The sequence below is a fragment of the Oncorhynchus kisutch genome, linkage group LG7 (assembly GCF_002021735.2).
Source record: "Oncorhynchus kisutch isolate 150728-3 linkage group LG7, Okis_V2, whole genome shotgun sequence".
NCBI classification, from domain to species: domain Eukaryota; kingdom Metazoa; phylum Chordata; class Actinopteri; order Salmoniformes; family Salmonidae; genus Oncorhynchus; species Oncorhynchus kisutch.
This window is the reverse complement of record NC_034180.2, coordinates 31,210,149-31,473,386: the sequence shown is the minus strand read 5'-3', so window position 1 is coordinate 31,473,386 and position 263,238 is coordinate 31,210,149. Positions and strand designations below refer to the sequence as shown.

Here is a 263,238-nt window from a genome sequence, read left to right as displayed (position 1 = left end):
TTCTGTATTGGTTTGGGCTAACCGGGGTTCCTCCCAAAACGATGCAGGGAGTTGACGTTTCCTCATGGGTACCTGATCTTGCTTGCTGTTAGCACTGTCTGCAATTGGGTTCTGACCCATCCTTACGTTCACCTCGTCTCGCGCACCCGAACCCCATTTTTCATTGATGGGCGTCATGCTCTGGTGAATTGTCTCCAAAGAATACGCGCTAGACTTGTCCACCAGGGCTTTGACGATGCCAGACTCCGCGGACCTGTGTGTGTGGCATCTGGGCATCCGAGAGTATTTCTGAGAAAAACGCTTGAGCTGTTTCTGCAGGTATTTCCTGTGGTCCACAGAGCGCCTGCAAGGGGCTGATTTGTCTAGAGCTGCTTTGATGTCACTGGATGCCAAGTTTACAAAGTTCAGTAACGTTTTCACTTCACTGTCTGCACTTGCCATTTTAAACAGTGTGAAAGTGTAAATTGTTTAATCCATACTACCAAAAAAGTCCATGCAAATGATATTCTTCATCTTAAAAATCTGAGGAAAAAGTGAATGGCATCATTGAGAAGCATGCGCAACCAAATTTGTTAGGGTAAATGGAAAACATATTATGAACTTAATGTAGCCTACTTACATTATTCGTTGTTCATGAAGAATCCCTCAACAATTACACAATTAAGCATGATAAAACAATAATTCGCCTACACAATTGCGTATAGCCTAAAAAAACATCGGTTGCAAGTTCTCCATTCATATCCACAAATAGAACGTACCATGTCCCCTGTAGAGGATTCCCATTCCTGTCTCTATCCCAGACGCAGTCTGACTGCTTCAACAAGTTGAATGAATATAAACTGCTTGTAGTTATGGTGCTTTCCTTGAACCAATCAGCGACCCCAGGCCCCTCACAATGCTCCCCAATCAGCCTCCAAGCGCCCCAGTATTGAATTCTTTGCCATCACAAATTGTTGTCATGGAGATCCCTCAAGAAAAGCAGCTAATATATGCAATATTTCTGCCCGGTCTTCCGCGCGCTCATGGAACACCCATACAATAGTTTATCCAAAAGTTTACATATTTCCCGTAGCATTATTATTCTGACTAGGCTGAAATGGACATGCTTCATCACTGCGAGACAACATTTGTTACATTCAACTGTTTTGTTCTAGACTCCCCCCTCCTAGAGTGATGTCAGATGTAGGATTTGGTTGGGGGGTGATCTAAAGAGCACATATCCATGGAAAGGGGGCTTGAGCGCTCAAGAATCTTGTCTTTCTATTTTCCCCCTCAATTGAGCGACACAAAAGCTGAATTACTCATTCAAACCTCGCGGGACAAAGGGAAAGGAGCTGGATAGCACTCCTGCATTTGTAGTCAAACATTTAGAGACTTAAATCGAGTCGTCATGAAGGAGAAAGAGTTGGACAAAGCCCATAGAATTGCCATCAGCAAACATTTTCCTGTGTCATATTAGTGGGTCTCCATAGCTCCTTCTGGCCGGCGGACAATAGCACAAGTTTGCACACTCGAATACTGTCACCCTGCCAACGGCAACAAGCGCCCAAAACAGGACAATCCCCGGAGAAAGCAGGCTCCGCGGGGAAGGTTGCAATAGAGGAGGAAAAGGGACTTGTGAAATGCTAATTGAGCTCCATCCCCCTATTGACGAAAAAATAGTACCTTTCGTTCCATTGAACTAGCTCCTCTTGGCAGCAGTGTGGCATGAGATGTGAGGAAACCGTTTGTCTGGTAAGTAACCTACACCACACGCCTATATCCACCATACCGCTTCGCTGCCCTCAGCCCTGACCGCAAGACGTTGTTTAAGCGCACCTGTAAAGGACGATAATATTCATATTTATTGACTTTTCAGAGTCAAATGCACTGTGTATCTACTACATGTTATAGGCGTATCATGTTTTATAACTAATCATTTACTAACGTGTTATTTATCTCAGAATATGTAGCCTGAACTACATAATGTCTGAATTACATATATTTTAACTTGTCCAGCCCCTGGTATGAAGGGTTGAGCTGCTCATGCTGTCGGCACTTGGAGGCAACAGGACCCTATTTTCCATATCTCCTCTTCTTCGTTCACCTTTCTGTTAATCTCAAAGGCCAATTAACAATGGTGCACCCCTCCCCTGCCCTGTCGACCTACTCCTGTGCTTTTGAAGTGACTGAGAATGAGAGAGAAAGAGGAAGTATAGTGGCACCAATAAATCCTACTGTGTCCCTGTATCCATGCCAGTTTGAATAAAAAAGATGAAGGCAAGGTTTGTATTTTCAGATGGTATGTGATGTGTAATGGGACACAGGCAAGGGTAGATTGTAGAATAATAAAGTGCTGAACCCCATCAGACATAAGGTTTAGGGCTCCCGGGAGCGCAGCAGTCTAAGGCACTGCATCTCAGTTCTAGAGGTGTCACTACAGACCCTGGTTCCATCCCGGGCTGTATCACAACCAGCCGTGATCAGGAGTCCCATAGGGCGGCGCACAAATGGCCCAGCGTTGTCCGGGTCAGGGGAGGGCTTGGCCAGGGTAGGCCGTCGTTGTAAAATAAGAATTTGTTCTCTCAAGGATAGTACCCTTTTTTAAAACTTTCGCCTAAAATGACATACCCAAATCTAACTGCCTGTAGCTCAGGACATGAAGTAAGGATATGCATGTTCTTGATACCATTTGAAAATAAACACTTTGAAGTTTGTGGAAATGTGAAATTAATGTATATACCACATTAGATCTGGTAAAAGATAATACAAACAAAACATTTTTGTTGTTGTGGTTCCTTCATCTTTGAAATGCAAAAGAAAGGCCACACTTTCAGAGGTCTATGTGTAGTTTAGTTTGGCCACCAGATGGCAACAGTATGTGTGTAACGTTTCAGACTGATCCCGTGAAGAATTACCTTACTGCACAATATTTTGTATCAAGTCTGTCAGGAGTTTGCCAAAATGTGCCGAATTGGTCAATTGATTCATTTTCAAGTACATAACTATAGAGAACATACAAAAACGCTATGGCGATAAAAAAAAAAATTGTTTACACACTACCAGGAATGTCATACATGATGGATCATTAGCTTATACACTAACTTTCACACATCTAGATGGCTGGGCAGGGTGGGTGTGGAGCCAGATACAGCAGTGGGGGTCGAACTGTAGACCCCAGTTCCTACATTTGAACATAAAAATGGATCTATCAAGCAAAACTATGCAACATTTTATCTCTGGGATCCCCAGGATGACAAATCAGAGCAAGATTACTGAATGTAAGTACATTATTTACCTTCAGAGGTGAATGTATCAAACCAGTTGCCGTGGTAAAAGTGTTTTGTTGTTGTACACTCTCCACAAACAATAACATGGTATTTGTTCACTGTAAGTGCTACTGTTAATTTGACACTGCAGTTAGATAAACAATAGTTTAAGCTTTCTGCCCATATAAGATATATGATGTCCCGGAAAGTTGGCTGTTGTATACAACATCATTCTAGTCACTTTTGCACACTTTGAAAACAACCGTCCCGGTTTAGGGACACCCATTCCGTAGAGGTTAACCACTTCAATCTCCCTGGTTCTTGGTTGCCAATAGGCCACTGTGTTGACAGCACAAGTCTCCCCCTTGCCCTATGACCCCCATCCAGCTCTGCCCCCAGACCCAGCAGCTGTCTCTCTGGGACTCCCACCAGCACTCTCATTAGCATACGGCACATCCACGTCACACACTCCAGACTGAGGTACTTCCACACCCCAAAATTGCTAACATATTACGGTAACAGTTTACATTATGACACGTTATGACACAATTACTTTAGGACTGACATTGTATTCACTTGTTATTTATGTTCATGATATCAAATCCAAACACATATTGTATCATATTAATATGGTGTTTTTAGTATTCAAGGCTCTAACCACTTAACCCCATCATTTTCATGTGTTGATTCTCAAGTATTCATATTGGGAAATTGGGGCGGCAGGTAGCCTAGTGGTTAGAGCATAGGACCAGTAACCGAAAGGTTGCGAGATTGAATCCCCGAGCTGACAAGGTAAAAATCTGTCATTCTGCCCCTGAACAATGCAGTTAACCCACTGTTCGTAGGCCATCATTATACATGAGAATTTGTTCTTAACTGACTTGCCTAGTTAAATACAGGTAAATAAAAATCAAATTATCCTTACATTATCATCTCTTTGCCACTAGATGGCAATACACCTCTACACAGTCTAGAACACTGTAATGAGGACAAACAAGTCAAGGCTGTAAAAAAACTTTGTTTAAAACAATAACACATTGGGGAACCATAGTTACTTTAGAAAGTGTTATAATTACTTAAGTTTATGTTTCCTAAAAAATCCATTTTACAAGAAAGACCTGTCACAAGATGACCAGTCTTTAGTGGGTATAAGTAATTCATTCTATAGTCTACACTGTAGACTACACTCTATGGCACTGTTATAAGATAATGATAACCAATCTATCCTGATTAGCAAAAGACAGCAAGAGGGTCTTATCCTGAAGTCTATGTGATGTTTGTCTCTATGGAGCATGAGGATGTGAAGGATGGTGTTATGGCAGGTGTTCTATAGTTGCTGCAATCAAGTGGCGTCAGCTGGACAGGAAGTGGATGATGTACAGCTTCCTTCTTGTCAGTTAATCGATACAGGGGTAGGATAGACTGGAGGAGAGGATAGAGGAGCAAAACTACTAAACAGCTCCCTCAGGAGAACTCTAACCATCCAGAGAAGACAGGTTATGCCAGCACTTAAGACTTCAGCTTAAATGTAATCTTCTCTGGACATGCCTCTTAATAGTAGCAAAACACAGTTACATACTGTAGGCTACAGTTGAAGTCGGAAGTTTACATGCACCTTAGCGAAATACATTTAAACTCAGTTTTTCACAATTCCAGTAAAAAATCCCTGTCTTAGGTCTTAGATCCCTGTCTTAGCACTTTATTTTAAGAATGTGAAATGTCAGAATAATAGTAGAGAGAGTGATTTATTTACTTTCATCACATTCCCAGTGGGTCAGAAGTTTACATACACTCAATTAGTATTTGTCAACATTGCCTTTAAATTGTTTAACTTGGGTCAAACGTTTCAGGAAGCCTTCCACAAGCTTCCCACAATAAGTTGGGTGAATTTTGGCCCATTTCTCCTGACAGAGCTGGTGTAATTGAGTCAGGCCTGTAGGCCCCCTTGCTCGCACACACTTTTCAGTTCTGCCCACAAATTTTCTATAGGGTCGAGGTCAGGGCTTTGTGATGGCCACTCCAATATCTTGACTTTGTTGTCCTTAAGCCATTTTGCACAACTTTGGAAGTATATTGGGGTCATTGTCCATTTGGAAGACCCATTTGCGACCAAGCTTTAACTGATGTCTTGAGATGTTGCTTCAATATATACACATAATTTTCCTACCTCATGATGCCATCTATTTTATGAAGCGCGCCAGTCCCTCCTGCAGCAAAGCACCCCCACAACATGATGCTGCCACCCCCGTGCTTCACGGTTGGGATGATGGTGTTCTTCGGCTTGCAAGCATCCCCCTTTTTCCTCCAAACATAACGATGGTCATTATGGCCACACAGTTCTATTTTTGTTTCATCAGACCAGAGGACATTTCTCCAAAAAGTATGATCTTTGTCCCTATGTGCAGTTGCAAAACGTAGTCTGGATTTTTCTATGGCATTTTGGAGCAGTGGTTTCTTCCTTGCTGAGCGGCCTTTCAGGTTATGTCGATATAGGACTCGTTTTACTGTGAATATAGATACTTTTGTACCTGTTTCCTCCAACATCTTCACAAAGTCCTTTGCTGTTGTTCTTGGATTGATTTGCACTTTTCGCACCAAAGTACGTTCATCTCTAGGAGACAGAACGCGTCTCCTTCCTGATCGGTGTGACGGCTGCGTGGTCCCATGGTGTTTATACTTGAATAATATTGTTTGTACAGATGAACGTGGTGCTTTCATTCATTTGGAAATTGCTCCCAAGGAGGAACCAGACTAGTGGAGGTCTACAATTTATTTTCTGAGGTCTTGGCTGATTTCTTTTGATTTTCCCATGAAGCAAAGAGGCACTGAGTTTGAAGGTAGGCCTTGAAATACATCCACAGATACACCTACAATTGACTCATATTATATAATTTAGCCTATCAGAAGCTTCTAAAGCCATTACATAATTTTCTGGAATTTTCCAAGCTGATTAAAGGCACAGTCAACTTAGTGTATGTAAACTTCTGACCCACTGGAATTGTGATACAGTGAGTTATGAGTGAAATAATCTTGTCCGTAAACAAGTTTTTGAAAAATTACTTGTGTCATGCACAAAGTAGATGTCCTAACCAACTTGACAAAACTATAGTTTGTTAACAAGAAATGTGTGGAGTGGTTGAAAAACGAGTTTTAATGACTCCAACCTAAGTGTATGTAAACTTCCGACTTCAACTGTATATAAAGACAAACGTGTGAAAAACAAAAATGTTTTGTTCCCCAGAAGACAGAATGCATTGCATTGCTGCAGTATACTTGTTGACTGAATTTATCTTCATCAAAAATAACTTGGATAATTGGTGTGGATGCCAGTTAAATTTCATGAAGCCAACAGCATTCTTAAATGCCAGGTCTTGTGTCTAACTTATCGCTCATGACAGAAAGGGCTGCGAGCTCTGTTATTTATACTGCACTAGTCAGTAGAGCTTGAAATGCCAACCCTTCCCTCTGGCCACCTCCTTATAATGAGCAGATTGCTGGTCATATAGGCATATAACAACCGTGCCTTGACTTGATTGGATTGTTTTTAAATACCATGAAGGAAATATTAAACCTGAAATTGGATGTTAACATTTTAAATTAAATACTGCATCAAAAATAATTCCCCTTTGCCACTGCAACAGAAAAAGCAATAGAGTTTGATGTGCTGTGCAAATAGTCATACCGTCATGGTTCATAAATTAAAGTCAACATTCCTTTATTAGCATAAGTAGTCTTTTTCCCATAATGTTTAGTTGGCACAGGAATGGATGCTGGTGTGAGGATAATAGATTAGGCATCATCAAAGGCCCAATACAGCGGTTTAAAAAAAATACATCTATATCAAATCATTTCTGGGCCACAATTAAGTACCTTACTGTAATAGATTTCCATTGCAAAAAAATCTGAATCAAGCAAGACTTTTGCTAGGATTGTCTGGGAGTGTTCTGAGTGGGGAGAGGAAAACTGAAAACTAGTTGTTTTTGGCAGCGAGGGCTGAACTATTAACCAATTTACCGCATTGTAATGTCACTATGAGAAGCCAAAACTCGCACCTGTTCAAACCTGCTGATTAGAAGATCCTGTGTAGACTATATTTTCAACCAGCAACTGTCCAGAAATACAAATGAATCCCCAAAATGTGATTTTCCTGTGATTTATATATATTTCCACACTGAGGTTGGAATAATACTGTGTAATTGTGAAAATGATGATAATGCCCTTTTAGTGTAAGTTCTGTTTGAAAAGACTGTCTGTTTTTTTTAACCAGTTTTAGTGGGATGGAGTTTTGGCCTTCAATGGTATCATCAGCATGCTGCAAATTAGTTTAAACCTCTTAAGAATCCGCCCCCTTTTTTCAATTTTCATCTAAAATGACATTCCCAAATCTAACTGCCTGTAGCTCAGGACCTGAAGCAATGATGTCATATTCTTTATACCATTTGAAAGGAAACACTTTGAAGTTTGTGGAAATGCTAACTTAATATAGTAGAATATAACACATTAGATCTGGTAAAACATAATACAAAGGAAAAAACATGCGTTTTTTTGTATTTTTTTGTACCATCATCTTTGAGATGCAAGAGGAAGGCCATAATGTATTATTCCAGCCCATGTGCAATTTATATTTGCAAAGTTTTAGGCTGATCCAATGAACCATTGTATTTCTGTTCAACATTTTTTATCAAGATGGTCCAAATGTGCCTAATTGGTTTATTAATACATTTTCAAGTTCATAACTGTGCGCTCTTCTCAAACAATAGCATGGTATTATTTTACTGTAATAGCTACTGTAAATTGGAAATATCGGATATGTCTATGACCTGGGAAATGTTCTTGTTACTTAGAACCTCATGCTAATCATATTAGCCTACGTTAGCTCAACCGTCCCGCAGGGGACCCACAGAAGCTGTAGAGGTTTTAATAGACCATTGACAAAAAAGTTCCAAATATCTCTGCCAATAATGGCAAATTTTCAGTTTTCCCCTCCCCACTCAGACCACTCCCAGACAGTGATAGAAATTGCCCTTTGCTAAGAAGCTATTACATATTTTTTATTTTTTTAACCATTTTAATCAAAAACAATCACAGTAAGTAACAGCTGCAATTAACCTTTTAAAGAGTCTTGTGTTTTCCACTCCAAAGTGTTAAGAGCAGTTTTCTAGTTAAAGGAAGTAATTGACCTTTAGTGTGCAGAAACCCTCTCCACTCTGTGCTGATCATGGAGGAAGAGGATAATTATATGGAGAGAGCTGCTTAGGCTTCATGTTTTGAGAGCATCACATTGGCTTGTCAACTGAGGTCGTGAGAGAGACACCGTAAACATGGACTATGGATAACGGTGTCTGTTATTTACAGAGGACTGCAGGCACGTCGAAATTGTTATGTAACTTTCCTCTCCTACCGTTCCCTCTGTAGTGTCTGCAATTGGCCCCAATGTTAGTGCGTCCCATCCAAAGAGTAAGATATGGGGAATAAACATAATTTAGCCTACTATACTTTTTCAAACTTTGAAAAAATCACATTTTGCTTTCTAAGCTTGAGTCTTGATGGTTTCTAAGCTTGAGTCTTGATGGTTTCTAAGCTTGAGTCTTGATGTCCACAAACCGCAGTATATAGCCTGGACTACTGTAAAGGCAACATGTTTCTGTATTTTACACGAATTGTTTTGTATATACATATATGGGTTATACAATATTCTACAATATGCTATTATTGTGTGTATTATGTGCCCACATCTGAATCCTGACTTCCATCCAGTCTTCTGAGTGGTTTCCTCAGATGGCTTCATCCCTCCTACCCGCTCTCATCGTCTTCTAGCCGCTTAACGGGATAGCCCGGTGTGAACATTATTCTTACCATTCATAAATATTATTTTCTTGCATACTGGACATTTCGACCTACGTGTCTCGATAAACCTCTCTCGTCTGATCAACTTTTCCTACCATTCGTGGTATTCGAGAATAGGTCGGAGCCTACTCGCAGTCAAGTATGAGCTGAAAGGAAGGGCACTACGCGAGGACGTCAAGTGCGAGTTTCACTTGCACTGAATGCGCGATGGTACCGTGAGGCTCTCCGCCTAATCTATAGTCTTTAGGCAGAGGGATGCATCAGTTTAACCCTTTGCTCTGCTCTCCAGAGTTGCATATATTTGTAAATACAGTAAGATTGATTAAATAAGCTGAGGAAATGTGTTACGGGGCTGCAGCTTTTTTGGGGAGTTGTGTTGGACAATAATTCAAAGGATATTTTTTTCATAATTTGCTCAAACTTCGATGGCTTGAGTATTTGCATACATGCATGCTGACAGGCAAGAATGTAAGGTAGCCTATGTCCCGTTTACCGCTCTCACATCACACGGAGTAACGGAGCATCGGTTGGATTCACAGCGCTGGACATCGACCTATAGCGCATTTATTCGGATTGGGTTTGAGTGCCCAGATAAATAACTTTAGATATATGAATTATTGGGATTGCCTGGTCACCTGCTTTCCTTGCCTGTCATATGCCAACGACAACGGAAATTCAAGAGCAAAATTAATATGGCATAAACTATTTCTGGAGACGCCAGTCACAGATATCGCCGACGACTTGGATAGGGTGAATGAGAATTTCCCAAACGGTCCAATCCTATGCATACCGTGCTTGTTTACTCGCTACGCTGTCTAGTGTCTTCGAGAAGAGCTCAGGAGGAATGCTGGTCCAAGATCTAATACCATTTATTTTTAGTTTTTGGCCTCTTCTTTTCGGTCATTGCATTCTATCGTTGGTTTTACTCTCATGCCAGGTAGGTATTGTGTTCGTGCGCGACTATTGTAATTTTACGCATGGCGAGTTATTACACAAACGTAAGTGGAGCTCTATTTTAGGGTGATTTTGGTAATAGCAGCTTTTGATCCTGCTCTTGTCACATTTTTATGTTATATCAAATATATACTTTAAAAAAACACGATATGTTTATTGATGTGCCTCTTGCCTTTGCACTCTCACACTATTGCACCAGCTATGGAGAAGTTTTGAGTGGTAATCAGCTGTAGTTCCCAGTCAGTTGATGCAATATTTTCATGTGAAATATACTATTAAGTGATTTGTTACACACCCACCCACACAAGCACACACACAGGAAGGCAGGCAGAAAGTGGTAGGCTCCTGGAAAGTAGCACATAGAGAGCTATAGATTCCCATCTGGAATATGATGTTGAGGATGAGCATTCTAACCCCTGGCCCTTGTTGCTGCCTACAGAGAGCAGTGAGCCGGCTGTGCAGGCGCGGGATGTTGCCAAGGTTCATGTGTAATGTGATCTGCTCGAGTTTCCAAGTCCACCCACACACACTCCTCAGGGCAGCCTACTGCCCACTGGTGGTGGGTGGTTTCTCTGAGGGAGAGGGTTGCAGCCGTAGGCATGGTACCATCCAGTATGTCTATAGTAGAGGGATATGATCTTGGGTACTACTGAGTGGAAATCCAGAGGTTTCCAAACCACAAACCCGGATGGTTTAGTTGCTGATGCACTAGCACTAATGGTGCAGGACATTTCAGTAAGTAGGCTACAGTAGGCATACATCAACATTCTAAGCTCTCATCTCGCAATCATTTTTAATCATTAAAAAGGCAGACTTTTTCAGAAATATGTCTTTTGGGGGTGGATAATGAAAGTAAATATTATTGAATGCATAATGAATAGTGAAACTCTTTTTCTCTCTCTCTTTCTCTCTCTCTCTCTCTGTGTCCATAAGGGTGAACTCCAGAGGTCATGCTCACAGACTGTAGCTGAGAAAGTGAGCGAACACTGCCAGTTGGCATGCCAGTGTAGAAGCTACCCTCCCCTTCCTCCCCCGCCTCCGCCCCCACCTCCCCCACGGCTACTGTTGGCCACAGGTAAGGCTCAACTCACACCTGTCTCACACCACACCAACCAGCCTCTGCCGTTTCACTCTCCTGTCTCACTATCCTGTCTCACTGTCACCTGTTTCACTCACACCTGTCTCACACCACACCAACCAGCCTCTGCCGTTTCACTCTCCTGTCTCACTATCCTGTCTCACTGTCACCTGTTTCACTCACAACTGGCTCACTTCCAGTGCCTGTATCTTGAAGTGTCTTGCTACTCTGATTTTCTACCAGACCATCTGTAGTGGAATTAAGTGTTTGCATCTTCTCACATGAGGTTTCTGAGTAGTGGAAGAGTGTGGTGTGTGTGGACGGAGAAAGGCTTTTGCTGAGAAGACTACAAGTGCCTGATACTAGAGCCGGCAGGATGTTCACAGCAGAATAGAGGGATCATTTGTGCCTGGCTTTACCTTCGGGAGTACACAGTTGCCTATGAAATCTCTGCCTCCTGTCCTGCCAGGCTCAGTGGTTTGGTTTCCCTCGAGGACCCCCTTTTTAAAACACAGATGAGTTCATTAAATTAGGGTTTTGATACAGATAAGAAGGCTAATGAACTGTCCCGGCAGTCCCGTCTTCATTTTGTAAGTCAAGATGGGACCACTGACTGTGTGTGTGCGTGTGTGCGTTGCCACACAGTTTTGTGTATTTTTCCTGAGTTTCTTGCCTTACTGGTTTCCATGTCTCCTTCAACATATTTCAGTGCTTAACTAATGATCAGATATGTTTCTGATCTGATCAACTATATGAATCAATGTATGACATTGCGATGGTGGAAAGAGGATAGTTTGTCAATACAACTGGTGATATGATTTGTATGTTGTCATGAATACTGTAATGAGCAGTGCTATTAAATATGGGACAGGCATTGCTGATTGTGCACTCAGCCCAGGTTAACACTGAGACGGTTGAAAATCAGTCAGCTGAAACACTTCATACTGAGAGTGTGCAGGGGCACTTCATCGTTAAATGCTCAACAGACAGCTGTGGAAAGGGTTCAATCAATCAGATTAAATTATTTCCTCTGTCTGGTCAATTCAGACAGGCCTTCTTTCCTCCTAAATTACCAAGTGAGGCATCTATGAATAGAAGATAGGGCTGTCAGTGACCACTCTGACTCTAACTTACCTAACCTATCGGCCACCTGTTGATGTATAAGTCCACAATGTCGTCGATCATGAACGCAGGACTCTTCCATCGGGTCTTAACTGTAAACGTGGTCTACAGTTTATTGGCTGGGTATTGTGTCACCATATTATAATTCCCTGTTTATGAATCTAAAGCGTAATACAAATAGATGCACAATATGCGTGTATGTTTATGCATGTCTGTTGTTCTTTTTCTATGCTTCTAGATCTTTCTGTGACTACTGTCAAGGCCACTGCATGGAAGGTTCCCTGAATGATTCTATGAGATTCTCTGAATTCTCTGACTGTACATTTCAGCATGTCGTTTTGTTTTATGTGGTTTGAAAAGAAGAGAACCATTACATTGGCAAAGCAAAACCTCTTGGCTTGGCAAAAAAGTATTCATTTCTTGGAGTAAAATGTGAAAATAGCATTTTTAAATCATAGTCTATGGAAGGTTGGGAAGACAGTGTATTTATGTTGTTCATGTATTGGGAAGGAGGCAAAACATTGGTCATCTGGCCTCAGTGAGAACTTGGTGAATAAATAACAGAGGCAAACGTCAAAGTAAAGGATTGAACTGTAATCATTGCTGCTGTAGAAATCTGTTTGTTTTGGTGTGTGGCAGATGCATAACGGAGCTGATTGGACTGGTCCCAAAATAATACATGAATATGCATGTAGAAGTGGGACAATGAGAGAGATTGTATTGACAAAAAGTTTTAAATGAGGCAAATTGGCAGTGTTGAGTAAAAGTATGTGCTCTAAAAAATGGCTCAGAAGTCCCTTCAAAAGAGAGAGCTTTATCACACTGAAGTAGATCCGTACCCCTGACTGAATTGAATCCAAAATGCAGGATTAGAACTGAAGTTGGGCTCAAAGGAGATTTTACATTCAAATTGACTTATGACGTGGTGTGCTGGGGAGAAACGTGCCATGTCATTTGCTCTGGATAAATCTAAAGTGTTTAAATATTCCACAGCATTGCTACGGCTTGTGCGTTACCATGGAGTCAATTCCTCCCTCTCATTCACAACAAAACTATACTCTGAATGCATGGGATGTGTTTTTTGCATGATAAACCTGGATGATAAACCTACATTATTAAACCCAGCCATCATTACACTCTTGGCAGTGGGTTGGGGAGCTATATTCAGTTCATGTTTTAAGACTTAAGACCGGCTCAGACAGAGTGAGACATGCTTATTGCTGGGGACCCCTAAGATCTCCCTCCTGTCAAACTGAGCAGTATTGTCAGTGCCACAAAGCTTTTAACTATCTCTATGGTAGGCTATTCACCTTTAAAAAAAGAGGAGACTGAAAGGGAGAGAGAGCGAAAACAGCACGTGGCTAGAGAAAAAACATGTTGAGAGAGAGAACAGGGGAAGGTCTAGAGAGATGGTGAGGGCATGGAGTACACCATTCAGATACTGTTCGTTGCTAAGCTGCACTGAGTGTAATATAAGTTCCCTGGTGTGTGTCCTTGTACTTGTGACCATAACATGGTGCTCCTGTAGGTGGAATCAGTTTGGACATGGAGTGCTTGTGTAATAAAGGTTGACTGCATTTTAAATGATTCATGGAGCAGGGTTAGATATCTCTGAACATTTAACCTAAGAATTTGATGAACAGGTGAGCATTACCTTGCTATCCAGAGTTAGGAAGCAAATGAGGCCCAGAGCTTTATGGTGTAATAGTATAGTAATAGAAGGTTGAGAATCAATCAATTTTTAAGCAGATCACTGGCAAGTTGATTTACAACATGGGGTGTGGTGTTGCTGCATTAATGATGAGCTTTCATCATGCCGTCCTAAGACAGAATGGCTGTCTATGAAGCATTTATGATGTAATACATACTGTAGGACAAACACAGGATCTAGGCTAAAGCAGTTTGCATGATAACCTAATCTCGATTAGCGGCCAAGTGCTAGTGCTGTGTTAGAAGGCTAATGATGTTTGAAAATGAAACTGTATTTTTCTCTCTTTATCCATCCCCCTCTCCTCATCACTCCCAGTGGTTGAGTCCCCTCTGCCGCTGTTGAGGCCATGGTGGATGGAGATCCTAGTGCTTGGAACAGTGGGCTGTGCCTCAGCTGTTTTCCTCCTTTCAGCCATGATCATCTGCTACAAGGCCATAAAGAGGTATGTCAGTTACCTATGTCAACAAGATTGGCATGGAAAAGACTGTGTCTTGTCATTCGTATAGCCGGAATACATCAATCTAAACAAATAAACATATATATTCCTTTCCAATTCAATTATTCTGCATTTTATTAAGCTTTCAACACAACCTGAAACATTGCTCAGGTTACAACAATAATTAGTGACTGTGAAAAATATTTGATTCTGGGGGTTGTTGCTATGTCATTGCCATGTTGTTATTGCTCTAAAGAAGGACACGTGGCCTGTGTTATGGGTCAGACGGTGTTCAGAGGTCACAGTAATGGAACAGGTCACAGGGATCATCTGGAATGCTCTACCTACAGCAAGTCATTACACTGTCACTCGTTAATACTGGATATCATACATAATGTTACACAATGCAGCTTTCTCCATAAAGCAAGTTAGATGGAAATTATATCTATAATCTTACTGGGAATAATCCAATGATCTGAAAGACCTGCACTATAGTCAGCAGTTCCTGTCAGCAGTGTTCTAGACATTGAAATACTTCCCTGTTCTATTTCTTGGCGTGGGCTGATTTTGAATAGCATAATTGTACAGAGCTTTTTAGACTAGTAACTGAATCGATGTGAATGTAAAGCCAAGATGGGTTACTGGAGAAAGCCCATGACCCTGTCGCCGTAGTGACGATGTGAACTATTTCCCCCTGTTTGGATTGGCTCATCGGAGGAAAGCCCATGACCCTGTCGCCGTAGTGACGATGTGAACTATTTCCCCCTGTTTGGATTGGCTCATCGGAGGAAAGCCCATGACCCTGTCGCCGTAGTGACGATGTGAACTATTTCCCTCTGTTTGGATTGGCTCATCGGAGGAAAGCCCATGACCCTGTCGCCGTAGTGACGATGTGAACTATTTCCCTCTGTTTGGATTGGCTCATCGGAGGAAAGCCCATGACCCTGTCGCCGTAGTGATGATGTGAACTATTTCCCTCTGTTTGGATTGGCTCATCGGAGGAAAGGCCATGTGGACAGTGGTGTAAAGTACTTCAGTAAAAATACTTTAAAGTACTACTTAAGTAATTTTTTGGGGGAATCTGTACTTTACTATTTATATTTTTGCCTACATTTACTTCACTATGATTCTAAAGAAAATAATATACTTTTCACTCCATACATTTTCCCTGACACTCAAAAGTCCTTGTTAAATTTTGACAGGAAAATGGTCCAATTCACACACTTATCAAGTGAACATCCCCACTGCCTCTGATGTGGCGGACTCACTAAACACACATTCTTCGTTTGTAAATTATGTCTGAGTGTTAGTGTGTGCCCCTGCCTATCCGTCTGGTTTGCTTAATTTAAGACATTTGAAATGGTTTATACTTTTACTTTTGATACTTAAGTACATTTGAGCAATTCCATTTACTTTTGATACTTAAGTATATTTAAAACCAAATACTTTTAGACTTTTACTCAAGTAGTATTTTACTGGGTGACTTTCACTTTTACTTGAGTCATTTTCTATTAAGGTATCATTACTTTTACTCAAGTATGACAATTGAGTACTTTTTCCACCACTGCATGTGGGGTTTTAGCCTGCAGCACAACCAAGACCTAATTCCTTGTCTGACATTCAGGCAGTGTCACACAGGCACTCAGACACACATGTTCAGACACTTAAACACCCACATACTGTGCACACAGACACACATGATAAACACACACACACACACACACACACACACACACACACACACACACACACACACACACACACACACACACACACACACACACACACACACACACACACACACACACACACACACACACACACACATACACTAACAGGCACAGTGTGACTAAAGAAGATATACAGTCACAGCTGGAGACACGTTTTTGAACATTATTTGAATACATCACATTGTTATTCATAAAACTGTGTAAAGACTGGATGTTACATATGTCTTTCCTCAGTAGGATTATATTTATCATTTTCTCAAACAACAAACAGGCTAAGTCAGGCAGTGTAAGTAATGGGAGGTTGGCTCTGGAATTCATTATGGCAATTCACCAGCCCCCTCTGTAGCCAAGGGGCAACTTTTTTAATGCAGCTATGGCAGGAAAGTGTTGTTGCAATACATCGCTGTAGCCCCAAACCAAAGTCATTATTTATGAATTAATTTGCACAGTCATTCAGTCGCAGGCTACATCTTTTATACATGCAAGCGGGTCGTGTCCTGAAGTTCTTATGGAGGTGGGCTCTGTGACTGCAGACTTTGTGCCTCGCCAAGCCTCCATCCCCGGTGACTGAGTGAGGAGGGAGAAATGCTAAGGTCCAGTCTGACTGCCCACATTAGCCCTGAACCAATAACAAATCAGTCTGAGGAAACAGAGGTAATGAAAAAATCAAAAATATTGATTTGAAAATTGTCATGGATCCTCTCTGACCGAGAGGGAGAGAAAGAATGTAGAGAGAAAAAGAGTCAGAGAAACAGAGACAGATGAATGTTGTCTACCAAAGCTGGGAAACAGCAGTAATTGGGTGTCTTAGTCAATAACAACGTGAGAGAGGTTTTGTCAGTGACAAAAACAGAAACAGTTATATATAGCCCGGCCAGCCCCTCAGTGCTCAAGGCTTTCCCAATGAAAATCAGCTGGATTGTGGCCAAGGCCCCAGCAGCACAGACACTAGAGGAGTTATCTCTGCAAGCCCCGACTGTCCCTTAGCTGGGTTGCACACATTTGGCCTTTTGTTTTGTTGTCTCATAATCTTATTCCACCAGTCATTTGTCAGAGGAAAAGAGGTTGGACGAAACCCATTTCATCCAATTCCATTCAATTCAGTTCATAGCATCAAGGGAGTTGATGTTTGTGAGCATGGAGAGCAGGATTCAGACGTGCTGTGTGACAGTGCTGTGCTATCCAAACAGCAGACATGATGCTGCAGTCCATGCTGTCAGCAATGCGGGGAATCTAAACACCACAACAAAACAAGACAACACACTGTGCCTGTTTTTCTCAATTACTCGCTCCTCTGGGATTTCTGTCCAGCAAGGAGGACAAATCAGGACAGTTTATGTTCAGGGTAAATCCAGCATAACCATTCAGTTAAAGATTTCACGAGGAAGCAAAATATACTGTATCTTTAATGAATTTATTACAAAGCATATATAATATTCTGGTTTTATGATATTTCATTACTACACTCCCGAAACAGTGAAAAGTGAAAACCCTTTATGAGGGGTCTTTAAACAGTAGCATGTTCCTCTAATGTCCAGATGGTATGAGAATAACTGTAAACAGCTCAACACATGTCCCAACCTCAACATTATCCCTTCCCAAAACTTCAAACGGACGTGTGCTGCGATTGCACAGCTTTGATATGAAATATTAATCTGACCTGTGAAGTGTTGTGTAGCCACCTGCCACGTGTCAACAGCATGACATATATTATTGAAGGGCTGGGTAGAGGTCGCTGTGAGGCCCGAACACCCTGCCCTCTATGGTGGCCTGCTAGAAAAACATTGATGATCATTGACTTGAGACTAGGTCAGTGCCAGTGGAGAAAGTTATGGGGCTTTAAGCACCTTTCCAGTGGTCCATGGAGACTTCAGTGGGAAAGTCTGGTGTATCCCAACTCCCCTACCAATCTCCAATCATAAAAGTATGCACACACACACACACACACACACACACACACACACACACACACACACACACACACACACACACACACACACACACACACACACACACACACACACACACACACACACACACACACACACACACACACACACACACACACACACACACACACACACACACACACACACACACACACCAGCCAATACTGTCCCAGTAGGATGTGTTGGTACCCTTGGGCCCTTGAAAAAGAAAAGGAGAGCTGCACATTCTAGGAGCTTAATAGCCAATGTTTTTCGACAGGCTGTCTTCATCAGGGTATAATGACAAACACTGCAGGTTTAAATAGTTTGAAAGGACACACACAGGTGTCTGTAATCATGGCCAGCTGTGACTTGATTTCATTGGTTAATTTAGAGGTATAGATAGAACATATAAAAAAGCATGAATGAATAACTTACGATCATAGATACAATTTGACTACATAGTCCTACAAACATGATTTACAATGGCTAGCAAAAACACAATAATCACAAGAATGGCTTCAGATCAATCAATCAAATGTATTTATAAAGTCCTTTTTACATCAGCCGATGTCACAACGTGCTGTACAGAAACCCAGCCTAAAACCCCAAACAGCAAGCAATGCAGATGTAGAAGCACAGTGCCTAGGAAAAACTCCCTAGAACGGCCAGAACCTAGGAAGAAACCTAGAGAGGAACCAGGCTCTGAGGGGTGGCCAGTCCTCTTCTGGCTGTGCCGGGTGGAGATTATAACAGAACATGGCCAAGATATTCAAATGTTCATAGATGACCAGAAAAGTCAGATAATAATAATCACAGAGGTTGTAGAGGGTTCAACAGGTCAGCACCTCAGGAGATCAAATTCTACTTTGAGCCAGAATGGAGTAATGGTCTCTAAATTAAAGATCCAGGTGGCCTTTCAATTTAATTTTAACAATATATTGTCAAGGTCACCCCCTGTCCTATGGAGGGTGACGTTTTCGATTCCAATATAGCAAAGGGATGAAATAGAGTGGTTTGCTTCCAAAAAGTGGGCCGCAACTGGGTACGTCCAGTTTTTGCACATAATGGTGCTACGATGCTCAGAGATTCTTACTTTTAATTTGCGCTTTGTTTTGCCAACATAATTTTTTCCACAAGTACAAATTATAAGATAAATAACTGCCTTAGTGGAGCACGTGATAACACCTTTGATTGGGATCTCTTTCCCTGTTTGGGAGTGTTTGAAGGATCTAGATTTGTACAGTGGCAAGAAAAAGTATGTGAACCCTTTGGAAATACCTGGATTTCTGCATAAATTGGTCATACAATTTTATCTTTATCATCTAGGTCACGACAATAGACAAACACAGTCTGCTTAATTTCTTGATGACGGGGCAGTATTTTCACGTCCGGATGAAATGCATGCCCAAAGTCAACTGCCTGCTACTCATCCCCAGAAGATAAGATATGCATATTATTAGTATATTTGGATATAAAACACCCTGAAGTTTCTAAAACTGTTTGAATCATGTCTGTGAGTAAAGCAGAACATATGTAGCAGGCGAAACCCTGACGAAAAACCATTTGGATTGTTGTTTTTTTGAGGTCACTCTCTTTTTAATAGGATTTCATTGGGAATCCAGATTTTAAGGGACCTTCTTGCAGTTCCTACCGCTTCCACTGGATGTCACCAGTCTTTAAAAAATGGTTGAGGTTTTTCCTTTGTGTAATGAAGAAGTAGCCCTGTTCAAAACGAGGGTCACTTCAAGTGTACTGTTTGTTAGAGGCGCATGACCAGAAAGGTATCGTCAGTTTGTTTTCTTCCTGCATTGAACACAGATCATCCCGTCTTCAATTTGATCGGTTATTTACTTTAAAAAATACCTAAAGTTGAATTACAAAAGTAGTTTGAAATGTTTTGGCAAAGTTTACAGGTAACTTTTGAGATATTTTGTAGTCACGTTGCGCAAGTTGGAACCGGTGTTTTTCTGGATCAAACGCGCCAAATAAATGGACATTTTGGATATATATCGACAGAATTAATCGAACAAAAGGACCATTTGTGATGTTTATGGGACATATTGGAGTGCCAACAGAAGAAGCTCGTCAAAGGTAAGGCATGATTTATATTTTTATTTCTGCGTTTTGAGTTGCGCCTGCAGGGTTGAAATATGCTTCTCTCTCTTTGTTTACGGTGGTGCTATCCTCAGATAATAGCATCGTTTGCTTTCGCCGAAAAGCCTTTTTGAAATCTGACATGTTGGCTGGATTCACAACACGTGTAGCTTTAATTTGGTATCTTACATGTGTGAATTCATGAAACTTTGATTTTTATAGTAATTTATTTGAATTTGGCGCTCTGCATGTTCTCTCGCTAGCGTCCCACATATCCCAGAGAGGTTAAACTAATAACACACAAACAATTATACGTTTTCATGTCTTTAATGAACACACCGTGTAAACATTCCCCTTACATTCCCCTTGCAGGGTGGAAGAAGTATGTGAACGCTTGGATTTAATAACTGGTTGACCCTCCTTTGGCAGCAATAACCTTTTCTCCATTTATAGACAATTTGTCTAACCGTGGACTGATAAACATCAAGGCTTTTAGAGATACTTTTGTAACCCTTTCCAGCTTTATGCAAGTTAACAATTCTTAATCTTAGGTCTTGTGAGATCTCTTTTATTTGAGGCATGGTTCACATCAGGCAATACGTCTTGTGAATAGCAAACTAAAACTCTTTTTTATAGGGCAAGGCAGCTCTAACCAACATCTCCAATCTCATCTCATTGATTGGACTCCAGGTTAGCAGACTCTTGACTCCAATGAGCTTTTGGAGAAGTCCTTAGCCTAGGGGTTCACATACTTTTTCGAACTGTTAGGAGAATTTTGTTATCAATGTTGAAAAACTTCAATTAATTTAGTCAGTCTGCAACCCAGTGTTTGTAAGATTCTGGTTGAATGAAGCAGACAAGAGTCCCAGTTTACAAAAATACAAGTGTTTATTCACGAGAACGTTCTGAAGTCCATTATACAAAGACATCCATTTTATAGCTGCGCACATACTTCCACACAAACAGTAGGTATCCTACGCACATAATTTAAATTATTTTATCGCCAACCTGTGAATGTTTAAATTATGTATTTAATATAGACAAGAAAAATACCATAATTTGTGTTTCATTAGTTTAAGCACACTATGTTTGTCTATTGTTGTGACTTACATGAAGATCAGATCAAATTTGATGACCAATTTATGCAGAAATCCAGGTAATTCCAAAGGGTTCACATACTTTTTCTTTCTGCAATGGCACTGAGCATTGAGCTCAGCCAGACATTGTGTGGGGTTATTTTGGGATGGTAAATCAATGTTTACCAATTGATCTCAGAGATTTCTGCCCCGTGAGAATACAAACAAGGTAGGGTCTGAAAGCACATTACCTATTTTTTATTTTTTTATTTGACCTTTATTTAACTAGGCAAGTCAGTTAAGAACAAATTATTATTTACTGTACAATGACTGCCTACCCCAGCCAAACCTGGATGATGCTGGGCCAATTGTGCGCCGCCCTATGAGACTCCCAACCACGGCCGGCTGTGATACAGCCTGGATTTGAACCAGGGACTGTAGTGACACCTTTTGCACTGAGATGCAGTGCCTTAGACCCCTGCTCCACGCGGGAGCCCTAAACCTATTCTGTCATCAGATCTTAAAATGTGCCAATGTTTGTGAACGATTCCCTTAATTCATTCAGAGCACTTTGAATAGCGAGTAGTAAGAACGCAAGAATGTTTCTTTTTACGAGATTTATTTTGGATTTCCTCATCGGCAGTATTTATCTGACCATTTTTGTATCCCCTTTCCTTGAATTTTCTTTGCATCTCAGCCATGTTTCTGTCAATATGATGTTTTTTTGCTAAATCTTTTGATTGGACAGAATTGGTTGTAGGGCAAACTGTTTTTCAAGGGAAGCGGGTAACAGCTATCAGCCCTCAACAAACTGTTATTCTCACACAAAATCAGAAGATCAAGGAAACTGATTTGGCATGTGTCAGATTGCATAGGAAATTTCAGGTGCTCAGAACAAGAGTTCAGAAAACATGGAACGCCTGGAGCTGTTTTGCATCACCCCTCCATCAAACAAAAATGATCATCAATGTACCATTTCCAAATAATAACATTTTTGAGAATTGCCTGTCTCTCCATGTAACCCACATATAAACTAGCATAGTTAGGAGCCATAGGGGATCCCATAGCAGTACCCTTCCTCTGGATAAAGACATTGTTTTGAAACATGAAATAGTTACGTGTGAATACTATTTCATCCAATGTCATAATGCATGCACTGGAGGGTAGTTCATTTGGGTCACGTTGCAAAATAAAATGTTCCTGGTACCCTTGGGCCTGGCAGTTTCCTCTCCTGGCAGGTTGTCCCAGGTCTCAGAAGGAGAACACAGCATCTGTTTATCATCCAGGCTGCCACTGTCTGTGGGTAGCCATCACCACCAAGGTTTTTGGGAAAGCAAACACACACACGCGCGCACGCACACGCACACGCACATGCACACACACCAGCACTAGCCAATCATTTCCCAACAGGATGTGTTGGTACCCTTGGGTCCGGCAGTTTCCTCTCCCAGGCTGTCCTAGGTCCCAGAAGGAGAACACAGCATCTGTTTATCAGCAGGGCTGCCGCTGTCTGTGGGTAGACATCAATACCACCACCACCACTGTCTGGCCCACTACAGGACACACTCCTACAGATTACATTTACGGATAGCACAACACAGGAAGTGCATTGAATCCCTGATGGGTAAACTTGCCTGAGACCTAGGAAGCCAACTGTCACCCCCAGACAGGAAGCTAGTCAGGAAGCTACTGAGTACTCACTAGTGACCATTCTGTTATACTAATGAGTGGACTCTAAGTTCAGTGTCTCCAAGTTAGTACTACAGTAACATCCATGGAGATGTAAATACTCTCTTTATGCAAGAAGATATCGCATTAGTAATTGTAAAAATAGCATTTGTGGATGATGCCTAAGAGTGAACAATATATTTTATTGAATATTTAAATGTCATCCCAGTAAGATCCCATGGCAGGGCAAAGTCTTGGTCTGGATTAGACTGAACGACTGTCCGTCAGGTCAGACTGGCCAGCAGTGGCTTTAAGAGGAGAGGGAAGGAGACACTGAGCTAAGATGTAGCTTAAGGGCCCCCTGTGCCACTGAAGGCAGTGTACAGTATTGAGTGGGACAATGACTGTACTAAATGTATTCCCGATCTGTCTCTGGGTTACATAAGCCTGTGCAGAGGAGAGCAGCTGAAGGGGTCGGCATAGAAGACACAGTACACTGGACAAATATAATAACCACAAAGGCACTGAGGGATGCATGAAAATGGCTTGCATTGAAGGATACTGCTTTTCACAGACCAATAATAGCGGAGGATTATGTGCTTCGGCTTGTATTGCATCAGAATGTGGCTCACAGAAAGAGTAGCATTACAGCATAACCAACATAACCAAGAGCGGGGATCTCACTCACATAGAGTATTACAGTATTAGTATTTATTTGATGTTCTATGTATACATAAGCTCTTCTCTGAGGTAAAATAAAATGTTATCGAATATCAATGGAGTGTGTCTAATTGCCACATCCAGCATCTCTTCTGTTTGATTTATCTTCTCCTTTCGTGGCTCTGAGAGCGACGTGACTTTTTATTGTTCAGCTTATTAGAGAGCATGACTGACCAGTGCATCCAGCCACAACAGCCTATGAAATCCAATCTCTCCGTAGGTAAACAACCACAGGCTTAAGGAGTAGAATGATTTATGTATTTTCTTAAGTTAAATAAAGCACCTCTACTGTCATTACATTTTTATTTATTTTTTATTGAACCTTAATTTAACTAGGCAAGTCAGTTCGCACTGAGCTAAAGAGTAGAGCTGCCGCGTTCAAGGTGCGGGACTCTAACCCGGAAGCTTATAAGAAATCCTGCTATGCCCTGTGACAAACCATCAAACAGGCAAAGCGTCAATACAGGGCTAAGATTGAATCATACTACACCGGCTCCGACGGTCGTCTTATGTGGCAGGGCTTGCAAACTATTACAGACTACAAAGGGAAGCACAGCCGAGAGATGCCCAGTAACACGAGCCTACCAGACGAGCTAAACTAAATAACTTCTATGCTCGCTTCGAGGCAAGCAAACACTGAGGCATGCATGAGAGCATCAGCTGATCTGGACGACTGTGTAATCATGCTCTCCGTAGCCGACGTGAGTAAGACCTTTAAACAGGTCAACATTCACAAGGCTGCGGGGCCAAACGCAGCCTTCTAAAAAGATTAGGCATGGGTCCTGAGATCCTCAAAAGGTTCTACAGCTGCAACATCGAGAGCATGGTTAAATCACTGCTTGGTGTGGCAATTGCTCGGCCTCTGACCGCAAGGCCCTACAGAGGGTAGTGTGTACGGCTCAGTATGTAACTGGGGCTTAGCTGCATGCCATCCAGGACCTCTACACCAGGCGGTGTCAGAGGAAGGCCCTAAAAATGGTCAAAGACCCCAGCCACCCCAGTTATAAACTGTTCTCTCTACTACCGCATGGCAAGCTGTACCAGAGTGCCAGGTCTAGGGAAAAAAGGCTTCTCAACAGTTTTTACCCCCAAGTCATAAGACTCCTGAACAGGTAATCAAATGGCTACCCGGACTATCTGCATTGTGTGCCCCCCCAACCCCTCTTTTACACTACTGCTACTCTCTGTTCATCATATATGCATAGTCACTTTAACCATATCTACATGTACATACTACCTCAATTAGCCTTTCTTACCGGTGTCTGTATATAGCCTCACTACTGTTATAGCCTCGCTACTGTATATAGCCTCGCTACTGTATATAGCCTCGCTACTGTATATAGCCTCACTACTGTTATAGCCTCGCTACTGTATATAGCCTCGCTACTGTATATAGCCTCACTACTGTTATAGCCTCACTACTGTATATAGCCTCGCTGCTGTTATTTTTCACTGTCTTTTTACCGTTGTTTTTATTTCTTTACTTACCTATTGTTCACCTAATACCTATTTTTGCACTATTGGTTAGAGCCTGTAAGTAGGCATTTCACTGTAAGGTCTACATCTGTTGTATTCGGCGCATGTGACAAATAAACTTTGATTGATTTGATTTAAGCACAAATTCTTATTTACAATGACGGCCTACCAAAAGGCAAAAGGCCTCCTGCAGGGACAGTGGCTGGGATTAAAAATAAAAGATGAAATATAGGACAAAACACACATCACGACAAGAGAGACAACACTACATAAAGAGAGACCTAAGACAACAACATAGCATGGCAGAAACACATGACAACACAGAGTGGTAGCAACACAACATGGCAACAATATGGTAACAAAACAACATGGTAGAAGCACAAAACGTGGTACAAACATTATTGGGCACAGACAAAAGCACAAAGGGCAAGAAGGTACAGACAACAATACATCACGCAAAGCAGCCACAACTGTCGGTATGAGTATCTATGATTGAGTCTTTGAATGAAGAGATGGAGATGAAACTGTCCAGTTTCAGTCAATATAAGTTGTGTTTGTTTCCAGGAAACCACAACGGAAAGAGGAGAACGGGATGAGTCGTGGAGAGTATGCCATGAGTGCACGCAACAAGAAAGCCATGGGCCCCAACAACACTGTGGTGTAGACTGTTCACTGACAGGAAGAGGAATTTGCATAACCATAACCCCCCACCACCACCACCATCCATCCTACCCAAAATGCAACAAATCCCTCTTACCTAGAACGCCACAGGGGTTGACCTGTTTAAAACACATTAACGCCTTTCCTTCTCTCTTAGCAGGTTACCTGGATGAAATGAAACTTCCAGATAAAGAAAAGTAGTGAAAAGAACATAAAAACAAAACATTAAAGTGGATTCAGAGAACTAGTAATAAAGTGAATTGAGGACTTCACCAGACTGAACATCATGTTGTGTGAGTGTCATTGACAGGAGGATGGTTGACTGCTAGGCTACCAATCTATACAGCTCCGCAATTCTTACAGGCAACTATAATGTAGGAACAGACGTTGAAGGACGGCAATGGGATAGGAGGTTGCGAGGACCAAATCATGAAGAAATTGTGCATGCAGGTTTTACTCTTTGGGCTGTCTCTCATCTATGCTCCTCTGACCCTTTTTCATATTTAAAGCAGAATTTGTACAACACTGTCACAGTTGCAGGTGTGGTTTGGGATGTATAGTGATTATCTGACTATGCAATTAAAAAAATATATACAGGTCATACCAAGAGTGAAGTAAAAGAAGGGGATCAAGTCAGTTCCTATGTTCCATACCAACAACACAGCTGAGAACTGGATTTTAGTTGTTTGTTCATTTATGTATTTATTGTCTGCGTATGAATTCCATTTTAATGATTTGAAATGTGTTATTTTTTATGAATTATTGAATAATCATACCATTAATTTGTAATGCTTTGATGCTTTAAGCACACCACAGGAGGTTGGTGGCACCTTAATTGGGGAGGACGGGCTCATGGTAACGGCTGGAGCGGAATAAGTGGATTGGAATCAAATACATCAAACACATGATTTCCATTTTTTTTTTATGCCATTCCATCTTCTCTGTTCCAGCCATTATTATGAGTCAGCCTCCACTGAAGCCCACTGTTCATTTGCTACTGACACAGTAAACACTTCAGCTTGCTCTGCAATGAGTTTTGGGTATCAATTGTTCATCTCTTGCTGTTTGCCATGCCTTTTTCTCTTCCCCTGTGACTTCAGCGAATATGATGGGGATTTCTGTGTTTTGAGTTTGTGAATGTGTGCTGTCGGACCATGCTTTTAGCAGCTTGTTCTGTACTACCCTCGAGTCTTATCACAGGTGAATGCCCCCGACAATACTAATGTCATATGACATTTTGTTTCGTCACATCTCAATGGTTAGACAGCCAGGGGAGGCAGTGGTGGACAGTGAGAAGCCCTTTGCCATGTTCTGATGTGATTTTGAGGTCTTTAATTGTTCCACCTTTCAGCAAGGGGAGAACCCATCACTATAGAAACAGTGCACATGAGCCCAGGGCTCAAGTGCTGTGTGGTGGAGGACAGGATTCTAAACAGAGGCTAATCCGGATATTAAGTTGCAGAGAGGATGGCCTCAAAAGGGACATGTGACTCACACTCACAGGCATCCTCAACATCCTTCTGCTATAAACAGTACACAGTTGATTTAAAGCATCAATCAATTATTAAGCTACTTTTTGGCATAGGTGCAGTTCATCTGTATATAATGTGTGTTTGAGTGTGAGAGAGAGCACAATAGATGGATGTCTGGCAGTATCTCTGAAATTTTCCATTACTGTTGAATTTTGTAAACACAGACCTTGCATTGTGATTTGCATACAGGGGTGGACTGGGACCAAAAATTGGCCCTGTCATTTCTAACACACCAGCCCATTTCTTTCCTCGAGGCCCCCACATTTGCTCATTGTCTTCCCTGAGGACCCCATTATTAGCCCCAAAAAAAACAAATTTTGTGCAAGAATCACGTGGCAAAAAATGGAGCAGCCCATCTGGCATTTCAGGCAAATGTCAGTCCACCCCTGAATGCATAGGTATTACCATATACCCTATAATGTACCCAGATACTGAAGATGCGTCACTAATACTGTACATTGAGGGAAATGATCATGGATGCATGAATGTAAATATTGATATTTAAAAATATCTGCCTTCTGGACTGTAATTACATGTACAGTGTAACAGAAAATATGTTTATACATAGTAGAAATAAAACAATGTGCTACCAATTAGAATTGAATCAATGGTGTCATGTTTATGGAGCAAACCATTCATGTATATTTGGCAACGAAAAGTTATTGCACAATTTATTCATACTATACCAAAGGAGACATAAATTCAATAATGTACATTCAGTTGATTAAGTTGCTGACTTTTTCAGTTGTAAATAAGTCTATAGAAAGATAGGCCTATGGTCTTATCTATCACATAAGCAAAAAAAGAAGAGACAAAATGAGAACATGTTTTAATTGAATGGCATACGGTACAACAGTGATAAATCCACTGCGTGTTAATGATAAAGGTGTTATTTTTAGCCTGTACCCATGGTGCCTCTCCTTTCTGTGTCTCAGAGAGCTCCGTACTGGTCTTCTCCTGGGGCTCCCCCTGGGCGCAGGACGTGTTCTCAGTCTGTCTCACACTGTTCATTTTTAATGAACAGCTATTATCAAACACAGCCATCCCCCTGGGGCTTGATCATGCTAACGGGACAACTTGTGGGCCACTGGGGTTCCATTGGTGTCAGGTCTTGGCACAGACATTCTCTGTGCATACAGACTACGTACATAGGACTGGTCAACCACTTCTGCTCTGCTACCACTCTGACCACTGTGACCCACATGCGTGACTGAATTGAACAGCTGACAAACCCAAATCGATCAACAATCTGGAAATATGTGCAACATACCCACCTCAATAGATAATAATAGAATTGGAAAAAGCTATGGGCTCTGGTAACTAGGTCATAAAGGAATCAATTGGTCAATATTCTTGAGGATTTTCTCCTTGCACATTCTGTAGGACATTTTAAAAGGGAGACCATTTGAAGCACAACCACTTCAAATCAAATCACATGTATTTATATAGCCCTTCGTACATCAGCTGATATCTCAAAGTGCTGTACAGAAACCCAGCCTAAAACCCCAAACAGCAAGCAATGCAGGTGTAGAAGCACAGTGGCTAGGAAAAACTCCCTAGAAAGGCCAAAACCTAGGAAGAAACCTAGAGAGGAACCAGGCTATGAGGGGTGGCCAGTCCTCTTCTGACTGTGCCGGGTGGAGATTATAACAGAACATGGCCAAGATGTTCAAATGTTCATAAATGACCAGCATGGTCAAATAAATTCTAACACACCAGCCCATGATAATAATAATCACAATAGTAGTCGAGGGTGCAGCAAGTCAGCACCTCAGGAGTAAATGTCAGTTGGCTTTTCATAGCCGATCATTAAGCGTATCTCTACCACTCCTGTTGTCTCTAGAGAGTTGAAAACAGCAGGTCTGGGACAGGTAGCACGTCTGGTGAACACGTCAGGATTCCATAGCCGCAGGCAGAACAGTTGAAACTGGAGCAGCAGCACGGCCAGGTGGACTGGGGACAGCAAGGAGTCATCATGCCAGGTAGTCCTGAGGCATGGTCCTAGGGCGCAGGTCCTCCGAGAGAAAGAGAGAAAGAGAGAATTGGAGAGAGCATACTTAAATTCACACAGGACACCGGATAAGACAGGAGAAGTACTCCAGATTTAAAAAACTGACCCTAGCCCCCCGACACATAAACAACTGCAGCATAAATACTGGAGGCTGAGACAGGAGGGGTCAGGAGACACTGTGGCCCCATCCGATGATACCCCCAGACAGGGCCAAACAAGAAGGATATAACCCCGCCCACTTTGCCAAAGCACAGCCCCCACACCACTAGAGGGATACCTTCAGCCACCAACTTACCATCCTGAGACAAGGCCGAGTATAGCCCACAAAGATCTCCACCATGGCACAACCCAAAGGGGGGGCGCCAACCCAGACAGGAAGATCACGTCAGTGACTCAACCCACTCAAGTGACGCACTCCTCCTAGGGACAGCATGAAAGAGCACCAGTAAGCCAGTGATTCAACAACTGTAATATGGTTAGAGGCAGAGAATCCCAGTGGAGAGAGGGGAACCGGCCAGGCAGAGACAGCAAGGGCGGTTCGTTGCTCCAGAGCCTTTTCCGTTCACCTTCACACTCCTGGGCCAGACTACACTCAATCATAGGACCTACTGAAGAGATGAGTCTTGAGACCGAGTCTGCGTCTCTGACATGGATAGGCAGACCATTCCAAAAATGGAGCTCTATAGGAGAAAGCCCTGCCTCCAGCTGTTTACTTAGAAATTCTAGGGACAATTAGGAGGCCTGCGTCTTGTGACCGTAGCGTACGTGTAGGTATGTACGGCAGGACCAAATCAGAAAGATAGGTAGGAGCAAGCCCATGTAATGCTTTGTAGGTTAGCCGTAAAACCTTGAAATCAGCCCTTGCCTTAACAGGAAGCCAGTGTAGGGAGGCTAGCACTGGAGTAATATACATTTTTTGGTTCTAGTCAGGATTCTAGCAGCCGTATTTAACACGAACTGAAGTTTATTTAGTGCTTTATCTGGGTAGCGGAAAGTAGAGCATTGCAGTAGTCTAACCTAGAAGTAACAAAAGCATGGATACATTTTTTGACAGAAAGTTTCAGATTTTTGCAATGTTACGTAGATGGAAAAAAGCTGTCCTTGAAACAGTCTTGATATGTTCATCAAAAGAGAGATCAGGGTCCAGAGTCACGCCGAGGTCCTTCACAGTTGTATTTGAGACGACTGTACAACCATCAAGATTAATTGTCAGATTCAACAGTAGATCGCTTTGTTTCTTGGGACCTAGAACAAGCATCTCTGTTTTGTCCGAGTTTAAAAGTAGAAAGTTTGCAGCCATCCACTTCCTTATGTCTGAAACACAGGCTTCTAGCGAGGGAAATTTTGGGGCTTCACCATGTTTCATTGAAATGTACAGCTGTGTGTCATCCGCATAGCAGTGAAAGTTAACATTATGTTTTCGAACATAAAATATATAGTGAAAACAAAAGTGGTCCTAAAACGGAACCTTGAGGAACACTGAAATGTATAGTTGATTTGTCAGAGGACAAACCATTCACAGAAACAAACAATCTATCTTTCCGACAGATAAGATCTAAGCCAGGCTAAGAACTTGTCCGTGTAGACCAATTTGGGTTTCCAATCTCTCCAAAAGAATGTGGTGATCGATGGTATCAAAAGCAGTACTAAGGTCTAGGAGCACGAGGACAGATGCAGAGCCTTGGTCTGATGCCATAAAAAGGTAATTTACCACCTTAACAAGGGCAGTCTCAGTGCTATGATGGGGTCTAAAACCAGACTGAAGCATTTCAAATACATTGTTTGTCTTCAGGAAGGCAGTGAGTTGCTGCGCAACCGCTTTTTCAAAAACAATTGAGAGGAATGGAAGATTCGATATAGGCCGATAGTTTTTTTATATTTTCTGGGTCAAGGTTTGGCTTTTTCAAGAGAGGCCTTATTACTGCTTCTTTTAGTGAGTTTGGTACACATCCGTTGGATAGAGATCCGTTTATTATGTTCAAGCACAGGAAGCAGCTCTTTCAGTAGTTTAGTTGGAATAGGGTCCAGTATGCAGCTTTGAAGGTTTAGAGGCCATGATTATTTTCAGCATTGTGTCAAGAGATATAGTACTAAAACACTTGAGTGTCTCTTTTGATCCTAGGTCCTGGCAGAGTTGTGCAGATTCAGGACAACTGAGTTTTGAAGGAATACGCAGATTTAAAGAGGAGTCCGTAATTTGCTTTCTAATGATCTTGATCTTTTCCTCAAAGAAGTTAATGAATTTATTACTGCTAAAGTGAAAGCCATCCTCACTTGGGGAATGTTGCTTTTTAGTTAGCTTTGCGACTGTATCAAAAATACATTTCAGATTGTTCTTATTTTCCTCAATTAAGTTGGAAAAATAGGATGATCGAGCAGCAGTGAGGGCTCTTCGATACTGCACGGTACTGTCTTTCCAAGCTAGTCGGAAGACTTCCAGTTTGGTGTGACACCATTTCCGTTCCAATTTATTGGAAGCTTGCTTCAGAGCTCGGGTATTTTCTGTATACCAGGGAGCTAGTTTCTTATGACAAAAGTTTTTAGTTTTTAGGGTGCAACTGCATCTAGGGTATTGTACAAGGTTAAATTGAGTTCCTCAGTTAGGTGATTAACTGATTTTTGTCCTCTGACGTCCTTGGGTAGGCAGAGGGAGTCTGGAAGGTCATCAAGGAATCTTTGTGTTGTCTGGGAAGTTATAGCATGACTTTTGATGCTCCTTGGTTGGGGTCTGAGCAGATTATTTGTTGCAATTGCAAACGTAATAAAATGGTGGTCCGATAGTCCAGGATTATGAGGGAAAGCATTGAGATCCACAACATTTATTCCATGGGACAAAACTAGGTCCAGAGTATGACTGTGATAGTGAGTAGGTCCAGAGACATGTTGGACAAAACCCACTGAGTCGATGATGGCTCCGAAAGCCTTTTGGAGTGGGTCTGTGGACTTTTCCATGTGAATATTAAAGTCACCAAAAATGTGAATATTATCTGCTATGACTACAAGGTCCGATAGGAATTCAGGGAACTCAATGAGGAACGCTGTATATGGCCCAGGAGGCCTGTAAACAGTATCTATAAAAAGTGATTGAGTAGGCTGCATAGATTTCATGACTAGAAGCTCAAAAGATGAAAACGTCTTTTTTTTTGTAAATTGACATTTGCTATCGTAAATGTTAGCAACACCTCCGCCTTTGCGGGATGCACGGGTGATATGGTCACTAGTGTAACCAGGAGGTGAGGCCTCATTTAACACAGTAAATTCATCAGGCTTATGCCATGTTTCAGTCAGGCCAATCACATCAAGATTATGATCAGTGATTAGTTCATTGACTATAACTGCCTTCGAAGTAAGGGATCTAACATTAAGTAGCCCTATTTGGAGACTTCAGAGGGGGAGAAGTCCGTCAGGGTCCAAGCTGAGCCATGTAGAGAGGGAGGGAGAGCACCGCAGAGGATTGTGAATGAGAGACTATACAGTAGTCTGCCTTTCCTGCTTTAGATGTGCCACTTGATGATAATGCAATGGGACACTCCGGGCAATTTAAACATTCATGCATTGTCCAGTCAGGGCACTCTGGGTTGCTCTGTAATAAAGAAGATCTGACAGGCCTGAACAGGAAGGCCACGGAGCCTCTATCTCAAAAAACTCTGTGTGGCTCGCCCAGATAAAATACAAGGTATTTCACAGGGCTGAATGGGAAAATAATCACCTTATTTGTTTACAGTAATATAGCCACTGTGGTATAAATTTGATTATTTCTGTAATTAGAAGATTTTAGGTTGCTTATGTGCTATTGAATGATTGTGGCCAATCAGAAGACACACTATTGGTTTTATGAGTATACTGTATACTTGTTATTAAACATCCAGTGAGTGCTTCTGTGTGTCTCTTGTCTGTGGCTGTTAGCTGCAAGGCTGAACTGTTTGCTCTCAAGCAGTAAAAATCAGGGAAAGCCCATGCATATCCTTGCTGCTCTGTGTGTGTGTGCGTTTGGTTTTACTTTCCTTGTGGGAACCATAAGTCCTTCGTGGGGACCAAATGTCCTTTTGTGGGGACCAATTGTCCTTTTGTGGGGACCAAATGTCAAAAGCATAGTCAAACAAATAAAAAATGCTCAATTTCACCATTCCCCAAAAGGAAAAAGGCAATTTTAGGCTTCAGGGTTAGTTTTAGGGTTAGGTTTAGGGTTACGGTTAGGGTCTGGATAGGGTTAGGGAAAATACGATTTTGAATTGGAATTAATTAATTTAGTATCCACAAGGATACTGTGTGTGTGTGTGTGTGTGTGTGTGTGTGTGTGTGTGTGTGTGTGTGTGTGTGTGTGTGTGTGTGTGTGTGTGACAGTGTGATTTTATTAGACAGCACTCAAAGCTGGTGACTCATTTGACACACACCTCTTGTAGAAGATAATTTTACAAAGTGCAGGTGTAAAGAAGTTATGAAATATTCCACGCTAGCTTCACCCTCGTGTGGACGCTAGCAAGCAAGCAAGCTAGGTAGTTCTAGATATCAACATCCAATCCAGTAGGGTCTGGAAGCTATAGTGAGCTTCGATTGGTCAAGCGCGTCATGATTTAGTGGAGTATTTGCATGAAGTTCAGCTTTCCCCAACTTTGGTGCCACCCTGTTCACATCCCTCACCCATGCTCGCATCGCCCAACGGTCACCCTCCCACTTCGCTTCTCTTCCATTGGAAATATATGGCATTTCGTAGTTACATTGCCCATATCGTCTTCAGTTAAGAGGCACTGTTAACTTCTCCGATACGGATTGAATAGAGCCCCAAGCTTGGATTTAAATGTTTAGTCCAACTATCATGTGGTGTGATATTCCCAGACAACCCACTGGGCACTCACTGGTTGAATCAAAAAACAATGTTGTTTACAATGTAAACAATGCGTGTTGTCAGCCGCTGTAAACAATGTTGTTTACAATTCAATTTGAAACGTGGAACCAACGTGGATTAGTCGTTGAGTTGACGTCTGTGCCCAGTGGGAAGTGCCCTTTCCATAATGTGATTAGATCCCACAACAATGCTTTATCATGACAAACATTAAACTAGAGGTAACTGGTTCTAGGCTCTACAGGGGGCGGTAGACACGGACTCACTTGTCTTGTTTACCTCCGCCGTCTGGCTTCACCCTGATCGAGTTACAGTGCTCCTGCTGTATCCCATATTGTGTCAGATCGATCTGGGCTCTGTTGGCTAGAGGCAACCTGTCTGAACTGGTTAAAGGGTGAGACAGGTGCCCTAAAGTCCAATTGTCTTTACTGATAATAAAATGTGATTGATATTGGTTTGTCCTGAGCTAGGATATGTATGGGTGTTTCCCGATACAGCCTTTGGCTTTAGCGGTCATTTAGTTTTCCCACAGACCTTATTCAAGATACACTTTATTTACTGTGCAGATGTACAATCATATCACACTTTGTGCACTTTTAACTGCTCTCTGTAGAGATGACAAAGAGACTGAGACATACTGTATATTTAGAACATGTGGCTTGATTTTTATTATTTTGTCAGGCTTGCAACCAAGCAACTGAAAATAACAATATAGAACATGAGTATCACCAAGTAAACAAGTCTGAGCTTCAGCATACAGCCTTCTTCATCCATCCACTCCAGTCATCTGCAGTGCTGCTAGATATTCTCTCCATCTAGTTTGACCTTTGATGCTGCACACAGCATGTTGGGCACCTAAACTGTTATTTACTGTAACGTTATCCCACTGCATCTGCACACCTGCCCAACCTGTACTCACCTATCCCTCTCATTGCACAAAAGAGTAGTATAGATATTCAAAGTTTAGACGGTGCTGAAGAGGATTATGTCAGAAGCAGAGTCTTAAGACGGTGAGAATCAATTTAGGCAGGAGTCAACTTCCTGATGTTAATGGTCAGGCAGGCAGGCAGTCATTAAGCAGATGCACGCTGGTCCTGAGGTGGCCTGGGTCTTGGTGGATCTCGTGGGAGGTGGGCAGGTCACATAGGGTAGAACTGTGAGGCGGCCTCTGATGACTGGATCTCCACCTGGGCCATCTTGAACTGGGTGCACTGCAGCCACTTGCGCAGAGCAAAGGGCAGGGCCCCGGCTGCCTGGCCCTGCAGACACTGGTGGTTCACCCTGTTCTGGATAGCCTGCAGTCGCAGCTGGAGCCCTGCAGACAGATGCTGCATGGGACAGGGGGAGTTTTTTCACTGGATGTTCTGAAATCCCAAGCATCTATATCCATATACGAACATAATACAAATCATATTTGAATTGCAATTTAATTCTTACCTTTAGGTTGGATTGAATCATGGGCAACCACATAGGTATTAACTGATGGAGAGAAGAGGGGAATTTTTTGTTGAAATAGAAAAGCAACATGAAGTGTAAAATCAAGTGTTTGGGAAAAATGTACCTTCACGAAGATGGTTGAGTTGCATTCTTGTAGAGCCTCCATCAGGCTAATGACATGTAGACACACCATCTCCACCATCTTGGAAAGTTGAAGAGAACACATTTTTATTACTGCAAGTGATCATAACTTGATTTATGATTACCCCCCCCATCCAAATATAAGGTAGAAGCGCAGTCTCAGGCCGGGATTCAATCCGACCGCAGATTTGAACAATGCGCCATTTAAAGATGATTTCCAATAGAGCCAGCATTGACTGAGAATATGGTCTCTGTGAACGCAGGAACATTTCCTTTAAAACCTGCATTGTGGATCAAGAGCGATCAGATTGAATCTCAGTCTTACAAAACAGCAATGTCCTGTTAGACATAACAACGATATGTTGGTGATTTAACCAATTCCTCTGTCACATTCACAACAACAGTCAGAGGAGTAGTTCACATTTATCTGTTGCACGTCTCCAAGCACATCCTCTTTCCAGCCCACCCCCTCTTGAAGCTGATGGAGAGATAAGCATGTGGATCTTCCTTACCACTTTGTTATGGGCCATGAGCTGCAAGATGCTGGGTGTGACGCGGCTCCAGAACTCCAGGCCCGTCAGTATGGCATTGGAAGAGAACTCTGTCTGGTTCTGGTTTTGCAGGGCCGAGGCGGCCGCCGCCTGCTCACAGTAGATGGTCCACAGCTGGGCAAACATGAAGGCATGGAACAGGGAGCACATGTGCAGCACTGACGTCTGCAGACAGAGGTGGCGAGGAAGAGAGAGGTCAGTGACACTTTGGTTTTCATGTGAAATCTTCATAGGTTTCCGTAGCAGTTTCTTCAACATTTATGCATATAGCACTTAGACATTTTCCTGACCTTGGATTGCTCAGGGAAGCCGATGAGAATGATGATGAGGTGGTCAGCGATGTGTGAGCCAGCGTCCAGGGGGATGGGCATACAGGAGGTGGAGCCCTGGTACAGGGCATAGTGGGTCAGGGAGCCCAGGAGCAGCCAGGACAGCTGGCGGATGTGGGACACACACTCGATGAACTCCTTCGGTCTGAGGAGGAGACAAAGGTTAAACGTTTGTTGAGCAAACATTACAGTGTTATTAGAGTCACCATTCATTCTAATGCCTGATAAAAGTAATTCTGGTAATAGAATGTCTTCATGATTACAGACAGTGAGATCACTGAAAGTAACATCAGCGCTGTGACTGTCGGTGCCTCTCACCCCTGCTGCATGGTGGATGGGGGATGGTAGAGCCAGGGAAGATAACGGATCACTGCCTTATTGTCACGGTGATTGCCTTTGCTGATCTCCATGGCAGCCACCTGTGCCAGGCCCACTTTCAGGTTTCCTCCAAACGTGTCCTCGTGCAGCGGCTGACAACACGCTTTCATATGGTTCTGGACAGAGTCACATGATCACATGACTACGGCCCTGCGTTTTCCCTGATCACTTGACCAGGAGAAACTCAGGACCCTCCACATGACAAGATGGTTAGAGATGAGACTTATCCACCCATCTTACATGAGTTAAGGCAGAGTAAGGAGGAAACTCACTTTCAGTTTGGTCAGTGTGTGCATGTCCGCTATGAAGTCTAGAAGCTCACTGATGTATTGCCTCATGCATTCCATTGCTGCTGTCGTGCACTGAGAAAGACAGAGAATAGTGCAACAATCAAACAACCCATATGTTTATTTCAATAGGTCATCATAAAGGAACACAGATAACCAATGTACTGTATTATATACTGTCTTACCCCTGGAAGTGATGAGATCATGTGCTTTGAGAGAATAGTAGACTCTGCTAGCCTCGTACCAATATCTGAACAAACAAACTGACAACATCCACACATAGTTAACATAAAGACATTTGTAAAGTTATCTTTGGTACTTTTGGGTTGAAATCTTTTCCACAAGTAGTTCTGATTGTACTACTGTTTACCTGGACCAGCAGTAGCAGGTTAGTATCGGGTAGAGGAGACTTGAACTTCAGAGCCTGCAGAAGCTCCAGCACCACAATACGAGACATATAGAACTTATCTCTCTCCTGTGAAAACACAAAATAGCTCAGGATGAGGACAAATGAGGATAGTGGATAGAGAATATAGAAAATAACTGTGTACAAATATTGGAATGATTTTAGAGGAACCAAGTGAGATCGGCATACTGGGGAAAAAGGTTTGCCTGGTGGATGTTTTCTCTAAGCTGTCTTATTTCATATTTCAGGGCTGTGTACTGTTTCTCTCTCCCTCTCCAGCGCTGCCTGTGTGTATGTGTACTGTTTCTCTCTCCCTCTCCAGCGCTGCCTGTGTGTATGTGTACTGTTTCTCTCTCCCTCTCCAGCGCTGCCTGTGTGTATGTGTACTGTTTCTCTCTCCCTCTCCAGCGCTGCCTGTGTGTATGTGTACTGTTTCTCTCTCCCTCTCCAGCGCTGCCTGTGTGTATGTGTACTGTTTCTCTCTCCCTCTCCAGCGCTGCCTGTGTGTATGTGTACTGTTTCTCTCTCCCTCTCCAGCGCTGCCTGTGTGTATGTGTACTGTTTCTCTCTCCCTCTCCAGCGCTGCCTGTGTGTATGTGTACTGTTTCTCTCTCCCTCTCCAGCGCTGCCTGTGTGTATGTGTACTGTTTCTCTCTCCCTCTCCAGCGCTGCCTGTGTGTATGTGTACTGTTTCTCTCTCCCTCTCCAGCGCTGCCTGTGTGTATGTGTACTGTTTCTCTCTCCCTCTCCAGCGCTGCCTGTGTGTATGTGTACTGTTTCTCTCTCCCTCTCCAGCGCTGCCTATGTGTATGTGTACTGTTTCTCTCTCCCTCTCCAGCGCTGCCTGTGTGTATGTGTACTGTTTCTCTCTCCCTCTCCAGCGCTGCCTGTGTGTATGTGTACTGGAGTATAAAGCTTGTCTGTGGTCTGAATAGAGACAGAGGATCTGATTAGCATGGCACCCAGTCCAGATCTCCACTCTCCTAGGGTCCCAGTTCAGATGAGGCTGTCAGCCTGGAGAGCCACTGCCCTCAATACAAAGCCCTGCTACATCTCTCTCTCTTTTCAACCAAAGAAATCATTCCCTTCTCATCAGCATGAAACCAAAATATATCGAGTATAGTTGATTTGGGGTCATATTTGTTCAAATGTTCTATGCGTAGTGCAGTAGTGATAAACATAACTTCCCAAACATCCGTACATCTACAATAACCCAAGCACTGAAAAATCCTCCTTAAACGTGTGTTTGAGACAGCTCACCTCATAAGACTAACTGCACAGGAAACATTTAAATAGACGTAATCAGTCATATTGACTCGTGTTTTGAGAAACGGATGTTATATAGCGGGGATTAACCAGGCTGGAGGAAATCAATAGAGCTGGAGACATAAAGCATGGTGCTGTGACAGCAGTGGTGTGGTAAGGATCCATCTGTCCTGCAGCAGGAGACAGCCCAGGACACATACATCCTCAGCCCAGAGCCCCAACTAACCATGTAAATCAATACTGGCTGATTGTTTACTTAACTATCTGTGACACACAGCCACCTTCCTGTCTAGCAGGAGTGGCTGGGGATAAGTATTATCACCAAGAACTACAATATACAGAGTTCTGCAGACATAGATTCATGTTTAACAATGCGGGACAAAGTCATATTTCCGTATCCCTTTTCAAATTGGGCCTTTCACATTAGAGGTCGACCGATTATGATTTTTCAACGCCAATACTGATACCGAATATTGGAGGACCAAAAAAAGCAGATACCAATTAATCGGACGATTTAAAAATGTTTTTGTAATAATGACAATTACAACAATACTGAATGAACACTTATTTTAACTTAATATAATACATCAATAAAATCAATTTAGCCTCAAATAAATAATGAAACATGAAACAAATAATGCAAAAACAACGTGTTGGAGAAGAAAGTAAAAGTGCAATATGTGCTATTTAAGAAAGCTAACGTTTTAGTTCCTTGCTCAGAACATGAGACATATGAAAGCTGGTGGTTCCTTTCAACATGAGTCTTCAATATTCCCAGGTAAGAAGTTTTAGGTTGAGGTTATTATAGGAATTATAGGACTATTTCTCTCTATACCATTTGTATTTCATATACCTTTGAATATTGGATGTTCTTATAGGCACTTTAGTATTGCCAGTGTAACAGTATAGCTTCCATCCCTCTCCTCGCCTCTACCTGGGCTCGAACCAGGAACACATCGACAACAGCCACCCTCGAAGCAGCGTTACCCATCACTCAACAAAATCCACGGCCCATGCAGAGCAAGGGGAACAATTACTCCAAGTCTCAGACTTGTGACATTTGAAACGCTATTAGCACGCACCCCGCTAACTAGCTAGCCATTTCCCCTTCGGTTACACCAGCCTAATCTCGGGAGTTGATAGGCTCGAAGTCATAAACAGCGCAATGCTTGAAGCACAGCGAAGAGATGCTGGCAAACACACAAAAGTGCTGTTTGAATGAATGCTTACGAGCCTGCTGCTGCCTACCACCGCTCAGTCAAGACTGCTCTATCAAATCATAGACTCAATTATAACATAGTAACACACAAAAATACGAGCCTTAGGTCATTAATATGGTCGAATCCGGAAACAATCATCTCGAAAATCAAACATTTATTCTTTCAGTGAAATACGGAACCGTTCCGTATTTTATCTAACGGGTGGCATCCATAAGTCTAAATATTCCTGTTACATTGTACAACCTTCAATGTTATGTCATAATTACGTAAAATTCTGGCAAATTAGTTTGCAACAAGCCAGGCGGCCCAAACTGTTGCATATACCCTGACTCTGCGTGCAATGAACGCAAGAAAAGTGACACAATTTCACCTGGTTAATATTGCCTGCTAACCTGGATTTATTTAGCAGCTCACAGATTACTGCACCTGTACATAGCCCACCTATAATTTAGCCCAAACAACTACCTCTTTCCCTACTGTATTTATTTTATTTTATTTATTTATTTTGCTCCTTTGCACCCCATAATTTTTTATTTCTACTTTGCACATTCTTCCACTGCAAATCTAGTGTCCAGTGTTTTACTTGCTATATTGTATTTACTTTGCCACCGTGGCCTTTTTTTGCCTTTACCTCCCTTATCTCACCTCATTTGCTCACATCATATATCGACTTGTTTCTACTGTATTATTGACTGTATGTTTGTTTTACTTCATGTGTAACTCTGTCGTTGTATGTGTCGAACTGCTTTGCTTTATCTTGACCAGGTCGCAAACTTGTTCTCAACTTGCCTACCTGGTTAAATAAAGGTGAAATAAATAAATTAAATAAAAAAATGTAGCTAAATATGCAGGTTTAAAAATATATACTTCTGTGTATTGATTTTAATAAAGCCATTGATGTTTATGGTTAGGTACAGTCGTGCAACGATTGTTGGCTGTCTTTGTTAGGAAGAAATATTCTTCACACAGTTCGCAACGAGCCAGGCGGCCCAAACTGCTGCATATACACTGACTCTGTTGCAACAGAAGTGACACCATTTCCCTAGTTAAAAGAAATTCATGTTAGCAGGCAATATTAACTAAATATGCAGGTTTAAAAATATATACTTGTGTATTGATTTTAACAAAGGCATTGATGTTTATGGTTAGGTACACGTTGGAGCAATGACAGTCCTTTTTCGCAAATGCGCATCGATTATATGCAGCGCAGGACACGCTAGATAAACTTGTAATATCAACCATGTGTAGTTAACTAGTGATTATGATTGATTGTTTTTTATAAGATAAGTTTAATGCTAGCTAGCAACTTACCTTGGCTTCTTACTGCATTCGCGTAACAGGCAGTCTCCTCGTGGAGTGCAATGTAAGGCAGGTGGTTAGAGCTTTGGACTAGTTAACTGTAAGGTTGCAAGATTGAATCCCCGAGCTGACAAGGTAAAAATCTGTTGTTCTGCCCCTGAAAAAGGTAGTTAACCCACTGTTCCTAGGCCGTCAGTGAAAATAAGAATGTGTTCTTAACTGACTTGCTTAGTTAAATAAAGGTGTAAAAAAATATATATACCGATTTCCAATTGTTATGAAAATTGAAATCGGCCCTAATTAATAGGCCATAGCGATTAATCGGTCGACCTCTATTTCACATGAGATCATTGCAATGCTAACAGTGTTTTTAATTTTTTTTATAAACAAACATAAACAAATATGCTAGGAAATGTAAGCTAAACTATACATATCTACCTTGTTGAAGGCTTTGTAACAGAGGCCACATAGCTCCACCAGGTAAGAGAGGCTGAACACTCCATACTGCATGACAAAGCTCAGCAGTTTGGAGAAGGGCTCCAGTAAGCTCTGGGGAAGAGAAGAAAAAGAGACAGTAACGGCTGGGTCCTGCCTGCTGGTGGGAGGCCAAGGGGATTTTAACACAACATGATTTGTAGGACTTATACGTTCACTCATGCAAATGTGACTAAACTGAATGCTATCAGGTGTAAATCCTTTGATTTAAAGAGTCAGAATGTAACCAGTCATATAACCTGCTCAGGCCCATATCAGAGAAGGGCTGGGATAGTGTGCTATATATGACACTCGATTGAAGACTGTGCTCACCATTTGGTTAGTAGGCCTAATGCATCCTGTAGCACAATCTCCAAAAAGTTATGTGACATGGAGAAATAAGAGCACCTCATCCCAGCTGCCCACTGCACTGAGGATAGGAAACACTGTCACCACCGATAAATCCACGATAAATGAGAATTTCAATAAGCATTTTTCTACGGCTGGCCATGCTTTCCACCTGGCTACCCCTACCCTGGTCAACAACCCTGCAACCCCCACAGCAACTTGCCCAAGCCTCCCCATTTCTCCAAATCCAGATAGCCGATGTTCTGAAAGACCTGCAACATATGGAACCCTACAAATCAGCTGGGCTAGACAATCTGGACCCTCTCATTCTAAAATTATCAGCCAAAATTGTTGCAACCCCTATTACTAGCCTGTTCAACCTCTCTTTCGTATCGTCTGAGATCCCCAAAGATTGGAAAGCTGCCACAGTCATCTTCCTCTTCAAAGGGGGAGACGCTCTAGACCCTAACTGCGACAGACCCATATCTATCCTACCCTGCCTTTCTAAGGTCTTTGAAAGGCAAGTTAACAAACAGATCACCGACCATTTTGAATCCCACCGTATCTTCTCCGCTATGCAATCTGGTTTCCGAGCTGGTCACGGGTGCACCTCAGCCACGCTCAAGGTCCTAAACGATATCATAACCTCCATCAATAAGAGACAATACTGTGCAGCTGTATTCATCAGCCTGGCCAAGGCTTTCGACTCTGTCAATCACCACATTCTTATCGGCAGACTCAACAGCCTTGGTTTCTCAAATGAATGCCTCACCTGGTTCACCAACTACTTCTCAGACAGACTTCAGTGTGTCAAATCGGAGGGCCTGTTGTCCAGACCCTTTGCAGTCTCTATGGGGGTGCCACAGGGTTAAATTCTCGGGCCAACTTTCTCTGTAAACATCAATGATGTCGTTTTTGCTGCTGGTGATTCTCTGATCCACCTCTATGCAGACGACACCATTCTGCATACATCTGGCCCTTCTTTGGACACTGTGTTAACTAATCTCCAGGTGAGCTTCAATGCCATACAACTCTCCTTCCGTGGCCTCCAACTGCTCACTTCTTCAGGATATGGGGCAGCATTTTCACTTTTGGATGAATAGCATGCCCAAATTCAACTGCCTGCTACTCATCCCCAGAATATAAGATATGCATATTATTAGTAGATTTGGACAGAAAACACTCTGGAGTTTCTAAAACGGTTTGAATCATGTCTGTGAGTATAACAGAACTTATGTAGCAGGCAAAACCCCAAGGACAAACCATTCAGATTTGTTTGGTTTTTTGAGGTCACTGTCTTTTCAAAATCAAATCAAATCAAATTTTATTTGTCACATACACATGGTTAGCAGATGTTAATGCGAGTGTAGCGAAATGCTTGTGCTTCTAGTTCCGACAATGCAGTAATAACGAACAAGTAATCTAACTAACAATTCCAAAAAAACTACTGTCTTATACACAGTGTAAGGGGATAAAGAATATGTACATAAGGATATATGAATGAGTGATGGTACAGAGCAGCATAGGCAAGATACAGTAGATGATATCGAGTACAGTATAACATATGAGATGAGTATGTAAACAAAGTGGCATAGTTAAAGTGGCTAGTGATACATGTATTACATAAGGATGCAGTCGATGATATAGAGTACAGTATATACGTATGCATATGAGATGAATAATGTAGGGTAAGTAACATTATATAAGGTAGCATTGTTTAAAGTGGCTAGTGATATATTTACATCATTTCCCATCAATTCCCATTATTAAAGTGGCTGGAGTTGAGTCAGTGTCATTGACAGTGTGTTGGCAGCAGCCACTCAATGTTAGTGGTGGCTGTTTAACAGTCTGATGGCCTTGAGATAGAAGCTGTTTTTCAGTCTCTCGGTCCCAGCTTTGATGCACCTGTACTGACCTCGCCTTCTGGATGACAGCGGGGTGAACAGGCAGTGGCTCGGGTGGTTGATGTCCTTGATGATCTTTATGGCCTTCCTGTAGCATCGGGTGGTGTAGGTGTCCTGGAGGGCAGGTAGTTTGCCCCCGGTGATGCGTTGTGCAGACCTCACTACCCTCTGGAGAGCCTTACGGTTGAGGGCGGTGCAGTTGCCATACCAGGCGGTGATACAGCCCGCCAGGATGCTCTCGATTGTGCATCTGTAGAAGTTTGTGAGTGCTTTTGGTGACAAGCCGAATTTCTTCAGCCTCCTGAGGTTGAAGAGGCGCTGCTGCGCCTTCTTCACGATGCTGTCTGTGTGAGTGGACCAATTCAGTTTGTCTGTGATGTGTATGCCAAGGAACTTAAAACTTGCTACCCTCTCCACTACTGTTCCATCGATGTGGATTTCAATAGGTTTTCATTGGGAAACCAGATTTCCTACCGCTTCCACTGGATGTCACCAGTCTTTAGAAATTGGTTGAGGTTTTTCCTTTGTGTAATCAAGAAGTACGGCCATCTTGAATGAGAGTCACTTGAAGTGGACTGTTTGAAAGAGGCGCGTGACTAGAAAAGTAGCATCAGTTTGTTTTCTTTTTATATTGAACACAGATCATCCCGTCTTCAATTTTATTGATTATTTACATTTAAAAATACCTAAAGTTGTATTACAAAAGTAGTTTGAAATGTTTTGGCAAAGTTTACAGGTAACTTTTGAGATATTTTGTAGTGACGTTGGTCAAGTTGGAACCAGTGTTTTTCTGGATCAAAAGCGCCAAATCTAACAAAAGGAACATTTGTGATGTTTATGCGACATATTGGAGTGCCAACACAAGAAGCTCGTCAAAGGTAAGGCATGATTTATATTTTATTTCTGTGTTTTGTGTTGCGCCTGCAGGGTTGAAATATGCTACTCTCTCATTGTTTACTGTTGCCCTCTCATCAGATAATAGCATCGTATGCTTTCGCCGAAAAGCCTTTTTGAAATCTGACATGTTGGCTGGATTCACAACGAGTGTAGCTTTAATTTTCTATCTTGCATGTGTGATTTAATGAAATGTAGATTTTTATAGTAATTTATTTGAATTTGGCGCTCTGCATTTTCCCTGGCTGTTGGCCAGGTGGGACACAATTGCATGCTCTTCAACCGATCGCTGCCCACATCTGCCCGCTCGTCCCTCATCACTACTCTGGACGGTTCTGACTTAGAATATATGGACAACTACAGCTAGGTGTCTGGCTAGACTGTAAACTCTCCTTCCAGACTCGCATTAAGCATCTCCAATCCAAAATTAAATCTAGAATCAGCTTCCTATTTTGCAACAAAGCATCCTTCACTCATGCCGCCAAACATACCCTCGTAAAACTGACTATCCTACCGATCCTTGACTTGTCATTTACAAAATAGCCTCCAACACTCTACTCAGCAAATTGGATGCAGTCTATCACAGTGCAATCTGTTTTGTCACCAAAGCCCCATATACTACCCACCACTGCGACCTGTATGCTCTCGCTGGCTGGCACTCTCTTCATATTCGTCGCCAAACCCACTGGCTCCAGGTCATCTATAAGTCTTTACTAGGTAAAGCCCCGCCTTATCTCAGCTCACTGGTCACCATAGCAGCACCCACCCATAGCACGCACTCCAGTTATATTTCACTGGTCACCCCCAAAGCCAATTCCTCCTTTGGCCGCCTCTCCTTCCAGTTCTCTGCTGCCAATGACTGGAACGAACTGCAAAAATCACTGAAGCTGGAGACTCATATCTCCCTCACTAACTTTAAGCACCAGGTGTCAGAGCAGCTCACAGATCACTGCACCTGTACATAGCCCATCTGTAAATAGCCCATCCAACTACCTCATCCCCATACTGTTATTTATTTATTTTGCTCCTTTGCACCCCATCTCTACTTGCACATTCAGCTTCTGCACATCTATCACTCCAGTGTTTAATTGCTATATTGTAATTATTTCGCCACTATGGCCTATTTATTGCCTTATCTCCCTTATCCTACCTCATTTGCACACACTGTATATATACTTTTTCTATTGTATCATTGACTGTATGTTTGTTTATTCCATGTGTAACTCTGTGTTGTTTGTGTCGCACTGCTTTGCTTTACCTTGGCCAGGTCGCAGTTGTAAAGCACACACAGACAGACTCACCCGGGTTGCACTTGTGGTGGGGATCTTCAACAGACAAATGATAATCCTCAAACTGGAGTCCAGGGGACACTGTGAGAGAGACATCATACAATTCTTCATAAGGCGTTAGCTCTATATTGGTCACAGTCAATGCAGCCTACATGCAGTGTGAGATCCAGTACCTTCAGAGGCAGCACAGAAGGTAGTTTAGTGAGGAAGGTCTGGAACTGATTGCAGATGGTGGTCCACAGGTTGCTGGGGGAGTCCATGGGCAGGGCCTCCATGAAGGTGGCGATGTTTTCCAGGCAATGCAGCATGGTGCCCCCGGCTGGTAGACTCCTCTTGTTGTTCAGACCCTGAGGACGATGGTATAAATGACAACAGGGTTACATAATACATATTTATTGCCATAGAGCCATTACCAACTGTTCCATTATCAATTGTTCACTAGTTTTAAAATGATATTCTAAAAGTGGTTTGGACTAGTGATGTTATGAGTCAAAGGAGTGAACTGAGGTGGACTATCACAAGTGCTATTCCTTGAACATTGTAACAGTGTAAGATTGCTAAAGAGAAGACACCAAGTTAATAGAGAATAAGTGAATATGGTGAACAACCATGCAGAGGCATACTCTTCAGCAGCATTCTTAATTGGGTTTGTTATCACGCTATCCGAACAGCAGTGCTGTAGTGTCGTCAACTTTTACAAGAGCTCCTCCTGCTGGATACATGACGAAAGTGGACATTTTGCTTGAGATTCAAGACGTACAAAAAACACCCGCATAGTTCCTTCAGCCGAGTGCTGAGCTTTAATCATTACACTAAGCAAGTAAAAGTCCCACCTCCAGTAGCTGGTTCAGTGCAGCCACAGAACTCAGTTCATTAAAATCAATCAGGGAAGAAGCCAATGTTCTCAGAAAACCTCCATCTGGAAATACACAGAAATTGACAGTAAAGATCAAACCATATCCCTCAGAATGCTGCTCTTAACAGGAGCCATATTGTGTTTTATATGTTTGTCCGAGTAGACCTTTGATGTTGCTCTGGAAGAGCTGAGGCAGGATGCCATTGGGGGCCAGCTGGTGGAACACACAGCGGAGGAACTGCTTAGCCACACCTGCTGCGTTGCCAGGGATCAGCATGCTACACCAACAGAGACATCAACATCAACTCACACACAGAGCGTCTGCACCTCATGTTGGCCCATTCTCTCATTTGTGTACAAGAATACAGACAGCGTGAACTAGTCATCAGCATCCACAGTACACCTGAGTTTAACACATACCAAATAAGAATATATTCAGTATGTCTAGTTGTGATGTGTCATACCTCTCAGCTTGCCCAGAGAAATTAGCACTAGACGCCAGCCTGTAAGAAAAACATCTGAATTCAAGATCAGAGACATGACAGAGTGTGCCAAAACTTTCCTGAACAATTAGGCTTGTGTATGGGATGTATAAGGGTGTTGATGCAGGAGCTGCTGTAGTTGCCAGACCTGCCCACAGACTGCATGATGTCCAGCAGCAGTGGAGCGGCCTGGTCAGGGCTGAGGTGGATGAACATGGAGAGCACCACCACTGCCAGGCCCAGGGTCTCCTCATCATACTCCTCTAGCACCGCACCACAGTCACGACACCTGAGAGACCACACAGTATTAGTATTAATAACAACAAATTACCATTAATACATACAGTATCCGCTGTCCAGAATGACACACCAGTCAGTGTTGGTGGTAGGTTCACTCACCTGTCAGTCATGGTGGTAGGCTGATCATCAATGAACTCCTCGGGGGCGGGCACAAACATGCTGACTGTACTGGGGGCAGATAGGAGGCTGGTCTTGGTGGGGCCTGTTTAGAGAGCAACACGAAAATCAGCACAGTCAAACAAAGTCATTACAGTATTTAAAAGGTGTTTTGACATTTACAAATCTGAAGGGGTGGACCAGAGGTAGCCAGTGACTGACCGGTCTCCCAGGTGCTGATGTTGTGAGGAGCGCTGGACTGGTGCTCCAACTGTCTCTTCATCAGCTGACTAATGGTTAGAGCTCCCAACGAGCCCCGCTTCGCCTGACGGTACTGAGCTGGGGTGCGACACACACACATACAGACGATTGAGTTGCCTGGTACTTTCCCTCTATCTCCACTTTCATTTCAATGACTGGTTTACTAAAACAAACTCATGAAAATGGGGAGTGGAAAACGCTCACAGAGGTAAATAAAATAAAATAAATGTAATGGCTTAGTTGCATATATTCAATATTTGATATATTGTCGGAATAGATATAATCCCTGATCTATTGATAAGAAAAACGAAAGAACCATGAAAAAAACTGCATTGGTGTCAAAAACATAACGCTGAGAAAGAACGACTGAAGAAAAACTATTTTACACATTGAAAAAAAGAAGGCCAAATGTTTGAAAGGTTTTAATGTTCTGGGTGTGATGACCACATCCTGTTTTATTGGTGAATTTAAACAGATGACAATGAGAAAGTATTTGGATTCTACTTGATACTGAAGAGTGGTTGCTTGTTTCTGGGATAGCAGCTGCGAGGTTGGGGGCTGAGGCGGATTGTCCAGGGTGGTGTGCGTGAGGGATGGGGCGCAATGGTGGCTGCTTCAGCTCTCAGCCACCTTATAACCTCACATGTGGACAATTGTTTAGAGCATGAGATGCTGCAGACACCCAACGCCAAAACAAATGTAGTGTAGAGCTACAAGTGGTTAACGACAAGTATAGAGCAAGTCCTAGTGCAACAGCAGTCTAAAATGAATATTTTGTGAAGAAATTACAATTGGTTATTGATGCCCTATTTGCCTTATCATTCTATGTTATTGCTTGTTCTTAGATGGACAGCTATTTATGGACATTGTGTTGCAGCAATTTGAAGATGCTGTATTGATATTTACTTATCGGCTTCTAGGACTTCACTTCACAGCATGTTTTGTTTTTCAGGTGTTTGCCATGGGTAGGAATGGGAAACGGAAGAAACACGTACAAAGCCACACCACAGGACAGGAGACAGCAGTGGTGACCAGTTGACTGAAGATTTGAAGTAGCATGGATATCCAACTAGAAAATGTAAAGTCTGTTCATGTGGTTCGGCCCTTCTAAGCAGACACTTCCGTTACTATTCTAGAAAATGTGTTCTAGAAAAATCTTAAGAGATGTCGCCACTGAAACACACACATCAAAAATACATATTGTGCATGAAATCAGCGTAGGGGAAGGATACAGCAGCCGTAGGTCCATACAGAGGGAGACCTCTGGACTGAGGCTTCTCTTTCTCCCCTCACCCTGTTCTCTCTTACCTGTCTCAGTGGGCTGCTCACCCAGCTTGTCCAGGGTGTTGAAGGAGATGTCCAGATACTCTCTCTGGATGGCGCTCACAGCTATCTTCCTCTGCTTGCGTTGCCGGGGAACTATCTGGATCTTAAACTCTGCCTCATCATTGTCATCATCATCAGGTTTCAGGTCACTGTCATCAAGGTCATCATCTTCATAATCTTCCTCTTCATCATTGTTCCCCTCCAGAGAGGTGAGGGGCTCGGCTGTGTCTTCAGGAATGTCCAGGAAGACGGTCCTACCAGAGGGACTGGTCCCCACACCCACCGCTGCCTTCAGGTCCTCAGGGTGCACAAAGTCATCCAGGGAGGTGTCAGGGACAGCAGGGGTCTTCCTCAGCAGGTCCCTCTTCTGTTGTAAACTGAGGGTCATGGGGCTCTCCAGGCCAGGGTAATCTGGCTGGTCAGGCAGCTCCAGGGAGGTGGTGGGGGTTGCATAGCGTGGCCTCCTCTGTAAACGCTGTTGAGGGATTTCTTTTGCTGGGGAGTCTGTGGTCTTCTTGTCCATAGAGCAGTCCTCCACGCTCACTTGCACCACCCGAGACAGGTGCAGGGTGCTACTGCTGGCAGGGGAGGCAGCGGGCCTGGCAGGGTAGGCAGCGAGCCTGGCAGGGGAGGCAGCGGGCCTGGCAGGGGAGGCTGGGGGCCTGGCACTCCCATTCAGCCTGTTGCCCATCACTGTGTTGAGGTCAAATTCCTCGTCACTCTCCACGATCCTCAGTGGCGGCAGGGGCTCAAACACCAGGGAGTCGCTGTCGGACATGGATAGGATGGAGTGTTTCTCTGGGATGGAAGTACAGTCAGAGGAGAGGTCAATGAGGTCCGGGTCCTCCTTCTCTGCTGATGAGCCCCCTGTAAGAGGGGAGTCCAGGTCGGCCTTGTCCTCAAACGTCCCCATGCAGCTGAGACGCACCTCTGGGATGACAGGCCTGGAGCAGTCTGAGTGGCCCCCCCGGGATCCTCGACGGTCCTGGCTGTCGCTGCCCTCCGCACGGCCTGAGGAACCGTCTGACGAGCCCTTCCCATGGCCCCCCTTCTGCCTGGGGTGGGAGGTGGTGGAGGAGGGGGGTGCGGGGAGACCATGCTGCAGGTCACAGCGGTCAATGCAGGACTTGCGTCGGTGCTCGTCCAGGTTGTAGAGGATGGAGTCAGTGTTGGCAATATCTAAGGACTTCTGCTTGTGCATGGCCTGCAGACGCTTCTTCCTGGTGCTCTCCTCCCTCACACAGTGCAGGATGCTGTCCTGTAGCGCACTGGCCTCACGGTACTCAGACAGCTCAATTTCACCTGACACAGACAGAGAGAGGATCAAAAGATAGCTTATATCTGATTATAAAAATCAGTAAAAGCTAAATTCTTATCAGCAAAAGCATTTAAGTTCAATTTATTTCTTTTTTTGATAAAATAGGTCATCCTTTGAAACTAAATTTATACTTTTCTGTGCATTCAGCTCCACTGGCTGGTACTTGACAGACTTGCTGCCACCGATCCTCTTCAGACGGGCGAAGAAGGTCTGGGACTCCTTGTTGCCTGCTCCAGTTGGGGTGTCATGGACATCAGACTCATCAAATACACTGTCCTCCTCTGGAAAAAAACAAAACACACACATTATATCCAAAACTCTCAAGTCTTACTGCAGATTCATTTCAAGCCCAGTCCAGTAATGTAATCATCTTTCTGATGCTACCTTTCTCTTTCTCGCTATAGCGGCTGATGTTGGAGTTGTCACTGTAGAGGGGTCCGGCGGTGGCATGGGGTCTACAGCTGTGGTACTGGGCATTCAGGGTGTTGATGGTGATGTGGATCAGGTGCAGAACCCCTTTACTCACATCCATGTCCCTGTAGGGGTACTGGGACCACACACAGGATCGGTAGGAGTGGAGTGTAGGAGAGTAGAAAGCAACACCAATATTAATAAATTAGCTGTTGTTCCCAGTAAAAATAATTCACAACCAGACTTAAGTGCCGGTAATCAATTATACACACACTGTATACAGTTTTCAATGTAAACACATTCACATAGTGGATAAGGTTTCATTATATTCCAAACATGGGTAGTGTGTACCTTGTAGAGGATGACCAGCAGGGCTTTGAGCCACATCTGTCTGATGTGTGGCTGCAGGGCCCAGAGAGAGCAGCGTGGGGGCTGCTGGAAGTAGTGTCTGAGCTGGGGGCATGTGCAGTACTTCAACACCTGGACCACCAGGGGGAGCAGCTGCTTCCCAAGCCCAATGTTGTAGTCCATCACCTGCAGGAGATATCACATCACGCTACGTTCTTCTTGAAGCTTGACAGATTTTCATAAATCAGCAGCAGCAGGGGATTAAACTCTAAATGTATTCAAGGATAATCATTCAAACTATTTTTACAGCGTCAACTCGCCGTCATTCATAAGGTTACTTGATATTCTCTGACCTGTGCGATGCCAGCGATGAAAGCATTGAAGGAGGTTGAGGTCCTCATCTTTTGGGGTGCGATCATGAAGCAACCCTCCTGCTGGTCAAAGCCCAGCAGTAGATACAGGTGGCGCTTCACTGTGTTGAAGGCCTTGGCACTGCCAATGTCTGCCTCGGCACTGCTCTTGTCTTTTGCCATGAACTTCATCAGCACCATGATGAGCTGGTGCACCGTCTGGTGATCTATCCCAGCATCCTCTGGGAGCAGGTCCCTGATGACCGAGTCGTCCTCCGGTGAGGGGCTGTGGCCTAGGAGAGGGGCTGAAGCGTCAGGGTTAAAGGGTGGGAGGAAGCGTGCTGCAGACAGGGGAGCGGATGAAGTGGAGAGGGGCGGTGAAGCAGGTGAACAGAGAGGGAGATAGTACGACAGTCATCTCATTTGGTCTACATTCAGCAGGGTGATTACATATATGGACACCACTAACATATTCATGGCATATGTCAAACGCAAACAGAAAATGTGAAAAGCTATCAAGATAGCAAGAGTAACCGTTTTCTCCCATTCCAACAGTATAATTCGTTTTTACCTGAGACTAAAATAGAATGCACAATCTATGAACTCTGGATGAAAAGCAATGAATGTCAGTGAAGAGCAAACATTGTTTTTTCAAGTTTCCTGATGCCCATCAACTTTAACAATTGCCATAAGGTATTTATTCCTCCCACTATGATGTGATTATGCTGAAGGGAATGTTGATCTGGTTCAGTTGAAATAAGGTGAGTCAGATTTGGGTTGTTATTTACCTGGCAGGACTTTCTCTATCATATCTCCCAGAGTCGGGGCAGAGTGCTCTTGCCTCGTAAGTCTTAGAGCTAAAAACCATACATGAGAACACAATTTAGGAGAATGTTCTGGGGAAGTAGCAAAGGACACGTCTGAGCTTCCAGAGAACCCTATACATCCCAATGTCTCACACCATTCACACAAAGTGATCCCAAGACGTATGTGGATCCTAAGACTAGTAATTCTATTAATAATTTAGCTTTCACTTGCTTACATGAAAAATTATGTGAAGCACTCAAGCTTAACAACCACACACAGTCTAAAGCCAACCCCTTCACCCAGAAACTCAGACAGCATCCTGTGCAGAGTCAATGAGGAAATCACAGATAAAACAGAACTCTTACATCCAGCAAGAGAACGAATCACAGAAAACAATTGAATAAAACAAACAGGAACACAGATACTGTTTGTAGGTGTACTAACAGAACAGAGAGATGAATGGATGAGGAGAGAAACAGTAGGAGCATGGGACAGACAAAAGCTGAGACCCACAGACTAGTAGCCTAACCAACCAATGGACACTCTACCAACTGGACACTTACGTAGACGGTTACACAGAGTCTCTGGGAGGGAGAAGGCCCTCTTGGACTCGGACGGGCCCTTAACGCTGTCACGGAGGGAACGCACACTCTTCTGGCGATTCCTGGCAAAGCGCGCCCGTCTGATTTTCCACATCGCTGCATCACTAAGGTTGGCCACGTTGGTGCGCACAGCTGTGATGGCTGGCAGGGAGATGCAAGGAAGGAAAGATAAATAACATACACCACTGTGACTGTGCCTCATAACACATCTCAACTGGAACAGTTGTGTTCTTATTTCACAGGTTTATATTTCCCTACTGTACATGCTTTGTTTGTTGTGTTGAACATGTCATAGCACAACTTCTATTATGCAGACTATGTAACAGAGAGAATCCTCCAGCTGGGCGTACTGGTGGGGAAAGGGAACTCCTTGTTGCAGTCCAAGTGGAGCTGGGCCTCCAGGGAGAGCGTCTCGAAGCGGTTGACAAAGAACTCCCAGCTGAGGGCAGGGACCTCCTGCTTCAGGTGGTGCAGCATCAGCAGCTTGCTGAGGATGATGGGCCGGTCCCTCACCACTGTGTCGAACTGGAAGTCCAGGCACAGACACAAGCCCTAAAGGCACACACAGATACAGACAGAGACACAAGTGTTAGCACTGCACTTACATGTTTATGTGTTATTTGTCAATCCGGAATTATTTGCTGACATGCTGCGAAGCAATTTATCCTCCGGGACAAAAAAAGACTCTATACACGTGTTCAATTGATATAAGGAAAGTGGTTGTATGGTAGTTGAATAAGAGTATTTATCTTGGCCTAGATAGAGCTCTGTTAGTCACCTGTAGTGCTGGGCTCTTGATGGTGTCCAGCAGCAGCCTGGCGCGTGTGGCCACAGCCGGGTTGACATCCTCCACAGAGGCCAGGAAGCAGCAGAAGGCGTGGGCCAGGGAGTACTTCAGCAGGTGATTTTTCGTCACAGAACCAATGTCTAGGAACCGACAGAGCACTGCTACCTTCTCCACTGGGAGTTACCATGACAACACAGACAGGGCATAAGACAATATCTCAGCGCCATGACACATAGAGGTAGATAGAACACTAAGTAAAAGGTATAATGAGAACACCACGTTCTACAATCTAATCTGATTTTTTTATCTTGTAAACCTTACTTTTGGATATAGATAACAAACAATGCATCAGTAAACATATCGTCTCTACGAATAATGCAATTTTGTAAAAAAAATAAATAATTAAGGTGTAGATCAGCTTTAATATTGGAGATAGATTGTAGCTTATATCAATGTAATTGTCTGCATCATTTCCAATCCCCCATAAAAATAACACAATTTTGTAAATTCCGGATCTCTATGGCATTCGCCCAAGTTTCTCAAAATTGGGCCAGTGATGTCTGAGATATCACGTGTGATGAAAGAACGTACAGATGGAGATCCACAGTATCCTCCCCGATTTCATTATGGGGGGCAATAATAGATCAAGCAAATGTCTGGTATATTCATTATTTTAATTGCAAAGGATAGTCTTAAAATAAGCATCACTCTAATGCTGATGGGCAATGTACAGTGTCTGCCACTAGATGGCACTGTGGAGAAGGAGGCGAGCCAGCATTATCCTAGCCAGATTGCCTCTTCCTCTCTGCCCCACAGGCAAAGTCAGAGGGATAACAGACTTTGGTTGCAGTCCAAACACTTAAAAGATACACCCTCATTCACTTACCCTCGCCTTATGCCCTTGGGGGAATCCCCGTCGCCATCTTGGAGGACGGTCTACATTATTAGCCAAGCAAGGGAAGTTTGCAACGTAAGCCCCTCAGCTCTCATTTTTAGTCGGCTTTGCGAATGTACAATTATGCTCACTCCCGTGGCCTGACACTCCCCAAAATTCACTTCGTGACGATTGTACATACTCTAAGAAAAGTCGGCAAAAACTTAAAAACAACATCAATGGAGGAGTCAACATATAAGTGTAAGTAACAACGAATGCAAATAAGTTAGAAATTGTGCTACTAATGCACATGACAGCACAAACACGTCTCGTAAAAGTAAACATGTTGCTGTTTGGTTATCTTTTGGAAATTGTAGAAATAAAACATTTTCCTTCTCCAGAAGTTCCAGCTAGGCAGGCTAACGTTAGTTAGCTAATTAATTTGCTAGCTATCATACAGTAGGCGTATATTAATAATTATATATTTAATATAAGTAGAGTAGTAGTGCACTCATAATTGGCATACAAAGCACCCACAAGCTACTGGTGGCTGAAAACACAATCATCGCGGGATGAACATGTGACGAATTTCCGGACAAGGGTGGTGCATTTAAAAATCATTCCTTCTTCCCTCGCCCTGCAAGTGTATACAAGTCATACGTCATGATAAGTCATCAAAAGTGTCCAACTAATTTGACGACTGAGGGGATAGGGTGTGTCTTTTCGGTGTTAGGACCGTAGGCCTGGAATCAGGGGCTAGGCGTACAGTTGAAGTCGGAAGTTTACATACACTTAGGTTGGAGTCATTAAAACTCGTTTTTCAACCACTCCACACATTTCTTGTTAACAAACTATAGTTTTGGCAAGTTGGTTAGGACATCTACTTTATGCATGACACAAGTCATTTTACCAATGATTGTTTACAGACAATTTATTTCACTTATAATTCACTGCATCACAAATCCAGTGGGTCAGAAGTTTACATACACTAAGTTGACTGTGCCTTTAAACAGCTTGGAAAATTCCAGAAAATTATGTCATGGCTTTAGAAGCTTCTGATAGGCTAATTGACATAATTTGAGTCCATTGGAGGTGTACCTGTGGATATATTTCAAGGCCTACCTTCAAACTCAGTGCCTCTTTGCTTGACATCATGGGAAAAATCAAAAGAAATCAGCCAAGACCTCAGAAAAAAATGGTAGACCTCCACAATTCTGGTTCATCCTTGGGAGCAATTTCCAAACTCCTGAAGGTACCACGTTCATCAGTACAAACTATAGTACGCAAGTATAAACACCATGGGACCACACAGCCATCATACCGCTCAGGAAGGAGACGTTCTGTCTCCTAGAGATGAACGTACTTTGGTGCGAGAAGTGCAAATCAATCCCAGAACAACAGCAAAGGACCTTGTGAAGATGCTGGAGGAAGCAGGTACAAAAGTATATATATCCACAGTAAAAAATTCCCATATCGACATAACCTGAAAGGCCGCTCAGCAAAGAAGAAGCCACTGCTCCCAAAACGCCATAAAATAACAGACTACGGTTTGCAACTGCACATGGGGACAAAGATCGTACTATTTGGAGAAATGTCCTCTGGAGGCTTGCAACCCGAAGAACACCATCATCCCAACCGTGAAGCACGGGGGTGGCAGCATCATGTTGTGGGGGTGCTTTGCTGCAGGAGACCCTGACACACTTCACAAAATAGATGGCATCATGATTACGGAAAATTATTTGGATATATTGAAGCAACATCTCAAGACATCAGTCAGGAAGTTAAAGTTAAGGAAGCTTGGTGGCAAATTGGTCTTCCAAATGGACAATGACCCCAAGCATACTTCCAAAGTTGTGGTAAAATGGCTTAAGGACAACAAAGTCAAGGTGTTGGAGTGGCCATCACAATGCCCTGACCTCAATCCTATAGAAAATGTGTGGGCAGAACTGAAAAAGCATGTGCGAGCAAGGAGGCCTACAAACCTGACTCCGTTACACCAGCTCTGTCAGGAGGAATGGGACAAAATTCCCCCAATTTATTGTGGGAAGCTTGTGGAAGGCTACCCTAAACGTTTGACCCAAGTTAAACAATTTAAAGGCAATGCTACCAAATACTAATTGAGTGCATGTAAACTTCTGACCCACTGGGAATGTGATGAAAGTAAATAAATCACTCTCTCTACTATTATTCTGACATTTCACATTCTTAAAATAAAGTGGTGATCCTAACTGACATAAAACATATTTTTTTTACTCTGATTAAATGTCCGGAATTGTGAAACACTGAGTTTAAATGTATTTCGCTAAGGTGTATATCATAGTAAATATATATCTGGGACACTTCACAATTAATATGGTATGTTATGTAATTCAGTTATGGATGTCCATTATACATTTTGTATGATATGTTCCGAATGACAAGTTCTATGATATTTACAAAACGCATGATACAGTATGTTACAAATTCCAATTTGTTGTGGCTAACGTTAGCTAGGTTTGGGATTAGGGTTAGGGTTAAGGTTAGGAGTTAGATTAAAGGGTTATGGTTGGGGTTACGGTTAGGAGAAGGGTTAGCTAACATGCTAAGTGGTTGCAAAATAACTAAAAAGTAGTAAATATTTGCAAAGTTGCTAATCAGCTAAAGTTGTCCGTGATGAGATTTGAATGTGTGACCTTTGGGTTACTATATGTTTGTGTTATACGCCCACACACTGGAAATTGGTTAACCCCAAAATGTAATGGCTTATTTGCTACGTGTGGCTTATTTTATGGAATAGAAGCTTCATAATGATTAGGTTGTTACAAGTGTAAGGACAGATAGGACTCGGACATCCCGGCAACTGGGAGAAAACAATCAATTATATCGGCGTTGTGCCTGGTTTCCACTAGATGCCACAAAGCCATAAACCCCACCTATTTCTAAAATTAATTTTATTAAAATGGGATTTTAAACCTAACCTTAACCACACTGCGAACCTTATGTCTAACCCTAACCTTAAATTAGGACCAAAAAGCAAATGTTTGTTTTCATGAAATCTTACGATATAAGCCAATTTTTCCATAGTGGCTGTGGTAACTAGTGGAAACCATGTGCCTGTTGTTCACACGCGTATCGGCCATCTCATTGACTAGAATGGTCCCACCTGATCCTGCCTCGTCCTGACTGCCTTCCATTTTTGATTACATTTCTTTTCATTGTTAGAGTGGCCACTAGAGTACCTGGCCAATATAATGGATAATCTATGATGTGGGTCATAGTACTGCTTTGGCACCCAACTGGTGTCTTTTTTGTTGTTGTTGATTTACACAGAAAAGTAAATTACCATACGTTTCAGTACAGATAATATGGGGCCAAAATTAGAGCATTAGAATTCATGATCATCATTATCCTACAATGATCTGTACTCATGACACATCATTTCCCTTAGCAATTGTTCTTGTTATTTTTCAATGTTCCTTTGCTTATGTAATCAATATCTACTTCTAATGATGTTTATGGTCAGAGTATGTTCAATTAAATGTGAATGTAGCATACTGATATTATTATATTATATTATATACTAATTGGTGCTCTGTGGTGCTCTGTGACAATGCCACAATAAAACATTTGGATCTAACTTAAAATATATACAGTACCAGTCAAAAGTTTGGACACACCTACTCATTCAAGAGTTCATCTTTATTTATACTATTTTCTACATTGTAGAATAATAGTGAAGACATAAAAACTATGAAATAACTCATGGAATCATGTAGTAACAAAAAAAGTGTTAAACAAAATATTTCTTTGCCTTGCAAACTCTTGGCATTCTCTCAACCAGCGAAACGTAACAGTCTTGAAGCAGTTCCCACATATGCTGAGCACTTGTTGGCTGCTTTTCCTTCACTCTGCGGTCCAACTCATCCTAAACCCTCAATTGGGTTGAGGTTGGGTGATTGCGGAGGCCAGGTCATCTGATGCAGAACTCCATCACTCTCCTTCTTGGTCGAGTTGCCCTTACACAGCCTGGATGTGTATTTTGGGTCATTGTCCTGTTGAGAACAAATGATAGTCCCACTAAGCACAACCAGATGGGTTGGGGTATCGCTGTAGAATGCTGTGGTAACAAAGCTGGTTAAGTGTGCATTGAATTCAAAATAAATCATAGATAGTGTCACCAGCAAAACACCCCCACACCATCACAGCTCCTCCTCCGTGCTTCATAGTGGTAACCACACATGTGGAGATCATCCATTCACCTACTCTGCGTCTCACAAAGACACGGCGGTTGGAACCAAAACACTCCAATTTGGACTCATTAGACCAGAGGACAGATTTCCACCGGTCTAATGTCCATTCCTTGTATTTCTTGGCCCAAGCAAATCTCTTCTTATTATTGGTGTCCGTTAGTAGTGGTTTCTTTGCAGCAATTCAAACACGAAGGCCTGATTCACACAGTCTCTTCTGAACAGTTGATGTTGAGATGTGTCTGTTACTTGAAGTATGTGAAGCATTTATTTAGGCTGCAATCTGAGGTGAATGAACTAATGATCTGCAGCAGAGGTAAGTCTTGGTCTTCCTTTCCTGTGGCGGTCCTCATGAGAGCCAGCTTCATCATAGCTCTTGATGGTTTTTGCGACTGCACTTGAAGAAACTTTCAAAGTTCTTGACATTTTCTGGATTAACTGACCTTCATGTCTTAAAGTAATGATGGACTGTTGTTTCTCTTTGCTTATTTGAGCTGTTCTTGCTATAATATGGACTTGGTCTTTTACCAAATAGGGCTATCTTCTGTATACCACCCATACCTTGTCACAACACAACTGATTGGCTCAAATGCATTAAGAAGGAAAGAAATTCCACAAAATAACTTAACAAGTTAATTGAAATGTATTCCAGGTGACTACCTCATTCAGCTGGTTGAGAGAATGCCAAGAGTGTGCAAAGCTGTCATCAAGGCAACAACTCCCGTACGGGCTCGGGAGAGACGAAGGTTGAAAGTCATGCGTCCTCCGATACACAACCCAACCAGCCGCACTGCTTCTTAACACAGCGCACATCCAAACCCTGAAGCCAGCCGCACCAATGTGTCGGAGGAAACACCGTGCACCTGGCAACCTTGGTTAGCGCGCACTGCGCCCGGCCCGCCACAGGAGTCACTGGTGCGCGATGAGACAAGGACATCCCTACCGACCTAGCCCTCCCTAACCCGGGCGACACTAGGCCAATTGTGCATCGCCCCACAGACCTCCCGGTCGCGGCCGGTTACGACAGAGCCTGGGCGCGAACCCAGAGTCTGGTGGCACAGCTGGTGCTGCAGTACAGCGCCCTTAACCACTGTGCCATCCGGGAGGCCTTCAAATCAAATTTAACAATTGTTTAGTTACTACATGATTCCATATGTGTTATTTCATAGTTTTGATGTCTTCACTATTATTCTACAATGTAGAAAATAGTCAAAATAAAGAAAACCCCTTGAATGAGCAGCTGTGTCCAAACTTTTGACTGGTACTGTATGTAAACACACACACACACACACACGTACAGTGAAGTCTCCTATATCATTCACCTGCTTCAAAGCGTATCTTCCAGTCCTTGCTGTTGAAATTGCTGTCCACCAGGTTCCAGAAGATGTCTGCTCCATGGGAGAGGGAGAGGGCATGCAGGAGCTGGGGCACGGCCAGGGAGGCCAGCTGGCAGAACTCGGACTTCAGCATGGTCCACAGTCTAGAACATACAGGTATCACATTAGACGCACACACATCTGGCTGCTCTTCACATGTTTGATGATCCAGTACAACTTTCTTTAAGATGATGATCGACAATTTCAGTTGCTACATGTAGCTACATCTCATGGCTCAAGTCATGTTTAAAGAAAGTACTCGCAAAGATATCTGTAGAAAATCAACAAGCTATGTGTGAAACTGCAGGAGGGGCCCCATGCGGTGATGGTGACTGTGATGACCTGGGAATAAGCATCTTTTCCTGGATGTAGGCCAGGAACTGGGGGTGGTCCTTACGGGCCAGGTACAGACACTCTCCGTGGAGACACAGGATCTTCAGACAGTTCAGCATGTTGAACAGGATATTAGGCTCCTCAAACTTGGACATTTCCTACATTGATGAACAGAAGGTAGAGTTAATTTCCTCACTCAATCTTTTCTAATGAGGGGATTATTTGATTTGATTACGCATCTATTATTTAGACAGTTTATATCTGTACATTACAAGATACTTTAACACTAGATACAGGTGGACTAGCAGGTACCTGCAGAATGGTGTATATTAGCTTGAGAGACACAGGGAGCTGCTGGTAGGAAAACGTCTTGTCGGGATTATTCTTCATTGCTGTAGAACAGAAAGCTTTGATATAAAACAAAGCCTAACACTGCCTAGCAAAGGAGAAACTATGCAGTGTTTCCTTTTCATGTTGCACACTGCCTCTGAACTGTTACAGAAAAGTGTTCATTTCATATTTTTCACATTCGTTGGCTTCAGGTCAAACGATACATTTGGGATTACATTTTTATAATAATGAGGTGTTTGCACCGACACAACTGAGCATTGTTCTGCTTGTGTTTCGTCAGATCTATATCCATGCATTGAGACATTCTGTGCTCATTTTAAAACCCTTCCAACCCAATCCTTAGGTCACCATGGATACATACATGGGTTGTCAGGAGAGTCACTTTGATTGGTAGGGTTGTCAGTGTGTGTGCTGGTAGGGTGGTCCCCTTCCTCTGTCCCTCCCTTTGTCCCTTTTTCAGGTCCAAACACTTGAGGCAACAGCAATGTGTCCTCCAAGCCATCTGTTGGCTCCTATAGGGAAGACACAATCATGTCTATTGACAACCAAATGCAGTAAGAATTACCAACCACTGAAAAACAATTGGGACGCTTCAGGACATCCTTCATGTTGTTTTTACAGGAGTGTGTGTGCATGTGTGTCTCACCACCAGATGTATCTCCTCCCTGGGGGTGAGTCTCTCCAGGAGCTCACAGCCCAGCTGGTAGCATAAGATGCTAGACTGGCACAGGCTGCACTCCAGGGCCTTCTCATCCTTCTGACAGGTGTGGGAGCCACCCCACGGGGCCTGGAAGACGTTGTTGATGATGCCCACAATGTCTTTCCCCAGGCTGCTTTCCAGAACCAGAATCACGCCGTCATCCTGGAGCTCCATCTGGACAAGGAACCAACACAACAGGTTGAACAGGAGAACCCAATAGAAAGTGGGACGGAATTCAACTTGGTGGCTGTGACATATTCAATGAGGCATTGTAAAATGCAGCAAACAGTACTGTATAACTGAACCCATGTCTGGAATGTGCCTTCCGAGCTTCAAAATAATACATTATTATACAGCACACACTTCCTTGCTCACATGCAAACAAACACACCCATTCAGCACACAAACAAAAGGCACATTCATGCTCAAAGATTTGGCCACCTGTTTGAGGATGAGGTCAAACATGAGGATGAAGCAGCTCAGGTTCATGTCATCATCGTCACAGTCCAGGTCCAGGGCACAGTGTCCTGTAGCATGGCCTAGGTTCTTAAAGGGACTGCAGTGCAGGGGGCTCCGGAATGGGCTTCGGAACGGACTGGGGAATGGGCTCAGGGTGTTGTGCTGCCCAAGACGGCCTGGTTCTGAAACCACGCTTTCCTAGGAACATCACGCACCCACACACACACACACAAACGTGTAATTGTTTCATATTTGTACTATCCTTAGAATTACCCTCCAAGTTATCAAGGTGTGTTCAGGTGTAGAAATATACTGCAAATATACTGTCGATAGATGAGCCGAAGTCTTTAACTTTCAATAATAAATCGGAACGATGGTAAAACTCAATTAAGCCCCTTAAACAGGACTATATTTAGACTTCAGCAGTTACCATGACAACGCACGGGCCGTGGATGGTTGACAATAGAGGGTAGCTAGATAACAATAATTTTCCTATTGTGGATGTAAACTGTATCTGTCCTGAGCTAATTTGTTCTTCTGTTACTGTTCATTGATAGAAAGGAAATATATGAGCGATAAGAGCTTTTTTCTTTGACATTGAGGTTGTTTTGCATGGGAGTTGATGACATAGTATGACATCTCACCCTCCGAGCCTCAGTATTTTCCCCAGTTAGATTTGAGACGTGAGCCTTCCTCTGATTGGCCAGTTCCTTCACAGAGTTCACCCCATCAGAGAACATCCCGACCAACAGCTGCAGAGGCACCACAATGTCCAGCTCTGACAACACCTGGGTCCATCCAGACACATACAAACAAACACACCAACAGTTACACACACACACACACACACACAAAGATGCAGACCAAACTCATACGCACCCACAAGACACATTAATGACAAAAACAGGTTTACACACGCACATATGAAACACACAAACAAACAGATGTTAAGAGAGGCAAAAGACAAGACACTAGAATGTAGTACACATACTCCTGTAGTGCTGCTTTGAGTGTGACCTATATAGACAGATTGAATTACTTTGGTGTCTGTAATCACAGTCATGACAGAAAATGTGAAAATCCATCCACGTATAAATAGGACAGCAGGCTGTGAGTGCATATGGAATCAAAAGCAAAATCCCTCCTCTCTCCCCCTCAGAACTCTGGTCTCATGCTAGCCGTGTGACCCAGTTCGATATTCAGTAAAGCCCCTGCCCAGGCACTCACACATCATGACAACCTGTCCATTTCACACATGAAATTAACCACTCAATATGAAATGGACACTCGTAAAAAGCCACAGGCCTTATACTCACATGCAGCCAGAGCAGAGCCTGCTCCTGCACAGAGGCTGGGTAGCCTGAGAACCTGCAGCTAATGAACCCAAACATCTCCTCCATGGAGAAGGGCAGAGGGCACAGTTCAATGTCAAACATCTTGCTGCAGGGAGAACAGAGGGGAGAGGTGGGGAAATGCTTTTAGAGCTGAGGCTTAGTATTGCGTCTCTCTCAGGTGTAACAATGGAAACTAAGCAAGTCTGTTTTCACTGTCTACCCATGACTGTGTTTCACATAGTCACATTACATTTCACATAGCATTCAAACTTTCTCATGAGAGAAAAAATGATTTCTGCGTCAACAGTAACCATAGGAACCCATTGACGTAAAGGAGGTAGTACAGTGAACTGGGCGACTTGGAGGAAGTTCAGTATACAGTACCTGAGCACCTCTCTGAACTCCTTGAGCTGCTGGTCAGGCACCTCAGTGCGGATGGCCTCCAGCCATTCTGGCATGAAGCACTCCCACAGCGGCTGGCTGATCACGTTGTAGGGGATCAGGCTCAGGATCCTGTTCAGCCCCTCTTTCAGCTGGGTCACCGTGTTGCAAGACTTATCCCAGTAACCTCCCACCTGGGGATATGAGTGCATAGACACATACACAGGTCAGGTATAACAATGGAGGGTATTCACCAAGGAACACAACCATCACTTGCTGTCCCTACAATGTGCATTGCCTCTAGAAAAACAGTCCTAACCTCATACTATCCTACACCCACCATTACACCCTACAACCCCTCACGATCACCCCCTGAAGCTCAACCACCTTAACCCTCCAACACCTCTCCTCCTCCCCCTCCCCCACTCCTCCTCACTCTGGCAAACTCCACAGGCTTGGGCAGCAGGCACATCACCATGACATCGAATCGCACGTCACACACGGTCTTCAGCCACTTGGTGACAAACTGTGGCTTGAGCTTCTCCACCAGGGAGCCCACCTCATCGTCCATCATGTAGGCTGTGGAGTGGAACCACTGGAACACCATGCTCACCAGCCGAGCCAGGCTCTCTGTGGGCGTGTTCTCACTGGGGGTGCACAGGCTCACCTACAGGGATGGGGGCAAGGATGTAGGGTATCATGGTCAATCAGGGGCTTCCAAGATTGGAGAGAGATATGGTTAAAGCATATAATGTTGCACTATGAAGAGAGTACAGCCCGGGCTGGTAATAAGAGCCCAGACAGGTGTGTCAACATCCTAATCTCACTACTGCGATAGTGAGTGATAGACCAGCGAGCCACGCACCAGGAACCAGATGCCAAACTGACTGAGGAGCCTCTGGTCGTGCTGGTCGTCCTCTTTGTTATCGAAGTCGATGTTGTCAAGGGAGTGGTGAGAGGCAGACAGGCCCATCTGACGACGCCTGTTCAGCTCAAACTCACGCAGCTCCGCGTGGATCTCTGCCTCTTTCAGTAGGCTGATGTTGATAGATGGATGGAGAGAGGGGGAATCAAGAATGAGACAGACAGAAAGACAGAGAAAGATAGATGGATAGGTATAGAGGGGTAGATAACTGGTTTAAATCAGTGCAATTGTGAAGCATACGGTTGTTTGCCTGTGTTGTCTGTGATGCTCACCTGATAACTGCCTCCACAGTGCACACCAACTCCTCTGCCCCACACTCGCGGGTGTTGATGGGAGGGGGAGAGGTTTGGTAGAGATGGGTCTCCGCTGCAGCCCCTGTCTCGCTGCTGTGGTGGTTGACATGGCAACGCTTGCAGTAGCGGACAGGCCGGTTGCCATGGCGCCCACAGCAGCCAGCTGAGAAGCAGGTGACAACCGCCCTCCTGACATGAGAGCTACAGTTCTACAAGACAGAGAGGGGACAATGAGAGGACAACTCCTCGTATAATTTTAATATAAAAATGTTAATTATTTTGGTTACAGAAATCTAAACTGTTTGCACCATTTAAAGGGAAATTTAACTAACATTTTCAACTTCTCAACATCTCCAGCTCCACTGTAACATCAACATAAGAAAATTGCGTGTTTTTATGTTTTGTAGTAAAAAAGACAGAGGAAGATAAGTGTTTCCAATGACATCATCAACCAATTAGTAGACAATTAGTAGGAAAAACCTTCTCATAATTGGTTAAAATCACACAATGCACACTGATGATGTCATTGGATGTCATGTTGATTCCAATGCTTCCCACAGTTGTGTCAAGTTGGCTGGATGTCCTTTGGGTGGTGGACCATTCTTGATACACACATGGGAAACTGTTGAGTGTGATAAATCCAGTAGTGTTGCAGTTCTTGACACAAACCGTGCGCCTGGCACCTACTGCCATACCCTGTTCAACAGCACATTCACCCTCTGAATGGCACATTTACAAAATCCATGTAAATTGTCTCAAGGCTTAAAAATCCTTCTTTAACCTGTCTCCTCCCCTTCCCCTACACTGATTGAAGTGGATTTAACAACAGACATCAATAAGAAATAATAGCTTTCACCTGAATTCACCTGGTCAGTCTTTGTCATGGAAAGAGCAGGTGGTCTTAATGTTTTGTATACTCAGTGTTTATGTTTTACTCCAAAACATAGAAACGCACCATTTTCACATATGTTGATGTTGGGGTGGTGCTGGACATCAATATGAAGTTGAAGTTGAACAATTGTGAAATGTCACTTTAAGTGAAATAAGATCAAATGCTCATATGCCTCAATAAATACACTGATGTTTAGACATCCCAAATGAAATGAACGTTCTTTCACTTTTGAGTATATTTGTGTGTGTGTGTATACTAATGTGTATGCTGCCATGGGACAGATAGCAACATTCTTAGATAGGTACTGCACATGTCCCTATGGTGTCTCATTTCTCAACAAAAAAATGGTGGCAATTGTGGACTGGCTTAATCTGATCAGCCACTAAAAGCTTTGGCCATTACAGAGATGCATTACCACCTATCAAATGAACAGATCTTCCCTTTCTCTGTTTTCTTCCTCTCTTCCTCCCTCCCCCCTCTCTCTGTTCTTCGCAAAAACATAAAACGGACAATTCTTTCTTTCAACAAAAAACCACAGCTGCACGCAATCCATAACTTCTTGTTACATTATGCTGAAAACTTGGTTAATGGACTATACTCTACACAGTATATGAGTGTTTAATACTGTAACTACAGAACACTGTGAAGGCAACCCCTTGTCCAACTGTAACTAGCAATCACCTCTCAGAACAACAATATGCTGGTAATGAGAGAGCTGGCGTGGGTCCAGGTAAGAGTTTAAAGAGCTTTCTGCGGTGGGACAAAGCCTATTGAAAAGGCTGTGTGAGGATTGAAACTGCTGCTGGATAAACTGGGATAGAGGACAGTTGTTGGCCGGCTGCTCAGCTTGATACACTACCTGAGCATTGTGAATTGTGTGTCAGTCTCCGTGGGAAACAAGGGGGAACTTTTATGCCCTTGGGACTGTGCTCCGGAACAAACATCATGCCCTGCCAGTTCCATTAAGACTGGGCCATCCATCGGACAAGTAATGAAGGGAATGTTCCACTTTAGGTCCCTGTAGCCTGTAGCAGGCTAGTATAGTGTCTCTTTCTACAGCACTTGAATGACACAAGTGGTTACCTCTCTCCTCAAATCAAATCAAGCACTTTTACTAGTCATTGGTAAATAAACACTGGATGGATGATGGCATGATATATATATATATATATATATATATATATATATATATACATACAGTACCAGTCAAAAGTTTGGACACACCTACTCATTCAAGGGATTTTTTCTTGATTCTTACTATTTTCAATTTTGTAGAATAATAGTGAAGACATCAAAACTATGAAATAACCAAAAAAGTATAAAATATTTAATATTTTCGATTCTTCAAAGTAATCACCCTTTTCCTTGATGACAGCTTTGCATACTCTTGGCATTCTCTCAACCAGCTTAATGAGGAATGCTTTTCCAACAGTCTTGAAGGAGTTGCCACATATGCTGAGCACTTGCTGGCTGCTTTTCCTTCACGTTTTGCTCCAACTCATCCCAAACCATCTCAATTTGGTTGAGGGCAGGTGATTGTGGAGGCCACGTCATCTGATGCAGCACTACATCAGTCTCCTTCTTGGTCAAATAGCCCTTACACAGCCTGGAGGTGTGTTTTTGGTCATTGTCCTGTTTAAAAACAAATTATACTTCCACTATGCACAAACCAGATGGGACGGCGTATCGCTGCAGAAGGCTGTGGTAGCCATGCTTGTTAAGTGTGCCTTGAATTCATAATAAATCACCAACAGTATCACCAGCAAAGCACCCCCACACATCACACCTCCTCCGCCATGCTTCATGGTGGGAACCACACAGGCGGGGATCATCCGTTCACCTAATCTGCGTCTCACAAAAACACGGCGGTTGGAACCAAAATTCTCAAATTTGGACTCATCAGACCAAAGGACAGATTTACACCGGTCTAATGTCCATTGCTTGGCCCAAGCAAGTCTCTTATTGGTGTCCTTTGGTAGTGGTTTCTTTGCAGCAATTTGACCACGACGGCCTGATTCACGCAGTCTCCTCTGAACAGTTGATGTTGAGATGTGTCCATTACTTGAACTCTGTGAAGCAATTATTTGTGCTGCAATCTGATGTGCCGTTAACTCTAATGAACGTATCCTCTGCAGCAGAGGTAACTCTGGGTCTTCCTTTCCTGTGGCAACCGTCATGAGAGCTAGTTCCATTACAGCACTTGATGGTTTTTGCGACTGCACTTGAAGAAACTTTCAAAGTTCTTGAAATTTTCCTCATTGACTGACCTTCATGTCTTAAAGTAATGGTGGACTGTAATTTCTCTTTACTTATTTGAGCTGTTCTTGACATAATATGGACTTGGTATTTTACCAATCAGGGCTATCTTCTGTATACCTTCCTACCTTGTCACAACACAACTGATTGTCTCAATTAAGAAGGAAATAAATTCCACAAATTAAGGCACACCTGTTAATTGAAATGCATTCCAATACTTTTGTAAATGTGATATTTCAGTTATTCATTTTTAATACATTTGCAAAAAAAATTGAAAAATCTGTTTCGACTTTGTGATTATGGGGTATGCATTGATGAGGATTTTGTTTTAAAATCATTTTTTGAAAAAAGCTGTAACCTAACAAAATGTGGAAAAAGTCTAGAGGTCTGAATACTTTGCCAAGGCCCTAGGCATTAACCAACACATTAACCAGCAATGACATAGCAAGGGCGGCACAGCCACTGTCCATGATTAGGTAAGCAAAGCCATCCAAAAATGCAAACAAACTAGCAAACAATTCCAATCCACCACTCTTTTTATTTTATTTAACCTTTATTTAACTCTACTTCACTTGTTGGTCTAATATGTAGAAAAAAGGGGTACTCATTTTTAGCCATGTATTTTTAGCCATCAAATATACTACTATGAATTCAGCATAAACTGATGAGAGCACAAACAAATACAAACCCAAGCAAACACAAACACATATGAATGTACCAACATTCAGGCCTTACCTTCTTTTGACAAATAGCAGATATCTCAGCTGTAAAGACGAGGCCAGAGATATTCAACATAACATACAGACAGACATTGGGTTCACCCACACAAAAATACTGTAGTATACCATGGTAGAAATACTGGACTAACTATAGTATAAATACTGTAGTAAAAGAAAACTGTAGTATATACTATAATTACTTTGCGTTTTTTGAGGACTGTAGTATACTGTAGTATTTACTGTAGTGTTTTTGCAGACCTTGCTGTAGTATTTACTATAGCGCTTTTGTTTTATTATATTTGACATGAAATCGGAGGCTTTGTCCTTGAGAGAACCTACTGGAGAAGTACTAAAAGAGCACATAATGTCACGCCTTGGTCATTGTATTTTGTGTTTTCGTTATATATTTGGTCAGGCCAGGGTGTGACAGGGGTTTATGTTATTGTATTTCGTATTGGGGTTTGTAGTATTTGGGATCGCGGCTGATTAGGGGTGTTGTATAGGCTTGGCTGCCTGAGTCGGTTCTCAATCAGCAGTCAGGTGATTCTCGTTGTCTCTGATTGGGAACCGTATTTAGGTAGCCGGGGTTTCACTTTGTATTTCGTGGGTGATTGTTCCTGTCTCTGTGTAGTGTTCACCAGATAGGCTGTATTAGGTTTCACGTTCCGTTTGTTGTTTTTTTGTATTTATCGTTATTTCATGTACCGTCACTTTTTTCATTAAAGACATGAGTAACCACCACGCTGCATTTCGGTCCGACTCTCTTTCAACAAACGAAGAACGCCGTTACACATAACCTGAAGAACAGTGCTTCTGCTCTTTTCTGTAACCTGTAGGGAACACAATAGTTGGTCTATATTTGGCAGGTATTTGGTAGGTTTCTCACTTACGGGTGGCACAAACTGGGATATGGGAGAGGGGAGTGGGCAGGGTATATGCAAATTAAATACTGTAGTGTTTACTATAGTTAAAAAACTATAGTGTTTTTGCTAACATTACTGTAGTATTTACTACAGTGTCATTTTTTGGATAATACTGTAGTTATTACTATAGTATTCTACAGTATACTACAACATTCTATAGTAAGTACTACACATGATTGAGGGATACTACAGTGTGTAGTATAGTATTCTACAGTATACTACAGTTTACTAAAGAATTCTATAGTAATTACTGTAGTTTTCTATTGTAAACTGTAATTGTTTTCATGTGGGCACTCAGCCTAACTTCCACCTCCCTCCCTACAGTCATAACTAAAACTCCCCTTTGATTGACTCTAGAGAGAGAGAGAGGGAGAGAGAGAGAGAGAGAGAGAGAGAGAGAGAGATTAATTTGCTAACACTCACCTTGGGGCAATAGCACATCAACAAGCCATTCTGCATGATCTCTGTAAAGTCACACAAATATATAAATCATAAATCAAATTATAGTTAGCGGAGACTACCTTATAAATACACTTCTAGCAGATACACACACATATACAGTAGTCTGCATGACTGCTTCATGTTATATTGTGAGTCTTTAATGAGGATCCAAGAAGAGACATTGTATTCTAAAGAGCTAGACATAGACAGTGTATACAGTATGCCATAAGTCAGAGGAAATGAGAACAAGTTGTTTAGTGATGGCAATCTCATTATCTGCTCAATGGAATTATGTAACCATGGTGATGCCTCTCCCTCAGGATAAAGACCGGAATAATGAAGCAGACAGCAGGTGACGTATGTTTGGAATGGCATCTTGGTGGAGAGTAAGGTTTTACAACAACAGACCCTGATATCCTTTGGCTGCACTCTTCACAGATGTACAGAGGAGGGGGCTTCTCTCCCAGGGCAACGGAGAGGGTGGGATCGATGCACATCTATAGGGCGACAACAGACAGTTACAGGATCCAGAAGGAATATACAGTACAATAGTAGCAGTGATATAGGATTGTAAGGGGTCCTAAGAAGTGCATACCACACCCTATTTCTTCAATGCTTGTACCATGACACGTGATAACACCTCAAACTCAAATAAGTCTGTGTACAGTGCATTCAGAAAGTATTCAACCCCTTGACTTTTTCCATATGTCACGTTACAGCCTTAGCCTAAAATTGATTAAATAAAATAAAAATTCATCAATCTACAAACAATACCCCATAATGACAAAGCAAAAACAGATTACTTTTTTTGTGCAAATGTATTACAAGTAAACAACAGAAATATCACATTTACATAAGTATTCAGAGCCTTTACTCAGTACTTTGTTGAAGCACCTTTGGCCGCGATTACACCTTCGAGTCTTCTTGGGTATGACGCTACAAGCTTGGCACACCTGTATTTGGGGAGTTTCTCCCATTCTCCTCTGCAGATCCTCTCAAGGTCTGCCAGCTATTTTCAGGTCTCTACAGAGATGTTCCATTGGGATCAAGTCTGGGCTCTGGCTGGGCCACCAAAGGACATTCAGAGTCTTGTCCTGAAGCCACTCCTGCATTGTCTTGGCTGTGTGCTTAGGGTCGTTGTCCTGTTGGAAGGTGAACCTTCACCCCAGTCTGAGGACCTGAGTGCTCTGGAGCAGGTTTTCATCAAGGATCTCTCTGCACTTTGCTCCGTTCATCATTCCCTCGATCCTGACTAGTCTCCCAGTCCCTGCCACTGAAAAACATCTCCACAGCATGATGCTGCCACCACCATGCTTCACCATAGGGATTGTGCCAGTTCCCTCCAGACGTGGCTCTTGGAATTCAGGCCAAAGAGTTCAATCTTGGTTCAATCAGACCAGAGAATCTTGTTTCTCATGGTCTGAGAGTTCTTTTAGTGTCTTTTGGCAAACTCCAAGAGGGCTGTCATGTGCCTTTTACTGAGGAGTGGCTTACGTCTGGCCACTCTACCATAAAGGGCCTGATTGTTGGAGTGCTGCAGAGATTGCTGTCCTTCTGGAAGATTCTCCCATTTCCACAGTGGAAGTCTGGAGCTCTTTCAGAGTGACCATTGGGTTCTTGGTCATCTCCCTGACCAAGGCACTTCTCCCCTGATTGCTAAGTTTGGCCGGGTGGCCAGCTCTAGGAAGAGTCTTGGTGGTTCCAAACGTCTTCCATTTAAGAATGGTGGAGGCCACTGTGTTCCTGGGGCCCTTCAAAGCTGCAGAAATGTTTTGGTACCCTTCCCTAGATCTGTGTCTCGACACAATCCTGTCTCGGAGCTCTACGGACATTTCGTTTGACCTCATGGCTTGGTTTTTGCTCTGACATGTACTGTCAACTGTGGGACCTTATATAGACAGGTGTTTGCCTTTCCAAATCATGTCCAATGAATTGAATTTACCACAGGTGGACTCCAATCAAGGATGATCAATGGAAACAACATGCACCTGAGCTCAATTTCATGTCTCATAGCAAAGAGTCTGAATACTTATATAAATAAGGTATATATATATTTTTTAATGATATACATTTGCAAAAATGTCTAAAAACCTGTTTTCACATTGTCATTATGGGGTATTGTGTGCAGATTGAATAGGAAAATATATATAATTTAATCCATTTTAGAAAAAGGCTGTAACATAACAAAATGTGGAAAAAGTCAAGGGGTCTGAACCCTTTCTGAATGTACTATATATACATATATACATTACCAGTCAAAAGTTTGGACACACCTACTCATTCAAGGGTTTTTGTTTATTTGGACTATTTTCTATTTTGTATAATAATAGTGAAGACATCAAAACTATGAAATAAAACATATAGAGTCATGAAGTAACCAAAAAAGTGTTAGAGAGGTTAGTGGAGGAGTGGAGGAGTGGCGGAGCGAGTTCTAGGCCATCTCTGCCCAGGGCACAAACGTTGCCCACTCCCCAGGCTGGTCCTGGCAATAAGACCTCAGAAACCTACCCACATCCTGGTTAACTCTCTCCACCTGCCAGTTACTCTCGGGGTGAAAACCTGAGGTAAGGCTGACAGAGACCCCTAGACGTTCCATGAACGCCCTCCAGACCCTCGACGTGAACTGGGGACCCCGATCAGACACTATATCCTCAGGCACCCCGTAGAAGACATGTGTAAACAGAGCCAGAGCAGTCTGTAGGGCCGTAGGGAGACCAGGCAAAGGGAGGAGACGACAGGACTTAGGAAAACAATCCACAACGACCAGGATCGGGGTGTTACCCTGTGAAGGTGAAGATCAGTCAGGAAATCCACCGACAGCTGCAACCACGGCCGTTGTGGAATGGGTAAGGGTTGTAACTTACCTCTGGGCAGGTGTCTAGGAGCCTTGCACTGGGCGAACACCAAGCAGGCGGAAACATAAACCCTCCCGTCCTTAGCTAGAGTGGGCCACCAGTACTTCCCAGTAAGACAGAGCACCGACCGACCGATACCAGGATGACCAGAGGAGGGTGACGTATGAGCCCAATAGATCAGCCGGTCGCGGACAGCAGACGAAACGTACAGACGCCTAGCCGGACACTGAAGGGGAGCGGGCTCTGTACGCAATGCCTGCAAAATGTCTGCGTCTAGCTCCCACACTACCGGTGCTACCAGGCAAGAGGCCGGGAGTATGGGAGTGGGATCCATGGACCGCTCCTCTGTGTCATACATCCGGGACAGTGTGTCTGCCTTCGCATTCTGGGAACCTGGACTCTCCACCGTAGTAGCACCAACGGAAACCCCTAAACACCTACCTGAGCACTCTCGTGACCACCCCGTGAGAGCCCTCTGTGGCCAAGAAACAGTGGGGTTATGACAAGCTAACCAGGGTAGGCCCAGCACCACGGGAAATGCATTATAGTCAATAGGGAAGAGACTAATTCTCTCCGTATGCCCCACCACCTCCCTAATCAACCCTGACCCTAATGGTCAACTATCTAAGGCGTGAACGGGGAAGGGCACAACCACGAGAACGATGGGGATCCCTAAACTATGGGCTAAAGCCCTATCAATAAAACTCCCAGCCGCGCATGAATCGACGAGCGCCTTATGCTGGGAATGCGGGGAAAACTCAGGGAACGTGACAAACACAAACATATGTGCAACAGAGGGCTCATGGGTAGGATTGGTGCCAGCTCACCTGGGGTGACACCCTGCCTGCTGCCTCGATTCCTAGAGGAACCAACCTGGCACCGAACGGCAGTGTGACCTCTGCGGCCACAGATGGTGCACAAGCGGGAACCCCCTCCGGTCTCTCTGCGCACCGCCCCTCCCAGCTCCATGGGTTTCGGAGAGGGGGTGCGGGAGGATGGAACCACCAGACCCCGATCTGAACGCCCGCGAGTAGTCAGCAGGTTGTCCAGCCAGATGGACAGGTCCACCAGCTGGTCAAACGTGAGGGTGGTGTCTCTGCAGGCCAGCTCCCGACAGACGTCCTTGCACAGACTGCACCGGTCCATTGCTCGTGTTTCTTGGCCCAAGCAAGTCTCTTATTATTATTGTCCTTTAGTAGTGGTTTCTTTGCAGCAATTCGACCATGAAGGTATCATCTGAACAGTTGATGTTGAGATGTGTCTGTTATTTGAACTCTGTGAAGCATTTATTTGGGCTGCAATCTTAGGTGCAGTTTATTGCCGATTTCTAAGGCTGACAACTCTAATGAACTAATGATCTGCAGCAGAGGTAACTCTTGGTCTTCCTTTCCTGTGGCGTTCTTCATGAGAGCCAGTTTCATCATAGCTCTTGATGGTTTTTGCGACTGCTGTTGAAGAAACTTTCAAAGTTATAGAAATTTTCCGGATTGACTGACCTTCACGTCTTAAAGTACTGATGGACTGTCTTTTCTTTTTGCTTATTTGAGCTGTTCTTGCCATAATATGGACTTGGTCTTTTACCAAATAGGGCTATCTTCTGTATACCACCCCTGAAGGAAATTAACTTTTAACAAGGCACACATGTTCATTGAAATGCATTCCAGGTGACTACCTCATGAAGCTGGTTGAGAGAATGCCAACAGTTTGCAAAGCTGTCATCAAGGCAAACGGTGGCTACTTTGAAGAATCTCAAATATAAAATATATTTAAATTTGTTTAACACTTTTTCGGTTACTACATGATTCCATGTGTGTTATTTCATAGTTTTATTCTACAAACTAGGAAATAGTATAAATAAAGAAACACCCTGGAATGAGTAGGTGTGACCAAAATTGTGACTGGTAATATATATAATATATATATATACAGTATATATATAATGTCCCCTCTATCTGTCTCTGCTTGCCTTTAGTCTGTGGCTGGCTGCATGCATATGTCTATGTTCTGTTATCTATGATCTGTACATGACCCTGTATTAGACCACAGTGCTAATGGCCGAGATGCTCAGATGATGTTCTGTAATTTACTGCTCTCGTTTACAGGCATACTATCCTCAGGGGCAGTATGGGGTCATGGCTTCCAATTAGGACCACCCCCCCCCCCCCACACACACACACACACACACACCCTCTGTGCTCCTGGCTAATTGAAATCTTGCCCCTGTCCCTGCCCCTGTTCCTTTCTCCGCTCTACTTGTCAGTTTTGAGCACAGTTGAGCAGAGACACGCAGAGCAGCGCAAACAGGCCTTGAGTTGCGTGGCCAGTGATATCATTACACGACAGAACGACAAAAGTCACTCAAGCATTCGCTGGTTGCTTTAAAGTTGTGCTTCCAGCAGAAAACACCAAGACGCTTTTACACACCATGGCAATCTGGCACATACTTTGTGTATTCACTTTATGTTTGTGTACAGTGTACAGTAGTTAGTCAGATATTACCTTGACGGCAGGTTTATTGATGGCATTGTGACACTCAATGTGTTGGCAGTGGATGGGGTTCCAGGCTGTGGAAAATAGAATGGAGGGAAAAAAGGAGAGGGGAGAGATGCAGAGGTGGAAGGAGGATTAGACCTGCAATCTAAAGGTTTGTTGCACAGAAGACCAACCTGACAGGCAGACCATAAGCCCCTCACCAGTGTACTGCAGGCCTCTGTATTCACTAATGGCTCCTGGGGGCTTTAGGTTTGGCCAGTAATGAAAGAGCATCTGCACGGCTGGAGGCTTTACTTGGGATGGTCCGTAGGATATGACATACAGCAGGTCCTGCCACAACACAACACACGCCATAGTGAACTAAAATATAAGAACCTCTCAAAGCTATTCACTGACACTTTCCAGATCTATGAGAGAGACATCTAACCTATGTGAATATGGCACATGCATTTTACAAACATATACCTTCCACACTTCCTGCTTGTGCTTCATAAGACACTCCAACAACTGACAGTGGTATACTGGAAACAAAAAGGCAGAGGCTAAAGTCAGGCAGGTGGCAGGTATAACATAGTGTACAGTACTTTAATCAAAAGACAGGCTGTGCTACACTGGACATAGACACTGTGATGTACTGTATTGTACTGGTTTGGGATAACCTGAGTTCAAGGTTTACCTGGGTTGGAGGTGTACTGCATAGCAATCATTAGCATAGAGGAGGCAGAGAGATTGACATATGCTGGAACGCCCCCTTCTCTTCTAGTGGAACCCACTAAAGAAGGACAGAAAAGACATGAAGAACCTTAACCTCATGAAGAACTGCATACTGTGGGATACCAACCTGGCAGTTCCTTTGATATGGTGATGCATACTGAAATGTCTGGTAAACGTGTATGACTACTGATATTGAATGAGACTTATCCCACTTAATGACTTGTTAACTTCATGTTGAATTGAAAAGGGGTTCTTTTTCACATGCAAGTAGATGGATGTTAGATACAGAGTGGCTGTACTCACATACAGCCATGGGGAGGAAAGAGGTGCTCAGGTACTCAATGATGTCTTTGTGCAGGAATGGGGGGAATGTAGCTAATGTGGAGATCATAGTGTAGGGTAAAGTGCTGAGAATATCGTCACTGAGAAAGGGCAGGAGGCAAGTTGTTGTGTAAAATATGGACTGTCCCAGATCTGATGGGAGAAGGGAGAGCCAAGACGCACAGACACAGAGAGAGAGACAGTAATTCAATGAAATGTACATATGTTGCAAACATATGTAAGTAAATAAACATTTGGCATTACAACTTAAAGAAAATGGATAAATATGCAATGTGTATAAATACAACAAAATCCTGAGAGAGTATTGTGAGACTCAGTTTAGGTCAGTGCGGTTTCAGTAAAACCTATTAATACTGCACTGGTGTTTCCCTCAGCAAAGGGTGGTGCTTTCTAGTCAAGGAGATGCGCTTTCATGCTTATTCCATATAAACAGATATATTCACAGACTTGCTATTTACAGATTACGATTACCTGGTGCAGTTAATATATACACAACATATGCCAGCCATAGCAATTTACCCTTTAAAATAGCTTTTTTTATAGATACATTTCCATTTTCAATACATTTTTGAAAAAGAGATCGCAAACAGTTAATACATGTGTACAGTACTACAGTATGTCTAGAAATAAGTTATCAACAAAGTTAGCTGGCAGGATCCAGCATGTTCCCCATCACCCCATGCATCCCTTTAGGTCTTCTGTGGGACTCGTCTCCTGGAGCGAATGAGGCCAAAAAAGGCAGCTTCATGTGGTCAAAACGGGTCGTAGGGCGATGGACACGTACAGAGGTATGTCCTGGTTTCACTCACCATGCTGACCGTGCTGCAGCAGGGGCACCAGGTCAAGCAGGGTCACGAGGGTCGCATAGAGCCCCTGATAGTCCAGAGAGGGGTACTCTGAGAGCTGAGCGTCCCGACTCTGCTGCCCCTGCCCCCCGCGGTCTGGAGGGGCATCACGCAGAACGCTGTAAAGGAGGGAGCGAGTAACTGTAGGGTTGATGGAACTGACTTGTGGTCTTAGAGATGGGGTGAGTGGGAATGGCACAGGAAAAAGACACATGGTCATGGGCACGGCCAAATTGGAAGCTTCCTGGTTCTCCTTCCTGCCTGTGCGGGACAGAATGCTGCTCCGGGGGTGGGGGGAGGAGGGAAGGGATAGGGGGGAACAAGGGAAAAAAAGAGACAACAAAGACACAAAGAAACAGCACATTACATTGAAATGGCACTACAGAGACAGCGTAAATAGAAAAGAACCAACCCAGATAGACTCCACATAGGATGCAGTGTCTGTAGTATTTCACTGAAGGCATTGGGAATTGTTCCCTGCTTTATCTGTTCAGTGTGATGTAGAATTACTTTCATTTTCTATTTCACTTTTTGTACATCTCTGTCTTCTGAAAACAAAAAACATGAACAGAAATGTTTGCAAAAACTGCAATGATCACTGCATCTCATGCGTATCTGGCGACAAGGAGAAAAAAAATGCATGTTTTCAGTGGCAACCCCATACTTCTCTGAAGGGGAAACTGCAAATGGTTTTCCCTCTGTGGCTGCCATATTCCAATCAGATCAATTCAGCAGCAATCATACCGAGAGGCCAATGGGCCATGATGTTTCTCAGGGACAATTACCCTGTTTTGTAGGGCTGTCGTCAAGGATGGGAATGACACCAAATCGGTTAGGGAAAATACGGAGGTGACACTTTTGAAACATGCTTCAGCTAGTAATAAACATGTGTGTGAGGTTAGATAAGAATGTCTGGGTCACAGCACATGTTTATTGCACCAGAGAAAAAATGTCCATATGCATTCATTATGATACTGTATCAGTATCATCAGGAGAAATAATGGGATCCAACAGGCATATGGATTTAAGTCTCTAAAATAAATGTAAGAACTAATCTACGGTAAGGGAGAAACTATAATGACAAAGGAATAGGTTGTTTCAAACGGGATGACAGGTAGCATTATGTTTGTGAGCTAATGGGGGATGAACATTTGTGTTTGCTGTCCCCTGGGAAGGTGGATATCTCACCATTTACAGAGAGGAAAGAACTAGTTGGTTGGTTTGTGTGTGGGGATTCTAGGGGTGGGGAGGCGGGGGGACAGAGAGCCTTGCTCTTTTATTAAACATGATGTTAAAGAACTAAGCTGTTCTATCAGTAAAATGACTTGGAGGTACTTAGCATGAGAGCCCAGATGACATATTCTGATGTTTTGTTTTTCATAGAGTTAGAGTATAGCATTTCTACAGGGGCAGTGAGTAAGGGGATTTTAGTGTAGCAATACAGAATAGCCTACTATTATGACATTTTTCAAGATTAACATCATCATACTCTGACTATTCCCCTGAAAGTTATACTCCGTAAGAATTTGGCCTCAAGTTGGACAATTTTAAATACCGGAAACCAAAGTGTAAAAAACATTCTCTCAGTGAGTTGGAAGGGAGTCAGTTTCCAACAATGGGGGAGATTAGCTTTATATCTTGCGGAGTATGACTTAATATCACTGCCCTCTTTGCAAATACTCAACTGCAGCATTGAATTGAACACACACACAGACGCACAGAGACACACAGACAAACAAACACACATACAATAACACACAGACACACATTATGCACACACAGTAAAACACATCTTAGATCCGATAAAACAACCTACACTGTCACTATCTTCTAAATGTTGTCGCTAACTGCGGCAATATCTAGTTTCTCTAAAGCTTGAGTGAGCCACTCACTATAAATGACATTGCTGTAAATAAGCATTAACTAGGGGATATAATACCGTAATAACCACTGTTTCTTAGCTAAATGTGAGATATTTCATTTCCTTTGAGTGTGACTTGTTCATGCCAGGCAAGGTTCAAGAGGAACTAGGAATGAAGGAAATCACATTATAATATGATACATGAAATTATCTTGATTCAGTATCAGACTGCATCTTGGTTCCTCACAGTCACTCAAATGATAATGGAATTTGGCATGGGGTCAGGGCGACTGTGAATCCATGGTTCACTGCTGCAGAGAGCTAGACAGCTTGGCTGGTGGGTGTTACTTTCTAGATGACTGGCTGGGAGGAAAATGTGGCAACTACATTACTTGACTAATATATGACATGTTACATAGCACCCCTTGGAGTAAGCCCCTTAAAATGAGCCCAGGTAGCCGCATCCCTTTACACTAATATCATAATAGTCTTACACTGATATCGCTCTATGCTGCAGAATTAATGAAATATTAATTTGGCGCTCCATCCTCTGTCTGTGCGGGACTCTTTTTTTTCCCAGGAACCTGACATATGCAAGCCTCAGTGCTCCCTCTCTCACACTCTCTCTCTCTCCCTCTCTTCACCCCAGGCTAATGAAACACAGGTGTCTGTCAGAATGTCTGAGAGTCTACTGAGCAGTGCAGAGTGGTTTCAATGTGGGAGGCATGGTTTGTTGTGTGAATTGGGAGGGAGGAGATTTGGCTCAAGGAAAACACGAGGCGAATGTTACAGTATCATACCAGTGTGATTCCCTTCACACCGCAGCGATACTGAGCCTCACAGACACAATTGTCATTAGAGTTAACATGCTGCCACAACATAGGCTCATACAATCACAGCCCTTGTCACACTCCATCTGTGCCAAGGACCAATAGGATGCCAGGATTGTAACGATACACTAGCAAGCACATCTAGCTAGATCATTCTCTCAGCAAAGTCAGAAAGATCCAAGATAGTTTACCAATATTGACTTGAACATTATCATAAAAAAATGCACTACTGTGTCCACTGTGTGATGAAATGAAAATTATTGTCATAATCCCATAATTTTCATAAGTGAAACATGAAAGTTCTGTCTCCCTAATCCCCATCCTTTTAGATAACTGTGCCTAATGATGATGATTTCTGTAGCCAATGATCAAAGCACAACTGATTCTCACAGAGAGCTCTGCTCAAACTCAACAAATAAATGTCACATACTGGTTTTGGCCATAATGGCTGCTCTGGCTTCTTGACCTGTTCTGAGGGGACGTGTTGTTCCCTCCACAGGCTCTCTGTCACTGCACACTGGGGACTGTCAGACCCAAGGAGCCAGAGGACCAGACCTCCCTTAGCCCCTCTGGGAGTGAGACTACAGGCCATCCTAGGAACATGTGCATCTACAAAGCTACTACTGAACTGACAGAGGGGTTGAAATTGCTATTTATTTTTGGTACTTTTTCTCCAATATAATACCAACCATACCAGGTACACTCTGCAAAATAACATAATTATTCACATTATTATTCATAGCCGCCTACTTACAACATCAACACAATTCATATCCCCCTGAGGCACACCCACATTGGAAAGACTCAGTAATGGCAATCTTGGCAGATTTGATTTATTGGTTGGAACCCAACAAAGCTTCTCTATTTTATTTAAAAAGAGCGTACTACAATATCAGACAGCCATGGGGCGATATGAAGGGATCGTGTTGTTGACTCTTGTTGTTGATATACTGTAGGATCATGGTCCTCATACAGCAACATTAAACATATGGTATCACAAAGGCAGAGGATGGAGCAACTCAATCCCCTCTCTAAAAAGGACCTGGGTGGTTATCAACTAGGATTCTTAAATGATGATACACTTGCACTGTTGGAAACCGTTTCACATATTTCCACTTACATGTATATCTTCTAATTTCAACTGACTTCCTACCAGCAATAATCCTGTCTTATTGCTGTGCATGTATTAGAATTAGGCTAAACCCCAGTCACCTCTCCTCTGAAGCTAAACATCAAATACTGTTACGTTCCGTTACTTCACCTGTGGTTCCAGCGCAGGGTACTTACCTGAGCAGGGTTTGGGAAAAGTATTTCAGTGTGTTTGCAATGTCTGTTCCGGAGGGCACGGGGTAAATATTGTGTTGCACACGGTTGTGATACTCTTGCAAGTATCGTATCTTAGAGGCAACTAAACAAGATAAAGAGCAACAAACAAAATAAGTCTGATGAAGCCTCAAGGGAGGTGGGGGCAATAGGCTATGGTTGGTACAGTATACGCCTGGTTATTGATAGTCTGCCCCAAGCATGGCAACGGGTCATTGTCCTTGTGGCATCCTGTCGGTCTCTCTTTAAGTGACCTTTGTGTTTGTCCAGCTAGGTCACAACCAGCCCTGGAGTGGGTTGTTTTGGTGCCATTTTGTGACTCACACTGGTAGTGTTTAGTGTTCGCTGACCTGCAAATGTCCCAAAAATAACAATAACACCCACAGGCTTTGTGTTTGTGTGGGGCAGGGTGTGGGTGTATGTGTAATTAAATGACTGTGTATAGGCTATATACATGGGTGTAGGAGTGTGTTCATTTTCTGCAAATTTCATACCAAGGAAAACATGGTTGGCTACAACACAGTGGTTCTGTAAATAGAATCAGCAGGGCTCCCTTCAGACACACTTTGTAAAACCCGAAATGCACCTCGTCCACAGGCTCAATTGCTAGAGCCAACAGGGTGGAAAAATTTAGCAAGGGCTAAAAACTCTCATTTTTTGCCTGCCAAAACCAAATATCAACTCTTGTTTTTAAGGGCTAAAACGTGTGATACTTGTGCAAGCTAATGTCTGATCAATTCAGTAATGTCAATGTAGCCTACAGAATGCAGGAGAAACAACACACATCTCTATAAGCTACCTAGTGGGTGTTTATACATGGTACCATAGAATAGCATTTAGTACCTTCTAAGATGCCCCAAACATGGCCAAATAGATGTAAAATCATTTAAGCAGGGTTTATTACAGATAAATGTATATATAGGAACTTTGTTTATTCCATGCATTATATGCCTATTTGAGAAATGTTGAGTTCTTTCAAGGTGTGTTGATTGACAACAACAACAAACCACCAATTGTTTATTACACTATGCATTTATTCACTCTCCTTTTCTAGAGTAAATAATCTGATAGTGTATCAAATAATGTAACCACAGTCTGTTTATCCACCTGTTCAGAGGTAAATGATGAAGAAAAAACTCGTATTTATGTTATGAACGTAAAAGATATGATATGAACAAGCAAATCAACCACATTATTGATCAACAATGCCACCATATTGTTCAGTGGAAAACGTATCAAATCGACCGTGATACCAATACAGCGTGTCAATCAAAAATGAATGCTTAATATCGGTTAGAATGTTATGTTCATATATTTTTTGTGACAACCGTCAGAACATAGAGCATCCCCTAGACACCAGCCCCTCGAGCCATCCTCTGCGACGCGAGAACGTGTTGCAACCTGCCTTAGCAACCGCGGTTTCATCACCAAGGACAGCTCCTCTCATTCGCTTTCTTACTAGAAAATTACACGAAAAAATGGGAGGATATAATAGGAATATTTTAAATAATAGTACTTACATTGCTCTGCTTTCGTAGACATTGTGGAAATAATTCACGAATCATAAAACAAACACTGTCAAATGTCAAATGTTTTTTTCTCCCCTACGGTGTTGTTCCCCCTTAGTCTTAAGAAAAGTGAATAAACACCCTCGCGCACAGGCTCGCTTTGGTTGTACCACTGCTGCCATGAAAGCAGGTTAACAGCAATGGAAATCTCTTGCATTGGACATGTAAGTAATTTAAATGCATGTGGTGTGTTTCGTGGATATGTTATATATATTTCATTTTATATGTATATGTCAATGTGCTGATAGAAAAAGCCGGACCCAAATCAGAACATACTTTTCCAAATGGACTGCTCCGACTATGACAAAGTGTCATTCAAGAAAGTGATTTTTAACACCCGCCTCAACATAAGACTGTTAATGCTCATTTTGCAATTCTGCATCAACTGAGAATCAAAGTGAGAAGTTCGAACGTGGTGGCATACTTACTCCTCTTAGGCTATATATCACTATTTTATATAGACTAATTTATAATCAAGCAACAGATGGTTATCAGAGATTTTGTAACTGTAACTTATAAAGCATCAGGGGTCGCATTTTTAAACAATGTATTGTGACAGTATGCACAAAAACAATGTTTTGAAAATATACTATCAAACTACTGTACTTCTTTGTGGTAAACATAGGCCATTTGATCCACATTAGTTAGGGGTGAGAGAGAATTGCTCCTATAGTTTCTTGCTTTCATCACTGGGGGGTTATGGCAACTGACTATTTACATCATGAATGGTTTTCTTTTCTTTACAGAAAGTAATTGTAATTCTTCCAAGTTCACCCCAGTTAAAATAAGATAAACAAGATTTTCCAAAGATAAACAAGATTTTCAGTTCTGAGCCTAAGAGAATGGACACTATGAGCTTAACTAGCCTTCTCAACGGATCTCGGTGTGTGCCAAGAACCCAGACTAAAGTATTCCCATCTCCAGCTGATAAAGTAACAACATCCTGTCTCTGGAGCCTGGGCTGACGCACTGGTTCCTGGTACTTCTTGTCCACTAGAAGACAATCACGCATTCAACGGAAGTCACATATAGATTGGAATTCTGAAGCCGAAAACATAGTTGGCCGTGGGCCAGCCTGCTGAAACAATATTTCATGTCTGCAATAAAGACAAACAACAATACAACAGTGTGCCAACTTTGTCTTTATTGATCTGAGTCAGATAGGATGGCACTTACTGCAGATGTATGATTACAAATAGAAGCAGTGCTAATTTAAGGGACGAATCCATAATGCATTTACAGTGCCATAAACTGAAATACTACATGTCATGATCCCACCTCTTTAGAAAAAAAAACAATTTGAAAATATGAAACATTATACCATTCACCTGGTAAATTATTGTGGTTTCATTCATCTGTTTATATATTTATTAATTTTATACATTATTAAGACAAGATACATTTAGGCAATGTTTATCTTTCGCTGATGTTTCACTGATGTCATACTATGCATGGTGGTGTAGCCCAGTCAGGGTTCTGGAGGGGGTCTTTGGCGGTAAACTGGTATACGGTGCATGATCCATCCAGCTGGAGCCAGGAGAGCGAATGCAAACACTGACATTGTGAAGAGAGATTGCTGTGAGGGAAACAAAGAGACCACATACACATTTAGAATATAAAACAATCAAAAGGCCAACAGGCAACAGCTGAATGAACTCCTTGGTCATGTAATAACACTGTAATTACCTGGGTCAGCTTTTTATGCATTTGTGTAAAACCCAACTTTCTGTCTCTCCCTGTTTATCAAGCCCTCTCTCTCCTTCGTGCTGTAGGCTTACAGCTGGGCCGACCAATTGACCTGCCCCCCAGAGGGTCATGATCCTTTGCTGTGATTATATTACATCATGGTCTCCCTCGCACAGTCTCCATCCCCCTGCCTCCACAACATCCTCCCCTGGCACTGTTGGGCTTCATAGCTACACCCATAAATGATCAGTTAAAAACCCTGAGGAAAGTTGAGTGGACGGCTGCACCAACACTAGGTTCTGTCTCACAACTCTGTCATCAGATCTCTTTTCCGAGGGGAAAGCTTGGCACTACTAACTTAAATAAATACAAATACATTTATTAATAAACCATCTTTCTCTTTTAGCTGGAAAACCCCCCATTCGCTTGAATTCACCACATTAGAGAATGTAAAGTAACGTGTTAAAGATATGGCTGCCTCAGACTGTAACTTTGTTGTAGTTTCTTGTCTGATGATTGTTCAGTGGGCCGCAATTCGTCAGAAATAGCTTTGTTTTAGTTCAATTCCTATGAGCTTTGCATGGACCAGCTTGACCATTCAATTCTGACATTGAATGGTAATATAAGATAACATAGACTTTCAAACATTTGCAGGCAACAGAATAAAGAATGCAAAAATGATAACGAAATTGGTAATATGGACAAAACGAAACAATTACCAAATGGGACACTTCCAAAACAATATTTTTCTGGTTGCAAGAAATAGGTTAATAAGGACAGAGAGATGAGGAGTGTTGGTTCCTACCCCAGGCCCAATCTTGTCCTTGGGTGGCTTGCTGTAGATATTTGATATGTGGTCCTGCAGAACCGCCTTTGTCCGTACAAGGAACCCTGTGGGTCCCCTAAAAAGAGCAAACATCATTCTACTTAATCCTATGTGGCTAACGTCAGGTTCACAGCTTCTGGACAGCAGGCCCTATCTCAGTAACACTGGAAAACTTCCCAGCAGCACATCCTCTGAGATAGAGACACTGGGCTTTCATCAAGCCTTCCCATCATTATCATCCAAAGGGAGGAGTCACTACAACAGGGTCCAGACTCCAAAACACACCATTGTCAAAAAACTTAGTATACATGCAATCATAGAGGCTGGCCAAATGTATTGAGGACTGGTATGATTGGGCTTTATATGATTGGGTTTAATTGCAATCAAATGATATAGAAAAATTATATGGAAATGTTTCAACACAAAATTAATCCTACTTGTGTGACACCTTGAGAAAATAAGACCAGTGACACTGACTGTAGCCCACTATGACAAAGGTTTATTCACAGATGATGAATTTTACGTTAATATTTATCTGGTGTAGAATCAGCCATATCACATTTAATATTTAATCACAAGTAATGTATTATCAGATTACATGGGAGGCAATAAGGTGTCACAATCGTTATAATGATTGGACCAAGGCGCAGCGTGCGTAGAATTCCACATGTTTAATCATTAATAAACTCACCAAACAAAACAGAAGAAAAACCAAACGTGACATTCTGGGCTGCTCACAGGCAGCTACACAAAAACAAGATCCCACAAAACACAACGGAGAAATGGCTGTCTAATATGATCCCCAATCAGAGACAACGATAAACAGCTGCCTCTGATTGGGAACCATACCAGGCCAACATAGAAATATAAATCACCTAGATGACCCACCCTAGTCACACCCCGACCTAACCAACATAGAGAATGAAAAGCTTTCTATGGTCAGTGCGTGACATAAGGTCAGCACCAAACATTCAAATAACCAACCACACAACAAAAGTAACAGCAAGCGATGTCGTGGCATAAGTCACTAGGAAGCAGGGGGTTATGGGTATTGCTGAAACAGTTATTCCTTATCTAAGACTTAGAAAGAGTAAATATGGTTACTGTCTGGTTACTGTGAACATACTTATCTAAAGGTCTAGTGTGATGCACTCCAGTTAGAGAGCTCTATTCTCAGGGCATATGCTACAGTTTGTGAGGTCCAACTGAAAGACGTGACATCCATGACAACAGATTTGACCAGAGTGGATTACTCTCAATGCACATTAATATTGTCATTCAGCAAATGTTTATAGGATGCTAGTGTAAATAGAAAAGTGCAAAAGAGAAATAGGCCTACAAGATTTAGGAACTTATGGCCTGTACCAACCACATGAGAATCATTGTAAATATGTAATATTTGAATAATCACATAGGCTACTATGATAACAAGCGAATTAAAGTAATCAGGGGGAAAAAAATCATATTTACAAAAGAAATTCCACCACAATCTATGCCAATGGTTTGAATGCATTTTATATAACATATCGCCCTCCGTTGGAGGACATTGGTACTTCAATGATGACTGAACGCCACACCAAAGACCACAGCCTAGCCCAGGGTTTCCCAAAGTCAAGCCTGGGGGCCCCCTGGATGCACAGTTTGGTTTTTGCCCTAGCACTACACTACTGATTCAAATAACCAACTCATCAACCAGCTTTGGTTATTTGAATCAGGTGTATAGTGCAAGGGCAATAACCGAAACATGCACCCAGAGTGGCCCCAGGATTGACTTTGGGAAACTCTGGTCTAACCGACAGTGCAATCAACTATCAATCTAGCCTACTTCTTTTGTAGCCTAATAATACACATAAGACCAAACACACCAGAAAATAGCCTAATTGATTAGGTATATAGCCTATTTTTTAAAAATTGATTATAGGCTTGATTGAGTATAGATCGCTTTTTAAACTATCTTCATTCCACAGCTGCATGTCGGTAAATCATCTAGGTGGGTTGGTTGTTTAGCAACAAAACTGACGATCTATGGAGCAAAACAGATTGGGTTGGCTTAGAAATCAAATAAAAATGTGCATGTATAGATGTCGTCATAAGATGCTTCATTGCACCATTGTTAACATTTTTGTGACGCATTCTTTGATGGTAGCCTTTGCACATCTTACAGACTTTAAAATATTAATAAACTGCACTTTTGCTGCTTTTTTACTGTAACACCAGTGTAACAGTAGTGTATACACACCCTTATGTTAGGGAAATGTGTTTCCATAGCTAGGGCTGACAGTGAGGACTAGTGAAGAGCAGAATCAACAACCTATGCTTTTTTGAGAAAGTGTTAAAGTTCACAGTTAGCAAGTGTTATGCAAATGAAGGTCGAAAACTAAAGTTATTTTTAACCTTTATTTAACCACGTAGGCCAGTTGAGGACAAGTTCTCATTTACAACTGCGACCTGGTCAAGATAAAACAAAGCAGTGCGGCACAAATAAGAACAAAGAGTTACACATGGAATTAACAACAGTCAATAACACAATAGAATAAGTCTATATATAGCATGTGCAAATGGTGTGAGGAGGTAAGGCGCGTGCTACGGGTGGGTGTTGTTATGGTGACCAGTGAGCTGAGATAAGGCGGAGCTTTACCTAGCAAAGACTTATAGATGACCTGGAGCCAGTAGGTGTGGCGACGAATATGAAGCGAGGGCCAGCCGATGAGATGGTCGCAGTGGTGGGTGGTATATGGGGCTTTGGTGACAAAACGGATGGCACTGTGATAGGCTGCATCCCGTTTGCTGCTGATTAGTGTTGGAGGCTATTTTGTAAATGACATTGCCGAAGTCGAGGATCGGTAGGATAGTCAGTTTTACGAGGGTATGCTTGGCAGCGTGAGTGAAGGAGGCTTTGTTTTGCGAAATAGGAAGCCGATTCTAGATTTAATTTTGGATTGGAGATGTTTAATATGAGTCTGGAAGGAGAGTTTACAGTCTAGCCAGACACCGAGGTATTTGTAGTTGTCCACATATTCTAAGTCAGAACCGTCCAGAGAAGTGATGCTAGTCGGGCGGGCGGGTGCGGGCAGCGATCGGTTGAAAAGCATGCATTTAGTTTTACTAGCGTTTAAGAGCAGTTGGAGGCCACGGAAGGAGAGTTGTATGGCATTGAAGCTCGTTTGGAGGTTTGTTAACACAGTGTCCAAAGAAGGGCCAGATGTATACAGAATGGTGTCGTCTGCGTAGAGGTGGATCAGGGAATCACCCGTAGCAAGAGCGACATCGTTGATATATACAGAGAAAAGAGTCAGCCCGAGAATTGAACCCTGTGGCACCCCCATAGAGACTGCCGGAGGTCCGGACAACAGGTCCTCCGATTTGACACACTGAACTCTATCTGAGAAGTAGTTGGTGAACCAGGCGAGGCAGTCATTTGAGAAACCAAGGCTGTCGAGTCTGCCGATAAGAATACAGTGATTGACAGAGTCGAAAGCTTTAGCCAGGTCGATGAAGACGGCTGCACAGTACTGTCTTTTATCGATGGCGGTTATGATATCGTTTAGTACCTTGAGCTTGGCTGAGGTGCACCAGTGACCAGCTCGGAAACCGGATTGCACAGCGGGGAAGGTAAGGTGGGATTCGAAATGGTCAGTGATCTATTTGTTAACTTGGCTTTCGAAGCAGTGCCTAGACTGCTGTGCCACTCTGGTGTCCTGGATTTGGCCCCAAGTGCAAGTCTGCCGGAGCCATGGCCCAGTGAGACTAGGTTGCCGGCCGGAGTTTGGAAACAGAAAAGTCTGAGCCTTCTGGGCAAAACAATGGGGTAAATTCTGTATGGAAATTAACTTTTAAAAAATGTATATCATGAAAACTGGAGCGGAGGCCTATCATCATATTGGCCTGTGTTGCTTGCACATACAGCTAGACGGCGCTCGCAAGCTGACAATTCCAGATTCGAACCAGTCAGCAAACAGCGTCTGGATAGGCCACACCACCACCCACCCAACCAGGCGCCGCGCAAGGATGAGTGTTTTTAAGGAAAATCAATCCAAGCTAAGGAACACGTCTTGAGTTTCTATTCTCGGAAAAAGGACTTGCAATTTGCTGAAAAGTCGAGGCAAAGTGGATCTAAAGGCACATGTAGGATTCTCTCTGTGTATTTGGCGTCGATTTATGCTTAATGATCGGTGTTACAAAGGGGAGTTGTGCCGTAGGTTAAGACAAAAAAAATTCTACAAGGAAATCATCATAACTTCATTCGGGAATCCACTTAAAAGGGAGAATAATTTCTGAAAGAAGCTAAGTCTGCTCAAGGTACAGTGACACCTTCAACTATTCAATCAACGATCTATCGCAGGTCCATATGCCTTTTTGACCAGATATTTATTTTGACAGAACTTGTCAAGTCTCCAAAGAGCAACTCAAAGCGGACGTAGAAACCGACATGTAGGCTAATTACAGGGTTATGAACATGGCTAACATGCTACCGACATGTTTATTTTTATTACTCAACTTGTTTGCTATAATGTCCATTTTTACTGTGAGTCATTGTTTCCGATTCAGTCGAGCGTAGGCTATTCCATGATACGACGCTGGCATGCGACGGGTTTAGCAGGAATAATCGAAATGCTGTCAGCAAGGCAACAATGGCTCCGTGGTATGACTTACAATACTAACAAAGCCTTTCCACGACATTCATGTTATGGCTTAAGTTAGGTATCTTATTTGTAGGCTACGATGCAGCTACCCTGAAAGGTCCGATCCATATGCTATTCCGCTAACAAGAACATTTGTTAAATTGTAAAAAAAAAAAAAATTCAACGAACTAATTTAACAAATAGTTATACATTTGTTGCTATTTATTGCTACTGTATCGACACTGTAGGCCTATCCAATTAGTTGTTGGCGGATCGCGCTATAGCAATAATGTAGCCTAGCTACATTTCCTCTTTAGCCTACTGTTGAAGTGACTGATGCGGCGTTGAAATGAGAGGTTTCCCCATTTCTAGCAATGTCAAAAATTCGAATGTTTTTTTTGTTGTTGCCATCATTGGCAGATCAATGTATTAAACTTGAATTTGACTGCCATAGCAACAACATTTTAAGAACCTATACTATGGCAACTCGAATTTAGTCTGTTAGGGCATACCTCAGGTAGCAGAATGTTTAGTTGTCTGTATCCTATAACTATAGGATGTTTAGGTTATAGGAGCCTATGGAGTGTGAAATCCACCACTATGTAATTGAGATGAATCAGAATGGCTCACACAGGCATCTGATTAGAATGATGCCATGACTGGTTTGCCCTATATTGTCATAAGAAAGCTGGGACATTTAAAAAAATATAAAAAAATGGATTATTAAGGCACATGCATCCTTCTTGCAATGTGAGGATGAATGTGTAGAGCCTAGATATCAATGAAAACTATGTTTACTCAATTACTCTGTGGCCTAAAGCCAATATAAATTATAACATGACTTAGGCCATTAGTTATCTGCTTCCATAGATTTGTGTCCTTGAGGTGCCTGCTTTCCTTCCTTCTAGTTAAAGACATGTATTATTTTCTCTGGGCAACAGAGTAAAATGTAGACAGTTACTCAGAAATGACAACTATTGTATAACCTGAGAAATATCCCACAATATTGAAGTGCATGGTCCACATATCTTCTGTCACAAGGAAATTAGCCAAAGTAAGTCATCTGAATTGGAGAGATTGAGCTGAAGGTGGTAAGTTATTAACAGTGGATTTATTCTCAAATAAAGTTCCTGTTGAACGCTGACCCACATTTGGGAAAAGCAGGTCAGTGCTTTGTTTCCCAAGATGTTGAATGTCACCCTGAGAGTCTGGCTGAAGACTCAGGCTCAGGCCTGTTTACCATAGATATCCAGTTCCTTCATTGTTTGTAATGCCAAGGTAGACTGTTGAATGATGAGGTCATTAATTTGCACACACAGCATAACAGAGGCTCACTAGCTTCCACGAGTTGCTTTGACATGAAGACCACTTTTTGTGTCCTTAGTTTATTTGTTTTGTCAGGGTGCTAGTTTATGATCACACATCCTCAATTGAAATATTATGGTGACACTATACCAAAGATGGTTTGGTTTAGAAACTTGGGAACCAACCTCAGTTATCAGTGTAGCCTGTTACCGCCTGGACTTGAAATATCTGCACACCTAGAAAAAAAACTCCAGGCTTCTGTCATAACTGTCAATTACAGGGGGCAGTTTGGAAAACTTATCCCATCCGAATTGTCCTCTGGAATAACGGACATTTTGGGGTAATAAATACATCACGTTTTCTAGTAATACTACTTCTGGGCAAATAGGGCTATAGTCTTAATAATAACAGTTATACACCAAATATAGGCATAATTTGGAAGTGGGAACAGTGGAGAAATATGATTTCTTTCTTCCTGCATCTTAAGGGAATGCAATGCTCAGTTAGATACGGTCTGTAGAGGTGCTGTCATCACCATAAATGCTGATAGTATTTCGACCACGTAAAATATTTCTTGAAGCCGAACTGACATTTTATCAGAAACACATTGGGTCGTTTTCACAGCTTTCTTTTTCCTGACAACCGGTCAAGCTGATGTCATTTGGACAAGTTGTACAGAAAATCTTTCCTGTTGTTTTTGTTTTATTGTATTTCCTTCCCAGTACCTGAACATACTTGCTTCCTGGAAAGATGACGGAGAACTTTACCGACGTCAACCAGATTGTAGCGTTCATTCTATCAATTTATTACATGATTCTGTTGAGAAGGTTTTATTTAGTCTTCTAGGGCAACATATAATGACAGAAGAGAAGCTACATGTATCTAATTATAGACAAGTTGACTAACAAATAGCCTATCAAAATGTAGAAACATATCTAAATCAGGCAAAACAAAATCCTGCACCCCCTGTCAAAAAATCATTATGCAGTCTTTTACTTTAGCCTATAGCACAATTCCTATATTAGTGGGTTGGGTGTGGGCCTCAGATTTTCACTTTATCGCATATGGTGGGTGCGGATGCGTTATTAGCAATTGCGTGCGGGTGAACAAACAGCTGACCCTGCGCACCACTCCAGTGTGCTTCTGTTTTCTGGTCTGTTCTGGGCGTTTATGGTAGCTGTCCTAACAGAGGCTGTAATCAGTAGAATGAACGGCTGCGCTGCTCACCTGATTGGCCTGATGAACCAGAGCACTGCAGAGCTAAGCAGTTTGTGACATGGCCCTGTAAGTCTGTCCCAGTGACTCACAGACTCCATAAATACAGATCGCTGGCTGTTTCTTACTGCCCTTTTTAGAGTAAAATGTATAGAGTTCTGTTCCTGATTAGTGAGTTTATGCTGCAAAAACATTTAGGCCTGTCGACTCAGCAGAACGTCTAACGAAAGACCATAAACCTGAGGAAAAAGTAGGGAAAATAATCAAATCCAGGTCAGCTCTCACATCTTTCTTTAGAATAGACTGTGCTGAGCTCTGGCCCAAATCTGTCCAACATAGTGAAACAGACATTTTATGGCAATGTTTCAGAACGACGAGGAAACTAGCCACATGTCAAGATGTACTGGAAATGGTCACAAAATGAGTGAAAGAGTGTGTCCTGTCACTGACTGAATGGTGATTGATCCATTTTGTCAGTTCAGGTGAAGATGTCTTGGTCAGGTGTAAGCTCAGCAGAAGGTGCCAAGACACATCAATTTCACGGCCGACCCTGTGGTCATCATACTAACAAGCTCTGTGTCCCGCTCTATAGTAACCCCTACCCCCCCCAAGCTATCCCAGCCCTTCATTAGAAGGCTTATTAAACCTCTCTGATACAGTAGCAAAGGCCCCAGATATAGGGACATGCAGGGGAGGGGACATGCTGTCTCAGACATTGTGAGTACGGCTCATTAGTTAGCACAGTAGTAAAGCACACAATGAAAATGATGCAGTGAGAGCCTACTTGTTATTCCCCCTTCACTCTCCTGTTCAACAATTGGCTGACGTGTCTTGGTAAAAGACCATTATTATTATTAGAATAGCATTGTGATGTCCCAAACCTCAATTTCCAGGTCAGGGAGTCACACATTCTGACCTTTTTGATGGGATCTTGGGACTGCTTTGTTTTATGGTAATGGTGATTGGATGGATGTTTGAGCTATAAACTGGTAGTGCAACCCAAATGAATAGAGAATGCTTTAGAAATCAATAGCCTTCTACATCTTCATTGTAAGTAAATGAAGAGAAACTCCCTGTGGGGCATGGAGCGCTAATATATTGCCTTGTGAATGATTGAACTGATATAGTTTACTATTAGTTTATGGCCTTGGTGCTTTATTGATGCCAGGGAAATGCATATAACATAGCATCAATTTTGCTAAGATGTTGACGCTTTTCAAAGAGGATAAAATATGCTACCATGAAGTGAATGTGTGTCTCTTTTCTGCTGCTGGTGTTTCAGTCATCCACTGTCTATCTTTGGTGTCAATTGCATTGTGATTGGTCAATGTGCAGTGCCTTTTGGATCATAGAATGAATTTGAGCAGTAACCATTTGAAAAACTAGACCAATCTGCAACTCTGGACTATAGGGGGATTGTATAAACAGAAGTCAAATGGGCATTTTGCATCTGCTTTGACTATAGAGTACTTAGTAGGTCAAATCATCCCAATTGTTACTGTCTCCCTTATACAAATTCATGGCTGTGCGCACGTGTGAGCTGGACTCTGTGGGATGACAGCCACTTTTGGTGATCTGATAAAGGCTGAACAGGAGGGGTTTGGGAGAGCTGGAATTTTAGGAAGATATGAGTAGAACCCAGAGATATGCCTGTCTCCTTTTTTCTATTCCTATGCGCTTTGATAAGGAAATCCATATCAATTATTGATAAAATGACTTGACTGTCATTTGAATAATAGATTGGTCCTATTCCCGCCTGGTGTTTTGTATGGTAATGTGCAGTGGGAGGCTGAGATGCTCTGTACACTCTTAGAAAAAAAGGTTCTGGATAGATCAAAAAAGGGTTCTATACTTAAGGTTCTATTTAGAATCCTATATGGAATCCAAGGTTCTATACGGAACTAATTCTGGTTCAGTGAAGAAGAACCCCTGGGTTCCCGATTAAAGAATCCTACAAAGGGGTGTCATATATATGAAACAAACAAAATAACCCTTTTTGGTACTATGCAGAACCTTTTATTCTTAGATTGTAAGTGGCAGATTAAATACAGCGACCCAGTCCACTGTTGTGAGTGTTTGCAAGTTACAGAGTGGAAGAGAGGGCATGGGGAGGGCCATGGCGTGAGGCCTTTCCCCTGTCACCTCTCATTAGTGACACATAGCCCAGCTCACCTTGCCTTTCATCTTGCCACTCCCCTCCCTAAACCCAACTCCGGCCCGTCCCAGCACCCTGCTCCAGCCCATCTGTGTCCCTCCCCCACACATCATTCCTCTGCCTATTCAACATCAGAGTGAGAGAGTGGAGTTAGACTTGGGATGCTGAGGAGACATCGAGTGTCCAGGTCTCAAGGAAATTGTTGTTTTACAAACATTAAGATATGCTTCCAGGATCCTAGTGGAAAATGTGGTTCTTGAAGATGATTGTTTTGGACTCTGGCTGTAAAGTTGGGAGTGTGTTGTTTGGCTGATGTGATGGATGCATTGCTGCTCTGCTTTCTACTGCACCTCAGAGGACCTTTTGTAAACAAGACAGCACATCTGGGTTTTTTCCTCTATCCTAGATATAAAAATTCTCTACACAAATCCAATCCATATTCAACCTGAAGCCTGGCTTATTTTTAGTTACGTCACCATTTGGGCTCTCGAGTGGCGCAGCGGTCTAAGGCACTGCAGCTCAGTGCTTGAGGCGTCACTACAGACCCTGGTTTGATTCCAGGCTGTATCACAACCGGCCGTGATTGGGAGTCCCATAGGGTGGCGCACAATTGACCCAGCATCGTCCAGGGTAGGCCATCATTGTAAATAAGAATTTGTTCTTAACTGACTTGCCTAGTTAAATAAAGGTTAACTAAAAAAAATCCTTCAGATGAAACAAAGATCAACCATAACTTAGTATATGTGAAACAGGTTTAGTCGTTTTGAGTGTATTCTTGTGAATGTTTGGTTTCCCATTGTGTGAGTGTTGAGTAAGAGCTTGTGGTTTTACAGTGGGCCTCTGGGAGGATGGTTATAGTGCTGCTCTATGGTGATTTATTAGCATGCCGGGGGGACGACATCCATCTGAGATAAAGCAGATCTCCCATCGCATTGGAGCTCCCCTCCAGCCTCCCAGAGGGTCAGGACGTGTCTTTGTTGGGGTTAGGGGGATGGGTTTGTTGATGGTCATATAATCTTTAGATTTGTATCAAACATTGTTTTGCTTTAAGCTATGATCTGGATAAGAGTGTCTGCTAAAATATAAATGTATGTGTTATCTTTTGACAGTAGACCATAGCAGACCACCATGACTAACAGCTGTCACTTGTATTTGCTCACATGCATAAAGACATGCAGACAGTTAACTTACTATTTCAGAGCTCAAACCAAAGAAACTGCTGACCAACGCAGTTCAGAGTAGGGTTATGTCCAGGTTGGGTCAATGGAGGAGCTAACCGAGAGATGGAGGTTGGGTGCAGGAGCGAACTGGGGCTAGGTCTGGGCCTGCAGAGAGAGAGTGGTTGAGCTGGAGTTTGTATGGGGCTTTTTGTCTAAAAGAGGTAGGCTGGACAGGGCTGGGGTCTGGTTTCCTACAAAGATCGCCATACATCTGTATTGCATTTATGATTGCCTGCCAATCAACAGGCCGAGAGAGTGCAACAGTCTCAAGTGGTGCTAACCTTAAGCCACTGTTGAGCAGCTTTGGATGGTTTAGAATCTAGATATTAAATGATATCAACATTTTGATGTTTTTATTCCTCATATAGCCTCTGCACGTATAGCAATTGCAAATATATGCAGTGTTATACAAGAGGAAGTTCATGATTTAGATTTTCAAAAGGAATTTCAGGGGCAGAAAACTGTGTCCATCCTCTGTCTGAAAAAGTATTCAGGGGCAGAAAACTGTGTCCATCCTCTGTCTGAAAAAGTATTCAGGGGCAGAAAACTGTGTCCATCCTCTGTCTGAAAAAGTATTCAGGGGCAGAAAACTGTGTCCATCCTCTGTCTGAAAAAGTATTCAGGGGCAGAAAACTGTGTCCATCCTCTGTCTGAAAAAGTATTCAGGGGCAGAAAACTGTGTCCATCCTCTGTCTGAAAAAGTATTATTATAATTTTTTAGTAATGTGAGGTTGAGATCAGTTGGAGTAACAGATTCCTTCACCCCTGGACAGGATGTATGGTTATGCATTAAAGACTGGTCTGTTTGAGTTGTATTAACAGTCTCATCGGGGCTTAATTCACATGGCACTTTACTCAGTAACAAAGTTACTCAAAAACAATCAAATCACCCCATAGCTGACCCCCCCCCCCCCCCCCCCCCCCCCCCCTCGATCTCCCCTTCTCAGGCATGGCAGGTTGGGCTTGGGTGTCAGAGGAGGCTCCAGAGGACCCGGCCCTGAGAGAGGGAGCCGATGGCTGAGGAATGAAGTGCTTCACCCGGGCAGAATGAAGATGCAGGAGGGGAGATCCCAGAACAACAAGTGAAGAAGAGTCACAATGGGTGCCAATGCATCCAGCTACTCGCACTCATGCTCCCCTCGTATAGGAGGAAACGCACAGATACAGCAGACCTTCATAGGTAGGTTCTCAATGTTCTTACATACACTACGGGTATTATAGTAAAGTTTCTTCAAAACGTTGATTATCAGTGACCTCAACAGACCTTCGCGGCAAGGATATGAACACAGAAAAATGATCTACTTAAATGTGATGCATGATACAGGAATGTACAGGTCATTGTGGAGGGAGGGAGGTTGGAGTTGATCTTTTCACTTCCAGTGTAACATTTCAATCAGCAACTGATTTTAGGCTCAGATTTCAAATCCAATCAAATTGTATTGGTCACATGCTTAGCAGATGTTAATGTGAGTGTAGCGCAATGCTTGTGCTTCTAGTTCCGACAGTGCACTAATATCTAACAAGTAATCTAACAATTTCCCAACAACTACCTTATACACACACACGTGTAAAGGAATGAATAAGAATCTGTACATGTAAATATATGGATGAGCGATGACCGAACGGCATTGGCAAGATGCAGTAGATGGTATAGAGTACAGTATGAGATGAGTAATGTAGGGTATGTAAACATTATATTAAGTGGCATTGTTTAAAGTGGCTAGTGATACATTTTTTTCCCTCAATTTGTCCATTATTAAAGTGGCTGGAGTTGAGTCAGTATGTTGGCAGCAGCCACTCAATGTTAGTGGTGGCTGTTTAACAGTCTGATGGCCTTGAGATAGAAGCTGTTTTTCAGTCTCTTGGTCCCAGCTTTGATGCACCTGTACTGACCTCGCCTTCTGGATGATAGCGGGGTGAACAGGCAGTGGCTTGGGTGGTTGTTGTCCTTGATGATCTTTATGGCCTTTCTGTGACATCGGGTGTCCTGGAGGGCAGATAGTTTGCCCCCCGGTGATGCGTTGTGCAGACCTCACTACTCTCTGGAGAGCCTTACGATTTTTTTGCAAGAGTTCTGTCAGTCAGAAGTATTTATTTTTTCTTGACTTATGAAATGAATGTCATCTGTCTGCGTTGCTGGGCTGGAAGTGTTCGAGCTGCATTCTATTCAACTTGTATTTGATCTGACTGCTCTTGCAGAGAACTGTTCAGTTATCCACCGCTGCCTCTGTTAATTCCCATTCCAGACTCCAAGCATCAATTCCTCATTCATTATATATCACTGCAGGGCCTTATTGATGGCCTTTTAGGAGTGGCTGCTTATTCATTTTTTGTGTGTATTTTTTTGTCTGCTTAACGAAAAACCCCAGGCTTTTATAGTAATTTTCCTGTTACACGTTTCTTGTCTGTAGTTCTAGAGACAGGTCCATGCTCAGGGAAATTTGATTGGGTTGAAAGCCCTGTAGATTGCAAAAAAATAACTGGATGTTCTTTGCGGTTCTAATGTTTGTTGGTTGTAAGCTTAGCTGTGCCGGCATAGACAGAGGATGATTCACAGTATTAGAATGACTACTATGTGGGCCACAGTGATGGATGCTCAGGGAAGGAAGGGCAGAGAGACTTTTCTATTTGGCAGTGGACAGTGGTGACGCAAGTATAGGTGGACAAGTGCATTGCAAAAGACTACAGAGGAAGAGCCCCCCCCCCCCCCCCCCCCCCGCAAACTTACACACAACGTTGTAGTCCATGTTTTACTTCCTGTTGCCGTCTAATTCCAACCATGCCTTAATCAAAGTCAGCTTTAATTAGCAGATAGACCCATTGATGCTTGTGATTCATTTTGATAATGATGGCCTGTTCCTTTCTTAACACAGAACGTTGAATTATCTGTGAAATGAGAGACCTGAGGCCCTAGATCAAGGGAGTGCCAAGCACGCTGTGAGGGAGCTAGAGCAGAGTGGTATGTCTGGACAGCCTGAACAGGTCACATGACAGGGCTAGGAGAAAAGACAGATTGTGTTTCCTAGGGTCATGCTTTCAGACTAGAAATGGCAAACTCTAAATGCTACCAAGCCAGAGGAATTGACCGCATTTAAAAAACAGCTGTGGAAAACAAGATACATGTATCATATGCTAGGATTTTACTCATAAATTATTTCCCTGTTCAAAAATAACCAGGACATTTGAACCAGCTGACCTCTGTGTTATGTTCTGTGTGTGTTGCAGGGACGTCGTCATACTCCCAGCAGGGCTATGGCTGGGAGTCCAAGCTGTACAGCCTGGAGCAGGGTCACGACAAGCCCCATGACAGGAAGAAGAAGAGCCTGGGCCTGGCCACCCTCAAGAGGAGGTTCATCAAGCGCCGTAAGTCCAGCCGTTCTGCGGACCATGCCCGCCAGATGAAGGAGCTCCTGTCGGGGTGGGATGTACGTGATGCCAACGCCCTGGTGGAGGAGTATGAGGGCACAGCCTCCCTCAAGGAGCTGAGCTTCCATGCCAGCTTGGCGCGGGCCAAGGCACCCAGCCTGCAGCGTGACCTGGCTGCCCTTTACCAGCACAAGTACTGCACCGATGTGGACCTCATCTTCCAGGACACCTGTTTCCCCGCCCACCGCGCCGTGCTGGCTTCCCGCTGCCCCTTCTTCAAGACCCTACTGTCCTCCTCTCCGGGGTACGGAGCTGAGGTCCTTATGGACATTGAGACGGCGGGTATCGATGTGCCCATGTTCTCTGCACTACTGCATTACCTGTACACGGGGGAGTTTGGGGTGGGTGGGGTGGAGGACTCCAGGCTGCAGAACGTGGACGTGCTGGTGCAGCTGAGCGAGGAGTTCGGCACCCCCAACTCCCTGGAGGCAGACATGAGAGGGCTGTTTGACTACATGTGTTACTACGACGCCCTGCTCAGCTTCTCCTCCGACGCGGAGCTGGTGGAGGCCTACAGCAGTGGGGGGGCTGGAGGGGGCGTGGCCACAGGAGGCTGCCGGGGGCTGGGTTCCCCAGACAAGGACCTGAGGGCCCACAAGGCCGTGCTCTCGGCCCGCTCACCCTTTTTCCGGAACCTTCTGCAGCGGCGCATCCGCACGGGGGAGGAGATGACGGAGCGCACGCTGCAGACACCCACACGCATCGTGCTGGACGAGTCCATCATCCCGCGGAAGTATGTGCGAGTCATCCTTCACTGCATGTACACGGATGCGGTGGAGCTGGGGCTGGTGCTGAGGGGGAGCCCCTCGGCCGGGAGCCTGGGGGAGGTGCAGGTCCTGGTGGCCGGGGGCAGGGGAGGAGCTAGCACCCGCACTGAGGAGGCCATGGAGCTCTACCACATCGCGCTCTTCCTTGAGTTCAGCATGCTGGCACAAGGTAAGTTACAGTATCAGCCATCCCTGTCCTGTCTGTCTGTCCTGTCCAGTCACACTCCAGCTCAGAGCGGATATGAATGAATGGTTCACAGAGAGCTGGTGTTCACACTCAACCTGGGGCTGCATATCCAGTTCTTCCCAGATCCCTTTATAATCTGTTCAGTGTGTGTGGATGAATGGTAATCTGGGAGGCTGCCTGTATCAGCTAGTGAGAATATGCTTCAATGGTTTAAATCCTTTAAATCAGGTCAGCCAAGGTAGATAAATGGGCCGCATCATGAATTTGAAAGTCAATCTTTCATGCTAAGAGTGCTATTTTAATGTGATATTGCCCTTAGCTCTGTGACGGTATGGGTCTGACTGAGGATAGATATCCTCATATAACTGCATCTCTGCATACTGAAATCTATCAAAGGTTAGACAGGGCAGGAGTGTGAGCCAACATCAAGACTTTAATGTAGACTGAGTATTGGCACAACTGCTAAAAGCTATCTCCATGTCTCTTTCCATCCCTATAATCTCTGTAGCCCCCTCTTCTGAGGAACCTGTGTACCTATCAGTTTGGACCTAGTATCTAGGTGTGTGGCAATAATAAGTAGGCGGCATGTGAAGATGTATGTGTAGGCCTAACCATAAAGTAGTGACTAACCTTAACTAAATCAAAGAATAAGAGTAATACAGAATTATGAAGACATGTCGGTGTAATCGCAATAAAATGAGTCTCAATAGAAAGCTCAAACTGGAATCATGTGTAACCCAACAGTTATTATTTAACGTTTCAATACTCAAATCACAGATATACACTTATTTAGGAAGGACCTGGTACCAGGGTTTAATACCTTTAATACAGAGGGGATCCCCTTCAAACCAATAAAAGAAATAGCAAAGTAATTAGTCCCCAATCCAATGACACTCACGGTCCGGAATCCAGGTCACCTGTGCGTGACTGAGAAGCGCAAGAGTGCAAACAGTCCATTGGGCCTGTCACTCAGAGCTTAGTCTCTCACAACATCTCCAACGGTCGAGCCTCCGAGCGGGAGGAGAGCAGAAGCAGAGGTCTTCCGGCGCCAGTAGAACCCTCCAAAAAAAGAATCATCTTACGCCGTCCTCACTTGGTCAGGGGTGCGGGGCTAACAGTTCATTCCTGGGGTTACTCAGACCGAGTCCAACTAAATAAAACCATTACAGAGCCTTCAGACAGTATTCACACCCTTTGACTTGTTCCACATTTTGTTGTGTTACAGGCTGAATTTAAAATGAATTAAATTGATATTTAGTGTCACTGGCCTACACACAATACCCCATAATGTCAAAGTGAAATTGTATTTTTATACATTTTTACAAATGAATAGAATATGAAAAGCTGGAATGTCTTGAGTCAATACGTATTCAAGCCCTTTTGTTATGGCCAGCCTCAATGAAGGAGTAAAAATGTACTTCACAGGTCAATCATTTGCATGAACTCACTCTGTGTGCAATAATAGTGTTTTAACATGATTTTTTAATGACTACCTCATCTCTGTACCCCACACATACAATTATCTGTAAAGTCCTTCAGTCGAGCAGTGAATTTAAAATACAGAAATATTTTAAATACAGAAAGACCAGGTGTGTGTGGGGGGGGGGGGGGGGGTTCAATGCCTCGCAAAGAAGGGTGCCTATTGGTAGATGGGTAAAACAGAAAAGAGCAGACATTGAATATCCCTTTGAGCATGGTGAAGTTATTAATTACACTTTGTATGGTGTATCAATACACCCAGTCACTACAAAGATACAGGCGTCCCTCCTAACTCAGTTGCCAGAGAGAAAGGAAACTGGTTAGGGATTTCACCATGAGGCCAATGGTGACTTTAAAAGAGTTAGTTTAATGCTGTGATGGGAGGGAAAACAACTGAGGATGGATCAACAACATTGTAGTTACGCGACAATACCAACCTAAATTACAGAGTAAAAAGAAGGAAGCCTATACAGAATAAAAAATATTCCAAAACATACATCCTGTTTGCAACAACACACTAAAGTAAAACTTTAAAAACTGTGTCAAAGAAATTAACTAGGGAGGACTAGGTTTTTTTGGGGGGATAGAAAGAAATGGAATCGCTAAGCACAGGAGAAATCCTAGAGGAAAACCTGATTGCCTGCTTTCCCCTTTCCTCAGGACAATAACCTAAAACACAAGGCCAAATATACACTGGAGTTGCTTACCAAGACGACATGGAATGTTCCTGAGTTGCCTAGTTACAGGTTTGACTAAAATTGTCTTGAAAATCTATGGCGCAACTTGAAAATGTCTATCTACCAATGATCAACAAGCAACTTGATAATGATGTGCAAATATTGTACAATCAAGCTGTGCAAAGCTCTTAGAGACTTACCCAGAAAGACTCACAGCTGCAATCGCTTCTAAAAGTGATTCTAAAATGTTGAACGCTTATGTAATCAAGATACACTACATGGCCAAAAGTATGTGGACACCCCTTCAAATTAGTGGATTTGGCTATTTCAGCCACACCAGTTACTGACAGGTGTATAAAATCGAGCATACAGCCATGCAATCTCCATAGACAAACACTGGCAGTAGAATTGCCCGTACTGAAGAGCTCTGACTTTCAACGTAGCACTGTCATAGGAAGCCACCTTTCCAAAAAGTCAGTTAGACAAATTTCTACCCTGCTAGAGCTGCCCCGGTCAACTGTAAGTGTTGTTATTGTGAAGTGGAAACGTCTAGGAACAAGGACTCCGCTGCAAAGTGGTAGGCCACACAAACTCACAGAATGGGACCGCTGAGTGAAAAACAATCGTCTTTCCTCGGTTACAACACTCATTACCGAGATCCAAACTGCCTCTGGAAGCAACGTCAGCACAAGAACTGTTAATCTGGAGCTTCATGAAATGGGTTTCCATAAGCCTAATGTCACCATGTAAAATGCCAAGCGTCGTCTGGAGTGGTGTAAAGCTCGCCGCCATTGGACTCTAGAGCAGTGGAAACGCGATCTCTGGAGTGATGAGTCACGCTTCACCATCTTGCTGTCCGACGGACAAATCTGGGTTTGGCGGATGCTAGGAGAATGCTACCTGTCCAAATGCATAGTGCCAAATGTAAAGTTTGATGGAGGAATAATAATCTAGGGCTGTTTTTCATGGTTCGGGCTGGGCCCCTTAGTTCTATTAAAGGGAAATCTAACACTACAGCATACAATGACATTCTAGATGATTATGTGCTTCTAACTTTGTGGCACCAGTGTGGGGAAGGCCCTTTCCTGTTTCAGCATGACAATGCCCCCGAGCATAAAGCGAGGTCCATACAGAAATGTTTTTTCAAGATCGTGTGGAAGAACTTGACTGGCCTGCACAGTGCCCTGACCTCAACCCCATCTAACATCTTTGGGATGAATTGGAACAGCGACTGCGGGCCAGGCCTATTGCCCAACATCAGTGCCCGACCTCACTAATGCTCTTGTGGATGAATGGAAGCAAGTCCCTGCAGTCATGTTCCAACATCTAGTGGAAAGCCTTCCCTGAAGAGTGGAGGCTGTTATAGCAGCAAAGGAGGGACCAACTCCATATTACTGCCCATGATTTTGAAATGAGATGTTCGATGAGCAGGTGTCCACATACTTCTGGTCATGTAATGTATCTGACCAACAGATGCATATCTGTGTTCCCAGTCGTGTGAAATCCATAGATTATGGCCTAATGAATTTATTTCAATTGACTGACTGATTTCCTTATAAACTGTAACTCAGTAAAATCTTTGAAATTGTTGCATTTTATATTTTTGTTCAATGTAGATTGTTGACCAAAAAATGGCAATTCATTCCATTTTAATCCCACCCTGTTAACACAACAAAATGCAGAAAATGTCGAAGGGTGTGAATACTTTCTGAAGGCACTGTAACTAGCCGTCTTGACAGGTCACAGAGTTCAGGGGGTTAACCTTCTCACGCCTCAGACTGTTGCCTAGCAATAGGTCCATCTCCAAAATATGTCCCCCATGCAACAATGTAACTAAATTAGTCCATGCAAGAAAGAGCAAAAGGTAACCAGGGGGTGACATCTCTCTGAACAGAATCCCTATATTGATAGCTTGTTTTAGTGCAAATTGTGTTTTTCTCAGCTGCAGACGTTAGGCCAATGTAAATGGAAAAAGCATGTCCGGTTCAGGACTGTTCCTCTGTCCTCCCTCCCTGTTCCAGGAAGGTCTCCAGTGACAGACAGTTTTATTGATACACACATCTCTGCAGAGCCAGCGAGCGCTCCTGTCAGGGCCCCATCACTCCTTTTATTTATCACAAGACCGCAGCCCTCTCCCCATTGCTCTCCCTCTCTCTGGCTGCTGTCACTCTGAGTACTGGAGTTCACCCAGAAGCCCCCCCTAGAAGGTCAGATGGAGCCAAGAGCGTAGATATTGTCAGTTTATTACCGTCACCTCCCATTCCAATGAGTGATGAGATTTTAAACCTGTGGGGGGGGTTGCTCTCTTCATGCCTGCAAGGTTCATTTTAATATGAAGGTGTTTCTCACATCCGCTAGGCAGGGATCAGGATGTGAGGTGTGCTACTAACAGAAACCACTCACACCATTTTCTGACAGCTGATTTGTGGGTTCAGATATTTGAGAAACTCCATCAAAAAAAATCCTTGAATTTTTATGTATATATATATATATCAACCATACATACTGTGGTTGATGTGTCAAAGAATAGCGTCCATTTGCCCATCTGTCTTTAACAGCTACATTCCATCTCTGCTGGAGATCAGTGGGGTTTTGACAGTATTACATATTCGGTAGTAAAGAAGACACCGATCATAGCTGTTGCCCACCCACTCCATCAAATACATACAGACACAGGGATTCGTGCCTCTTGTCACTAGCTGCATCACAGACAGGAAACAATGTACTACTGGGCTGTCGGGACAGTGGGAAGATTATAACCTTTGTCTGTCCTACAACAAAACCCCAATGTTAATAACAAGAACATTTTTTTTTAAAGCTTTTCTTGTAAATCTCAAAGTGCTGTTGCAGTTGAAAGCGCATGGGGAGCACAACTCCATGTTTGCATGCTATAAAGGCACAGTAGAAAAGATGGCTCTCACACCACACACACACACACACACACACACACACACACACACAGCTGGCTAGATCTTCCTCACACCTGTACGAGGGCTGGGAATTGCCAGGGACCTCAAGATACGATGTCACTGTACTTAGGTGCTGATACAATATGTATTTCAAGTCTCACGATGCTACACTGGGTGTACAAAACATTAGGAACACCTGCTCTTTCCATGACTGACTGGACAGGTGAATCCAGCTGAACGCTGTGATCCTTTTAGGCCTTGAGACAATTGAGACATGCATTTAACTGCCTTTGAACGGATTATGGTAATAGATGGCAGGCGCACCGGTTTGAGTGTGTCAAGAACTGCAACGCTGCTGGGTTTTTCATGCTCAACAGTTTCCAATGTGTATCAAGGATGGACCGCCACCCAAAGGACTTCCAGCCAACCTGACACAACTGTGGGAAGCATTGGCGTCAGCATGGGCCAGCATCCCTGTGGAACGCTTTCGACACCTTGTAGAGTCCATTTCCTGACAAATTGAAGCATTTCTGGGGGCTAAAGGCGGTGCAACTCAACATTAGGAAGGTGTTCCTAATGCTTTGTACACTCGATTTATATGTATTGTGATTTTATTTTGCGATTCGATGTTCCAAACATATTGCTGCAGAGGGACAAGAGAGAGCCATGACAATGCAGAGGGACAAGAGAGAGCCATGACAATGCAGAGGGACAAGAGAGAGCCATGACAATGCAGAGGGACAAGAGAGAGCCATGACAATGCAGAGGGACAAGAGAGAGCCATGACAATGCAGAGGGACAAGAGAGAGCCATGACAATGCAGAGGGACAAGAGAGAGCCATGACAATGCAGAGGGACAAGAGAGAGCCATGACAATGCAGAGGGACAAGAGAGAGCCATGACAATGCAGAGGGACAAGAGAGAGCCATGACAATGCAGAGGGACAAGAGAGAGCCATGACAATGCAGAGGGACAAGAGAGAGCCATGACAATGCAGAGGGACAAGAGAGAGCCATGACAATGCAGAGGGACAAGAGAGAGCCATGACAATGCAGAGGGACAAGAGAGAGCCATGACAATGCAGAGGGACAAGAGAGAGCCATGACAATGCAGAGGGACAAGAGAGAGCCATGACAATGCAGAGGGACAAGAGAGAGCCATGACAATGCAGAGGGACAAGAGAGAGCCATGACAATGCAGAGGGACAAGAGAGAGCCATGACAATGCAGAGGGACAAGAGAGAGCCATGACAATGCAGAGGGACAAGAGAGAGCCATGACAATGCAGAGGGACAAGAGAGAGCCATGACAATGCAGAGGGACAAGAGAGAGCCATGACAATGCAGAGGGACAAGAGAGAGCCATGACAATGCAGAGGGACAAGAGAGAGCCATGACAATGCAGAGGGACAAGAGAGAGCCATGACAATGCAGAGGGACAAGAGAGAGCCATGACAATGCAGAGGGACAAGAGAGAGCCATGACAATGCAGAGGGACAAGAGAGAGCCATGACAATGCAGAGGGACAAGAGAGAGCCATGACAATGCAGAGGGACAAGAGAGAGCCATGACAATGCAGAGGGACAAGAGAGAGCCATGACAATGCAGAGGGACAAGAGAGAGCCATGACAATGCAGAGGGACAAGAGAGAGCCATGACAATGCAGAGGGACAAGAGAGAGCCATGACAATGCAGAGGGACAAGAGAGAGCCATGACAATGCAGAGGGACAAGAGAGAGCCATGACAATGCAGAGGGACAAGAGAGAGCCATGACAATGCAGAGGGACAAGAGAGAGCCATGACAATGCAGAGGGACAAGAGAGAGCCATGACAATGCAGAGGGACAAGAGAGAGCCATGACAATGCAGAGGGACAAGAGAGAGCCATGACAATGCAGAGGGACAAGAGAGAGCCATGACAATGCAGAGGGACAAGAGAGAGCCATGACAATGCAGAGGGACAAGAGAGAGCCATGACAATGCAGAGGGACAAGAGAGAGCCATGACAATGCAGAGGGACAAGAGAGAGCCATGAAGGGAAAAAAAACAAGTTTTGATCAGTCATTAAAATTAAGTGTTAAACAAATTGGCTCTCTTTTCAAAGAAGATGAAGGAAAAATACTATTTACAAGCTATGAAGGAAAAACATTTTTTTGGTGCAGGTAGAGCTGACTAGCACAAAAATAATATTGCAATATTGTCCCGTTCACATTATCGATTTCCAAACTACTCCCTACACCATCATGTCTCTCAGGGTTGCCACGGCAGCTTTGCACCAGGCAAACTGTCATCCCCTCAAATCCCCCCCCCCCTCCTCCAAGCCTTTACTATAGGGTATTTATATCCCCTCTCTTGACCACAGAGAAGCAACAATCTCATCAGTTCCCATGAAACCCCATGTTGTGGTGTGTATCAAGGACCTCTCATTTCGTCTGTATTAAAGCCGTCTTATTTAGTTAATTACATTTCCATCTCTCCAGTTTTTTTCTTCTCTTTCCTCTGTTAGTTATCCTCCTCTCAAAGACACCCCTAACCTTTTTAACATGCCTGCACGCTCAGTCACACACACACACACACGCACGCACCTGGTGGTCCGTGCCGTTTAAGATTAGGGAGGACAATTATTTATTTTTAAGATCGTGGCCATTACAGCATATTGGATGGCTGTCACTCATACTCCATTCACCCAGCCCAATGTAACATTGATAGGTTTGGGCAACTACATGATACTCACATTTTCCCTATACCCATCGTGAGGTTGCTCCAACCTAGCCTACAAATTAAAGTTTATAATGTAGGTGCACAGGTCGAGAGACAAATTGGAGTGAACAAGGTGACAGACAGTGTAACCATTATTCCAAACAGTTACAAACTAAATGAGAGTTCCTATTGGACAAATTCAGGTAGGTCCATTCCTGTTTTTTGTTCCGTTTTTAAGAAGCATTTTGCAACACAATCGGATGATCACCGATACATTACAGCAGCCACATAAAAACAGCATCACTTTCCTTGTTGTATAGTTCCTTCTTGCATTTATGTGCTCTCCTCTCACATTTCCTTTAGCTTGTGAACTTCAGTGCACCACAAACAGCTGTCTGTGACCAGGTGAACAAACCTCTTCAAGCCAAACCTTCATAACATAAATGCTAACCGCTTCACACACAGTCTACGTTGTCACACTATTAGCTAACTTCATAGTCAACATAGCTACTAAAACCAACGCATTAGTAAACCCACAATTAAATCCATGTGTACCATCATGCAATGCAGAGTACAGCAAGCAGTTTAGTAGTTACATCAGTGGGCCATGGTGGCAATACATTTAATAAAACCGAAAGCTTACCCTAACATGGAAGAGTTGGAAAGTGTTGGAAAGCCTTAGCTAGCTGGCTAACATACATAGCATTCCTCTCTGTTTGAGTCAGGTTGTTGAGTAGGCTAAATTAGCAGCATTAGCTAGCTAAGTTATTGAAAAAAATACAGCAAAATATAGCTCTCTCTCTGCTGCTTCTCAATTGTTTAAAGAAATTAATTTGTTCAAAACTGTTCAACTGTCAGTTCATGCTGCAAGAGCTCTGGAGGATGTCCTCTGGAAGTGTACTGTGTACATCTATGGAAAGGGGTGAGAACCATGAGCCTCCTAGGTTTTGTATTGAAGTCAATGTACCACAAGGAGGGGGGGTGCTCCTAAAACAGAGTGCTGTTTAGGCAACTATAGACCTTCATTCCAAAACCGTGTGTTTTATTCAATTATTTGGTGACGTGAATATAATTAGTATAGTTTTATCTAAAAATGTTAGTTCTATCTTTCTGAAATTCACTGAGTAGGATGGTCCCCCCTATCCTCCTGTGAGGAGCCTCCACTGACACGCCGTTGGCTGCCAAAACTCTTGCTCACCCAAGTGTCAAATGAGCTGAGGAAGGCCCATGATTGAATTTCTATGTGACAACCTTGAGTGACCTCAGCCTTCTGTCAGAGACCTGGGGTAGCTGTCATGCTATCTCTGGGCTAGCAGTCCCTTCCTTCTCCTCCTCTCTGTGCCTCATCTGCTCCCCCTCCATCTGATTGAGCTGTGTCCAGGCCGGGGTGCACTCACTGGTGGTAGGATTCAATCTGAGAGCCTCTCGTCTCCATCAGCAGTTATCAACCCTATTAGCTCCCTAGCCAGAGATCGCTCACTCACTCTTTTACTTACTCTCACTTACCCTGGCCGATATTAAAAGCCTTATTCATTTTTCAAACACAGTGAGAGCGTTGATAATGAGTAGATCAGCATACCAATGCAGATTTTCCTTTCTACACATATATATACACAGACAGACAGACAGAGCAGGAGAGTAATGACTCATCTGTGGAGACATGCGTGCCATTACAATCATGATTCCTGTGCGGTAAGTTTTAGTCATTGATTAATACCATGAATGACCACACCTTGGGTGGGCAATAAATAACGTTAGTCAGTCTTCAGAGTTGCTTGCTCATGTGAAAGTGTTTTAGTGGTAATGAATGGGATCAGAATTGATATCTAAACTTGCCATTGCATTTAAGAGGCTATTGATAGGCCCTGTGTGACTAACAGCCTTAGTTCTGTCATAGCACCTTCCATTAGGAGAAATCTGTCAGCCGTTCAACTTTCTCCTGTTACGTTTAAGGAGTCTTGGTCTGTGATATTGCTGTCTGATCAATCATATCTTTGGTTACAGGCAGAACTTGACCTATTACATGAGTGAACCCTAATTGTTCCAAGCAGAGGGGGATTTCCAGTTGCTCCTCGGCAATCGGTTTGCTTGGAAGTTGGCCTTAGACCTCAGGCAGTCGGAGTGAAGCCCATCATTCTTCTTTAGTCTCTCCTCGTTCCTTTTTGTTTTGTTTGAGACCTCCGCTAAAAATGAAGCTCTAGTTACTTGAGTAATCAGACGTGATTCAAGTCCACCACAGTGTTTACTGGTCCTGAGTGCTGCTGATGTCTTAAGTGGGTTTGGAAACGTTGTTTCATAAACATGGAGCTAAAAAAAACAGCAAGCCCACATCCTCAGTTATTGCCGTCTCACAGATGCAGTTGCCATAATGCTCATTGTGTTGATATTCTAGTCAGTCTGCTAGGCTGCAGTGAATGCATAGTGGCAGAGAGGGAGAGAGCGAGGGAAAGGAAGAAGGGGAAATGGCTTAGGTATTAGATATAATGCCCAGTCTAATCTCCGGCTCATAATAAGGGTGCAAAGCTTTAAAAGGCTGAATGGTGCTATGCATTCTAATGGGCTAATAGAGAACAGAGCTGTCTGCTTTCATGTGCTGCTGGTCTCCACTGGGGAAGCTTTACCTTTTCAAAGGAAGTTGTGTCTGTCTGTGTGTGTGTCTCTCTCTACGTGTCTACCCCTGCTCAGAGAGTGCGAGAAAGTAGGATAGAATGAGCGGAATACAGAGAGAAGAGATACAGGGAGGGAAGGAAGGAAGGAAAGGAAGGAAGGAAGTGTGGAATCTATTCCCACTTCAGGCTGTTTATGGAAGATAAAAAGGCTAAATGTCTGCGTCCACATTTCAACCTCATCTGTCCTCTTAACGACACGGGATTTCCATCCTGCGTTTAACACTGTTGAGGTCTGCTTTGTATCGCTCTGACTAGCTAATAAAAGTAAAGGAAGGGACCAAAAATCTAGGAAAATGTATCTTTAACTGTGTGTGTCGGTTGAAGGAGGGGAAAAAAACATTTTTTAAAAAGAGGAGGGCAGGCGTCATCTCCCTGGGCGTCAGTGTCCAATTTCCCAGAGTGCAGTTTCAAAGGGAAAGGCAGTGTAGCAGATCTCACGCAGCCCACAGATAAGAGTCCCAGAGGAGCACTGGTACTGGAGCTCATAACCCAGCTAAGCCTAGGGCAGGGCAGCCTGCTCCGCTCTTCTCCACAAGCTAAAGACAGAGCCAGCAGTATGGGGCCTGGGCAGGGGCCACTTCAAAGCAGACCAGTATCTCCGTCTGCCTCAGAGGCACACTGTGTGCCTCTATCACTGGCATCGCACTGCCTGCTCTCATTTTCCACTGAGTTGACTGTCAAAACGTGAAGCCAAATTATTTATGTACCCTTGTGGACATGCACTAGTTTCCTATCCAAGTTGATGTAATTTGATTGTTTGATGTTTATTTTAGTTCTATCTCAATTGCTACTGCCACTATGACTGCCACTATAGCCATTTCTGAAATTCCATTTCACCCAAGATGTGTTCAAATGGCTACAGTATATCAAGTAATAATTAATAACCCTCTGCAACTTTTAATTCGTTTTTGATTAATGTGTGTGTGTGTGTGTGTGTGTGTGTGTGTGTGTGTGTGTGTGTGTGTGTGTGTGTGTGTGTGTGTGTGTGTGTGTGTGTGCATATGCATACGAGTGCATGAGAGCGTGTGTGTTTGTGCGGCATACTTCCCTCTGGCTGCTGTGTTAGTGTGGTGAACGGGAGGTAGAGTGACTGGAACACGTGAAGGTATCAAAGGCATTTCTGTGGGGTTGTGTGTAACAGTGTTAAACCGCTGCCTGCTGTTCTGGTATGTGCTCTGATTTAGGAAACGCATGGAGGGGGGTGCTGGGGGAAAGGGGGGAGTGCTCCCTGTAGTGATGAATCCGAGGGAAACTACTGTAGGCTTCTGAATGGCTCCAGAAGTGACCACTGTGTGACTGTGTGGCGGGATATTTATGGTTCAATTAAGTCACCCATTAATACTCTTACTAATGTTCTGACAGGGTATGACTTCCCATACAATAGATTTACAAAAATGTAGCCTGGGCCCATACTGTGCTGTAGCCAACTCAAGCAATACATATTTGGCATGACACAGAGAGAGGTTGGCTGAAGCACAGACTGACTGGACCACCAGGCTATTAAAGGTGCTGTTCACTCCATGATATGAATGTTTAGAGGTACGTGACCCCTGTGCTCTGTGTTCCTGTCTCCTCACCCAGGCTGTGAGGACATTGTGGTGGAGAGCCTGTCCCTGGACTGCCTGGTTCCCATCCTGAAATGGAGTTCTCAGCCCTACGGCTCTAAGTGGGTCCACCGCCAGGCCCTACACTTCCTGTGTGAGGAGTTCAGCCAGGTCGTGACCTCTGACGTACTCTACGAGCTCAGCAAGGAGCACCTGCTCACCGCTATCCAGTCAGACTACCTACAGGTGAGATACCCACGCCGCTGTGTGTGTGATTGAACTGGATGCATCTCCACAGACTCCTAAGATCGTATCCTGTCATGGATGGGCATGTGTAATCGAGTACTCGAACAGACTTACAAAACTATCTATCAGAGATTTTTCTTTCTTTTAATACTGTAAAACTATTTGGTGGAATGGTTTTCGTGACTGGACAAGCTAAATTTAAGTCTCAAATTGTTTTAATGTTGTCTTGAAGATTACGTTATTTTTGGTTTGACTCAAGTGTTCCAGTTGTGCATGTGTATTTTCGGGGCACTACAAAAAAGAAACCAAGCCAAGTATCACACAGTTATTCTCCTTAAATTCCCTTTCCCCTCTGTTTCTCAATCACTCAAATGCGTTCTGACTTCTCCTTCAACACAGGTGTGCTGAGTTTGCACGCAAGCTCCCATTAGGCCTACAGAAATAAATGGCTATAAAAAAACATATCAAAATGATGGGATACACAAGCTACATTCCTTGCCAAATGATGTCACCTTTCACAAATTTAAAATGGACTGGTTGATTGAAGTTGGGAAAATGTGTTTCAACAACGAGTTGCAGTTTTGGAAAAATTGCATCCCGTCTATTCTCCACTTACGCTACTTTGCGAACTGCTAGTGTCATTTAGAATTGGTTAGCCTAGGCTATAACCCCCTGAACACAGACAGACAGGTTCCACACTGAAAATTTGCAAACGCGTGAGTTTGATAAAGACTGAGCGTAGGCTTCTCACCAAACTGATGCCGTAGCCATAATTCTTCACCATGCAGTGTTCCGGGTGGAATTATTCATCCATTTGGAAAATTCCAAAGAACAGTCAGAATAAACTAAATCGAACGTCTGTATATCGATTTTTGGTTCGTAATCATGAAACCCTTACCAAATTGAGCCCTGTTTCAAATGATCACTCATTGGGAGTACCTGTTCCAGAAGCAAAATGCGCATCACTTCGCACTGGCAACTTTTGGAAAAATATTCTGTTCTATTTTAGTCTGTTATATTACATGTTTTTTTTACTATAACATAGGTGTGTCTTGACTGTGAATAGGGCTCTGGAAATAAGAGCCTCTTGTCTGCTAAATTAACTGAACAATGTTATGCCATTGAACCATAGGTTTCTACAAGCGCCAATGCTGAGGTTACTGCCTTCCAGAAGATTATGTTCCATTATAATATAACTAGTTGATATTACAGTTTCAATAAATTAATCCTAAATAGTTTTTAGGACAGCTATGGATGAAAAGCAGCTACCGTCCCAAACCAGTCGCCTCATCCGGAGTGGTGCCTCCCCCACCATCCCCATACCACCCCCAGGCGTGCCCAGCTGAAGGGGGCCTGGAGGCCTCGTGTGCCCACCCCACCCCCCACCCGCTCTTTCTCCTACCCCTGTAACCACACTCTGCTCCAGCTCCACACCACAGCCAAACATGGGGCAATTGTAATTTATCTGTAATGGTTATGATAAATTAGGCATTGTTGCGCACTGTTGGAATATAGATAAATGTTAACATATATTTTTCCACTAGTACTATGCAAGTACTTGAAGAGTCAAAACATTTAAAATGCCCATCCTTAATCCTGTCCAAATGACTCTGTAGTCAGTGCTTTGGTTACAAAAATGTAACTGTCTTTTTAGAATTTCCCTTTTTCACCTCCTCAGAGTTCCTCCCGTCTGCGAGGCAGCTAGGGCATGATTGGGTTGACAATTATTTGGTGAAGAGTGGCAACGCGCACACGGCTGCATAAACACAAACCCAAACACACAGCGTCTGGAGTACAGACGGAGTGAGAACGTTCCCTGGAGGCATTGCCTTCTGACATGACCACTAATTGAAACTGAGCTTTGGTCTGCTCTGCTGTGCCAAAAGCTCCCTGGGTGTCACACAGGACGGCTGAGGTGAAACGTTGTAATCCAATCAGACAAATACTGTACAACTCTCAGCCACCACTACACCGTGTCACACCATCAAACACATATTCAAGTCTCCTCACTGAACCGCCTCTTCAGATGTTGCTCCACACTACAATGTTTAACCTTGTCCTTACACCTTTCCTTCCCTATCACCATCCCCCTCTCATCACGCTATCTTTTTCTCTCTCGCACTCCTCCCCTGCCCTCTTCTCTCTCTCTCTTTCACAGGCGAGTGAGCAGGACATTCTCAAGTACGTTGTGAAGTGGGGCGAGCAGCAGCTTATTAAGAGGATGGCAGACCGGGGTAAGATGATACACTCTATAATTACCCTCTGAGCAGGCCTTCTAATGGCTGTTGGAAAAGCACCCAGCTACAGTACCAGCGCCTCCAAAATACACTAAAAGATTATAAAATCATTTAGTTTTCCAAGTTTTATCTGTAAAAATGGGAGACTGAAGCACCACGATCGTAGAGCGCAGTATATATATATATTTTTTGTGTGGCTCTGAACCCGACTGGAAAAATGTATCGTAAAAAAATAACGAGTGTGTGTTGGCCTTACTAACCACATAGTTATAAATAGAATCACTACTAACTGTGTGTGTTTTGTGGGCGGGTTCTTTTCCCAGAGCCTAACGTGCTGAGCGGAACTGCCCACAGCGTGAACAAGCGGGGGGTGAAGAGGAAGGACCTGGATGTGGAGGAGCTGAAGGAGATCCTGTCCCCCCTGCTTCCCTTCATCCGCACTGAGCACATCCTCCCTGCCAACAGCGACGTCCTCTCTGACGCGGTTAGTAGTCATGGATGACGCGTCATATGGATGTTTCAATACAGTTTCTGATTGCTGCCAATACATATCGTGCAATCTATCATGTATGCCCTATTAATGGCTTAGTTGTTGATTGACCTGACCTTCTTGGTGTGTTCTCTTTAAATGACCCTCTTTCCATTCACAGACAAAGAGGGGTCTGATCAGTACCCCTCCCTCGGACATGCTGCCCACGACTGAGGGGGGCAAGGCCAACTCGTGGTTACGGCAGAAGAACGCTGGCATCTATGTGCGACCACGTCTCTTCTCTCCATACGTGGAGGAGGCTAAGGTAGGACACTCCGCATCGAGGGGTTGATGGTTAACGAAGAGTATTTTATCTCTCATCTCTGTGAGAGGGTTTGGGTCAGGCCAGGGTATGACCGACTCCTAACCCGTCTCCTCCTCCACTCAGTCTGTGCTGGATGAGATGATGGTGGAACAGACAGATCTGGTGCGTCTACGTTTGGTGCGCATGTCCAACGTGCCAGACACCCTCTACATGGTCAACAACGCCGTGCCACAGTGCTGTCACATGATCAACCATCAGCAGATGGCCAGCAGCCAGACCACCGCTCCGTCCGTGGTAGCCAATGAGATCCCAGGTAAGAGGACAAGACTGGTGCCAATAAGGAAGCCATTTAGTATAACATATTAGAAACGTTGACATGGCCCACCAACCCTCGGTGTGTCCTGTCAGTACCCAGACTGGTGGTGGTTAAGGAGATGGTCCAGAGGCTGCAGGAGCTGAGTCACACCGACCAGGTCCAGAGGGCCTACGCCCTCAACTGTGGCGAGGGGCCCACCGTCAGCTATGAGCTGCAGCTGCGTGTGCTGAGGGAGTTTGGCCTGGCGGACGGGGCTACTGAGCTACTGCAGGTGAGGGGGAAGCCCCGTAGGGTACAGGGAGGACCAGGCTGTCGACTTGTTAGAGGGAGACCTCTGTCCTAAGGACCTCCCTGAAAGACAAAAGTATCACTCACTTAGTGTACTACGTAATAACGTGTGTGTGTGTTATAGTAGAAGGTTTTTGGGATGCTAAATGTTTTGTTTGTTTATTGTCAGAACCCTTACAAGTTCTTCCCAGAGGAGCGTTTTGGAGACGAGAGTCCTGTTCTGGCCCTGCGCCAGGCAGGTCGTTGTCGGGTCAACAGCAGCCCAGCGATGGACAGCATGTTCTCAGACCTGGAGGGCCTGGCTGGGTTTCACCCCCCACTGCCTCCCCCACCACCCCCATACCACCCCCCTGCCACCCCCAGCCGTGCCCAGCTGAAGGGGGCCTGGAGGCCTCGTGTGCCCATCCCACCCCCCACCCGCTCTTTCTCCTACCCCTGTAACCACACTCTGCTCCAGCTCCACACCACAGCCAAACATGGCAGCCCAGACTACCCCTCCGCCCCCAGGCCTCCACCTCCAGACTGCAGCAACCCACAGGCCAAGGGCCGAGCCCTGCTCCCAGAACCACAGGTGAAGGTCCACATGTCATGCTGTGTTTGTTGCTTTTGGTCATTGTAGCTGTAGAAGTGTATTGTGCTGTGATCATGTATAATCATGTATAACTAGCCGTGTTGGTGTGCTTCTCTCTGTCTCTCCAGCTGAGCATGGAGCCTGTGATGAGGGAGTTCATGCCTGACATCGCTCTGGGTGTCTCTGTCATGACCCTGAGGGAGCACCATATGGGGGACAGGGATGGTCACGACCCTCATGGCCCCATGGCCCACCCGGCCCCACACCTCCCCCCCGGCCCCTGTCCCTCCACTCGCCTCAGCTTCAGTCATGGTCACTCCTGTAAGAGGCACGCTCCAGAGCCAAAGCTGGAGGCCCAGGCAGAGTTCCCTGATCTGTATGACTTCTCCTGCCGACCAACCACCGCAACATCCAGCCACCCCCTGCCCCCCTACGCAGGGCCAGACCTCTACAGCCACAGCTCCTCCAGCCACCCTCCCTCCTACAAGTCTGACAGCCAGGGATGGGCAGCTGAGGCACGCTCTGACCCCCTGCGTCTGGACGTCCTAGGCCTGCCCCCCCAGTGGCAGGATGGAGCTCTGGCTAACCCCTCTGTTCCCCAGGCTGGGGAAGGACACATCCCCAGAGGACGATCAAACAATGAGACCGACCTTACTCACGGTCTTGGCAACTTGTGTGGCTCCCCCAGTGGAAACCTAGACGGGTATGAGGAGCGGTCGTCAGCCCACAGGGAAGGCCCTAAGGAGATGGCGGTTACTGGCGAGTCCCCAGGTTCAGGGGCCCAGCAGCCACATAGGAACAGTATTAGCGAGGAGGCTAGCAGAGAACGCAGGTCACCCAACAACCCTGACTACCCTTACAAGAAGTCTGCACTATAACCCTCGGGGAGGACCTGGGGTTGAGTCGTCAAAAGGGAAAGTGAGGGAAACAACCCTCTGTCATGGACAGCAAAGCACTAATGAGTGTGTGAAGGGGTGGCTAATGATTTCTATTTATTGTGTGGTGTGTGTGTGTGTAAGTACCCTACCTCCTCCAGGCCTTTCTCCATGACATAGTGCTGTCTTCACCTCACGTCTCCTCTGAGTGCTACAGAGAAGCAGCATCAGGACTGTAGGTTAGTTAGAGAAACAGCAGTGACTGTCGGACTGTTGTATTGAAGCTTGGTGAAGCCAACCTCAATGCTGCAGTTTTACAATATAACTCCAGCAGTACTGTTTGGGAGGGGTTTTGCCTATTTCCCTTGAGCCTTGTTGCACCACAGGTTTGTTGTGACCTCAAAGTTGTGGGAATCAGGAACAAAGATCTTATCATAAAGACGATCATAACAAAGACGTTACTATGATCGTAACCATGAAATGTAGTTCAGATGTGCTGAGGATGTATAATATACATATGGACTGTAGTCCTCAGGATATATTTTAACTGGGAGATGTATAAATAGGATCTCAGTATAAACTAGTTAACACCAGCACATAGCTTCAATCAGCGTTATCTTCATGATAAAATCGTGTAAAAACAATTTCTTGCTCCTCTCATTTGTATTTCCTCTCTCTTCCTGTAGCATTCCTCCAGTACGTACCTCACCTGACTGGTTACATTTGATTTCCCCTTTCTAGTGCTGCATGTTACACAGAAATGCTGCTGAGTAATAGGCTCAGGCTAGTTCAGATCAGGCAGGAAGTAGGTCTGTTGAGGCTGTCATTGTGCTGCCTCTTCAGTCTCTGATATACAGAGCATTCAGAATGTATTCAGCCCCCTTGACTTTTTCTACATTTTGTTATGTTTCAGGCTTATTCTAAAATTGATTAAATTGATTTTTTCCCTTGTCAATCTACACACAATAACCCATAATGACAAAGCAAAAACAAATATTTGCAGACCCTTTTACTCAGTACTTTGTTGAAGCACCTTTGGCAGCGATTACAGCTTTGAGTCTTCTTGGGAATGACGCTACAAGCTTGTCAGGTTGGATGGGGAGCATCGCTGCACAGCTATTTTCAGGTCTCCAGAGATGTTCAATCTGTGTTCAAGTCCGGGCTCTGGCTGGGTCACTCAAGGACATTCAGAGACGTGTTCCGAAGCCACCATGCTTCACCGTAGGGACTGTGCCAGGTTTCCTCCAGACGTGATTCTTGGCATTCAGGCCAAAGAGTTCAATCTTGGTTTCATCAGAGCAGATAATCTTGTTTCTCATGGTCTGAGCGTCTTTGGGTGCCTTTTACCAAACTCCAAGCGGGCTGTCGTGTGCCTTTTACTGAGTAGTGGCTTATGTTTGGCCACTCTACCATAAAGGCCTGATTGGTAGAGTGCTGCAGAGATGGTTGTCCTTCTGGAAGATTCTCCCATCTCCACAGAGGACCTCTGGAGCTCTGTCAGAGTGACCATCAGGTTCTTGGTCACCTCCCTGACCAAGGCCCTTCTCCGATTGCTCAGTTTTGCCGTGCGGCCAGCTCTAGGAAGAGTCTTGGTGGTTCCGAACGTCTTCCATTTAAGAATGATGGAGGCCACTGTGTTCTTGGGGATCTTCAATGCTGTAGACATTTTTTGGTGCCCTTCCCCAGATCTGTACCTCGACGCTATCCTGTCTTGGAGCTTTACGGACAATTCCTTCGACCTCGTGGCTTGATTTTTACTCTGACATGCACTGTCAACTGTGGGACCTTTAAATATAGACAGGTGTGTGCCTTTCCAAATCATGTCTAATCAATACAATTTACCACAGTTGGTAATCATGTTGTAAAAACATCTAAAGGATAATCAATGGAAACAGGATGCACCTGAACTCAATTTCAAGTCTCACAGCAAAGGGTTCCAAATACTTATGTAAATAAAGTATTTTTTTATTTTTTTATGTAATACATTAGCAAAAATTCGAAACCTGTTTTTTTTCCAATGTCATTGTGGGGTAATGAGTGTAGATTGCTGATATTTTTTGATTGAATCCTTTTTAGAATAAGGCTGTAAAGGTAACAAAATATTGAAAAAGTCAAGGGTTCTGAATACTTTCCCGAAGGCAAGAAAAAGTATGTGAACCCTTTGGAAACACCTGGATTTCTGCATGAATTGTTCATAATTTGATCCGATCATCTAGGTCACAACAATAGACAAACTCAGTCTGCTTAAACTAATAACACACAAACAATTATACGTTTTTATGTCTTATTGAGCACACCGTGTGAACATTCAGTGCAGGGTGGAAAATGTGTATGAACACTTGGATTTAATAACTGGTTGACCCTCCTTTGGCAGCAATAACCTCAACCAAACGTTTTTCTGTAGTTGCAGATCATACCTGCACAACGGTCAGGAGGAATTTTAGACCGTTCTTCTTTACAAAACTGTCTCAGTTCAGCAATATTCTTGGGATGTCTGGTGTGAACTGCTCTCTTGAGGTCATGCCACAGCATCTAAAATCGGGTTGAGGTCAGGACTTTTTTTTTTCTGCTGTTGAAGCCATTCTGTTGTTGATTTACTTCGGTGTTGTGGGTCGTTGTCCTATTGCGTCACCCAACTTCTGTTGAGCTTCAATTTTCAGACAGATAGCCTAACATTCTCCTGCACAATGTATTAATTCACTTGGGGATTCATTTTTCCGTCAACGATAGCAAAGATGACTGCAAGAGCACAGAGCAGAATGCTCAATGTTAAGAAGAATTGCCCAGGCCCTGAGGCAGCCCCAAGCCATGATGCTCCCTCAACCATAGGTTTTGATGTTGCTGTGCCTTTTTTTTTCACACGTAGTGTTGTGTGTTCCTTCCTGACAACTCAACTGTAGTTTCATCTGTCCACAGAATATTTTGCCAGTAGAGCTGTGGAACATCCAGGTGCACTTTTGCAAACTTCAGACATACAGCAATGCTTTTTTGGGGGGGGAAAGCAGTGGTTTCTTCCATGGTGTCCTCCCATGAACACCATTCTTGTTTAGTGTTTTACGTATCGTAGACTCGTCAACAGAGATGTTAGCATGTTCCAGAGATTTCTGTAATCTATTAGCTGACACTAGGATTCTTCTTAACATTGAGCATTCTGCTCTGTGCTCTTGCAGTCAGTCATCTTTGCAGGACGGCCACTCCTAGGGAGAGTAGCAACAGTGCTTAACTTTCTCCATTTATAGACAATTTGTCTTATCGTGGATTGATGAACATCAAGGCTTTTAGAGATACTTTTGTAACCCCTTTCAGCTTTATTCAAGTCAACAATTCGTAATCTTAGGTCTTCTGAGATCTCTTTTGTTCGAGGCATGGTTCACATCAGGCAATGCTTCTTGTGAATAGCAAACTCAAATTTTGTGGATTTCTTTTTTTAATAGTGCAAGGCAGCTCTCATCAACATCCAGGTTAGCTGACTCCTTACTCCAATTAGCTTTTGGAGAAGTCATTAGCTTAGGTTTTCATACTTTTTCCAACCTACACTGTGAATGTTTAAATGATGTATTCAATATGGATAAGAAAAATACAATAATGTGTGTTATTAGTTTAAGCACATTGTCTATTGTTGTGACTTAGATGAAGATCAGATCAAATTTGATAACCAATTTATGCAGAAGTCCAGGTAATTCCAAAGGGTTCACATACTTTTTCTTGCCACTATGTATTTTCAAAAACATGAGCCTGGGGGTTTTTGGAACAAGACGGGAGGGAGGGGGCAGAGGTTAAGGACTGAGGGACACTGGGAAAAATAATGGTGCAATGAACACGCAAGTCAGGAGATGTTTTATTTCAGCTGAATATGTGTGTGTAGTCTAATAATTCCAGGTAACTGTAAATAATCTCAGTACTGTACACACTCCATTTTTAATCAGGTCTGTATTTACCTATAAACACACGGCTCTGATCTGAAATGGTTAACCAGAGAATGCTGTGGTCAATATGCTTGAAACCACCTTGCTCTTTTAACGGCATAAACAATTAGAAGTCTTAATCCACTTTTTGAAGTGACCATAAGGGATCCATCACAAGCGTGACGCCACCACTGGCTCTACTAGTTGTTTGTGTGAATCTAATGTTCACCCTCGAACACTATCCATTCACATGTCCTCGGTCTGTTCATTTGTGTTGTTCCTATGTACAATGTAACTCCACCTTTTGGCTAATCCTGGACCTGCGAAGACCTGCTCGCTGTCGACGGAGGTTATGGCATACTGTATGAGAGCTACTGGGGCTGTTGCTACAGAAACCAAAGTGCACCCATCAGATCCTGTAAGATCAGCCACACATGTCTCCTCTAACACAAACTGACAAATCCATGATACAGGCAACATTGCACTGTAGAAATGATCCATTTCACATGGGAGCAGGGGGATCAATTATTTTAGAACAAAAGAGCTCCAGAACAACTGCATAATTTTTAAATTAAACCATGCATTTCTACCATTCAGTAATCCTGAGCATAAATCGTAATTATTCATGTAATATTTTAATATATTGTACAACAGATCCTTATTACATCTTAGTGGTGGTTCTGTAAATGAATTATTCAGCTGTTTTGTAGCTGTGGTGGACTACACTGTGAGGTTGTGTTCAGCACCACATTTCACCAAGAAAGGTTAGTCTGAAAGATGGTCAGACTCAAACTTTTTATTTTTGTTCATTAAAATGTTTTCTTTTAGGGAAATGTTTTTAATATTGTTATTGGTGTGGAATACCATGAAGTTGTAGGTTTTATACCATTTGTTTTTTTAAACTGCCCAGTGTTTCCAGATTTCTATGAAATATGACCTATAGTTACTTACAATATGAGTTTAAATAGTTTTCCTTCCAGAAAAGAATTGTTACAGAAGCAGCTTTGTGGTGGAATGGTGTGGGCATATACCGGTCATTAAAATATATGCGCAAGTAGACTGCTGATTGGACAGCTCATCCTTCTCAGAGATGACAAGTCCTAAGGATTTTTGATTTTTTTTATCCAATTCATGCTTTTGCAACATTTGGATATTAACTTTTTAAAAGTTAAATTTTCACTGGGCAGTTACTTAAGTAGCACATGGACATGTAGATATTCACTCTGCATTGTGATAATGAAGTTGCCGGGCAGAGAACCCTTTTCCATCCAATTTGCTTCATGGGGAAAAAATGCAAAACTTTAGATTCCTCCCCATGTTGGTTAGTTGCTTTATTTTCCAGGACAGTTTCCCCATGAATAAAAACCCTCCACATCCTGTTTGCTCTTTACTGTAGAAGTCAGTGCCTTCCCCTGCCAAGAGGCTGGGCTGTTATTTGAGAAGTGACTGTCCTATGCAAGCCTTTTCTACCAGCTTGTATCAAATAGCCCTTTGTAAAACTCATGTAGCTAGTTATTAGTGTACATGTTTTTTTGTTTAGGTACCTTTTTAAAATGTAACCCTCTGGAACTGTGTTTGATAATTGAACAGGTACGCTGTATGTAAAACACTTTTGTAGATCCCTGTATTTTGGTTTTACGTGTTCTATTTTTCTACTGTTAACTCAAATGGTGCATAACAGTGTGGAACTTGGGCATCTTCGAAATAAACTGCTTCAATATAATTCTGGACTGTCTAGTCATTTAGTTCAACCTTGAGTAAAGCAGTACCTTCTGGTATTTCGATGACAAGTAGCCGTGGAATCACTTCACACAGTATGCTGAATGAACTGTTTCATTTAATACCAGTGACACCATCAAATTGTCACGCTTCAATATGAATGGCAGTGCATATGCAGACTGAACTGTCAAGGTGTCACATAATGAAAGTCTAACGACAACTTAGACTTAATGTCCATGATTAAAATCATTAGCATCTCTCCCAGCATGCTAACTGTCATTCAGTTTCTCAATAAGACAAGGAATGTAATTTGAAATTCATGGAGACCCATTCAAGAACCTTTTAGCAAAATGTTCAACTTCAAACCTCAGCAACAGCATCTTTTATTTAAAGTAGAAGGTGTTTGAGGGACATCGAACTGTTTTGCTATGAACCCAAAGTAACATTAAAAAACAAGTAGACAACGCCACTGAGGGGCAGAATGACATCAGCTGTTCATTTGCCGCCTCTTCCTGGACATCAGCTCCCCAAAGAACTGGTGGATGGCCTCTGCTGTGACAACCTGAGGGAGAGGGGAGGAGTGGTTCAATGGGGATTAGAGGTGAATGACCAGTGTTCTTCAGCTATTGTTTGGACTCAAGCAGATCAATGACAATCAAGTGCTGACATGACAAGTAACCTATGGACTACTGCTCATATATTGGTTTCCTATGCTGTGTTCATGTGCCCTCTTGGAAACTACCACCAGACATTTTGTCTTCAGTAAACAAACATACAGCTCCTCACCTTTCCTTCATCAGCTATCTGCCGTAGGAACGTCATCAGTTCAGTCTGCATCTCATTGAACTCTGATTGAGGGAACATTTTACTTCATCAACCCAGTTCATCAAATGGTAAGAAACACACCGTGTTAGGTTTCATCTACAGTTAATAACTGCCAAACAAGGGAATGAAAAAGACAGTCCCCATTCTTACGGTAAACAATCTCCAGTTGCTGCACGCGGTCCAGAGTACTCAGGCTTGACATGAGCAGACTGTCAAGACTAGCAGGTCCTTGCTCTACAGTGCCTCTGTTCTCATAGGCCAGGACAGTGTCTGACTCATCCAGCAGGAACTGCACTCCCGCATCGACGTAGGCCCTCTGAGCAGAAACAACAAACATACAATGGAAACAGCTCTACACCTTTATCCAATCTAAAAGGGCTGACACTACAATGTGCTGAATGACCAGTAAAGTCTATACAGCAATCTATTTGTTCCACATCAAATAGCTAAAAACAACACAGTTGCTGCACTGTGCTTGAAATCAGTCATGGCAAAATACAATCTCAAGAGAGAAGAATCTTTAGTGACCCACCTTGCAGCTGACGCAGGTGCACAGCGTGGCTCTCCAGTGGTAAGGCCAGAACACTGCCCCTTCCCTAGCTCTCTCCAGGCCCTGTGTCTTCAGCTCCCTCAGCCTGCAATACACAGTCTTGTCCTGGCTCTTCACAGGAAGGCCTGTCATCTCCTGGTGAGTCCGTTTGCAGGCAGTCCTCCCATTCTGGACACAAGACAGCAAGGGAGGAAACATGCATTATATTTGAGGCTTTTCAGGATTGTGTTAGTGGAGAACGAAGAGGAAGAGGGACCGATCCCATAATCCAGGGGGCTTGTTCAATTTAAAATAAAAAAAATACAACATCCCGCGGAAGCAACACACACAAGCTCTCTAATAAGAGTTGACACAATGAGAGGGTGGGCTGATGAAATCAGTCTTGTTTACAGTAAGCTGAACTGTGAAGCCTGGCCAAGCCAGTCCCCAGAGCAGGGGAATCTGTGTCCCATGGATAATTTCTTCCTTAATTACCCAAAGGGGAGGGCAGCCAGGCAGCACAACAAGAACAGTAGTCCACTGTTTGCATCCGCACAATACATTACCCTCCACTGCCATCTGCTGGGAGTCAGGTGATAGACCACAAATCACACCAAATAGCTGAGTGGATTTTTATTTAACTAGGCAAGTCAGTTAAGAACAAATTCTTATTTTACAATGACAGCCTATACCCTGGCCAAACCTCCCCTAAAGCGGACGACACTGGACCAATTGTGTGCCGCCCTATGGGACTCCCGATCACGACCGGTTGTGATACAGCCCGGGATCAATCCAGGGTCTGTGGTGACGCCTGTAGCACTGAGATGCAGTGCCTTAGACCGCTGCGCCACTCGGGAGCCGAATGAGTCTTGAAGAATGTATGAATTGGTTTAGCAGGCAGTATTAACCAAATGTCTGCTTAAGTATAGATGTGTGTTTATGTCTGCCTTCAATGAAAACACAGCCAAGAGTTCCTCTCCTCACCCTGATGTCATTCCCATTTGCTTGGTGCAAGTGGTGAGTCATGCACTTAGGAGTCTAGGTTTCAAACGCAATTGTAAAAGTCAAAGCTTGGCTCTCCTTACCTTCTCTTGACAGCTGGGGCTGGTAGAGGACCCCTCGCCCCCATTCTTACAGGGCTCATCACTCCTCTTGTCCTCTGGCTCCTTATCTTCCTCCTTGTTGACTTCAACCTCCCATTTACAGGGGCTCACTTTTACCACAGGAGGTTCTTGAAAAACAACAATATACATTACTATTGTTTTAACTGCAGAATGTACATAAAGGGCATGACATTGTATAGTGATCAGGTTTAATTCATCGTCACTGTCTGTGCACTAAAAACCTAGCCCAAATTACCTCTAGATGAAGAAGACTGACATCTTCCATCTTTAACTAGTTCAAAATGGAAAGATATGTATTTTCATAAGTAGTATGGGGTGGGTTATAACCCAAGCCCAGAGCTCTGGATCCCTAGCTCTCGCTCTTTGTTAGTGGGAGGAATAACACACCTGCAATGTGGGTGGAGTATGTCCAGAGGAAGGGGGCTTTGTTCATACAGGTCTCACACACCATCTCCTGCAGCTCCTCAGAGTCTTCCACTGTACAACCCAGGTGCTGTCACAGAGAAGGACCACATGGTCAAGGAGAAGTAATCATGCTGGTCATTGTATCAAAACCCTTATCCCAGCTAACAAAGATTAAATCTCAAAACACACCTGAAAACAATCATGATGTTGCCCCTTGATACATACCCTGGGATGATACCAGTCCTCACAGATGATGCACTGAATCATATCCTCATTAACCTTATGGGAGGGAGGAAGCATGAGAGGGTGTTTTTGTTATGAGGAATGACATATCCATCATTCTTTCAACACGAACTGAATCCTAGAGACCTAGCATATCAACAAAGCCTATGATTCAGACAGAACTAAAACATGTATTCATTCATCAATAGCAAAATGTGAAGGGATGGAGAAAGGGAAGGAGGCGTAATGCTGGAATCAAATCCATACCTGATCTTCAGTGTCTGGGTAAGGTCTGTCACAGGTACAGTAACAGCCATGGAAGTTGTGATTATAATGATTTTTTGCGTTTTGTCGGTCTTTGCCCTGTAAAGTGAAAAGGAACAATGGAAATCAGGCATCAATGTTTTCAGCTGTCAGGATGACATGACTGAGGGGTAGATAGGATATTAGAACACTTACAGGACTCAGCTGGCACCTAAACACACCAAACTTGCTGTTTCCACAATCACAGCGGAAATTCCTACATGCAAACAAATAGATGCAAATAAGCAATTTCAAGACCTCAACAAGTACTACAATGAGTATGGAAATGTAAACAGCTACCTAAACCTTAGTGTTGTTTGTACTCCTGGAATTTGTGAATGTCCCTTTACATCAGGTTCATACCTTTTTGTGTAGAGTTCAAATATGTCATGCCCATCATGGCAATGGTTGGTGCAGGCAAGGCAGAGCCCAGCAGGTTCTACCCCTCTAGGTGTGCAAGTGTTGCAGGCAAAAACAGCCTGTCTCTTCACATATCCCTGTAACACAATAGAATAGATATTATATGTAGTCACGTGCACAGGGTCACAGATATAATTGCAGTGTACGGTGAAATACTTAAGCTCCAATAGTGCAGGTTTGAATTAAATAATACAAATAAAATAAATGTATACATATTTACAACTGTGACAATGATAAATATAAATGTCCATTGGGGTGTGGGCAGGGTAATTGTCTGTTTAGGGTGGGGGAAGAAAATAAAATGGAGGGGGAAGGAGGAGTAGAAGTTATTTGCCAGTCTGTTAGTTTTAGCCACAATGCTCCTGTACTGCTTGCTGCTAAAGCGGGGGAGAACAGGTAGTGGCTCGGTTGGTTGACGTCCCTGATGACATATTGTATGTAGTAACATAAAGAAGACACAAAAGGCCACACTGAATCTGGGGTCAGTGGCAGTTCTCTGGATGTGGCGATACAGATGTGGGCAGGCAGCATCTTTACCTGGGGATAGGAACAATTATCTGGATCACTTCCAGCCAACACAGCATACGCCTCTTGCAGCTCCTCGTCTTCCAGAATTTCCTGTACGGTCACAGTGCGCTCCTCGTTCACAGACATTCTTGGAACAAAATAAACACCCACTCAAATGGATGATGTACATATGCACACAACTACATTCTTCGGTCAGGGACCACGTGGGGGGAGTAAGGAAAACAACACTACGGCCAAAGTCAAACAATGAAGTGTAAATACATTTGAATTCTGCCACATTTGTAGCCGATTTGCTAGTCATCTCACCTAGACTGATTGCAACAAAATAATTTCCAACTGTCTGCTGGCATATTCAAAACATTCCGTTAGACAAGCTAGCTAACAACAGATTATGCTAGCTAACGTTCAATAATTCGACTAGAAGCATGCTTCGTTGTCATCTTTATAGTAGTACTTGCGGATAACTATTTTAATTATATCGCTAATTACTTGCAAGTAGCCTTACCTGGTGAGCGAAATGGCTAGACAGACACTTGCGAGACTGCGACAGAACAAAGATTTTTCAGGCTGTATTGCGACTGCGACTATGGCCAAGTGAAGTCACGCAATTGTGACGTCAAAGAGAAACGTAATTATTTTGTATCAAATCAAATCAAACTTTATTTGTCACATGCGCCGAATATAACAACTGTAGACCGACCTGTAGACTTACAAGCCCTAACCAACAGTGCAGTTCAAGAAGAATCAATAAAATATTTACAAAATAACACAATAACGAGGCTAAATACAGGGGGTACCTGTACTGAGTCAGTGTGCGGGGTACAGGTTAGAGGTAATTTGTACATGTAGGTAGGGGTGAAGTGACTGTGCATAGATAATAAACAGCGAGTAGAAGCAGTGTACAGAACAAATGGGTGGGGGGGGGGGGGTCAATGTAATAGTCTGGTGGCCATTTTATTCGTTTTTCAGCAGTCTTATGGTAGAAGCTGTTAAGGAGCCTTTAGGACCTATGACTAGGGTGGCTGGAGTCTGACAATTCTTAGGGCCTTCCTCTGACACCGCCTTATATAGAGGTCTTGGATGGCAGGAAGCTTGGCCCCAGTGATGTACTGGGCCGTACACACTACCCTCTGTAGTGCCTAGCGGTCAGAGGCCGAGCAGTTGCCATACCAGGCATTGATGAAACCCATCAGGATGCAGCTGTAGAACCTTTTGAGGACCCATGCCAAATCTTTTCAGTTTCCTGAGCTGGGAATAGGCCTTGTCGTGCCCTCTTCACAACTGTCTTAGTGTGTTTGGACCATGATAGTTTGTTGATGATGTTGACACCAAGGAACTTGAAGCTCTCAACCTATTCCAATACAGCCACATCAATGAGAATGGGGGGGTGCTCGATCCTTCTTTTCCTGTAGTCCACAAGTATCTCCTTTGTCCAGACCACATTGAGGGAGAGGTTGTTGTCCCTGCACCACACGACCAGGTCTCTGACCTCCTCCCTATAGGTTGTCTCATCGTTGTCGGTGATCAGACCTACCACTGTTGTGTCATCGGCAAACGTGATGATGGTGTTGGAATCGTGCCCGGCAATGCAGTCATAAGTGAACCAGGACTACAGGAGGGGACTGAGCACGCATCCCTGAGGGGCCCCCGTGTTGGCATCAGCGTGGTGGATGTGTTGTTCCCTAGCCTTACCACCTGGGGGCGGCCCATCAGGAAGTCCAGGATCCAGTTGCAGATGGAGGTGTTTAGTCCCTTAGCTTAGTGATGAGCTTTGAGGGCACTACTATGGTGTTGAACGCTGAACTGTAGTCAATGAATAGCATTCTCACATAGGTGTTCCTTTTGTCCAGGTGGGAAAGGGCAGTGTTGGGTGCAATAGAGATTACATCATCTGTGGATCTGTTGGGGCGGTATGCAAATTGGAGTGGGTTAAGGATTTCTGGGATAATGGTGTTGATGTGAGCCATTACCAACCTTTCAAAGCACTTCATGGCTACATACGTGAGTGCTACGGGTCGGTAGTCATTTAGGCAGCTTACTTGAGTGTTCTTGGGCACAGGGACTATGGTGTTCTGCTTGAAACATGTTGGTTTTACAGATTCAGTCAGGGACATGTTGAAAATGTCAGTGAAGACACTTGCCAGTTGGTCAGCGCATGCTCGGAGTACACGTCCTGGTAATCCGTCTGGCCCTGCTCCCTTGTGAATTTTGACCTGTTTAAAGGTCTTACTCACATCGGCTACGGAGAGCGTGATCACACAGTCGTCCGGAGTGGCTGGTGCTCTCATGCATTTCAGTGTTACTTGCCTCGAAGCGAGCATAGAAGTAATTAAGCTTGTCTGGTTGGTTTCGTGTCACTTGGCAGCTCTTACCTTTGTAGTCTATAATAGTTTGCAAGCCCTGCCACATCTGACGAGCATCAGAGCCGGTGTGGTACGATTCAATCTTAGTCCTGTATTGACGCTTTGCCTGTTTGATGGTTTGAGGGTATAGCGGGATTTCTTATAGGCTTCCGGGTTAGAGTCCCGCTCCTTGAAAGCAACCCTTGAACTCAGTGTGGATGTTGCCTGTAATCCATAGCTTCTGGTTGGGGCATGTACGTACGGTCACTGTGGGGACGACGTCATCGATGCACTTATTGATGAAGTCAGTGACTGATGTGGTGTACTCCTCAATGCCATCAGAAGAATCCCAGACCATATTCCAGTCTGTGCTAGCAAAACAGTCCTGTAGCTTAGCATCTGCTTCATCTGACCTCTTTCTTACAACTGCACAATTGAGAGCATCTTGACGCTGCATCACCACTTGGTATGGCAACTGCTTGGCATCCGACCGCAAGGCACTACAGAGGGTATTGCGGACAGCTCAGTACATCACTGGGACAGAGTTCCCTGCCATCTAGGACCTCTATTCTGTATAGCACTTTGTGACATCGGCTGATGTAAAAAGGGCTTTATAAATTGATATACCAGGCGGTGTCAGAGGAAGGCCTTAAAAATGATCAAAGACTCCAGCCACCCAAGTCATAAACTGTTCTCTCTGCTACCGCGCGGCAAGCGGTACCGATGCACCAAGTCCGGATACAACAGGACACTGAACAGCTTCTACCTCTAAGCCGTAAGACTGCTAAATAGTTAACCAAATAGCTACCCAGACTATTTGCATTGACCCTTTTTGCAATTAAATGTTTTAACTCATTACATGCCATGGGGTTGTAGCACCTCATAAAGCAGGTCTTGTCTGCTCCATGAGCTAAAGGAATGGAGACTCATTAACACTGCACATTAATCAGAGCAAATAACTACTCTGTCTGGCTTGACTTCCTCCACCCACTGCAAGGCCGACGGTATGGCCATCAGCTCCGCCGTATATACAGCCAGATTATCTGTAATACGTTTTCTGACTTCCAGTCTACCTCTAAGCCGTAAGACTGCTAAATAGTTAACCAAATAGCTACCCAGACTATTTGCATTGACCCTTTTTGCAATTAAATGTTTTAACTCATTACATACGCTGCTGCTACTGACTTTATTCCTAGTTACATGTAGATATCGACCTCAATTACCTCATACCTCAGCACATGGACTCGGTACTGGTACCTCTTGAATATAGCTAAGTTATGATTACTCATTGTGTGTCTATTGTTACTTTTATTATGTGTTTTACTTTTCTATTATTTCTCCATTTTCTTTCTCTCTGCATTTTTGGGAAGGGCCCGTAAGTAAGCATTTCACTGTTAGTCCACACCTGTTGTTTACGAAGCATGTGATAAATACATTATACCTTTTGTCAACAATGGATCATGCCAGTCACGCCGGGAACCTTTTCACCCTTCGGTTAAACGGAAATGTGTCTCACCTGTAGATGCACTATTCTTCTATGGTATAGTGGCTTCTTCTTCTTCGGTGGGGTTTATCGGCGGTTAGCATCCAACATTATGGTGCATTACCACCACATACTGTCCTAGAGTGTAGTGTGAGCCAGAGACAGGGAGAAACTAAATCCTACCTGCCAGCCCTGTTGCTCTTTAAAAAAAAGAAAATATTTGAGACTACATCTAATGACGTTCTACTCAATATACTCTTTAAACTAATGTCCTATATCCCCTTCTCCCTCATACTAGATCTCAGCCTCTCTCTTTCCCTCTGATACTGCCCACACTGTAGCAGTACATGCTCCACGGTCTCTGTTTCCTGGCAATAATCACACTTTCCTGTTGGATGCTGTCCTATCACATGTAAGGACTTATTCAACTTATTCACCCTTAATTTGTAAAAATAGCCACCTCTCTTCTGTCCCTTCCTGCTGTCCTCCCCGACTTTCCTCTGTACTTGAAATAAATGCCTGCCCTTAGTATCTCTCTTCCATTGCTCCTGCCCTCTCTGCACCACTGTTCATATCAGGCCTTTTGCCTCTGCCTTTTGCTCATTGAAACTACAACATCAACATCCCCACTTCTAAGTGCTTGTTTAGCCAGTACATCAACTGCCTTGTTCCCCTCCACCCCCACATCGGCTGGGACCCAAATAAATGTTATCTGTATACCCATCTGTTTAATCCTGCCATGGGGTTGTAGCACCTCATAAAGCAGGTCTTGTCTGCTCCATGAGCTAAAGGACTGGAGACTCATTAACACTGCACATTAATCAGAGCAAATAACTACTCTGTCTGGCTTGACTTCCTCCACCCACTGCAAGGCCAACGGTATGGCCATCAGCTCCGCCGTATATACAGCCAGATTATCTGTAATACGTTTTCTGACTTCCACCCCACGTTCCTGCACTACAAATGCTGACCCGGTATGTCTTTTGAGCCATCTGTGTAAATGGCCACAAAATCCTGATACACAGTTTCCAGACGTTTCTTAAACAAATCAGATGGATCAACACCCTCCATATCTTTCTGTAGTCTCTCTACACTTCTAGATCAACTACTGGAGGCGGGAGTAGCCATGGTGGATTTACAAGAATAGCTACCGTTGGACTAAACTCCCTTCCATACAGTTCCATCTCCTTCGCCTGGATATTACCCACCCATGTTCCCAGCATGTCTATAAAATCCATTTTGCAGGATGTGACACCACATGTCCTTGTAGGTTGACCCAATAATTAATTGCCAGCTGCTGTCGCCTAATCTGCAATGTCATAACCCCCATCGCCACCTATAGTGCCGCCACTGTGGACATCTGAAATGCCCCATTACATTAGAGTCCTTATCCCTGTATGATATCTAGCCTTTCCAATGAGGTCGGGCTTTCGAACCATACGCTATGCTGCCACAGTCTATTATAGATTGGATCAATGCAACATACATGGTCCTCAATGAAGAACGCCCATCCCCCCCACTCCTTCCCCATCAGAGAGCGCATCACATTTAGCACCTTACACTTTCCCACCACTCTCTCAATGTGTTCTGCTCAGGTCAGTCTAGTGTCAAAGTATACCCCAAGAAACCTGAAGGTCCCCACCCTCTCCAAGTTTCTCCTATATAACTTCGAGCGTACCTCATCTCCCACCTTCACCCTGGTAAAGAACACTGAGTTCTCTACAGAGAACCTGAATCCCCACATTAATGCCCACCGCTCTACTTCATCAATTGCTTCCTGTACCTTCCTGACTACGTATGGCACATTTCTTTCCCTCTTCCATAAGGCCCCAACATCTGCAAATAACGACCTCCCAATATCCGGCTGTACCTGAGAGTAAACATCATTGATCATGATTGAGAATGACAGAGGACTAATCACACTCCCCTGTGGTGTACCATTATCCACCAGGTAGCTGCCTGATAGTGACTTTCCTACCCTCACCTGGATAGACCTTCCAAACAGGAAATCCTTTACGTTCTTCCTCCTACCTGATAATATCAAGCTTGATGAACAATCCCTCCTTCCACATAATATCATAGGCACATCAAAAAAAGACAGTTACAACAGTCTCCATGTTCACCTGAGCCTTCCTGACCTCTGCTTCTAAACAGAGCACTAGGTCCATAGTCCCCCTTTCCTTCCTGAACCCACTCTGATGTGGCGATACCAGTCCCCTGCTCTCCAGGAAGTAAGTTACCCTCTCCGTAATCATATGTTCCATAATATTACATACATGTGATGTTAAAGCTATTGGCCGATAACTTGTTGGCCTCGTTGGGTCCTTCCGTGCCTCCCTCCCACACTGTGTTGTACAAAACCAAAACCTTATCCAGTGCCTCATCACTAAGATGGGCCAACAAAACAAAGCACACCTCATCTTTCCCAGGTGAAGTTAAACCAGCCTTACCTATTGCCCTTTTCATCTCTGCCATTGTAAATGGTGCATTCAATGCATCATTTACATCCTCCTTTCTATCCAGCACTCCAGGATGCTCCTCTCTCGTTCTCTCTCTCCCCCTCTGCCCCTCCTCTAACAAATTTGCCAAGCTATGCACTTCTACAAACACTTTGGCCATCATCTCTGCCTTCTCCTCATCTGTTACTGCCACATCCTTCCCTCTCGTCAACACTGGATGATCCCACTCCCCACTAATCTCCCACACTTCTCCCACAAGTGTTGCCTTTCCAATGGTGTCACAGAACCGACGCCAACATGACCTCTTTGCCTGATGGATAATTCTTCTCACCAGGGCCTGATTATACTTAATCAGATGTTGAAAGTTATGTCCTTTTCAGTACTCTAAATGCCTTGTTCCTACTCCTCACCATTGTCCCACCCTCCTCCGTCCACCATGGGACTGCTTTCCTCCTCCTTCTCCATGAACTCTCAGGTATAGCCTCAGTAGCTGCCCACACTAACGCTGTTCTCACTCAGTTATTCATACTATCCACATCCCCTCTCATATCCACCTGACCCATCACCTGTTCACTCAGCTCCTGAAACTGATCCCACTTTGCCGTTCCAAACACCCACCTGCCTACTCCAGCCACTGACACCTCTTCCTCCCTCCGGCCTATTGTGCATACTATGGGGTAATGATCACTCCCTACTGTCTACTCCTCCCATACCTCCCACTCACAGATTCCTGCCATCACACTAGATACCAGAGTGAGGTCCAAGACAGACTCTTTCCCTGTGGCTACATCAATCCTCGGCCATCATTCACACACAACAGATCTTTCATTTCCATTCGATTTTCCATCACTTGGTCATTTCCATCCATCTGCCCCGTCCAGAGCGTGTTGTGGGCAGTAAAATCCTCACACTACATTACCTTACTTCTATCCCTCTCCAGCACTTCCAGGTCCAGTATTTGACATGGATTATAGTAATTCACTACCACCCCACTTCTCAACCACAACTCCATCACCACATATTCCTGTTCAATACCTCTGCCTAGCATCCTGTAGGGAAGTTCTTGCTTTATGAAGGTGGCACATCCTCCCCCTCCCCCTACGAACCACAATATTATCCGGTATAATAAACTCCACATTTGGTTTGAGCCATGTTTCCTTGCACACAAATCACATCAGCCTTAGCAGGCATATCTACAATGAACTGCTTGATCTCCTGTCCATTATCCAACAGGCTTTGAGCATTCTGTTGTAGTACTACTACCATAACTAAGATCCAGTAATACATGACTCCATCCTCGGCTGATTGAGGTCATCTCGAACCTCTTCCCATGTCAACCCTGTCATACTCAGATGTCTCCCAGCAGCTTTCACTATTAGCTGAATCCTCTCTGTTCTAGACTCTACTTAAGCAGTGCTATAGATAGCATATTTGGCAGTACCTGGTCCTTGAAGTGTAACAGAATAGACGTGCTATCTACCCTAACTCCAACCCTTGTTGCTTGCAATCTTTGAACATTCACTAGAACGCCTCCTCTCAAATAGTCCCTTACCTCTTTAGTGTTGTCACTCACAGGCCCTCCTGTTATCACCCCTTTAATCCACTGCTTCCCTGCTTGATCATTCCAGCTGCTCGACACCACCTTACACTTCCCTAGTTGCTTCACTCAGAGCTTTTTCCCTCTGCGCCATGTCCTTCCAGAACACCAACACGCTTCCATCTCTTAGCACTTTAGCAATGACAACTTCCCCAATCAACTCTTATCACAGCCGTCAACCTTATCGGACTCTTCGCCCCAACTCCCATTTCCTCCCTAAACTTCAGAATCCTTTTCTGCTCTTCCTCATCTCCATGCTCCCCTCGTGTCTTATCTTACCCTTCCTTGGCACTTTCTAACTCCGAACTGCCGCTAGCGTTGGAAACTGTTGGTCTCCTCAAACTTCCTTTTCTGCCTCCTCTCTGCCTCCATAGACTTCTCGGTCCCCTTCAAACCCCTGCTCCATTTCTCTCCCACTTTCTTTCTCTTTCTTTCCCCCTCCTTTATTTGTACCACTATGCACCATACTTGCTTCACTTTCTTCTCCATCACTATCTCCTACCATCTCTGACCCAGTCACAGCACAGCCGTGCCACACCGAGTAAAGTTTGATTGTTTGTTTATGAACGATTGATCGCTAGTCATAGCTTTCCAAACAGTCAGCCAGCTCGACCTGCGTTCCCTGTCGTTCAACAACCGACACTGATATGAAATGCCCACTTATGTCCCTGGTATAATGGCGGTCAGAAAACAAACGTTTAAGGCGCATGCCGCCACCTACTGTGCTGAAGTCTGCGAGCATTCATGGTTTGCCTAATTTTGTACTACTAAGAAAAAATAAATAAACAAATAAATCCCTACTAATTTCGAACAAACCCTCCCCTCCCCTTGTGTTGTTATGTGTTAATAACATTTAGACTACGTTACCCAGCAGGCTAGGCAGATGGTTAAAGAATGCCTTGCATGGCTAAACATGGAGTTTTCTAGCTGAAGTATATGTTCATTAAAAGTAGTTAAACCTACGCCCCGGTTTGTCATTATAGATGGAACAAACATAACACCCCTAAAACCATGGGTGACTAGGTCTGGCTCGCAGTCGACATTCCAATTCATCCCAAAGATGTTCGATGGGGTTGAGGTCAGGGCACTGTGCAGGCCAGTCAAGTTCTTTCTCACCGATCTCGACAAACCATTTCTGTATGAACCTCGTTTTGTGCACGGGGGCATTGTCATGCTGAAACAGGAAAGGGCCTTCCCCAAACTGTTGCCACAAAGTTGGAAGCACAGAATCGTCTAGATTGTCATTGTATGCTGTAGCGTTAAGATTTCCCTTCACTGGAACTAAGGGGCCCACCCCGAACCATGAAAAACAGCCCCAGACCATTATAACTCCTCCACCAAACCTTACAGTTGGAACTATGCATTCGGGCAGGTAGCATTCTCCTGGCATCCGCCAAACCCAGATTCATCAGTCAGATTGCCAGATGGTAAAGCATGATTCACCACTCCAGCCGACGCTCGGCATTGCGCATGGGGATCTTAGGCTTGTGTGCAGCTGCTCGGCCATTGAAACCCAAGTTTATTCGAGCTGCAGCCACAGCAAAATGAACTGAATTATCCCAGTTCCTTGGAAACCAAACACTGATTGACTTTTCCTATCCTACTCAGACGGAAAATATTGTTGATCCAGAATTAATGGTAAAACGGTTAATTAATTATTCCAGGAATTAATTAATTAATTATCTTGAATTTTAATTAACCAAAAGTCACAACAGCGGTACAATTAATGACCCTGGCCTAATACTCACAGGAATCCTCTCAGGCTCCCTCACCATTTGCCCTCCATTCTCAACTGTCCTCACTGCCTCAACATATGACAATTTCTGCACTGCTCTTACCCTGGAAACTTCAACCTGTCTCACTCTCACAGGACATTTCCGATCCCCAGCAACATAGCCACCCCCACAATTGAAACACCTAACTTTTTCCACCAGAATTACACATTCCTTTGTCCCATGCCCTCCTGCACACTTCTCACACCTCGGAATCTCCCTCCTACATACTGCTGCAACATCACCATTAGATTGGCACCTAAAACACCGTAGTGGGCTCAGCAGATGGCGCAATGGTAGTTCCTAGAAACATTCACCAGTTTGAATGATAATGTGTCCCTTCTGTATCATTAGGTTTAAAGGCAGGTGTTAGGGGGAGTTGAGGCATGCAGTTCGAATATGTTGGGTTTCATTTCAAAAGTGTAGTTGTTTTTTCAGATGAAGTAAAAACATTTTTTTAATGGAATCCACACATCTTACCCCAAAAAATAAGACCACGTTCCCTTTAAGGGTTAAGTATTTATTGCTGCCACATAGGGGAGCTGTTGTTTAAACTGACGTCAAAGACATTACAGTATGGCTTTGAAGCTGTGCTGACGTGCTTTTATTTTCTAATGAGGGTGAAAAACTCTGCCCTGTTTGACAGCAAGGTAGCTAGCGGTATGCGTAGTTGTTTAGGGGGTACGCGCTAGGGCTACCTAAATGAGCACGACTCGAGAGTGTGTGTGTGTACTGTCAGTTAGGGTCCAATTTCGACCAGTCTAGATTGAAGAGAAGACCTCCGCGCATTCATAACAACTTCAGCTTCAACATCCAGCGGAACGGAGAATGGACAGCTATCGGGCTAGCTAGGTGGCTATCCTTACTAGGACAACGACATTTAGGGAGGAAATGTGCTAGCTAGCTGGTAGCTATACATTTTATTGAACTTCTGATATTTATTAGCTGTACATTTCTGCTTCTCCTCGAGCTTTGTCATTATGCTCGCGAATGTATCCAGAAACCACCTTGTATAGCTAGCTATGTATATTATTAGTAATCATTTGGTTTATGTTGTGGCGCATCTGTAGAAATTAGTCTCTTTTCGGGAAATGCAGCTAGCCAATCAGGGGGGGAAGACGATTTATCTCCGGGACACATTTGTTTTATCTGGTTAACATTTAATGTAGGTCGCTAATAGTTATTTGACATTAAGTAAAGTTGGCTGTATAGTTAACGTACGCTAGCACTGTCATAAACTGAACATTGTTGTTATGGCTGACTAACGTTAGTTTGCTAGCGAACTAAAGTAGTTGGAAGATTTGAGGAGAATCAACCTATCTGGTTTCCTCACATAATACGAAATGCTAGCTAGCTAAGTAATTCATCCCTTCCCTCTAGGTTCGTGTGAGACGACGGTTTCCTGTTTTCCAGGTTGAATCGACAGTAACTGTTAACATCTGGATTAAGAACATACGTTAGGTGAGGTGGAGAGATGCAGACTTTTTTGAAAGGCAGGAGAGTGGGCTACTGGCTCAGCGAGAAGAAGATGAAGAAGCTGAATTTTCAGGCCTTCGCTGATTTGTGCAGGTATGTGGTGAGAACAATGCAGCTACTGGTGGTTACATGTTCAGTTCACTGTACAGTAGTTAGTCGTGAAGGGATATAGACAGCACTATTGAAGAGATGCATTGTAGCTGTAGCAGTGTAGCTACAGTATGTAGCTATTTGTTACACGTCTCCAGTCTTTCTAGGTAATTATCTCTTTAACTGTGATCAATGTCCACTCCATTTAATGTATATTTTGGAATACACATTTTGAACATTATTTGAAGAGGCTATGACAAATTCTGTGGTCTGTAGAGAACACTTTACTTGCTTACATTGGGTAGGCTAAGCCCCAGAATCTGTGGTAGATTTCACACACATTCAAATAATAGAACCAACGTGAGCTAGAGCTCAATTTGCATCTATCATGTAACTGTTTCTGGGCCATGTTAATTTCTCAATGTCTCTGAATAGACAGCCTTTTTATATATGAAACAGAATTACAGCGATTGACATGAAAGGGTTTCCCTATTGCCTTGTGTAAGCAGTTTCTCATTGGGCAGGTGATTTGTTGTTACTGGCAATAACCAAAATGCAAATAACTGTTTTTTTTCTTGTTCCTTCCCAGTGTAAAGTTGAAACTGATCCATTTTCATTTTTGGGGCAAGTGCTTATAAAGTATTCAGACCCTTTGACATTGTCCACATTTTGTTATGTTACAGCCATACTCTGAAAAGGATTAACTTTTTTATCCTCAGCAATCTACACACAATACCCCATAATGACAAAGCGAAAACAGGTTTTTAGAAAAACAAAAATACCTTACTTACACAAGTATTCAGAACCTTTACTATAAGATGCAAAATTGAGATCCGGTGCATCCTGTTTCCATTGATCATCCTTGAGACATGAAAGGGAAAGGCCTGTCTAAGGTTCCACTGTTGACAGTGCATGTCAGAGCAAAAACCAAGCCATGAGGTCGAAGGAATTGTCCGTAGAGCACAGACATTTTTTTTATTTAACCTTTTATTTAACCAGTTAGACCAGTTGAGAACACGTTCTCATTTACAACTGCAACCTGGCCAAGATGAAGCAAAGCAGTGCAACAAAAAACAACAGTTACACATGGGATTAACAAAAGTACAGTCAATAGCAATAGAAAAGTCTATATACAGTGTGTGCAAATGGAGTAAGGAGGTAAGGCAATAAATAGGCCATAGTAGCAAAATAATTACAATTCAGAAAATTAACACGAGTGATAGATGTGCAGACGATGATGTGCAAGTAGAAATACTGGTGTGTAAAAAAGTTAATTAAAACAATATGGGGATGAGGTAGGTAGCTGGATGGATGTATCCTGAATGGTGTTGTCTGCGTAGAGGTGGATCAAGAAAATATACAGAGAAAAGGGTCGGCCTGAGAGTTGAACCCTGTGATTTCCCCCCCCCCATAGAGACTGCCAGAGGCCCTCTGATTTGACACGCTGAACTGTCTGAGAAGTAGTTGGTGAACCAGGCGAGGCAATCATTTGACAAGCCAAGGGCAGCAGGGTAGCCTAGTGGTTAGAGTGTTGGACTAGTAACCGGAAGGTTGCAAGTTCAAACCCCTGAGCTGACAAGGTACAAATCTGTCGTTCTGCCCCTGAACAGGCAGTTAACCCACTGTTCCTAGGCCGTCTTTGAAAATAAGAATTTGTTCTTAAGTAACTGACTTGCCTAGTTAAATAAAGGTAAAAAATGTAAATTAAAATTAAAAGGCTGAGTCTGTCAATAAGAATACGGTGATTGACAGAGCCAAAAGCCTTGGCCAGGTCGACGAAGACGGCTGCACAGTGCTGTCTTTTATCGATGGTTGTTATGATATCGTTTAGTACCTTGAGCGTGGCTGAGGTGCACCCGTGACCAGCTCGGAAACCAGATTGCACAGCGGAGAAGTTATGGTGGGAATCTAAATGTTTTGTTTGTTAACTTGGCTTTTGAAGACTTTAGATAGGCAGGATGGATATAGTCTAGACCCAAACTGTTACAGACCTGTCTCCCCCTTTGAAGAGGGTGATGACCGCGGCAGCTTTCCAATCTTTGGGGATCTCAAATGATACGAGAGGTTGACTAGACTAGTAATAGGGGTTGCAACAATGGTGGTGGATAATTTTAGAAAGAGAGCGTCCAGATTGTCTAGCCCAGCTGATAGGTATGGGTCCAGGTTTTGAAGCTCTTTCACAGCATCAGCTATCTGGATTAGGGTGAAGGAGAAGCTGGGGAGGCTTGGGCAAGTAGCTGCGGGGGGTGCGGAGCTGTTGGTTGGGTTAGCCATGCTTATTGAAATTTTCGATTTATCAGTGGTGAGTGTTTCCTAGCCTCAGTGCAGTGGGCAGCTGGAAGGAGGTGCTCTAATTCTCCATGGACTTTACAGTGTCCCAGAACTTTTTGGAGTTAGAGCTGCAGGATGGAAATTTCTGTTTGCAAAAGCTAGCCTTTGCTTTCCTAACTGTGTGTATTGGTTCCTGACTTCCCTGAAAAGTTTCATATCGCAGAGACTATTCCATGCTAGTGCTGTACGCCACATTATGTTTTTGGGGGGGAGCAGCAATTGTTTGTGTATTTGTATTTATTATGGATCCCCAATAGCTACTGCCAAGGCAGCAGCTACTCTTCCTGGGGTCCTGCACAATTAAGGCAGTTAAAACATTTAAAAAAAAACAGCATTGCAATACATTCACAACCAATTTCACAACACATTAAGTGTGTGCCTTCAGGCCACTACTCTACTACCACACATATGTTTGTGTAAGATGGGGGTATGTGGGTGCGGTTTGTGGCTCCAGGTACCTCTCTTATAACATGGGGGGTGTTAGGTTTGTGGAACCTGAGCAACTGGAATTTGGAAAAGAGGCTTTACTAAAGCACCTAGTAGGTGTATGTGCAATGTGCTTGACTCTCGAGTAGAGGGAGATGGTATCTCTTACCTTACATTGTGCCTTGCTGTATCAGTCTCCAGCAGTGAATGGTTATATAAGGCTATGTAAAGTGGGGCAGGGATTGCATTGGATTTCCTCAGCAGAACTGACTGTAAACCCTGCCTGCTGATGGCTAAATAGTGCTGTATTTGGTATCAACAAGCAGGGACGGGACCCACAACACTCAGGCAAACTGGCTTTAATCAATCCTTTCTCTCTGTTGCCTGTGTTTTAGGAGTGTCACACTCAGCCCGTGTGAAAACGCCTAAAGGGCAGACAATGTGTAATGACCAAAAACCATTCAACTAGGGCAGGTCTGTGTGTTAGGTAGGATATTTTTTCAGAGTGGATTCTCTGCTGATGGCAGTGGTGAGTGATTTTCACCTTGCCAAGGGAGCTGTTGACTCAAAGCAACCTGATTGAGCCAGCACAGATTATGACAATGTAATCCTCCAAATATTTTAAATCTCTTCATAACCCTCCAACCAAATGACTCCCTCTGGAGGATGGCTCGGCGTGTAGTATATAGGTTATAGGGTGGTTAGGGATCAGTTTGAACAATCAAATCTTCTGTGTTTTGCCTACTCTTGGAAAATATAGTTAAGGAATAGGGATGGGCATTTTTAAATGATTTTCAGTATTCATATACTATCTTTTTTATATTTTATTTTAAGATGGTTTAAATCTTGTTTTTAAAAAAGCCGGTGCGCTGCTCTCTCAGTCTATGGCTGAGTTGGGGATAGAAAGTAGCCAAACTGACTCGCAAGTTAGACAAACTTGTTGCTGCCATAGGTTACCTATCATACCATCTGGTAGTGCCGGTCTTGACTGCATCAAATTGTTGTAAAGAAGCTAGCTACAGTAGCCAGCCAACTAACTAGCTAGCTAAAGTAGCAAGGCTAATTGAGGCTATTTTGCTGCGCTCTCTGTCCAATGTCTACATCTCCATTCATATGAAACAACCACCTCCCTATTGGTTGATCATTTAGCCAATGTAATTCTGTCATTTTAATTACATTTTGCATTGATTTAGAAATCTCCCACTTCACTTGCTACACATGGAGTGTCTGACTATAGTCACTTTTCTTTGACCGACATTAAGAAGCCACACATGTGAAACGGATTTGTTTGTTTTTTAAATGGGGGGCACTGTCATTAAACTTTAACATTTCAAATGTAATGGTCTATACTTGTAGGCTATGTTGCATAGATAATTTGATTACATTTTTGAATAAACCTTACATTTTCTTTTACTATGAATGCTCTCCGAGGTAATCAAATGCTAACGTGCGTTTAGCTATTGGAATAACTGTGCCCATCCCTTTTGAAGGGGGCGTCATTTAGCCTAGTACTAAGTAGCAGGTTATTCCTTGCTGTAACATGTACTCCACTTGTCACCTATTTTACTGCACTAAGGTCAAAGGTTTGTTTGGAGTGTGCCTGTGTGCATGGTGCCATTGGCCTAACACACACACCATGATTTCTAGCTGTAGGTTATATTGCTGTCAATAGTCTGAAGTATCATTTCAGTTTCACAAAGAGAAAATGTGTCCACTATAGTAGGACTTCCTTTCTGATTGCATTATGTGGTCACTAGGGATGTAACAATTCACCCATAGGCATTGGTCCCTGGTTCAAATGTGTAAGATGAGTGCATCAGTCTGGGAGTCCAAATGCAACATGCATTGGTAAGAAAGCAGAATTCAAACGTTATGAATTGCCGGCTCAGTAAAATGTTTTACTCGTATAATACATTTTTATGCCTTACTCCGAAAATACCTAATCTTGTGACAATTGTCATCTCCTTCTGTGTCTAACTAAGCATGTAATTATGTTTAGTCATCAGAAAGCCCGGTATCATTGAGGCCGCTAATCACCATTAAAATCTACAGCTCTGTGGAAGATGCCATCTCTTCCGTGTTTGCGTTTGGACCTCATGCTTTCATAATGAGGAAATATCTGATCTAGACAACCGCTCCCATAGAACCAGCAGGTTTCTACATGTCCCATCCCTCTCACTGCCTTGACAGATTTCTAAGAAGCTTGAACAGCTTCTATTGAAACAAAAATAACCTCAAGCATTCTGACATGGTGCCCACTGAAAGTTCACTGTTTTTCCACATACCCTAGCTTAGTGTTCATTGCGTCCTCCATCCATATTTGTCTGTATGTTCAGATGAGTAGGACCTGCATGTCCTCACTACTTGATGACCTCTAACATTTGTTTTGATCACTGTTTTTATAGTACGGAAAACACTCAAACTTGAACTCAGCCACTTAAGGCCATTTCATACTGCTTTTGTCTTAGCTCCAGGCTGTCTTAGCTCCAGGCTCTTAGCCCCAGGCTGTCTTAGCCCCAGGCTAGGCTGGCCCTAGACTAAGCTTTAGCCCTGGGCTAAAGATTCACATGTATACCAAAGCCCTTGGGCAATGGACAAACACAACATGCAACCAACATTCTATATCTGACATGCAACCTATGTTATAAACAAGACATTTATTAAAACACTATTAAATGTTGCTTCTAGCCTAGCATTTGACTTCCAACAGTCATGTATAAACCTTGCTGTTTTCCTGTTGGCATCCTTGTAAACACTTTCACTTTTGAAATTCTATCACGCGAATGCTGTGAACGAATGAGACCTCAACTTTTCTGATTCAGGGCAATTAATGCAACACAATTACTGTCATGGATATATGCAATTAAATGTCAATAGAAATCTATGAAAACAGTGTTTTCTACCATTCCAGCTGTGGAGTTAGTAGCTTTACTTGGCTAAGTGAAGACTTTAGCCAGCCTGCATTGCAACCATTTTTGTTTGGCCTAGCAACCAATGTTTTTGGATTAAATAGTTTGAAATTACTTGTTATGCGTTTTTATTTTCATATGTCAGTTAAGTGAATGTGCCACTTGTGATTGGGCAGTCTACGCATTGCTCTTGACCCCGTTTCACACGGAATATTTTGGCACTGTATTTCTGGGGCTAACCCCAAAGTCTGTGCGAACCCTGCTCTGGTGCAGGGCCAGCTAGCCCTGGGCTAAGGTTGGTGCTAGCTGACTTTAGAATATGCAAGTATGAACACTCGCTTAGCCCCGGGCTAAGCTCTCCCTTATCTCAGGGCTAAGGACGCTCTTAACCCTGAGCTAAGATGCTGTGTGAACGGCCTTTATACTACTTCTGTTTGTTTGGGCAGACTGGGGTGGATATGAAAGACTGTCAAGTCCTTCAGTGGTCGTCGGACAGCATTGTGGTTTATTACGTTAGAGCAGCTTACACAAACGCTACTAAGGACTTCGCTCTTGTAGGTTGGTGCGTTGCCAAGCAACCCTTCCTATATATATATATATATATATATTTTTTTTTTTTTTTTTACCGAAAGCTCCATCGATTTGAAACGTAAAGGCATTCCCTGGCACTGGACTCCCAGACTAAGCATTCAGAGATGATTTAATTTAGACTTGATGGCCATTTTATTTATGAATTCCTAGAACAAATTCACATTCTATTCTTGAGTGTTATGCCACTGGTTTCCATTCCCAGAATTTCATAAGATTTGTGTGTTCTGAATTTAAACACTAATGCCAAAGTCTGTTGGCACTTAAGTATATCACTGTCAATGTTTTATGCGAGACAGACTCCGGACCCTTGAAGTGGCGAGGTGCATGCGCTATCTTGGTTTCTTTGCCAACCATCTCGCTGCCCTTCAAAACAGCCATAACATTTGTAATGGTGTGAGATTCCCCTTATGATTGGTAGCCATTTTGGTTCACCACTACAGAAAGCTTGAAAATACACTGGAGAATTGTAGTCAATTTGGTTTTAATGTCTGCAGATTTGTCAGGGTAATCTGTTGGAGTTAAGGCATTGCTGTGTCTCTTCCTCCAACCTCTACATTTTCAGGATATTAGAATAATGAATGATTGTACACATTCTGATTTGTATTTTTTTTCTTATCTGCCTTTCAGGAAAAGAGGAATAGAAGTGGTCCAGGTAAGTTCAATAAGACATTAACTCAATTACCCAAACACATTCATTTGTGCCCTTTTTTAAAATTGAGATTAAAAGATTAATTGGGAATATCCTGCTCACACAAGCACTGTTCATACCCCTGTTGTTGGTGGAGAGAATTTTGCAGGTCTGAAGATTATTTCCTGCAGTTCTTCAGATGTTGTCATGGGTTGTAAAGAACATGCATCATTGGTTTCAACACACTTGAAAAGTTTAGCAGTTATCCAGAAAAGAATGTAGATGAATAGCCTATCCCTAGTTCTAATCCCTATGAACTTTGATGTATGTTTGAACACACTGTTTGATTCTAGTTGCCTGACCGAGATCTGGTGTTTGTGCCCACTATGTCCATGCTTTTTAAAATTGAATGTTGTATTGAGCAACACCTGTCTAAAGCTGCTGAAATCCAGAGAATGTGTACATGTTACCTGGGTTTGTACGTTGAGGCAGAGCATGCATGGTTCATATCACGGGTGGATGGGGAGAAAGAAAATACTGGAGGAAGAATGATTGATGAGCACCGTTAGCCCCATCCCCTTCGTCCACTCATCCATCCAGTAGCCTGGCCTGTCAGTGTGGACGTTTCGGCTTCTTTAGGATATGACACAGCCCTTCATGTCTCCCTACTCCCAGATATTTCCCAGATATTCTACTGTAAATGGCCGGTGGTGGAAACAGTGCATGTTTCCACCGTCTCCTCATAGATGCCTCATGTAGATACTCCCCAGGCCCCTGTTCTGTATGTCTGTGAGGAGGCAAGAGTAACATGAGAACCACCAATAATGGGCTTCCTGCTTGGGGCATTACTTCTCAGGTCATTTCAACAACCAAATGTGTGTTCACATCCGGGAAGACGTTATCTTTTGTCTTTCATTGAAATACTAGTGACCGTTTGTCATGTGCAGGTTGTGTAGTATGAGTGACTGTGTCCCAGGGCTCTGAATAGCTCTCTGCAATTTTCATTTTACCTTTATTTAACCAGGCAAGTCAGTTAAGAACTAATTCTTATTTTCAATGACTGCCTGGGAAGTGGGTTAACTGCCTGTTCAGGGGCAGAACGACAGATTTGTACCGTGTCAGCTCGGGGGTTTGAACTTGCAACCTTCCGGTTACTAGTCCAATGCTCTAACCACTAGGCTACCCTGCCGCAATCTGTTAATGAACCGAAAAATCTTGAGAAAATCGAGCCATTCATTTCCCTGCCTCTCGTTTTTGTGGTGTATTTCACTCTTTCTATGTAGTCTTATGTTCTTTCTCCTTTTGTTTCTGGAGAAATCTCCAGCACACCCAGACAGAAAGACGTACAGGGAATGGTCCCAAAGTAAACAGTGCTCTCATCTCTCCCAAAAGGCCAGCAGTTCCTTACAGCCCAGACCCTGTGGCACCCCCATCCCTCTCCTCCACACACACAGGTCTACAACCACCAGGGCTATCTCTAGCCTCTCCCATGCTCAGACTTTTAGCTGTGCTTTCAATGCCAATTGGGAGAGCACAATGTAAACACACCTGCAAGTTTTTATTTTATGTTTTAGTCTGTGGGCTGCCTGGAAGGTGAGGGCTGTGCCAGTCAGGTTTTCTTGTGGCACGACCTCCTCGCATGGAAGACGATGGTATCCATTGACATGCTCTGGCGTTGTTACGTTGTATATGTATAAAGCTGTCACCCCCTATTATAAGGAGGGACTTAGATGCTCTGTTGGGAGGCAGGGAGAGTGGGGCACAGAGGGTCATGGAGGTTCCCAAACAGTCTTTTCACATTGTTTACAGGATAAAGAACACATTTCACATAAAACAGGGGATTTAGCTACATTTAAGTGCTGTTTAATACTGACTTCTGATCCTGATATTTGCAAACATTTTAGGGACAGTTCGACGCAATTAACCCTTTCAAATGAAATGTGACACACTAGCCTGAGCCAGTGAAACATGACAATGTTCTCTTACAGGTCTGTGTGCTTCCCAGAGGAATCAGTCACAATAGCGAGCCAGTCTGGTTGTGATATGCCTATATGTTTTGATTTGGATGTTGTCTTCTACACTATTTGGAGGGGTGTGTGACTGTACAAGGAGAACTCTTTTACTATGTCGGTCTGAATGTATGGTGAATCTCTGAGGCTGTTGTCTGATCAAGGTTAAAACCCACTCCACCACACCACCTGTTCCAGATAAGCTTCAGGCTTGCAGCCTTCACTTATGTCCTTGTAGTTTTCAAGCTGATCCTGTTGATAACGTCCAAGTCTCTATCTGGTGTTAAACAAGGTCAATAATGGCAACCAAAATAATCATGTTCTAAATTCGATCATTCCTTGCATAAACATTTGGGCAGTTTACTTTCCTTTGAACAGGGCTTTTTGGTTCACTTTGATGCAGTCTGGGTATTTTTTTCTTCTGTTAATACCTAATTCATGGGACTTAACTCACTGATTTTAAATGCGGACAAAAAATGGCCGTAGAACGTTGTTGTATTTTAAGCAAAGGGAATGAGTCTTTTTGCTAAGAACCTTTCTGGAGCCATGATGGACCGTTTCCTCCTTAGGTCCATTAATCTCTATCACTCATTTACTGGAGCAGAGCTTGCAATAACGTAACATTAATGTCCCTCTTGAAAATCGAAGTTTACTAATGTCAATGACAGATGTAGCACTATAGAGCATGGCAGCAGTTGTGACATGCTCTGTGAACAGACCTAAATCGGTCGGCCCTAAGGGAGCTCATTTCATATTTCTAGTGTGGGAAAACTTTAGCCTGTCTGGGGGGGAGAGGGAAAAGTCAGAGGAACCTTTTGTTCCACTTCAATCTTCATCCTTTTCATGTATCCACAATCTCTGTCCTTACACACTCCCTGTTGTGGTACTCCCTCCATTCATGCTGATCCTCCTCTAAGCGATTTCCACAACCTCATCAATATTGACACATTTGCCCTGAGCTTATGAGCGAGCGGCCGTCTCCTAGAGATCCATAGTCTGTCCTTATTATTCAGAGCTGATCAAATGAACCTGAATGAATCAATAGACTTGGGACACCGATGTTCTTTGCCAGAACTGATCAAGGAACATGGCCATTTTATTTATTTATTTTACTAGGCAAGTCAGTTAAGAACAAATTCTTATTTTCAATTACGGCCTAGGAACAGTGGGTTAACTGCCTGTTCAGGGCAGAACGACTTTTGTACCTTGTCGGCTCAGGGATTTGAACTTGCAACCTTCCGGTTACTAGTCCAACGCTCTAACCACTAGGCTACCCTGCCGCCCCATTGCTGTCCAGGAAAAATATAATTAAATGTATCATGCTCTGAGTGCTAGGGAATTTCAAGTTCATTTCCTGGTTGCTACTGTATCTCTCCCACAGATCTTCTTTTTTTTAAAAATTGAAGCCCATTGAGATTGATAATATTCACTCCAAGAAACATTACGTAGCTGACTGCTCTTCTAGTCCATTGGGAGTAGCTACTAGCCATAGGAATCCAACATCCTAGTGGGGGTGATCTTTTGGATTTCATTTTGCAGCTTAATTCAGGGACTCCTGACTGAGGCGATTGACTGCCTACTTGACTCAACCAGTTTGATACCCATTGCAGTGATTGAACAATACCTGTAGGGTTATTTGGAATACTGAGTCAGCTGGATTTTATTGATTTATATTGTATCTTCAGCCCACCCATTGGGTGTTTACTAGTGTTGAACGACTTAACCAATTTATTATTAAAAATGGTGGGTGGGTGGGGGTAGGTTATTAAACAACTGATTGACCAACGTCTGTTCAATTACTTGCATTCCATTTACTTCTGCTTTTTTTGTGAGCCCAACGTGCCGTTTCTCTAGCGAGAAATCAAATAATTCACGAGCAAGTAAGTCAAGAACTATATGGGAAAGGGGGATACCTAGTTGTCCAACAATGTATTCAACTGAAATGTGTCTCCCGCATTTAACCCAAATCCCTCTGAATCAGAGGTGCGGGGGCCTGACTTAATCGGATGCTGAGCTGAAGGGAGTTGTAGTTTTCATTAAGTAGATATTCTACCTACACTGAACAAAAATGTAAAGTGTTGGTGTCATGAGTTGAAATAAAACATCAATGTTCCATATGCATAAAAAGGTTATTTCTCTCAAATTTGGTTACATCCCTGTTAGTGAGCATTTCTCCTTTGCCATTACAATCCATCCACCTGACAGGTGTGGCATATCATGAAGCTGATTAAACAGCACAATCATTACACAGGTGAACCTTGGGCTATAGACAAAAGGCAACTTTAAAATGTAGTTTTGACACAACACAATGTTACAAATGTCTCAAGTTGAGGGAGTGTGCAATTGGAATGGTGACTGCAGGAATGTCCACCAAAGCTGTTGCCAGAGAATGTAATGTTAATTTCTCTGGACGGTATGTCCAACTGGACCCAACCGCAGATCACGTGTTACCATGCCAGCCCAGGACCTCCACATCCGGCTTCTTCACCTGCAGGATGGTCTGTGGGGATAAATCATTCTAACTGGCTGGGCCTGGCTCCCCAGTGGGTGGGCCTATGTCCACCATGGCTGCACCACTGCCCAGTCATGTGAAATCCATAGATTAGGGCCTCATGATTTTCTTTAAATTTCCTTATGAACTGTAACTCTGTTCCATTTTTTAAAATAGTTGTAAGTTTTCATATTTTTGTTCTGTATAGTTTATCGAAGAAACATGGTAATTAAGACTTACGCCTATGTTAGGTTAAATACACACAGACGATATAGGCCACTGCATGATAGAGGAATGCAGACAACCCAATGACGAGCGCGAGTGACAGTTTGTGAATGTATGCATTATCATCTTTAAAGAACTAGTAAATTGATTGCTGCAGCTCTGTCTGACAGTGTATTTGGACCCTTTTTTCCAAATTTTGTTACGTTATAGCCTTATTCTAAAATTGATTGTTTTCCCTTGTTTACCATGATTCCACATGTTTTGATGTATTCACTATTATTCTGCAATGTAGAAAATCGTTTTTTTAAATAGAGAACCCTGGAATGAGTATTTGTCAACTTTTGACTGGTACTGAATCAATTTGCAAAGATGTCAACTTGTTTGTCATTATGGGGAGGATTTTTTAAAAATATATTAATCCATTTTTAGAATAAGGGTGTAATGTGGATAAAGTCAAAGGGTCTAAATACTTTCTGAATGCACTGTACGTAGTCAGGCTATTCTAGCTAAATAGTATGACTAAAGACCGTTCCGTAGGGGGAGAACAGAGAATGCTAGAAGATTTGCTGCCTGGCTGTTACTGCCTCAAATTCTTTATTTGATAAAGTCATTAAATAAAAGCAAATAATACACAACTGATATATATATATATATAATTTTTTTTTTTATGTGGACCTGACAGACAAAGGAATATTTTGAACGTTCACTATTTTAGGCTGTCATTTTCATTAAAACACTCATTTTTAATGTCATTATTTCATAATGCATTTTCATGTTAAAAAATAAAAGTTTTATTTTGTAAATGACTCTACCTCAAAGCCAAGATAAAGAATGCATAATGAGTAAGTCTGCAGCTCTCGTCAATATTGTATGAGCACAGAACATTAAGTATTACATCACTTCAGGGAAGATCATTCTGTGTTCCTCCCCCCAGTCCTAGCCCTCTGTAGCATGATCTTGGGAGTGCTAAAATGCTAGTTTTTTTCCTGGATGTTATCTATATCTCTGACAGAGATGCTCAGATCTCTAGAGCATGGTATCACCCCAGCCATCTGGAGTTGGTATGATGGAATTGGCGTGAGAGGAGGCTGGGAGCAGCAGGCCTTCAGTAATGAAGCCTCAGATGAGAGTAGCTCAGCAGTAGCGTCCTCCATTCTTTCTCTCCCAGGCTTTCAGAGTCACTAGAGCATAGGCTCAGCAGCTGTCATCTTCGCCATGGAGATCATATCCTCTCTACTTCTCAGTGATCTCAAACCTACAGTGAAGAGATGAGTAGTGGACTCGAAGCAGTGCGGATAGCCTGGTGGGGTGCCTCCACACTCCCAGTGAGGAGGGAGAAGGACACTGCCCTATGTACTCCAGGGAGATTCAGGAGCCTGGCGCTACGTAGCTTCATTGGCGCTACGTAGCTCCCTTAATCTCATGAAAGCTCAACATTCTGCCCTTGAACGGTTCTCTATTGTGGGTATTTTCTGTGATGTCTGTCACAGGCATGGCCTCTACTCCTTTTCCTGGGGGGCTCCAAAAGACGTCAGATGCCATTTTCTGATTTTAGTGTTTAGCATAACATCAGTGGCTTCGCACTGAGTTCTGTGGTTACTCTGGAGCAAGATCATGCTACAGCCATGACGTGAGTAGCTGCATGGGACAGACCTGTTCTTTCTGGCAGTGGTGGGAAAAGTACTCAATTGTCATATTTGAGTAAAGGTAAAGATGCCTTCACAGAAAATGACTCAAGTGAAAGTCACCCAGTAAAAGACTACTTGACAAAGTCTAAAAGTATTTGGTTTTAAATGGACCATCAAAAGTAAATAGAATTGCTAAAATGTACTTAAGTATCAAAAGTATAAGCCATTTTAAATGTATATTAAGCAAACCAGATGGCACACTTTTTCTTTTTTTATTGACGGATCGCCAGGGGAACACTCCAACACTCAGACATAATTTACAAACGAAGCATGTGTGTTTAGTGAGTCTGCCAGATCAAAGGCAGTAGGGATGACCAGGGATGTTCTCTTGATAAATGTGTGAATTGGACCATTTTCCTGTCGATGTGGTGAGTACTTGTGGGTGTCAGGGAAAATGTATGGAGTAAAAAGTACATTCTTTTCTTTAGGAATCTAGTGAAGTAAACGTTTGCAGAAATATAAATGGTAAAGTACAGACCCCTAAAAATGACACAGTGGGGCAAAAAAGTATTTAGTCAGCCACCAATTGTGCAAGTTCTCCCACTTAAAAAGATGAGAGGCCTGTAATTTTCATCATAGGTACACTTCAACTATGACAGACCAATTGAGGGGGAAAAAATCTAGAAAATCACATTTGTAGGATTTTTAATGAATTTATTTGCAAATTATGGTGGAAAATAAGTATTTGGTCAATAACAAAAGTTTATCTCAATACTTTGTTATATACTTTGTTATATACCCTTTGTTGACAATGACAATGTTTTCTGTAAGTCTTCACAAGGCTTTCACACTGTTGGTGGTATTTTGGCCCATTCCTCCATGTAGATATCCTCTAGAGCAGTGATGTTTTGGGGCTGTTGCTGGGCAACACGGACTTTCAACTCCCTCCAAAGATTTTCTATGGGGTTGAGATCTGGAGACTGGCTAGGCCACTCCAGGACCTTGAAATGCTTCTTACGAAGCCACTCCTTCGTTGCCCGGGCGGTGTGTTTGAGATCATTGTCATGCTGAAAGAGCCAGCCACGTTTCATCTTCAATGCCCTTGCTGATGGTAGGCTTTGTTACTTTGGTCCCATCTCTCTGCAGGTCATTCACTAGGTCCCCCCGTGTGGTTCTGGGATTTTTGCTCACCGTTCTTGTGATCATTTTGACCCCACGGGGTGAGATCTTGCGTGGAGCCCCAGATCGAGGGAGATTATCAGTGGTCTTGTATGTCTTCCATTTCCTAATAATTGCTCCCACAGTTGATTTCTTCAAACCAAGCTGCTTACCTATTGCAGATTCAGTCTTCCCAGCCCGGTGCAGGCCTACAATTTAGTTTCTGGTGTCCTTTGACAGCTGGATTTCTTTTTCTCATTTTGTCTGTCATAGTTGAAGTGTACCTATGATGAAAATTACAGGCCTCATCTTTTTAAGTGGGAGAACTTGCACAATTGGTGGCTGACTAAATACTTTTTCCCCCCACTGTAAGTAGTACTTTACACTACTGCTTTCCGGTGTATGGTGTGAAGTCCTGTGTGTGAGGTGGGGGCAGGCTGTTGACAGGACCTCTCTGTTGTGGATTTAGGAGATTAGAAACTGCGCCTCAGTGGTGCACAGCCAAATCCCCTCTGCCTGCTCTCCAACCCATACCAAAGAGACGGCGAGCAAGAGAAGGAGACTGGTTGGAGGGCGAGCCCTGGAAGCAGTGGTGCAGCGTGTCCTCTAGCTACCTCTGTCTCAGTACTGACTAAAATGTCCCTGTGTGTTTCGACTACTCCTTTAGTGTTGTGTGCCCTGTCTTTTTAATGGTTTGTTGCAGTATAGTGTATATACAGTGCCTATATATTAGAGGTCGACCAATTTTATGATTTTTCAACGCCGATACCGATTTATTGGAGGACTATAAAAGCCGATGCCGATTTAATCCGATTTTTTTTTTGACATTTGTTTTTATTTATTTGTAATGACAATTACAACAATACTGAATGAACACTTATTTTAACTTAATATAATACATCAATAAAATCAATTTAGCCTCAAATAATGAAACCTGTTCAATTTGGTTTAAATAATGCAAAAACAAAGTGTTGGAGAAGAAAGTAAAAGTGCAATATGTTCCATGTAAAATATGTGCTATGTAAGAAAGCTAACGTTTCAGTTCCTTGCTCAGAACATGAGAACATATGAAAGCTGGTGGTTCCTTTTTAACATGAGTCTTCAATATTCCCAGGTAAGAAGTTTTAGGTTGTAGTTATTATAGGACTATTTCCCTCTATACCATTTGTATTTCATTAACCTTTGACTATTGGATGTTCTTATAGGCACTTTAGTATTGCCAGTGTAGCAGTATAGCTTCCGTCCCTCTCCTCGCTCCTCCCTGGGCTCGAACATGCAACAAAATGACAATTAGTGCGAGCTAACTAGCTAGCCATTTCACTTCGGTTACACGAGCCTCATCTCGGGAGTTGATAGGCTTGAAGTCATAAACAGCGCCATGCTTGGCGCACAACGAAGAGCTGCTGGCAAACCGCGCGAAAGTGCTGTTTGAATGAATGTTGACGCGCCTGCTTCTGCCTACCACCACTCAGTCAGATACTTGTATGCTCAGTCAGATTGTAAAAAAAAAAAAAGAAGCAAATCGGCGCCCGAAAATACCGATTTCCGATTTATGAAAACTTGAAATCGGCCCTAATTAATCGGCCATTCCGATTAATTGGTCGACCTCTACTATATATCCTTCTGTCACGGGAATTTTACAATGTTATTCAGCCCTTAAGTCACCGGTAAGGACTGGAATTGGGCACGGCAAGAGTTCGAGGAGGACGCTCAGGGACTAATGTAAGATAATAGATCTTGAGGGGAAGGTTATAAAACATGGTTGTTCCACCTCGCTATCTTAAAATAAACACTAACTTTAAGTCACTCTGGATAAGAGCGTTTGCTAAATTACTCAAATGTAATTGTAAATAAGAGGAACACCCAGGCGTGTGTGTGTGCCCTCAATCTCCCATGGGTAGATTCTGCGTGTAGACCAACGGAATGAATGGGATGCATGAGATAACGAGCTGCATTAGTTACGTTTTTGGGGGTTTTCATCACTGGTTATTTGGACGTATCAGGTTTGGGCGAAGGTAGTGCTTAAACTGCTCCAGTGCGTCGATTGGAGGAGGGGGGCTGAGTTTCCGAGGGTGAATAGTTTGTTTCCATTTCTTACCTGTTTCCATTTCTAACCCGTATGAACACAGAAGTTAATCACGGATCTGACCCAAATGATTCTAGATTTCACTTCTGGATTAACAGAGATTATTGTTCCCTGCTCTGCATAAAGGTTCTCAGACAATACAATGTAGACCTACTGTATGTATGCGATTCTAGTTAATCACTAACATAATGGAAAGGAGTGTCACCTTTACATACATGACATAATATACAGTAAACCATTGCCTGGTCAGTGTTACTGATAAAAAGTTAGTTCATAATCTTGAACCAAATTTGGATAAAGGTGTGTCGATTGGTACAGTACAGGTTTGTCTTTCTTAGATTAGATTCTTTTTTAAATTTAATTTGTAAGAATTTACAAGAGCAGGACCAAGGTTAGGCTAATGAGTCATCTATCATTACTTTTCCTAAAATTATTAAACAGCCTGCCCTGTACTGCGACTGACGGGCTCTGCCCAGCACTAACGCTTCGATCACACTGACTGCATCATTGCATTTTGGTACACCAGAATTACATTAATTTCCAATGAATCTCTGCATTTGAGATGATTGTGGACTACTCCCCCATTCTCATCGACTGGGCTGTAGTGGAGCAGGTTGAGAGTTTCAAATTCCTTGGCGTCCACATCATCATCAAACTAACATGCTCCAAAAACACCAAGACAGTCGTGAAGAGGGCACGACAAAAACCTATTGCCCCTCAGGAGACTGAAAAGATTTGGCATATGTCCTCAGATCCTCAAAAGGTTCTACAGCTGCACCATCAAGAGCATCCTGACAGGTTGCATCACTGCCTGGTATGGCAACTGCTCGGCCTCAAACCGCAAGGCAATACAGAGGGTAGTGCATACGGCCCAGTACATCACAGGGGCCAAGCTTCCTGCCATACAGGACCTCTATACCAGGCAGTATCAGAGGAAGGCCCGAAGACTTGACAGACTCCAGCCACACTAGTTATAGACAGTTCTCTTTGCATAGCCCCCCTCCCCTTATCTATGCATAGTCACTTTAACTCTACCTACATGTACATATTACCTCAATTAACTTGACAATATAGCCCCGCTGTCATTTACTGGTGCACTTTAATTATTTGTTATTCTTATGTTAATGTTTTTTTTTTGTTGCTGTTTTCTTAACTGCATTGTTGGTTAAGGGCTTGTAATAAGCATTTCACTGTAAGGTTTACACCTGTTGTATTCGGTGCATGTGACAAATAAAATGGGATTTGCTTTGCAGCATCGTTGCAGCATCGTTGCAGTGCGTTCAGTGTGGTGCATATGTTGGATTTGTCGAACGTATGCGTCAAACTGTATGCGTAGACAGCTTGACAGAAATGGTATCAGAAGGTGAATTTTGAATTTTTGTTGCGTCCATATCCAGATGATGCTGCGTACTATTTTGCGCAGGAACGCTGCCGGTGTGATCCAAGCATAAGACCTGTCCTCTTCCCTACACTGCCAGACCATGCTAGTGTTCAGCAGCTTTTCAATGTTCACATCTCTCTGTGCTGAACGTTATTGTTCACCTGTCCTGTCTGACTGATCCACTGTGTGCTCTTAAGGTGTCTTTATTTTGCTCCCATACTGAACACAAATGACTCAGATGAACCAGCTACTTGAACTAGCTCTGCTAGCTAAATGTTATTTTAATAACACATCTCCAGTTACTGAAAAAGTGGCTGATAATGAGTATTAACGGTTGAATGCTCCTTTTTAAAGACATCTAGCCCTCATAATGCTTTCAACCCACTCAATGCCTTCCAATGTGCTCCTTATCACAAATGTGCTACCTGTGTACACGCAGATATAGAAGACTGGCAGTGTTCTTATCGAGTGCAGAATGCTTGACCAGTCCGGTACCTGGGGGAAAATCCTCCTTCTGTGTAAGGCCATTGCCTTACATCCATTTTACTGTAATAATAGATTTAATAAAGTGCAACAAACGGTCTTTCCATATCATGTAGGCCTATTTATTTGCATCTGCTAAATGCCTATCGTTAATTATAGGAAAGGAAGAGCATGCTCAGCCTTGCTGTATTACACAGTTCTGGACTCAGTCTGACTTTTTTAGTTTTTTTGCTGATTTGTGTGTATCAAAATAGCCCTTCACTATCAGTGAGCCGTTTCTTCAGGTCAGAAATGCATGGCCCCTCTGCTGGAGACGAGCCTACTGAAGTACACACACAAGCAGGCATACAGTTGCATACAAACATAATGGGGACTCAGACATGTTGACAAAAGGGTCTTAGAAAAGGGTACGGTCTAAAGCACACAAACCCAGAGATTTAGAGAATCAGAATACACACCCGTACATACGTTTTCTTCCACACACATTTACCCCTCCCTCCCTCACACCACAGTGGATCCATTCAGCCTAGATCACAATAGAGGCTCATTGTGATTTGGACACATCATGTAGCCCAGTAGAAGAGTGACCGTTGTGCCCCAAAGCCTGTCACCTCTTCTGGAGAGTGTGTGTGCTTGGGTGTCCGTCCTCTGGGTATATGTACTGACCCACACAACACCAGTATCGACCTACAGTACACTGACAGCAGCCAGACCTATCCTATAACTCTATGCCTGTTGAGGCAGAGCTAGTTCTGTATCTCTGCAGGAAGGAAACACCCCCTGTGGCATCATTTTACATTGTTTAGCAAGAGTGTTACCAAAAACATACAAAACAAAAAGACAGTGGTTATGGCTATAGTGGTAGTACAGTAGCTTTCCTTGTTAATGTTTCCTTGTTGACCTCTAACCCCTGACCTCTCCTGTGTCTTCCCAGCTGGACCTGAGCCAGCCCCTGGAGGAGCAAGGTCCCCTAGATGTCATCATCCACAAGCTGACCGACCTGATCCTGGAGGCCGACCAGAACGACACCCAGTCAGTCCTGCTTGTGCAGAGAGTGCAGGTGAGGGAGGGAGGGAGGGCCTGAGTTACAACAGCCAACAGTCTATGATTCCACAACACCACTAACAGATTTCACCACTACAACACGTCTGGTAATTAGTGGTTTTCCTAATTAGAGGGGGAAGTGGTCATGTATTTCTGTATCTCACAGGAACAGCCTGTGTTGTGAATGTTGTGCACTCATTTTGTGTCTCATCTTAGTGGGAACAGTTTGAAATGAATGTGTTTTGAAGTGTGAGGTGTGTGGTGTGGTGATGGTTGCTGTGTGTTTGTTCTTGTGTGGATCGATCTGGCAGTGCTTTAAAAGGTGTTAGATGCGGTCTCCATCCATGCCACCCTTCTCTCGCCCTCCCCCTCCTCCTCTGTTTCTGGATGACTCAGAGGGCTCTGCTGTTATCGTGTGCAGAGTCACGCAGTCACGCCATCCTCACTGCCAGGGACTGAGACTACGCTGCTGCTGACTGCTTATTTGGAAAGGAAAGATGGGGATGTTCAAAAGGGACAGATAATCAACAGAACAAAATGCTTCTCAGATTTTTTAAATATATTAATCTTAATGTCACATCAGCACGCAATGTTCAGTTCCTTTATGCCAATTTAAAAGTGGGGATCAATCAATTACATTCATTTAAAGCCTTTAAAAATATATATGTTTTGCATCAGCTGATGTCACAAAGTGATATACAGAATCCCAGCCTAAAATCCCAAATAGCAAGCAATGCAGATGTAAAAGCACGGTGGCTAGGAAAAACTCCCTAGAAAAGCAGGAACCTAGGATGAAACCTAGAGGAACCAGGCTGTGAGGGGTGGCCAGTCCTCTTCTTCAAGCCTATTGTACCTGTCAATAGAGCCCGTCAAGGACCCCACCTCTTGAAATGATATCGATCTTGGCTGCAGATGACTAGGATGGTTGAAAGGGAGGGTTGGTTAACAACTGTTGATTTTGATCTCCACTCCCTCCTGTAGGTATTTTATGACTCAGAATATCAACATCTTGCTGTGTGAAGGCATAGTAATTATTGCTATCAGAGACGCTACGCAGCAATATTACAAGCAGTTGGCGGGCAGGTTTTCTTTCAGGGAGATTAGAATTGAACTTTGACCCTGCCACTGAACGTCACATATAGCCTTGCATTTAGTCAGTCCGTCATTCAGTGGCATGGAAATAAACAGCATTAATGATCAGACCTGTTACTGCATCCTGTAGTTTAGGGAATGAGGACTTCATTGTGGAAACATTGCCCAATAGTTTGCATACCTTCTTTTGACTATAACTGAATTAGATGTTCTCGAACTGTGCAAGGCTTTGTTTACATCTTTATAGGCATCAACCATATCCTGTGGATTTAGGTGAATGTGGTATTATTTTCTTTAGAGGACTTCTAGGGGGAAATACCACAACCGCCTTCTATTGCAAAACAGGCAACCACAGCTAGTGCTTGTTGATTGAAGAATACCATCAATAAACACTTGGACTTGCATGGCCTTCAAGTATAGGCCTATGAATTGGGTTATACATAATTAATATGTTGGTCCGTTTCATTTGCATATGTACAGTTAACTGCCAAAACAAAGGAAACACCAACATAGTGTTTTAATAGGTTGTTGGGCCACCACGAGCCAGAACAGCTTCACTGCACCTTGCCATAGAGTCTGGAACTCTACTGGATGGATGCGACACCATTTTTCCACCAGAAAATGTTCTGTTGGTGGTGGAAAACACTGTCTTAGGCGCCACTCCAGAATCTCTCTTAAGTATTCAATTGGGTTGAGATCTGGTAGCTGGGCGTCCATGGCATATGCTTTACATTGTTTTCATGCTCATCAAATAATTTAGTGACCACTTGTACCCTGTGGATGGGGGCATTTTCATCCTGGAAGAGACTACTCCTATCAGGATAGAAATGCTTTACCATAGGTTGAAAGTGATCGCTCAGAATGGCTGTGTATTTATTGGTGTTTCCCTTGCCCTCTGATGCCTAAACCAACGAGTGTGCTCACATACTCCCTTAAGACCTTCGCTTGAAAAACTTTAAAAAGCGGCAATAGTACCGTTTGTCCATTTTGAGACACCATAGTATACAGTATACACTTCCTCATAATAGTCGAAATTGATCTAAAAATGAGTCACGAAATCTGTAATTTAATTTGGACTATTTTTGCTGATCTTAGTCGTGCAATTTTTACCTCTAGCTGAGATGTTTGGTGAGATATTTCTCAGTGAAAAAATGTGCATGTAAACGAGCAGTCTCGTTGAATGACAACAGACTTTTATGAAGAATTGTTACTGTTGACCAATTACAAACGAAGTGGCATAGACTTTGGCTACCGAGTTTTGGCTTGCCTTGAAGAAAAAAAATGTGTACACGAATGTCGTCATATATGGACAAAGCCTTCAGAGCTGTTTCAGCTGGGAAGCATGCGGTCGCCTTAATGGGTTGAGAGGACCTAAACCATGCCAGGAAATGCACCCCACACCATAAGAGCCGCCAGAACCCTCATTTCCGAAAGTGTTTCCTTTTATTATGGCAGCTACCTATAGGTTGACGTCTTTCTCCATTATTACCTAGCACACTCTGCCACACCCACATCCCCATGGAGGAATCCACTGTCTGTCCCACCCTTTTTTCTCTCACACACATTTGTAGAACATTTTTTATATTTTCTTTTAATCAAATTGATGGCCAAAATTCAGAGGAGTTGTCAGTTCTTTTAAACCACTGGAAGATTGTTTTGGCTTTAGTTTTTGATGGCAACATATTTGTCTTATGTAACCACACTACCGTTTTGATCAGAGCTGGCAGGAGTCAAACTCAACACAGATGGATGTCTCTAGGAAAATAGATTGTGTGTAGGCAGGCATTTGTGTGTGTGTGTGTGTGTTTGTTAGGCTACATTAGACCTCTTTGCCTATAGTCTAAAATGTATTTACGGAAAAATGTGATTTCACTGGGGGGGAGGGGTGTTGACTGTTTTGCATAATGTTTAGGCCAAAGCATCTGCCAGTGTTGAAGAGTAGCTAAAATACTGACATGATGACAGGCTGGCAGGAAGAAGGACTGTGCAGAGAGGTGAAAGTGGAGAGAGTGTGAGATGGCTTGGAGAAGAGGATGGAGTGTAGAGATGAGGAGGATAGAGAGATGGGGGTGTGGTTATATAAATCAGGAAACCTCACGCTGACCTAACAGCCTGCCATGCAGGGCACAGTGATGATGACACACCACAACACAGTGGGCATGAAGGAATGAGCAGGGTACCAAAATGGAAATACACATGAGCCCTGTCCTACTGTGAGGTGTAAGTGTTGCACAGTGTCCAGACTGCCTACATTAGCTGTGATGTGTGCTCCCTCATAATCTCCCGTGTGTGTGTGTGTGTTTGTGTGTGGCGCCTCCTTTCAGGACTACATTGAGGCCCACCCTGAGACCATCGTGCTGGATCCCCTCCCAGCCATCAGGACCCTGCTGGACCGCTGCAAGTCCTACCAGCTCATCCACAGGATAGAGGACTGCATGCAAGGTAGCCACACATGCAGCATTGGCACTGCCTCGCACTGGTATGATTTAACTCCCAATATACCCAGTGCCACTGCCAGTCCTAGACCGCAAAAGATCCCATAGGAGTGTCTACGTGGGAATTTTTGAGTGAGTTATCTGTTGTCAAGGATTGGTTGTGATAACAAATCGTTTTGATTTCATTTCTGAGAAAGTGACCAGGAGATGGTGGTGTGACGTATTTCAGCGGTGGATCGTGTCACCCTGTAGTTGTGCTTCCTACCAGGTGCTTTATGCAGGCACATAACTCTCACTACGACAGCACCATCCCTCCTCTCTCCCCTCTGTGAACCCCTGGTGAACCTGGCTCCTGCCTCTACCAGAGTGTGTATTGGTTCCAGTGATGGACTAAAGCTGTATTAGCTAGAGGAGGCTGTCATCCAGCAGGCCAGCAGCACCTAGATCTTCTGTCACAGGAACCATATGGTCCCCAGTGGGCTGGCTGTGTAGCCTGTCTGGGTCCAGAGACTGGAGCAGAGCAGTGGAATGATGGCACATTAACAACAAAGCTTTTCTCTACTGTAAACACACATGTGACTCATCTGCTGTTCATTTACTGAGAACATGGTATGGGACATAAACCTGGAGCCATTACATGAAAACCCTTCTGTACTCGCACGCACCAGGTGGAGAGAGACAGACAGAGACCGAAAGAGTGTGTGTATGCATGTGTGCCCACTTGAGTACAGATTTTTGTGTGTGTGACGTGTACTGTACACGTGTGTAGTTGTGCAGTGCTTGTGGGTGGCATGTTCAGCTACATGGTACGATTCAGTGTAACCCTGGGTCAGAGGAATAGATCAGAGATGTCTCCAAATGTAAAGTGGCGTCAGTTCTTTAAAATATAACACTGAAAATTTCAGTTTTTTTCTCTCCCAAATAGACATGTTGGTGGTTATGTAACAAGGTTTGTAAAGCTGTCTGGGGGGGGTCTTACACATCGGACATGGTTGGATAAGGGGCCTGCTATAATGATGTGATGCATCTGCTATTGAGTGAACCTTTTGAATAATCTGATGCTGTGGTTTTCACCCAGAAGATTCTGGAAGGTTGGACTGGGATGTTGAAATGTAAACCGTCAGATCGCATTACGACAAGAAGAAAACTCGTGAATTAAAGTGTTCGTTTCTGTAGTCAATAGTGCTGAGCGATTGACCGAAATGTAGGTTATTCTTTAGTTTTTTTACTAATTGACCATCGGTTAAGTTATTAGAATTCCATTTAGCTTGATATGCAGTTTATTTAGAGAAATCAGTTCAAGTCTGAACTGTGCGATGTAGGGAATTGTAGTTTCCAACAGGCCAATATTCTACATAGTTTAGTGCATAAAAGTGGTAATTAACTACAATGACCATAATCCTTCGCGTGGCTGCTTTAATTTGTCCGCTCTGTGAGGAGCAGACACTGAGAGAAGAGTGAACACTTAATCGAGAGGGATAGAAAGCAGTTGCTTTGCGAGCCCAAAAATACATGAGCTAAGTGATTGGTAGTTGGTATTCAGCAGTCATAAAAGTCATCAAATAAAACACATTTTTGATTAAGTAATGTGAATAAATTATGCCGTAATCGTCAGTCATTACCACCATGGGACTTTTATTGTTTTATTCAGTATTACAACATTTAACCCACAATGCACAGTGCAATTAATGTAATTTTTTTTTTACAGAAAACCGTGATTTATTTATTTTATAATCGAGCCAAAACCAGTGACCTAAAATGACTCCGCTCTGGTCGTCAACAACTGTGGCTGGTGCTGGTGGGAGCATGGAGAGGAGGGGAGGGTTGTTGTAGCAAAGATTTTCTATTATATTGACAAGATAGTTGTGACCGCTCTAACAATGGAAATTAAATGCATGTCCTCGAAGGTGGAGGCAAGATCAGGTGGGACCATTCTAGCCAATGAGAGGGCAGATGCGCATGTGAACAACAAGCACAACGCTGATGTACAGTTGGTGCGTCTACTTATCAATGCATTCGTAACAACCAAACCATTACGGAACTTCTGTTTGACCAAATAAGCCTCACGTAGCAAATTAGAAATTACATTTTTTTGTTCACCAAATTTGACACTCATGGACCTCTACAAAAAATTCCTCACTTTGTGATCTTATTTTCGTGGACAGATTTTGTCTGGCGTGAAACCTCTTCTCCTCTTCCTGTTTGGTTGTAATGAGAGTGGAAAGTCCAAAGTGCACACTCTGGCACGGCCACTTCCTCCTCCTTATCAGTGGAGACCATGTAGCCCCAGTGCAGTGCTGGCTGCCCAGTACCAGAGGCTGCGGAGAGCCTGCCATGGTCAGAGGGCTGGCTGAGAATAGTACTCAATGGGAGGAAACACTAGAGCTTTGTGCTTGTTTGTGTGTAAGCTGATACATGTTAAACTTCTATAACTGTACTTGGAGATCAGTAGACAGCCCTGTGAAATGTTTGCCTAACTACACAGGGGTTGCCTAACTACACAGGGGTTGCCTAACTACACAGGGGTTGCCTAACTACACAGGGGTTGCCTAACTACACAGGGGTTGCCTAACTACACAGGGGTTGCCTAACTACACAGGGGTTGCCTAACTACACAGGGGTTGCCTAACTACACAGGGGTTGCCTAACTACACAGGGGTTGCCTAACTACACAGGGGTTGCCTAACTACACAGGGGTTGCCTAACTACACAGGGGTTGCCTAACTACACAGGGGTTGCCTAACTACACAGGGGTTAGTCCTCCTGGTCCCATTAGTCTCCTCTACACCACATGACTCATTGTTCCGCTCATCAGCTTTCCAGAGTGTTGTCGAAGTCTGTTTTGGCAGGGCGGTTGTTTACTTTAGGTGGTGGAATCCACTCTTTTTCCGTTTAGAAGTCAGCCTTGCTGCATCGATATTTCACTTGGTGTTTGTAAAGATGGCAACAGTCGTCAGGCTGTACAACGTGAAGGATCTCATTCAGGGTGCTCTTCGTCTTGGTATTTCTTTTCCACTTCAAAAGAAAGGGACTGGGACTAGGACACCCTTAAATGAACAGATGTTTTTGTGGAATCAAACTGAACCAGACTCTTGAGGTATTTGTTTAACCAGATTATGGTAGTGCTTTGTTATGTGGGGAGTATTTGGTGTCCACATACATCTAATGTTTCTGTGGTTCAAACGCGACCAACAATAACAAGTGTCCTGCTGATGCAATAAGTCAATCTTTATACAAAGGCTCATCAGATGAAAGAAAAAGAGCTGTGGAGGAACTGCTGAGGACCGCACAGACACATCCAGGCCCATCCCCAGCACAGAATAGTCAGCATGGGCTGAATAAAAACCACTAAGATTGATTGCCTTGCTTACATAGACTGCCTTTAAAGCAGTTCACTGTTACTTTATGGACCTGTTCTGTTCGATTGATCTGATGAAGTTAATCAAGACGTCAGTGGAGGTGCTCTACGACGCCGAGTTGAAGATGTTGTTCTCTCACAAAGATTAATGGCTAATTTTATTTTCACTGTAAACTCCTTACAGCGGGATATGGAGAATTATGGGTTTACTTGCAGGGCACACAGAGTTTGGAGTTCAATTTGAAATATTGAAAACATCCCTGGTTTGGCTCTGAGCAAGGGAATAGAAGAGGAGCTGGTAATAGTAGGAATGTAGCCTTAAATAGCAACATTTAGATTTCAATCTACTGTTAACACTGGACTTGTACCAGTATAGGCCTACTTGGTAATCCTTTGATAATGCTGATAACTTTTGCAAAGAAAATGTGAAGGTCAGTTTCACCTGTGGCTGCTTGCCTTTATAGAAAGAGTTCACCAGTGTCCGGTATGAACATTCCAATCAGCCAGGCCTCCTTAAGACTGTCCTGTTTTTTCCTTTAAGGATCAAACCCTATTGATAACATCCTTTTAAGATGAGAATCTCTCATTTTAATTGGGTGTTTTGTCATGGTAGTATTGGGTCTGGTATAGTACTGTCCTACTCCAGATCCCCAACCTCTGAGCGGTTCCATCGCGTCAGGCCAGCCAGTAGTGTATGCTGTCTGCCTCGAGTCGGACTGACGTCCCGTAAACGTCTGCTGAGTGCACACAGTGTTTAGACAGAGGAGGAGATTGATCCCCTGCACTCAGAGCCAAACGGCCAGGGCCAAACACGACGCCAACGCATAACACACAGACCGTGTGCTTCACTCACCATCCCCATATCTCCTCTCGTCTCTCTGTATCTGGGCCTGATGCTTCCAAATGGGCCTTTTTTATTTATTTATTTTTGCTCAAGTCACGATCCACAGGTATGGGAACATGTGATGGCGGTCTTTTTGGATTTAAAGTCCGTTTTTGTTCTCACAGATAAAATACATGTTGGGTCTTTGGATTGTTTTTGAGTGACGTTAGTCCGACATTACTATCCCCTCCCACAACAACAGCAGTGTGAGTGTGAATTCTGAGCTCAGCTCAGTGGGGTGATGGGTAAACCCTCCAGGCCTCTGTCTCACTCATCACGCCACACTCCTAGGCTGCTGCCACGTCTCCATTGATCGTCACTGACCGAACAGGAGCACCACAGACAAATACAAGTTAAGGAGCACAGAGTACAATCACATTTTGTCTTGTATTAACAATCAAGTGATGTTTGTTTGTGCCTAGGTTATTTTTTAATGTATGTTTAGCTACCTTAAAATCAGTCTGAAAGCGTTCTATACTTACGCATTTCTTTTAACTTGTATTTCATTAAGTTGATCCTTCTATTGTTATTAAATGTTCTGTTGGTAATTTATTGCTTCCTTTTTGTTGATTATTCTAACAAAAGACAGCCTGTTTTTAAGGTTTTGATAAGAACCTACCCTATCCGTATTAGGGGATTGTGATTGGCTACACTACATATTGGTCAAATCGCATGCTGGCAAAATGGGAAGCAGACCCATGGCTTTGACACCTTGGTGATCCCCCTACTTCCTCCAATCACTCCACCCCTCCTGAGTCAGCTGCTCATGACTGCCTGGGTGATCACTCCCTGACTGGTCTGAAGCGCAAGTTATCTTGTGTAGTGTATGTAAAGATGGTGGATAAATGAAGTTGTTTACTGTTGAAAAGTTCATTGACTGTGTATGAACCAGAAAAGTGTGAGATTTGTCTACCTTTTCTGTATTTGATGTATGCTCTCCACATCCACAATGTGATCATTGAGCTGTGTGTCTGTGCAGCCTATCTGCAACCACAGCTCAGCAGCATTTAGTGGTATAGCCACTAGCCAGTGTAATACAGTCCTGTGGGCTTCTCCTGACCTCAGCACAACTCACCGGAAGCACCGACATCACATTGCCCACACAACACAAACACTGTAGTGTTTCTATTGTGTTTTTGGCATCAGCAGCAATATGCCAGCGCTTGGTTTGGCCCGGACACTGATTTTCTGTGTCAAACGAGCTGCCTTATCTCCGATAGCCAGGAAATTACTGCAGAGCCCCAGAACTTTAATATAGCAGAGCTCCAGACTGCGACCATTTAGTCACATTTTGCGACCCTTTGACTTGGCTGTGCAAGTTAAAACTATGATTTTGGTCAAACAGTACACCTAAAATAAAGTGCTTTAATTTCTGCTATGAAAGAGCCTACCCTGCCCCTGCAGTGCCCGTTTTGCCGTGGTCGGCCGGCCGGCTTCTGTGGCTCACTCCCACTCCCTCTCCCTCCAGCTGTGGACTCTATTAAAAGGGTGAGAGAAATGCGTTATTTAAAAATAGGTTGTGGGTAAAACACTAACACAGTTTTGAAAACAGGTATGCTGTTTTCTAGCTGAAGAGAGGAGGGTTTCAGCTTTTTTAGGGGTATTATTATAATCATATTATGAACACCTTTTTTTAAATAACAGATGTTTCTGGTATGTCTTTGAGATGTGGCGCACGCAAGCTGCACATTGGCCATTTGCAAAATCAGAAAATTCTGGAGCCCTATTTTGACAGAAAAATATAGCAACAAAAGCCTAATTGTCAATCACTGGTTTATGTTGCACATAAAAATACTTCAATCATACATTCCTGCTGAGATGTGTTTGACAATTTTATTTATTTATTTAATCATACTATAATCACTCCGTAGTATTATTTTTTTCAATAAAGCACCATGGATTACTTTAAAAAAAAATGTATGACTAATTTGATCTATTGCGTTACGCCAGGAGAACGTTTTTAGGTGCTTCCAAATAATGTACTGGTGCCACCAGGGGAAACCGTTAGTCTGGATCGCTGTCTCGGCTTACACGAGGGCAGATTTACTGTGTTCTACCTGCAGGATGTTTGTCCGTCACTTCCTGGGATGGCAGAACCTCTTACTTCAAGTCTTATGAGAGGAGATGGAGAAACAGCCACCGCTGCAGGCCACTATGTAAACAATGAGAATGAAGCTCTGATTCAATTCTCCAAAGTGCTACACAGTCTGGGTGACAAGCACTCCCATCCTGAGTATGTGTACTGTGCATGTACTGTATGTACACCTGTCTGGTTTTGGAAGAGCTGTGGACTTGTCTGTATGTTGTCTGTCGGTCTAGTAGTCTTTCTTGTTTTCTGTCTGGTCCTGATCTATGTGTTGTCTGGTGCTGTGTCGTCTCTGGGCGGAGCAGGCCAGACAGAGTTGGCAGCTTTATTGTTTATTTATTTGAACAGGAGCCTGTTCTCCTCTCTACCTCCTCTGCTCCTCCCTCAGGTGGCAGCTGTGTGTTTTGGGGTTCCCTAATCCAGCTGTATAAAGGAAAGCAATGACACACAGGTGGTGTGTTTGTATCTAAGATTAGATGGCCTTCTGCCTCTGTTATCAGATGACAAGTAGCTTTCTTGTCTGTGTTTTGGCTGTGTGAGTAGGGTATGTTTGGCGTCACAGGTAAAAAAATATATATATATAAAAAAACTAGCCATCTGAGAGAATACGTCAGTCAGTGTGTTTTGAGTTTCTGTGTGCGTGAGAGTCTGTTCTTGGATAGTCAGGCTGAAACAAAGGACTTCTGAATGACATGCTTAGATATTATTTTCCTTCAACAGATTCTCTGATATTAAGATGGGGCTTTCCTTCCTAGTTCCTACTCTTACTCATCTCCTTTCCTTCCTCTGTCTCTCCTCCCTCTCTTCATCTCCCTTCCTCACTAGATGAGAGAATCTGCTCTCCCCCGTTCATGGTTCTGAACACAGAGTGTGGTCCAGATACACTGGAGAAGATTGAGAAGCATGGACTCACTTTCCCATTTAGTAAGTCCCTCCCTTTCCTGTTTGATAGAGGAAGAGGAATTATCACTTGACCCAGATGATTACACAGGGTCCTTCCTCCTAGCTTTGTAGGGGTTGACATTAGGAAACAATTTGTAGTGAGGGGGAAACTGCCAAACACTCTAAAAAAACAACAACCTGGTTTTAGTGTCCAGACATTTAGCTACACCGCAATTAGTTTATTATTGAGGAGAGTGGTGTGGTTTAATCCTGATGTTACTTTTCAGTGTTGAACTATAAATATCTTGGTTTAACTTCTCTAAGTTAATTTTTAGCTTAATTATTTTCAAACCCTCTATTTTTAAGCCACCTTGTATGTCCAATTTACCTAGCTTTCTTGTCTGCAGACAGCCATTTATGGAGAGGGGCTTTTGAAAGTTGTGGTCAGTGTAAAAAATAACCCGCTGTCATCTTGTGACGGTCATGTTTTTTCTCAACGGAAGCCATTGGGGAAGTGTGGTTTCCTCACAAACATTTTCAACCTGTTCTTCCTCTCTCTCCATCTCTCAGTTTGCAAAACACGAGTAGCCCATGGAACCAACTCCCACGAGGTAAGAGCCACCAGGGTCATGGTGGGGAAGGGGGATACCTAGTCAGTTGCACAACTGAATGTATTCAACTGAAATGTGTCTTCCGCATTTAACCCAACTCCTCTGAATCAGAGATCTGCGGGGGGACTGCCTTAATGAACCTCCACGTCATCATCACCTGGGGAACAGTTGTTGGTTAACTGTGTTGCTCAAGGGCAGATATTATTTTAAACCTTGCCGGCTCAGGGATTCGAACCAGACCTTTCGGTTACTAGCCCCAACGCTCTTAATCGCTAGGCAACCTGCGCTTAGGATCACAGATTAATCACACCCTCGATCGTTAGCTAAATCCCTGTAATCCATTAGTGTCTCTAACTAGATAATAATTTAACACATCAAACACTCTACAGTTCTGTCAGTCCAATCAATAGCCGCTTCTCCGTTCGCCCATATGGTTAACATTCATACATGTTTCTGTCATTGAACCAGTCAAGTCAGTGTAAACGGGTTAGATGGATGTTATGGTATATGGACAAGTTTATGAATGAGATGAACTGTATTGATGACCTCTTCTCCCTCTCCACAGATGGCCATCATCTTCAGTGAGGAGGACCTGAAGGATGTGAAGCCTCCGTGTGTGATCCAGAGCTTCATCAACCACAACGCGGTGCTCTACAAGGTGTTTGTGGTGGGGGAGTCCTACACACTGGTGGAGAGACCCTCACTCAAGAACTTCCCCGCTGGACCAGCAGGTGAGGAGGTCCCAGGAGACTGTCTATTTATGGGCACACAGTGTGCCATTTCTGAGGAAAGCCTACAGCACTGCTGTCCTCCTGACAGGCCCAATAAAATACCTCATAAAGGCTTTTAAACATCTTCAAGACTGGACTCTCACTCTCTTTTAAAAAAAAAAAAGGGAGTGCAGTGGATTTGGTTGTTTATAAATGTTGGTCAACTTGTTTTTTCTTTAACTGATTTCATTCTCTAGAGGAAGAGCATGGTGTACAGTCATATCTTATTCCTGTATGGCAACCAGTTTTCCATACCAAACGTCATGAGGCAATCAGAGCATTGATTAGGCTGAAGTACTCTGAATGTGGCCCTTTTCCGTGACAGAATAAGCTGCACCATTTGCATCCACTACAGTAAAAGCCCCCAAACCAGTCTGGGCTTCAGTGGAATCGTTGGCTTTTACCTTCTGAAAGAGACTAGGGTCATCCCTGTGTGCTGCAGTACAGTGAAACATGCAGTAAAGTGACCTTCTGAAAGAGACTAGGGTCATCCCTGTGTGCTGCAGCACAGTGAAACATGCAGTAAAGTGACCTTCTGAAAGAGACTAGGGTCATCCCTGTGTGCTGCAGCACAGTGAAACATGCAGTAAAGTGACCTTCTGAAAGAGACTAGGGTCATCCCTGTGTGCTGCAGCACAGTGAAACATGCAGTAAAGTGACCTTCTGAAAGAGACTAGGGTCATCCCTGTGTGCTGCAGCACAGTGAAACATGCAGTAAAGTGCCTCGACCTGCCACACACGCACCACACCTATGCTACTGTATACACAGAGTGCCGGCCAGGGCGTTGGCCAGGGCGTTGGCCAGGGCGTTGGCCAGGGCGTTGGCCAGGGCGTTGGCCAGGGCGTTGGATTTAAAACAAACCCGCACTATATATAGAGCAGACCAAATGGATTATAAACAAAGGGAGGTAGAGAAGGGAGGACTGTGTTAGTTAAGGAGAGAGGGGTTGGGTGTTTAAGCACCTCAGTGTTGTGAAAGAGGGCCTGGTGTCAGAAGATAAGGTCCCATCCCACTGCCCACGCTCCCAGCAGAGGTGATATGTGCCTAGGGGTCTTTCCTTCAGCTTTCCTGGGAATGATTTGTGTAGCTAACGCTTCCAGTATTACCACACCCTGGTAGTCCGAGGCCCTGGGCTTGTTTCGGACAAAGTCCTGCTTTACTTCAATCCTTCCTCTCCTTCTTTATAAAGCCATCGCTTGGTGTTAGATTAATTTCCAGCCCTACCCAATGTAAAGGGAGTAATCCATTTGTCTTGTTAGAACCTCGCTACAAGGCACACATTTGTAATCATTGTCTGTTTTTGCTTGAGGGAAATCCCTGTACTGAGTCAGACCAAATTACCAGCCATATCCCTATTACCAGCTACATGACTGGTAATGGGGATATACATTGTGTACAAAACATTGTTGAAACACACAGGAAACTGTTGAGCGAGAAAAACCCAGAAGCATTGCAGTTTGAAGTGGATTTAAAAAGTGACCTCTAAGGGTTCATAGCTGTCACCTGGTCAGTCTGTCATGGAACGAGTCCATAACGTTTAGTACACTCAGTTTATTAAGGCCATTGAAATGGAGTGATGTAATGGTCATACATCACTGTAATGTAATGGTCATACATCACTCAAAGTAGGAGTTGTGTGCGTAAGATATTTATTTTTTTGCCAGACATTGAGTTTATTTTCAGGTGTTAAATTATCCAAATTCTTCATTAGGCTTTACTTTGGCTTTAGTGTTTGTTTTTATAATGATTAGAGATGGTTAAGATAATTGAGCAGCACATGTGGATACATGTGAGGAATGAATGGATCTTGCATGCTTGTTGGAGGGAATAGAGCACCCCTCTAACACTCAAACAAAAATATTATTCATGGGATTTCTGGTAAAGTAATCTTAAGGACACATGCACGCAAGGCCAACGGCAGCTAATATACGCAAGCCTAGAATTTATTTGATGTTAACATCACTGTCAATTTTTTTTATTGCGCGGGATCTTCCCATTAGTGCACTTGAACTTGAATGTGATACTGGTACCACTTCATTCATTGTTTATGGCTGCTCCTGTGCCTTTGTTTCCATCAACCAGTGGACTTTGCTGGACATTTGTCGCTCAAATGAGTTTTTGCTACCTCCTAGTGCCTGAGATGAGAACTGTACACCCATAACAAATAGTTCAGTAGAGGTAATGTGTCATCTGACTAAAGTACATGTTTTCTCCATTACAGACAGAAAAGCAATTTTCTTCAACAGTCATAATGTATCAAAGCCAGAGTCCTCTTCAGACCTGACCTCTGTAAGTACAATACATTAACATACTTAAAATCACTAAAATCAAATCACCTATATCTGTTTAAAACCAGTGTTATTAAATGCCCCTAGTTCAGTAGACTCAGACTTAGTTTTCTTCCTGCCACAGAGGGACAACGTGGAGGGGGTGTCCCAGCCACCCAGTGATGATGTCATCAGAGAGCTGTCCAGGTCCTTGCGACAGGCGCTGGGCGTGTCTTTGTTCGGCATCGACGTCATCATCAACAACCTCACGGGCCAACACGCCGTCATCGATATCAATGCATTCCCTGGTGAGTGGTTTGTTCCTCTGCCGTAGGGAGTAGGAGTAGATGTGTGTTTCTGTTGAAGTCTACGATGGATGGGGATTCATACTCAGTTTTACCATCTCTACCAGTATGTCATCTCAAGTCTTTGAGAGATTGCTTTAAGGCATTGATAGCCTGCGTGACATGGTCTTGCTTGGAGACGGAGACTAGGTGTCTCGGAGAGAGTAAGCTCAACAATGATGTCATCAGCAGTCTTAAATGAGCATTGAGCACGCTCAGAGGCGAGTCTAGCATGCCTCTCTTGACTAGGGCCGTCGCTATGGTAACACTGTTCTCGGGTTGCACTCTGTTGCCACCTTTGACGGTTGGAGTGTGAGGAGAATGGTACTGAGCTAATCCCTACTCTCTCAAACATTCGCCCTTTGTGCCTCAAGGACAGAAGCTAGGCAGTCAAAATACAAGCAAGAAGTCCTAAAATAACTACAAGACAATTTTATTCTTTAGTCTTTCATTCATTTACCTCTACTGTACTGTTACCATCAGTTGCCCTCTGTATTGGAGGTGGGATATAAGCATTGGTAAGCCATGTCTCAAGGCTCACCCTCTTCTCTCCAGGTTACGAGGGTGTCCCAGAGTTCTTCAACGACCTCCTGACCCACATCACCAGTGTGCTTCAGGCTCACTCCCCCGACAGCCCCCCAGCCAGCGGGCAGCCCAAAAGCCTGGCATCCAGCCATACCCCCATCGCTACGGTGCCCACAGCCCCGACCCCGGACTCCCCAGGCTGCTGCAGCATGCTGGGGAAGGACGCCAGCAGCAGCCCCTGGATCGTGGAGGGGGATGGGAACCTGAAGGGCCCCCGTCAGAGACTGGGCTGTAACTCAGCCATGTCCCCCAACTTCCAGCAACACTGTGTGTCCACGATAGCCACCAAGGCTTCCTCCCAATGACTGCCATCCTCTTCCCCCTTAGCCCCCACCCTGTTCTAACCGTGAACAAAAACAGATGATGATAATGGTGACGATAATGAATAATAATCATAATAATTATGATATTAAGTATAATATATCTGTAATCTAAAACCAACTTTTTCTATGTAGATCTTGATGGTGATTGGGTCTTTGATCTTTTCTTTTCTGCCTTTTTGATTTATTTTTTTTTTGGTTTAATAAGACTTACAGTAATGTGAACTTTTGGGAACTCTGCTTGCTTAGTTGCTGATTAAGTTTCTCTCTGTGAAATATCTTTAATCAAGTGGTCCACATGAGGTGGTTGGGGGACTAGCCATGTCTGACCTTTGACTGCAGCAGTAAAGAAAAGGGCAATTAAACATATGCTCCAGGCACACAGGCACGTTCACACATTTCCTGCATTTAAACTCACTAGTGATGTGTGTCTGAATGCCACTCTGTCATGTGTGGTTAGGGTAGAAGGGATGTATGGCTAGAGGATTGTCTGTATTCTAATACTCCTCCACTGGTTTGGACCAGCTGCCTGTGCTAACTGACTTCAAGCAGAAGAGCCTACTCTGTCATTTCCAAAGTTGCAAGAAAGTCATTGGAATCTTGGTGGACATTAGATTAGGGCGATATCTATCGTCTTTTAAGGTATGCCGGTATGGATCCTCATACCAGTATGGATTTTTACAAAACCGTCAAACTCATTCTACGGAGGGCCGAGTGTCTGCAGGTTTTTGCTCTTCCCTTGTACTTGATTGATTAAGGTCACTAATTAGTAGTGGGGTGGCAGGTAGCCTAGTGGTTAGAGTGTTGGGTCAGTAACCGAAAGGTTGCTGGATTGAATCCCAGAGCTGACAAGGTAAAAAATCTGTCATTCTGCCCCCGAGCAGGGCTGTTAATTCACTGTTCCCTGGACGCCGAAGACGTGGATGTCGATTAAGGCAGCCCCCCCCCCCCGCACCTTTCTGATTCAGGGGAGTTGGGTTAAATGCATTTCAGTCAGTTCTACAACTGACTAGGTATCCCCCTTTCCCCTTGTGAGGAACTCCCCTCACCTGGTTTTCTAGGTCTTAATTGAAAGGAAAAACCGGCAGACATTTGGCCCTCTGTGGAATGAGTTTGACACCGAAGGTCTATAACGAGCTGTTGATACAGTGCTATATAAATGACAATTTGGGACTACTTCACTATCAGTGTTGTCCTAGTTTGGTTGTCTATATAACAATCAGTATGGAGAAATGTTTTTGTTGGTTGCCATCCTAGGGTCATGCACTACTCATAAAACATATTCAGAACTTTCATTATTCAGAAACTAAAATTCTGCCAAATACCGCCATAGCATCAAAATCGGGAAAGATATTGTGATAATATATATTGGCCAAGTTGCCCAGCCCTACATTAGATACAATTTAAATTGAACGCTGTTTACTTTCTTGTGTGCCATCTTATTGGCAAGGCTCTTGTCATGTCAATTTCATAGTCTTCACAACTACAGAAAAGATTTTATATCAAGATATATGTAGCATGAAAGTCTGAAAATGCCTGAATAATCCTTTTGATCACACCTGATTTATAAACATTTGTCAGCAGTAAAAGGGGGAAAAAAGAAATCTCTTCATGTGACCAAGTTAAATATGGAATGTTTATAAAGGCTTTTGAGTGTTTATGTCAGATGTGGTTGAGGTTTATACAGGTGTTTTATGCAAGTACTAAGAAGTCCATGTCCCTGCTTCTCAACTTGATTTGCGTTCCTCCAGCTGAAAGATGAGGATCACATTCCGTTTGTATATGTGGGTGTTTTCGAGAAGAATTCCAATGCTTTAGTGAAAATAACCTGACTGTCACACAGTACTGTTTTATGGACTTGAAATGACTGGACACAGGAAACTCTCCCTCCACTACGACTCAATGGAACGTCTGGGCCTCTTTAAAAACGGTATGTTCAATTGGTATTGAACACACTAAATCGGCAAGTTTATTTTTGTGACCATTAAATTAATTGTTCTTGATTACAATGCTAAGGATATTTTTGTTTGTTTTTACTTTCAGCCTTATTGACAGCAGACTCCTGCACCTATTAAACAGTGAAACACCCTGTAGTCCACCTGCTGCGCTCTCTTGTATAGCTGGTATCGACAGACGCCAAACTCCCTGTATGAATCCTATTGTCCAGCTGCTGTGTCCTTTTGAGGTGGCACAAAATGAGAGAACATCTAATTTGCTCCTAATGTTCACTGTGAGAACACCATTTAGTTTTTACTTCTATTTGACTGAAATGTAAATGTTAACATCTTTGTCATGATTTCCTAAAAATTTATTTAGCGATTTTATGGGGGGAAATTATTTTTTTATTAAATGGAGAGTGAGCAAGTTGAACAAACAATGGATGTTTGTCAGACGAGTAGTGAAATAGTTTCATTTGCCAACCAACTATCTTCAGAACTTCGAGACCAAGCAGCTTAGTTGCCACTGTCGTCACCCTTAGTAAGCATCCAGTTGAAGTGCAAGGAAAAGAGTACATGGCTGCCAACTCCATGTAAAAACAATAGGGCATTTACTTGAGGACAGGCTCTTAGTTCTTCAGCATGTACGTAGAATAAGTAGGCTAGCAAATTGAATCGACAGAGGTTACTTAGCCCCAACGGCCTAGTGACAATGACTGACAATCTAAACCGTTTAGCCATTCCACCTGCAGCCCTCCGGGACTAGCGTTGAGTAGCAATGCTCCTAAAGCCTTTCCTAGTGAAGACACAGATCCTCAACCCTGTAAACAGTGACAAAGGAGAGGATGTCTTAACCAAGCCATGCCCAGTATGTTGTGAAAACACTGACATTTCTGTACACAACTATACTGTGTCTCGCATTGTTTTTCATTGTGCTTCTAAATGGGAAATAAATATTACCCCTACTTACAACCTTTATCATTTTTTCACCCTGTCATTGTGCTTTGAGCTTCCATCTGAAAATGTTATGTATCAGTTCTTTAAAGAAACTAATTCAAAACAATTACTTTATTAAATGTCTAAACCAACAGGGGGTAAAAATTATCCCCCCCTTTTTAAATAACCAATATCTTTGAGAAATTGCCATTACTATTCTAGTACTTCAGCCCAGATAATGAGAAACAGTAAGTTATTACATTAATTCCCACAATGTTGTATTGGGTTTCTCACACTTGATAGGCCTCATGTTCATGTCCTGCATATCAATACCATACACCAGTAAGGTATGCTAACATAACAGCTCACCCTTTAATATTTTAGTTTGTTGTAAACATTTACCCAGTCATGCTGTTGCAAGTGAGAAATAACAAAAGACCCCTGAACACCAAAGTGCGACTGAACTCTACCCAGCCTGCAGATGTTTATTGCTTCAGCTTTTATGCATCTGACATTTCATGGAGACTATGGTTTGACAACGTAGAAAATTACAAGATTATACTGTACAACATGGGCACTTTATAAAATATATATTTTCATAATTTTGTCATCTGTACATAAAAACACTATTTACAAGCACACTTGAGAGGTATGTATGTCATGGTATAAAGCCTATAATAGTGTCTCCTCCCTGCAACAGCATTGTACTGGGACGTTGCAATGCTGCTGAGGTTGTTTGATTCAGCGGCGTGCTGCTGGACTGGCTAACAGGCCCAGGATGGTGGAGAGACAGTGCAGCTTCTCCTTCACAAGCTCTGGCAACTTCTCATTCTCTTTGTACCTGGAGCAACAAGCAGGAACATGTCAGCAAAAAGGGGTTGACAACTACCATTTCTCAAATACAGAGAATCATTTTATATCAAAATGACAAAAGATGGACATTGACATAGCACTGTATGAAAGGGTGGTGAAAGTCATGGGTCAGTGTGCTGTGTAAGTGTTCAGTACCTGGTGGTCCGTCCCTCTGGGGACGTGTAGGCAATACAAGAGACCCCTGCCTGCACCACCAGCTGGGAGCCATCGTTGAACTGCACCCACACCTCTCCACTGGTCAGCTGTGAAGCCCAACCAATGTTTGGCACAAAGACGGACTTAAGCACTTTCCCTGTGCTGGTTGTGTGGTCTTGTTTGACCGACAGCGGAGAGCAGTTTTTGTTCACGCTAGCCGAGGTGAAGTCAGACCCATCATATGAGATCATCTGAAGATTAGAGAAGAGAAATAGATTCAACAACAAAAAAACACCAGAAATATCTTACACTTTCTAAATAAAAATGGATGGAATAAATAGCTTAGTTGATAGAATGTGAAATGTTGCTTCAGGAGAAACTCACAGAGGGAGTAATGTGTAGGTGCTTGGGCGGTGATGCCACATCTACAGGGGCAACACCGCCCAAGGGGCAGGGGGAGTCTGGGTTGGCAGGTCTTCTGGGAGAGATAAACAGAGGCGCAAGATTAGTGACAAGGACTGGGACTACCTGACACCCTAGACCCACTCCATTTTGCTTACTGCCCCAATAGGTCCACAGACGACGCAATCGCAACCACACTGCCCTAACCCATCTGGACAAAAGGAATACCTATGTGAGAATGCTGTTCATCGACTACAGCTCAGCATTTAACACCATTGTACCCTCCAAACTCGTCATCAAGCTCGAGACCCTGGACCTCGACCCCACCCTGTGCAACTGGGTCCTGGACTTTCTGACGGGATGCCCCCAGGTGGTGAGGGTAGGTAACAACATCACCACCCCGCTGATCCTCAACACTGGCGCCCCACAAGGGTGCGTTCTGAGCCCTCTCCTGTACTCCCTGTTCACCCACGACTGCATGGCCATGCACGCCTCCAACTCAATCATCAAGTTTGCGGTGAGGGCCCTCGGACTGTGGTGTCAGGAAAATAACCTCACACTCAACGTCAACAAAACAAAGGAGATGATCGTGGACTTCAGGAAACAGCAGATGGAGCACCCCCCTATCCACATCGACGGGACAGTAGTGGAGAAGGTGGAAAGTTAAGTTCCTCGGCGTACACATCACGGATAAACTGAATATGTCCACCCACGCAGACAGCGTGGTGAAGAAGGCGCAGCAGCGCCTCTTCAACCTCAGGAGGCTGAAGAAATTTGGCTTGTCATCAAAAGCACTCAAACTTTTACAGATGCACAATCGAGAGCATCCTGTCGGGCTGTATCACCGCCTGGTACGGCAACTGCTCCGCCCACAACTGTAAGGCTCTCCAGAGGGTAGTGAGGTCTGCACAACGCATCACCGGGGGCAAACTACCTGCCCTCCAGGACACCTACACCACCCGATGTCACAGGAATGCCATAAAGATCATCAAGGACAACAACCACCAGAGCCACTGCCTGTTCACCCCGCTATCATCCAGAAGGCGAGGTCAGTACAGGTGCATCAAAGCTGGGACCGAGAGACTGAAAAACAGCTTCTACAGTGCCTTGCGAAAGTATTCGGCCCCCTTGAACTTTGCGACCTTTTGCCACATTTCAGGCTTCAAACATAAAGATATAAAACTGTATTTTCTTGTGAAGAATCAACAACAAGTGGGACACAATCATGAAGTGGAACGACATTTATTGGATATTTCAAACTTTTTTAACAAATCAAAAACTGAAAAATTGGGTGTGCAAAATTATTCAGCCCCCTTAAGTTAATACTTTGTAGCGCCACCTTTTGCTGCGATTACAGCTGTAAGTCCCTTGGGGTATGTCTCTATCAGTTTTGCACATCGAGAGACTGACATTTTTTCCCATTCCTCCTTGCAAAACAGCTCGAGCTCAGTGAGGTTGGATGGAGAGCATTTGTGAACAGCAGTTTTCAGTTCTTTCCACAGATTCTCGATTGGATTCAGGTCTGGACTTTGACTTGGCCATTCTAACACCTGGATATGTTTATTTTTGAACCATTCCATTGTACATTTTGCTTTATGTTTTGGATCATTGTCTTGTTGGAAGACAAATCTCCGTCCCAGTCTCAGGTCTTTTGCAGACTCCATCAGGTTTTCTTCCAGAATGGTCCTGTATTTGGCTCCATCCATCTTACCATCAATTTTAACCATCTTCCCTGTCCCTGCTGAAGAAAAGCAGGCCCAAACCATGATGCTGCCACCACCATGTTTGACAGTGGGGATGGTGTGTTCAGGGTGATGAGCTGTGTTGCTTTTACGCCAAACATAACATTTTGCATTGTTGCCAAAAAGTTCAATTTTGGTTTCATCTGACCAGAGCACCTTCTTCCACATGTTTGGTGTGTCTCCCAGGTGGCTTGTGGCAAACTTTAAACAACACTTTTTATGGATATCTTTAAGAAATGGCTTTCTTCTTGCCACTCTTCCATAAAGGCAAGAATTGTGCAATATACGACTGATTGTTGTCCTATGGACAGAGTCTCCCACCTCAGCTGTAGATCTCTGCAGTTCATCCAGAGTGATCATGGGCCTCTTGGCTGCATCTCTGATCAGTCTTCTCCTTGTATGAGCTGAAAGTTTAGAGGGACAGCCAGGTCTTGGTAGATTTGCAGTGGTCTGATACTCCTTCCATTTCAATATTATCGCTTGCACAGTGCTCCTTGGGATGTTTAAAGCTTGGGAAATCTTTTTGTATCCAAATCCGGCTTTAAACTTCTTCACAACAGTATCTCGGACCTGCCTGGTGTGTTCCTTGTTCTTCATGATGCTCTCTGCGCTTTTAACGGACCTCTGAGACTATCACAGTGCAGGTGCATTTATACGGAGACTTGATTACACACAGGTGGATTGTATTTATCATCATTAGTCATTTAGGTCAACATTGGATCATTCAGAGATCCTCACTGAACTTCTGGAGAGAGTTTGCTGCACTGAAAGTAAAGGGGCTGAATAATTTAGCACGCCCAATTTTTCAGTTTTTGATTTGTTAAAAAAGTTCATGATTGTGTCCCACTTGTTGTTGATTCTTCACAAAAAAAATACAGTTTTATATCTTTATGTTTGAAGCCTGAAATGTGGCAAAAGGTCGCAAAGTTCAAGGGGGCCGAATACTTTCGCAAGGCACTGTATCTCAAGGCCAGCAGACTGTTAAACAGCCACCACTAAGATTGAGTGGCTGCTGCCATCATACTGACTCAACACCAGCCACTTTAATTATGGAAAAAATGTATGGAAAAATGTATCACTAGCCACTTTAAACAATGCCACTTAATATAATGTTTACATACCCTACATTACTCATCTCATACTGTACTCGATACCATCTACTGCATCATGCCTATGCCGTTCTGTACCATCACTCATTCATATATTTTTATGTACATATTCTTCATCCCTTCACACTTGTGTGTATAAGGTAGTTGTGAAATTGTTAGGTTAGATTACTCGTTGGTTATTACTGCATTGTCGGAACTTGAAGCACAAGCATTTCGCTACACTCGCATTAACATCTGCTAACCATGTGTATGTGAAAAATTTAATTGGATTTGACTGACAGGTGACTGGATATCTCAACAAACTGACTGATTAGGAGGCAAAGTATGACTGACTGATTAGAACTGAAATAGTGTCTGCATTCTGCAACATGGTGCTTTCTTTAAAGGGAAATGTCAAAAGAATGTAGCTTCATATTCATCACTTCCAGCACCACCACAACATATGTATGTGAAAATGGAACGTTTATATGTTTTGTAGTAAAAAAAGAGAGGAAGATAAGTGTTTCCAATGACATCAATGAGCTTCATGTGATTTTAACCAATTATGAGAAGGCATTTCCTACTAATTGTCTAATTGGTTGATGATGTCATTGGAAACACTTATCTTCCTCTCTTTTTTACTACAAAACATAGAAATGCACCATTTTCACATATGTTGATGTTGGGGTGGTACTGGAGATCAATATTAAGTTGAACATTTTAGAAATTAAGTGCTTCCAAACATGACAATTTCCTGCATTAACAGACAATCATGGCTCTCTTGCTCACCGGCCGAGGGTGATGGGGAAGAAGGGAGTGCTCTTGGCACAGCGCTGCTCCTCTGCAGTGATTGCCGTCTCTAGAGACAGACACATGCTGTGGCCCTCGTCAGACAGCTTCACGTACAGCCTGCTCTCTGGACTGAGGCCACTCAGACCCACCTCTCCCTTCACCGTGTACGACTTCCCACTCTTCTCCACCACACGGACCAGCTCTGACGTCTTGTGGGTTTTTGCTCCTGTCACAGCATAGAGGACCACAGGTCAGGATTATTTAGTTTAACTGTGCAACAACAACTTTTCAATCTCAGAAGGAAAATACACCTTATCCTTCAAGGTCATTATGTTTCATATAATTGATGCTTTCTAAATGATCCTCACCATCATAGAAGCACATCTCAAGGTCTGCATTAGGAGAGTTCTCCATCAGCATACATTTACCATACTTGGTATAGAGGGTAACTTTGGGAGTCTTGGATTTTACCAGCTGCACAAACTTGGAGGCATACTGGTATTTCTTCCAGTACTTCTCTATTGAAGACAGAGGACAAAGGTTAGTTGAAATCAGATTTCTAACATATTTATCGAATTGTGGTTTTAGATCTTTTTTATTTTACCCCCTTTTTCGATCTTGTCTCATCGCTGCAACTTTCCAACGGGCTCGGGAGGCATGCGTCCTCCGAAACATGACCCGCCTAACCGCGCTCCTTAACACCCGCCGGCTTAACCCAGAAGCCAGCCGCACCAATGTGTCGGAGGAAACACAGTTCAACTGGAGACCGGAGTCAGCCCGCAGGCACCCAGCCCGCAGGCACCCGGCCCGCCACAAGGAGTCGAGCGCGATGAGCCAATGAAAGCCCCACCTGCCAAACCCTCCCCCAACCCTGACGACGCTGGGCCAATTGTGCGCTGTCCTATGGGACTCCCGGCCAATGCCGGTTGTGGCACAGCCCAGGAATGAACCCAGGTCTGTAGTAATGGATCTAGCACTGCATGCGATGCAGTGCCTTAAACTGGTGTGCCACTCAGGAGACCCCAAATTGTGGTTTTTAAATCATGTCACTGCGAGATGTCACTGTCTGGTATTGAGGTGTACCCGGTAGGTCCTCATAGCTGCAGATCAAGATGTCTTCAGGGGGAGCAGGGGGGCGGTCTAGCACAGGAAAACCCTTCCCCTCATTGGGCTGGTAAATAGTGACCTACAGGATCATGGTCAAAGGGTGACATTAGTGTTTTGCCATTATTTCACAGACATACCATGATACATCTTCTCTGAAGGTTATGAAGTGTTGTGTTATTCCTGAAACTCACCATCAAACCATCACAGGATATCCTGAGGACCTCTTTGCCCCTCTCCTGGGGGCCCTGGCCCTTGAGAAGCTCCATACACACCTCTCCTGTATCCAGAATGCTCACCTGGGGAGAAGGAGACGGAAGCCACAGCTGTAGGGCAGGCAGGCATTGAAAGCAGATCCGTTGAATAGACAGGGGGATAACTAGGGTGTACGTCTGTCTTACCACAGCGTTTTTAGTCTTCTGTCTGATGGATTTCAGTCTTGAGGCACACAAAGGAGGGAGCAAATTTCTCAGGGACTTTTTCTCCTTTTCTACACTTGGTTTGGATAGACTCTGCAGCTCTTCCCCATGACCGGGTTGCCCATTCTCCCTGTAGGAGTCAGTGTTTGAGGTGTTGCGGTGGAGGTGAGGACTGGTGCCTCTGCCTGCCGGTTTGTCACTCCAGGTGTTGTGTACACCTAGAGGATCCCTGCCACTATGGAAACTGCCACTGTTGCTGTGAGAGGTGACATCCGTGGGCCTCGGAAACTGGCCTAGTGAGGCAGGATGAACAAACAATGCGGTCAAGCTTGTGAGAAAATCTTTATTTTAGAGCTTTTAAATCTTTACATTGGGATATAAGATTAAGATACAGCAAAGAAACAAGTAGGTGTACTATACCTTCTTTACTGAACCATTTCTGTACACCTTCTGACTCTTGTAACTGCAGGTTTAGTGGATGTGGTGGTTGTATGGAATATGAACATCCTGAGCTGAGGAAATAAAGGGTACATACATGTATCAGTTAGTCAGACAGAAACAGCCATCTTAATAAATAAAAAAACATTCTGTTTAATTACATCACACTGGGGTCACATCTTACCTGGCTGTCTGTTTAACAGGCACCGATGGGAGCCTTCCATGCTCTGCGAAGGGTTGTGGAGTGTCCTTGTAGCTGGAGGACATGGGAAAGGCCAGTCTCTCCGACCCAGTCAGCATCTCCTCAGAGTGGCATCTCTCCAGCTCTGCCTGCCCCATCCCCTGGGCTGGAGTGACAGAGGAGCTAGACCGGTCTGAGGAGTGAGTCCTCCGTAGGTACCGGGAGTGGGGCCGTCCACTCTCCCAGCCCAGAACTGCCCTGCTCCTCCCTACTCTGTCGGAGTGCTGCTGCCACTGCTCAACCCCCTCAAAGCAGGCGCTGCTTGGCGGCCGGGGCAATGTGGGGATATGTGCCATGCGGTTGGGCAGGGCAGGTCCGATCACATGCCTGGCTGCTCTCTTCTGGAGACGGCTGCTGCCTGAGGTGGATGAGGTGCAGGCTGTCGAGATGGTGGCGATGCCACTGTCCATGGAGCCTGGCTCACCAAGGCTCAGCTCCTTGGTCCTGGCAAGCAGGCTTTGGGTCATGAAGGGGTGGTCAAGCACAGCAGACAGGCTGGGCCGCTGCGCAGGGTCCTTCCTCAGCAGCTGATGGATAAGGTCCTGGGCCTCCTGGGACACATGGCTGGGCATGTCATACTCCCCCAGAACCACCTTGTTGAGGGTGTGCTTCACTGTGTCTGTGTCAAATGGGGGCCGGCCCATCAGGAAGGCGTAGAACATACAACCCAGAGACCAGACATCAGACTCCAGGCCATGGGCACTGTGGGTGGCCACCTCTGGGGAGATGTAGTTGGGTGTGCCACACATGGTGAAGTGCTTCTCGCTGGGGAGCTTCAGCTGGGTGGCCAGGCCAAAGTCAGCTATTTTAAGGTTCATATTGCTCGTCAGCAGCAGGTTGGACAAGGTCAGGTCCCGATGCATGATGCCATGTGTATGCAAGTACAGCATACCTTTCACTATTTGATGCATGAAGTGCTGTGCTGTAACGTGAAAAAAAACAAATGAAAGCAACTGTTATAAAAGGAAATGAGGACAGGTGTCAAGACATGTTAACGTAGATTTCATAAATTAAGAGATGTATCACTGACGCACTCTAGGTTTGGGCGGTTTCCGCCCTATCCAGATTGTCATACCGTTTCGGTAACATACCGGGGTAGGGCTGGGCAATATATCAAATTCATTTGATTCATTCTAATTTATGTTTTTGAGCAATATTCCAAATGCCTGAATTGTAGAATCAAGTTTTTTGTAAATACATTTTTTTTATGACCGTTTATGTCCGCTTTTTGGTCTTGTCTGCTCCATCTGTGCTGTGCACCTTCCCATTTACACCATAGATCTGTATATAATGACGAGATGCTCATGTTTCCGCCCTAACAATGGGTGTCATTGTCCCAAAGGCGGGAAGGCAGGCGACAAGCTTAGGTTCAAAATAAGCGCATAGAAACGCACAGGGTTTATTAGAACCCTACCACTCAAAACAACAAAGATGAGAGATCACTTCTTCCTCTCTGACAAACAGTTTCAACTCGCTATTTGCATTTGAGTCATATGGATACCAAAACTCAGAGACATAATGTTACTGTAATAGAGGAGAAGTTAAACAGGGTATGGTTTGAAAGGTTATGCTAATTTTACAAAATGAAGTAAACAAAAAAAAAAAATTACAATTACCTTGGTGCACAAAACAATTTAGTCAACAGCCACTTAGCGTCCTGAGCTGTATAGAATTTATTTTACACATCTTACATGCTGACCACACCGCTCGCATTGCAAAATAAATTTAAACATACATGTTATTCAATTATCGCACCCACACTGTGTTGCCAAGCGTTAAAATAGATGTCCGTTCTATTTGTGACGCTGAACGCAGTGCAAGTCCTGCCTCTCCCATCTCCTCATTGGTGTATAGAAGGAGATACCCATGTGGGTGATTGAAAGATGAACGGAGTTTGGTCGGTGGTCATGGTAACTAAGAAAGTTAGATGCCAATTGCCATAAAGTCCCAAGAAGAAGCCTGGAAGGAGGAGAGATGACTAGAAACAATTTGGTTACCGTTTTATGTGTGGATTAATTGTCTGAGTAGAGGATCTTGTGCATTTCAGGTAAAATCAAATGTATTTATATAGCCCTTCTTACATCAGCTGATATCTTAAAATGCTGTACAGAAAATAAGAACTATCCCAGGACAAATTAGCTAGCAACAGTAAGCTAGTTAAACAGGACAAATTAGCTAGCAACTGCAAGCTAGCTAGTTAAATTGCCAGAAAATGTATGCTTTTTGACCTGTCCCCAAATTAATATAATTAGTTCAGAGTTTGTTTTGATATTTCAACCTGCGTGTCGTGATCGCGTTTGGTGTGGGGGGACAAAATCAATTTGTGCACGATGGCGCGTGGCCAGTTTGATGTTCGGTGTAAGATTTCTTTTAGTTATACTTAACGCAAAGTCCCCAACAAAAAAATATTTATTATATATATATATATATTTTTTTTTTAAATATTTTTTTTATTTTTTATTATTGTATATTTTTAAACAGAATTGAAAATCATACTTTTCGAAATACCCCAGTATAAACTGTAGATTGCCCAAGCCTAATGCACTCTCCGGTAAACAATGAGACTGACCATCATCCTCTGAGAAGGGAATCTTCCTGTCTTTCAGGTATCGACTCATCTCTCCATTATGGCACATCTCCAACACCAAGTACACATAGTTACTGTCTTCAAAGTAGTTGTACAGCTGCAAAATAGCAAAATTACAAGCCAAAATGTTTTATCGGGGTTAACGCAGTTATGTAAATTAGTAAATAAGACCTTATTAAAGTAGCACCAATTTCAGCACAACAATGATCAGATATGCCAAAACAGGCCCAACAAAGTTCAACCATGCTTACCTCTAGTATTGACGGATGCTTCAATCGACACTGAATCTCCACTTCGTTACTCACTCGCTGGACCATACCAGATTTATGCATGGCTTTTTTGTCAATCTGAACAGAGAGGGGAACGATGGAGATAATTATACAGTGAGCATTATAATACACTGCTTTAGTCTTGTGGTAAACAAACGATTGGTCTTCCACAAAGAGAGTGAGAGCTATCCAGGAACAGAACAGACTGTCTACACTTCCAACAGTCCCCAGGTGACCCCTGGGAGGGGGGCTTAGAAAAAAATACAAAACTCTGCTAAACACCACCTGGTAGTGAGATGGTGATGATGAGCGGTTAAGTCTTCACTGTGTAGTCTGTCAACATTTCTAAACCTGTGATTTGTCTGCTTGCACTTGACAAAAAGTGTGCCGATTGAGCTCTTACATGTGTTTTTAACACATGATACAGGAACAGCATGAAACAAGCTTACATCATAAAAGTAATTGGATGTGGACTGTATAGCACCTTTAAAAAAAAAATATTATACGTTCTTACCATTTTGATCGCCACCTCCAAGCCAGTGTTCACTGACTTTGCCCGGTAAACACATGCAAAGGAGCCCTTACCAAGGAGGGTGAGAACTTTGAAATCCTGAAAAAGAGAATGAAAACATTTTCACATATATGCAATATATAAATCCAAAATCAATAAACTAATATTTACATTGCAACAAATATGACTAGAATATGTCCTATAGCTATGCCTATGTCCTAGAAATGGATTTGGCTGTCAGCTGTTTTTGACAGAGGATGATTCTGATGTGATACCTCGATCTTTAGCTCCCCAGCTGTAAATAAGATTCTCTCCTCATCTTCACTGACTTTGCATTTAGTTGTCAGGTTTTGAAATAAATAATTTAAAACTTTGTCGAACATCTTCTCTCTGATATGTGTCATGTAGCCGACTAGACATACAGTGACTGAGTACTAGACTACACCAACTGTGGCTAATGTTAACGTTAACATTTGGTCGTTATGGCTAGCCAACCGTCAGAAGTAAAACATCAAAACACCTGTCTCTGTCATATAGCCAACCAAAACCTTTAATTATCCCGGCTCTCTTCCCGCTAATGAGCAGGAGTTGTGGTACCCGTCACCTGGCAACAATAAACCGTTGCGGTAAATCGCAGGGGACATGTCTCAGTCAAAATAATCAACAACAACTCGGCTGTAGTAGCCAGTGGTACTAGTTTTAGCCACCAGCTAGCTAAATAACAGTTACTCGTCTACGTTGCTGACTACGAATTATGCAAAGTTGGTAACGTTTACAGACAACTGACGTTCGCTTGCTAGCTGCGGGTTAGCCAGCTAACGTTAGCTAGGTCGACAACTCACCTCGATTTTATCGCCGATTGAAACACTCATCTTGCTTATTATTTGTCTTCCCAATCGATACAAAATTCTTATTCAAAACATGTTCATCCAGGTAAACTCATCAGCGGCCATAAACGACATTTGATAAAATCAAATGAATGTTGCCCCTCCAAAACTTTCGTCTTTCTTCCATTTTGAAAATATCCGCCCGTTACCCTCGTGGTCACGTGACTATACACGTCATATAAAAACACGCAAATGTTGCCTTCTCGAGCTAAGGAGAGCTTTCGGGAACAAAAAGCACTAGATGCCTTAAAATAACATGGGGTCCTCCTGTGGAAACAACTTTCTCATCTAGTAACTTGACATTTAAAGTTGCTTCGTAGCATAAAAGTCTTAAATAATATGAAGATCATTGAGTACACTTTTTTAGCACTTTAGTCAAATACATGTATCTTTTTTATTTAACTAGGCAAGTCAGTTAAGAACAAATTCTTATTTACAATGACGCTAACCCGGACGACGCTGGGCCAATTGTGCACCGCTCTATGGGACTCCCAATCACAGCCGGTTGTGATACAGCCTGGAATCAAACCAGAGGTCTGTAGTGACACCTCTAGCACTGAGGTGCATTGCCTTAGACCGCTGCACCTCTCGGGAATGAAATAGTACAATGTTTGTCTTGAAGACAAATAATGCATTTACATTTTAGTCATTTAGCAGACACTCTTATACAGAGCGAATTACATTAGTGAGTGCATACATTTATTTATTTATACATTTATTACTTTCGTCTTTAAATCTCATGACTCAAAATATGGAAATGCATGAAAATAAGTCAAGGAATAGGCATCCAGCCCATTGCTCTTCTCTCTTTGCTAACAACACTAGGAATGTATCCTCTATATACACAACTATAGGCACTGGCCAGTTTAAATTACTAAAATAATATTTACAGTATCTAGGCATACAGACATCCTTTCAAATTCGTATATTAAATACAAATATATATAATATGTATTATTGCATACATATTTTACTAATAGTTTAATTAGCCATAGTGATTGTTCAGACAGTAATTCTACTTATGTTCCACTACAAGCTTATGTGCAGTAAGAGTCACCTTAGAGATCTGATGCTTATGGGCCTTTTGAAATGCAAACACATATGGTTAGGAAAAACAGTTTTCAGGAGAGCCAGAATTGTTTTCATCTATATCTAATCTTACAGTTAATGACTATATAAGGTATTGTCTAGCCTCTGAGGGAGGAGCACACAGTTGTAACATAGTAGAGAAAGTTTTTTTTAAATCGAACAGGGGGACTCTGAACACAAATGCACAAAACAGTCCATTGAGTGGTGGTGGACATGGAAAAATGGTCCCGGATACACTTTGTACTGTATGTTTGGGTAGACCTTGTCAAAATGGTCTGATGGGAGCTAGAGTGCTGGTAGCAGAGGATATTTGGCAAAGGGGCTCAGTCAATCTCCATCTCTGCTGAAGTAGGCTTGGTCTGGTTGCTACCCTTTGCCACTCCCCTCCCGCCAGTTCCTTGCCTTGGGCTGTTATGGGCCCCGTTGCTCTCGTCATTCTCCTCTGACACGTCATCTGCTTTGGGCTTTGGCCGGTTGACAACTGGGTTGCATACTTCATCCAGTTCCTAAAGTATAGGTATATGTGGAAGATAGGTGGATGCAGTATTAGTAAAATAATCAGTACCTGGTGACGATGGGCCAATAGTATGTCATATGGTCAAATCATTCACACTTATCACACACCTGTATTTTGGAAATTATGTCTGCTACTTTGACGACTGGGTCCTGGGCGATGGTGAGTTGGCTCTGGGCATTCATCTTGCTGTTTATCCAGGCCATGCTTTCATTTAAACACTTCTCCACGTTTCTCATCTCCTCAGCATTCAGATGCTGGTAACGCTCATCCTGAGTGTAGATAGGAAACAAAACAATTAGAGATAGCACACCTCTGTCTCATTAAGTAAATCACCTTGTCTATGCCCTCATAAACAAATCAATTAATAAAAATGTCACAGATGGTTTATTACATACATCCTGGGTTAAACCCAGAGACAGACTAAGTCACAATAGTGTCACAATTGCATCAACTTCATGTAATTGTCAATAAAAGCCTTTGACACTTATGAAATGCTTGTAATTATACTTCAGTATTCCATAGTAACATCTGACAAAAATATCTAAAGACACTGAAGCAGCAAACTTTGTGAAAATTTATATTTGTGTCATTCTCAAAACTTGACTGTAGTAGTTCACAGAGAAATATAGGTATTGTAAATGGGCTCAGCTTCATTTCACTGCATCTCACACTGAGCTTTAAAGGCGCTGCATGGTCAATCTGACGTCTGCATTGGTCATGCAGCATTTACGGTGATATGGTCTGTGCAGAAGTCAGGGCATTCATACTTCTTGCGCTTCGCCGAGCAGTGCAGAGCTGTTGTGAAGGAAGTTGTCAAGGAAGTGAGTTTGTGTTTATACAGGAACTCGCGCCCTCACCTACGGTCAACCGTTCAAGACAATGCGGACCTGTTACAAGATCTGAGAGGCTCACGGCGATGCAGTATTGCGTGCCTCTGGAGGCTCCGCAACTGTATCACACCATCCATATGACGCCTCTGACCACATTTTCTGATCAAGCATAAACTGTCTCTTAGTGTCTTATACTGAGCTGTAATGACATCACTCCACAGAAACTATGTTCCCAATGAGGAGCAAAACCATTTTAATCATAGAATGGGTTAAATGTTTCTAAAGTGGGAGGGGGTTCGATTAATCCCACCCAGGCGCCTGTGTAGATGTATTATGCAATGGCTGAAAGTTGATTGCGTTAGATTTGGAACCAGGCTGCCTCCTGGGCGTGAGCCAGATGCCCCCCTCTGTCTGATGGTGAAGTCGGCTTAAAACAAAAGTGATGTAATTAAGCACGTGCAGTACTTAATAGGATTCTTTGTTTTCCCACGCAAAAGTGATTGTTTTTGAGAAAAACAGTTTATCTGTCTTCTCAATGAAAACTAATTTGAAAATGCAAACATTTATTTTATGGAAAAGAGGAGTATGTATCTGGAAGTTGCACCATACTGCCTTGTTGACAACATGACCAAGCAGCACATATTACTGTTCCATTTGAGAAGCGCATTCCTCCCTCCCCGCTATCGCCTGATGACGGGCCATTGCCCAGTTCAACACGGGCAGCGTAAAATAACTGCCTCAATGCCTTTCAGTACTATCCAAAAAACGAAGAGATCTCAAAGATGCTCAAGGATGAAAGGATGCTGAACTATAAGATAAAAAGATTCCAGTTTTTACCTTCTGTTTATAAAGCTCCACAGCCTTCATATAAAGTTGGATCTTCTTGCCCATCTCTTCAAATGCCCTCGGCCTGTCTTCCTGCTCCCTGTGCCTGTCATGAACGGGCTGGGCAAACCTCTGGAAAAGGACATCAGTCAAATAAATCGCTCAAATCAAGTCACGTTCCTAAACCTTCAGGCTGTTCACCTAAATGCCCCAAATATATTTGTTTATTATTCATGTTTCTTTCTCCTGATTTCAGAACTGCTATAGTAGCAGACTGGTGCAGGCAGAGGCTAGAAATAGAAATCCTTTATGCTAAATAAACATTAACCTTGAGATCTTCCAGCTTGTCCACATAGACCTGTTTGTCTTGGTCCTCTCCCTCCTCATAAAGCCAGTTCTCTGTGTCCTCGAGCATCAGTGTCAGACGATTACTGTCCTTTTTGAAAGGTGAGAAAGGCCAAAACAGGTATCAGCAAACACATAATGTATTGCAAAGACTTATTCTGGGTTCAATGTGGCCGTATTTATTTATTTGTTAAAAGGAAACTGTTGATCTAGGTTCTTACCTCCTCCGTGGTGTACTTCTCATAGATGCCACACAGTTTGTCCCGCAGGTCGTACACATACTCCTCCACAGCATTCTTAGCATCATTCCTCTCTTTCTCCAGCTTATCCTGGACGATCATCTGGCCCTGAGGGACACAGAGAGGAAAAGACAAAGTGAGACATGTGTAACAGAGGACACAGTAAGACAATCTCACATGCCATAAGCTGACAACACAGCTAGCTTGAAATGTCACCGATGGAGCTATCCAATGGATACCTTTTGTATAGCTCAAATGATTAGCATCTTTTCAAGGAGGGCTGTCATGTGTGCTGTGAAGCAGAGGATCAAGCCCGGTATGGGGACAGGGACAGTGAAGGAGGCTAAACTGTTAGCAGCACACTGACGTCGGCAACAATGAGAGCCAAAATCAGCCTTCCGCTTCCTCTAATACCCACTCCCAGGCGGCCACACAGAAATATAGGGCACATTAGCTACATCATCTGCCAGTTTTGTAGAAGTGTACAACATAGATAAAACATGAATGAGACAACTAATGTAGAACATGCCTTTACAGTTCCAAAGCTGCAGATGATTCATCTTCCTACAGAAACCCTTACTTCTTGTGTTTTATGTCTTTGAACTAAACAAGGCAGGTAAGTTTTACATTACAGCAAGTCTTTTCTCTTGGTTCGATGAGAATCTGACTCAGCTGCTGGGGAGTCGGGGCCTTCAGAGTGACTTACCTCATACTCCACAAAGTCATTGAGCACCCCCCTGTCCAGCTGTCTGATGGTATTGGCCAGAATCGGAAGGTCAGTGCTTTTCACTTTAACTTTAGGCTTGCTTCCCCCTGATGCTGGGTCCTGCTTCTCACCGGGGACTCCGTTCTTTGTTGGAAAATTTAAAATGTTTTATGCTTCACAAGACATAAAAGTTGAAGTGTAATTATAGTTTCTTATGATTCACGTACTCACCTTACTGCAGGAGCTGGCGTCCTCATTCAGCGGGTCCCCCTGGCCTTGACCCTCCTGGTCTACCTGCATTTTAGTCTGCGACAGTAGGACACTCTCACAGCAACATCACCTGAATCGTAAAATCAACGCTTGGCTGCTCTCCTGCTCTAATTACAGTAGCTTTGACTTATGGAACACCTTAGTAATGTAATTAATAATGTTACACCTACGTCTATATAAATCAGCTTACTTCAAGCAGCACACCCCTCCTGTTAACGTAATCAAACTATTCAAGGATGCCAATTAGAATGTTATAATCTGTATGAGTAACACATTCAAATACACTGACATACTGATCATATCAAAGGAGTGGAGGATGATTTTTATAGCAGACACAGGCACAGCACAGCCTATGAAGGATAGAGCTATGAGGACATGGAAAGTATTTTCAACTTAACAGCTATTCCACTGGCTCCATGTATCCTTTGGCGTCACACACTGCCAAGCCCGGTTATACAAACATACACATTCTCTCAGGCTCAATGTGATGAACCTTAATGAGACCAGTGCTCCACAGATGAGACCAGACCACAAAACCTCCCACATATAGTTCATATCGTTATAGATGTCATCTTCAATGGGAGGAAAGGGGTGCAGCTTCAAGAGCCAGGAATAGAGAGAAAATGGACTTGAGTAAAAATAACCACACAGGTAAAGACATGAAGTCATATCAGTGCTCTATGTCTTAGACATAAGACATTCAAATTGGAAGATTAAACAACGGCTTCTTTGACATGCGTTCTTAAATCTTAAAATAGAGTGTGAGGTGAAATTCAGGTGAAAACTTCACACTCATTCTCTTTCTGTTACCTGGTCCTCTGGCCTTCCTTCATTCTGCACAGTGGCTTCCATGTCCATCTGAACATCCTCTCCTTCACCCTTCTCCTTCTCGATCAGGGAGGCGCTGGAAACACTGAAGATGCCATGCACGTTTATGCGCACTTTGACCTTCACTTTGGAGCTGTTTCCATCAGGCTGGGGCACCACATTCTGAACAGAAAAATGCCCTGACAAAGCCAGAGAGGAGGAGGCAGGTGGAGAGACATTCAAATGTCACACCTGATGGAGTCACATGAAATTACACAAACACACTGGAGAATTGACAGGGGAAGGAGGATGAGATCTGATTAGCTAGTCATTGCGCTTCTTTCAAACTGAAATCGCACCTGAGAGACCCCCTTATAATACACACATACTCTCACACACACACACACACAGCTCTGCCCTGTAAATGACTCCCGTGAGTCATAGGGACGCAGTGTTCCATGGGAAATTTAAGCCTGTCCTAATTATCAGCCAGGTGGGAGACCCCCACTATATGGTTTAAATGTTCGTCATCAGGTAGGCCACCAAGAAACAATTGCAAATGGCCAACCACAGGACAGACATATAGTAGCTGTCTTGTAAGGGGACCTCAAGGCAGAATAGCTAAGTGCCAGCCAGGGTGTAACAGCTAAATATTTTACGTTCAGTGAGACCACCTTCCAATTCCTTGAACAGGTACATCAAAGATGAAAGAAGACCTCTATGAACTGCAGAGGGCTTAGTTGAATAAGCAGGTGTACCTATCCTGATGTCTGGGTAAGGCAGCTCTTGTGGGAGGCTGTAGAATGCTTCCAAGTCAAAGGGCTCGTCCTTGTGGAAGGTGATGACTTTGGAGAAGGGTGCTGCATGGTTCTTACTGTACACCTCACATTCTCTGTAGAACAGACAGTGGTGTTGAATGAGGACCTGGACATCCCTGTGTTGTAATGTCTTCGCATCTTATTACAAACAACACAGTACCCACAAATGAACATTTCTTTCTATAGAGCCAGCTCAGTATGTGCCCTTACCCGACTCCATCTTCTGTGGGGGACTTCCAGCGTAGGGTTATGGGAAAGGGAACCACATCAGTGATGGAGAATTCACGCACCTTAAACGCTGGGGACAGAATTGCACACTACACACACACACACATAAACAAACACACACCAAAACAAGGACACAAACACACAATCACTTTGTTACACACCAAATATTCCAGCAAATTATTCATCAGCTGCATATAAAATTGATGGCTGAGGTTTCAAACACTGTAAGAGGAGAGGGAGGTGAGCACCTGAAGAGCGCAGCCCCGTGCCACAGCCTCATCTGCGTTGAGTGTGGTGCTGACATCTTTGCCAAAGAACTTGGCGATTCTCTCTTTAATGGAAGGGATCCTGGTGGCTCCTCCTACCACCTCCACTGCATAGATCTCATCCCGGCTCAGCTCTGACACAAAACACACACACACACACACCCACACAGAGAGGGTCAACTAATACATTTTCAGTTTTACTATTGAATTCAAATGTACTGTCTCTATCACTGAATGTTCATCAACTAAATCAAATTAGATTTGATAAAAATGACATACTTGATTGTTCAATAACTGCTTTCAATGGCGCCTCTACTCTCATCAAGAATGGGGCACACAGTTCTTCAAACTGGACTCTGAAAAAGAGAAGAAGGGGGAAAGTGGAATGATTATTATTGCATATACATCTCTATAGGAAGCTAAACAAAGGAGTCACAAATCCATATGTGTACCTGTTCATCTTGCCTGTCACATCAATGTCATTCATGAAGCACTCAATGTTAATGGGAAGGTCAGAGCAGTTGGCACTCATCAACTTCTTCAGTTTCTCGCACTCCTGAGACAGCCGCAGAATAGCCCTGGGGTTCTCCCTCACGTTCAGCTTGTACCTTGCCTTGAACTCCTCGCAGAAGTGCTCCACAAGTACCTCATCAAAGTTACGCCCTCCCAGGTAGGGATCAAAGGCTGTGGCCAGTACCTGATTAATTGACCAGACAATTAGGGGTTACATATGGAAGAGATAAAGAAAAATACAGGTGAGAAATAGTGATAAATAGTGATAGACTGCCTCTGCTACTTTAGGAAGAAGAACCCACCTTAAGTTTGCCTTTGTTGAAGGCTGATATGGAGACCTGAAATGATGAATGTCCCAGGTCCACGAACACCACATTGCGTGGCTTCTCATCTGGGGTGGGCAGGTCCTGCTTGTAGATCCCATAGGCCAGGGCCACTGCCATTTAGAAACAACAAATTGAGACAGACACTCTAATGCAGGGTTCCTCAAAAAGAGGCAAACGTTGTAAAAAAATCTATCAAATAAAAACAATGTTCTTGGACATAAAAGACTGTACAATCACCAGGAAATGAGCGTCAAGGGATTTTAATTTAGGAAATATTTTCCTAAGTATTCCCATGCATAAATAGAGGCATACTACTTTGAGTCCGCAAGACACGTCTTTGTACTGGGGGAGTGAGGCTTCTACTCCCTTGCTCCTCCTCTATGGATTGCTCTCCCTGACCATCTGTGAGCCGCTCCATCAACTTGAACTTCTAAAACGGGTCTTGAAACACATTTCTACAGACTATTTTATAGTCCTAATCTGCAGTCATTTTAGCACCTAGCCTACTATTGCTATGCCCTGATTCTAAATGTATGATGTTTTTATTGTATTTTGTTTTATTATCAGTATTTGTTTTGAGCTTTGAGAACACTAATGAAAAGCGCTATACAAATGAAATGTATTCGTTTTATTATTATTATTACATGTGATCGTATCCCAATGTAATCAAGATTTGAAATTATGATGTTTTTGTCAAATACTATATCTGTTTGGAGTTTCTTGCAGTCAATTTGCAGTGTACAAATCATTTATAACTATGTTCCGGCCCCCCGACCATCCGCTCAAGAAAAGAATCGGCCAGCAGCTGAATGTAATTGGGGACACCTGCTCTAACCCTACACCACTGCATGAATAAGAGCATTTTAGTGGATGGAAATGACTAGAAGCAATGTATGTGTTATCAAGTCATTTTGGTCGCCTAAACCTAATATAACATAATAGGTTATCTAGTGGTTAGAGTGGTTCGAATCCCCAAGCTGTCAAGGTGGAAAATGTGGCAATGTGCCCTTGAGCAAGGCACTTAACACTAATTTGCTCCAGAGGTGCTGTACTACTACGATAACCCTGTAAAACAACACATTTCAATGCACTTGCCCAGTGTATGTGACAATAAAATATATATATGTTTTATATAATGATATGTTTGTGCAGCTTATAGGCCTATACATTGCTCCTACAAAGGGCATTTTCAAGTACACTTTGTGAATGTCAGTGCCTGCTGATTACAGGTGAGAAAACAACGACTTGAAAAACAGCTGTCTCTAGGGAACTCCAACTACCACCAATAAATCTCCAGTTGAGGCTGCTGAGGGGAGGACGGCTCATAATAATGGCTGGAACGGAGCAAATGGAATGGTATCAAACACATGGAAACAATGTTTTTTATGTATTTGATACCATTCCACTATTTCCGCTCCAGCCATTAACACGAGCCCCTCCTCCCAAACTAAGGTGCTACCAACCTCCTGTGCTATAGACATATCCATCACAGAATATGAACTTGATGACTCTGTGGGAATCACTGACCTGCCGTGGTGTCATTGATCAGACGCAGACAGTTCAACCCTGCAATTTGGGTGGAGTCCATCACAGACCTCCTCTCTGCATCGGTGAAAAAACTTGGGACCTGTGAAACAAAACTCTTGTTAGAATATTATAAATTTGAAATGGGATGAAAAAAACGACTTTGGCTAATATCAAGGTATATTCACGTGTAGCATATTGATACTACGTTGACTAGTTTCATTTGCAGTGTTTTACAGGATATATATATTGTTGTCACTCACAGAGATCACACAGTCCACAACTGGCTTCTTCAGGGAGCTCTCAGAAGTTTCCTTCAGCTTGGTCAGCAACATTGCTGTTACCTGCTCAATTGTGAACACTTTGTCCTCATCCAGGTAACGGACCTATGAATGGGACACAGTTTTAGTTGAGACTATTTAGACAATATGAAAACCAGCTGAAACCAGAGGTGGTTTGATGGTGTCAGTGCTGGTTAAAAAAGATGGTTTGGAGGTCAAACACATTGGAAAATACAAACAATTGAGCAAAATAACAACAGTAATTTACATGATGACAATGGAGCTTGGGGTGATGGAGCTAAAGGGAACATGTTCAAAATGGAGTGCAGTGAAAAGGGAACACAGTGGAAAAGTCTACAGTGGTGTTACCTTGATTCCAGTGTTGCCACTGGCCAGCTTGTGCAAGCTGTAAGGCAACTTGGGTTTCTCCCCCTGGACATATGGGTCGTCAAACGCTCTGCCATGGAACTTCTTGAAGCCATGGACTGTGTTTTTAAAGTTTGTTATAATCTGAAATAAATCGTTTTTTTTTGTCATGTGATCTGATGCTGACCAATTTGACCATTTCCAAAAAAGTGGTGATCTGCAAAATTACATTTGCACAATAATACTATTACATTATAAAAACTGTTCTCATTTGATCATCTTACTTGACCCTTGGCTGCATTTCCAATGGTTCGGTTTTTGGAGGCCAGAGACACCCAAGCCCTGGGGAACCAAAACAAATAAACACATCAAAAATATAATATAGGCCTAATGGTTAATAGTAGGCAATGGAGGTTGAACATCTGCAGATTATTAAGTGAATTTCTATGAAGAAACGACAAATTAGGACAGTAAGACAGAACAGTTCACCTTCAAAGTGTAAGGAATATCCGCATTTAAAATATCACTTTTTAAACTAATTTAACTGACTCACTTCCTCCATCAGCTCATTGCATTGTCTTGCTGACACAGAGTGATCCAGGTTCCTTGAATGGAAGGCTCAATTCCGTCAACTGGTATTGAAGGTCTTACTCTGCTCCACCTACCCATCTTCCCCCTCCTTCTCCTCCTCATCAAATTTATTTTATAAGAGCTGTACACTGCAATGCTATGTTATGTCTGAGGTTATGCCCAATTGGCATTGTGATTGTGGGCTATGCAGTTGGTCTGATGTCAGATGTTAAGTTATTTGGAAAATGAGTTGTGAATGAGGCTGAGCAAGAACATTCTGTATTAAAACCCAGGTCATTACATTCCCTCTCACTCACGCAGAGTATTGGTGCACCTTGCATAGTGGCCTGTTAGGAGGAGCAGGGGAAGATTGCAGTTTTGAGAGGAATTGGTGTAAACTAAATGCCCATGTATTCACAGTCACCTAATCCAATGTCATAACATTTGTGTGTGATAGTCATATTCACATACGCTACATACAGTAGGCCTACAAGCAGCCCATCTATAGCCTATATTTATCTTGTACAAATTATTCTGTCCATATGGGAATTTGTCATACAGTACTTTTAAGTCTGAGAGCAAAAATTTATGACAGCAGTCAATTCCCAGCAAATTCAATGACACTCGCAAGAAATAAAATTAGCTATACATTTAGCTGATGCGCTTTGAATAAAAAAAGTACAACACAACAAAGCTTACTTGAAAACTAGAGTAATGCAGGGATATTCATTCAAAACAAACTATATGACATAAGATTTAATACAATATATTTTAATACTGAACAATTTGGTCAATGTCGATATAGGCTATGACGATGCATTAAATATCATATCACAGAATATGATAGAAAAGTGTCAAATGAAACTAAAAATGCCACATTCCAAGCACTACGTAGACGGCTGCAATTATTAAGAGGTCATTAGGTAAATGAACATGCAACAAAGACTTCTGACAATGGAGACGTTATAACGTAGTAATAACCAAAACTGCAAATATTACTATAAATTTACATGGAAGAAAAAATACAATCCAATGTAATGTCATCCAATGTAAAATATTCATCATTACACATTAAGCATCCATTGTTGGAGCATTTTTTATCACTACGCCATCAGGGTATGCTACAGCGAGCATCCAGTCACAAACATTATGTAGCAAAATCACATTCTATATATCGATGTCAATGGTATACTTACGGTGTACATCTGTCGCTGTATTCATTGGCAATGGTTTCAATCCCGCCGCTTCTCGCAACAGCAATGTAACAATTTTGGAAACCCACATCAATACCTACTACTGACATAATGAGTGTAGCTGTTAGTTTGCGCAATTTTCCGTAACGATTGACACTTGACACCTTTCCAATGAGAAAATAAAATATTCAACTATGCGAGACTGTAGGCTATTTTAAATTATTTATTTCGTTTTCAGCATTAATTTGAGACAGTTTGCTCCTCTTACAGTTCTAACTGAATTAGGCTACTAGCTATTATGTAAGGCAAATCTTTATAGCCAACTCACTCAACCTAATCCCAGGGAGGAAAAATGTCCACAGGATTCTCTCAATTTCAATCGTAACAACCGGTAATCCAAGCAAACATGCGCAAAGAGCAGTCCCGAATGCCTCTAGAACCCGCCCTCTGCTATCTGTTATTGGTTACATGTCACCAAAGGTGAATTTGATTGGTGCGACAGAGCATCTACGAAAGAAAAATCTAGAAATCCTTGAAAGAAAAATCTAGAAATCCTAGAAAGAGAACCAGCCTTTACATCATGAGTGACAGTGTAGGTAGGGCATTGTCTGCTGGTATAGGGATGAGTGAAGTTTGCCATGAGAAGCATGCCATTAGGCAAAATGTAAATGCAATTTGCAGACCACTACATATAGTTTGGCTACTGGTGTAAATTATTACAGTATAAGAATTATTTCCACTAACTGTCCTTAATATCAGGGGCGCAATTTTGGTTTTAGAAGTGGGGGGGACATAATATTATGATTATATATTTTTCATCTAATTGGATATACACTCCAAACAGACTACCATACAGCTCCAAGGCATCAACATGGTTCTAAAACAAACTGTTGCCTCGTTTTGTATCACATTCCAATGATAACACTGTGGCGGATAAAACACCATTTCAGTATGTGGGGAGGACATGTCCAGATTACAGATTGCACAATAGAAATGTAAAGATAATTTCCGATTAAACCCACATATGCAGAGTTCACCGTGAATGCAGCGTTACGAAGTCCCTGCCGATGATTGTTATCAGTGTAACGGATGTGAAACGGCTAGCTAGTTAGCGGTGGTGCGCGCTAAATAGTGTTTCAATCGGTGACGTCACTTGCTCTGAGACCTTGAAGTAGTGGTTCCCCTTGCTCTGCAAGGGCCACGGCTTTTGTGGAGCGATGGGTAACGATGCTTCGTTGGTGACTGTTGTCTGTGTGCAGAGGGTCCCTGGTTTGCGCCCGGGTTGGGGCGAGGGGACGGACTAAAGTTATACTGTTACATCAGCACCTCACAACCATGAGCTGCACACTCCACTCCCCATCTCCCATGACCTGAGCCTCAGAGTCTAGGCGGTACCATAAACCTGCCTCTCAAACTCTCTCTGACCTGTGTGACCTGCTATGTTTCTAGGAAGGTTACTAGGGGGCCAGACATCTACCAATTGTCTTGATTATACAGGTCACAATATACTTGCAGTCTCCCTCAGGCAGTGGCAGAGAGCAATATTGTTTTCTCTGCCTGTCAACAACTGGACTCATTCATATCTCTGGACTTGTGGGACGCTGTGCATGCCCAAAAACCACGACCTTTCTCACTTTTCACCCCCATGTACACTACCGTTCAAAAGTTTGCTGTCATTTAGAAATGTCCTTTTTCGATAAAAAATCAAATATCTTTGTCCATTAAAATAACATCAAATTGATCAGAAATACAGTGTAGACATTGTTAATGTTGTAAATGACTATTGTAGCTGGAAACGGCAGATTTTTAATGGAATATCTACATCGGCGTACAGAGGCCCATTATCAGCAACCCTCACTCCTGTGTTCCAATGGAACGTTGTGTTAGCAAATCCAAGTTTATAATTTTAGAAGGCTAATTGATCATTAGAAAACCCTTTTGCAATTATGTTAGCACAGCTGAAAACTGTTGTTCTGATTAAAGAAGCAATACAACTGGCCTTCTTTATACTAGTTGAGTATCTGGAGCATCAGCATCATCATGAGTGGGAGTCCCCGGGGCACAACTGAGCAAGAGGACAAGTACATTAGAGTGTCTAGTTTGAGAAACAGACGCCTCACAAGTCCTCAACTGGCAGCTTCATTAAATAGTACCCGCAAACACCAGTCTCAACGTCAACAGTGAAGAAGCGACTCCGGGATGCTGGCCTTCTAGGCAGAGTTCCTCTGCCCAGTGTCTGTGTTCTTTTGCCCATCTTAATCTTTTCTTTTTATTGGCCAGTCTGAGATATGGCTTTTTCAGGCCAGAGGCCCGGAGTCGCCTCTTCACTGTTGATGTTGAGACTGGTTTTTTGCGGGTACTATTTAATGTAGCTGCCAGTTGAGGACTTGTAAGGCGTCTGTGTGTGTCAACTCTTGGGTTGCCTTATTCCCCTCTAACTAGGGGTGGTGTCAGTGGGTCACAAACCAGTAAAATAGTAGAGGTGGGTCCCTCTCTTTCATGCATTCTCTGCTAACGCGTGACATTGCCTTTAAATTTCAATCACGCTGTAACGCAGAACTTCCATGATTACAGATTGAATAGAGCCCCTGGTGTCATGTCATCATTCATGATACAAATATGTAGGTGTAACAGTATAGCTTCCGTCCCTCTCCTCACCCCTACCTGGGCTCGAACCAGGGACCCTCTGCACACATCAACAACCGCCACCCTCAAAGCATCGTTACCCATCGTGCCACAAAAGCCACGGCCCTTGCAGAGCAAGGGGAACAACTAGTTCAAGGTCTCAGAGCTAGTGACGTCACCAATTGAAACGCTATTAGCGCACACCACCGCTAACTAGCTAGCCATTTCACATTGGTTACATAAGCCTAGCATGCCTCAATATTCATACATACCAAAGCCAAAAGTATTATGGAGGCTGTAAACAAATCAATCAAAGCTCAAGAACACTGTAGTGGACTACAGAATATGTGTTGAGCAAAATGTGTTCTGGCCTAAATTGAACAGGTGCAGCCTTTAGGTACACAAGGTATGAAACTGGTACCAAAGAGAGAACAGTATTTCCAAAGATGTGTTTGCAACAGAATCGGATTAATGAATACGCCCCAGTCCTTAGTTTTAGTTTGCGCTCATCATGTCACTGTCCATGGTGCTGAATGTGTACCTGCGGCTTCTACCAAAAGTATGTGGACACCTGCTTGTCGAACTTGTCATTCCAAAATCATGGGCATTAATATGGAGTGGGTCCCCACTTTTTGGAGTTGGTCCCCCCTTTGCTGTAATAACAGCCTCCACTCTTCTGGGAAGGCTTTCCACTAGATGTTGGAACATTGCTGCAGGGACTTGCTTCCATTCAGCCACAAGACCATTAGTGATGTCGGGCACTGATGTTGGGCGATTAGGCCTGACTTGCATTTGGTGTTCCAATTCATCCCAAAGGTGTTTGATGGGGTTGAGGTCAGTGCAACAGTCTGGGCAACCATTTTATTAGATGTGCAGGAGTCTTATGGCTTGGGGGTAGAAGCTGTTTAGAAGCCTGTAATCTATGGCTTCTGGTTAGGGTATGTGCGTACCGTCACTGTGGGGACGACGTCATCAGTGCACTTATTGATGAAGCCAGTGACTGATGTGGTGTACTCCTCAATGCCATCGGAGGAATCCCGGACTGCCCCCATTCTCATCGACTGGGCTGTAGTGGAGCAGGGTGAGAGTTTCAAGTTCCTTGGCGTCCACATCACCAACAAACTAACATGGTCCAAGCACACCAAGACAGTCATGAAGAGGGCATGACAAAGCCTATTACCCCTCAGGAGACTAAAAAGATTTGGCCATAAGACTCCTGAACAACTAATCAAAGGGCTACCCATACCCCTCTTTCACGCTGCTGCTACTCTGTGTTCATTATCTATGCATGGTCACTTTAACTCTACCTACATGTACATATTACCTCTTACCTCTAACCGGTGCCCCTGCACATTGACTCTGTACCGGTATCCCCTTTATATAGCCTCGTTATTGTTACTTGACTGTTGCTGTTTAATTATTTGTTACTTTAATTTTATATTTTTTGCTTAACACTTCTTTTTCTTAAAACTGCGTTGTTGGTTAAGGGCTTGTAAGTATGCATTTCACTCAAATCTACACCTGTTGTATTCTGCTCATGTGACAAATAAAATTAGATTTGACACAGAATCACGACTCAGTATATGACACAGACACAGGAGGCGGATGGTTCGGTTCTCAGAATATTTATTATAACAAAGGAGCAGGTAATAGGGCAGGTAGAGGCTCGTAGTACAAGGCAGAGTCTAAAAGGGACAGGACAGAACCGAAGGCCGAAAGGTCGGAACCGGGAAGACTCGAAAACAAGAACTTGTTTCACACGGAAACCACGCTAGGACAATTTGACAAGACAGAAAACGCAGTATAAATACACAGGGGATAATTGGGAAAATAGGAGACACCTGGCGGGGGGTGGAGACAAGCACAAGACATGTGAAACAAAACAAATCGTATTAGTCACATGCGCCGAATACAACAGGTGCAGTAGACTTTACAGTGAAATGCTTACTTACGAGCCTCTAACCAACAATGCAGCAACAATGCAGTTTTAAAAAATACGGATAAGTAATAAAAGTAACAAGTAAAGATCAGCGTGTGACAATTAGCGTACATCTACCTCGCCTATCTCTGATTTAGTTATATGCTTTGGCCAGGCTCTTGATTTAAGTAGACGTACGACCTTATCCTTTTATTCATCATTTGGAAATATTTAATAAACTAGCGCAACATTAGTTTCATGCCCACAGGACGCATATACGTTTTGACCGCATTCCCCCGTACTTGGCGTATGTATGTGCTTCGCTTTTCAACTTGCTAAAAACGAACTAGTTGGAGTCTGTGTGTGTACTTTTGTTTGTACCTCGCCACAGTGAAACAATGCACAGGTAGAACATATTGAACGCATATGGTACACATAACGCACCGTAGCGTTCCGGACTGCTCTATTGAAAATGAATGACTTCCGCCAAGTACGTAAAGAGTTTGATGCATCTGATTGACATCGTATGGCAGTGGTGTAAAAATACTTCAAAGTACAATTTAAGTAGTTTTTAAAATATTTATCTTTACTAAATATATTTTGAACTACTTTTACTTCACTACATTCCTTAAGAAAAGATTGTACTTTTTACTTCATACATTTTCCTTGACACCCAAAAGTACTTGATACATTTTGAATGCTTATCAGGACAGGAAAATACTCAAATTCTCGCACTTCAACCGAATATCCCTGGTCATGCCTCTGATCTGGCGGACTCACTATATGCCAAATGCTTTGCCAAATGGCAGCTGGTTTGCTTAATATAAGGAATTAGAAATTATTTATATTTTTACATCTGATACTTAAGTACATTTTAAACCCAATACTTTCAGACTTTTAGTCAAGTAGATTTTACTGATTGACTTTTACTTGAGTCATTTTCTATTAAGGTATCTTTACTTTTTTTACTCAAGTATGACAGTTGGGTACTTTTCCCATTCACTTCAGTAGGGTGGAGCATTGACGTATTGGAACGTGGCCTGGGAGGCGAAGTGTCGTAGCTTGGGATCCGAAAATGGTAGAAGGTGTATGCTAATGTTTATGTTGTGTTCTGTATTACCAGTTTAGCTAGGTTAGCTAACGTAATCGTTGTAATGAAAATGGGACTGTTCGGGAAAACACAAGATAGACCACCAAAAGACTTGGTAAGTGAAGGCTTCTGGTGAGGGGCGACACGAGCTTGACAGCTAGCTAAACAACTCATTCTAAGCTAGGTACAGAACCTAACAGCTAGGCTAGCTTGCTCTGTTTATTTATGGTACTGTAACAAGGGCGGCGTTTATCCAATACCTTTCATCACGATCTCCGTCTTATTTAAACTTGAATCGAATAACATATTGTAATGTAGCTAGCTAACGTTTACTACGGCAGTTTACGAGTTAGCTAACGTAAGCCAATTGTTGCTAACATTACCATTTCAGTTTGATTGTTAGCTACACAGTAGCTAACTTGCTAGCTAGTTTATGGCCTTCAATTTAAGTCGTGCTTGTTTGCTAGCTACTTGCATTGGAATCATTTGTAGCCTATATTTACAAACTTTATTCCCCCAAATGCTATGGCGGCTGGCCTGTTGCTCATTTACACACTAGCAGCCAGCACCATCTTTGGATGTAAACAAACGACCATCAATCTAACGTCACTGTACATGGTTCTGCTTCAAATTCACACGAAAGAAGAAACAATTGTTTACACGTCATTTCCTTAAGCTTGACAGTCAATGACACATCTGAGTGTAATATTTTACTAGTGATTTGTTGAAGCTTAATTCACTTTTTTTTCTGTCATTTAAGGTAAATGAATGGTCACTCAAAATCAGGAAAGAGATGAGAGTGATTGACAGACAAATTCGAGGTGAGAAGAAGTACTTTAAGGCTACTTTAAGCCTATGTGAAGCCTAGTCCAATATTGGTTTATGAATGTCAGAGAGCAAAAACAATACACTATAATAATATAAACACCAAGGAAAGCTGCTGTCAAACCTCTGTCATGTTCTACATTATTTTGTTATATTACATTATATTAGTGGTCTCTCATTGTTCCTCTTCTATCTCAGACATTCAGAGGGAGGAGGAGAAGGTAAAGAGATCCATCAAAGATGCTGCTAAAAAGGGACACAGGGACGTATGTGTGGTTCTTGCAAAAGAGATGGTCCAGTCGAAGCGTGCAGTCAGCAAACTTTATGCCTCCAAAGCCCAAATGAACTCTGTACTCCTCAGCATGAAGAACCAGCTTTGTGAGTGTGAAGGAAACTACTGATGTAGCATCACCAGTTACAAAATGCCCAGGATAAGTTAATTTGATGACAAATGAATAGAAATGCTTTGTAACACTGGAAGCTAGTAGGGGTGCAGAGTTTTTCCTGGTCAGGCCAAGTGGTCAAGTCATGGCCCTAATATGAATATGTACTGCACATGTAATATGCTGCGTGTTACATTACAAAGGGGTGGTGTCTGGTATGTGACTCTGCTGTTATTTGTCCAGCTGTATTGCGTGTAGCTGGCGCCCTTCAGAAGAGCACAGAGGTCATGAAAGCCATGCAGAGCTTAGTGAAGATCCCAGAGATCCAGGGCACCATGAGGGAGCTGTCCAAGGAGATGATGAAGGTCAGTCACATATCCGCTGACACACTGTGGCCTCTGTGTTACTGTTGGGTACATAAATCCATCATTGCTCATGTGCATTGCTCTATTGCTGCTGCGTCACGTACCGGTGTGAAACCCTCTTTAGAGAGACTCGGGGAAACCGTCCAGTTTTGAACCACTGCTACGATCCGAAGCTACAAGCATACAATTCATATAACCAACAATATTATGCACTATGTTCAAATTTATATTGAAGAATAAATTAGTAAATATTGTTTGATTATTGATATAACCTTTTGGTGCTGTGTATGTCCCACAGGCTGGTATCATAGAGGAGATGCTGGAGGATACCTTTGAAAGCATGGAGGATGATGAGATGGAGGAGGCAGCAGAGGCAGAAGTTGATAGGATCCTCTTTGAGATCACAGCAGGTAAATATGGTCCTTCTGGCAATGAAACTGGTCTCAAAAAGTTGTTTGGGACTGTAAATGTTCACCTGTCTGGTGGGGGCTGATGGTAAAAAATGTAATGTTGTACATGCTAACCCCTGGTGGTTTGTTCCATATTAGGCGCCCTTGGCAAAGCACCTAGCAAAGTCACAGACGCCCTACCTGAAATGGAGCCTCCTGCCGCAGCCTCAGAGGATGAGTCGGAGGAGGACATTGAGGAGATGCAGTCTAGACTGGCAGCCTTAAGGAGCTAAGATTTAGCTTTGACCGCTTTTAGTCCCATTAAAGTCTTTTTGCCTGCTCAAGTATGAACAAAGACAATTTTGGTCTAGGGTTAATCTAGTCTCTTCTCAAACATATTGTCTCTTTCTTTCACATTATTGTTTATGATTCGCTTTGGGCTGAGAACTTTTGAATGCTTAGGGCTAAATAACATATCAGATCTGTTCTTATGAAAGTTGGCTTTTATGACCTTTCATATAATCTGGGTAAACCCAGAAATCACCCAAAATGTGGTGACTGTATACCTACCCAATTTTGCGAAAATCTATATTAATCCCAAGATCGCTGAAAGAATGCTCATGCCTATCTAAAGTGATGAGTGTGGTCTGATTATTTTGGGGAAGCTGAGGCTTCATCCTGCAATAGGGTGGATTAACCACCCACTGGGCGAAAACAGGTTGAATCAACGTTGTTTCTACATCTAATCAATGAAATTACGATGAACCAACATAGAATAGACGTCGAGCTGACGTCTGTGCCCAGTGGGCAGAGACTTACTCTGAGCTGGTCACTGACATATCTAATCTGTAATGGAAATGTCTTGCTCTACATTGCGACATTAAATGAGTGACTCATCAAATTTTAGTGTTCATGAAACTTTAATCCATCGCTACTCTGATCTAGTTCTGAAATCTAAAATGTAAAACAATATACACTGAGTATACCAAACATTAGCAACACCTTCCTAATAAGGAGTTACACCCCCCTTTTGCCCTCAGAACAGCCTCAATTTGTCGGGGCATGGACTCTACAAGGTGTTGAAAACATTCCATGCTTCCCACAGTAGTGTCAAGTTAGCTGGATGTCCTTTGGTTGCTGGACTATTCTTGATTCACACGGGAAACGGTTGAGCATGAAAAACCTGGCAGCATTGCAGTTCTTGACACAAACTGGTGCGCCTGGCACCTACTACCATACCCTGTTCAAAGGCACTTCAATATTTTGTCTTTCCCATTCACCCTCTTAATGGCGTACATACACAATCCATGTCTCAATTGTCTTAAGGCTTAAAAATCCTTATTTATCTTGTCTCCTCCCTTAATCGGCACTGATTGAAGTAGATTTAACAAGTGACATCAATAAGGATCATAGCGTTCACCTAGATTCACCTTGTCAGTCTCATGGAAAAGCAGGTGTTCTTAATGTTTTGTACAATCAATGTATTTAATTTACTTTCAGCATTTGAAACACAGGATCTAAAAAGCAAAGTTATCTGTACAGTGCATATATCTATTTTCTTTATATAATGTTTGGAGGGGTAAAAAAAAAGGAATGCAAATTCTAACCGATTTTGGATGTCGAAATCGTGCTTTAACTATTGTTGGCCTCAAAGTCCTTAAATTTGTTCTGCTTATTCAGTAAAAAATCTGATTGGTTAGTCTCATTTCAGATCCTGTGTGTTATGGGTTGTTTTTTTCTTGTGCATACTTTTGTTTTTTATGTGGCCAGGAAATTATGGAAATAAACATGAATGATTTTACTGTTGCCTGGCCTCTCAATACTTGAATGTTTCCTGAAAGTTCAGGAAAATGGACGAGTAGGATGAAAGGGAAAAGTGAACAAATGTGTGTTTCGTTCGGTTGGTAGGTCACTTTACTTTTGTTGCTTTATTTTATGGGAAAGAGCAACATCTGTGAAAACACATTCAGGAGAGAGAGTCTTAGAGCGAAACAGTGCATCTTTCGTCTGGGTTGCTTTTCCCTTGGCTTCAAAGGGATTAGCTTTATAACCAAATGTAATCAAACCCTATCTCTGTCCTCTGTTGATGTAGGTTACCAGTCCGTCCAAAAAAGCACTGTAGCGGTCTGATGTTTTAGGAAAAACTTCCCAAAATGATTTACAAGCCTCAACTAATGGCAGTTGATTATATTGAATTACTATTATTTCTGAAACTGAGCATTTACAAGTGTATTGCAATCATAGTATACTATTGAGATGTTTAATCCAGACTGCCTCCTCCATGCTATCAGGGATCCTTGGGATGTTTCAACTCTGAAATTACCTGATTGAAGTTTAAATGTTAAATGGTGAGTTTAGGCTAGTGACTTCCCAATGATTCTGAATAGCATTTACCCTGCTTTACCCTGCCTGCCAGGCCCTCTATTTCACAGAAGGTGTTGGTGTTGTCACTACAACCTCACAATCTTCCTAGTTAGTGTTCAATTAAAAAATGAACATCCACATCAGATAGTTAGTTAGGCCAGTAACTATTTAAATAGACAAAAAATATTCTGTATCACGTTCATGTCTGCGTGCAGCGCAATGTTTGACGCCGTGGTTGGTCCTCGCTGACGCTGCTGTCAAATGGCAACTGCCAACGCTCAAGAAGGAAACTCCTCCCTGTTGACAGCACGTTCCGTCCCCTTCTCAGCGCAATGGTTTCTTGGATAATCTCTAGACTTGTGGTGTAAGTATTTTTTTTTAAATCACATTCTTCTTTCATAAAAATCCCACCTCGAGATAATGCCGTTTGCTGTAAATATGCCTTTTTCCGTTACACAAGATGCATGACAGCAGTGGCCGCTTTATAGCCTATGTAGGCTACGTCTTATTTCTGAGCAGAGACGGTGACTCTGGGGTTTGAGGCGAGACAGAATATTGTGCTCTGTTTATGACTTATTCCTTATTTCAATAAGGCATTTTTTTGCCTTTTGATTTAATAGTCATATCACATTTAAAGGGTCGGTGAATATTTTATTTGGACTATTATGTATTTACATGCGTTTTCATTGAATTCCAGACAAAGAATTACGTGATTGCCCAAATTAAATATGTATATTTCTATGTCTGCTCATGCAGAGCTATGCATGTTGAAAATTATCAAGCAACAATAATGCTGTAATCGATAGGGGATTTCATACAGTAAATTCAAATATAACTATATAATAAAATGCTTTTATAAAGCACAGAGCAGTGGTAAGCAGAGCTATTTTATGTTACTTGATGTCCTTTATTTGGAAAACAAAGGGATGGGTCACCCCTCTCAGGTTACAATAAAAGTGTTGTATATATTTCTAAGACTTTATTGCCGCAAATGTTCTGAGTCATCCGAATATTTAAGCACGTTAATGTATGGAAGCAGAATTATAGACTCCACTGGTCATTTCTATTGTGTTGTAATATGGCGAAATGGTGAAACGTGTTCACAACATATAGACTTGGAGTTAGCCAAATCTCAAAATAGCACGTCAATTAAATTTAGGTTACAATATCATATTACATTGCTGTTTCAGACGTGAGGCTCCAAGTGTCTTCTGACTTGGCGTTCAAAGCTCTATATAGACTATCCAACACATTTTATTTGTTGTTCTGAGGTCTTAAGCAGAAACACTGAGTGCATTTTGTTTTGAGTGACCTTGTGTGTTTAACAACTGTATGGTTATACAGGCCTATGTAGGTCAGTAATTTGAGCAGGTCACACTCACAACTGTTGCCATACTGTTGCTTCAAGCCAAGGGGTCCGCCTGTCTGTTATAGTCATACACAGGTGTAGTCCTCATGTGGCCTTGTTTAGTAAATTCGAATTTTAAATGTGCACCTTCTTCTGCGCACTCATTAGTTTTAATTGTTGTTGAAAATATGAGTGTCTTCATGTCAATTACACATTCAACAATATGAGCGGAATTGGAAAATAGTTGCGCACGTAAAACTCTGACTTGTCTAGCGGGGCCTCTTTGATTGCAATGGGACTTTGGCGCAAAGGAAGTGCGCATGGGACTGTTCTCAGATTCTCCTCATTTCTTGGAATATGAGCCACTCCCTGTTGATGTATTATTTGTTTATATAAACATTATGCATTCAATCAAATCTAAAACAGTTTTAACATAGTAAATTCGTCAGAAACCCAATACCCATTACTGCGGAGTTGGAGGACATATTGTTTTATTTTATTTCACCTTTATTTAACCAGGTAGGCAAGTTGAGAATAAGTTCTCATTTACAATTGCGACCAGGCCAAGATAGTATAGCTTATACATCAAAGTTATACAAATAGAGAGTTGTTTGTTTTTTGGACAGTTGTTACCAGTGAGTTTTATTTGCTTTTAGCCCCATAAATGTGTGTGGATGTGCTGGACAAGCACTTATTGCATAAGCTAATGACATGTTTTGTGTTTTCCAGGCTTGTATTTGGCACACTATATCCTGCATACTCCTCATACAAAGCTGTCAAGTCAAAGGATGTGAAGGAATATGTGAGTATTAGCAACATTATGAAAAAAGCGACAATGAAACCATAGTCTGGGTTTAGTATGGGTCAGTTTCACAGACCCAGCCAAATCGTGGACTGAATTACATGAACCAGGATTAATAAGAATTGAGTTTAATATTCCTGAACTATTATGTATCAGACTAACTGTGACAGTTATTTTGCTTTTAAAGGTGAAATGGATGATGTACTGGATCATATTTGCACTATTCACCACCATGGAAACCATCACGGACATATTTATCTGTTGGTAAGTTGATGCTGTATTATAAAATACCTGTTTTGTTTATGTATAGTATTATTTCACTTGTTTTCATATCATTTGTTATGAAGTCCAAAATATTGTTCTGCAATAGTACTGAGTCACATAACATTGGCCTACATAGGATAGTCACGACTGATGATGGTTTTGTAATGGGGAGTAGATTTTTTGAATGCTCTGATCACTGTATTATTCTTCCCTTCACTGTAGGGTTCCTTTCTATTATGAGCTGAAGATTGCCTTTGTGGTATGGTTACTGTCTCCTTACACAAAGGGGTCCAGTGTTCTATACAGGAAGTTTGTTCACCCGACACTATCTTCAAAAGAGAAGGTGAGACAAGTGCATTAGTACTTTTTTCTTTGTCCTCTTGAAATGTTTTATAAGGTGTCTTCTATACTATATATGTTTTAAATGCGCTGCTAATCATTTTAATGACAGGATTTGCTGTGATGGATTATACGAAGGAGAGGTTGGATTGTCCAAGCTGGTCATGTTTTGGGTGGAGGGGCATAAGGAAACGGCATGGGTTTTCCTTCTGTTCCTTTCCTTTTTACTTTATTTTGGGGTCAGGAAACACATCAGAGTTGAGAGGGGACCAACACTGGGACCCAGTGTCAGATGAAAATGAACAATAGCACTGATTCTAAAAGACAATCAACATGTCCACTCTTTATGTGTGAAGAAACGTGTGTTGCTAAAGAGCAATCTCAAGACAGATAGCGACCATGTTCATTACAAATAGTCTCAACATGTATTGTTTACATACAGTACATCAAATCTGTGAGTGTGTTTTTCACATGGCCTGCCAATAAAAACACAATTAATATGTGTGTTTTTCTCTCTGTCCAGGATATTGATGACTATCTCTGCCAAGCAAAGGACAAAAGCTACGATACTCTGGTGACTTTTGGGAGGAAAGGTTTGAATGTAGCAGCCACAGCTGCAGTCCTGGCAGCGACAAAGGTAATGCTGACTATTTCCATTTCTGATGTGTCCTGGGGGAATGGTGGGGTGAAGTGATGTTTTTCTGTGTACATATATGTATAATTCATAGTGTTCGTGTATTTTGTCTCCCACCCCAGAGCCAAGGAGTACTGTCAGATAGACTACGAAGTTTCAGCATGCATGACTTGTCCGCCTACCAGTCCGACCCAACTGAGGTGGACTCTGGATCTGTCCCGAGTCAGTCTGCAGCTGGACAACAGAGGGCCAGGACCATGATGCGCAGCAAGTCAGAGAGTGGCTACACCAAGGGTGAGACTATACTGCCACATACACTTACATCACTAACCAGGATACAGACAGAATGAATGACACAGCCAGGTTCGGGATGTGATTATCCTATTGCACATAATTTTTCCATAATACAATTTGATCACCTCTTAGATAACTACCATGTAGTAGCTAAGTAGCTATATGGTAACACTGAAAAGGGTATATACTGTACAATAGGCAATTTGTGTACACCTCTAGCATGTCTACTAGTATGGACTAATAGAGTAAATATTTACTAGTACACATGCTAGAGGTGTACACATTGCCAATCGTATCTAATTTGCCTTTAATTTGAAGCAGTGGGCAATATGATGCAGTAAGGTATTTAAGTTACTAACTAGGGAGTTAAACTGTACTCATTGTTTCCATATTATGGTATATTTGGCAAATAATGGTTTTACCACAGCACTGGTGAAAACAATGAGTACAGTTTAACTCCATAGTTAGTAACTTAAATACCTTACTGCTTAGTATCGCTCATTGCTTCAAATGAAAGGCATTAGAAATGTTGACACTCCTGAAAACAGGTCTGTTTCCTCTGCTTAAACAAACATGATAATATGGCCTCTTTCCTGTTTAAGCCTGGAGATAATAGTTCTGTGCCCTGACTTTCCTTAGTCCCCCTAATCCCACATATCTATTCCTGTTTGTGGTATCTGACTGCAGGTAAGTCTCCACATGGCTGCCAGGCAAGCTCTGGACCAGTGCTATTAAAACCTTTACCATTTGGGACCCCATCCCAAATCTGACCACACAACATTAAAATCAGTCCATTTACATTTTCAGATCAACAACTAACCTTCAATTCACTCCATTTTCTCTCCTATCAAAATGAAGAGAACCAATAAATACATTTACTCACTGAAATTGTATTTTTCAAATTATTTTTCTCAACTACAACAAAATGATATTGTTCCATGAAAGTTTTTTTCTTTTGCAACCCCACTGCAATTCCCCCGACTTTGAATATCAATGCTCTAGACTCACCTGAGAATGCTTCACATTTAGCTTTTATCATTGAATGACCAGAGCCTGCTCTCCGGTGGCCATACTAGTTCAGTGGTCCATGTCTCATTATACAGTATGTGTTGTACAGACCCAAAGTTTCTTTGAGATTCACTTTGTTTGGATTGATTAGTCTGTTTTCCAAGAGGTTAATAATAACCACAAGGTGAAAAAGAATGCTTTTGCACCATGGCTCTGTTAAAAAATGTTGTTGTGGAGGACTGTGACTATTCCTGTAAGTGGCTGTACTGTGTGGATCATTAACACATTTTCAAATTATGTTTGAAAAACGTGTTTTGTTAACTTACCACACACTTATTGTGGAATATTTACAACGTGGTTATCTGTGTTTTCATGAAAACAACATGATATTAGCTGATAGGTCAACCAGCATCCTTCATATTGAAAGAGCTGGTTTATGAAAGGCTATTTTGGCCTTTTGCTTTCCATTTACATGGCATATTGAATGATGAGATGGAAATCCAGTGTACTCAACATGATTCTGCAGAGACTAAATGAAGGGCCGTGAAGAGGAGTCCTCGTCCGTATAGCATTGTTATGCTTGTTTGCCCTGTGAGAGAGGGAATCCCATATCTTTCAGCGTTATTCTAGTCCTTATTCCCCTGCCTGCACACATGGTCCTTTTGATGTCTGCTCCGGTGCTCTGTGTAGAGAACAACAACCACCCTACTCTGCCCCTTAGAACTCATAACAACCTCTCTGTAGTGAAGCTACAGCACTTCAATAATTATAGTACAACATTTCACTGCTGCTTTCAGTGTACATTCGGATGTGTGTCTGTTCATTTTTCACCACCGTTGCTTCTCACGGTGCAGGGCAGGATTTGGACATGACTGAGTATGAGGTGTTGAGATTCGACCAGTGTGACACCAAGGAGCTGCTGTCCCACGCTATTACACCCCCCAAACCCACACTCCCTCCTTCACCCTCCCTGACCCCCCAGCCCTCTCCACCTCCATCCCTTGCACCCCCAGCACCAGAGCAGACTGAGGACATGGGGGGGGAAACGTCAACAAGCACCCCACAGCTCAGGCTGATTAAGAGGAAGGCGCCTGAGGTACTCCTTTAAACTGGCTGGCCTACTGGCATGTGATTCTAACTTCCCCTGAACTGGACTGTGGTGACTAACACACTGGGTCCTCGTGGCACGGTACCATTGCAAAAATGAGGACGGAAGATCATTTTCTTGCTGAAATTAGTTGTACCGTTATGATACAAATTAGTTTCTAATATGCATTTATATTTTTAGTGGACTGATAAGTGTATGAATTGATGTTGTTTTGCAGTATTGTTTCACTGCTGATATGACTTTGCTGTTGAATGTAATGGAAGTATTGATTTGATTGCATGTATTGATTTCCCAATTTCTATAGAAAACAAGCTGGAACAGTCCTCTGAAAAGAACATTCCAGGATTGCTTTCTTTACCATGTGTCAACTCATATTTCCATAATGTACTGAGTGTTAATCTTGTGCCCAAACTGACAGTATAGATATACAGAGCATGCATATCAGACAGACAAGACAAACATTGTCAGACCACAAATCAGGAATAATGTGGCATTTATTGCTTTCAGAACCATTATGGTTAATCAGTTCCCCATCTCTCATTTTTTCCATCTGTCTTTCTAGCCTCCTCCTAGGGACATAAGACCTCTCACAAGATCCAGGACTGCCCAGCTGCCTTCAAACAGAGAAGCCATGTGATTTTGTGTGAATGCTCCCAAGACCACTTTAGCTGCAAGGAGAAGAGGGTAAATAAGGAAATGTGGCTAAAAGCTAAATGCATAAAGCAGCCTTGTTTTAGAATAAGGAAACCAAAGTGACTTGTGACCCTCTATCTTAATATATATGACATCTGGCACGTACTGTACTGTAAAGGAGACAGATGGTGGGTGCCATCAAGGTAGCACTCAAGAGTGGGCTCCATACCTTACAGACATTTGGATTGACTTGTCGGTCATTGAATATGTTTTTGTATGTATGTAAAGTGTGTGTATTTATCATTAATAGTTTTTTTATATACTATGTTTAGAGACAAATGCATGTATGTGTCTCTGGTCATTAGTGTCATAAAACAGAATGTATTGTTACTTACATCTTTTTGTGGCTACTTGGTCACTGTTTGAGGTAGCATCAGTCATCAGGAGCGTAGCAGGGTGAAATACTCCGTAATGAAGGATATGGTTGTCCACTCCCTCTCTTGGGTTTGTAGGGAGAGCTTTAACCTGGCAAACACAATCTGTACTGACAATTTAACAGGACACAGAATATTGAAATGAATGGTCCTGTCAGGTTAGTATTATGAGATAAAATAGCAGTGGTAGGACTTTTAAAAATGCTGATTATTATTAATCAAATGCAAGTAAGGGCTCTATTCAGTCTGTATCGCTGAAGCATTACAGATTGTGCGATAGAAATGTGAAGGTAATATCTGATTGAGCCGACATATTTATCGTGAATAAAGTCTTCACTAACGTGGGAACATTGTCTTTAAATTTAAATCACGCTGTAACGCTGAACTTCCACGATACGGATTGAATAGAGCTCTTTACATTTGCTTTTAAAGCCTTAAATCATTCAAATAAAACATTGAGTACCTGGTACTACAGAAACAGTAATATCAGTACTTGTATTTCTTGCAAAGAGCACTAAAACATCATGAAAAACATAACTATGACTGTCATTGACTATTGGCACTATCCACTATGTTCAGAGTTACTGCAACTGTTCCAGTACCATGAAATGGCAACAAAAAAGAACTTCAGAAATGTAAAAATGTTTTTTTCCTTTTTAGTTCACTGATCACCATGTTATTTATCATTACCAAAATTATTATTATATGGGATTAGTTAGTATTCAAATAAAGAAATTGCTCTATGGGGTAGAAATGTTGACAATCGACTTTTCAATCTCATAACTTATCTGGCATTCAAGTCTGTCATTCAATTGTTTTGTAAAAGTTTGTGTTATTCATGCCTTATTGAAATCACTATACATTTGAGTATTTTCCGGTTTAGCACACAAAACATGATTTGAAGTGTATAGCTATTGTATAACAAAAGATAGCCAGTGGCGAGAGCTATATACTCTGGTCCTTCTCAGAGTCTAAAAACACTGTGCAATACTCTGCTTTCACTGAGAAATTGTCAACTCACACTTCTTACTCAAAACTCATTTTTCAATGTAGCCACAACTGTCGACCTGTCTTTTCCCAGCCATTATGAACAGATTAATGACTAATTCTTCTCTAAGACCTGCCTGTTGCTTATATCTATGAGGGCATAGCAATTACACTATAGTTGGGCAGGTTCCTAACCTTTTGTAAATTACATGAATATCGGGAGTGTTTTTGCCAATAGTAGTAACAAAGGTGAGTGACATACGGTCTTTAAATGAACGTTTCTGCACTGTAGGTATGTGAATTCACTTAGATTGAACCCTCTTGGCTATTACACAATACATCACTGAATCTGTGAATTATACTTGGGGTTTGGGCAGAATTCTGCCCAACATTTTAGTTCACTGTTCTCAATACATAAATTAAGGCTTCTCAGGTGTGTGTTCAGTTTACATCAAATTCTATCACTTTCTGGTAAAAAAAAGATTTTGGTATACACTTGTTTGCACATGGAATTATCAGAAAGAGGTTCCTTCTAATGGGCAGTTTTCATGTGGCACAATTTTTTAAAATCTTTGTTGCAACTTTAGTAGTTTTTGTGTTGGAATGTGATTGCCCTTTCAAATAAAACAGATCAAAATAAAGTTAATCATGTTTTTGTTGCTATCTAGCAGCACACAGATCAATAAACGAAAGTCATCATATGAAAATGATTTCCTACAGAGCATTGGGTGAATTAGTTTAGTTTTTATTTGCTTCAGTGATTGCCTTGACGATTTTACAATGATTCTGAAGTGCCGAATATTTTTTTCAATATTCTTTTGAAGCACTTTGTGGCAAGGTCAGGAGAGTTATTCTCATGGACAAAATACACGTTTCCACAACCTTGAGTCAAATAAATTGCATTAGAAACATGTCTGACTGATGGCCTCAGAGTAAAAAGTACCTTCTGGCAGACCAGAATCTCCCATGATACTCAAACCTTATTGTGAATTTCTGAAAAAAGATGACAGACCGGAATGAGCTAAAATGACATGTGCTTTCTCTGTATCATCAGTGTTTCTGTTGGTGACAGCCAATAAATATGAGACAATGTGACACCATGGCTTATGTATTTTGTATTATATTTAAATGTAATAGATTTCAATACATTTGAGTTAATTTATTCAACAACAAACAATACAGTGATCATTTTATTCATCAATTGCCCAAATCTGCATTTCACTCTACATTGACCAAAATGATACTGTGAGCAATGTTCTTGTGTACAATGACATTTGATTAATCAATTGCAAATGTACACACATCTCAGAGTGGGAAGGACAATTCTAGCCATTAGACTTTTAGGTTGACACGTTCATGATATTTCTTGTAGGGATCATTGACAAACCAGTTCCTCCTCTTCCAGAATTTTGTGGTCATTTTGTCCAAGAGCTTATTCTGTGTTTTGTTACAAAACACATGCTCCCTTAAACGCTTCTTTCTGGCAGGCAACTTCTTCCACAGTTTTTTCTTGTATCCAGCCTATTGAGAATCAGCAGTAAGTGTCAATTTGAAGACAGAGGAGAAACAGATCGCCAACGCCACAACCTTTATTGTTTCAGAACCTAAGGAAAACAGAATGAGAGACTTGTACATTACCTTGCGTCTAATCCACAGGCCACAGTGCAGACGCATGAACCTCTTCACCACTGACTTCACAGATTTCCTCTTCCCTTTTTTCACACTGATGTACGTGAGGTTTCTGCTTGGTTGCTGGACCAGGCTGGGAATGAGAGGTGCAACCCTGCAAGAACCAAGTCCCACCCAAATTAGTAATACAATTGTTGTTGTTTTTTAAAATGTTTTAATGTTTCATGTCATTCAAACAAACAAAGCTCGGAGATATTACTCTCATCTTATTAATTTAATTGATTAATGCATCTTTCAAAAACAATTGAAACAAAAGCTGTCTAGCTAGCTAAATTAATGGTTTAAAAAAAGCTAATCGCACTTGATGGAATTGAATCAGCACGATATGACTTTTCTGAATCTGATGAGCAGTATGTATGCCTAGCCCTCACCGTTGCAGGATGCTCTGCTTGGGTGTCTGGAAGCCTTTGGCGGACAGAGAAGCCCATGCAGGAGTAGTGACCAGAGACCTCTGGACAGTTTGACGATTGATTATGGTGGAGAACCGACATATCTGCTGCCCCCTGGCAAACAGAGTCAACGGCCTCATCAAGCCTGTCCATGCAAAAATAAATACATTTCTAAAATTAGGTAAGCTATATCTTGTTCAGTATCACCACACTAGCTACATAGCTAGTTACACAGCTAGCATCATGAGTATGTGCTGGCATTGGATAACCTTAGCCTGCGCTGCGCTAATAATAACCACGAATATCGACTCGTTAGGCAAGCAATTAGCTAGGTATATAATCAATAGAATCTACACAAAACTTTGAATTCCTTACAGGTAAAAGCTCAATGATGTAGCAACACTTTACATACCAGGGACGTTCCTGGCCATGATGGCTGCCATGTTTCTTGTAATGCCGCTGTGAAGCAGGCAATAATAACAAAGCACTTCCGGGTCACGTTTTTTGGGGGAATCCTTCAGAATAAGAGTTCCAACCTGTATACTTCGTCCTTTATTTGTATTTATTAGGGATCCCCACAAGGTAGCAGCTAGTCTTTCAGGGGTCCAAACGCATTAAGGCACGTACAATCACACATTAAACAAAATATAAAACTGTACATCATATTATTATTATTACATCACTACATATCTACAATACAAAATACAACAATATTACAATGTACGTGTGTGTTGAGTGCGTGTGCTAGCGTGTGTCTATACCTGTTTGTGTGTGTGTGTGTGTGTGTGTGTGTGTGTGTGTGTGTCTTCACAGTCTCCGCTGTTCTATAAGGTGTATTTTATCTTCTTTTTTTTTCAAACTGATTCTACTGCTTGCATCAGTTATCTGATGTGGAATAGAGTTCCATGTAGTCATGGCTCTATGTAGTACTGTGCGCCTCCCATGGTCTGTTCTGGACTTTGGGACAGTGAAGAGACCTCTGGTGGCATGTCTTGTGGGATATGCACAAGACATTCCACCAGACAGCTCGGTGCATTCAGCTTGTCAACACTTACAAAAACAAGTAGTGATGAAGTCAATCTCTTCTCCACTTTGAGCCATGAGAGTTTGACATGCACATTATTAATGTTAGCTCTCCGTGAACATTTAAGGGCCAGCTGTGCTGCCTGTTCTGAGCCAATTGTAAATTTCCTAAGTCCCTCTTTGTGGCACCTGACCACACAACTGAACAGTAGTCCAAGTGCAACAAAACAAAAGTATTCCTTTCCACCCACTCTGAAACTAACCGCAACTCAACTGTTAAGTGTTGCAGTTATTTCACATGCTGTAGTAGGTGATGTGTATAGTGTTGAGTTATCCCAATACATTGACACACTCGGTTTACTCAAAGCCAGTGGCATGTCATTAGTAGAGACTTACTTGAAAAGGGGGGCCTAGACAGCTGCCCTGGGGAATTCCTGATTCTAACTGGATTATGTTGAAGAGGCTTCCATTAAAGAACACCCTCTGTGTTCTGTTAGACAAGTAAGTCTTTATCCACAATATAGCACGGGGTGTAAAGCCATAATAACACATACGTTTATCCAGCAGCAGGCAATGATGTATAAAGTCTAACAAAACAGCCCCCAAAATCGTTATATCATACATTTCTCTCAGCCAATCATGAATAATTAGGGTGAAAATAATGGAAAATGTGCACAATTATTGATATATTTTTACTAGTTATAAAATAACGTAAAGTATTTCTATGAGATATGTGAATTATTTGTTTATTTAAAAACTATTCAAAGTAAAAAGGGGGTCCATTCTACTCAGGAGCACTTCTACTTAACAAATCCACAGAGCTTACACCCAGAGGACCCAGTCTGGTTTTATGAAGGGCAGACATGTAATAATATCCGACTAGTATTGGACTTGATAGACTACAGTGAGCACATTATTAGAAGATAGCTTTATTTTATTTGTAGACTTTTACAAGGCTTTTGATACGGTTGAACACAATTATTTGGTTTTGGTCAATATTTTCAAAGTGTAATTAAGACACTTTATAATAATAGTAATAGCTCTGTTCAATTATCCCATGGAACCTCACAGAGAATAAATATTAGAACCATAATTAAACAAGGATTCCCAATTTCTCCTTTCTTATTTTTATTGGTCACACAAGTAATGGCACTTCACATCAATAAGGATCGCTTTAGGGCTATTCTGATACAAGATAAAGAGATCAAATTTTACAATTGGCTGATGACACCACCAATTTTTAAAAGATCATTGAAGTCGGGAAAGCTATAACTTCAGTCTGTATCCTGTTTTATACGCTAGTAATTATATCATAACAGAATTTCACTTGAGAGTAGTGCATGGCTATGCTTTATTCCAGTCAGAGTCAGTGTTTTTCTCTAAAACATACAAATGTAATTTTCTTTTAAATAGCATAGGTCAAAAACATTTCTATTGATGAACATAGATGTGACGCTGTTCAAACAGAAAAGAAAATAACACATAGTACCTCAGATCACCAAAATGATTCATATGTATAACCAGCAAATAGATTATTTCTGTGACAGAGGGGAACATTTACTTAAAACAATCTTCAAAGCATAAGTTAAACACCCATCGATGTACATTGACTGAATGCATTTACAAACATCAACAAAAGTGATTTTCATAACACAAGGTCTCCACCAAGTCCTTATAGAGGCCCGCAAGCTCCATTTTCAACCCTCCTAAACCCTCCACTGTGTGCCTCTTTAAACCATTTACCTAATTAATCTAAAGGAATGCAAAGGTAAATTCAATTGATGACATTTTTTCTTATTTTTAACAAATGTAACGGGATCCAGCATCACTAAAGCACAGAATACAGATGAAAAACACTTATGCTTGTTAAAAATACATCTAGAAGATATAAATCACAGGAAAGCTGGTGAGTTATCAAAAGTACTCAAATGGACATTCGGTAAACCATGGCTAGGATTTGGTGTCTGCTTTCTCTTATGGTCCATTAGTCCACAACTGAGGCACATAGACTTCCCTTGATTCTGCTCTAAAAGCCAGACATTTCACCCCAATAATAGGAAGTATCAGATGAGGGTGGGGACATGTTCACCAACCAGCATATACTGGCTCGGCGTCACATGGGATCCCGTAGTATACACCTTGCGGACTCTCTTTGGTTACCAGAAATTGTCGCGCGAGGGAAAGCTCTCCACCTGTGTCTCGCATTCGACACAACACCAGTAGGATGACAAAGAGTAGGGCCACTGGACCAGAGAAAAGAGAGAAACAACACATCAATAGTGTATGCAAAAATACTAAAAAGGTCACTTACTACTACTCGATTACTTCAGCCTGATTTATATATTTCACCTAGTTTTTTTCTACAGGATGTGGCCTCGAGATCAAATGACCTATAAGCATAATTAAATAATATTTGGATATTTGTAGTGCCGAGAAAGTGCATAAAAGTAGTGTAATTGGAAGAAATAAACAATGTTCATGTCAATGAACAACTTTTCTTGATTAAAGGGTCACTAAAACCCCAAGTAAATATGTGAATTTCATTATGACAGCTTGACAAGGGTTTTCAACATCTAACTGGTAGCCTAAAGTTCAAACCACTTTCCTCCCACTACACCAAAATGTTAACGTGTCTTCAGACATACCCCCTCCTCCAATGACAAGTAGAGCAATGGTGATAGGGGCCAGCTCGCAGTTCTCCCCTGCCTTGCGGAAGAAGGTCTCCATGCAGTAACCTGGAGCAGTGCTGCCTTCAGGACAGAAGGCAACGCCAGGGCACCGGATGGGGTTCACGTCTGGACTCTGTGGAACAGATGAAGTGAGCCCTGGTCATTAAAGTTGGTCAGGAAATCCCTTGGGGATAGTTTCAGTATTAGAGGTGTTTACAGGGAATAAGAGTTGTGGTACTGACTGGGCAGTAGTGGTTTTCGGGGCAGAGGTTACAGGTCTCCTGGCCCCAGTGGATCTGGAAGAAGCCGCTGCTGCAGATTTGACACATACTCTGACGTGGAGCCTTGTGCAGGCCTGTCCAAAACCAATCATCCATTTAAAACTGTCTGAGTCTGCTATTACGGTGTACTACCTTCACAAATTAGAACATGCATGCCTTCCTTTAGTGTGTTTATAGATGTAATCCATTTAGTGCCAGATAACCCTTCTGTAAATAGAGCTACTTCAATCATAGACTATACAGACATAGTTAAAGATTTACTTGATATTAGATTGAATGGAACATTCTCAGCCACAATTTTAATATTTTACACACTGAATAGCACAGTTGATATTTTTGGCTGGCACTGGCAGTTACCTGGACGACAAGGTGTGCACTCCTTGGCAGCAGCCTGGAGGGACTCTGTACCAGCAGGACAGATCTGACACAGAGCACAACTGGAGGCGCTGTGGGAGTGACAGCCACAAGGTTGCAATGAATAGGGAAGAACTTATTTAGAAATACTGTTTCATACTGCTGGCTATCACCACCCGTGTCTGATCACTGAACTATTACAATAATAATATATTCAATGCCCACTAATAAACCTATGAGTCTGTCAGTCTGTGTGTCTGTAGGTGTTTTGGGAAGTAAGACCGTTAGCATGAGAGGGGAGCATGCGATGTTAGATCTGCAGACAAGCAACAGTTTGTGTGGATTATCAAGAGTTCATGCAGATCCCGCTGCAGTGCATACCACATTAGTTTAGGAACCACAGATCTAAGGTGACCATGAAGGGCAACATACTTGCAGAATGTTCCTCGTTGACATGGACTGCACAATGTTGCATTTTGTTGAGACATATAGAAACCTGAAAATAATACGTTCCATTTTTTTTTTTAAACACAGGAAATGAAATATTTCTAAAGTCTTGGTTTGTTTAAATGTGCAACAAATAACTGAAGTCCAGCTCTTATGCAGTAGAGCTGATTGTTTTCATCAGTTGTTATACATTTTGTATTCACTCCTTTAACTTTCTCTCTGCCTATGTGCATGGCTGTACAAAACAAACAAAAATTCACAACACTATAATATAATCACAGTAATAGTTACAAGTAAGTAATTATTGAAATGCTTATACAACCAAAACAGAACAAATATTGATATAAATACCTGGAGAACAACTTTGGCAGGAGTCGGAGCCTGTGTTGTTGCTGTAGGAGCCTGCGGGGCAGGACTGACACATAGGGCTGCCGGTGGAACTGCAAGAGAAGAGGAAGAGGATCAATGCAACAGTGGTCTACATAATGTTTGTGAATCGGCTATGCCCTCAGTCGACAGAGACTTACTTGGTGTAAAAACCCTGGCTGCAGGGCAGACAGCGCTGTTGTCCAGCCATACTCTGAAAGAACCCTCTGGAACATGGGAGGCAAGCCCCAGTGAACAGACACAACCCTGGCTCACGGCAGCAGGAACACAGGAGGGTGTCTGGGGGATGGATCAGAAGTCTATTATTGAACAGGCTGTGCTGTTTGCAAGATTTACCATCTTAATTTTACAGTTTAGCCATATTATCTTTCACATACTCTGTAGAGGCCACAGGCCAGACAAATGGCAGTAGTCAAATAATACAGCAAAGCTGTCCCCTTAGCATACCATAAGAACAAACATCCTTGGTGTTAAAAATAGATGTCACATGGGTAAAAACTACATGACAGTGCTGCATCAATTGGCTGTGGTGTGTTTCTACCTAATTTATAGGTTGTGGTGATAAATATAAAAGTCTACACAGGAAAATTATTGAAATGTTGTAGCTAACAAAAAGAGCACTTTTCAAAGCAGTGAGCTAACATTTTGTTCTCTACTACATCAAAACACAGTGACAATAAAAAGCTTTTGAGGAGGTTTATTTAATTCTCAGTCTCCCTCTCTCTGCCAGGCCTGGGTAAGCAGGCCCATAGTTCAGACTCGCCTTTGTCGGAGTAGGACCCTGGGACACAGGCCTCACAGAGGGCAGAGCAGCCTGGGGACGTGGTGCTGGGGATCATATGGGGGGATGCTGTCACTTTCTCATTGAATGTAGGGGTCTCACTGACTGTAGGGGTCTCACTGACTGTAGGGGTCTCACTGAATGTGGTTGTTTCTGTCACATTCTCAATGAATGTGTTCATCACAGAAAGAGCGAGCATCGGAGCCGTCGTCTGGCTCACCACCACACCTGTTATAACAAGACAGACCTTCAGAGAAATAGTTCTAGAAACAGGAGAAAATTAAACATTCCCAGCCTCTCTCTAAGTAGCAATGTGTTAGATAGGCAAATGCTACAGGGGATTTTTATTTATTCACCTTTATTTAACCAGGTAGGCCAGTTGAGAACAAGTTCTCATTTACAACTGTGACCTGGCCAAGATAAAACAAAGCAGTGCGACAAAAAACAACACAGTTCCACGTGAAAAACAAAAGTACAGTCAATAACACAATAGAAAAATCTATATACAATGTGTGCAAATGGAGTAAGGAGGTAAGGCAATAAATAGGCCAAGAGTAGCGAAGTAATTACAATTTAGCAAATTAACACTGGAGTGATAGATGTGCAGATGATGATGTGCAAGTAGAAATACTGGTGTTCAAAAGAACAAGAAAGTAATGAAAAACTGTATGGGGATGAGGTAGGTAGTTGGATGGGCTATTTACAGACGGGCTGTGTACAGCTGCAGAGATCGATAAGTTGCTCAGTTGCTTCAGCGATTTTTGCAATTCGTTCCGGTCATTGGGAGCAGAGAACTGGAAGGAAAGGCAGCAAAAGGAGGTGTTGGCTTTGGGGATGACCAGTGAGATATACCTTCTGGAGGCTTTGTTGTGAAATAGGAAGCCGATTCTAGATTTAATTTTGGATTGGAGATGCTTAATATGAGTCTGGAAGGGGAGTTTACAGTCTAGACAGACACCTAGGTATTTGTAGTTGTCCACATATTCTAAGTCAGACCCATCCAGAGTAGCGATGCGGGCGATCGGTTGAAGAGCATGCATTTAGTTTTACTAGCATTTAAGAGCAGTTGGAGGCCACGGAAGGAGTGTTGTATGGCATTGAAGCTCGCCTGGAGGTTTGTTAACACAGTGTCCAATGAAGGGCCAGATGTATACAGAATGGTGTAGTTTGCGTAGAGGTGGATCAAGGAATCACCCGCAGCAAGAGCAACATCATTGAAATATACAGAGAAAAGAGTCGGCCCGAGAATTTAACCTTGCGGTTTACCCATAGAGACTGCCAGAGGTCCGGACAACAGGCCCTCCGATTTGACACACTGAACTCTGTCTGAGAAGTAGTTGGGGAACCAGGTGAGGCAGTCATTTAAGAAACCAAGGCTGTTGAGTCTGCCAATAAGAATACGGAGATTGCCAGAGTCAAAAGCCTTGGCCAGGTCAATGAAGACGGCTGCACAGTACTGTCTTTTATCGATGGTGGTTATGATATCGTTTAGTACCTTGAGCGGGGCTGAAGTGCACCCGTGACCAGCTCGGAAACCAGATTGCACAGCGGAGAAGATACGGTGGGATTCGAAATGGTCAGTGATTTGTTTGTTAACTTGGCTTTCGAAGACTTTAGATAGGCAGGACAGGATGGATATAGGTCTGTAACAGTTTGAAGACGGGTATGACCGCGGCATCTTTCCAATTTTTAGGAATCTCAGACGATACGAAAGAGAGGTTGAATAGACTAGTAATAGAGGTTGCAACAATGGCAGCGGATAATTTTAGAAAGAGAGGATCCAGATTGTCTAGCCCAGCTAATTTGTACAGGTCCAGGTTTTGCAGCTATTTCAGAATATCTGCTATCTGGATTTGGGTGAAGGAGAAGCTGGGGAGGCTTGGGCAAGTCGCTGCGGGGGGTGTGGAGATGTTGGCCGGGGTTGGGGTAACCAGGAGGAAAGCATGGTCAGCTGTAGAGAAATGCTTATTGAAATTCTCGATTATCGTGGATTTATCCGTGGTGACAGTGTTTTCTAGCCTCAGTGCAGTGGGCAGCTGGGAGGAGGTGCTTTTATTCTCCATGGACTTTACAGTGTCCCAGAACTTTTTGGAGTTAGAGCTACAGGATGCAAATTTCTGTTTGAAAAAGCTAGCCTTTGCTTTCCTAACTGACTGTGTGTATTGGTTCCTGACTCCCCTGAAATAGAGCACATGACCTGGGAAGCTAGATATTCAGAACCCATATAGGCTAATGGGTCAAAACACTGATTAGTATGGTTCAGAAGACCAAAAGTTCATCGGTGATTGGTATTTGATGGCGTAACCCATTGCAGACGTCATGTGACACCTAACCTTCCCCTCACTACAATCAGATTATCTTTCAGTAAACATCCACAGATTTCAACCCTTAGTGTTTGAGGAAAATCCAGTAATAGGTCTTTGTGGCACATTCTCCAAAGAGGAGTCTAAATTAAAAGCCTTGTTCCTGATCAAAGAATGGCAAAAAGTTACAGCATGAAAGATTTTAGATGTCTACTTGCTCATTCCTCTGATATCCTACAACGATGTTGCCATTCTGAATCACACCCACCTGATCTATTTCACAATGAGGTAGCCAATGTTTCACAAAAAGTATTTCAAAGTAAGTCTTCTTTAGGATATGTAGCCATTTGTGGAGTGTGTAATGTGACACTATTAAACACCTTTAACACAAGATATCATGGTGTCTGACCTACAGTGAGTTGGGGAAATAGAGCAGCAGCACACAGAGACGTTATTGTGGCAGTAATCACATTAGCAGTGAGCCGAGCTGCTTTACTGAGAGAAAGACACCCTCTTCAAGAAATGCAATTATTCAAAAACAGGTCATGAGATTTCACCTGGTTTATACTCCAAAATGCTCAGAGTTGGCCTGGGCCCTCTGTTTATACTGTACTGTATATTCTATTGAGTTTAGATTGCCAGAGCATGGGGGACTGCTTGGGTAATGTGTGTTCATTGAACACTAGAATGATCTGCAGGGCTTGATGAATAGGTCCTAAAGGCCAACAAATGTCACCTCACAATAACAGTTGAATGTTGATTAACATTAACTTTAAAAGCTGCACTTATGCAGCATTGTTGCAAAGCATTGTGTAATGTTAATGTTGCATTCAGTCATTTAAGAACGTTTTGAATCAGAGAATAAACCATGGATACCACGGTTTGTAAAACTTTTAAAAAACAAATCAGAATTGTGAATGATAAATTGAATGGCGTGCCTAAGAAAAAGTCTAGCCAAAGTTCATAAACAGAAACAGATCTACAGTTGCACTAGTGCGTGAGTACCTCAAACAATCCCATGTAGAACTGTCTTCAGTCATAGGTTGCTAAAAAGCAGTCAGTGCTGTTTGCCATGGGTGTATTCATTACGCCAATTCTGTTGCAAAACGTTTCTTAAACTGAAACAAACGAAACGGGGAGGGACCTACCTGAATCTGTCCAATAGAAACTCACGTTTCGTAACTGTTTGTACTAATGATTACGCCCCAGTTGACAAGCCAAGACAACAAACCTCCAACCTTACCTAGCAGACAAGCGGCAGCTATCGCAGTCAAAACTCCCCAACATTCCATACTCCAGATATTATCGTCAAAGTCACAAAAAGGTTTTATAGAATTTCATCCCTGACGGTTGTCTTTCTTTTAGTGAAGTCCACCGTGAGTTGCTTGTTTCTGGTTGCTTGTCGGGCTCATCAATGTCATATGACAAAATACAGATCATGTGATTTTACTTAGACGTTTTGGCAGATGTCTGTATATTGACGAGATGCTCATGTCTCCGCACTAACAATGGGAGTCGTCCCAAATACGGGAAGGCAGGCGATAAATTTAGGTCCAAAATAAATCCATTGAAACGCTTTGGGTTTATTTTGAACAGATTTAGCTAAATTTTGGGAGAGTGAAATCTCCCGCTTTGCCTCTTCCTCTCTGGTTTCGATAACGTCAAAGCGCAGCCGCAGAATAAAATCATGCAGACAATCTGGTGTTAAAATAATTAATTAAATCAATAAATTATTATATATAATTTATTTTATAGGGGCCAAAGTATATTACAGTGAAACTGTACTTCCTGAATTCGACTTGTCCCCACCCCATTCTCTTTTCAATGTGTATATACATTTTTAAATGGGTCACATGAAAGTGATGTAGTCTATGCTCTAAAACCAGACATATCGCACATTTAAATTCACAAAACCATTTAAAATAAACAGTTCTATGACAACGTTGTACACCACCAACAATATACTTCCATAATGTGCAGCAGGGTTGGGTAGATTACTATCTAAATATAATCCGTTACTAGTTACCTGTCCAAAATTGTGATCAGTAACATAATTTTTGGATTACCCAAACTCAGTAACGTATTCTTATTACATTCAATTACTGTTAGATTACTTTCCCCTTAAGGGGTGTTAGAAGAAGACAAACATGTATGTTACCAATTTAAAAACATCTGTTGCAGGATACATCAATGTTAAAGTTTACATAGCTGGCCATAATATGGATGTTCAATTTTACTTTATGAGTTGGTAATGTAGACTTCTTCTAACCCCTCGCTTTCTACTGCATATAATAACATGATAAAATTATATCTTTACATTAATATATATAATTTCTAAGTCCAAAAATGGATGTAGCAACAACAGATTGCCCCTTTAAATCTTTCAAAAGTGTGTGAGTTTGACCATTAGAGTTTTATTCCATTGACTGGGATCCGCACTATGCAGCTGTTGCAAGAGGGTATTTTTCACTGGCTGTCCACTGGTTTAAAAAACAATGATTGATAGGCAGCTTAAACTTCTTGAATTCAACCACATTCCCATTTGTGCAAACTTAAGATATAAAGGAAAATACCATTAAATAATCAATAAACAAACAAAGAACATGCAATCAAACCTTTAAAGCAAGTCTCCTGCAAAAAGTTCCAAAAATTGGAATACTGTGTAAGAGCCTCTAGCCCTGCCTCTAGCCCTGCTCAATATGCCTTAACCAACCATGTTGTTCCACCTCCCACATATGCGATGACATCACCTGGTTTAAACGTCTCTAGAGACTATATCTCTCTCCTCATTACTCAATGCCTAGGTTTACCTCCAATGCACTCTCTTCCTACCATACCTTTGTCTGTACATTATGCCTTGAATCTATGCTATCCTGCCCAGAAACCTGCTCCTTTTACTCTCTGTTCCGAACGTACTAGACGGCCAGTTCTTATAGCCTTTAGCCGTACCCTTATCCTACTTCTCCTCTGTTCCTCTGGTGATGTAGAGGATAATCCAGGACCTGAAGTGCCTAGCCCCACTCCTACTCCCCAGGTGCTCTCATTTGTTGACTTCTGTAACTGTAAAAGCCTTGGTTTCATGCATGTTAACATTAGAAGCATACTCCCTAAGTTTGCTTTATTCACTGCTTTAGCACACTCTGCCAACCCGGATGTCTTAGCCATGTCTGAATCCTGGTTTAGGAAAACCACCAAAAATCCAGAAATTTTCATCCCTAACTATAACATTTTTTCAACAAGATAGAACTGCCAAAGGGGGCAGAGTTGCAATCTACTGCAGAGATAGCCTGCAGAGTTCTGTCTTACTATCCAGGTTTGTACCCAAACAATTCGAGCTTCTACTTTTAAAAATCTATCTTTCCAGAAATAAGTCTCTCAAAGTTGCCACTTGCTATAGACCCCCCTCTGCACCCAGCTGTGCCCTGGACACCATATGTGAATTGATTGCCCCCCATCTATCCTCAGAGCTCATGCTGCTAGGTGATCTAAACTGTGACATGCTTATAACCCCGGCCATCCTACAATCTAAGCTTGATGCCCTCAATCTCACACAAATTATCAATGAACCCACCAGGTACAACCCCAAATCCGTAAACATGGGCACCCTCATAGATATCATCCTAACCAACTTGCTCTCCAAATATACCTCTGCTGTTTTCAACCAAGATCTCAACGATCACTGCCTCCTTGCCTGCATCCGTAATGGGTCTGTGGTCAAACGACCACCCCTCATCACTGTCAAACGCTCCCTAAAACACCTTTCTAATCGACCTGGCCTGGGTATCCTGGAAGGATATTGACCTCATCCCGTCAGTAGAGGATGCCTGGTTATTCTTTAAAAGTGCCTTCCTCACCATCTTAAATAAGCATGCCCCATTCAAAAAATGTAGAACCAGGAACAAATATAGCCCATGGTTCTCTCCAGACCTGACAGCCCTTGACCAGCACAAAAACATCCTGTGGCGTTCTGCATTAGCATCGAACAGCCCCCGTGACATGCACATTGTCAGGGAAGTTAGGAACAAATATACACAGGCAATTAGGAAAGCTAATGCTAGCTTTTTCAAGCAGAAATGTGCATCCTGTAGCACAAACTCAAAAAAGTTCTGGGACACTGTAAAGTCCATGGAGAATAAGAGCACCTCCTCCCAGCTGCCCACTGCACTGAGGCTACGAAACACTGTTACCACCGATAAATCCATTATAATTGAGAATTTCAATAAGCATTTTTCTACAGCTGGCCATGCTTTCCACCTGGCTACCCCTACCCCTACCCCGGTCAACAGCCATGCCCTCCCCCAAACCTACCCCACTTTTCTTTCACCAAAATCCAGATAGCTGATGTTTTGAAAGAGCTGCAAAATCTGGACACTTACAAATCAGCCGGGCTAGACAATCTGGACCCTCTCTTTCTAAAATGATCTGCCGAAATTGTTGCAACCCCTATTACTAGCCTGTTCAACCTCTCTTTCGTATCATCTGAGATTCCCATAGATTGGAAAGCTGCTGTGGTCATCCCCCTCTTCAAAGGGGGAAGACACTCTAGACCCAAACTGCTACAGACCTATATATATTCTACCCTGCCTTTCTAAGGTCTTCGAAAGCCAAGATAACAAACAGATTACCGACCATTTCGAATCCCACCGTACCATCTCCGCTATGCAATCTGGTTTCAGAGCTGGTCATGGGTGCACCTCAGCCACGCTCAAGGTCCTAAACGATATCATAACCGCCATCGATAAGAGACATTACTGTGCAGCCGTATTCATCGACCTGGCTAAGGCTTTCGACTCTGTCAATCACAACATTCTTATTTGCACACTCAACAGCCTTGGTTTCTTAAATGATGGCCTCGCCTGGTTCACCAACTATTTCTCAGATAGAGTTCAGTATGTGAAATCGGAGGGCCTGTTGTCCGCAACTTTGGCAGTCTCTATGGGGGTGCCACAGGGCCGACTCTCTTCTCTGCATACATCAATGATATCGCTCTCGCTGCTGGTGATTCTTTGATCCACCTCTATGCAGACGACACCATTCTGTATACTTCTGGCCCTTCTTTGGACACTGTGTTAACTAACCTCCAGATGAGCTTCAATGCCATACAAATCTCCTTCCGTGGCCTCCAACTGCTCTTAAATGCTAGTAAAACTAAATGCATGCTCTTCAACCGATCGCTGCCCGAACCTGCCCGCCCGTCCAACATCACTACTCTGGACGGTTCTGACTTAGAATATGTGGACAACTACAAATACCTAGGTGTCTGGTTAGACTGTAAACTCTCCTTCCAGACTCACATTAAACATCTCCAATCCAAAATGAAATCTAGAAACGGCTTCCTATTCCGCAACTAAGCATCCTTCACTCATGCTGCCAAACATACCCTCGTAAAACTGACTATCCTACCAATCCTCGACTTCGGCGATGTCATTTACAAAATAGCCTCCAACACTCTACTCAACAAATTGGATGCAGTCTACCACACTGCCATCCGTTTTGTCACCAAAGCCCCATATACTACCCATCACTGCAACCTGTACGCTCTCGTTGGCTGGCCTTCACTTCATACTCGTAGCCAACCCCACTGGCTCCAGGTCGTCTCTGCTAGGTAAAGCCCTGCCTTATCTCAGCTCACTGGTCACCATCGCAGCACCCACCCGTAGCACGAGCTCCAGCAGGTATATCTCACTGGTCACACCCAAAGCCAATTCTTCCTCTGGCCGCCTCTCCTTCCAGTTCTCCGCTGCCAATGACTGGAACGAACTGCAAAAATCACTAAAGCTGGAGACTCTTTCCTCCCAAACTAGCTTTAAGCACCAGCTGTCAGAGCAGCTCACAGATCACTGCATCTGTACATAGCTTATCTGTAAATAGCCCATCCAATCTACCTCATCCCCATACTGTATTTATTTACTTATCTTGCTCCTTTGCACCCCAGTATCTCTACTTGCACATTCATCTCCTGCACATTATACCATTCTAGTGTTTAATTGCTATGTTGTATAAAAAATAGCAGATCCGTACACATTGGGTGAGGCGGGTTGCAGTAGATTATGTTCAGTCCGTAGATGGAAATTGAGATTTAAAATATATACTTGTCTGATCTGTTTCACCTGTTCCTGTGATTGTCTCCACCCCCTCTGGGTGTTGCTTATTTTCCCCAGTGTATTTATCCCTGTGTTTCCTGTCTCTCCTTTGCCAGTTCGTCTTGTACTGTATGTTTTGTCAAGTCAACTAGCGTGTTTATCTCATACTTCTTTTTGCTCTTCTCTTTTTTCTAGTCCTCCCGGTTTTGACCCTTGCCTGTTTCTGGACTCTGTTCCCGCCTGCCTGACCATTCTGCCTGCCTCGGCCATGAGCCTGTCTGCCACTCTGTACTTTCTGGACTCTGATCTGGTTTTGAACTTTTTCCCTGTCCAAGACCATTCTCCTGCCTACCTCTTTGGACTCCAACCATCTGCCTCCTGTGTCTGCATCTGGGTCTTGCCTTGTGCCTTGATAATACGAAGAAAACAATATATACACGGGACGTGACAATACAAAACAGACATCCGACTGCTACGTCATCTTGAAAATATTACTGCACTGCCGGAACTAGAAGCAAAAGCATTTCGCTACACTCGCATTAACATCTGCTAACCATGTGTATGTGACCAATAAAATTTGATTTGATTTGCCCCTGGCTATCTGTATTACTATTTTTTAAGTACTTTTGATACTTATGTATATTTTTTGCAATTAAATTTACTTTTGAAACTTAAGCATATTTAAAACCAAAATACTTTTAGACTTTTACTCAAGTAATATTTTACTGTGCGACTTTCACTTGTACTTGAGTGATTTTCTAGTAAGGCATCTTTACTTTCACTCAAGTATGACAATTGGGTACTTTTTCCACCACTGGTTATAGTCAGGTAAGAAGGGTGGTCTCACAGGTCTCATCTGGCTTTGCTGCTGGGCAGCAAAGAGGGGGGCTGTCACTGGACTGTCAGGAACAATAATAGCCGCTTCTTCTTCATCATCACTCCTCAGTACCCAACTTTCCCGGTCACATCTCCGTAGACATTCAACACCAGCCCCAACTCAACTTTAAATGGTGAATGATATACAGAGAGAAACTCACCATCTACACTCTGCAATGGGATGACAAAGGCCGGGGAAATTGAGTCAATAAGAAACAGAAAATTTGAAAATTAAATCTCACACACCCCATGGGAAAAGTAACAATAAATGTGATAGGCTAATTGCAGATTTGTACTCACCACTATTGAGTCATTGTTGTTGGTGAGATCTACATTGTTGTTGTTGAGATCTACATTGTTGTTGGTGAGATCTACATTGTTGTTGGTGAGATCTACATTGTTGTTGTTGAGATATACATTGTTGTTGGTGAGATCTACATTGTTGTTGGTGAGATATACATTGTTGTTGGTGAGATATACATTGTTGTTGTTGAGATATACATTGTTGTTGGTGAGATATACATTGTTGTTGTTGAGATATACATTGTTGTTGGTGAGATATACATTGTTGTTGTTGAGATATACATTGTTGTTGGTGAGATATACATTGTTGTTGTTGAGATATACATTGTTGTTGGTGAGATGTACATTGTTGTTGGTGAGATATACATTGTTGTTGTTGAGATATACATTGTTGTTGGTGAGATATACATTGTTGTTGTTGAGATATACATTGTTGTTGTTGAGATATACATTGTTGTTGTTGAGATATACATTGTTGTTGGTGAGATATACATTGTTGTTGTTGAGATATACATTGTCTTTGGTGAGATTCACAAAAGATGGAGTAAAAACCTCACAGGTCAAATCAACAATTTCTTCTCCTACAACCAAGGGCTCACCTGACAAAAGGGCACATCACAGACAATCAATTGCCTCATGTAAAAAAACATGTCTATTTTTCTGCATATCTAAGCATACATCTTGAGTTGTCTGTATCCTCATGACCAGTGGTTCTTTTTTTAAAAGAAACTAAATATGATTCTCTGCATCTCTGCTAAGATCTGGGTAAAAGATTGAAAGTAATGAGAGTCTTATTCAGTATATTTAGTTGTTGCTTGCTTTTCTAAAGTCTACTAACCTTGCCAGCAGGCATGCCAGCTATGATAGTTAGACACGCTAGCTACTCTAACTTTAAATGGCTTCTTGGTAGCTAGTTATGAGTTTGGGAGATTGGGAACCTATCTAGGCTAGCTAAAGCCAACGTCATAAAATTGCAAAGCGGCTAGTAGTATCAGAGATTTGATGTTATTTATTTATTTAAATAGGAGAAATCTGAGGGGGCACGTGCTCCTATGCCTCCTATGGGCAGGATGCCTGTTGCACTGTATGCTGTGCCTTCACTTGTATTGGTGAAGCATCTGGTATCAAGGATCTCTATTGAATCCTGCTCAGTATGGATACGTATGGGTACAGTCAGGAAATATAAAGGGAGAGGAAAGAGCTGAGCTCACAATGGTTGAATCAACATTGTTTCCCCGTCATTTCAATGAGATTACATTGAATCAACGTGGGATAGACGTTGAATTGTCGTCTTTGCCCAGTGGGAGGTGTTTGTTGTCTGAGTGATGAGAAAGGGGAACAGACTTACCAGACTCATGTTGTCACTGCAAACTAAATGAATGACACACACACACACACACACACATATATATATAATAAACATCCTATACTTATTGCAATAAGAATTGTAGCTAATGGAAATTGAATTTACAAGACATAACACTAAGTAGATAAAACTATACTTCATCGACTTAGCTAGTAAGAACAGCTGATAGCTGGGTCATTCCACGTAGAGTGCCTTTTGCGTCCATTTGATGTTTTAAGTAGAAATTGTGCATCTTTAAAATAGACCACATGGAGAATTCAATAAATCAGATTTTTTAAATGAATAAAGACTTGTTAAAGTGCCACAATTCAGCATCCGTGCACCCTCTGTGTACCCTCTGTGCACCCTCTGTGTACCCTCTGTGTACCCTCTGTGCACCTTCTGTGTACCCTCTGTGTACCCTCTGTGCACCCTCCGTGTACCCTCTGTGCACCCTCTGTGTACCCTCTGTGCACCCTCTGTGTACCCTCTGTGCACCCTCTGTGTACCCTCTGTGCACCCTCTGTGCACCCTCTGTGTACCCTCTGTGCACCCTCTGTGTACCCTCTGTGCACCCTCTGTGTACCCTCTGTGCACCCTCTGTGTACCCTCTGTGCACCCTCTGTGCACCCTCAGTGACATCCAGGAAGATTTTAATCCAACATTTCTCCAAGTTCTCACCATCACTGTAAAGCCCTAGTTATGTTGATGCTTTGACAATCATTTCTGAAGATTATTATTTATTTCATGTGATTTGTGATTCATTTAAACATCTGTCCCACATTCTAAAGGCAACCCTGTTACGTGAACTGAATTCTCGTTTTAATATGGTAAAACTATTCCTTTTTCAATATTTGTTTCAAAATCCTTTTGAATTCAATCACTTTTTACAGCAGCCCTTTTGATTTGAACAAAGCCTTGCATACATATTAGCTCATTGTAGAATAAATAATAACATGGTTGGCAAACACTGTTTGTAAGCTTTTAAATTATAAACTCAACTGTTTATCTTTTCCAGTGATGAAGACATGGATGTCTCATTGTGTGGTGGGGTGTAAGGACCGACGCTGAAGATGAAAAGCAGGTAGGGGGAGTTAACATTTAATAAGGAACAGACATGAAACAAGACAGGCACACCGGCAACACAACGACATTCGACAATCACTGCAGCAGCGGGGAACTGAGCTGGGGAACTGACAACTATAGGGGAGGTAATAAAACGGGTGATTGAGTCCAGGTGAGTCCAGTAATTCGCTGATGCGCGTGATGGGGGAAGGCAGGTGTGCGAACTGATGGTGGCAGGAGTGCGTAATACTGGGGAACCTGGCACCTTCGAGCTCCAGGGAGGGGGAGCGGGAGCAGACGGGACAGTGGGGTATGCAAAATGGGTCAACTTTGAACACCTTTATCATTCGGGTCAAAAAAGTTACTTTCTGACCACTTCTTCCATGGGCAAACATGTATGTAAAGTGATGTTGTCAGAAAATGATTGAATTAAAAATAGATTTACCCATCTAATAGTCAAATAGTGTAAAAGCAGGTAAGCTGATTCTACTATTTATGGCCATTTCTGGTGTATTGTGGAGGAAAACTGAGCAGGTCGAGAATAACACCAACTCAAATCAAATTATGTGCTGGATACAACAGGTGTAGATTTTAACGTGAAATGCTTACTTCCTAGCTCTTTCCCAACAATGCAGTTTAAAAAGTAAGACAAATAAAATGACAAATAAAAATGAAAAAAAATAGATAACAATAACGAGGATAGTATTCAGACCCCTTCACTTTTTCATTAAAAAAAAAACTGTCTTATCTACTCCTGCTCCTCCCCTCCAGCGTTCGACATCGCAGGTTTACTAACCACCGGCCCTGGCTACCCATCATCACCCGCACCTGGACTCTCACCTTCTGGATTACTCCCAATATATATAGCATTATCTTGTTATTTCCCATCAGGTGTTATTGACTCTGTTTCCATGTCCCGAAGCTTCTCCTGTTTTTGTATTGTTTGATGTTTTATTCAACTCTCCACCTGCTTCCTGACTCCCAGTGTCTACGTTACAGAATAACGCCTCAATATTATGGAAGCAGCAGTTGATCAAGGCTTCTCTCATATGGTCAGAAAACAGGGAAACCTACTTCGCCAACACCACGACCAGCTGGCTCAACTGGGAACGGCTATGGAAGAGGTCCTCGCGTTCTGCATCGTCTCGACGTTACCCAAGGGGTTATCTACCACCAGTCGACCCAGCGAACCAGTATTCCAGCCCATCCAGCAGTCTGTCCAGGTCAGCGAGGTCCATTTGTCCTTCCCCTGGTTTCCTACTCCAGTGCTCCTTTTATTTCACTAATCAGATGGGAGCCCCCACCACCGAGAGGTCCAAGATTGCCACGGTTATTTCCCTGCTGACTGGACGGGCGTTGGAGTGGGTTACGGCCATCTGGGAGAGAGGAGAGGAAGAGCTGGATTCGTATGAGGGGTTTGTGGCTCTGTTCAGGGGGGTCTTAGACCATCCACCCGAGGGCAGAGATGGAGGCGAGCTCTTACTTCAACTGCTGCAGGAAGGCCGGACTGCTGCGATGTATGCCCTTGCCTTCCTTACAGTGGCAGCATCCAGCAGATGGAATGAGCCATCAGAGGATTGGGCGAAGAGGTCTAGATGGAGTTGGCGTGCCAGGATGACACCCTCTCCTTGGACAAACTTATCATGATGGCCTTCCATCTGGATAACCGTCTTCGGGAGCGTCGGCATCACCATCACCTCTCTCCCTCCTTCCTTGACCTTGAGTCAGAGCCTGAACCTATGGAGGTAGGTGTGAAGCGGTAGCCTACAGTAAAACTGAAACATGACACTGACTGGCTGCTGTTTCTCCTGCAGGGGGGTGGGCTCAGGTGCAGGAAGAGGGTGAGCTATGAGTTTGGTAAGTGAACATTCCTGGGGCTCAGTGTTTTTCTTGGTGGCTTTCTTGAGTTGACTCCCTCGAGAGATTCTGTCTGCAAGCTGAGCCATCAGAATCTCAATCTCAGGGCTCCACCTAGTGGGGGAAATGTTTATCTATTAGAAAAAGAGATGGCAAGACAGGAAAGACATGAAAAAGAAAAAAATGAAATAAGACAACATGAGTGGTGATTCAATGTCTTTAGGTATAACTTGAATGCCTTCACAATTCTGTACCTTAGCAGTGGGGTACACACACTACTTCCGGCGCCGACAGAGATGGCTGCCTCGTTTCGCGTTTCTAGGAAACTATGCAGTATTTAGTTTTTTTACGTGTTATTTCTTACATTGGTACCCCAAAGCTTAGGTTTTACTACATACAGTCGGGAGGAACTACTGGATATAAGAGCAACGTCAACTCACCATCATTACGACCAGGAATATGACTTTCCCAAAGCTGATCCTGTGTTTTCCCCACCACCCAGGACAATGGATCGGATCCCAGCCGGCGAACCAAAACAATGTCGCTGTAAACGGGGCAGACGAAGCAGTTTTCTGGTCAGGCTCCGGAGGCCAATGTCCAGTCTCTTGACAACAAGGTTGATGAAATCCGAGCAAGGGTAGCATTCCAAACTCATCATCAAGCTCGAGACCCTGGGTCTCGACCCCGCCCTGTGCAACTGGGTACGGGACTTCCTGACGGGCCGCCCCCAGGTGGTGAGGGTAGGTAACAACATCTCCACCTCGCTGATCCTCAACACTGGGGCCCCACAAGGGTGCATTCTGAGCCCTCTCCTGTACTCCCTGTTCACCCACAACTGCGTGGCCATGCACGCCTCCAACTCAATCATCAAGTTTGCAGACGACACTACAGTGGTAGGCTTAATTACCAACAACGACGAGACGGCCTACAGAAAGGAGGTGAGGGCCCTCGGAGTGTGGTGTCAGGAAAATAATCTCACACTCAACGTAAACAAAACAAAGGAGAGGATCGTGGACTTCAGGAAACAGCAGAGGGAGCACCCTCCTATCCATATCGACGGGACAGTAGTGGAGAGGATAGTAAGTTTTAAGTTCCTCGGCGTACACATCACGGACAAACTGAATTGGTCCACCCACACACAGCTGCGCCTTCAGGACACCTACACCACCCGATGTCACAGGAAGGCCATAAAGATCATCAAGGACAACAACCAACCGAGCCACTGCCTGTTCACCCCGCTATCATCCAGAAGGCGAGGTCAGTACAGGTGCATCAAAGCAGGGACCGGGAGACTGAAAAGCAGCTTCTATCTCAAGGCCATCAGACTGTTAAACAGCCACCACTAATATTGAGTGGCTGCTGCCAACATACTGACTCAACTCCAGCCACTTTAATTATGGAAAAATTGATGTATAAATGTATCACTAGCCACTTTAAACAATGTGTTTACATAATGTTTACATACCCTACATTACTCATCTCAAATGTATATACTGTACTCTATACCATCTACTGCATCTTGCCTATGCCGTTCTGTACCATCACTCATTCATATATTTTTATGTACATATTCTTCCTCCCTTTACACGATTGTGTATAAGGTAGTTGTTGTGAAATTGTTAGGTTAGATTACTCGTTGGTTATTACTGCATTGTCGGAACTAGAAGCACAAGCATTTCGATACACTCGCATTAACATCTGCTAACCATGTGTATGTGACAAATAAAATTTGATTTGGGGCAATCCACTTCCGCTTCACATAGGCATCATCATAGATCTGACTCTACTCCCTCTGGATCCAGGTACTGAGGTTTGTGATGTTGAAGAAGAAATGTAGGAAATACTAAACCATAATTTACTCTGTCATTCACAGTCCAAGTACAGTTTCATTCAACTTCATGACACAAAAAATACCACACAGATGACCCCGTCTATATGAAGGTAAGCGATTGGATTGTCCGAGAAAGTTGATTTATTTTATGAGTCATAAAATGACCACAAACTGTGAAATAATTGCATTGTTGGTGCCATTAGACCACAGAAAATGTGTTTTTTTTTAGGTCCAGAGTTCACAATCTTGCTGAAGCACTGCAGTCCCATGTCATCAAGGAGGAACATGCTGAAGTAACAGATTACTGTGGGTTGACAAATATAGAAGAGACAAATGGTCAGATCATGCGTTTGTTATACCATTTTGAAAGCATTATCTATAATTTAGTTATTGAACATTCTGTGATGAATTTAGTGGCAAACTGGTTATGACCAGACTTCAGTAAGCATTTCCCATTCTGAGCATACAAGACATTGATGACAACACCAAAGAACTTTTTATGCTCAATGCATACAGAAATGATGTCAAGTATAAACTTCTTATCCAAGGCATCCAGGATCTGGTAAGAAAGAAACGGACTGTTATCTGAAATGTCTGTAACACCGAAGCAGTATTACATTATAGATAGATACGGTATATGGCTCTGGTCTGACCATTTTGATAAATAGTCTATTTTCCCTAGCTTTAATATAATGTTTTAAAGCTTCATAATAGGGCATGAGATTAACAATCCATCGCAACACATACACATCACATCCATCCACACATACACACTACTCAATTTAGGTAGTTACCTCAATGTCCTTTGAAGCATCCTCTGTAAAATCCTCCACACACTGTGAGTCTGCATTATACTTGTCAAGGAGCACAGTGGCTTCTTTGATAAGAGAGGCATAGCCTTTTGCCATCTTCTGCTACACCTGAACAAATTAGGGACAGACTGAAATTAGGGGAAATTAAAATCTTCTCAACAGATGAATAGGTGAATGTGGTGGGTTGGTGGATGAATTGAGGTCATGTTAGCTACCTGGTCACAAGGACAGAACACAGACAAACAGACAGAGAGACACACATACATACAGACAGGCAGACGCATAGATGTCATAGATGCAGCCAAAGGTTCTTAATAAACCTATCAGTGATGCTGTGTAATGAGTCAAATTGAGGCATTTTTGTGTCTATACCTGGACCCTTACATGGACGTCGCTAACCTTTCTTGAGTGAACTAAACGTATTCCGTACAGGGCAGTTCAACTGTTACCAAATAGGTGCTTAATTGTTCAAAGACCTTTTAACAATGTGTAACCCATTAATTCATTTGTTTGTTCTCAAGGTTTGGCTGTAACTTCAAAACAGTTCTGATGTTTGGTCGTTGCCAAGCAACACACAGGCATAAACAGAGGCCAGCAACATAATAAGGCTGATTGGTCATTTTCTAATTTTGACAGACATTATTATTTATGATCAGTGGCGTGTATTAATGGACGCCAAGGAAGGCAGGCTTCCCCCCCCAAAAAGCTGTTTTAAATACATAAAATAATGTATCTTTCTTCTCACTGTCTGGTCCAAACGAGCACGACATTGTTGCCGCCCGTAGCATTGAATGCAAGGGAAGCCAGCGAGCATTTGGCCTCCCTTGATCATTTTTTTTTTAAATAAGCCAATCAGCACTGAGCTAAACTGAGCAAGCTCAACTGTGAATGGTCCTGGTGGAAAATAAGTGTCAAGGGAAGCCATCTTGTTTTTGGCATCTCTCCTATCAAATCGCTTTGAAAGCATAACATTATCTGTTGTGTTGTTGTCTTCTGGTGGCTAGCTAGGTAAAATTGTCCCTTTCCTAAATTAGCCATGGATGAAGATAGGGATTTGGACTTGTGGTTTTACTTAATTATCAATTATAATGGCGATTCTGATCCAACCATTAATTCAAACATAATTGTGGCTCTGGCCTGAGAAGATGTTAGTTCAATATGTACAGTAGCTAGATGTAGAAGGCGAATGTTAACTAGCTAACGTTGTCTATGAATGGAAGTTAGGCTAGCGAGCAAGCATTTTAGCCAGGTAGCCTAGTACAACAAAAAATCAAAGCCTGTACTGTATGACAGAGTGATTGACCAGTTCCTCAACATGAAAGAGGAGGACTCATTGGCGTTTCTCTACAAGTAGGGTGAGTCAACATGGACACAAGCACACATGCAAACAGAAATCAGAACCATGGACAGCCACATCATATTTAGTTTATGTTGATTGGACTAAATTGTTTTTGGTATCTTTTATTTGTCACTGTATTAGACTAAGCAGAAGTAATTTGATTATGTTGAAATTATGCTGGAATAGTGGAGGCAGATCCCGTTTTCTTTGCAACTTGTGGTAATTCTCTGCGGTTGTAAATCAATAATTGCTTCGTGGTCTGACAATTTCGGGCGGTGGGGGGCGGTCCCGTTCAGTTCCCGTATTCTTCCCCGTGTTTTACCCACGCATCGCTAATGTTCATGTTTGTATTTGTGCCATAATAACATTGTGTTACAAACACTTTTGGAAAATAATGTACCAAAATGGTAGAACTACCAAAGATCCCTTTTCGCTTGCCATATAAATCAACAATAATTACGACGTACCATAGAATTAGGAATTAGAAATTAATCATTAATTTTAAATTCATAAATTAGCAATTAGAATACTAATAATTAGGAATTTGACATGTAATAGGATATCTATGGATTCTACACCATGGTGACGTATGGGTGCAAGCCTGGGAAAGTGGGTGGCGATATCAACGTGGCTGTCATCAAGCAGACGGAGGGGAAGAGCGAACGAAACCATCCGTTGAGGATTGCTTGCTTTATATATATAAAAAAGAAGGATTGCTTGCTTTATCCAGTCGGACTTGAAAAGTGTCAGTGAATCACCAGTCTACCGTGGATTCTGTAGGCATGAAAACACAACGTCGTTTTTAAAGAAATTATTTGAACACTTCAACTCTTTACCTTACAATTTCGGATGTCGTATTGGATTAAATATTTCCCACCTTTTTAGCAACGTAGTTAGCTAGCTAGCATTTGCTAGTCTGTCTCACAGGTAGAAGAGGGGTCGGTGACAAAGGAGGGGTAAAGTGGCGAGGTAACTTAACGATGAATCGTTTTCGAAAGTGGCTTTACAAGCCTAAGGTAAGTTTGATTCTATTCTCCAGCTACTGCCAGTAATCTGTTTATTAGCTAATATATTTTTGAAAATCGCAATCTATAGTTTGCTATTTTCCCCATACAGTATTTTGCTGCAATGCATGTATTACACTCCTTAGTACATATTGAGCTACGCATGTACATGCTAGCTAGTCACTGCTAACGTTATCTTCTATAAAGTTGTTTCCTTCATTCTGGGTTATAGGTAACTGAAGCTATGCAATACGAATGGCTGCTTCTCGAAGCAAATTGTCATCGACTGCATTGCTGAGATTTGTCAATACAGAAATAAATAATGTAGCTAGCTAGCCTAACTTGCAGTGCAGTCTCGAACTTGTACACTAGAGCTTTTGTTAGCTCTCTAGCTACCCTACCTAACGATATAGTACAAACGGTCATCACTCAGACACAGAATTAATTTAATTGCTGTTAATCCGATACAGTAACTGAGAGAATGCATCTGACAAGAAGATCGAGTGTATTTCCGAGGCTATTAACGCCTATGATAGTTACTCATTCTACATAGCTTTAGTTCAGTGGTTCCCAGCCTTTTTTGGCTACTTTACGACAAACAATTTTTCTATGTTTGGAGTACCCCTGAAGTACCCCCTCGCGTGCATTTTTACAAGTAAACCAATGGTTTCATGTGTCTTCTCAAGTACCTCCTGTGGATAGGCGAAGTACCCCTAGGGCTCCTAGTACCCCTGGTTGGGAACCACAAATGTAGTCTGTGGCAATACTATTTTGTCTGCTAAGGGACAGATCGACATTTTACTGGGGGAGAGGGGTGTCAAACAATTTTTTAGCTTAGGGAGGGTTTACGTTAAAAAAATGTATTTTTTAAATATTGGGCACAGAGGAGGGTAGTGCATTTCCCCCCTGGTTTACATTCGCTCTTCAGGTTATATTTTCACGATAAACAATGGCTTAACTTTTGATAGTACCCTAATAAAGTTTAGAAGTGTTTGAAGTAAAGGTTGGCCGATTTTCAAGTTTTCATAACAATCGGAAATCTGTATTTTTGGGCGCCTATATATATATATATATATTTTATACCTTTATTTAACAAGGCAAGTCAGTTAAGAACACATTCTTATTTTCAATGACGGCCTAGGAATGGTGGGTTAACTGACTTGTTCAGGGACAGAAGGACAGATTTTCACCTCAGCTCGGGGGATCCAATCTTGCAACCTTACAGTTAACTAGTCCAACGCAATAACGACCTGCCTCTCTCTCATTGCACTCCACAAGGAGACTGCCTGTTACGCGAATGCAGTAAGCCAAGGTAAGTTGCCAGCTAGCATTAAAAAACAATCAATCATAATCACTAGTTAACTACACATGGTTGATATTATCTAGCGTGTCCTGCGTTGCATATAATCTGACTGAGCATACAAGTATCTAAGTATCTGACTGAGCGGTGGTAGGCAGAAGCAGGCGCGTAAACATTCATTCAAACAGCACTTTTGTGCGTTTTGCCAGCAGCTCTTCGTTGTGCATCAAGCATTGCGCTGTTTATGACTTCAAGCCTATCAACTCCTGAGATGAGGCTGGTGTAACCGAAGTGAAATGGCTAGCTAGTTAGCGCGCGCTAATAGCGTTTCAAACGTCACTCGCTCTGAGCCTTCTAGTAGTTGTTCCCCTTGCTCTGCATGGGTAACGCTGCTTCGATGGTTGCCGTTGTGTTGCTGGTTCGAGCCCAGGGAGGAGCGAGGAGCGGGACGGAAGCTATACTGTTACACTGACAATACCAAAGTGCCTATAAGAACATCCAATAGTCAAAGGTTAATGATATTGTTGTAATTGTCATTATTACAAATACATTTTTAAAAAATTGTCAGATTAATCTGTATCATCTTTTTAGGTCCTCCAATAATTGGTATCGGTATCGGAGTTGAAAAATCATAATCGGTCGACCTCTAGTTTGAAGGTTTGTTATGGTGTGGCTATTATTAAGCTTTAGCTACTGCAGACCTATTATACGAAGGCAGTGCACCCCGGCGCTCCAAATCAAATCAAATCAAATTTATTTATATAGCCCTTCGTACATCAGCTGATATCTCAAAGTGCTGTACAGAAACCCAGCCTAAAACCCCAAACAGCAAGCAATGCAGGTGTAGAAGCACGGTGGCTAGGAAAAACTCCCTAGAAAGGCCAATACCTAGGAAGAAACCTAGAGAGGAACCAGGCTATGTGGGGTGGCCAGTCCTCTTCTGGCTGTGCCGGGTAGAGATTATAACAGAACATGGCCAAGATGTTCAAATGTTCATAAATGACCAGCATGGTCGAATAATAATAAGGCAGAACAGTTGAAACTGGAGCAGCAGCACAGTCAGGTGGAAGTTGAAACTGGAGCAGCAGCATGGCCAGGTGGACTGGGGACAGCAAGGAGTCATCATGTTAGGTAGTCCTGGGGCATGGTCCTAGGGCTCAGGTCAGTTGAAACTGGAACAGCAGCATGGCCAGGTGGACTGGGGACAGCAAGGAGTCATCATGTCAGGTAGTCCTGGGGCATGGTCCTAGGGCTCAGGTCCTCCGAGAGAGAGAAAGAAGGAGAGAATTAGAGAACGCACACTTAGATTCACACAGGACACCGAATAGGACAGGAGAAGTACTCCAGATATAACAAACTGACCCCAGCCCCCCGACACATAAACTACTGCAGCATAAATACTGGAGGCTGAGACAGGAGGGGTCAGGAGACACTGTGGCCCCATCCGAGGACACCCCCGGACAGGGCCAAACAGGAAGGATATAACCTGACTTGGACAGTTGAACTTGAGGTAGGGAAGACTTTCAGGCCTACCAGAGTTTTTAGTTGTACATTTTTTTTATTCAACCTTTATTTAACTAGGAAAGTCTGCCTATCCCGACCAAACCCTAACCCGGGCGGCGCACAATTGGTAGATTATATTGATTGATAGATTATAGGAGTAACTATAATCTATCAATACAAAGCTTATCTTTATTGAAAGTATTTGGGTTGAAAATTAACAAATTACCCTCCTTCTGTACATCTATATCAGTATAGCAGTAGCCATTTGACATAAAGAAATGCATGTCTGTGTTGTAGCGTCTGTCTGTCTGTGTGGAGGCTCCTTAGACGAGGCTGGGGAGGACCATCCTCAGTGAATTTCCTAAAAATAGTGAATTATTAAAACTACACTAAATATATTCACGTCACCAAGTAATTGATTAAAACACACTGTTTTGCATGGAAGGTCTACAGTAGCCTCAGCAGCACTCTGTAGGATAGCACCATGGTGTAGCCGGTTTTTTCCAACGACTGTTGGAAAAATTACTTGTCATGCACAAGGTAGATGTCCTAACCGACTTGCCAAAACTATAGTTTGTTAAAAATACATTTGTGGAGTGGTTGAAAAACAAGTTTTAATGACTCCAACCTAAGTGTATGTAAATTTACAACTTCAACTACATAAGATTGCATACACTTAGGTGTACTTAGGTGTATCTACTTTGTGCATGACACAAGTAATTTCTCCAATTGTTTACAGACAGATTATTTCACTTATAATTCACTGTATCACAATTCCAGTGGGTCAGAAGTTTACATACACGAAGTTGACTGTGCCTTTAAAAAGCTTGGAAAATTCCAGAAAATTATGTCATGGCTTTAGAAGCTTCTGTTAGGCTGATTTACATCATGTGAGTCAATTGGAGGTGTACCTGTGGATATATTTCAAGGCCAACCTTCAAACTCAGTGCCTCTTTGCTTGACATCATGGGAAAATCAAAATCAGCCAAGACCTCTATAATAAAATTAGAGACCTCCATAAGTCTGGTTCATCCTGGGGAGCAATTTCCAAACGCCTGAAGGTACCACATTCATCTGTACAAACAATAGTATGCAAATATAAACACCATGGTAACACGCAGCAGTCATACCGCTCAGGAAGGAGATGCGTTCTGTCTCCTAGAAATGAACGTACTTTGGTGCAAAAACTGCAAATCAATCCCAGAACAACAGCAAAGGACCTTGTGAAGATGCTGGAGGAAACGGTTACAAAAGAATCTAGGGGGGGGGGGGGGAGTATTTAGTCAGCCACCAATTGTGCAAATTTGCAAATAAATTCATTAAAAATCCTACAATGTGATTTTCTGGAATTTTTTTTCTCATTTTGTCTGTCATAGTTGAATTGTACCTATGATAAATTACAGGCCTCTCATCTTTTTAAGTGGGAGAACTTACACAATTGGTGGCTGACTAAATACTTTTTTGCCCCACTGTATATCCACAGTAAAACAAGTCCTATATTGACATAACCTGAAAGGCCGCTCAGCAGGAAGAAGCCACTGCTGCAAAACCGCCATTAAAAACGACAGACTACGGTTTGCAACTGCACATGGGGACAAAGATCGTACTTTTTGGAGAAATGTCCTCTGGTCTGATCAAACAAAAATAGAACTGTTTGGCCATAATGACCATCGTTATGTTTGGAGGAAAAAGGGGGAGGCTTGCATGCCGATGAACACCATCCCAACCGTGAAGTACAGGGTTGGCAACATCATGTTGTGGGGTGCTTTGCTGCAGGAGGGACTGGTGCACTTCACAAAATAGATGGCATCATGAGGATGGAATATTATGTGGATATATTGAAGCAACATCAAGACATCAGTCAGGAAGTTAAAGCTTGGTTGCAAATGGGTCTTCCATTGGCCCCAAGCATACTTCCAAAGTTGTGGTAAAATGGCTTAAGGACAACAAAGTCAAGGTATTGTAGTGGCCATCACAAAGCTTGACCTCAATCCTATAGAAAATGTGTGGGCAGAACTGAAAAGCGTGTGCAAGCAAGGAGGCCTACAAACCTGACTCAGTTACACCAACTCTGTCCGGAATGGGCCAAAATTCACCCAACTTATTGTGGGAAGCTTGTGGAAGGCTAACCGAAGCATTTGACCCAAGCTAAACAATTTAAAGGCAATGTTACCAAAAACTAATTGAGTGTATGTAAACTTCTGACCCTACTGGGAATGTGATGTATGAAATAAAATATTTAAAAAAATATATTTAAAAAAATATTTTTAAAAAACCGCACATTTTAGTGGCCTTTTATTGTCCCCAGCACATGGTGCATCTGTGTAATTATCATGCTGTTTAATCAACTTCTTGATATGCCACCTGTCAGGTGGATGGATTATCTTGACAAATGAAAAATGCTTACTAAAAGGGATGTAAACAAATTGAGCACGAAATGTTAGAAATGAGCTTTGTGTCTGTATGGAAAGTGTCTGGGATCTTTTATTTCAGCTCATGAAACATGGTACCAACACTTTACATGTTGTGTTTTATATTTTTGTTCATCATACATACTTTTGTTTGTATGTGGACACCCCTTAAATTAGTGGTTTCGGCTATGACCGGTGTATAAAATCGAGCACACAGCCATGCAATCTCCATAGACAAACATTGGCAGTAAAAACACCTACTGAAGAGCTCAGTGACTTTCAAGTTTGTAAAATTTGTGCCCTGCAATAACTGCCCCGGTCAACTGTAAGTGATGTTATTGTGAAGTGGAAACGTCAAAGAGCAACAACGGCTCGGCCGCAAAGTGGTAGGCCACACTAGCTCACAGAATGGGGCTGTCGAGTGCTGATGCGTGTAGCGCATAAGAATCATCTGTCCATGTTTGGCAATACTCACTATCGAGTTCCAAACTGCATCTGGAGGCAATGTCAGCACAATAACTGTTCATGAGATGGGTTTCCATGGCCGAGCAGCTGCACACAAGCTTAAGATCACCATGTGCAATCTCAATCGTTGGCTGGAGTGGTGTAAAGCTCGCCGGCATTGGAAATGCGTTCTCTGGAGTGATGTATCACGTTTCACCATCTGGCAGTCTGACGGACTAATCTGGGTTTGGCGGATGCAAGGAGAACACTACCTGCCCCAATGCATAATGCCAACTGTAAAGTTTGGTGGAGAAGGAATAATGGTCTGCGGCTGTTTTTCATGGTTCGGGATAGGCCCCTTTGTTCCAGTGAAGGGAAATCTTAACGCTACAGCTTACAATGACATTCTAGACGATTCTGTGTTACCAACTTTGTGGCGATTGCTTGGGGAAGGCCCTTTCCAGTTTCAGCATGCCCCTGTGCACAAAGTCAGGTCCATACAGAAGTAGTTTATCAAGATCGGTGTGGAAGAACTTGACTGGCCTGCACAAAGCCTTGACCTCAACCCCATTGAACACGTTTGGGTTAAATTAGAACGGTGACTGCGAGCCAGGCCTAATCTCCCAACATCACAAATGCTTTAGTGGCTGAATGGATGCAAGTCCCTGCAGCAATGTTCCAACATCTAGTGGAAAGCCTTCCCAGGTGAGTAGAAGCTGTTATAGCAGCAAAGGGGAGACTCCATATTAATGCCCATGATTTTGGAATGAGATGTTAGACGAGCAGATGTGTTCATACATACTGTCATGTAGTGTGTGTGTGTGTGTGTGTGTGTATAATATTTTATATTAAGGTCATACAGGGGACACCTAAGTCTAAAGGCCTATGTATGCAATGCCCTGATACATTTAGTGGTCAAATCTCTGACAGCTGCAACGTTAGGTGGACAATTCGCATATCTGTCACCAATTGGATGGAAACCTCAGTAGACACACTAAAGACTCTGGCAAGTGCGCTAGTCCAGTGTCACTTTGATTATGCCTGCACATCATGGTTCACCAGCAGCCCCAAACATCTAAAGATATATCTACCAGCCAAAAAAGCTTGTAAGAATTGTACTTAAACTCCCCCCTCGTACTGATCTGGAGGCAGAATTTTTTTCTGTTATCTATGTAATTGTATATATATATATATTTATGTTAAAAAAAATCTAAATTAAATAGGGACCACAATGGAAATAAGTCCCTGATTAAATTTTTTTTAAATGTATTTTATTTTTATTTAAACTTTTTTATTTTTTACCCCGTTTTCTCCCCAATTTCGTGGTATCCAATTGTCTCATTGCTGCAACTCCCGTACGGACTCGGGAATGGCGAAGTTCGAGAACCGTGCTACCTCCGAAACCCAACCAAGCCGCGCTGCTTTTTGACACAATGCCCTCTTAACCCGGAAGCCAGCCACATCAATGTGTCGGAGGGAACACCGTGCACCTGGTGACTGTGTCAGCGTGCACTGCGCCTGGCCCGCCACAGGAGTTGCTAGTGCGCGATGGGACAAGGACATCCCTGCCGGCCAAACCCTCCCCTAACCCGGACGACACTGGGCCATGGGTCTCCCGGTCGCGGCCGGCTGCGACAGAGCCTGGACTCGAACCCAGAATCTCTAGTGGCACAGCTAGCTCTGCAATGCAGTGCCTTAGACCACCGCACCACTCGGGAGGCCCGACCCCGACTTTATTGTGCAATCAACATTTTTTTAAATTTATTTTATTTTTACTGACAAATTAAAACCAATCACTTCTGACTGTGCAGCGGCCAATTGATGAGTGGAAAGAGACATCTGTTATAAAACAAACATTTTAAAGCCTTCGATACTGGGTAAGCCTACAGATGGGGAGGGATGTATTTTCTGTTTGTCTAGATTGGCAGTCTATTTATTGTGGTGTTAACACAAACCATCATATTGAAGTGCCCAAAGTCAGTATGCTTTGTTTATTGGTTGTGAGGTGCATTGGCACAGAAACCTGTTGGTGGAAAATTATTTGCATATACAGTGCCTTGAAAAAGGAAATACTTTTTCATGGCACAAATTTATATAATTATAAATATGGCATCAAAATACCCCCCCCCCCAGCTGCAACAGGCTCTGATCGTAGTGTAATGAGACCTGCAGGGATAGTGAGCTCGTCTGTGGTGGTCGGCGAACCCTCAACCTTCTGGTCTGTAGCCCTGCGTATCATCGACCGTGCAATAAAAACATGCAGAAGTGGTATAGTCGATATCCACGTTTATTAACACAGGGTCCCTACAGTTATTGTTATTTGTAGTCGTAAACATTTATTTAGAGTTAATTCTATTCGGGCCGAGGGTGTTCATTTTGCTTTACAGTACAAGGGGAGGGCCGTGAAAATATTTGTAACGTTGGGGGTGGCCTGTCCCCCCCCCCCACAGTAAATTTCGATCTGCCCCTGAGACCTGGAAAGAAGTGGAGGGTGCTGAACCATGTGTGAATAAAACATTTTGAGATTGTACAGTATCCCTTTGTTTAACAGAGAACTTCAGATCCAGATTCACATTCACAATGAATGTCCTCAGGATCAATAACTGATTTGTTGTTGGGACAGTTTTGCAATGACACAGGGTACCATTTTAATTTGAAGGGCTGATGAATGTGGCATTGTCATACCATGACTAAAACCACAATATGCAGTTCAGGATGATCTCTGTCTCATGTCTTTTTTAGATTTTCTTTGTAGCTCATGTTTTAGGCCTAGTTGGATTTGACAGCCATGAAGACAACTTGGAAAATATTTGCATTTGCGCACACACTGTGTTTCAGCTAAGGCCTTTTTACTAACATACCACATCTTTGTTTGCTCTTCTGGCAAATGTATTGTCCATTACCATGACTCTGCCTTTTTCCTTTTTAAAAACAACCGCCCTACAATGGTGTTAAGGTTGCCACGGTGTTCGTCTGGATAATGAACCTTCTAATGAGAAATTGCACAACTTGTCATTCACTGTGTCTAGAAATTGAAATGGGCGTTAAGAAAATAACCATGTGGCAAGGACTGATTGTTACAAGGTTTCGTTCCCCTCTTTCCTACAGAGTAAATGTAAGTTGCTGATGGGGACATTTCTCAATGTCCTATTATGCTCCTGCAGCTCAGAAAACACTGGCTAGCTCAACACCCTCTTGATAAGATTGTCCTTCAATTCAGTGATTTCATCAAGATATTGGGGAAACTGTTTTTGCAACCAGAATAACAGGAGGTTAAAAACGAACAGTCATTGACTAATATAATTAATTCTCAGTACTTTTGCCAAGAGGAGTACTCTGCGTTGCCTTTTCCAAGTGTACTGAAGGCAACACAAGGTTATTTATTTTACCGGCCACTAAGTCTGTAGCATTCTGCTCTTGTTAATACTACTCTATATATATAGCCTAAATTCTTAAGACCCTAACCAAAGTCATCTCCTTTTCGTTTATTCAGCATCACCTAGAATGGAAATATTTCTATAAAATACAGAAAAAGCTGAAGAAAGTAATTACCAAAGTAATTAGCACCTTGTCTGGTCCAGAGTGGTTCTGAACAGTTGTCACCAAGAGGGAGAAAGGGAGCAGCGAAGTTCTGGGCAGCGACCAACACGTCTGAATATTTAGCCTGGTTTCTCCAGCCCTTTATGGATGTCTCCATTCTGCTTACCCAACAGACAAAACATAATTGCATTTTCTAAGTGTGCCGAGGGAAACACAGAATGTTGTTATTTATTTTCTAGGCCAATAAGTCTGTAGCATTCCGCTCTGACATACTTTATTGTTGAACACTGCACAGCCTTGTCATTTTCGCATCAACAGTAAGTCGTTTTATTATTGAACTATGTACTCCTGGAGATAGAAAGGTGTTTGAATCAGCATGTTCCCCTAGAATGGACTAAGGCTATTGATATTTTCAGCGCTGTACTACCCTAGATTAGTCACATAGGGAAGAGATTTGTTTCTCTCTTTCCAGCTATATAATCTCCATTCAGTGCTCTGAAGAACTCTGGTATCAAAGTGCAATTCAAACTACCTGAAAATAAGACCCACTGACATCCCTTCCAGAGCACGGTACCCTTGGACTGTTGGAGGAAGGGCTATGGCTATAGGGCAAAGGTAGGATTAGATTGACCCACATTCACAATATTGTAAGATGAGATGGCTGACATTCCTTCTTGCTCTGTAAACTTGTCTTGCTGTTTTGGTCTAAACCCTCTCTAAAAGGCAGTTAAGAAAGACCGGGCCTGTTCTGTATTATAGTCCTTGGCAAATGTTTGCTTGCTGTACAGGTGCACGTCCTCTACCATTATTGAGTATTGGAGGAAACGCTTTGAATCATGAACCTAATATACTTAAAATAGACAGCTTTTTTTCCCTCGACCAAAAATTCTATATGAGAAGTTATAATAAAGGGAAGGTAGAAGATTGGGGCCATTGTACATGGAGACATGCTTGACTGGCAGCAGACAGAGACGAAGACCTGGCTATGGTGTTCACTGAGCCAAAATGGCCTCTATTACTACCTCTCATTCATCGGAGAGACTCGCAGAGAGAGGAGAGATGTCAGGAGGCTAAACCTGCATATTTCCTCCCTTCCGCCTCTCCTTCCCCAGGGTTATTCTATCAGGCATTCAGTGATTGACCTTCAGCCACATTCCACCTCATCTGTCAGTGTGACAGGCCCACAACCAGCGACGTGCCGGCCAGTCGCGCTCAACTCGTATCCATCTGCCTGTATAACCTGAGCAGATGGGAACAGAGATGGGATGCTCTAAAATCCACGCTTGCCACTCTACACACTAGCCAAGCATATTAGTACTTGCAATTATAAACAACCACATCCATTTATACAGTTACAGGATAATACAGATACTGTTAGTGAGACAGAAATGTCATAGATTGCAACAAAGTCCAGACGTCGATCATTCAATCAACCGCCACTAGTCCTCATCCTTCCATTCATCCATTTTCCATACTGTTTTAATAATATAGTTTTGCCTACATTCTTAAGGCCCTAACCAAAGTCCTCCTTTTTGTTATTCAGCATCCCTTAGTTGCCAGGGAAATATTTCTGTAAATACAGAAAAAGCTGAAGAAACTAAAGTAATTAGCACCTTGTCTGGTCCAGAGTGGTTCTGAACAATTGTCACCAAGAGGGAGAAAGGGAGCAGCGAAGTGCAGGGCAGCGACCAACACGTCTGAATATTTAGCCTGGTTTCTCCAGCCCTTTATGGATGTCTCCATTCTGCTTACCCAACAGACAAGACATAATTGATTTGGTGTCAGCTGCTGGATTTAGAAAACTGACCTGACCCCTGGTGCTCATCTAGACAGGCCAACCAATTTGAAGGCCTTTTGAAATTCATTGCAGTATTGGTATGCTGGCCACTGTGTCCTAGGTGTGGGGTGAAGATGATTTAAATGCAAGACGTTGTGGAGCGATGGGGATTGAATGCCACCAGAGAGACTCCTCTCGTAAGGGTGTTTTAATGACAGAGGAGTTTCATGGATTTCTTTTCACATTACGACATTGATAACAATATGTGGACACTCCTTTCGATTGGGACAAGTTCTTTGATTTCACTTTACAGAAGCAGTACGGTGCACTCAAGGTGCCCTTTTGCTTTCAGTGAGTTGTATGAGGCTGTCTGCAGCAGCAGACTATAAAATGCACAACACCCCTCCTCTGGCTGCCATCTCTACAGCAGGAAAGAAAGGGCAGGTGGGTGAGCCAGGGAGGGATAAGATTAGGCCTACATTTTTGGGATTAGGCCTAGTTCTTTGGGATTAGGCCTAGTTATTTCTTGGCCTTGGTTACAGTTGGCAGGAGATCAAATAAAAGGATGCGTCTCTTTCCCAGCTTTCACACACTGGTATTTCTACCTTTTGTTTCTCCCGACTATATTCACAGTGTCACACCATGGGAGTTTTTGAGAACAAAGTCTCTGAACGGGCAGATTGAACAGCCAATACTGTACAACCATTAATTAGCCTTACTATTGAAAGATACTGTGCACCACGCTATTGTGATGTAAATTTGCAGCAAAAATAGATGTTTTTAACTATTTGTTGGCTTTTGGTAATGTTTTGCATGTTGATATTGCGTAATTGTAAAGACAAGCTCAGAACCCTCAACACCTTCACAATTGGATTGATGTCAACTGAGCGAAAAAAAGAAAAATCCACTGTAAATTTGCCCACAGTGGAGCATGGCATGTGGGCTTTGTGTATAAAATATCTTCTACGCAGAGGGTGGGCACCATAGAGAGGACCAACGTCTGCTCCATGGGAACTGGACAGTGTATGTTGAAGAAACCCTGCAAGTTGTGTGTGTGGTCCCTGCAGTCACCAAGCGTTCATCCACGCCTGTCATTGTCTTTAATCTCCATGGTCAAACTCTGCAGTAATGTCTGACTTGGTCTTTGTCCATCCATGACAATGGTCTGTTTCTGCGTAGACAGACTGAGCCAAGGCTGACTGTGAGTCATGTTCCACAAGAGTAGAGAGGGTTATAAATGCAGAGTTTAGTTTATTAGAGTAGTACATTTATTTTATTTCAGTTCTGTCAGTCATTTCACTAGAAGAATTGTGATGATAACTAGGTTTGTTATCTTGTATTTTTATCCTGCAAGGAGCACCCATGAAATTGGTCCCTACCGTGTTTCATTTTAAAGGACACTATTATAAAAAATAATCATGTTACAGAATGAAGACCAACACAATGTCATGATGCATCTCAGAAGAAACCACTTTCACCCCCTCCCTATCACGCCCCTCCCTATCATGCCCCTCCCTATCACGCCTCCCTATCACCCCCCCCCCCCTCCCCCCATCACGCCTTCAGCCTCATTTGCGCTTTTGTGTTATTGTTTTGGGAATTTTAATTCTCCCCTCCATCTGTAACCACCACAGCAGTTAGCCAGCATGGGATTGTATAATTGGTCACGGGTCCTAAGGAAGGAAGTATGTGTGTGTGTGGGGGGGGACCTGTTTGCAGTAGCCCAAATCTTCTTAGCCCCCCCTCTGTGCTACAGCTGCCCCGTCCTGTCCTGCCAACCCATGTGCCAGGGATGTGCTCTACACAGCTCCATCTTTCAGATCAAACATCAGATTACACCAGTGTCCATTCAGACATACACAGTCACATGATGACAGCCTCAATCCAGATACAAAGACTATTTTCAAATCTGCTGAGTCAATGAACTTGCTCTGGGTTGAGCGCTTTGCCCGGGGCAAAGAAGAGGGATGGCCTGTTTGTCAGTCTGTGTGAACGTGGCTAACTGCTATGACATTGGCAGGTTTGTTTTACACATGCAACACAGTAGCAATGAGATGTTTAACTAGTTGACAATAGGCGATCCTATTAAGGCGATCCTTAATAAATACTAATGCGCACAAACACTTCAAAGATTCAGGCCTATAGATTTACAGAGAGAAATTATAGGATAAGAGGTTAAATTGGCCGCACTGTAGAGTTGTGGAGAGGGACGCCACTGTCCTGTTGTATTGAAACCGTTAATGTGAGAGCAATATTTTATTTACAAGTTCATCCTGGGGTTACACTGAAGGTCTACTACTCTGTTGTCAAATGTAAACTGCAGTTCCAGAGGATTAGAGTAACAAGGCTGAAATACTTTTGAGGACAAGATGGCTCGAGGAAAAAAAGACTCTTTGCAACACTGTTGAAAGAATTTCACAGTACAATGGAGACCGAACAGAAAATTACTTGGCATAAGGAAACCTCCAGAAGACCTTACGGAGATGATCATGACGATAATAGTCTTCATAGTTAGGCCATAACTGACATAATTGACCAAAGACCTAAAAGTTGTTTACTCGGGGTAGCAGAGGTTTTTGAGCTTTAACGCTGACCAACGGGCCTGAGTAGGGGTGATGCGCTGTATACAGCTGCTCATTTGCCAGTAACTGGATGATACAGAATGTGCTGTTGCAGACAGTGCGAGACAGATTTTCCTCCAGTGTGTGTGTGTGTGTGCGTGGTATTCTATGCTTGGCAGGAGAATGAGCCTGGAGAATGGAGGGCAGTGAAAGGCTTGTCGTAAACTCCCTGAAGTGGAGTCTATGTATGTACAGTTACTGATGATGGTGATGTAGGATTATGGAGAAGCATTAGCCACCCCCACTGTTCAAATAGAAATCCAGATTCGGCACCACCACAGGGACATGGCTGAAGGAGACTGCTGCTTGACACAACAGGAGCGTTTAATACGATTATACAGGCTGTCAAGACAACGTACCACGAATGACAACCGCACACCTTGTTCAATTACACTATCCTTCTTCAGGATCGGTGGGTCCCATCCTGGTTGAGCTAACATAGGCTAATGCGATAAGCGTGAGGCTGTAAGTAACAAGAACATTTCTGAAATTGTCAGAAAGCTTACATTTTTGTTACTCTAACTGCACTGTCCAATTTACAGTAGCTATTACAGTGAAATAATACCATGCTATTGTTTGAGGAGAGTGCACAGTTTTGAAGAAAGTTATTAATTATCAAATTAGTCTCATTTGGGCAGTCTTGATACAACATTTTGAACAGGAATGCAATGGTTCATTGGATCAGTCTAAACGGTGCACACTGCTGCCATCTAGTGTCCAAAATCCAAGTTGAACCTGTGCTGGAATAATACATTATGGCCTTACTCTTGCATTTCAAAGATGTATTATCTTTTACCGGCTCTATTGTGTTATTCTCCTACATTCCTTTCACATTTCCACAAACGTTCAAATGGTACAAAGAAACTGCATAGCCTTGCTTCAGGGCCTGAGCTACAGGCAGTTAGATTTGGGTATGTCATTTTAGGTGGGGGGAAAAAAAGAAAAAGGGGGGGGGGGGGGGGATTGGTCCTTTAAAAACATACTGTTTTGCTGTGTGTAGCCTAATATTGGTGCGGTTGAAGAGAATGGCCATGAACATGTATCACTAATCCATCCATGGTTAGGTTATGAGTGCTTAATCATCTGTAATGACAGGGATTTGAACAGATAATGAACAGGTTTGAGTCCTCTGAACGAGAGGATCAAGGACATCTGACAGCATCTGACACAGGATGGTCAGTCACTGAATCTGCTGAATCATTTTATCCTGCAAGGTAATGGTTGGTTGTCCAAAAGGAAGGGGACATGAGTTGTAGTTTTTACAGTTGATTCCTAAAACCGCACACCCTCTCGAGACTGTTTTTTTTTTTTTTTTTGTCACAACAAGCCAAGCAACTTAGTTTAAATTCAATTGATTTGTTACAGACAATGCATATATGCCAGATTGTAGGTTGTTTGGAGATTAGTGTTCTGACTGGTTCTGCTCCCTTCAATCCCACCATCTATTGTTATCGACAACATTTTTACTGAATCAGAGCTACAATTTGTCATTATTTTACCACTGACCTTTTTTCTTTTAACATCTTATTTTTGCCTCTGCCCCTGTGCAACAGTACAGCATTTAGTTGTCACTCATAACAAGGTTGCAAATTTGTCACCATGACAATCATGACATCATTAATTAATCTGTTATCTTGGGCTATTTGTGTCTAACAACGTTTTCCTGTGGGAAGAAAGGGTTGCTCTCATTAATGACTTGAATGACCCTATTTATTCACCATCTGGACTATAGCTTTGGCTGAGCTGCAAAGTGACACGTTGTGTTACGTCTTTATGTATGACATGGGTGGCTGGAGTCTTTGGCAATTTTTAGTGCCTTCGACACCACCTGATATAGAAGTCCTGGATGGCCGGGAACTTGGCCCCAGTGATGTACTGGGCTGTCCGCAACACCCTCTGTAGCGTTTTGCGGTCTAGGGTGGGGCATTTACCATAACAAGCGGTGATGCAGCCAGTCAAGATGCTTTCGATGGTGCAGCTATATATCTTTTTGAGAATCTGAGTGCCTTTGCTAAATCTTTTCAGGCTCCTGAGGGGGAAGAGGCCATTTCGGGCCCTCTTCGCGACTGTGCTGGTGTTTGTGGACCATGTTAAGTCCTTGACCCACTCCACTGCAGCCCCGTCGATGTGGAGGGGGCCATGCTCTCCCCTCTATCTCCTGTAGTCCACGATCAACTCCTTGGTCTTACTTTGATGTTGGAGAGGTTGCCATGGCACCACACTGCTAAGTCTCTGACCTCCAGGCTGTCTCATCGCTATTGGTGATCAGGCCTACCATCGTCATGTCGTCAGCAAACTTGGTGTTGGAGTCGGGCGTGGCCACGCAGTCGTGGGTGAACAGAGTGAACAGGAGGGGAATGTGCACACACCCTAGATGGGCACCTGTGTTAAGGGTCAGTGTGGCAAAAGTGTTGTTGCCTACATTCACCACCTGGGGCGTCCTGTCAGGAAGTCCAGGATCCAGTTAGAGGGAAGTGTTCAGGGTCTCGAGCTTGGAGGGGACTATGGTGTTGAACACTGAACAGCATTCTACAATAGTTATTTCCCCTCTTGTTCGGGTAGGAGAGGGCAGTGTGAAATGCAATTCCGATTTCGTCGTCTGTTGGGTGGTATACGAATTGGAGTGGCTCCAGTGTGTCTGGGATGATATTGTTGACGTGTCATGACCAGCCTTTCAAAGCACTTCATAATTCCAGATGTGAGTGCTACAAGGTGATAGTTATCTTGAAGTTCTTGGGGACAATGGTGGTCAATTTGAAACATGTTGGGACTACGGACTGAGACAAGTAGAGATGGAAAATTTCTGTGAAGAAACTTACCCGCTGGTCTGTGCATGCTTTGAGAATGCGCCGTGGTATTCCGTCTGGCCCGGCAACCTTGCGAGTGTTAACCTGTTTTAAAAGTTTTACTTACATTGGCCACAGAGAGGGAGATCAGTCACCCGGAACAACAGGGGCTTTTATATATATATATATATATATATATATATATATATGAATTAAAAAAACTGGTTTTGCTTTGTTATTATGAGTTAGTGTGTGTAGATTGAGGGGGAAAAAAACAATTAAATCCATTTTATAATAAGGCTGTAACACAACAAAAGTGGAAAAAGTCAAGGGGTCTGAATACTTTCCGAATGCACTGTATATTATATATATATAGAATGGTATAATACATAAGTATTCAGACCCTTTACTCAGTACTTTGTTGACGCACCTTAGTCAGCGATTACAGCCTCGAGTATTCTTGGGTATGACGATGCAAGCTTGGTACACCTGTATTGGGGGAGTTTCTCCCATTGTTCTCTGCAGATCCTCTCGAGCTCTGTCACGTTGGATGGGGAGTGTCGCTGCACAGTTATTTTCAGGTCTCTCCAGAGATGTTCAAGTCCGGTCTCTGGTTGGGCTACTCAAGGACATTCAGAGACTTGTCCCGAAGCCACTCCTGTGTTGTCATGGCTGAGCGCTTAGGGTTGTTGTCCTGTTGGAAGGTGAACCGTCGCCCCCAGTTCTCCCCTGATTTCTCAGTTTGGCTGGGTGGCCAGCTTTAGGAAGAGTCTTGGTGGTTCCAAACTTCTACCATTTTTAAGGATGATGGAGGCCACTGTGTTCTTGGGGACCTTCAATGCTGCAGAAATGTTTTTTTTTGTACCCTTCTCCAGATCTGTGCCTCGACACAATCCTGTCTCGGAGCTCTGCGGACAATTCCTTCGACCTCATGGCTTAGTTTTTGCTCTGTCAACTGTGGGACCTTATATAGACGTGTGTGTGTGTGTGCGCGCGTGCGCCTTTCCAAATCATGTCCAATCAATTGAATTTACTACAGGTGGACTCCAATAAAGTTGTAGAAACATCTCAAGGTTGTTCAATGGAAACAGGATGCACCTGAGCTCAATTTTGAGTCTCATTGCAAAGGGTCTGAATATTTATGTAATTAGTTTTAGTTTATACATTATCAAAAACATGTTTGTTTTTTTCCAATTATGGGTTATTGTGTGTAGATTGTACCCTTTTTTTTTCATCCATTTTAGAATAAGGCTGTAAATGTACCAATGTGGAAAAGTCAAGGGGTCTGAAGACACACACACGGGAAGTATATCTATCTATATTGCGCGCACACACAAGCTGGTTGAGAGAATGCCAAGCATCAACGCAAAGGGTGGCTAATTTGTAGAATCTCAAATGTAAAATATTTTGATTTAATACGTTCTTGTTTACTACATGATTCCATATGTGTTATTTCATATTTTTGATGTCTTCTGTTATTCTTCAATGTTGAAAATCGTAAAAATAAGAAAAACCCTTGAATGAGTAGGTGTGTCAACTTTTGACTGGTACTGTGTGTGTGTGTGTGTGTGTGTGTGTGTG

General features: G+C 42.9%; 11 protein-coding genes and 1 long non-coding RNA gene across 23 annotated transcripts; 5 read left to right on the top strand and 7 right to left on the bottom strand.

The window, feature by feature from the left end:
* The first annotated feature begins 9,078 nt into the window (after nucleotides 1-9,078).
* Nucleotides 9,079-27,874, top strand: LOC116374693 (proline-rich membrane anchor 1-like). The gene is made up of 4 exons (XM_031828942.1): nucleotides 9,079-10,032; nucleotides 10,983-11,124; nucleotides 14,276-14,402; nucleotides 25,656-27,874. The coding sequence occupies exons 1-4, from the start codon at nucleotides 9,850-9,852 to the stop codon at nucleotides 25,753-25,755; spliced, it is 552 nt and encodes a 183-aa protein (XP_031684802.1). The 5' UTR covers nucleotides 9,079-9,849; the 3' UTR covers nucleotides 25,756-27,874.
* A 6,903-nt stretch (nucleotides 27,875-34,777) lies between these two features.
* On the bottom strand, nucleotides 34,778-83,672 carry LOC109894465 (protein unc-79 homolog). 6 transcript variants are annotated; one of them, XM_020487974.2, is made up of 50 exons: nucleotides 83,571-83,672; nucleotides 82,015-82,135; nucleotides 78,001-78,314; nucleotides 77,153-77,323; nucleotides 76,812-76,907; nucleotides 76,601-76,656; nucleotides 76,336-76,465; nucleotides 76,142-76,206; nucleotides 71,196-71,284; nucleotides 70,770-70,810; nucleotides 69,440-69,468; nucleotides 65,536-65,765; nucleotides 65,204-65,375; nucleotides 64,775-65,005; nucleotides 64,342-64,532; nucleotides 63,940-64,063; nucleotides 63,268-63,411; nucleotides 62,606-62,821; nucleotides 62,111-62,338; nucleotides 61,826-61,976; nucleotides 61,426-61,505; nucleotides 61,123-61,271; nucleotides 60,727-60,884; nucleotides 54,296-54,477; nucleotides 53,868-54,069; nucleotides 53,479-53,658; nucleotides 52,897-52,965; nucleotides 52,112-52,449; nucleotides 51,762-51,944; nucleotides 51,384-51,546; nucleotides 51,131-51,280; nucleotides 49,664-50,983; nucleotides 48,317-48,433; nucleotides 48,098-48,200; nucleotides 47,847-47,987; nucleotides 47,681-47,719; nucleotides 47,382-47,494; nucleotides 47,194-47,279; nucleotides 46,534-46,707; nucleotides 46,373-46,441; nucleotides 41,890-42,000; nucleotides 37,631-37,735; nucleotides 37,446-37,523; nucleotides 37,246-37,335; nucleotides 36,914-37,089; nucleotides 36,557-36,740; nucleotides 36,228-36,431; nucleotides 35,699-35,776; nucleotides 35,575-35,616; nucleotides 34,778-35,465 (listed from the first exon to the last, which is right to left on the bottom strand). In XM_020487974.2, exons 1-50 carry the CDS (start codon nucleotides 83,590-83,592, stop codon nucleotides 35,277-35,279), a joined length of 8,094 nt encoding a protein of 2,697 aa, XP_020343563.1. In that variant the 5' UTR covers nucleotides 83,593-83,672; the 3' UTR covers nucleotides 34,778-35,276. The 6 variants fall into 6 exon arrangements, with proteins under 6 accessions (XP_020343563.1, XP_031684796.1, XP_031684798.1 ...); XM_031828936.1 differs by having other exon boundaries at nucleotides 52,112-52,413; XM_031828938.1 differs by having other exon boundaries at nucleotides 52,112-52,401.
* A 1,070-nt stretch (nucleotides 83,673-84,742) lies between these two features.
* Nucleotides 84,743-86,339, bottom strand: LOC109893929 (uncharacterized). The gene is made up of 2 exons (XR_002255808.2): nucleotides 86,110-86,339; nucleotides 84,743-85,194 (listed from the first exon to the last, which is right to left on the bottom strand). It is a non-coding gene; the product is annotated as an uncharacterized LOC109893929 (long non-coding RNA).
* Nucleotides 86,340-90,049: 3,710 nt separating this feature from the next.
* Nucleotides 90,050-118,974, top strand: LOC109894464 (BTB/POZ domain-containing protein 7-like). Its single transcript, XM_031828935.1, has 11 exons — nucleotides 90,050-90,429; nucleotides 97,595-97,827; nucleotides 99,873-101,009; nucleotides 113,041-113,249; nucleotides 115,408-115,483; nucleotides 115,810-115,970; nucleotides 116,137-116,280; nucleotides 116,404-116,593; nucleotides 116,689-116,867; nucleotides 117,054-117,455; nucleotides 117,584-118,974. The coding sequence occupies exons 2-11, from the start codon at nucleotides 97,746-97,748 to the stop codon at nucleotides 118,331-118,333; spliced, it is 3,330 nt and encodes a 1,109-aa protein (XP_031684795.1). The 5' UTR covers nucleotides 90,050-90,429; nucleotides 97,595-97,745; the 3' UTR covers nucleotides 118,334-118,974.
* A 5,333-nt stretch (nucleotides 118,975-124,307) lies between these two features.
* LOC109894463 (putative E3 ubiquitin-protein ligase UBR7) lies at nucleotides 124,308-134,684 on the bottom strand. 3 transcript variants are annotated; one of them, XM_031828934.1, is made up of 12 exons: nucleotides 132,169-134,684; nucleotides 128,320-128,437; nucleotides 127,726-127,859; nucleotides 127,519-127,579; nucleotides 127,327-127,422; nucleotides 127,063-127,116; nucleotides 126,820-126,925; nucleotides 126,394-126,539; nucleotides 125,312-125,497; nucleotides 124,930-125,095; nucleotides 124,741-124,802; nucleotides 124,308-124,516 (listed from the first exon to the last, which is right to left on the bottom strand). In XM_031828934.1, the coding sequence occupies exons 2-12, from the start codon at nucleotides 128,434-128,436 to the stop codon at nucleotides 124,442-124,444; spliced, it is 1,203 nt and encodes a 400-aa protein (XP_031684794.1). In that variant the 5' UTR covers nucleotide 128,437; nucleotides 132,169-134,684; the 3' UTR covers nucleotides 124,308-124,441. The 3 variants fall into 3 exon arrangements, with proteins under 3 accessions (XP_031684794.1, XP_020343561.1, XP_031684793.1); XM_020487972.2 differs by lacking the exon at nucleotides 132,169-134,684 and adding an exon at nucleotides 128,816-128,942; XM_031828933.1 differs by lacking the exon at nucleotides 132,169-134,684 and adding an exon at nucleotides 128,617-128,733.
* Nucleotides 134,685-138,528: 3,844 nt separating this feature from the next.
* Nucleotides 138,529-177,468, top strand: LOC109894462 (inositol-tetrakisphosphate 1-kinase). Of its 3 annotated transcripts, XR_004210623.1 has the most exons (12): nucleotides 138,529-138,870; nucleotides 139,344-139,532; nucleotides 146,414-146,438; nucleotides 158,810-158,935; nucleotides 162,336-162,453; nucleotides 169,599-169,697; nucleotides 170,226-170,266; nucleotides 170,832-170,997; nucleotides 173,259-173,326; nucleotides 173,450-173,612; nucleotides 174,204-176,483; nucleotides 176,597-177,468. XR_004210623.1 is itself a non-coding variant. In XM_020487969.2 (11 exons), exons 2-11 carry the CDS (start codon nucleotides 139,438-139,440, stop codon nucleotides 174,536-174,538), a joined length of 1,236 nt encoding a protein of 411 aa, XP_020343558.1. In that variant the 5' UTR covers nucleotides 138,529-138,815; nucleotides 139,344-139,437; the 3' UTR covers nucleotides 174,539-177,468. The 3 variants fall into 3 exon arrangements, 2 of the variants coding, with proteins under 2 accessions (XP_020343558.1, XP_020343556.1); XM_020487969.2 differs by having other exon boundaries at nucleotides 138,529-138,815; nucleotides 174,204-177,468; XM_020487967.2 differs by having other exon boundaries at nucleotides 174,204-177,468.
* Nucleotides 177,469-177,880: 412 nt separating this feature from the next.
* On the bottom strand, nucleotides 177,881-189,105 carry plk4 (polo-like kinase 4 (Drosophila)). The gene is made up of 14 exons (XM_020487966.2): nucleotides 188,870-189,105; nucleotides 188,031-188,126; nucleotides 187,499-187,594; nucleotides 187,230-187,344; nucleotides 184,604-185,582; nucleotides 184,402-184,493; nucleotides 183,964-184,274; nucleotides 183,757-183,861; nucleotides 183,542-183,644; nucleotides 182,827-182,976; nucleotides 182,456-182,684; nucleotides 178,819-178,912; nucleotides 178,435-178,685; nucleotides 177,881-178,267 (listed from the first exon to the last, which is right to left on the bottom strand). The coding sequence occupies exons 1-14, from the start codon at nucleotides 188,897-188,899 to the stop codon at nucleotides 178,168-178,170; spliced, it is 2,751 nt and encodes a 916-aa protein (XP_020343555.1). The 5' UTR covers nucleotides 188,900-189,105; the 3' UTR covers nucleotides 177,881-178,167.
* Nucleotides 189,106-189,600: 495 nt separating this feature from the next.
* On the bottom strand, nucleotides 189,601-201,025 carry LOC109893928 (heat shock 70 kDa protein 4L). The gene is made up of 19 exons (XM_020487130.2): nucleotides 200,631-201,025; nucleotides 199,149-199,206; nucleotides 198,868-199,008; nucleotides 198,481-198,603; nucleotides 198,221-198,320; nucleotides 196,670-196,803; nucleotides 196,307-196,551; nucleotides 196,134-196,210; nucleotides 195,837-195,988; nucleotides 195,571-195,677; nucleotides 195,301-195,434; nucleotides 194,546-194,742; nucleotides 193,697-193,771; nucleotides 193,466-193,609; nucleotides 192,742-192,867; nucleotides 192,504-192,611; nucleotides 192,188-192,307; nucleotides 190,628-190,789; nucleotides 189,601-190,509 (listed from the first exon to the last, which is right to left on the bottom strand). Exons 1-19 carry the CDS (start codon nucleotides 200,735-200,737, stop codon nucleotides 190,327-190,329), a joined length of 2,493 nt encoding a protein of 830 aa, XP_020342719.1. The 5' UTR covers nucleotides 200,738-201,025; the 3' UTR covers nucleotides 189,601-190,326.
* A 4,666-nt stretch (nucleotides 201,026-205,691) lies between these two features.
* On the top strand, nucleotides 205,692-210,022 carry LOC109894457 (charged multivesicular body protein 3). The gene is made up of 6 exons (XM_020487962.2): nucleotides 205,692-206,375; nucleotides 207,021-207,081; nucleotides 207,284-207,463; nucleotides 207,712-207,833; nucleotides 208,132-208,243; nucleotides 208,382-210,022. Exons 1-6 carry the CDS (start codon nucleotides 206,325-206,327, stop codon nucleotides 208,513-208,515), a joined length of 660 nt encoding a protein of 219 aa, XP_020343551.1. The 5' UTR covers nucleotides 205,692-206,324; the 3' UTR covers nucleotides 208,516-210,022.
* Nucleotides 210,023-210,805: 783 nt separating this feature from the next.
* On the top strand, nucleotides 210,806-219,534 carry reep1 (receptor accessory protein 1). 2 transcript variants are annotated; one of them, XM_020487960.2, is made up of 8 exons: nucleotides 210,846-210,950; nucleotides 212,664-212,736; nucleotides 212,924-213,000; nucleotides 213,223-213,343; nucleotides 213,863-213,976; nucleotides 214,096-214,267; nucleotides 216,130-216,371; nucleotides 216,946-219,534. In XM_020487960.2, exons 1-8 carry the CDS (start codon nucleotides 210,919-210,921, stop codon nucleotides 217,018-217,020), a joined length of 906 nt encoding a protein of 301 aa, XP_020343549.1. In that variant the 5' UTR covers nucleotides 210,846-210,918; the 3' UTR covers nucleotides 217,021-219,534. The 2 variants fall into 2 exon arrangements, with proteins under 2 accessions (XP_020343550.1, XP_020343549.1); XM_020487961.2 differs by lacking the exon at nucleotides 216,130-216,371 and having other exon boundaries at nucleotides 210,806-210,950; nucleotides 216,946-218,431.
* mrpl35 (mitochondrial ribosomal protein L35) lies at nucleotides 219,453-221,036 on the bottom strand. Its single transcript, XM_020487963.2, has 4 exons — nucleotides 220,928-221,036; nucleotides 220,498-220,660; nucleotides 220,076-220,220; nucleotides 219,453-219,958 (listed from the first exon to the last, which is right to left on the bottom strand). The coding sequence occupies exons 1-4, from the start codon at nucleotides 220,956-220,958 to the stop codon at nucleotides 219,770-219,772; spliced, it is 528 nt and encodes a 175-aa protein (XP_020343552.1). The 5' UTR covers nucleotides 220,959-221,036; the 3' UTR covers nucleotides 219,453-219,769.
* A 1,823-nt stretch (nucleotides 221,037-222,859) lies between these two features.
* LOC109894455 (multiple epidermal growth factor-like domains protein 9) lies at nucleotides 222,860-230,417 on the bottom strand. Of its 2 annotated transcripts, none has more exons than XM_020487956.2 (9): nucleotides 230,004-230,417; nucleotides 226,440-226,685; nucleotides 225,817-225,955; nucleotides 225,641-225,729; nucleotides 225,275-225,338; nucleotides 224,846-224,934; nucleotides 224,450-224,562; nucleotides 224,184-224,340; nucleotides 222,860-223,781 (listed from the first exon to the last, which is right to left on the bottom strand). In XM_020487956.2, exons 1-9 carry the CDS (start codon nucleotides 230,050-230,052, stop codon nucleotides 223,624-223,626), a joined length of 1,104 nt encoding a protein of 367 aa, XP_020343545.1. In that variant the 5' UTR covers nucleotides 230,053-230,417; the 3' UTR covers nucleotides 222,860-223,623. The 2 variants fall into 2 exon arrangements, with proteins under 2 accessions (XP_020343545.1, XP_031684791.1); XM_031828931.1 differs by lacking the exon at nucleotides 230,004-230,417 and adding an exon at nucleotides 229,766-229,856.
* Nucleotides 230,418-263,238: the final 32,821 nt, after the last annotated feature.

Bases quoted from the DNA above. Each gene is read 5' to 3' on its own strand.
- LOC116374693 (XM_031828942.1), top strand. From the start codon at position 9,850: ATGAGAATTTCCCAAACGGTCCAATCCTATGCATACCGTGCTTGTTTA. The intron at 11,125-14,275 runs GTAAGGCTCAAC...CATCACTCCCAG, and splicing joins ACGGCTACTGTTGGCCACAG to TGGTTGAGTCCCCTCTGCCG. The intron at 14,403-25,655 runs GTATGTCAGTTA...GTTTGTTTCCAG, and splicing joins TGCTACAAGGCCATAAAGAG to GAAACCACAACGGAAAGAGG.
- LOC109894465 (XM_020487974.2), bottom strand. From the start codon at position 83,592: ATGTCTACGAAAGCAGAGCAAT. The intron at 47,280-47,381 runs GTCTACTCGGAC...GTGTATTTCCAG, and splicing joins CTTCCAGAGCAACATCAAAG to ATGGAGGTTTTCTGAGAACA. The intron at 46,442-46,533 runs GTACTGGATCTC...TCTCTCTCACAG, and splicing joins CTTCTGTGCTGCCTCTGAAG to TGTCCCCTGGACTCCAGTTT.
- LOC109894464 (XM_031828935.1), top strand. From the start codon at position 97,746: ATGGGTGCCAATGCATCCAGCTACTCGCACTCATGCTCCCCTCGTATA. The intron at 116,594-116,688 runs GTAAGAGGACAA...GTGTCCTGTCAG, and splicing joins GGTAGCCAATGAGATCCCAG to TACCCAGACTGGTGGTGGTT. The intron at 117,456-117,583 runs GTGAAGGTCCAC...CTGTCTCTCCAG, and splicing joins CCCTGCTCCCAGAACCACAG to CTGAGCATGGAGCCTGTGAT.
- LOC109894463 (XM_031828933.1), bottom strand. From the start codon at position 128,660: ATGCCAGCAGACAGTTGGAAATTATTTTGTTGCAATCAGTCTAG. The intron at 127,117-127,326 runs GTATGGATTTGA...CCCTCCCATAAG, and splicing joins ACCCAGACACTGAAGATCAG to GTTAATGAGGATATGATTCA. The intron at 126,926-127,062 runs GTATGTATCAAG...TCTCTGTGACAG, and splicing joins AGGACTGGTATCATCCCAGG to CACCTGGGTTGTACAGTGGA.
- LOC109894462 (XM_020487969.2), top strand. From the start codon at position 139,438: ATGCAGACTTTTTTGAAAGGCAGGAGAGTGGGCTACTGGCTCAGCGAG. The intron at 158,936-162,335 runs GTGAGGGAGGGA...GCCTCCTTTCAG, and splicing joins TGCTTGTGCAGAGAGTGCAG to GACTACATTGAGGCCCACCC. The intron at 170,998-173,258 runs GTGAGGAGGTCC...TCTCCATTACAG, and splicing joins CTTCCCCGCTGGACCAGCAG to ACAGAAAAGCAATTTTCTTC.
- plk4 (XM_020487966.2), bottom strand. From the start codon at position 188,899: ATGAGTGTTTCAATCGGCGATAAAATCGAG. The intron at 185,583-187,229 runs GTCAGTCTCATT...TTCACGTTACAG, and splicing joins TCCCTTCTCAGAGGATGATG to CACAGCACTTCATGCATCAA. The intron at 178,268-178,434 runs GTACTGAACACT...TTGTTGCTCCAG, and splicing joins CCAGAGGGACGGACCACCAG to GTACAAAGAGAATGAGAAGT.
- LOC109893928 (XM_020487130.2), bottom strand. From the start codon at position 200,737: ATGTCAGTAGTAGGTATTGATGTGGGTTTCCAAAATTGTTACATTGCT. The intron at 198,321-198,480 runs GTGAGTGACAAC...TTTGTTTCACAG, and splicing joins TTGTGGACTGTGTGATCTCT to GTCCCAAGTTTTTTCACCGA. The intron at 193,610-193,696 runs GTGAGTACGTGA...TTTCCAACAAAG, and splicing joins ACGCCAGCTCCTGCAGTAAG to AACGGAGTCCCCGGTGAGAA.
- LOC109894457 (XM_020487962.2), top strand. From the start codon at position 206,325: ATGAAAATGGGACTGTTCGGGAAAACACAAGATAGACCACCAAAAGAC. The intron at 207,082-207,283 runs GTGAGAAGAAGT...CTTCTATCTCAG, and splicing joins GATTGACAGACAAATTCGAG to ACATTCAGAGGGAGGAGGAG. The intron at 207,834-208,131 runs GTCAGTCACATA...TATGTCCCACAG, and splicing joins TGTCCAAGGAGATGATGAAG to GCTGGTATCATAGAGGAGAT.
- reep1 (XM_020487960.2), top strand. From the start codon at position 210,919: ATGGTTTCTTGGATAATCTCTAGACTTGTGGT. The intron at 213,001-213,222 runs GTAAGTTGATGC...CCTTCACTGTAG, and splicing joins ACGGACATATTTATCTGTTG to GGTTCCTTTCTATTATGAGC. The intron at 214,268-216,129 runs GTGAGACTATAC...CTCACGGTGCAG, and splicing joins AGAGAGTGGCTACACCAAGG to GGCAGGATTTGGACATGACT.
- mrpl35 (XM_020487963.2), bottom strand. From the start codon at position 220,958: ATGGCAGCCATCATGGCCAGGAACGTCCCTG. The intron at 220,661-220,927 runs GTATGTAAAGTG...TTGCATGGACAG, and splicing joins CATGGCCAGGAACGTCCCTG to GCTTGATGAGGCCGTTGACT. The intron at 220,221-220,497 runs GTGAGGGCTAGG...TGGTTCTTGCAG, and splicing joins AAGCAGAGCATCCTGCAACG to GGTTGCACCTCTCATTCCCA.
- LOC109894455 (XM_020487956.2), bottom strand. From the start codon at position 230,052: ATGGAATGTTGGGGAGTTTTGACTGCGATAGCTGCCGCTTGTCTGCTA. The intron at 224,563-224,845 runs GTAACTGCCAGT...GGTTTTGGACAG, and splicing joins GTGCACACCTTGTCGTCCAG to GCCTGCACAAGGCTCCACGT. The intron at 223,782-224,183 runs GTATGTCTGAAG...TCTCTGGTCCAG, and splicing joins ACTTGTCATTGGAGGAGGGG to TGGCCCTACTCTTTGTCATC.